Source organism: Muntiacus reevesi, chromosome 22 (genome assembly GCF_963930625.1).
Source record: "Muntiacus reevesi chromosome 22, mMunRee1.1, whole genome shotgun sequence".
Lineage (NCBI taxonomy): Eukaryota > Metazoa > Chordata > Mammalia > Artiodactyla > Cervidae > Muntiacus > Muntiacus reevesi.
Genome location: NC_089270.1, coordinates 47,264,545 through 47,552,393, shown reverse-complemented (window position 1 = coordinate 47,552,393; position 287,849 = coordinate 47,264,545). Strand labels below are relative to the sequence as shown.

Genomic DNA, 287,849 nt, shown 5'->3' with positions numbered 1-287,849 from the left:
ACATTTCCAGACATTATATTAATGTCTATCAATGGGGAAATCAATACATATTTCTTGACTATTACATTGATATATCTTGTTTGTCAAACATTTTAGGCAAAATTCATAGTACCAAGAGTAAATTTTTCTTCCTTAAAATTATTTTACAAAGATCATTTACTTATGTAGATCAAATTCACATTTCTCAACCGTGTACCCTGCCTACATAATCTTAACATGCTATTAAAATGTGTACTATCCACGAGATTTTTCTAGTGTTCCTTGGTCCTTTTAAGATGGTGCTCTTGATGTGCAGGGGAAAGTATGTAAGTGACTCATTTGAAAGGGAGCCCTTTTCAAAGAGCCAGGATTCATTGGATATATCTTATAAAAGCTCCACCCTTACTGGGGTCTAACAGCTTTTGTAAGCCTGTTTCTGATGCTCCTGCTTAAACATTTTCAGCATTCAAAATGCTTTAAACTGTCATCATTTTTTTTACACATTGATACTTATTTTACTGTGCGACTTTTAACTTCTTGGCTTTTACCTCCCTTCTATCAACTTTGTTTGAACTGTCCACTGACATGGCATAGAGGGACTCCTCATAGAATTGAACTTAACCCTGACCTAACCTCACTCCAAAAGTTGTTTCAAGTGACATCATCCACCTTTAATTAAGTCCCTTCATTCTTCTCCCATGAATTGGCTCCTGTGACACTGCAGGCAGGCATGGTTAGCATCCCTCCATTCTGCCTGGGCATTGGATTGGCCGCATGCGATGTTAGCTTTAGTTCAGACGCCTTTTAAACTTCATTTTGCTACATGGGGAGTCGCTTTAATTTTTTTACACCCCTTAATATATGTTCCCAGTGTAGTTCAGTGAGAATGATTTCTTGATTTCTCCCCCTTTTTCAAAAAGAGAGTGCAATTCCACCTTAAATTTAAAACATGTTAAAGTATAATAAGTATAATAAATATAGAAATGTTCACAAGTGGGGCTTGATCAAGACAGGGAATTTTTCTTTTCCTGTGGTTTTTCCACAATTATAAGAACAATGTTGTTTTATGAGCTCAAATTCTTGAGAACATAAAGACCGAGGATGAAGTAGTAATTGCCAACTAGGAAGTGCCAGATTAAAAGCATCTGAGAGGTTCCAAAGTGCCTCAGTGTATAAAATAACAATGAACTCTGGGATTAGAGGAAAAGAGGAAGCTGCTGAAATTATGTTCCTTTAATTCTGCCTTCGAAACAGCTAACATGTTGAATCAGTAATATTATGTTTCTTTTTCAGTCTTTAGAGGAATATGACATTTTTTTCCCTAATACCCTTCAGATGGTATACCAGAGAGGTTCATCCAACAGAAATGATCGATGAGCTTTTAATCTGAAAAAAAAAAAAAAAAAAAAAAACCAACAAAAAAAGTCATGATCCTTGGTGGTGAAGAAATTCATCAAAAGCTCCACAGTTCTGTAAAAGTACAAGTCTTTCTACAAAGAGTGAAGCCAGAAGGGAGCCCCGCAGAGGGTGGGAAAATCATATTGATAAGTGTGTTCATGTTTATTTCTTCCTTACTGAACTTCTAGACCAATTTTGGAAGGTCCTAGATCTATTTTAGCTAAGGAATTCCTTTTGAATGTCAGGGCAAGCCTAAAGTTGGGCTTCTGGCAATTCTGCCAACAGTGACCACTAGTTCCTTGTACTAAAGTTTATATCAGAGCTATAATTTAAAATAACTGCTATTTCACCCATAGCCTATTCTTATGACAATCAATAATGTCTCCAAGATTATCAGATGTCCTCTGGGGAACAAAATTGCCTCATGAAAATTTGTAATGTCAACCTTTTTTCTTGCCGATATCCTTATGTCTGTTTACCCATTGTCCATCTGTCACAGACACACTGAGACACACCAATCCTGAACACTCAACATTTTATCTCCTTTATTCCCATTGCTGGGTTTCTGAGTGATGCTTAAAAAAACAATCACACAATGGTTTCAAAATTTATCGCTGCCTAGCCAAGTGTCCTTGTATCTTTACTCTTCACTCTTCAATTCTCTATAGCATCTGCTGAAGTAGTTACCCACTCTTATTATGATTCCATTTTGTCCCTCATCACCCACCTTCTAATTCATGGAGAAAATCAAAGCATCTGAAGATAAGTCTCTCAAATTTCTGTCCTGGAACCTAAGAACATATCTGCCTGACATTTCCTCTTTTTATATTATTAAAGAAGGACTCTTCTGCCTGTCCATTGATAGCTTCTGCCTATGCCATCTCCAGCCCTTCTCAGGACCCTTACTCTATGAATTATATAGTTAACAACATTTATGAAGTTTCAAACATGTCAGCATAACACAGTTTCTTTTTCCAGTTATTTATTTACTCTTTCCTGTCTCTTAATAACTTTCCAAAATTAAATTTGTATCACCCCATCAGTGCCATCCAATCATTCCGCAAAGAGCTTGAACACATTTTGTGTTCCTACGAACATCTCTAGCCAATATCTTCTTATCTATTATACTTCGTAGCAATATTTTGCCTCTGTTAAATTGCTTAAAAGAATATTTGACAGTCCTGCTCATCTTAAAATTTTCTACTTTTTGTAACACTACAGATTCCTTTGATTTTATTCTAGTCCTATGGATATTCTCTCTTGGGATCCTTGCAATGGTCTTCTTCTCATACAAGTTCATGTTCCTCGGGGCTCTCTTCACAGTGCCTCAGCTCATTACTTACATCTTTTGTATTATTTTAGCTGCCTTCTCATATTTAATCCCACAGGTCTACCTTGATTCACGCAGTTTTGAATGAGTACTATAGGTTGTCTTGCTCAGACTAACATTTATGTTAGTTCCTAGAATTTGATTACTTGTTGTAACCCCCCCCCCCCCGCTTTTTATTGTATTCTGCCATCTTTTTACCTCAGTTTTTTCTTTCTCTTTCTTTGCCAACAAGTAAATATTTTCATGTTTCTGCAAGGTTAGGGCCCTCTAAGCAAGGAATTAATGGAACAAGAGTTAATAAGCAAGCCATGGAAGTTAAAGATGTGTGACAATATGTAGTTTTGATCACCACCTCCTATATAGTCTTATAAACCTGTCCATACATACTTCTTTCAGGCATTCTAGTGAGAAATCTAGAAAGCTTTTGTTGTTCATCAATGAGTTGTGTCCGATGCTTTGTGACCTCTCAGACAGTAACAAGTCAGCCTTCCCTGTCCTTCACCATCTCCCAGAACTTGCTCAAACTCAGGTCCATTGAGTCAATGATGTCATCCAGCCCTCTCATCCTCTGTTGTCACCTGCTCCTCCTGCCTTCAGCTTTCCCAGCATCAGGGTCTTTTCCAGTGAGTCAGCTCTTCACATCAGGTGGCCAAAGTACTATAGCTTCAGCTTCAGTACCAGACCTTCCAATGAATATTCAGGACTGATTTCCTTTAGGACTGATTGGTTGGATATCTTTGCTGTCCAAATGACTCTCAAGAGTCTTCTCGAACACCAAAGTTCAAAAGCATCACATCTTTGACACTCAGCCTTCTTTATTGTCCAACTCTCACATCCAAACATGACTACTGGAAAAATCACAGCTTTGACGAGACAGACTTTCGTCCGCAAAGTAGTGCTTCTGCTTTTTAATAGACCATCTAGGTTGGTCATGGCTTTTCTTCCAAGGAGCAAGCGTCTTTTAATTTCATGGCTGCAGTACCATCTGCAGTGATTTTGGGGCCCAAGAAAAGAAAGTCTGTCACTGTTTCCATTGTTTACCCATCTACTTGCATGAAGTGATAGGACTGGATGCTATGATCTTCATTTTTTTGAATGTTGAGGTTTTTTTTTTTTAAATCCATTTATTTTGAATGTTGAGTTTTAAGCCAGTTTTTTTCACTTTCCTCTTTCACCTTCATCAAGAGGCTCTTTAGCTCCTCTTTGCTTTCTGCCATAATGGTAGTGTCATCAGCATATCTGAGGTTATTGATATTTCTCCTGGCAATCTTGATTCCAGCTTGTACTTCATCCAGCCGCCTGACATTTCACATGATGTACTGTGCATATAAGTTAAATAACCAGAGTGACAATCTACAGTCTTGATGTACTCCTTTCTAAATTTGCAACCAGTCCATTGTTCCATGTCTGGTTGTATCTTGCTTCTTGACCTACATACAGATTTCTCAGGAGGCATGTAAGGTGGTTTGGTATTCCTGTCTCTTAAAACATGGTCCAGGTTGTTGTGATCCACAACTGAAAGCATGTGCATAGTCAATAAAGCAGAAGTAGATGGTTATCTGGAATTCTCTTGCTTTGTCTATGATTCAGTGGATGTTGGCATTTTGATGTCTGGTTCCTCTGCCTTTTCTAAATACAGCTAAAATATCTGGAAGTTTTGGATTCATGTATTGTTGAAGCCTAGCTTGGAGAATTTTGAACATCATTTTGCTGGCATGTGAATTAAGTGCAATTGTGTGGTAGTTTGAACATCTTGGGGATTGCTTTCTTTGGGATGGAATGAAAATTGACCTTTTCCATTCCTGTGGCCACTGCTGAGTTTTCCAAATTTGCTGGCATATTGAGTTGAGCACTTGAACAGCCTCATCTTTTAGGATTTGAAATAGATCAGCTGGAATTCCATCACCTCCAGTAGCCTGGTTTGTAGTGATTCTTCCTCAGGCCCACTTGACTTCACACTCCAGGATGTCTGGCTCTAGGTGAGTGATCACACCATTGTGATTATCTGGGTCATTAAGATCTCTTTTGTGTAGTTCTTCTGTATATTCTTGCCATCTACTCTTAATATCTTCTGCTTCTGTTAGATCCATACCGTTTCTGTCCTTTATTGTTCTCCTCTTTGCATGAAATATTCCCTTGGTATCTTTAATTTTCATGAAGAGATCCATAGTCTTTCCCATTCAATTGTTTTCCTCTATTTCTTTGCACTGAACACTGAGGAAGGCTTTCTTATCTCTCCTCGCTGTTCTGAGGAAATCTGCATTCACCTGGGGATATCTTTCATTTTCTCCTTTGCCTTTCACTTCTCTTCTTTTCTCAGCTATTTGTAAGGCCACCCCAGACAACCATTTTGTCTTTTTGCATTTCTTTTCTTGGATATAGTTCCACCTCCTATATAGTCTTACGAACTTCTGTTCATAGTTCTTCAGGCACTCTCTCTCTCAGATCTAATCCCTTAAATTTATTTGTCACTTTTACTGTATAATTATAAGGGATTTGATTTAGGTCATACCTGAATGCTCTAGTGGTTTTCCTACTTTCTTCAATTTCAGTCTGAATTTGGCAATAAGGAGTTCATGGTCTGAGCCACAGTCAGCTCCTGGTCTTATTTTTGCTGACTGTATAGAGCTTCTCCATCTTTGGATGGAAAGAATATAATCAATTGGATTTCGGTATTGACCATCTGGTGACCTCCACATATAGATTCATCTCTTGTGTGGTTGGAAGAGGGTGTTTGTTATGACCAGTACATTCTCTTGACAAAACTTTGTTAGCCTGGTTCATTTTGTACTCTAAGCCAAACTTGCCTGTTACTCCAGGTATCTCTTGACTTCCTACTTTTGTATTTCAGTTCTCTGTGATGAAAAGGATATCTTTTTTTTTTTTTTTTTTTTTGGTGTTAGTTCTAGAAACTCTTGTAGGTCTTCATAGAACTGTTCAACTTCAGCTTCTTTGGCATTAGTGGTTGGGGCACAGACTTGGATTACTGTGATATTGAATGGTTTGCATTGGAAACAAAGAGGGGTCATTCTGTCATTTTTTAGATCACCTCCAAGACCTGCATTTTGGACTCTTTTGTTGACTGTGAGGGCTACTCCGTTTCTACTAAGGGAGTCTTGCCCACAGTACTAGATACAATGGTCATCTGAGTTAATTTCACCCATTCCGGCCCATTTTCGTTTACTGAATCCTAAAATTTCACTGTTCTCTCTTGCCATCTCCTGTTTGACCACTTCCAATTTACCTGGATGTGTGGACCTAACATTCCAGGTTTCTATTGCAATATTGTTCTTTACAGCATCAGAATTTACTTTCACCACCAGACACATCCACACCTGGCTGTTTCCACTTTGGCTCATCCTCTTTATTCCTTCTGGGGCTATTACTCCGCTCTTCTCCAGTAGCATATTGGGCGCCGAGCAAAATGGGGAGTTCATCTTTCAGTGTCATAGTTTTGGCTTTTCATATTGCTCATGGGGTTCTCAATGCAACAATCCTCAAGTGGCTTTCCGTTCCTTCAGGGACCACCTTTTGTCAGAATTCTTCACCATGACCCGTCCATCTTGGGTCCCTACACTGCATGGCTAATAGTTTCATTGATTTAGACAAGGCTGTGATTCATGTAATCAGTTTGGTAAGTTTTCTGTGATTGTGCTTTCCATAAAGAGAACTTTACCTCCCCAAACTATATATTTACATTCCAAAAGGGAAGGAAACCTGGAACCTTGGGTGTATACCAGGATATATAAACCTGGAGACACTTGACTTACAGTTCGTCTAGAGACCACTACTTACTTCCCACAAGGGAACTTCCCTTTCTCTACCCTAGGAGAATTTGTTTGCATAAGGGAGAATCATTTCTCTTCTCAGGAAGGAAGGATGTTAACTGGACAGCATGTGTATTGAATCCCTGATTCTTAATTTCATGGCTTCTCTCCTGTTATGTGACACCCAAACACACCAGCTTGTCCATATAGCGTCACCCCAGAAGAAGGTAGAAATTGTTGTGTAGTGAACTGACACAAGTATTACTATCAGTAATAACAATCTGTCTTGATCCAGAAACCTCATGTTTGAATTGATGGTAACATTAACAAATATAGACATTAAATACTTAATCGTCTTTTCCTTCTTTTTCATGAAAATCATGCCATTTTATTTACTACAGGGATAGTGAATAATTTTATTATCATTTCTTTTGTTTTTTTCTGGTATCGTTCTTCAAACACATAGAAAAGGGACATTTGAATCAGGGCAAACTTGAGTGCTCATGGGTTCCAGCTATATGTCAGGTTCCCCCTGGTTACTCTGAGAGCTGAAAAGAATAAATTTCTGCCACTTGTAGTCTGCGTGCCACATCTAGATGAGTGCCAGCACACTGGCTGTAATCTTGGCTATAGACACTCATCTCGAATCGTATTTATTTTCCCTTGTCGTATGGAAATTTCATAGCTCACGTCTTTGTTGTTATTGTCATTTTTCTTTGTGACACCAGATTCTTGAAGCAATCCATCCAGACCAAATGCTTTCCCATGGACAGAGTTATGTGTGTTCTCAGTCTGCTGTCTCCTGCCACAACTACAGTGCAGCCCTTGTTGATACATCCCTCAAAATGTATTGTACCAGTAGTGGCCACCGCTTTCCCCTTGAGTTTCTTCCTTTCTCCCTTCAGTCATTTCTACTTTGTTTCTTGTGTGTGTGTCCATGTCCATCTGTCTCTCTTTCTTGTGCAGAAAGTCAGAGCATCAAAGATCAGAGGAGAAGCATTAAACTTTAAGACAGGCATAGACAGCATTCTTCCCCCCTCAAGAAACTGACCATCACATGAAAGGATGACTTTCCTGTATTTTAGGAGAAATAGACTGAATGGTTCTAAACGAGGAAGAGAAAGTGAAGAGGAACATGGTAATTTTCCTGCTTTGATTAGTTTTTAAGCATTAGTAGACAAAAAACACAGAGAAGGGATGGGGATGTAGCTCTTCAAACATTCTTTTATTCCAGTAAAATTATTCTATGAGTAGTTCCCTTATTTATTCTCTTCAAAACTACTTGACTGGAAGAATTCATATGGACCACCATCCCACCAATGTGGAGCTCCAGGTTCTTAACATCTCAGTGTTTCAAATAATCTAAATGTGGGATATATTTTGGCATGTTGTTTTTCCAACTACTTTGAAGCATAAATATTTCTAGTTGACATTCTACTATGCCTAAAATTAAATGTAAACTGATTTTATGCTCTGTAGGAAGGGTCTTGGAGGGTCTTAAAGAATTTTAATTTGTCACAATTTGTTTTGAAAGAATCCAAAATTGTACTTGAGTTATATCCCAATTTTCCAAGTATTGAATGAAGTATTTTAAAATCAAAATGCAGTCTTATTATTTTAAAATCTGTCCTCATCAAATTAAGAATAGATAATTTAATGATTCTGCTTACTGTTGTAACTCTATGGCTGATTCATATCAATGTATGACAAAACCCACTGAAATGTTCTGAAGTAATTAGCCTCCAACTAATAAAAAAAAAAAACATTTAATTTTTTTGAATTACTTCAATATTAGAATTGGGGAGGACAATCTGTTAACAAAGAAAAAGAAGTTGTAATTATTTTATAGTGAGCATTTTTTCAGGTATATTTATTAAATTACTACTCTGAGAAAGGCAGTATGCTAGCTCTTCTGGTATATCAAAATGAATATATAAGTCAAAAGGGAAATATGGGCTTCTCAGATGACTGAGTGGTAAAAAATCTGCCTGCCAATGCAGGAGATTCAGGAGATGCAGATTCGATGCTTGGGTCAGGAATATCCCCTGGAGAAAGGAATGATTATTCCCCTGAGTATTCTTGTCTGGAAAATCCCGTTGACAGAGGAGACTGGTGAGATACAGTCCACGGGGTCACAAAGAGTTGGACTAGACTGAGCACACATGTATGCAAAAGAGAAATATAATCTCAAATTATTTGTTGAAAAACTACTTTGTGTGTGTTGTTACTTAATCTTAAGTTTATTTGAAGAAACTAAATATACACAAAGAATTCATATCCATTTAAATTCACATAGGGGATTCCATGGCAGGATTTTGGCTGCTTTAAAATCAGGTCATGGTGGAGAATTCTGACAAAATGTGGCCCACTGGAGAAGAGAATAGCAAACCACTTCAGTATTCTTGCCTTGAGAACCCCATGAACAGTATGAAAAGGCAAAAAGATAGGACATTGAAAGATGAACTCCCCAAGTTGGTAGACGCCCAGTATGCTACTAGAGATCAGTGGAGAAATAACTCCAGAAGAATGAAGAGATGGAGCCACAGTAAAAACAACACCCAGTTGCGAATGTGACTCATGATGGAAGTCAAGTCCGATGCTGTGAAGGGTAATGCTGCATAGGAACCTGGAATGTTAGGTCCACGAATCAAGGCAAATTGGAAGTGGTCAAACAGGAGATGGCAAGAGTGAACACTGACATTTTAGGAATCAATGAACTAAAACAGACTGGAATGGGGTAATTTAACTCAGATGACAATTATACCTACTACTGTGGGCAAGAATCCCTTAGAAGAAATGGAGTAGCCATCACAGTCAACAAGAAAGTCCAAAATACAGGACTTGGATGTAATCTCAAAAACAACAAAATGATTTTGTTCCTTTCCAAGGCAAACCATTCAGTATCATGGTAATCCAAGTCTACGCCCCAACCAATAATGCTGAAGAAGCTGAAGTTAAACAATTCTATGAAAACCTACAAGACTTTCAGGAACTAATACCCAAAAAAGATGTCCTTTTAATTATAGGGGACTGGAGTGCAAAAGTAGGAAGTCAAGAGATATCTAGAGTAACAGACAAGTTCGGCTTGGGTGTACAAAATGAAGCAGGCTAGTGGAGTTTTGTCAAGCGAACACACTGGTCATAACAAACACCCTCTTCCAACAAGACAAGAGGAGAGTCTACACATGGACATCACCAGGTGGTCAAAACTGAAATCAGATTGATTACATTCTTTGCAGCCAGAGATGGAGAAGCTCTGGTTAGCAAAAACAAGACCCGGAGCTTACTGTGGCTCAGATCATGAACTACTTAATTCCAAATTCAGACTTAAATTAAAGAAAGTAGGGAAAACCTCTAGAACATTCAGGTATGACCTAAATCAAATCCCTTAAAATTATACATTGGAAGTGAGAAATAGATGCAAGGAATTAGATCTGATAGACAAGAGTACCTGAAGAACTATGGATGGAGGTTCTTGACATTGTACAGGAGGCAGGGATCAAGAACTTCCCCAAGGAAAAGAAATGCAAAAAGGCAAAATGGTTGTCTGAGGAGGCCTTACAAATAGCTGTGAAAAGAAGAGATGCAAAAGGCAAAGGAGAAAAGGAAAAATATCCCCATTTGAATGCAGACTTCCAAAGAATAGCAAGGAGAGGTAAGAAAGCCTTCTTCAGTGATCAGTGCAAAGAAATAGAGGAAAACAATTGAATGGGAAAGACTATAGATCTCTTCAAGAAAATGAGAGCTACCAAGGGAATGTTTTGTGCAGAGATGGACACAAGAAAGGACAAAAATTCCATGGACCTACAGACACAGAAGATATTAATAAGAGGTGGCAACAATACACAGAAGAGCTATACAAAAACATCTTCATGACCCAGATAATCAGAATGGTGTGATCACTCACCTAGGGCCAGACATCCCGGGGTGTGATGTGAAGTGGGCCTTAGGAAGCATCATTATGAACAAAGCTAGTGGAGGTGATGGAATTCCAGTTGAGCTATTTCAAATCCTAAAAGATGATGCTGTGAAAGTGTTGCACTCAGTATGCCAGCAAGTTTGGAAAACTCAGCAGTGGCCACAGGACTGGAAAATGTTAGTTTTCATTCCAATCCCACAAAATGCTGACAACCACACAATTGCACTCAGCTCATATGCTAGCAAAGAAATTCTCAAAATTCTCCAAGCCAGGCTTTAACACTACATGAACCTTGAACTTCCAGATGTTCCATCTGGATTTATAAAAGGAACAGGAACCAGGGACCAAATTGCCAACATCCGCTGAATCATCGAAAAAACAAGAGTTCCAGAAAAACATCTATTTCTGCTTTACTGACTGCACCAAAGCCTTTGACTATTTGGATCACAACAAACTGTGGAAAACTCTTAAAGAGATGGGAATACCAGACCACCTGACCTGCCTCCTGAGACGTCTCTATGCAGCTCAGGAAGCAACAGTTAGACCTGGACATGGAAAAAAAGACTGGCTCCAAATTGGTAAAGGAGTACATCGAGGCTATATATAGTCACTCTATTTATTGAACTTATATGCAGAGTACATCATGAGAAACACTGGGCTGGATGAAGCACAAGCTGGAATCAAGATTGCTGGGAGAAATATCAATAACCTCAGATAAGCAGACGACACCACACTTATTGCAGAAATTGAAGAAGAACTAAAGAGCCTCTTGATGAAAGTGTAGAGGAGAGTGAAAATGTTGGTGTAAAACTCAACATTCAGAAAACTAAGATCATGGCATCTGGTCCCATCACTTCATGGCAAATAGTTGGGGAAACAATGGAAACAGTGAGAGACTTTATTTTGGGGGGCTCCAAATTCACTGCAGATGGTGATTGCAGCCATGAAATTAAATGATGCTTACTCCTTGGAAGAAAAGCTATGACCAACCTAATAAGCATATTAAAAAGCAGAGACATTACTTTGCCAACAAAGGTTCGTCTATCCAAAGCTATGGTTTTTCCCATCAGTTCAGTTTAGTTTAATCAGTCGGTTATGTCTGACCTACTCTTTGTGACCCCATGAACTTCAGCGCGCCAGGCCTCCCTGTCCATCACCAACTCCCGGAGTCCACTCAAACCCATGTCCATCGAGTCAGTGATGTCATCCAACCATCTCATCCTCTGTCGTTCCCTTCTCCTGCTCTCAATCTTTCCCAGCATCAGGGTCTTTTCCAATGAGTCAGCTCTTCGCAGACATGTATGGATGTGAAAGTTGAACTATAAAGAAAGCTGAGCACTGAAGAATTGCTGCTTTTGAACTATGGTGTTGGATAAGACTCTTGAGAGTCCCTTGGACTGCAAGGAGATCCAACCAGTCCATCCTGAAGGTAATCAGCCCTGAATAGTCATTGGAAAGACTGATGCTGAAGCTGAAACTCCAATACTTTGGCCACCTGATGCGAAGAACTGACTCATTGGAAAAGACCCTGATGCTGGGAAAGATTGAAGGCGGGAGGAGAGGAGGATGACAGAAGGTGAGATGGTTGGATGGCATCACTGATTCAATGGACATGAGTTTGAGGGAACTCAGGTGGTTGGTGGTGGACAGGGAGGCCTGGTTGCTGCAGTCCGTTGGTTCGCCAAGAGTCAGACATGACTGAGCGACTGCACTGAACTGAACTGACAATTCCTAATGAGGTAATTGTTATGGGAGTAGGAGACCACAGGGACCACAGGCGCCAGTGAAGCCTTTGTATGGAGGAAATAAAATGAATTAGACTTGAATAGGCTGAAAGGGCGGAGACAATCCAAAGAGGGCTGAGACTGATGTGAGAACAGAATTTTAAAAGCTCATTTGGAAACTTGCTGTGAGTAGAGGAATGAAAGTGGGAAATGGGGGACAGATTGACCATGAATGAATGAAAGAGTCTTGCTGGAGTGACTAATGGATAGAGTTTGCTTCCTGATATTGACTGTTTTTAGAAAGGATGAGCCAAAATTCCAAAGAAAGAAAAATGTGGGCTTGATGCATCTATCTTTTAGGGATCATGGCTGCTGGAAATAATTAATTAAAAGTAAATTTTTATTCAAGCAATTTTGCATTTCAGCTTTTCTTCTATTTTCTACTTTAATATGATGCTAATAAATCCCACCTTCATTTAATTCTTTCTGTAGCAGCTCCCTCTTTCGTGTATTCTTTTAATATTGATTCCGTGAGCCACTCCTAATACCAGTTGAAAGATTTGAAAAGGAATAATTGGCTAAAGGCAGAATTAATGAAAGAGTATATTAAATAATCCCAGAAAGTAGTGATTACAGAGGTTGGAATATCTGGACAGCTTGAAATCCACAAAGATGATTTCAACATTTCAATTTTTACTGTGTGCCAGTTTAAAAAGTCTTCTATAGGTATTTACCTCTAATTTTCGTTAAACATTAAACCTTTTTTTTGTTCTAGATATTCCTTCCTAATCCTTTTTTATATTTCATTCCATTTTCTCCTCAATGCTTTAGTTTCTACTCCATACCTTTTCTAAATTTTCTAAATTGGAAATATTTAGTATTAGCCACTTCTGTAATTTCCTCCTGTTTCCCCTTTGACTTCCTTGTGTATGAAGTTTTTAATTAAGTTTCTTTTTCTCTCATCATTTTCTTTTGTTTGCAATTTTTAAATGTCTATTCCTGGTTATTTTTTCTGAGACAGTAAATTAAGTGAAAGTCTTTCTCTTAAAGGGAAGGCTCTTTATAATCTAAAATACACAAATACATTAGAAAATTATTAATACTGTATACATTCTCTTGATACTAAGAGCATGAGTATTATAGTGAGAAAAATTATACACAGTCATATATTATACTATTATTCTAGCAGATGTATATAGTTTTCATTAGACTGTTCCACCCATATCTTAAGCATTTGGTTCCATGATCCTCAACTGGGGGCAAGACTTGTTGCAAACAAATATCCCCTTTTTAATAAATTAATGCTAAGCCCTCTTTGCTCTTTGGGAATGTAGTTTTGTTCAGAAAGGAAATTGACCTTGTTTATTGCTTTCTTTCTTTTGCTGCCCCGAGTGGATTTTCATGCTTGTGAAAATGAGATACTGGCAGGGACCAGATTAAAAGGAGGAGGATATTGGGCCCATTTCCTCCTCTGACTCTGCCAAACCAACTGCACTCTTATAAGTAACCGTCCTGCTCTTCCAGGCTTGAACCTCTCCTGTGCAGAAAATTAAGACAGCATCTGAGGAGGTCTAGGACAAGGACAACCGTCCACCAGGGACCAAGCTAAGATTGGCAGACCAATTTTCACTTGTGAACAATGCCAGAATTCAACCCATACGTCTCCCATGGTGAAGCACTGTAGCATGTCATTAACCCACTGAGCCACTTAGCAGCTTCTCTCTGCTTGCTGTCTTGTGAATTAACATCTCAGCTGCCACCACACAAGACCCCGGGTTGATTTCTTTTAGGAGTGTGGCTGAATGAATAGCAGTTCTCTGTAACAAGTGATCAGGGCATAGCACTTTCAAATTTTCAACTGAAAGCAATAGCAATTTGCCATTCAGTCCTATCTTGTCATCATCATTAGGTTGGGAAATCGCAATCCTAAGGCTCCTTGCAATGTGCTGTCAACCTGATATCTTGTAATTTTAATATGTCTCTGGTTAATAATTAATTACTTTAACTCAGTAGGTGGGATCTGAATTTGGCTTCGAAAAAGAAATCCCTCTGAGCTGAAATATTCTTTGAGACTCCAACATCTTATGAAGTTCCCCCTCAATCAGCCTCCTTGCCTTCTTATTTAAATGATCTGCCATATAATAAAATCTGCATCAAAAGCTCCAAGCTTAAAATATACAACAAAAAGCTGCTTCTGGGTGAAGAGTTTGGATCTAAATCAAAACGTTTCTGTGTGCTGGCCATTATCACATGCAGTTAACTGCTGGGAAATACTGATGTTCAAAAGATATGGGGGGAAAAGGCATCTGCTTTCTCACGCTGGTGTATATTTGTCGTCTTGATAAAAACGCAAGGCAGCATATGCAGAACTTGTGCGGAAACGCCATTCACAGGTCATTCCTTTGTATTTGAATAATTTCTTTCCAGGTGCTGGAATGAATAGCAGACTCGGGGAGGGTTTGAGCACCTCCCTGTCTTAAGTTCTTCCATGACCATATTTTAGTGTCTCATTCATTTTTTGATCAAAGTAAACCACTTTGTCAGGTCTTCAGAATGAAGGTACTGTCCCTTGACTTTCCTGGATCATAAGTTATAATGTAGAAAGGTTTCTCACATTTTTGTCTGATGAATTACTGAAAATATAGCCAAGGTAAGAACTTACTAACTCTTTCTCTCAGCCCAGATATTTGGTCTACTACATTTAACAAGTGGAAGGATATGTGGGTAAATTAAACGATGCCTACCATAAATCAAGCCTGTGATAAATCTGAGTGATATTTCCACTTGCAGGTTCCAACTGTGCTCTGCATTCCCATAATATTAGGTGCACTGGCTGCTTGCTCTCATATATACCTGCCCAATGTTGAAATTCAGGAACTCTGAGCATTATTTTATTTCTATCAAGAAAAGCTTAAGACTTTTCAAAAGTTATTCTGGAACTATACAAAATCCTTAAAAAGTCTACAGCATATTGAAAACAGAAAAAAAGTCTATATGTAAATGTCTATGTGATATTATACCCAGAGATGGTCCCAAGGCTTAATCTCATATTCAGTTACAATTAAGTACTAGTGATGTGCTTGAGGATCCACGTTGAGGCGGACAGGCTATGACCAGCCTCTGAAAGTGCAAGTTCATTGGTAAACCAATGGTGTTTGTTATTTAGTAGAAGGTGGAACTATAGCTCATACCCCACAGCCTTCACTCGGACCCTAGGAAACTGCTTGTGATAGACCTGTGGTGAAGTGCATATGTTAACCAGCTGGCAAAAAGAGAATTTCAAAGTCTCAATACATATTTTTTTTCTTAAATTCGTCAATACCTCCCCTCAACCAAGTCTTCTCAAATCTCAAAGACCCTTCAGAGGTAGCCAAATTGTTCTTTTTCTGCAAGAGGCACTTTTATGACTACGTATATTCTTTTTTTTTTTATTTTAATAAAGATATATTAAACATTAAAATATCTACATTAAACATTACATTAAAGTATCTTATGAACTCTGGTAAGAAACATGATTCATCATCATCCTAAAAATGCTGACATAAATATGACAGTAGTGATGATAAAAAAGATTAAGATGAAATTTCTTCTATAGAATTCCTTTACATATTTGATCTGTTGAGAAAAGATTAGAGATCAATTAGAATTACTCTGAGATTTAATTTATGACAATTTAACATTTTAATATCTTTGAACTTTAATTTTGTGAACAAAGTTTTAATTATACTGTTTGATCAATTTGCATTTATTGAACATCTACTATATAGCAAGTACTATACCAGGCTCCCACAAAAAGCTTAAAAGAAATGACCCCTGAAATCTTAACTCACATTAAAACATCCCACAAAGTAATTGACAAAGGCATAATATGGGGGGAAAAGTTTTCTACAATGGAATATTACTCAGCCATAAAAATAATGAAATAATGCCATTTTCAGTAACATGGACGGACTAGAATTTGTCACACGAAGTGAGGTAAGCCAGACAGACAAAGACAAAAAGTCATGTGATATTGCTTATATGTGGGGTCTAAAAAGAAGTGATACAAATGAACTAACTTACAAAACGGAAGTAGAACCACAGGCATAGACAACAAACTTTTGGTTACCACAGGAGAAAGTCGGGGGATAACTTAGGAGTTTGGGATTAACATATACACACTACTATTTAAAAAAAAATACTGCTAAGCATCTTTTGCAGCACAAATACTGCCAAGATAATAACAAGAGGATATAACACAAGAAAATTAAATGCCTTTTTAAGTGGAAAAATTCAGAGAACTCACAGTGGCATATAAACTCTACACAGGGCTATTATGTTTTCTCCTGCAACGTATAATTTTTACAATGTGTACAAACCCACAAGTGATAGTTTAAGGCAGAGAAGCTGCTTCCAAAATGAGAATAGTAAACTGAACTGAGATTTACTACTTTGGTAGTCATAATGCTGAGGTTAATGCTGCCTGGGATGAAAGGAGTGTGCTCAGTGAACCTTCCAGGATACCCAGGATGCAACGCGGCTTTTTACAAGAATGTGCACAGTGCCTCTGATGCTAGGAAAAGACAGACTCACACCACGTGTATTGGCTCTGACACATTTACTGTTTTCCCAAGCACTCCATATTTATAAATACAAATGGTTTACAAGAAGACTCTCAATTAAATAAAACATTTCCTATCTGGAAGAGTAAATACTACAAACAATCTGAAGCCTTAACTCAAATGGGGACAAGCAGAGGTTACTTGCTGCAGTAGCAGCTAGAATTCTGGGGAGAGGCTCCAGAGCAAAACAGGAATACATGAAGAAGGCAGGAAATAATAGGAAGGCAAAGAAAGGGATGTGGAGAGGTACTGAAATTCCATGGATGAGGCTGTACTGTTAGCTCTTCCTACTTCCCTGTTCTCTGACAAAGCCCTGCATGTGATGCAAGGCCCAGCAGAGATTTGGTGCTGCCAGGCTGCTCCAGCCACTGTGGCCTCATCTTTTCTCTGCCATCACTGTGGCCCTCACCCAGATTCCTTTCTTTGTCAAACTTGTATCCAATCACCCAAGCCCTGTGAGTCTATGACCTCTTGGTCAAACTGTCTGTTACCCAGGACACAAATAGATTGAGGGTGTCAGATAACATGGTAATTTGGTGAGGGAGGAGACAGTTGGAGCACAGTAATGCCCCTTTCCCCCACCATATGCATCCTTTAAAGTATCAATAAATGTCCTTTATCCGTCCATGTTTCTCTGTATCTCCAAGTCACCAGAGGGCAATTGAGTGTGATTCCTATCTTTTAAAAAATTCATTTCCTTTGATCTGTTCATTCTCTCTGGGAAGCTAATGGCTAGAACATTTGAGTCAATTCTCTTTGTCTTGGGGGAAGAGGAGTAACACAAAGCTGGGTGATGATAAAGTGGGCTGTATTGCTCGATGGGCATCACAAAGAATGTCGTGTGCGCTGAAGTTAGAGCTGTGACACTGCATGAAGCAATGGACATCCTGCAACCACATCTTAAATTCAAAACCATTTCTTCTGGAACTGATTAGTACCCAACTAATACATACACATAATAATACTCCCACATGCTTGATGCCTGCTGACTCTCTGAAAAACCTTGTTCACCCGTGTCTCAGCTGCCACCCTCCCCCACCCCTGGAAACTCTCGGGATCACTATGAACACACTGAAGGAGAAGCAGTGGCCTTTCACGAAGCTAGGACACGACCGTGAGAGTAATGGAATGATGCAGGGTTCACCCCAGACACCCAAACCACCACAGCCACTTTATCACACACCCAGACACAAAGATTTGGGTGAATGCTCTCAGTAAAAATTATGAGCTCATACGGTGGAGGTGGGGAGGGGAGGGAAGTTTACCTGTTCAAAAAATATTTTCTGAGAGGTTATTATGGGTCAGGCACTCTATTTTGAGTAAAGCAGCTATTTTACATAGAAATAAACCAATCTTCTTAAGAGGTTCAAGAACTGTTGTGCACGTTGGTTGGCGATTCCTGAAAGCTTTTGTAACATCACATCTTTCTCCTGCTTGTACCCACTTTATCTCTTTCCTTGAATCGGGGAGAGAGAAAGGAGTCAGAGAGGCAGAGACAGACATACAGAAAGGGAATCACCTTTGCATTCAGGGATTTGCTAACGTTTTCAGGTGAGGGCACAAGAACTCAGGAGGTGCACCGCTTCTCCAGCTCTTGTTATCTTCTTGCAAGTTCTGTACATTGGACTGGGCACGTGGATCTAACACGTATCTATCATGTATGTTTAAAGAAACAAGAGGTCTGAGTAGGAAAACGGCAGGACCGGGCGAGTGCGGCTTGCGGTGGGATCTGAACTTGGGATTTCAGCCCGAAACCTCTGGCCAGGGCTTGCGCGGTTTCAAGACTCGGGACCGGACACCCGCCCCTTGCGCCGCCCACTGCACGCCTCCACTCGGGCCCAGCTCCCGCTCAGCTCCCTGCACACCCAGCCCTGCCTCCGGGGTCCACCTGGAGGCGCCGGAGCTGGGGCTTGATCTCCGGAATCAACCGCTCAGCCTGGGCGGTCCAGATCCCCTGGGCTGCGGCTCCTCCTGGAACCGTAGCTGCTCCCACTAACCTTTGGAAGAGAGAAAAAACTGTTCCAGACCTTTCTGTGTACCTCAAGTGTGGGAGGAAAGGACGTGAGCTTGTGTTAGAAGGTGTAGACATTGGGCTCCTCAAGGAGAGAGACTGATCCGGGAACTCTGAGCCCTGCAGCCCCCACTAGACCCCGGCCGCCGGCAGCCGTCCTTGGGGAAGTGGCCGCCAGGAGGGTCGGTGCGTCGGACCGGTAACATGGCCGAGGCAGCACTGGACGCCGAGCTCGCTATAGGTGCTCTTTCCCAGGATCTGATAGATGATTCATTTTTATACGTAATGTTTTACCCCACTCTATAGCTCCGACTGGTTAATGTTCAACCCCGGGGCTTCGAGGGGCAGCTTGGAGGGAGGCAGCCAGGGAAGACCCATTCAAGGAATTGGCCGCTTGGGAGGAAGGCGAAGAAGCCCCAGAGAGGGTGAGGGGGATGCGGTGTGGCGGGGTCGGGGGGCTCTCCTCCGGCCAGGGCCTCGCTAAGCCGCCTCCCAGAGGGCAGACAAGCAGGCGGATCCGCGGTCAGAGCCCAGCGCGCGTCCCTGGAAGCGCAGCCGGGAGGCCGCGCCCTGGCCGGCCCGACCGCCCACGACGCCGCCGCCCAGGCCCTGAGCGGCGCGTGCAGGGGCGGCGGGCGCTTCGGCCCAGCGGGACTCTGAGGGCAAAGCTGCGGCTCCCGGGCCGCCTGGGTCCGACGCTCGCCCGGGGCGGCAGGCAGGCTAGGCACGCCGCGGGAGGCGGGGTGGGGGTGGGGGGCGGCGGCAGCTGCGGATTAGATTCCGGTTTTGTTGTCGGGAGGGAGCCGAGAAGAGTCCCCGGAGGTGCGTAGGTTGCCCTCTGGGCCGCCGCTTCTCCGGGTGCCTCTGAAAATACCGTCAGGGTCGTGCGAGGCGGCACGTCTGGCCACCGCCCTTCTCCCACGTCGCCGGCCAAAAAAGTGGAACATCAAGATAAAGCAGCTGTTGTGGTCAATAGCAAGTGGTGCCGGAGCCACAGTTCGGGCGGCAGGGAGGCCCAGGGTGATGCCGCCCCCCGGCGCGCGTTCGGGTGGAGCGGCGGCTCCGCGGGTCCCCCGCAGGGCTGGGCCGCGTGGCCCTGCAGAATCCAGGGGTCCAGAAGGCCCGGGCCAGCTGTCCAGGCTGGCACTCCGGGCGCGGGGCGCTTGAGGCAAGCAGGCTCCGGGCTGGGGAGGGGAGCTTCGCGCCGGGAGCTGCAGCCCTGAATTTGCAGACCGGAGTTTTTCGCCCCTGTCGGAGAATCTGACAACCAAGATCCTGCCGCATCAGATAAGAGTGGCTCCTGTGATTTCACGGGTTTTAGGCTGGGGTGGAGGCATTGAGGTTAGGAGAGCCCTGTGAATGAACATCCCCCGGAGGCCCAGCGCCCGCCTAAGAAGGGTTTTATTTTACTTTCTTTTGTTGGATATTATCTTATTTCCTAACAAAGTGACCTGTCCTCTGTCGCCCTGGGCTCTGGCAGTTGGCAAATCCCTTTCTGTGGCGCTGGGGACAGCCGGCAGGGTCTCCACCTCTGCCGTGCCCACATGCAGGGGTGTATCAGTCAGACTCACGGTCCATCCAACACGGGCGGCCGCGTGAAGTGACATTGGAGAAGGCTGTGCCAGTTCATCCGGGAGGACCGAGAAAGACGCCATCAAGTTGCATCTGGGTGCAGTAACCCCACCCAGATATCCGCCCAGAGAAGCAGGGTTGAGTGGGCTGGGTTGTTGATACTAACCAGAACGGAGAAAGGGCCCCCAAACCAGGTTACCATTAGTCGTGGTTCCAAGTCACGTTCCATATGCTGTTCCACCGACTTTTCAGGGACAGCACAAATGACTCCAGGTCTCATCTCCCCAAAGGAACGAAGATAAAGCTTCCTGCCCAGGACTGCCTGCAGGGGGGACTGCGGTAATAAATGTTGACCTGCAGCAAAAATCGATTGAGTGGGACCGAGGTGGTGGCAGTAACGATGGTTGGGGGAGTGGGGGGAGACCCGCGTGGAAGCGGGAGGGGCGAGGGAACCGACTCCGGCAGCTTGGGAACTAGACTTTTCTCACTTGAAGGGAAAAGGAGGTGCAGAAAGGGGCTGAAAGGCGAGCCAGGGTGGGTTGGGAAAGCGAGGTGAGGAGGGTCATTCTCCCTTCTGGGAGTCCTGGGAAAGGCCGACTACGTATATTCTTAAACTGTAATCAGACTGAAGTATTTGGGTTGTTTAATTTTTCTGTGTAAGGTTTAATGTTTGAGGCTATTAATTCATAGCTAGATTTCCAGACAATAAAATATACTATCAATAGGGCAGTGGTGTGTCTCCACTAGGGGCTCAAAATCAAAGCTCAAAGACTTCAGCTAAAAATATGGTTAGGGTGGAGAGGGAGGTGGGAGGGGGGATCGGGATGGGGAATACATGTAACTCCATGGCTGATTCATGTCAATGTATGACAAAACCCACTGCAATGTTGTGAAGTAATTAGCCTCCAACTAATAAAAAAAAAAAAAAAAAAAAAAAAAAGATACTCCTCATACATCATAAAAAAAAAAAAGATGGTTGGGGGATGAGAGAAGTGATGAACTGGAGCTACCTTATATCAGTCTTTGAAAGCACATTGTTAAATTCTCAGTACTCTCGTGAGCAAGTTGTTGCACAAAGCCATTACTAAAATTGTATAAACTTACAGTTAAATAATCTTAAAAGCAAAAGAAATGCATTCTTAAAATTCATCAATTCCTGATTTAACTACAATTTGCTATTATCTGTGCTGCGAAGTTACTTATAGGATTTATAACTATATAGTAAAAATAGAAACAGCAATGTGTGGATTTGCAGGTCTTTCCTGCTCTGACTTCAGTGATTATCACATTGGTGTCTTGTAGTTTGCATGATGTAGGCATTTACATCACAATAGTTGTCAAATGCTAAAATAAGAGCATGATCTATGAGGTTAGCTGCCTAGATCATGGAGCAACAAACTTTTCTGTAAAAGGCCAGATAGTATATATTAACAGCATGTAGAACTTTAAATATATACTTTATAGTTTATATGCAACTAGAGAATAATGACTGACCTTTAGGTTGATAATTATTGAAACACTTTTCTATGTGTATGTGTTTAAATATTCTATAATCAAACAGAAATAAAAGGAATGCAGACTCTAATGCTATAGTACAGTTAGGCTTCTTAAAATTCTCTCATCTTGAGAAAGGATTTTCTTTAACTAGAGGCAACTTTTTAAATAATGTTCAAACCAATTTGTTAGGCAGCCATAAAATATATGTCTAGTTCGTTAATTCTACTTTCTTCCAAAAATTTTTATACCTTATCCTCTTTCCTCCTTTCCCATGCTTACTCTCGGGTTAAAACATTTAGAGCAATCAGAACAGATTTTCATTGGCATCTGTCCTCATATTCCCCACCTACTCTTCCTTCCATGTTTCTAAATACAGTTCCTCAACTTGTAGCCTAGATAATCAAACCCCTTATGTCTACTCAGAGACATTTTCCCATCAGTTTTCTCCTTTCTTTCTTATATTATCGTCTTCCCTCTCTTCTTGATTACTCTTGTGCTATTATTTCTCTCATCTTAAACAAGAACTTCTCTTTTTTATATTTTTTAAATCGAAATATAGTTAATTTACAATATTGTGCTAGTTTTAGGTATAGCAAAGTGATTCAATTCTGTATATCCTTCAGATTATTTTGCATTACAGGTCATTACAAGATACTGAATATAGTATCCCCTACTAAGCAAAGTAAGTCAGGACAAAGACAAATATTATATGATAGCACTTTTATGTGGAATCTAAAAAGATAATGCAAATGAATCCGTGTATGAAACAGAAACAGATTCACAGACGTAGAAAACAAATTTATGGTTTGTTTTATGTTTATCAAAGGGGAAAGGGATGGGGGAGTGATCAACCAGGAGTTTGAGAATAACAGATAACAGACTACTGTGCATAAACAAGAACTTCTCTTAACCACACTTCCCCTGCCAGCTGCCATCACATTTCTTTGCTCCCCTTTATACTAAGACTCTTAAAAAGAGATGACTGTATGGGTTTCTCCAACTTCTATTAATATTTTACCAGTCTCCACTACTCCACCAAAAAAAAATGATATTATGGAGCTTACACATAACCTTCATTACAGCTAGATGAGTGGCTGGTTTGGGGTTCTCATGCCATTTAGTCTCACTGTATGACTTGACAGTGTTGATCACACCATCTTCCATGATTAGATGGTCTCATTTAGCTTATAAGTCACCACACAGCTTGCTTTCTCCTGCCACCTCACTCATTATTCTTTTCCCCGTCTCCTTTGCTGGCTTCTCCTTATCTCTTTGATTCTCATTGCTGTGGTCCTGAGTTCAAAATTTGATGTTCTGATTCTTTACTTACATTCACTCCCTTTAAGATCTCATCCAAATACTGGCTTAAATATCACCTACATGCTGACAGTATCCAAATTTATGTCTTTAATAGTCACCCAAATAAGAAAATGATTTAAAAAATAAATCTACATTTCATTGAAAATTTTATTATGTCTTTTCCCAGCAAAATTAAGTTTCTCAGGTAAGAATTTAGTCATTCATTAAAGATTTGGGTGTATTTTCTGTGTACCTAGTGGCTGGAAGTCAGAGAAGGGAGATCAGGAAAAATTTAAATTATTGGGGAAGACATGATTACAGAAAAATTATATGTCTTAGGTATTTGACAAGCAACAGTCTATGTAGGAGAGCCTTACGGTGCCCTTAAAAATAGGAGTGTTAGAGCCTGAATTAGAGAAACAAGGACAAAATGAATCTCTAAAGTCATTTCATCTGTCATCTCTCAATTCCTCTGGAGAAACTTCTGATTGCAATAGTTTTCAATGACTCAAGGGTTAGAAGTTCAAATACTTTTCTTGTAATGTTATGTCACAGTTATAAGTGACATAATCATTCATTTAATTTTAAAACTCTCTTCAAAGTCTTTACATTACATTTTGCTAGAGAGTCTTATTTATCCCATAGTCAACTACTGCAAAAAAATAAAATAATAATAAGATCTCACTGGGAAACATTTTTTCAATCTTAAATAGGTTAGGACTAAATCTGAATACAGGAGTTATTTGATAGTCTAAATGAAGAGTGGAGTTGATTGTTTCAAGGTACTATCTATAATTGAAAATGGAGGCTGATACTAATACTGAAACAATTTTAATAAAAGTTCTAATACTTGTAAATTCTTTAGTGGGATATTTTCCCCTTACCATACATTTGTTATCTCTTTGGGATACTGGTCAGACAAGTTCTAAACAGGATACCCACATTTAACCACGTATCATTAGATCTTATACACTGTAAGAGATTTGTTGGATACCAAGCCACTTAGCAAGCGTGTGGTCAGCCAAGCTGAATCACTGAAGATGCTGTTTGGTAACCGCCGGGCCACTGTGGTCTGGGGACGGTTATTTAGGCTTTGGCTCTCCATTCCTAATCTCCTGGAGAAGTGTTTACCTTCTCTGTTTACACTTCTAGTTCTACACCAAGTTGTGGCTTGCATTTTAGATTTTAGTGTCTTCTGGAAATCGGTTGGTTTATCTTTTTCAAGGTTTGCCTTGAGAGTCTGTGTTTCATTGCCAATTAGATAGGTTTCTTAAACTATAGTCTAAAGGGGAGAAAAAATTTCTAAAAACATTAACCATAATAAATAGGTTTTATAAAAGTTTTAAATTCCACTATAGTTAATCAGTTTGAACAAGACATTTAAGCTCTAAATAGCATTTTAAAGTAAACAGAGCTTCATACAAAGTGACAGTTAGAATTATATTTTCCGCTTCTGAGTGTGAGAAAATTAATGTACCAAAATAGTGCCTACTGTTTAAAGATGTCTTGCTCCAGACATATTTAACAACTGAGATTCGCAGTGGGTAGACCACTGAAGTGTCTCGTCATTAAATTATGCACTGTACATTAGAAACAGATGTACTCCTGGAAGTCTTGCATGACAACATTGTTTTGCAATTTCCCGATTAAGACATTGCTAAAAGTGAAAATGGAACCGAACTAACAGGTCAGCTATCTTACTTTAATCATGGAGGAGAGCGGTTGGCTTTGAGAAGGCCTGGTGCCTTTCCTTGGCAGTTTGATATAAACTCTAAATGCTATTTCTTTACCTTGTTTTCCTCTAAAAGCTAAGGAATTAATGAAATTACTTATTTTAAATATTGCTTGACCTTAAAGTATTTAGATTTTAATAGGCCAATGTCACAACTACTTAATATATTGAGTCACAAAACAAATCTTACAAATCAAGTGGAAAAAAAAAACTGGGAAAAATGTTATAGTCATTCTTTCTAATCCATGGAAAAATAGCTATGTATCTCTCTGGAATTAAATTGTATTGAACAATATATAAAAGAAAGTGAAATTTCACTGAAGCATAGTTATGTGGATGGACTTGGACAAAGTCAAAAGATAAGAATGGAGGGTCGTACTTCTCTGGTGGGTCAGTGGTAAAGAATCCACATGCCAATTCAGGAAACACAGGTTCAGGGTCTGGTCTGGGAAGATCCCACCTGCCAGAGATCAGTTAAGTCCATGAGCCACAACCACTGAGCCTGTGCCCGAGGGCCCTGATGCTGCAACTACTGCATCCTGAGTGTCCAGGGCCCATGTTCTGCAACAAGAGGAGCTACCACAATGAGAACCCTGAACACCGCAATGAGAGAAAAGCCCGTCCAGCAGCGAAGACCCAGCACAGCCGTATGTAAATCAATAGTAAGGTGTTCCCAAAATTAAAAAAAAAAAGAAGGGTTATTATCTGGCACTAAGAGGTAAAACTGAAAATCACTGACTGGTTCTAGTCTAGGAAGTATTTTTGAAAAGAATAGATGTTAACTATAAAAATCTATCAATTTATATTCCAATGTGTGATATATTTTCCATGGAAATTAATTTAGGAAAAAACTTCAAATTCAGGTCATATATGTGGAAATTCTTTCTTTTAAACTTAACCGTCCTCGAAAGTGTTAGTAATTACAACTTATAAAAGAGTCAGAGTTTGCTGGACAAATAAATTGAGATCAGTTTTGGAAATTTTATTTTATGAAATGTTATACAATGGAGGCTTCTGTTTGAAGTGTCGTAAAATTAACAAACCAAATATTTGACAGAACTGGGGGAATAAAGGCTTCAAATTGTCTTTATCTGTGGTTGCCATTCTCGAATATGAAACAAGAACAGTAATTTTTCCCTATTTTTTTAAACTGTAGGCCACATATTTTTGACCACCATCTATTTATTCGCATATGTATTTCTTCACTAAAAACGTTTTGTTTCAAAAAGTAAATCTACAGTTGTTCTATATCCACAGTTAATTTTCTTGTGTCCAGATACACACATTTTTATTCCAACAAGATAAACATTCCAATGAGATAAACATTTTCACTAAAAGGTTGCGACACTTCAAAGTGGCCACAGATGACTGATTCTTTCTTAGTTACTGCCTCATTGTAAATCTTTGAGCAAGAAAGAATTTCTTCGTACATTTCTCATTCCTTACAAATACAGGTTAGAATAGTGTGACTCTAGGGAAAATAGCCCCAATTCATATTTTTCTAACCTTAATTTTTAAATAATGTCCAATGAAAAAATTACCCATTCAGTTAGTTTTTAGTAAGTTTGTAGTTGTCTCAATTTTTTTGGATGACTGCAATTTCATTAGTTAAAGATACTGTTATATATGTAGTGAGGTTTTACGGGGATGGGGAAAATGCATAATGTTATGAAAGACAGACACATGTTCAAAATGTTGCCATTTGTTTTACATGAATTAGAAAATGATGACACGGCTCTGTTTTGAAATCATCAGTCTTCATGAATTATTTTATAAATAATATAGTTGAAATAAAACCTCAAACTTATTTTTTTACCACATTTCCCCCTGTGATCTTTAAATCCAGGCATATATTTAGGAAAGTTAAATCCTTAAGTTTTAAAGTTATGTATACTTCATGCACCAAAAAGAAATTCGAAGGCTTTTTTTCCCCTCTTTTTTGGCTCCCTAAATCTTTTGAGTAGTTTATGTTTCTTTGTTATAGAGAGGGCTGTAAGTCCTTTTTTTTTTCCTGGTAGAAACTGGGAATTGTGCTTTGCTAAATGTAAACAATAGCAAAAACTAAAGTATCTTCTGGATTTGGATTGGATCCCTAAGTCAATGCGATTCAGTAGCTTCTTATATTGGCAAACTATGCTCCCATCTACCAAAGATGAAAAATGGGTCAACAAGTAGCTTAAGGATTTTTGCCAGATATTTACATATGAATCAAAGGTGATGTCTCCTTAAATTGTACTTAATATAGGAAACAGTCTGTTTGATTTCAAACTTAAGTGGTATTTGATGTAGTCATTGCCTGTTCATGATTAAAATCTTACAGAAAGCCCACCAATGATGAGCAATCTAACATTTGCAGTCTCAGTTGTCAACTGTGCCAATTTCATGAAAATCATATTATCATAGTTGGATCCAGGCTAACCACAGAGAGCTCTTTCTCTATCCATAATTACATAATTAGATTATTTTTATCTTAAAGCTTACTTTAAGTAACATTTTCTCTATGGTATATTATTAAAGAATCATGCCTTCTTGAAGTCTCTTTGTAAGCCAAGAAACCCACACGTTACACATTATAGGGGGGAAAAAATAGCTTTCATGAGATTTCTGCCCAGCTTTGAATCAAGGTTCAGGAACTGTATTACAGTCTGCCAGTGACATTTTGGGAATGAAGAGAATACAGTTGCAGAGCAAACTTTACTAAAATAATTGATGAGACAAGATATTGGATGTTAAAAAAATGCTATTACTCTTAGTGCCAAACCTATCTTTCTCAAGAGTTAGACTTGGACATTTGAGATAAGATTTTAAAACTATGTTCTCTATGTAGAAACTGCATCTGCTATCGTAGGCTGAGGGGAGGAGGCAGTCTTGATCTGCAATAAGTCTATTTTGTTTTAATGTTTGGTTATTAATATATACAATATCGTTCATCCTCATTCTCAGTTTTATATAAGCCAAAGAGAGTGTAAATTCATCAATACTACACAAACCAGGCATACAGAGTTTGGTAACTGACTGTGAATTCTGGTAAATTGCTTATATTTCTCTAGAAATGGTGGTTTGCAGATCTCATGCTTGATACGCTAGAAATGTGTGACAAAGATATTACTCAAGATAAGGACACAAAGCCTAGGGAAATAGAAATATGTGAGATGATAACCCCACTCAACCAAATAGACAATGTTAGTTAAGTAGTGAATGTTTTTATTTCATTTATTTTATTTTCTATAGATTTATAAATGAAAAAAAGATGAGCTTAAGAAAGAAGGCTGCTCTGAATCAAATATGGAAGAATGTCCATTTCAAGTCTTAGCTGAATCTGAGTCTGAAATTGCTTATCAACTTTTTTTTTAATTACAGAATGCTGCCTTATGCAGATGTGCAGTGAATCCTTGAACAGGAGAGTTATTTGTCCTCCCAGTCTTCCCTGTATCAAAACCCATTGACAACACAACTAAAAGTAAGTTATTAAACTTGTCCTTAATTCTGCCTATAGTGATACAGCTCTTTGAGATTTCTCACAAAGCTTTTCTCCAGGTTGGGATTCTACTCTGAGGAATTATAAACTGGAGTAAATTTCAGTTTCCTATATCTAAAGTTTAAGATCACTGTCGCATCTTTGTTGTATCCTGTGATGCACTGCATCACTGATACATCATTGGATATCTTCCCAACTGTATTAGAAACTTATGGTTTCCTTCTACCTTTAGTAAATTTTCTTTCACTGGCTTTGTTATTTTTCCATGATGGGGAAATTTGAGCATGGATATTTGAGTACACTATAAAGCATCCAGGGCAAACTGGATTTGGTTATGTCACAACCCACTCCAATGTTTTTGCCTGCAGAATTCTATGGACACAGGAGCCTGCCAGGCTACAGTCCATGGGAACGCAAAGAGTGGAACATGACTGAGCAACTAACACTTTCATTTTTCAACCCAAGAAGGTCTGTGGGTTCATGATGCAAATTCGCCTATCTCCATTCTAACAATATAGACCTATGTATCGATCATTAAAAAATAGTTCTCATCACTGAACTAAAATTATTAAAGACAATATGTATCCACTTTTAGATAGTTTACTACGCATTAGGGGGAAGTGTTGATTTAATGACACTTCTCCTCAGTTGTCTTGTATATTGTTGTTGTTGTCATTTAATCTCTCAGTTGTGTCCAACTCTTAGCGACCCAATGGACGTTAGCCCACCAGGCTCCTCTATACATGAGATTTCCCAGACAAGAATACTGGAGTGGGTTGCCATTTCCTTCTCCATGGAACCTTCCTGACCCAGGGATCAAATCTCCATCGCCTGCATTGGCAGGTGGATTCTTTACCACTGAGCCACGAGGAAGCCCTGTTTTGTATATGATAACTGAAAAGGCAGAAAGACAGGACACTGAAAGATGAACTCCCCAGGTTGGTAGGTGCCCAGTATGCTACTGCTGATCGGTGGAGCTATATCTCCAAAAAGAATGAAGGGATGCAGCCAAAGCAAAAACAACACCCAGTTGTGGATGGGACTGGTGATGAAAGAAAGGTCTGAGGCTGTAAGAGCAATATTGTATAGGAACCTGGAATGTTAGATCCATGAATCAAGGCAAGTTGGAAGTGGTGAAACAGGAGATGGCAAGAGTGAACATCAATACTTCAGGAATCAGTGAGCTAAAATGGACTGGAATGGGTGAATTTAACTCAGGTGACCATTAAATCTACTCCTGTGGGCCAGAATCCCTTAGAAGAGTGATAATCTCTAAGAGCAGAGGCACATGATGTGGTTGTACCAACATTACAGCTTAATGATTGGAAGGACAGCACAGGGATGGGGATCCCAAGTGGAGCCAGGTAATCAGGGTAAAGGAAGCAGAGATAAAAGCTCTGGAAGGCTGAAGTTGGAATGAACAGTGAATGTGGGGCAGAATATGAGAGTGGAGGGGGCTGCATAATGAGAAAGTTCTGGAAAATTGCAGAAGGGTCACCTTGAGTCTTTGGTTAAGTACTGATCTACACAAACATTAGGGGAAACTCTGAAATTAGAGAAAGAACCTGGGAAAGGCCAGGAGTGACAAGTTTTTTGAGTTCACATAAGATGGAAGTAATTTCTGTTCTTGAAGTCAAAGTGGAAAGACCTCATGATACATCAGGTCTTAGCAGTGAAAGCAAGTGAAAGTAAGTTAGCCTTAAAATTCTCTGTGTGTGCCTGCTTCATCGCTTCAGTCGTGTCCAACTCTTTGCAACCCTATGGACTGTAGCCTACCAGTCCATGGGATTCTGCAGACAAGAATACTGGAGTGGGTTGCCATGCCCTCCTCCAGGGGATGATCTTCCCAACCCAGGGATCAATCTTAGGTCTCCCCCATTGCAAGCAGTTCTTTACTGCCTGAGCTACCAGGGAAGCCACTTTCCTTTTTAACCTTTTTTAACATGTTTAAAAAGTTAAAAAGAAAGTTTTGAAAAATTAATATGACCCACATGTAACCTAACTGTCTGCCTGGTGAAAATACAGTGCTCTTTAAAGGTATATATAAAAAAAAAAAAGTCCTTTATTGTACAATATGAAATACACAGTGTCCAGCATCTAGTCAAAAATTACTAGGCAATCAAAGGAACAGAAAAATACAGATTTTAATCAGGAGAAATATAATTTGATAGAAATAAATGCAGAAATAGCACATAAAGGAATTAACAAATGAAGAGTTTAGAAAGCTGGGACAACTTCCAGTTTATGGTCTACAGTATAGAAATCTTAGACATTTCACTTCATTTTCAGAAAAAGAAAAAGATGAACAAAGTAAAAATCAGCAATCATTTTTAGATATATGATATACATCAGAGAATTGAAGGTCACAGGGCAAACTACTGCCCCAACTGGAGACAGATTCATATACTGCAAGTCAAAGTGTTTTCTTCACTAGGAGCAAAAGTCTAAGAGCAGAAGTCTGTTAGAAATACTTAAACAGCAACTGCTGAATTGTTGGAAGTTCTGTTTGGATAAGCTTGAATGTTAAGAGACTCCAGGCAGGCCAGTCATACAAGTTGTCTCATGCTTATGAGAGTTTTACCCCCAATAGTCCCACTAGCTTTTGAGGATGAACATTAGAGAGAGATGTCCTCATGATTCCCACAGTGTGAGAAGAATGCAGCATTCTGAAATATTCCAAAAGCATCCTATTATCCTTAACAAAGAATACCCTCTAAAGTTACTATTTTACCAAAATCTGACTGACTTGTATTTTAATAAAGCCTATCTGACTTAGGAGAAGGGAAATATCAAACTCCAGCCCCATTTTACCTTTGATGTGGGGAAAGGGAAATAACCAACTTCAGAAACACCACTTCATTTCTGTGTCACCCAAGGTGAGAAAACTAGAAAAATAGCAAATTAAATCCAAAGTAAGAACAAACGAATAATAAAAAATTAGGGTAGAAATCAGTGAAATTTAAAACAGAAATCAATAAAGGTGGCAAAACCAAAAGCTAGCTCTTGGAAAGTATCAACGAAGTTGATGAACCTCTAGTCAAATTAACTAAGAAAAATAGTGACCAGTGGTTGCCAGGGATTAGGGTGCTGGGAGTGAGGGATGAGCAGGTGGCACAAAGGCCTGGGAAGCTATCTGTATGTTACACTGTAATGGTGGAGACCTGACATTATGCACTTGTCAAAACCCATAGAAATATACACACAAAGAATGAAGGCTACTGAATGAAGGCTACTGTAATCTGTACACTTTAGCTAATGATAATGTGTATGTATAGGCTTATCAATTGCAAAAAATTTGCCACACTACTCTGAGATACTAAACATGGGGAAAACTGTCTAGTTTAGGGGAAATTGAGTATACATTGGAATTTTTGTACTTTCTGCTCACTTTTTTCTAGAAACTTACTGACTCTATATAGTGTGCTAATTTAAAAGGTAGCTGAGATAAACATTAGAACTTCTCTATAAAGGATATAAAAGAAAACCTGAACATGATGAGATCTTAGACACAATAATCATAATGAAGTTGTAAACAAAATTCAGATAGATTTTCTAGAGATTAAAAGTACAACATATACTTAAAAAAATACACTGAATGTTATTATAAGTATATAAGTCACAGGCAACCTCATTACATTTAAAGGCATGCTAATGAAAAGTATGTTAAAAAGTCATAGAAAAAGATGAAAATAAATTTCACTATTAGAGGGATATTATCAAGTATTATAACACATTAGTAACTGGAGTCCTAGAAGAAGAAAAAATAATGAGGCAGGAAAGAAATGTGATGAAATAGTCATGAAAAGTTTATAAATTTGATGACTGACAGACACATAAATTCAATAATTTAAATAATAACAAAAGCACAATGGTGGTAATGAAACCAACACTAAGGTTTATAATAAAATCACTGAAAACCAGAGACACTAAGAAAATCTTAAAAGAAGGTAGAGAAAAAAGACACATGACAAAGAGAAAAATATACATCAAAATGAAAGCAGACTTCAGAAACTATAAAACCAGAAGACAGTGGCATAAGATCTTTAAGATGCTAAATGAAAAATATTTCTTTACCTAGAATTATTGCATGTATCACAATATTCTTCAAACTTACAGGCAAAAATATGTTTCAGACCAAAAAAAAACTTGTGAGAATTAAGAAGATTCATACTAAAAGTAATACTTAAGGAAAATATTCAAACAGAAGTTAATTGGTACCAAACGTATATTTGAATCTGCAAAAAGAGTGAGAGTGCTGGAAATGGTAAATATTTGAATGCTATTCAGTTGCTAAGTCATGTCTGACTCTGCAACCCCATGGTCTGCAGCCTGGCAGGCTCCTCTGTCGATGGAGATTCTCCAGGCAAGAATACTGGAGAGGGTTACCATTTCCTTCTCCAAAATATTTAAATAAACATTCAAATATTTAAAGAAGATATATGTTCTCACTTTAAAAAATTTCTGTAGCAGATCATTTCCTTGTCATTATTAACAAATATACTTGACATTTATTATTAAGAAGTAATAATGCATGGTTTCGTTTATAGAATTAGCAGAAATAAAACATATGACAACAATACAACCAAAGAGGAAAAGTGAATATGGAGTTACACTCTTATAAGATTTTTATACTGTATTTGAAGTGATAATAACATAATCTTAATTTAGACTGTGATAAGTTAAAGATGAATATGGTAAACTCTAAAGCGATTACTAATAAGAAAAAGGAACAAGGTGAGCTAACTAAGAGTAAAGATACAATAGAATCATATAATTAATCTCATAACATCATTAATATAAAAATGCAGAAATATTTGATAAGAGAAAGATGAGATGGAACAAATAGAAAATAGCTTTAACTTCAGTCTTATTGATAGCCACACTGAATATATTGTGTCATCCAATGCCAAAGTCACATTTAGGTATTAGGGACATATATGTTTAGGCCAAATTGAAATGTGGTATGAGTATAAAACATGCATTGGCTATCAAAAACTTAGTATGAGTTAATCTAATGTAAAATACTCAGTAATATATTTTTACATTGATTGTTTAAATGAGAATATTTTTGGATATATTTGAATAAATAAAGCAAAGTATTGAAAGAGTATTTTAACCCTTTTTGGTGTGTCTACTAAATTTTTTAAAAATTACATAAATGTGACTAATATTTGTGGCTCACATTTTATTTTCATTGGATAGCACTGGCCCAAATACCCCAATTAAAAGTCAATATTGTCAGATTGGATGAAAACCAAAACCTATATATACATGTTGTCTACAGGAAACCCACTTTAAGTATTAAAATATAAATGTTAAAGAATGGAAAAAGTTATAATATGAAAACACCACTTAGATGAAAGCTGGAGTGCTCATATTGTATCAAACCAAGTTGACCTCAGAACAAGGAAAAATGCCAGGACCAAGAGAGACGTTATATGTTAATAAAGAGGCCAATTTATCAAGAAGCTATAATAATTCTAAATTCAGTAAGAGAAGTTTGAAATATGTGAATAAAAAATAACAGCAGACTGACATCTTAAGAAATGCTAAATCAAGCTAAAATGATTCATTCAGGCTGAAGAAATGATACCAAATTCAAATTGGATCCTCAGAAAGAAATGGTAAAAATAAGGGTAAATGGAAAACTGTATTTCTCTTTATATACTTTTACAGTAAAAAATGGAGTTCATTGAATTTATCATCTGTTTAGGCTCATTTATATATGTAGTTGTACTGTGTCTACAATTTACATGAAGTGGTCCAATTTTAACTCTATGTTGGTTAGGAAAAAACTAAATATGTGCACTGTAATCCATCAAGTTAAGAAAAAAAGAAAGGGAAAAAACTATAGTTATTAAGATAGTAGGTGAAATAAAATTTTTTACGTATTCAAAAGTCAGAAACAAATGAGAAAAGGGGGAACAGAGTAACAAAAAAAGGGGGATAAATGAAAAAACTGCATGGCAGATCTAAATTGAATCATATCAATAATTATATTAAACACTAAGAAACTAAACACCCAAATTAAAAACTGTCCAAATGGATAAAAGACCCAACAATAAGTCATATAACAGATACAGTTTAAGTAATAATACATAGAAAAGTGCTGCAATTCTAAGATAAGCACAGCCCTGTTAATAAGAGATTTACTTAGTAAATGGCTAATGAGGAGAAATATATTTAGCACGCCAAGAGTAAGAAAAGAAGGCTGTAGTGGCAGTGTTAATAATAGATAAAACTGACCTTAACACAAATTGTATTCCTAAAAATAGAGATTTCACAATGATAACTCATTTCATTAGGAAGACAAAATTATCATAACTATGTGCTTAAGAATAAAGTTTAAAAATATGAAGCAAAAATGAACAGGATTAAAGAAACAGATAATTGGAAAAATAAAGATTTTGATAGAGACTTTCTCCTCTTTAAGAAATTGATAGAGAAACTAGACTTTAAGCAATCAAAATCAATTCACCTTCAAAGAAGATAAAGTATCAAATAATTCAATATATATACATGGAGATATGTATATAAAAGCGAAAATAAAAATTTAATCCTTAAAAAGTTTTGGCTCTCTACATTTTATGCTTCATATCAGAAGATAAAACAATGTCTTTTATATAAAACAATGAGAACTAGGTTTACTTTCTTTTATTCTGATGTCTTTGTAAAAAGTTATTTTCTATTTTGATTAACCTTGAAAACAAACATTCAGCTATCAGGGCAAACAATGGCAAATATATGACATTTTATTAAGCCCTGTTCTAAACTAAGTCAACACCACCTTTGCTTCACCTTCTTACTTAGAAGTTAATGGCAAAAAAGTCAATGGCTAAAACTGACAGTAGTTTTTGAAAATGAAAATTATCAGAAAGCATCTCAAATTCAAAATCTTTCGGGGATGGGAAATATAATTTTGCTTTATGTCTCATAGTCTATGAGAATGTTTGCTTTTTACTGTTAAGTCTAGGATGTATCTAGTGGTTGCAATGCACCATAACCTTTTTATATGGAAAACGTGCTTCTTATACAGTGGTCAATATGGTATGACATTTGAGTAGGCACAAAGTGAAAAAAAGATTTTTCTGAAAAACATCATCAGCCCCTCACAAGACCAAAGATTGGCATAGTGGTGGAAGCAACCTGTGTTGTTCATTAGGTCTGACACCAATTTTGTATTAATTTGATTTCTTTTTCTCTTAGCCATGTGAGTGATATGCATGTGCCCCCTCCCTCACCTGATAGCTCAGTTGGCAAAGAATCTGCCTGCAATGCAGGAGACCTGGGTTCAATCCCTGGGTTGGGAAGATAAGATCCCCTGGGGAAGGGAAAGGCTACCCACTCCAGCAGTCCATGGTGGGCCACAGAGAATCGAACAGGGCTGAGCGACTTTCACTTTCTCCCTTACAACAATTTCCCCCTCCTTTTACAACTGGCACTTTTGGTTGGTGATATGTGTAGAGTTTTCCTGTTGCTGGTCCCAAATCTGGCATTATTTCTGACAGTCATTTTCTTTGGATAAAATCCAAATATTTTAGAAGATTGAAGTAAATTAATTGTGTTATCTATTTCAATAAAAGAGCCACCACAGCCAAGCCAACATAAACAGGCTATAACAGTGATGGCCAATTTAAAGGTTCATTAACAAATACCAGTAGTAGCACTATAATTTCTAACCTTTTATCACTCAAATATGAAACTACAGGCATTGAAGACACCAGAGAGGAAACTATGTCACACCACAGACTGTCGATCAGTTTTTTACTTATCATTATAAACTTCCAAAATGTAAGTTAAGTTCTAGCTGTCTTGCTAATTTTCAGATTTAATTGTGCCCCCAAAATGATGACAGTGTTTTAGTTGTTCTTTTTTGTGCTTCCTTTCCCATTTGTCTCCTCTGGCAAACACTTACTTTCTGATCATTTACCCTCCTTAACAAATCTCCTTGTTTAATTGTTTAAAATGATCTATATAGTTTTAAGTGAGTTTGGAGCCTCAATGTTTACTTCACTTGTTCACAGTGTGATGGCAGAAAGATGTAGAGGAAACAAAAATGACAGTGGTACCCTAGAATTGAGGTATGGTTTCTGCTCTCTCTTCTGGGCAGAAAAGAAGTCACAGTCACAGGTAAGTTGAACTCCACCTTACAAAAACACCTGGTTGTAACTTGTGTACAAGAAAAAGCTAAAAGTCAAAGTGACAAATTGGGAAAAGCTATTCACAAAACCCTGTAGATTAATAATATTTATTATTCATCTGCTATAAATTTGTGAATGTTTTGCCTCGTTTTAATAACATTAATCATTTCTCTGCAAAAGACTTTTAACCTTTCAAGTGGCAATTTTAAAACTCTTAAGAAATGAAAATTGATTAAAATTTATAAAAAATTATACAGGAAGAAATCTAAACATAAAGATAGGAATGACTTTTCACTCTTATCTGTGCCTTCATTTGTAATAATAGTACAATAAAAGAGCACACAGTTTTCACTCATCCTCTTAGTAATGAAAATTGAGGAATAGTGTTGGGTACTGTTGAGGGTGGAATGAGACAGGAAAAGTAAGTGCGGATGGTGCTCAGGGCCGATGGGACATTTATGCACTCTCTCCTTTGACATTCAGCTGCAGGGAACTAGACATTGTAAAATTCAGTGAGATAGTCACGTTTATGAACTAATTGTTTGAAGTACAAATAAGTATAATATTTTTGATATGTATTTGGTATGTGCTGTGATAATTTTAAAAGTGAATCAACTCTGATATTCTAGTGTGAGGAAACAATCACATGTTTAGACAAAAACTTAACTACTAAGTTGATTCATAACATAATACCATATAGTAATGGAAAGTCAGATATAATCTAGATAGCCAAAAGCATGGCTTAAAAGAACCTGACAATCTTTATGATGACATGTCATGCAAACAGTGAAAGAGAATATCAGGCAATATTTATTAACACGAGAAAACATCTATATTGTGTTGGTTGTTAAAATCAGAGGCAAAATTGTTTATAATATAAGCACGATCTTGTCAAAAGATATGTATAATGTCATTACATACATATTCATGTAATTATATAAAATTATATAAAAATTTAGTTTTATATATTCATATTTAAGGTCAAAAGGAAATGATGGTCTCTATCACCACTTATATTCGTCCACTCAAACTGTTAAAACACCATAGACTGGGTGGATTAAACAACAGAAATATATTTCTCACAGTTCTGGAGGCTGGAAGTCTGAGCTGAGGGTACTGGAAGGGTAGGTGTCTGGTGAGAAGTCTCTCTGGACTGCAGATGGCTACTTTCTCACTGTGTCTTCACATGGAGGAAAGAGAGAGCTCTTCTTATAAGGACACTAATTCCACCATGAGGGTCTTACCCCATCCCCCATGATCTCATCCTAACCTAATTCCCTGCCTATGTCCATACATTCAGATATCATCACCATGGGATTTAGGACTTTAATGTATAAATTTAGGGGATACACATACAGTGTAACTGAACACTTCACAGATGACTTATAATTTCTTCTTAAACAAAGCAATTAATCATATTCCATAGATTCTAAATAGGTTAATTTTTATATTAAACAGTATTAAAAACAGTTGAAACATTAAAATTCTAAATGGCAGGATGATGAATCTGGTTTCATTGTATGCTTCTGAGCATTTCACAAAGCTTCCCTTGATCACTTCTCTCATATTCAGTAACTTTTTGAGATCAGAATGACAATCATTAGGCATCCTATTTCTTAGTTATGCACATTAGTATTTCAAATAAGAGTCATAATTTAATCAGGGTGCATAGTTGCTACTAGGGCAAAATTGGGAAAGGAATAGTTTTAGATTCCTAATGTTTTACACACTATAGCAGTCCTGCTATGTTTCCAGTAAAATACCTTGGAACATAGTCCATGACAAAAACAGATCAGGCTTTTCCTTCAAACATTAATTACTCAAGTACGAAAGTGCCAGTGAGGAAATAGTGCCAACTACAGGGATCACATGGGGGCAAGAATGAGCCTGCCAGGAACCACTTCTTAAAACTTTACAGCCCAGTTCTATTTTTCCTAATGTATGGCAAACAAAACCATGATGAAAAAGAGTAAGGAAGAAAGAGGAGGAGAGGAAGGACGCAAAGAAGGAAGAAGATGAGAAAGGAAGACAGGGAAGGGAAGAAGGAAAGACAGCAGGAAGGAGAGAAAAGAGGAAACAAGTGATACGAGGTTTGGCCCGCAATCCAAAAGTTAATCCTGTTAGGGGAAGAACTATATAAGCCAAATTTCACTGGTTGAAATTTTCACTTAATTCGTTACAAAATTGTATGAGAAGATGCTTTGGACTTACTTAGCTTTCTGGTTTGTTTTTGTTGGCTTAATAAACATACTTTGGAAAGAGAATGTACATTTGGAGCCCTAATATACCTCTACCCTCCCCAGGATACTCTACCCACTCCTGCCTCTAAGGAGGCAGAAGCCTTTGGTGCTGAAGCGCTGGCAGCACACTCGGGGCAGACAGTATCCTTAAAGACCACAGCCTGCTGGAAAGCAGAGTTGCTGCAAAAAGCAAGCTCCTAGTAGCTATCTCAAAACACTTTTCTTCTTTTTCTCCCTATTTTGGTCACCCTGGGAAACACTTTAAAAAAAAAATCAACTCTATTGAAATGTAATTTACATAAAATAAATATTACTCTTTTAAGTGTATAGCTTGGTGAATTTTGACAGATGTAATTATCCAGGTAGCTCCTGGAACAAACAAGATGTTATTTCCTTCACTCCAAAACTTTCCCTTATACCCCTTCCCAGTTATCTTTCCTATCTCCAACACCATTCTGTTACTCTGAATTAGATTTGTCTCTTAGGAACTTTCATATAAATAGACTGGACTGTTTTGTGCTTAGCGTTTTGTAGTTAGAAAGTTTTTGAGATTCATTCATACTGTTGGACATATCACTAGTTTATTCCTCTATATTGTAGTAGATATAGTTTTACCGCTCTTTCCTGTATAGTCGATACATTTTCTATTTTTTGTCTAGTCTTACTGCTCAAGGCCTTTAGTCAAATAAGTGATAAGAACATCCTTGCCTTATCTCCAATTTCAGGGGGAAATCATTAATTCTTTCAGCACTAAATGCTTGGCACAGGGTTTTTAGACATGCTCTTTATTAGGCTGAGGAACTTACTTTCTATTTTTAGCTAGATAATTTTAACATATTGAGTGTTTAAGTGTTTTAATTTTTTCTTACATCTGTTGAACTGATCATATAATTTTTCTGTTCAAATAATGAATAAGGTGAACAAAATTGATTTTTATGAGCTATTATTCAACCTTGCAATTCTATTAGAAACTCCAGTTGCTCATTTTACATATTCTCAAGCTCAATTTGTTATTATGTTTTAAGGGAGTTTTGATCTATGTTTATAAAGAATATTAGTCTGCAGTTTGATTGCTTATAAATGTCTTTGTCTTGGTTTAACAGAGTAATACTGGCCCTGTAACATCAGTTAGGAAGTGTTTCTTTCACTTCTATTTTCCAAAACATTTTGTTTGGGATTATTGCTCTACTTCCTTAAAGTTGAGCAGAACTCATCAGAGAAATTATGTAGTCTAGAATTTTATTTGTAGGGAACTTTTAAAGTAAAATTCAAATATTCTTAGTAGTTAAAAACTAGGGTTTTACAAAGAATTTGGCATGTCATCTAGTCTGCCAAATGTACTTGCCTAAAGATTTCATAACATCCCTATTATCAGATTAATGTCTGTAGGTTCTGTAGTTATATTCTTTCTGTTTCATTCCTGATAGCTAAAATCTGTGACTTTTCCATTTTCTTCTTGATAAATCTAGCCAGACATTTTTCAGATTCATTTTTTTCCTTCAAATTACCGATTTATGTTTCTGTTAATTTTCTCTATGATCTGAGCCACCAAGGATGCTCTTATCTTTTAAAATGTTCTTCCTTATACTTAATTTGGGTTTACTTTATGCTTCATTTTTTAGCTTCTTAAGGTAGAACCTTAATCTATTATCTTAAGATAATAGATTCTATATGTTCAATATAAGAATATTAAATCTATACATTTTCCCGTAAGAAATATTTTAGCTGCACCACACAATTTTTATTATATTTTCATTTTCTAAAACTATTTTCCAATTTCCCTTGTGCTTTTCCTTTTCCTTTGACTCATGGGTTATTCTGCAACACTTTGCATCCTGCCAAATGATAGAGTATTCTTCTATATATCCTACTAATGTCCTTTTTCTGGTCCATAATATAAATTAGGTTCTCTCATTTCATTTAGTTGTCATGTCACCATGTCTTCTGACAGTTCCTTAGTCTTATTCAGACATTTGAAAAATGAAAAAAAAAAAAAAAAGAGTACCAAAATTGGGCAGGTCATTTATTTTTGTAGAATATCTCTCAACTTTAATTCTTCTGGCGTTTTCTCACAATTACATTAAAATTAAATATTTTTTTGGTAAAAAAACACCACAGAATGGATGTTATGACCTGCTCAGCGCATCATATAAGAAACTCCATGTCTTTGATGTATCTTGTGACGAGTAGCATTCAATGTGATCACGTGGCTAAGGCGGCACCTCCACTGTAAGTGTGCCATTTCATAATGACGCGTATTGTGGGAGATGCTTCACACTGTGCAGACAGCTTCTCAATGTGCCTGTGTCACACTGATTTTAATATTTCTCAAAGGTTCTGCCTTGTGATGATTATTACTGAAAATGAATGATTTTCTATTTTCTTTACTCCTTCTATATTCAGTGATGAAAGTTTTACTGTAAGAAAGAGCTGGCCCTTGTGATTCTTCCCCTTTTTTGTTGACATATTCAATTATTTATATTAGTATGGACTCGTGGATATCTTATCTTCTTCTCGAGGTTATAAATCTAACTATCTTTATTATTTTACAGCTCAAAATTTCCCAGATTTGGCTATGAGAGCTCCTTCGGGTTGGGTTTTGTGTCTTCTTCAAAAATCTCCATCATCATTCTGGGAGCACTTTCTTACTTTCTGGCATCAAAATATCCCCGACTCATCTTACATTTTCCTTGCCCGATCCTGATGCCAAATGTTTCTCCAAGGATCTTGACTCCTCTAATTAGGAACAATATTCTCATTGTTACTTCAGTGGTATTGCTTCTAGGCCCTTTTGCTGGAGGAGGTAGGAAATATATATATATATCAACTCATACACTCATATACATCTATGTTTCTACATTTATCTACTTGTCTGAGTACTAAAAACATACCATATGCTTTTCCCCCTAGTCTAACACTACAGCATTCATTCTGGCCTTCCCTTTTCCCTCATTTGTATCAATAACTATTTTCTGAGAGTAGACGCCCAGGCTTTCATTATCCACCATATATTTACTTTTTGCTCAATCCTAGCACACACACAAAGTAATTTCATATCTACAAACTCATAACCTTGTGAAAAGCACATTTACAAACTGGAGTCTAATATTGTTCACACAGTTCTTTTTTGTCTTTAGCCTTACAGATACAGTCAATTTGTGTGTGTGTTTAAGACTTCTTTGGCTGGTTTTTTCTGCCCCAGTCTAATCAATGTGATTATATTTATCATTTTGTAATAGAGTCAAGTTTGTTACCTTTTGAATTTTATTTTGTATATACCGTATTCTGACAGGTTTTAATCGCTTGAGACTATGGGAAACATTATCACCATTCTAAGAGTCATAGCTCAAAATATACTCAACAAAGTGTCATTTCTTCCTCTTCTGTCATGTTTCATTTCCAGCTGGGCTCTGAGGGTGAACTGTCTCAAAGGTTTCAAAATTACATTTCCTGCGTATTAATATCTTTTGCACAGAAGATCATGCATACATATTTCTTAAATCCTATTTTTTCTTATTGTATACTAAGGAGAGTCTTTTGCACTTTGTTTTTTATTGCTTGCTAGTTTATTATGTTCAATATCAAAATAGTTAAATATTGGTATAAGAGCTCCAATAACATCCTTTTTCCTGAGTTCCCAGAGAAAACCCTTCTCGTTTCTGAATTTGTTTCAGTTGTCTGATTTACTCCTGATTGTGGCTCATGTTGTCTTGCTTCTTGCCATGCTCAGTACTTTTATGTTGGAGTCATGTCTGCACTGTTGTTTTCCTTGAAAGAGTCTGTCCTTTCATCTGGCAGCAGTTTAAGCTACTAGCAGATCTGCTTGATCTCTTTAAGGCCTCTTGTTAAGCTTTGTTATGGTTGGCCTAGAGTAGGCTTCACTCCAGATAGAGTTTAGCTCTAGTAGTAATGCATGACCCAGTGGATTATCACCAGGGACCCTCAGTGGCCTGATCAAATGTCTTTCTACTTTCTCTGATCTCTGGGATTGTTCAGCTTACAAGTTACGGACTATCCTTTGTTCAGCCTCACGAACTTGAACTCTATACATAGACTGATTAGTTCTCAGCAAAAATGCAAGAGTACCCCGAGCACGTTTCTGAAGCTTTTTCCCCTTGTACTTCTTTGTCTGCAACTTTGCTGTGCAATCTCAGCATGCTCCTCCATGGTTTCTGTATCCTCAACTCAGCAAGACCTGGAGGATTTGCTTGGACTCCCTCTTCCAGTGCCCATGATTCAATAACGCAGCCAAGCAGAACATGGGTCCTCATGTGCTAATCTTGTTTCCTTTCTCTCAAGGTTCCCTGTTTCTTCTGTCCATTGTACAATGACTGAAAACAATCGATGCCTATATCTTGTTCAGCTAAGTTTTTACCTCACTAAAGCAACTTTGGTTTCTGTTTTTACATCAGGCTTGAAGGCTGAAGTTTGCCCTTTCTGAGTCAGTGATAATCAGATTATAAGCAGCACCCACTAGCCAGCATGCCACCTTTGTGCATCGTGGGATTAGTTGTCCATTCTTTAAGATGCTTAGTCACCATTCACTAATTGTGACAATAAATAGTATGCCAGTCTCTGAGGACTGTGATATGAACAGTGCTTCTGTGGCCGTGAGATGTATAACCTAAACCTGCACAAGTAATGAATTTTGACTCTGAAAGGATTCTAGAAAGAGAGAAGAATTACTGATACCACATCCTGAGAATGTATTATGGAATTCTACTTGCAGAATAAAATGGGCACTGTGATCTTATGTTTTTGTTAGAGGCTATGATGACTTGAAAGAATTCTTAAAACAGATTAGAAATATTTTGACTACTAAAAGAAATAGGTATATAGGTCAAGAAATAAGACAAGCTAATAAATATAAACTTTGAGAGGAACGTTGTGAAAAACCAGTCAAATGGTTGGATGCTGGAAACTAAACTGCAGGGTGTGATGCAATGAAGACATTAGGGATTCCCAGGATGTATATAATTATACACACACACACAAACACACACACACACATTATAGGTGTATATATGTGTGTGTGTGTGTGTGTGTGTGTGTGTGTGTATACACCTGTATACACACAAAGATTATGTATATTATGTGTGTGCCTACAGAATCACACATAATAGTTAGTCCTTGAGTCATTTTTATTTATGAGAAATCAGTTTAAGTAAGCAACAGAAAGACTGCCTTAACTGGGAACAAAAGGCAAAAATTAGATCTGAAACTGTGGACAACCTGTCTCTCTTGATGCTCACTTGTTGACAAGTGAACTATGGGATTGAGACCTTTTTTAAAACCACTAGCAGATTAAATAATTCTCTGTCCTTAGCATCTTCTTGATTTACTGCCTAGGCATTTATATTATGGAAGTTCTCTAACTTCATCCACTAGTTTATTGACCCATCTAATAGCCATTATGATATATAGTGCCATGACAAATAAGACAAATAAAATGTGACCTTTGTCTTTGAGCATTTTATAATATTGCAGGAGGGATAGACAAAAGAAAAGTCATTTCAATGGAAGTGATAGCTTTCCAAAATGAACCGCATATGGAAGATGAAATTTTAAGGCGTATTAGTTGTGTAGAAGCATCCTCCCAAATCATTATAATCTACAGACCTCTCTCACTGCATATATGTCTCCATGCGACTACATGTATATATTTATATGTTCATTTAGAGCACAGTGTTTGTGAATCCTTGTAAATAATTAACATAAGGTGTATTAAAGTTTTTGCTTCAAATCATATATTCTCTAGCATCAAAGGTAGATATTTATTGCTCTGACAAATATAATTTCAGTAATTAATGTGTTTCATGTAACACTGTCATATCCATCAGGCTGTATTTGGTGAGAATAATGCAGTTGCAATTGCATGAGAGCTTATATCATCTACTGCTATCTTTTGGGCTTCCCTGGTGGTTCAGAAAGTAAAGAATCTACCTGCAGTGTGGGAGATCCAGATTGGATCTCTGGGTCAGAAAGATCCCAAAGAAAGGAATGGCTACCCACTTGCTAGTAGTAAAGAAACTGCCTGCCAATGCAGATGTTTAAGAGACACAGGTTCGATCCGTGTGTCAGGTAGATCCCCTGAAGAAGGGAATGGCAATCCACTCCAGTATTCTTGCCTAGAGAATCCCATGGACAGAGGAGCCTGGTGGGCTACAGTATGGGGGATCACAAAGAGTCAGACATGACTGAAGCAGCTTACCAAGCATGCATACTACTGGTTTTTGCAATGGAACTCAGTGAGCTTGCTACATTTCCAGTGAAATTTAGCAGACAGGTTGCTAAGCTGAATGAGGAGCATTAACATCTAGTGCATTTGTATGGAAATACAAAAAACCTCGAATAGCCAAAGTAATCTTGAGAAAGAAGAATGGAACTGGAGGAATCAACCTGCCTGACTTCAGACTCTACTACAAAGCCACAGTCATCAAGACAGTATGGTACTGGCACAAAGACAGAAATATAGATCAATGGAACAGAATAGAAAGCCCAGAGATAAATCCACGATCCTATGGACACCTTATCTTTGACAAAGAAGGCAAGGATATACAATGGAAAAAAGACAACCTCTTTAACAAGTGGTGCTGGGAAAACTGGTCAACCACTTGTAAAAGAATGAAACTAAAACACTTTCTAACACCATACACAAAAATAAACTCAAAATGGATTAAAGATCTAAATATAAGACCAGAAACTATAAAACTCCTAGAGGAGAACATAGGCAAAACCCTCTCCGACATAAATCTCAGCAAGATCCTCTATGACCCACCTCCCCGAATATTGGAAATAAAAGCAAAACTAAACAAATGGCACCTAATGAAACTTAAAACCTTCTGCACTACAAAGGAAACTATAAGTAAGGTGAAAAGACAGCCCTCAGATTGGGAGAAAATAATAGCAAATGAAGAAACAGATAAAGGATTAATCTCAAAAATATACAAGCAACACCTGAAGCTCAATTCCAGAAAAATAAATGACCCAATCAAAAAATGGGCCAAAGAACTAAACAGACATTTTTCCAAAGAAGACATACAGATGGCTAACAAACACATGAAAAGATGCTCAACATCACTCATTATCAGAGAAATGCAAATCAAAACCACAATGAGGTACCATTACACGCCAGTCAGGATGGCTGCTATCCAAAAGTCTACAAGCAATAAATGCTGGAGAGGGTGTGGAGAAAAGGGAACCCTCTTACACTGTTGGTGGGAATGCAAACTAGTACAGCCACTATGGAAAACAGTGTGGGGATTTCTTAAAAAACTGGAAATAGAACTGTCATATGACCCAGCAATCCCACTTCTGGGCTTACACACTGAAGAAACCAGATCTGAAAGAGACACGTGCACCCCAATGTTCATCGCAGCGCTGTTTATAATAGCCAGGACATGGAAGCAACCCAGATGCCCATCAGCAGATGAATGGATAAGGAAGCTGTGGTACATATACACCATGGAATATTACTCAGCCATTCAAAAGAATTAATTTGAATCAGTTCTAATGAGATGGATGAAACTGGAGCCCATTATACAGAGTGAAGTAAGCCAGGAAGATAAAGAACATTACAGTATACTAACACATATATACGGAATTTAGAAAGATGGTAACGATGGCCCTATATGCAAAACAGAAAAAGAGACACAGAAGTACAAAACAGACTTTTGAACTCTGTGGGAGAAGGTGAGGGTGGGATGTTTCGAAAGAACAGCATGTATATTATCTATGGTGAAACAGATCACCAGCCCAGGTGGGATGCATGAGTCAAGTGCTCGGGCCTGGTGCACTGGGAGGACCCAGAGGAGTCGGGTGGAGAGGGAGGTGGGAGGGGGTATCGGGATGGGGAATACGTGTAACTCTATGGCTGATTCGTGTCAACGTATGACAAAACCCACTGAAATGTTGTGAAGTAATTACCCTCCAACTAATAAAAAAAATAGATTAAAAAAAAAAAAGATCCAGTGCAATACCTGATCCTAAGGATTTCCAAATGGATCACACCCATGGTCCCAGTGAGCAGCCAAACTGATGTCCTACTAGAAAAGATGAGACAGTACTTAACACTGAGAAATAGAAAGATAGATCTTGTGGCATATAATCAGTGGGGAAATCTTAGAGCTGTGTTAAAATATAATTTACTAAAAGGATAGTTTGCCCATTGTATTAGCTCTATTGTTGCTGGAACAAATTACTACAATCTTAGTGTCTTAAAACAACCACTGTATTACCTTACAGTTCTAAAGTTCAGACATCTGAAATAGTCTTGTGTGGTTAAAACCAAAGTCTCTACAGGCCTTTCTGAAGACTCTAGGGAAGTGTTTAGTTCCTTGCCTTTTCCAGTTTTCAGAGGCTTCCTCGGCTCAAGGTCTCTTTCTAATTTCAAAGTCAGCAATCTCATCATTCTGACCTTGGCTTTGGTTGTCATATTTTCTTCTCCTCCTGTTCTCTTCCCCTTATGCCTGTTTCACTTATAAGGACCTTTGGAATTACACCAGAGGCCACCTGGATAATCTTCCCATCTCAGTGACATCTGCAAAGTTTCTCCTGCCATGAAGGTATCATAGTCTCAGGGCCAGGACTTAGTCCATATACTTCTTTAGGGGGCCATGATTATGCCTACCACACCCAGACTGTCATTTTTTTTTTTTAATTTCACCATGTTATTAATTTTGGTAGGTTATATTAGTTAGCTGATAATATTAAAAAAGTAATTCTGAGTTGCTGACTTAAATTAGGCATAGGAAACAATTTGATATTCAAGGTAAATTTAACTAAGTGTAGAAAATCTCTTTGAGATGATACAATAGCTTTTCGTGTTGAATCTGTTACTAGAAATGCCTGGAAGCAAGGAGGCCTTGCATATTTAAAATATTTGATTTATATTTCTGTAAAAGAAGATGTCCAGTGTCTGCAAACCAGCTTGCTCTCTCTGTACTCCTGGTGCTTGTCTATCCGTTGGTTATTGCTGAGCATGGATACCACAGAGTACTTGGTCAAAACCTCCTTGTTGCTCTATTTGAGAACTTAATTGATTCTGCGTTATACTGGTGGCTGAGCAGAGAATCAAGTTTTCTGAGGACACATATTTTGGCTCTGAGAGTAGATTTTGGGGAAAAACAAACAAACAAAAAGCCTAAGCTACATCCTATCTGCTAAATACCTCCCAGGCATCAGAAAATGTACTTGTCAGTAGCCATTATACCTAACTGCAAGGGGGAATACTTAAGGCAAATAGTCTAGGGACCTGGTTTTTGTTGCGAAGATTTTTTGCAAAATTCCTATTTACCCTGGACCCTCCCTTACCTCTTACAAGCAGTCCCTCACAGCTGAGAGGCTGTCTTCTGGGTTTACATCCTCAGAAATTCCTTCAAATAAAACATAATTCTAAAACAAACAAACAAAGAAACAAAACAGCCTGTGTGTTTTTCCTTTGCTGAAGCATTCCTGCCAGGGCAGTGTCCTCTTCTGACTTTGAACAGAAACCGAGTCCCTTGAATCACTGCTAACAGGGTGCTTATTTCTCTTCCTCTGCATCCCTCAGCACTGACTTGGAAGGTAGAGAAGGAAATGTGTGCTGTGTGCTGTGCAGAGATCCTCACATCATTGGATGGGATGAGACTTAGTGGTAGTGGGTGTTAGCTATATTGGGCACATGTTACTGACAACTGACTCTTATTTCCTGTTAATTATTATCTTATGGTGTCGTCTCATTAAGTAGCAGGATGATCGGATTTTGAATAAAGGAGATAACCATGCTTTAATTTTCATTTTCGGGGGGGAATCCTAAAATTTGATTATATTATTAAAAAATTTTATTATATTAAATAATTTATATGGATACATTTATTTAAATCTTCACAAGTTATTGAAAATCTGCTTACTCCAGGAGTCCCTGTGCTTATTAATATGTGATTAATGTATGATTCAACCATTTAATAAATACTGCTTATTTATATTTTTATAGGGTCTAGAAGAGGCATCTTGTGAATGAAGAGAATAAAAATACATTTTGAAAATGATAAATACCCTAGATAATTTTTAAATTTTGTCTTCTGCTTCATATCAGCAGAGATAATAAAGTAGTATGGTAGCAGTGAGTTAAGTGGTTATATACTTACTCCTTGGAAGGAAAGTTATAACCAACCTAGACAGCATATTAAAAAGCAAAGACATTACTTTGTCAAAAAGGTCCGTCTAGTCAAGGCTATGGTTTTTCCAGTAGTCATGTATGGATGTGAGAGTTGGACTACAAAAAAGCTGAGTACAGAAGAATTGATGTTTTTGAACTATGGTGTTGGAGAAGACTCTTGAGAGTCCCTTGGACTGCAAGGAGATCCAAGCAGTCCATCCTGAAGGAGATCAGTTCTGGGTGTTCATTGCAAGGACTGATGTTGAAGCTGAAACTCCATTACTTTGGCCACCTGATGCGAAGAACTGACTCATTTTAAAAGATCCTGGGAAAGACTGAGGGCAGGAGGAGAAGGGGACGGCAGAGGATGAGATGGTTGGATGGCATCACTGACTCAATGGACATGAGTTTGGGTAATCTCCGGGAGATGGTGATGGACAGGGCGGCCTGGTGTGCTGTGGTTCATGGGGTCACACAGAGTCAGACACAACTGAGAGACTGAAATGAAAGATAACTTCATGTAAAAAATTGGAAATTTCTGAAACTTAATTATCTTGTTAACTTTATTGTTGGTTTCAAAGGTAGCTTTAAAGATGTTAAGAATATAATGAAATGTTCAAGTGTCCTGTCTGTATGATGTGCACCCATCAGATGTTGAATTTGATGAGCATCTCCCAAGAAATGTCTCCAATGAGTGGAGCCCAGATTATAATCCCTGGAACCTCTGATTATGTTTACATGCATGGAAAAGGGATTTTGCAGATTCAGTTAGGTTAAGGACATTTAGATGAGGAGATTATCATAGATTATCCAGGGAGAGTCAGTACACTCACAAGTGTCCTTAAAAATGGAAGGAATCAGAAGAGAGTCAGAGGGAAGGATGACTGTGGAGGAAAGCTTGACTTGAAGTGGTGTAGTCAGTCAATCAGTTCAGTCGCTCAGTCGTGTCCGACTCTGCGACCGCATGAATCGCAGCACACGGGGCCTCCCTGTCCATCACCAACTCCCGGAGTTTACTCAAACTCGTGTCCATTGGGTCGGTGATGCCATCCAGCCATCTCATCTTCTGTCGTCCCCTTCTCCTCCTGCCCCCTCTCAGCATCAGGGTCTTTTCTAATGAGTCAACTCTTCGCATGAGGTGGCCAAAGTATTGGACTTTCAGCTTCAGCATCAATCCTTCCAATGAGCACCCAGGACTGCTCTCCTTTAGGATGGACTGGTTGGATTTCCTTGCAGTCCAAGGGACTCTCAAGAGTCTTCTCCAACACCACAGTTTAAAAGCAGCAATTCTTCTGCTCTCAGCTTTCTTATAGTCCAACTCTCACCTCCATACATGACTACTTGTAAAACCATAGCCTTGACTAGACGGACCTTTGTTGGCAAAGTAATATCTCTGCTTTTTAATATGCTGTCTAGGTTGGTCACAACTTTCCTTCCAAGGAGTAAGTGTCTTTCAATTTCATGGCTGCAATCACCATCTGCAGTGAATTTGGAGCCCCCAAAAATAAAGTCTGTCACTGTTTCCACTGTTTCCCCATCTATTTCCCACGAAGTGCTGCGACCAGATGCCATGATCTTAGTTTTCTGAATGTTGAGCTTTAAGCCAACTTTTTCACTCTCCTCTTTCACTTTCATCAAGAGGCTCTTTAGTTCTTCTTCACTTTCTGCCATAAGGGTGGTGTTATCTGCATATCTGACGTTATTGATATTTCTCCCGGCAATGTTGATTCCAGCTTGTGCTTCTTCCAGCCCAGCGTTTCTCATGATGTACTCTGCATATAAGTTAAATAAGCAGGGTGACAATATACAGCCTTGAGGTACTCCTTTTCCTATTTGGAACCAGTCAGTTGTTCCATGTCCAGTTCTAACTGTTGCTTCCTGACATGCATATAGATTTCTCAAGAGGCAGGTCAGGTGGTCTGGTATTCCCATCTCTTTCAGAATTTTCCACAGTTTATTGTGATCCACACAGTCAAAGGCTTTGGCATAGTCAATAAAGCAGAAATAGATGTTTTTCTGGAACTCTCTTGCTTTTTCAGTGATCCAGCAGATGTTGGCAATTTGATCTCTGGTTCCTCTGCCTTTTCTAAAATCAGCTTGAACATCTGGGAGTTCATGGTTCACGTACTGCTGAAGCCTGGCTTGGAGAATTTTGAGCATTATGATGTGGTTTAAGAAGGGCTCAATTTTCTTTTCCTCATTTAAAGATGTAGAAAGGGGCCATGTGCCAAGGAATGTGGGCAGTCTCTAAAATCTGGAAAAGGCAAGGGAATGGATTACCCTCTATAGAGTCCAGAAAAAAATGTAGCCTTTTGGATAGTTCTGTTTAATCTCATAAGGGAGTTTTGACTCCTGACCTTAAGAATTATAAGATATTAATTTTGCATTAAGCCACTAAGTTTGTAGGGATTTGTTATAGCAGCAATAGAAAACTATGCACATGAACCAGAGAATATTAGAATTATTCCTATTGGTTTACATGCTACAAGCAGGTAAAATCATCTGTAGTTTAAAGTGAATTACAGAACTTTCAGTTTGTTCCAAGAGAGAAAAAAGGAAGAACTCTAAAAATTATTAGCTTTAATTAAAAAAAAAGATATTCATGCAAGCCAAGTTTTGAAGCCAACTTAAATTTAGAAAGTTATGATTTTTTAAAAAATATTGAATAGTTGATTTATTATGTTATGTTAATTTCTCTTCTATATAGCAAAGTGGCTCAATTATCCAATATATTCTTTTTCATATTTTTTCCATTATAGCTTATTACAGGGTATTGAATATAGTTTCATGTGCTATATAGTAGGACACTATTTATCCATCCTATATATACTAGTTTGCACCCACTAATTCCAATTAACTCTCAGTCTTTGGGAGTTTGACCCTCCCTTGGCCAACAGTTTGTTCTCTATATCTGTGAGTCTTTTCTGTTTTGTAGGTAAGTTCATTTGTGTCGTACTTCAGATTCCACATCTAAGTGTTGTCATATCTATTTGTCTTTCTCTTTCTGGCTTATTTTACTTAGTGTGATGATCTCTGGGCTCATCCATGTTGCTACAAATGGCATTATTTCATTTTGGATGGCTAAGTAAATACTCCATTGTATGTATTTACCATACCTTCTTTATCCATTCATCTGTTGATAGACATTTAGGTTCTTTCCATGATTTGGCTATTGTAAACAGCGCCGCTATGGACATAGGGGTGCATGGATCTTTTCAAATTACAGTTTTGTCTGGGTAAATGCCCAGAAGTGGGATTGCTGGATCATATGGTAATTTTATTTTTACTACTATTTTTATTTTTACTACTTTCTACAGTGTCTGCACCAATGTACATTCCCATCAACAGTATAGGAGGGCTCCCTTTTCTCCACTCTTTCTCGAGGGGTCTTCCTTGGTGGCTCAGATGGTAAAGAATCTGCCTGCAATGCGGGAGACCAGGGTTCAATCCCTGGGTCAGAAAGATCTCCTTGAGAAGGAAATGGCAACCCACTCCAGTATTTTGCCTGGAGAATTCCATGGACAGAGGAGCCTGGGGAGTTACAGTCCATGGGGTCACAAAGAGTTGGACAGGACTGAAGAACTCCTTATTGCCCAATTCAGACCTAAATTGAAGAAAGTAGGGAAAACCACTAGACCATTCAGGTAGGACCTAAATCAAATCCCTTACAATTATACAGTGGAAGTGAGAAATATATTTAAGGGGCTAGATCTGATAGACAGAGTGCCTGATGAACTATGGACGGAGGTTCATGACATTATGCAAGAGACAGAGATCAAGAGCATCACCAAGAAAAAGAAATGCAAAAAAGCAAAATGGGTGTCTGAGGAAGCCTTGCAAATAGCTGTGAAAAGAAGAGAAGTGAAAAGCGAAGGAGAAAAGGAAAGATATCCCCATGTGAATGCAGAGTTCCAAGAAAATTAAGGAGAGATAAGAAAACCTTCCTCAGCGATCAGTGCAAAGAAATAGAGGAAAACAAGAGAATGGGAAAGACTAGAGATCTCTTCAAGAAAATTAGAGATACCAAGGGAAATTTTCATGCAAAGATGGGTACAGTAAAGGACAGAAGTGGTATATGTCTAACAGAAGCAGAAGATATTAAGAAGAGGTTGCAAGAATACACAGAAAAACTATACGAAAAAGATCTTCATGATGGAGATAATCATGATGGTGTGATCACTCACCTAGAGCCAGACATCCTGGAATGAGAAGTCAAGTGGGCCTTAGGAAGCATCTCTAAGAAAAAAGCTAGTGGATGTGATGGAATTCCAGTTGAGCTATTTCAAATCCTGAAAGATGATGCTGTGAAAGTGCTGCACTCGATATGCCAGCAGATTTGGAAAACTTAGCAGTGGCCACAGGCCTGGAAATGTCAGTTTTCATTCCAATCCCTAAGAAAGGCAATCCCAAAGAATGCTCAAACTACCACACAATTGCACTCATCTCAAATGCTAGTAAAGTAATGTTTAAAATTCTCCAAGCCAGGCTTCAGCAATACATGAACTGTGAACTTCCAGATGTTCAAGCTGGTTTTAGACAAGGCAGAGGAACCAGAGATCAAATTGCCAACATCTGCTGGATCACTGAAAACGCAAGAGAGTTCCAGAAAAACATCTATTTCTGCTTTATTGACTATGCCAAACCTTTGACTGTGTAGATCACAATAAACTGGAAAATTCTGAAGGAGATGGGCATACCAGACCACCTGACCTGCCTCTTGAGAAACCTGTATGCAGGTCAAGAAGCAACAGTTAGAACTGGACATGGAACAACAGACTGGTTCCAAATAGGAAAAGGAGTACGTCAAGGCTGTATATTGTCACTCTGCTGATTCAGCTTATATGCAGAGTACATCATGAGAAACTCTAGGCTGGATGATGCACAAACTGGAATCAAGATTGCTGGAAGAAATATCAATAAAGTCAGATATGCAGATAACACCACCCTTATGGCAGAAAGTGAAGAACTAAAGAGCCTCTTGATGAAAGTGAAAGAGGAGAGTGAAAAAGTTGGCTTAAAGCTCAACATTCAGAAAACAAAGGTCATGGCATCTGGTTTCATCACTTCATGGGAAATAGATGGGGAAACAGTGGAAACAGTGTCAGACTTTATTTTGGGGGTTTCAAAATCACTGCAGATAGTGACTGCAGCCATGAAACTAAAAGACGCTTACTCCTTGGAAAGAAAGTTATGACCAAACTAGAAAGCATTTAAAAAGCAGAGACATTACATTGCCAACAAAGGTCTGTCTTGTCAAGGCTATGGTTTTTCCAGTAGTCATGTATGGATGTGAGAGTTGGACTATAAAGAAAGCTGAGAGCAGAAGTATTGCTGCTTTTGAGCTGTGGTGTTAGAGAAAGCTCTTGAGAGTCCCTTGGACTGCAAGGTGAATCAATAGGTCCATCCTAAAGGAGATCAGTCCTGGGTGTTCATTGGAAGGACTGATGTTGAAGCTGAAACTCCAGTACTTTGGCCACCTGATGTGAAGAGTTGACTCATGTGAAGACCCCGATGCTGGGAAAGATGGAGGGCAGGAGGTGAAGGACACAACAGAGTATGAGCTGGCTGGATGGCATCATCAACTCAATGGACTTGAGTTTGGGTGGACCTTGGGAGCTGGTGATGGACAGAGAGGCCTGGCGCGCTGCGGTCCATGGGGTCACAAAGAGTCGGTCAGACATAACCGAGTGATTAAACTAAACTGAACTGATGGGAAAAACCATAGCTTTGACTAGACGAACGTTTGTTGGCAAAGTAATGTCTCTGCTTTTTAGTATGCTTATGAGGTTGGTCATAGCTTTTCTTCCAAGGAGTAAGCATCTTTTAATTTCATGGCTGCAATCACCATCTGCAGTGAATTTGGAGCCCCCCAAAATAAAGTCTCTCACTGTATCCATTGTTTCCCCAACTATTTGCCATGAAGTGATGGGACCAGATGCCATGATCTTAGTTTTCTGAATGTTGAGTTTTACACCAACTTTTTCACTCTCTTCTTGCACTTTCATCAAGAGGCTCTTTAGTTCTTCTTCACTTTCTGCAATAAATGTGGTGTCGTCTGCATATCTGAGGTTATTGATATTTCTCCCAGCAATCTTGAATCCAGCTTGTGCTTCATCCAGCCCAGTGTTTCTCATGATGTACTCTGCATATAAGTTCAATAAATAGAGTGACTATATATAGCCTCGATGTCCTCCTTTCCCAATTTGGAGCCAGTCTTTTGTTCCATGTCCAGGTCTAACTCTTGCTTCCTGAGCTGCATAGAGACGTCTCAGGAGGCAGGTCAGGTGGTCTGGTATTCCCATCTCTTTAAGAGTAATGTCTTTCACCATAAATTACCATTGGTACTCAAAGATGAGATCAATTTGCATCTCAAAATAAACCACTCATTTGGTACAGAAGTGTACATTATGCTCCATATCTCTTAGATATGATAATCAGAATAATTTCAGCAATATGTGGATATCCACTATTATCAGCCATCTCCTCATCATCACTTTTCATCCTTCAGTTCATCTAAAAAAAGGGCACCTTTGGGCCAATATGCAGAGGGTAAAGAAAGATTTGAGCAACTCTTTCTCCATCTTTTGGCTAGTTTTCACACTGTGATGTTTGAAGTATAGCTGGGGTGGAGGTGTGTGTGGTGGGGTGTCCTTTCTTCACAATTAATATAAGTGCAGTTACTCTAGGAATCAGATTTTCATAGGACTTCAAGGACTTTAAAGTCTTGGGCTAAGACCTCACTTAGTGCATCGTAAAAAACTAGCTTCATGCCAGTGTCTCCTACATAAATACTAATTGCACCCTGTTGAAATTGGCCAGAAGTATATTTCATTTCATTATACTTATAATAAGAACAGTGAAAAATCTTTCTCTTAGGCTTTTCTGTTGCTGGTCTGAAATGCCTGGGAAAAAGCCTGTCTAAATCTAACCATCTAATCTGAGAAAAGATTGGTCTCTTTTACTAGTTTAATAAGGGCAGTTTCAGTGCTCACTGATGCTGAGCCACTATAATGATGTTAAAGGAGGGATGTGATATCAACAGGAAAATTGCACATATACATACACTTGCACACATGCATGAATGTATATAAATCTCACTGTTACCTTCTAACCTTCCCCATCATTTTCAAAAGGACCCTCCCTGTGAAATAAGATAAATAGATATAAATGGATACATCATGACTGGTGTATTTCATATAAATACCATGAGTAAGTGATATGTGTGGTCTGTGTGTGCATGTTCATTAATTCATTATTTTTGTGAATTATACAGTGACTCCTCCACCGTTAGCCATATTATACTTAATAACCAGTGAGTTTCACAGTGATAAAAACGAGTATAAGGTGAAGAGAGGGAGTTGCTTTTGTAACACTGCATTTGTAAACCTGTGAATCGGCACATTTATCTTTTTGGTACATAACTCCTTCATTAAAATGTGTGTAGAGAACTTCACCTTTTGGCATATGCCCATGCTCAGAATTTGGGCAGAATTATTCCTTCTTTACCAAGAATGTGATCTGCATAATCCCCTTGGAGAGGCTGCCTAAAAATGCTGAAGTGATTTCGTATCACCTTGTGTTGATGCCAGTGCAACACCAAAATGATGATTCCTTATAGAGACCAGAGGGAATAATTTCTCCTGATACCTTAGAGATTATTTGGTGAAGAATTATTAAAACCAAACAATTATTTAAATTCCAGAGTGAACTTCAGCTCCCTTTGACTTGTGAACCTCTCCTCAAGCTCAGAAAACCCCTCTAATGTGGGTAATTACACTGATGGCTGGCTTGAGAAAATAGGCCAGTGAAATGGGCTTTGTGTGATTCTGTTAATTGCTGCTGTAGACAAGCAGCCTGGCCCTTTATTCATGCCTCGCAAACCTTTCATCAAATGAGCAGATTATTTCAAATGCATATTAGATAAGATGAACTCATCTTCTGAGAAGGGCATTAATATACCTAGTGTCTTCTTTTTTCCCCCCTAACTGAGGGAACTTGCTTTAAATGCAACTTCAGCTTAGTTTTGTTTGAGTTGTGCTTCAGCATTCTTAGCATTCTGCTAACAGCCAAGTAGCAAAACAATTTATTGATTTATGGATTCTGATTTGATGCTGGGTGCAGTTACACCATGTCAAACAAAAATGATTGCTAATATGGTGGCATATGTAGCTTACCAAGGTCATTCTGCATAAGTATGGGACATGTAGCTTCTGCTTTAAGATCTGGAGAAACACTAGTGATGAAAACAGTGACCTCTCAAGTCAGAGGTCAAGGTTGAAACCATAAAAAGAAAAAAAAGAGAAAAAAGTATATTAAAGCTTAGACACAAATATTACACCACTTTTTGCTCCAGGGAGGACTGAACAAGCATGACAGTGAAATGATCTTTCTAACTCAGAGGAAATATGACTCTCTTTGGAAGATAGCGTACAACTAACAAAACGGAACTGATGGCAATAGGAATAGCAGAGGTTATAAGGTCTGCAGGACCTAATGCTCTCATGATTTTCTAAATTGAAACTACCATTATGCCCGATGTCCGAATCCCCGAGCGGGAAGAGAGAAGGCTTCCAAGACAATGCAACTAGCAAAAAAGGGAAGTTTATTACTGACTCGAGCCAGGGCCTTCTGCCCCACCCATCACAGTGGTGCAGGGTCAGAAAAAGACCTGAGCCCAAGCTGTTAGCAAATTTATAAGATATGCATAAGCAAATAGTAGCTGGCTTAAGCGGATTGGTTACATGTTTGCAAAGCAATTCTATTGGTACAGACTTTCGCGGGCTTTTTCAAACCTGGGCATTCGCGGGCTTTTCAGCTCTCCCTTTGTTTCTTACTGGGCGCATATTGATTGGCTGGCTCCAGGTTACCTGATGGGGGTAGGGAATCTTACCATTTCGGGGGAAGCTAAAACTTAGCTTCAGGCTGCCTGTCATGGTATTAACCCTGGCATCCTCACAGCTACGGGTTATTTTCGTGATCTGGGCTTCTCATGATGAGACAGTTGTACATTTTTTGTTTGTTCACCTATGTGCCTATGACCCAGTGGGACACAAAGCAGCCGTCAGAAACAACTGGAATTAGAGTCCTCTGTTCACTCTACATAGCAGTAGGCAGTTTAACCAAGAACAGAAGAAAAAATGATTGAGCTCCGTAATAGTTCATTAGAAGTGTTAGTTTACAGAAACATATACAGTATTGTTTACAACTTTATGTTTCTACACCATAAGTGTTTCGGATCTGAATCATTTTCATATTTTCCTCCAGAGCTGGGATACTGAGGAGGGGGTGTAGGAGGACCTCGCCACAGGATGGTTAAGAGGAAGGGAGGAGACAAAATGGCAAAGAAGAAATTTGGTGGCATATTTGGAGTTCCGGTGCCAACAGAGATAGGTTTCAAAGTCCTTTAAGGCCAATAGTTCTGTCTTTTTAAAGAGTGGGTGCATGAATGTATAATTTTCTGAATATAAAGACAATTGCAGATAGAACTGTGTTCTGTCTTATGATATACTGCAGGTGTGCAGAAGTGTTACACACCCATGTGTCCTTTTCTTGATCATTTTCTGAAAGCTTAGACAAGAACAAAGAAAAATGGGTGGAGAGAATTGCCCCTCCATGACTGGATTCATTTTCTTGGGAATTACTGATAACACAGAGGACAAAGTGACCATATTTACCATGGTTCTAACTGTTTATCTCACTGGCCACTTGGCAAATCTTGGGATAATATTGCTGATTAAGATGGATCTACAGCTCCACACACCCATGTACTTTTTCCTCAGTCACCTCTCTTTATGTGTCTTCTGCTATTCCACTGCAGTTCACCCCAAGATGCTCTTAGACCTTTTTTCCAAGATTCCAAGACCTATTTCCCTTTTTATGGCTGTTGCTGTGCAATTCTTGGTCTTCTGTATCTTTGCAGATTGTGAGTGTCTCCTGCTGGCAGTGATGGCCCATGGCCAGTACAAAGTCATCAGCAGCCCCTTGCTCTATGCAGTCAGCATGTCCAGCAGGGTGTGCTCCCTGCTCATGGCTGGAGTTTACCTGGTGGGAATGACAGATGTTTTGATACACACGGCATTAGCGTTCCACTTATGTTTCTGTACGTCAAATAAGATTAACCATTTCTTCTGTGACTTACCCCCACTTTTCCTCCTTTCCCGCTCTGGTAAATGAATTAGCGTTATTCATTGTTTTTGGATTTATTGAACTGAGTACCATTTCAGGAGTCCTTTTCTCTTATTGTTATATCATCCTATCAATCTTGAATATCCACTCTACTGAGGGGGAGTTCAAAGCTTTCTCCATCCACACCTCTCATTTAAATGTTGTGACAATTTTCTAGGGAACTGTCCTTTTCTTGTATTTCAGGCCAGATACTTCCTACTCTCCAGATCAAGACAAAATGACCTAATTGTTCTACACCCTTGGGATTCCCATGTTAAATCCTCTGTTATATAGCCTACAGAACAAAGTTGTGAAACAGGCCCTGAAAAACTGGAAAATGAAATGTGGTTTTAAAGGGTGTACTATAAATATATAGACACACATACATATGTCTGTTCTTTTTGTAAAATTATATTCATGATACAAGGGAAATGAAATTGCTTCAAATACTTTAAAGGAATAAATAAATATTTGTAATAAAGTGTAATTTTTAAAAACACTACCGTTCCAAAACACAGCATGCTTCCTTGTGTATGTACAACTAATATATAGCACTTCCTCTTTGCTGAATACTTCCAGAATTTTGAAATTTTGTTAGATATTATGGTTAATTCTTTCATTCAAATATTATTTCAATTACACTAAGATTTATTGTATATTTACTGAGACACCTTTGAGCATTTAGGTCCTTTATATTCTATGATACACACTGCATTTTCTATATTAATGACTGTAAGCTAGAGCTAATGGAAATAATTAATTAACTACACAGCCAAGTAATTCCTAAGAAGCCTCAAAAATCACTCTGAAATAAAAATTGAGGAATATAAATCCAGCGGAGGAAAAAACTATCAAAAGGGAAAAAGCAGTCTCTTCAATAAGTGGTGCTGGGAAAATTGTACAGCCCATGTAAATGAATGAAATTAGAATATTCTCTAACACTGTACACAAAATAAATGCAAAATGGATTAAAGACATAAACATAAGATGAGGTGTTACAAAACTCTTAGAGGGAAACACAGGCATAACAGTCTTTGACATTCATTGCAGCAATTTTTTTTTTTTGTATCCATATCTTAAGGCAATGGAAATAAAAACAAAAATAAACCAATGGACCTAATTAAGCTAAAACAACAAAAACTTCTGCACAGCAAAGGGTACCATAAACACAATGAAATAGAATGGGAGGCAATATTTGTAAACGCTGTGAGCAACTAGGGATTAACTCCAAAGTTTACAAACAGCTAATGCAGCTCAGTATACAAAACAAACAACCCAAACAAAAACATGCACAGAAGATCTGAATTGAATAGACATTTCTCCAAACAAAACATACAGGTTGCCAAGAGGCATGTGAAAAGATTCTCAACACATGAATCATTAAAGAAAATCAAATTAAAACCACAAAGAGCTTTATCTCACACTGGTTAAAATGGCCATCATCAAAAAGCCTACAAACAATAAATGCTGGAGAGGGTGTCAGTTCATTTCAGTTCAGTCACTCAGTCATGTCCAACTCTTTGTGACCCCATGGACTGCAGCAAACCAGGCCTCCCTGTCAATCACCAACTCCCAGAGCTTACTCAAACTCATGTCCATTGAGTCGGTGATGCCATCCAACCATCTCATCCTCTGTCATCCCCTTCTCCTCCTATATTCAGTCTTTCCCAGCATCAGGGTCTTTTCCAATGAGTCAACTCTTCGCATGAGTAAGCCAAAGTATTGGAGTTTCAGCTTCAACTTTAGTCCTTCCAATGAAGACTCTCAAGAGTCTTCTCCAACACCATAGTGCAAAAGCATCAATTCTTCGGTGCTCAGCTTTCTTTATAGTCCAACTCTTACATCCATACATGACTACTGGAAAAACCATAGCCTTGACTAGACGGACCTTTGTTGGCAAAGTAATGTCTCTGCTTTTTTATTTTTTTTCATTTATTTTTATTAGTTGGAGGCTAATTACCTTACCCTGCTTTTTAATAAGCTGTCTAGGTTGGTCATAAGTTTTCTTCCAAGGAGTAGGCGTCTTTTAATTTCATGGCTGCAATCACCATCTGCAGTGATTTTGGAGCCTAAAAAAAAAATAAAGTCTGCCACTGTTTCCACTGTTTCTCCGTCTATTTGCCATGAAGTGATGGGACCGGATGCCATGATCTTTGTTCTCTGAATGTTGGGCTTTAAGCCAACTTTTTCCCTGTCCTCTTTCACTTTCATCAAGAGGCTTTTTAGTTCTTCACTTTCTGCCATAAAGGTGGTGTCATTTGCATATCTGAGATTATTGCTATTTTTCCTCATCCATCCCAGCATTTTGTATGATGTACTCTGCATATAAGTTAAATAAGCATGGTGATGGTATACAGTCTTGACATATTCTGTTTCCTACTTGGAACCAGTTTGCTCTAAGATCTTCATATCTGGTATGATTGGGCTACTTCCAAAGATACCAGGACTATGACTCATTGGAAAATGAGTGTCCAATGACCATGACTGTCATTGGAAAAGACCCTGATGCTGGGAATGATTGAAAGCTGGAGGAGAAGGGGATGACAGAGAATGAGATGGTTGGATGGCATTACCAGGTCAGTTCAGTTCAGAAGCCTAGTCGTGTCCGACTCTGCAATCCCATGGACTGCAGGATACAGGCTTCCCTGCCCGTCAACAACTCCCAGCACGTACTCACTCACGTCCATGGAGTAGATTATGTCACCTGGCCCCATCACTTCATGGCAAATAAATGGGGAATCAATGGAAACAGTGACAAACTTTATTTTCTTGGGCACCGAAGTCACTGACTCAATGGACATGAGTTTGAGCAAGCTCCTGGAGTTGGTGATGGACAGGGAAGCTTGGCATGCTGCAGTCCATGGAGTAGCATAGAGTCAGACATGATTGTGTGGCTGAACTGACTGACTGAAAGAGTTCCGTTGCTGTCTAGAAGGGAGCATTTGGGAGGACGTAATATTGAGGCCTCTGTCTCATAGAATGAATGTGAATAGTAGCAAACAAATAACTTAAAAAAATTATGAACTCTGTTTATTTAGAAAAATCATTTGTGTAAAAAAATTTTAAATGAGTCATCTTTGCATATATGAACTTCATTGGTAAAAAATTCTGAACACAGTTCCATTCTTATTTTTTGTTCCTCAGACTCCATTTTAATAGACAGAAATATTGGTACTATACTTAGTAGTAAGTAAATATTTAGATAGTATTACCTTTTCAAATTTTTGCACTAGAAATTGCAGGAAATGAAAAAAATCATTGATTTTATTCCTGAAGTCTTAAATATAATATAAATGTTCTTATATAAGTGAAATGTAATTCACAAAGAAGAAAATATATTATTTAGGAAATGTGAGGGAGTCATGAAGTCAGTGAAATGCTTGTAAGAAATGTGGTAAGATGAAAATAAGACAATGTGTGGTGATGAAAGCTACCTTGAAAGGTAGCATTGTTACTAGTGTTATAGCATCATTATTCATAATAGATAAAAAGTAGAAAAAACCTGACAGTCATTTAACTGAAGAGAGGATCTACAAAGTGTACCATATCTTTAAAATGAAATATTATTTTCCCAAAATGATGAAACAAAATACTGATAAGTAGAGCAATGTGGATGCAACTTGAGAACATTATCTTCAAGGAAAGAAGGCTGACAGGGAAATAAAATAAACGAACAAAACATATTAGAAAAAAAAAAAAAGTATCACAGGATTCTGTTTGTATGAGACATCCATAATAGGAAACCACATAGGATTAGTGGTTGCTATGGGCTAAGGAAGGAGAATGGCAGGTAGCCAGTGAGGGTTTCTTTTTTTTTTTTTTTTGCAGGTGAGGGGTTTTTTTTTGAAGTGATGAAAATATTCTGGATTTAGATACTGGAGATAATTGAACAACCTTGAAAATATAAAAAACAATAAAAACAAGAACTGCATACTTACATAAGAAAGATCAATTTTATGGTGTATGCCTCATATTTCAATAAAAAAGAAACTATGGTCAAAGTGTAGTAATATTCCTAAATAATGTAGTGAAGGAGACTTTCAAAGACACAATGACCAATCCAGAGGAGCTAAGAATGATGGAGGGAGGATCTTTTTGAGTTTCATTAGGTTTCCTCTTTGACTGGACAAAGAGAAGATAGTTTCAGGGTAACTGTGAGGCACACCATACAAACAAATTGCTATTTTCTTCTACCATAGGTCAATTTGGCAGCAACAGTGAAGCTTCAAAACTCAGCCTTTCCAAAGTTGTTTCTGACTTCACAGGTGAGTTCACAGAAGCAGAAACATAATTAATGAAATGTTTGCTAACAGCAAAACCTAGGGGCAGTACCTCAGGGAATTAAGTCCCCATATACCTGGTAAAATAAAAGGCCCTCTGCTTATTAGCATTTAGCTACCTAAGGCCTCCTCATTTCAGGTAGGTTTTCAGGTCCTATCTTAAATAATATAAGAGGAAATAACTTTTTGAGAAAGAAGAAATGTATTTGTAAGTGAAACGTTTGTGCCTACTTACTCAATTAACTCTGCATTTACTTGCCAGAAACAATATTGATTTCACTGATTGGGAACCATCTTCCTGAACTTCTTAATAACCACAGTATAATTTCTTAATGATTTTATTTTCTTGTTGGCTCACAAAAAATCTTTTACTCCTTTTATCATTGGATAAGTATATACATGAATTGAAGGTTTGTTTCATTTTGTTTAAAAAATAATACAACTACCACAGTAAAAATAAAATCTTGCAAATTAATTCTCATGTGAAAAAATACCATATCTATTTAGGCTTAAGGAAGAAGTTCATTAAATGCATTCTATTCTCATATACATCAAAAACATATACAAGCCAAGAGGGAGGTAATATATTTATAATTATGGCTGAGTTGCTTTGCTGTATGGCAGAAACGAACAGAAAACTGTAAAGCAATTTTACTCCAATTAAAAAAAATAGGCATATCAAACATAACACACACACAAAGACACATACATAAGAGAGGGTATGTGTCTATCTCAGAAGAATTTATTGTCTCTCATCTCATTTCCGTTTTATAATATTCAGTTCAGTTCAGTCGCTCAGTCGTGTGCGACTCTTTGCGACCCATGCATGAATCACAGCACGCCAGGCCTCCCTGTCCATCACCAGCTCCCGAAGTTTACTCAAACTCATGTCCAACAAGTCGGTGATACCATCCAACCATCTCATCCTCTGTCATCCCCTTCTCCTCCTGTCCTCAATCCCTGCCAGCATCAGGGTCTTTTCCAATGAGTCAACTCTTCGCAAGAGGTGGCCAAAGTATTGGAGTTTCAGCTTCAGCATCAGTCCTTCCAATGAACACCCAGGACTGATCTCCTTTAGGATGGACTGGTTGGATCTCCTCGCAGTCCAAGGGACTCTCAAGAGTCTTCTCCAACACCACAGTTCAAAAGCATCAATTTTCCGGCACTCAGCTTTCTTCACAGTCCAACTTTAGAGCCCATTTAAAATCCAAACACATACAAATGTGTTCTATTGTTTTCAATTCCTTTTAGATCTCTTCTTTCACTCATCAAGCGACTTGATTTTTGACAACTATCTCTGCAAAGGGGTACTGAGTATTGTGACAAATCAGTAATAAATTACCAGGAATAAAGGTTGATAATACTTAGATGTCTCACTAACTATTAAACACAACATAAAACCAGTAACAAAATATCAATCATTATTATTAGTCAGTGACATGGTCATTATTTCAGAAATTAATACAAATATTCTTAAACCAATCATGTAATGAGAAACATTAAAACTGTAATCCCATTTTGTTTCCATGTAAATACTTTCAAGTGTAGAGACTCCTTAGCCCTGTATTACAGCTCAACATCTCTAATACATTAGAGCCTTGTTGATATTATTTTGAAGAGGAAAAGAGAGGTAAATTAATACAAATGTATCCATTGAGATAAAAAAAAAGTCAGACTCCGACATGACCTTGTAGGAAGTAACATGCCTCATAAATGACGTAATAGATTTGGTTCAGTTTCTCAACAGTCTATTCTAGGTGAGTTTTGTTATTTGGTAATAGATAGCTAAAGAAGTGTTAGTCACTCAGTCATGTTGGACTCTTTGTGACCCCAAGAACTGTAGCCCACCAGGCTCCTATGCCATGGAATTCTTCAGGCAAGAATACTGGAGTGAGAGTCATTCCCTTCTCCAAGGGATCTTCCTGACTTGGGGGTCAAACCTGGGTCTCCCAAACAATCTCTATTGTATCTCACCCAGCAGAGAGACCTCATCATCCCTTGGCAGAGATTACCAAATGTCAGTCATAAAACTAGATTCCTGACTTTGCTGCTACCTCTGAGAGAAACTCATCACCCTGGCACAATTAAATTCTGTTTTGGGGTTTTTTGTTTTTATTTTTATTTTTCTCCTTCACGGCTTGTAGGGTCTTGGTTCTCCCACCAGGGATTGAACCTGGGCCCTTGGTAGTGACAACACAGAGTCCTAACCACTGGATAGCCAGGGAATTTCCTGATTAACTTCTAGTATTAACAGATTGTCGGGAATGCAAGTCAGCCCGGCCTAGAGGTCTGGTGCCCTCCCTTCATGGACCAGCTATGGAAAGGGGCACAACTCAAAAGACAAACTAGACAATTCACAGGCAGACTTGACCAGAAACCAAAACAAAGAATCAAAAGGAAAAGTGAAGAAGCACAGTTAGCATAGGTAATGTTCTAGGCTTCCCTCATAGCTCAGTTGGTAAAGAATCTGCTTGCAATCAATTCCTAGGTTGGGCAGATCCCCTGAAGAAGGAAATGGCAACCCATTCCAGTATTCTTGCCTGGAGAATCCCATGGACAGTGGAGCCTGGCAGGCTATAGGCCATGGGGTCACAAAGTCGGACATGACTGAGCGATTAACACTTTCACTTTTTCCACTTCGAATTCTTTGTATCACAGCATGACCTGTGGGAGAGAGGGGAAAGGAATGGGGAAGAGGTTCAGATTAAATTGGACTTGAGAAGTCTTACTCCATACACGTCTTTCTCTTTTGCCTCTTTTGTTCTCTGACTTGTCTCCACATCACTTTGAGGATGCCTTACCTCTCCTCTACTCCGTCCAACTTCCTATCCTGGTCCCTACCCTGACCTAAATACACCATGAACAGTGGAGAAGTTCTATCTGAAATCTAACTTGAGTGATTTCTTTTGAAGTTTCTCACCTGGACACTGAGGAGAAAATTTTATATGGAGGGATCATCAACTCTCATAGTCCCCAACATTCCATTGAACTTTTAGATTTCTTCATGAATCTTCCTCAATTTTCACCTTGGAGAAAGAGATGATGGGAAGGAAATATATAAGAATAGGGACAATGAAAGAAAAAAAAAAAAAGAACAGGGACAATGGACTTCCCTGGTGATACAGTAGATAAGAATCTGCCCACCGATGCAGAGGACACAGATTTGATCCCTGGTCTGGGAATACGCCTCGTGCTGTGGAACTAAATCTATGTGCCACAACTACTGAGCCCATGTAGTTGGAGCCTGGGCTCCACAACAAGAGAGGCCACCACAATGCACAGCAATGAAGAGTAGTCCCTGCAACCAGGAAAGTCTGTGAGCAGCAAAGAAGATGTAGCACAATCAAAAATAAGGAAAGAAATGTATAAATTATTTAATAAAAAAGAATAGGGATGGTGTGCATTGGAAATAAGATGGAGATGGCAATAAAGACCAGATTCACCATCACCAAGGATGGGCATTGGAAAAGGGTAGAAATAAACCCTGGAAGAAGCAGGAACTGATGATAAAGATGAATGAAACTGAAGACAAGAATTAAGATGGAGATGCAGATGGAATGAAGACCAGATAGAGATGGGGATGGGATAGAATCTGAGGATATGATATGGATTAGAATGAGAATAAAGATAGAAGGATCTGTAGGGATGGAGAATGGAGCTGAGGAGAGGAGTACAGAGATGGTGATAAGAGTGGATGTATAATGGGAGTGGAAACAGGAATAGGATGGAATCATGAAACTTGGTATCTCCAGCACCGTCAACTTTCTGCGTCTTGTCTGTTTTGGCAGCTCGATTTTTTGTAGGGTTAGTCCCATCCTTGCTAGCATCACTCTTTTTCCTTTGGGTGCCTTCTCTTTCTTCTTTGCAAGTGCCTTTTAAGGCTTTGGATCTGGCTTTGGAGGAACAGGTTTAGCAGATAACCTTGTAGATCTTCTCTGTGGTTTGTCCTTCACCTTGGTTTTATCTCCTGTAGCATCCGCTTCAGTCTTTCTCTTGGGCATACTGGTAGACACACATAATGGGCATAATGAGCATAATGGTAACACATAATGGTATTAGACACACAGGGATGCTGTTATGTACAGGTTTTGTTTATTCCACAGATCACTCTTCCCTCTTCTTCATTGTTCCTGTTATTAGTAATTCTTACTCCCACAAATATTTTACAATATGCTTGTTATGCTGGCATTTTCTTTGGGATTGCATTGAATCTATAAATCTATTTGAAGAGACTAAATGTATTGCTCTTCCAATCCATAAATAAAACTTTCTATCTCTCTAGATCTTCTGCAGTGCTCATTTCAGCACCACATAAACTATTTTGATCTTCTGTAATGTCTATCATTAGAGTTTTACCATTTTCCCTGAAGAGGTCTTGTGCATATTTTGGTAGACTTATTCCTAGGACTTCATTTTTTTTAATGCCATTGTGAATTTTTAATTTCAATTTTTGGTTTCTTACCAGAATGTAGAAATGAAATTAATTTTGTTAATGCTGGTTTCATATCTAGAACTGTGCTATTTTAATTATTTATCTTTATATTATTTAAGGTTTTTAAATACCTAAAATCATAGGGTCTGCAAGTAATGCCAGTTTTGTTTGCTCCTTTCCAGTCCTTTATCGTTTCATTTTTTTCCCTTTTCATACATCACAGACTATGACCTCAAGGACAGTGCTGAATAGAAGTGATGATTGCAGGCATCCATGTCTTGTTCCAATCTCAAAAGGAAAGTTTTGTTGATTGCTACAGGGCTTTTGTAAACAGCTTTTATCAAGCTAAGGAAATATCATTCTATTCTTAGCTTGTTAGGAGTTTTCATGAATATATATTAAATGTTATCAAGTGCTTTTTCTATATCTATTGAAACTGTCATGTGATTTTTTTTTTACAATTTGTGAATGTGGTGAATCAAACATCAATATTTTGAATGTTCAAGCTAAAGGTATTTATTAGTTGGATTTACATATCTGAAATTCTGTCTTGGTTACTGTTGAAACAGCTTTCACACATTTCAGATTATATTTTTTAAATATTGATGTTAGAGGAGGGACTCTCTTGCATTCAACACCAAAATCTGTTTTCTGAAACCTCCAGTCAATCCTCTCCCACAGATAGCTTAACAAAGGGGTACAGATCAACATTTTAGTACTTTGACAATTAAATCACTTTAGCTGTTCCCTTTAAAAGTATGCAGTAAGATTGCAAAGTAAAAGGGAAAACTGGAACCATTTGCAGTTTGGATGGATATAGAGCTTATTTCACCTTGAGTCAATACCTTTTAATACATACTTGGCAGAATTTCTGTAAGTCTCAGCAACTTAACTCCACTTACCAAAATTTCACAGAAAAATCCAGTTTTTGAGCAAAAAGGACAATCTTACCTTTTCTTTATTGGTTAGCACTTTTAAATTTTCTAAAAGAATAATTATTCATAATTTCTAGCAAGTACCATAGCTCTTTCCCTCTCTCATTAAAACTAAATCGCAATTGCACATTGTTTCTTCAGTTTAAATAAACAGAATTTTTGAAAGCAGAGATGAAAGCTTCTAGTTGTTTAGGTGAGCGGACAGAGATCCTGATCCTTCATTCTTTTTTTTTTTTTTAATTTTTTTTTTATTAGTTGGAGGCTAATTACTTCACAACATTTCAGTGGGTTTTGTCATACCTTGACATGAATCAGTCATAGAGTTACACGTATTCCCCATCCCGATCCCCCCTCCCACCTCCCTCTCCACCCGACTCCTCTGGGTCTTCATTCTTTTATCCAGAAACCACATCCAACCCCTGTTACCTAGCCACTGAAACAGCCTTGTATCTCTTCAGCCTTGGAAAGACTTTGTGTATCTCAAAAGCTTGGAGTCTGTGAAGGGATAAATAAAATGTGGTATATGGCTGAACTATTGTTCAGCTTTAAAAAGGAAGGAAAAGAGTGGGGGAATTGAATGAAGGTGGTCAAAAGGTACACACCCTGGTCATAAGATAAACGAGTGCTGGGCGTCTAGTGGACGACATGGTGACTAGTTAACGCTGCTGCAGGGCACGTTTGAAGGCTGCCAAGAGACTAGAGAGGGAGCGGCAACCCGCTCCAGTGCTCTTGCCTGGAGAATCCCAGGGACGGGAGCCTGGCGGGCTGCCGTCTGTGGGGTCACACAGAGTCGGACCCGACTGACGTGACTTAGCAGCAGCAGCAGCAGCAAGAGACTAGAACTTCTCAAGGGAGAAAACATTTTAAACTACCTGAGGCAGTGAAATTTAACTAAACTTACTGTGGTAATCATTTCACACTACATGTTTGTGAAGTTACTATGCTGTACACATTTAAATTATTCAGTGCTACATATCCATTATATCACAATAAAGGGGGGAATTAAACTAAACTTTAAAATTCTATTAAATTTTGGGTTTCCTTCATAGCTCAGTTGGTAAAGAATCCACCTGCTATGCAGGAGACCTTGGTTCGATTCCTGGGTTGGGAAGATCCACTGGAGAAGGGATAGGTGACCCACTCCAGTAATCTTGGCTTCCCTTATGGCTCAGCTGTTAAAGAATCCACCTGCAATATGGGACACCTGGATTCAGTCCCTGGGTTGGGAAGATCCTCTGAAGAAGTGAAAGGCTACCTACTTCAGTATTCTGGCCTGGAGAATTCCATGGACTATATAGTCCATGGGGTCGCGAAGAGTTGGACATAACTGACCGACTTTCACTTCACTTCACAGACTAGTCAAAGCCATAGAAACAAAAAATAGAATGATGGTTCTATTAAGGGCTGTGTGGGAAGAGGAAATAGGGAGTTGCTTTATGAGTATAGAGTTTCGCTTTTGCAAATATTGAGATTGGTTGCACAACAATATGAATATACTTAACACTAATGAACTGTACACTTAAAAATAATGAGACAGTAAACTTTATGTTATGTTTTACCCTAATTAAAATTTTTTAAAAATGTAGAGTCTATATCTGTATCAATGTATCTGGCTACTAGTTAACAAAACAGATTTCCTTTTTTCCTTTGAGGAATCATCAGTGTTTTGCTTTTTAAAAGATGCTCATTATTTTTTAAATAATTCCAACTACATTTAACAGCACAGGAAATCCATTAGGGGTAGGAGTTTCACTACGGAAGAGGAGGATCTGAGTTCTTTGGGGGGCTCATGACTGAAAAGATATTTTGGAGCAGCTGGAGCTATGTTTCTTTAAGAACTGAATTATGGATTATGGGGAAATATACCATGTTCATGGATCAGAAGAATCAATATAGTGAAATTGCAATCTACAGATTCAATGCAATCCCTATCAAGCTACCATCGATAATTTTCACAGAACTAGAACAAATAATTTCACAATTTGTATGGAAATACAAAAAACCTTGAATAGCCAAAGCAATCTTGAGAAAGAAGAATGGAACTGGAGGAATCAACCTGCCTGACTTTAGGCTCTGCTACAAAGCCACAGTCATTAAGACAGTATGGTACTGACACAAAGACAGAAATACAGATCAATAGAACAAAATAGAAAACCCAGAGATAAATCCATGCACCTATGAACAACATATTTTTGACAAAGGAGGCAAGAATATACAATGGAGAAAAGAAAATTTCTTTAACAAGTGGTGCTGGGAAAACTGGTCAACCACTTGTAAAAGAATGAATCTAGAAAACGTTCTAACACCATACACAAAAATAAACTCAAAATGGATTAAAGTTCTAAATGTAAGACCAGAAGTTATATAACTCCTCGAGGAAAACATACGCAAGACACTCTCCAACAAATCACAGCAGGGATGCTCCCAGACAGTGCTGACCTCTCACCCCAGCTCACTTCAGCTCAGGATCCACAGCCCCCACCACTCCCACTTCAAGGACCAGCAGCCACCTCTGGAGCAACTGGAGCTTAAACCCAGCCTGACAGATGCAACTGGGGCATCACCATAGCAAGCAGGCCAGACAGGATGGGAGTGGGTTGGGGCTGCTTTAAAGTCTTTTATTTTGTCACTAGAGGGCACCAGGGCTCCAAGATGTCAGTGCAGGCTGCTGGAAGAAACCCTGCCAGGAAGCCCAGGATTCCTGGGGAGTCTGCAGTCAAGCGCAGACTGGGATGGGGTGGGGATGGGGCTGCACAGATTCTGGAAACCCCAGCAAGGCTCAGGCCAGCCAGGAGCTGCTCCTGGGCCAGGTGGGCCCCTGATAGGATCCTGGCCTTCCCTAGGAAGGAGGATGAGCACTTACTATGTACCAGGCCCTCTTCCGTGGCTACTTCACCCTGTTTAATCCTCACAACAGTACTGTGATTGGTAGCCACTACTGATAGTCTTCTGTTGAGGAATATTGAGGAAAGCGAGATTCCAGTTTACCTGGCTATCAAGTGGAACTCCTGGGATAAGAATGCAGGCAGTCATGGCTGTCTTGGGGACCCCTCCCACCCCCTTTCTGGGGGTCTGCCAGGGCTCCCTGACTCTGGCTGGCTGCCCTGGAGCTCAGCCAGCCCCAGCTGACCCCTTCCCCTCTTCCAGCCTGCTCTCAGTCTGCTCCCTGAGCTAGCCCAGGGGTAGGAGGCTATAAGGCATGTGGGGGAGACTGGTATGGCAGGCCCCCCAGTAAACCTTACCCAGCCTCGCCATCCTCAGCTGCTGGGAGATGTGGGGTGCTGCCAGCAGACAGAGACCTACCCACTTGGGCCACCAGACACCCCCCACTTGGGGCCTGGTGTCACTCCGCATCATGTCAGAGCTCCCTGTGACGTCATCATTGGCAGGCACATCATGGCTTTGTCCTCCTCGTGGTCTGAAACGGTTACTCAGACAGGACCTGGGGAGGTGGAGTCAGACAGGAGCCTTACCCAGGCTCCAGGTCAGCCAGCTGGGTGGGCCGGACTGGGAGGAGGGGTGGTGTCTCAGGATTTTCCCCAGGGCGGATGGGCATTTTTGGTGTTGGCTGCTCCATTATAGCCACTCCTCCCAATCCAAGGAAGCTCTGGGTTCAGCGGGGGCAGGGGCAGTGGGAGGAATCTCTCATCCCTCAACAGGACGGCTCTGGGTGTCAGACTCTAGCCCAGGACTAGCCTCCTGCTCCTCGCAGGGAGGCCCGATCCGACGGAATAGGGGCCTTCCCTCCACCCCTTAAGAAAGCAGTGCGGCAGAGACAGCCTAATGGGGAGACATAGTCAGACCCGTCAACTTGCTGACTGTGCTCACAGCCTGACAGCCACACTGTCGCAGGCCAGCAGCCCTTCCTTCTCACAGCCGAGCCCTTGACTACACGTGGGCCTCAGAGACAGGCTGTCTCACCCCGACAGGGGACACAGGCACATGGTCACGTTCCCATAAAGGGAGCAGGAGTTCCTTTCCTCTCAGGGCTGAGTTCCTAGAAATCAGCACAGTCCCCAGCACAGAGCAGATGTGCATTCACACGTGGAGAGTTAGTGGCCATTCACAGGTCATGTGACCTGGGGTGGGGAGGGACTGGAGGAACGGTCACCAGTCTCCATCCCACTTCAGGACAGGATGAGAGCATCAAGGAAGCATCACTTCTCCTTCCAGCACCACCCCTGGCCCAGCTTCTGTGACGGCCACTCCTCAGGCAATGCCAGTCACTGAAGAGACCTGGGTCAACAGGGCCAGCACTCCCCACACTCCAGACTCCTTTCCAGTGAATTGGCACTCTGAGTGCTGAATGTTAGGAACCCCAGAGATCTAGACATGAGGTGCTCTGGGCATTTAGGGCCTCTGGGTGCTGGGAACTCTAGGTTTCGGGTTCGCTGTGGTGTTCAGAGCTCTGGCACCCTTGGCCTTGGGAATCCTGGATTTTGAGAGCTCTAAGTATTTAGAAATCTGAACACTGAATGCTCTGGACATCAAGGCTGTACCCCAGACAGGCCAAAGTCAATGTTTTCGATCTCTTTTTCTAATTTTACCTTCAGCTGCTGAGATCCAGCCTGGGCCCCTGCTCTGATTCCTGTCATTGGCTCATGCTGACCCTTGGACCAGGGCCAGAGTAAGCACAGCAGGATGGCCTGAAGGTCCAAGGAGCCCCAGAAGCAGCTCTTGGATCTGGAACCAACCTAGATCCCTCCCTTGCATTGGGACAGGATAGGGAAGGTGCTAGGCGCTGACCACTAGGCATTCAAGGGAGGAAGAATCTGAGAGCAGAGCCCAAGTGGGTTTCTGCAGCTCCTGAGGCTGGGGCTTCAAGCCTGGTCATGCCGGACTGTAACTCAAAGCTATGTTCAGCCTCCCCCAACTTCTTCATAGGGTCCCCCAGCACCCCTCCACCAACTCCCCAGTGCTGCCAGCTCCTACAGTGCCTTCCAGAAGTAGCCCACCCTGACCTGATCCCGCATCCCACCAGACACACACCTAAGCACACTCTGTGCTGCCCGACAGAGGCCTTGCTTCTTCGGGCTGATGATGACAAGTGAGATGAGTCAGCACCAGGGCATCTGATGTGGACCCAGCCCTCCCAGGAAACAGCACTGCAACGGGAGGCTCCTGAGACGCACCTTAGACCACAGTGGGTGGGGCCCAGCTGCTGCCTGTCCTCCTGCTGCCCTGCCCAGGAAGAAGCCAGCCAGCGAGATGTCTGACCCCATCGGTCCTCCCCTCTGTCCTCTGGCCTGATCCCCCTCCTCTCCCCACGGTGGCTCAGGCTGGCCATGCCCTTCCCATCCTGTGGGCCAGAGGCCTAGGCCACAGTGGGGGTGAAGCCGTCTCGGCTCTGACCTGGGCTAGGCCCAAACCTGCCTCCCTTGGGGCCTTATTCTGGTTGGAAGAAAACAGTCACTTTAATCTCTGACTCATGGAGACAGGCAATTTTTCAAACCAGAATCTTTCTCCTAAGCTTTTCCTCAGTACTCACCTCATTGTGCATCTGCTTGAAGCCCTTTCTAGACCAAAATGGGTAAAATGCACAGATCTATAAGTCTCTGTATGTATGCAAATGTAGTTTGTGTAATGTCATCACTCTAGCAAAACCCATGTGGGCAACATCCCCAACTTTCCCAAATCCCCAGGGAGAAAGTGTGAGACTGTCTCCCTGTCCCGGGATTCATCCCAAATGCACCTTCTCCCTGACTCAGGGCTGAGTCCTGAGTACTCCTCCCCTTCGCTTCTCCCAACCCCAGCCCACTCCCCAGCCCACTCCCCACCCCCACTTCACGTGGAGCCCTTAGAGTGGGGTGGCCACGTTGGTCCCAGAAGCTTCACTGACATGCAATGCTCTCTTCTCAGGGACCCCCAGCCCCCGTCTACCCCTTCAAGGGGAATGGAGGCCGTTGTCCCACCCACCTGTTCTCCCTTGTCCCCACTCCACTCCACGGAGGACCTTCCAGCAGCCTCCATCCTGTCTTCCCTGTGTAGTGGCCCTTTATGACAAGCCCCACCGGGAGGGAGGGAGGGAGGGAGAGACCAGAAAGATAACTTATGTCCCAGCAGGAAAGACAGAGGGAGGGAGGCTTGGATCACAGGGGCCCAGTCCCCAGAGTCGGGCCCACACGCACACTGAGACCCAGGGCTGCTTCAGTGCACAGTCACTCCCCCCCAGACACAGATCCATCTACACAAATCCACAAGGGCTTGGGGCATGGGAGCCACAGACTGCCCAGGAAGAGGACACACACACGTGAGACACCTGCGGTTCATTCATAGAGTACAAATCACAAACGAGCTGTAGAATACAAATCACAAACCTGCAAGACAGGGGACAGAGTTATAACAAAAATAATCTTGCTGATGAGAAGAACGTCTCCAAATCTTCCCGGCTCTGACCAAGCCTCTAAAGTGAATAGGTTGTAAGTTCTGAGTGGTTGGGTCCTGGAGAAGCCTGGTGGAATGGACTGGTGCTCCTCAACAGGAAGTGTCTGTGCCTGATACCTGCTATCTCGCTCAGAGCCTCTGTAAATTGATGAATTGGAATCTCACTTGTCAACTGATCTTGTTTGAGTTTGGCATGTGTGAATCAGCTTCTTGGAGGCTGACTATCCCAGGGATCAAAGAAAACTGGTTTCCTGGGCAGACAACAGTGAGGACAGACTCAGGGTGCAGAGAAGAGACTGGTCCCTTTCCTGAGCACATGGTGGGGCGACAATAGTCCCCTGACAGCCAGTACTAACTGGCCCTTCTCCTTGAAAGCTGGTGGCCTCAAGACAAGCAGATATGGGAGCCCCTTTCCACCAACTGCCAAGCTTTGCTGCTTAGAGGCAGCCTGGAGCAATGTGTTTTGTTTATTTTGTAGGACAGGAAACTGAGGCTCAGCAAAGCTACCTTTGGCAAAATCTCCTTCAGCTAGGATTGGAACCTCCGCATGTCTCCCCAGGGTGAGAACAGGGGGCCCAGGTTGGTGTCTGCAGCCCTTGTAATACAACAACCCCTGTGTGTGCTGAGTCATTTCAGTAGAGTCTGACTCTTTGTGACCCTATGGACTGCTGCCCACCAGGCTCCTCCATACATGGCATTCTCTAGGCAAGAATACTAGAGTGGATTGCCATGCCCTCTTCCAGGGGATCTTCCCAGCCCAAGGATAGCACCTAAGGCAGTGTAGCTTTGATCAAACCAGTGAGAGGGTCAGTGGAGAAAGGACCCCCAAGCCCTCCAGTTCCAAGGAGTAGGACCCAGGCCTTACCCAGCTGTGCCCACAGTCCCCAGAGGCACTGATCCAAAGGGAATGGAATTCACTCAGACTTCTCTCTAGGGTGGAGGCAGTTGCAGAAGGCCGGGGCCTGCCAGGCTAACTCCAGCCCCAATACCCCAAGTGCCCCCAGGCCTTTCTGGCTTCATTCCAGCCTAGCCCAAGGGGAGACATCTACTTCCTCCAAGGGCCCCAGCTGGAGGGCAGCGAGGATGAGGCAGAGCAGTGGGCTCCTTTGTGGAGTCCACTCCCAGGGGTTCATGGGGCCCAATCTTTGGAAAGTTTGGAGCAACTGGTAAATTTACTCCCTGGGAGGAGGAGCCTGAGAAGTCAGCCAGGGGTGGGGATGAGAATGGGGTGGGGGGTGGCGGGGGTGGGCAGGGCGGCCAGGGGAGCTGCTCGGAGAGGGGAGGGATTTGGCTAGGTCTCCCAAGCCTTCTTCACTCTCCAAACTTTCACCAAATTCTTGCCCCCCGCCTGCCCAAAACCGAAACACAACAAGCTCAGGAGGAGCTAGGAGCAGATCCGCGGGGAAGGCAGACTCGCGGCGGCACAGAGCCTCAAGAGGCTGATGGAACTTTAGCTTTAAGAAAGCCACCTGGGCGCACCGCGGGGCGGATGCAGCTCGCCTGGGGGCCGGGAAGAGGGTAAGGGAAGGGGGCGCTGCACCCAAGCCTCTCTCTAGCCTGCCGTTGGTCTGGGTGTTTGGTGGCTCCATTGGGCTGAGCCCCAGGAAGAGCGCAAACGTGTGTGTGTGTGTGTGTGTGTCTGGGTGTTTGGAGCGCAAACGTGTGTGTGTGTGTGTGTGTGTGTGTGTGTGTGTGTGTGTGTGTCTGGGTGTTTGGAGCGCAAACGTGTGTGTGTGTGTGTGTGTGTGTGTGTGTGTCTGGGTGTTTGGTGGCTCCATGGGGCTGAGCCCCAGGAAGAGCGCAAACTAGTGTGTGTGTGTGTGTGTGTGTGTGTGTGTGTGTGTGTGTCTGGGTGTTTGGTGGCTCCATGGGGCTGAGCCCCAGGAAGAGCGCAAACTAGTGTGTGTGTGTGTGTGTGTGTGTGTGTGTGTGTGTCTGGGTGTTTGGTGGCTCCATGGGGCTAAGCCCCAGGAAGAGCGCAAACTAGTGTGTGTGTGTCTGGGTGTTTGGTGGCTCCATGGGGCTGAGCCCCAGGAAGAGCGCAAACTAGTGTGTGTGTGTGTGTGTGTGTGTGTGTGTGTCTGGGTGTTTGGTGGCTCCATGGGGCTGAGCCCCAGGAAGAGCGCAAACTAGTGTGTGTGTGTCTGGGTGTTTGGTGGCTCCATGGGGCTGAGCCCCAGGAAGAGCGCAAACTAGTGTGTGTGTGTGTGTGTGTGTGTGTGTGTGTCTGGGTGTGTCTGGGTGTTTGGTGGCTCCATGGGGCTGAGTCCCAGGAAGAGCGCAAACTAGTGTGTGTGTGTGTATGTGTGTGTGTGTGTGTGTGTGTGCGCGCGCAAAGTAGTGTGTGTGTGTGTGTGTGTGTGTGTGTCTGGGTGTTTGGTGGCTCCATGGGGCTGAGCCCCAGGAAGAGCGCAAACTAGTGTGTGTGTGTGTGTGTGTGTGATCACGCATGCATGTGGGTATATGTGGATGAGTGTGGGTACGCGCGTGGGGGTGTCTGTCTCTCCGGAAAGGTCGGGTAGGTGCATGCGTCTGGGTGTCACCGCGGTCACCAAGGAGCTGCAGTGGGCGGAACGGCAGCGGCGGGAGGGTGGAGGGCGGTTCGCGGGGGTCTGCTCCTGGAGGAGGAGAGCTGCCTGCCGAGGAGTTTGGTCCCCAGCGGCAGGCACGTGGCAGTACCGGTAGCGCCAGAACCAGAGCGTCCCTTAGAGGCGCAAGTTGGGTCTGCGCGCTGCGGGCCTGCAGACGCCAGGAACCTCCAGCCGACCTGCCTCCCTATCTGCCCGCCGACTCGCCGGTCGGGTGCGGGTTCCTGCGCGCCCAAAGGTCCTGGGAAGACGTGCCCGGGAGTCTGGGTGCCCCCGGGCCCTTGTCTGCGGCTCCCGGCTCTGGGAAGCGGCTACGGCCGCGGTGTTCTCCGGCTGTTGTTCTCCCGGGAAGAATCCGCGTCCCGCAGACAATGGCCGGAGGGAGCTGACTGCAAGTCTGGGGCCCGGCGGGAGGGCGTGCTTTCCCGGGGGCAGGGCACGGGGCCGGGTCTTGGGCGCCCCGGTATTTTCCAAGGCAGGGGCCGGCGGCGGGGTCATCACCCCCACACCCGCTGAGAGGCCCACACGTGGCGGTTGATGTAATGGCCGCTCCCGACACCTCGCACCGGAGTTAAGGCGAAGGCGCCGGCTTCTAGGAACCAGGGCTCTCCAGGCGGTGCTACAGCTTCAAAAGCGACCTCGCCTTTTCCTGCGGTTCAGAGGCCTTTTCTCAGTGGACTGGCCGCTTCTTAAAGGAGCCGCGTCCCTGTCTCTCTGACAGCTCTCGTAAGACCTAGGTCTGTTTCTTTGCTGAAATAAGCTGGATGCTGCAGCTGCAAGAAGAAGATTGGGGGGCCAAAGAGTGGAGGAGAGAAGGGCCTGAGAAGTTAAGGAAGCCCAAAGTGAGGGAGTGTCAGAAAACTGGAGGGTAGCGGGTGAGGGGGACTGATTCTAGGAAGGGACTAAGGGACGACACTGAGCATGCCCAGGTGTTTCCAAGCGCCGCGAGAAAACGCCCTTAACTCGGCCTGCACTGTGACTGAGGCTCCGTGCCCAGCTCTGAGGATGCAGAAGAATCACACTTCTGCCCTGGGGCCTCTCCAGCTGGTGGGGGAGGCAGATTTGGACACAGCTAACCATGCTATAATGGCTGCGTGTGAGGAACGTGTTGATCAGATGCACACTGCGTGCATTGGGTGTAACCGGGGGTGCAGTGGAAAGACTGACTGCAAATGCAAGAGAAAGGAAGGCTTCTTGGTGGAACAGGTTTTGAAGATGGGTGGGGTTTATACAGATGGAAATGGGGACACGGGTGCTCAAGGAAGAGGGAATTGCCTAAGCAATGGAATGAAGGCAAGAACCCTCTGGGGATGCTGGATAGTCCCACATGGCCCGCAGGTGGCCATAAGTGGCTGTAGGTAGCTGATTCTGTCTGTAGGCAGAACTAAGAGCCCTTCCCCACTCCCACAGCCCCTCCCCTCCATCCGTCACAGTGAATGGGAAATTATGCTTCCTCTTCTTTTTCCTAAACTGTGAGGTTCTTGAAGGCAGGGAAGAAACCTTGTCACCTTTCCATCCCCAGGAAGGACTTCAAGGCTTGGCCCAGATGGACCCTTAAAATTGATAGACCTGACAGTCCTGTTTGGAGGAGAGGAAGACTGAGCAATGAGACAGTAAAGATGGACCAGGTCCTGTGACTGTCCTCCCTTGGGTGGTTCACTGACAGCTTGAACCCAGCTCACCCAACCTCCTCATCCTCTCCCCACTCCAGACCTGCAGCATCCCGAGCGTTTGTGTCTCTGGTCTCTGGGATGGGCACTGGCTTCTTCCTGTTATACCATTAGAAACCAGAGACCCCTCCTCATCCCTCACCCCCAAATCCTTTGCGTCACCAAGTCTTACCAAAGTTACCGTCTGTATTTTCCCTAAATCTGTGCACCTCTCCTCACCCCATCATCACCTTCCTGAGCCAAAACCCTCATTCCTGGCCTGGCCTAGTCCTAATCAATTTCCTTTCTTCCCCTCTTCCCTCCCCCCAGTCCTTTCTCCTTACTAATCTAGGTTGGCGTTTTCAAAATGCACATACCACCAACTGCTCCTCCTCTCAGTTACAACTCTGGTTTAAAGCCTTCAGTGTCTGTCATTGCCCTCAGGATAAAGATCAAAACAAGGCCCCAAAGCCCCTGACCCTGCTTTTGCATCCACCTTCGTCTTTGGCCACTTTCTCCTTCACTCTCTGAGCCCCAGGCTGCTGGTCTTTTTCTGTATTATTTCATTTGCTTGAATCTCTCTTCCTCTTCTGTTGCTCACTGTTGCCTAATCATCCCCCTCTGACTCTTAAACAGCACTTCCTCAGGAAAGTCCTCTGTAACTCTCAGACAAGGCCAGGTCCCACTGGTGTAGACTCTGATTAAAGAGGATCTTTCACTTTCCCACCCTTTATCATAGGCTCTAATTATATGCATTTGAGTCACCTGTTTCACTAGTTTCTGTTTCCACCCAGCCTGCAAGCTGCAGGAGGCCAGAGACTGAAGAGTTCATGGCGCCCAGCACAGGTCTGGCCCAGAGCAAGCCCAAAATAAATATTTGTGGAAGAAATGAACTGTGTTCAGCCCTAACTGCCTGCTGAACGACTTAGGCCTTATCCTGTTGGCTGTGGAAGACTATTGGAGGGAATCGGGGTTTTAGGACTTTGGGAAGATGAATGGATTGGAGGGGAGTAGAAAGTGGAGGACCTGTAGAGTCGAAACTTAAACAGAAACTTCAGAAGGTACAAAGGAAGTATAATTAGCCCCATCTTCCAAACTGAGAAAACCAAGGGTCAGAGAGGTTAAGTAATTTGCTTGAAGTCACATATCTAGTGAGTTCACAGTCAGTTCCTGCTTCCAGGTCCCAGAGTCCAAGCTCTTCATCACAAGCTAACCTGATTCTGACCCCTATGGCACAGACAGCTTGTCAACAGTGGTCCATATGTGGGTGAGAGGCAGGCCTGGTGCCTGGGTGATGTGGATGCCCAACCCCTATCCGAGGGCCTGACCTATCACAGGCTTTCAGGTGGTACTTTTTTAATGGATGGATGGGACCTGTTCACAGAAACAGCAGAGGCAAGAGAAGTAGCAAAGCTTTGCACCCAACTCATTGTCCTGGAAGCAGCTGCCAAGCAGTCTTTTTCCCACCGAGAAAGAGAAGCACCTTGAACACAAGGGCCATATTTGCATTGCTCAGGGCTATCACCCTGTAGCCGAAGCTCCAGGACGGAGCATCCTCAGTTTACTCCTCTGACCAGAAGGCATGATGTCCAAGCTTCATTACTGCCATCATTGGCATTATTGTCTGTTAGCCAGAGAATGGCAGCTTTGAAGACAATAAGTCTTCAAAGTTTATAGCTTGGAGAGAGGGATGTGGTGAGTGAGAACAAGGGTATGATCACATTTCCTCTTCTCCTGACTGCCCCCAAAAGACCAAAGCCATGAGCAAGGACTTCTCTAGAGAGGCAGGAAACCTGGCCTGGGTGACGAAGTGAAGGGAAACGGTCACAAGTCACACACTTGCCTGGCCCTGAGGAGGTTATGCAGGACACCTGCTGGCCAGGGGAAAGGCCAAAGGTAACCTAAGGTGGGATCTGATTTAGGTCATATCTGAATGGTCTAGTGGTTTTCCCCACTTTCTACAATATAAGTCTGAATTTGGCAATAAAGAGTTCATGATCTGAGCCAGTCAGCTCCCAGTCTTACTTTTGCTGACTGTATAGAGTTTCTCATCTTTGGCTGCAAAGAATATAGTCAATCTGATTTTGGTGTTGGCCATCTGGTGATGGTCATGTGTAGAGTCTTCTCTTGTGTTTTGGAAGAGGGTGTTTGCTATGACCAGTGCCTTCTCTTGGCAAAACTCTATTAGCCTTTGCCCTGCTTCATTCTGTACTCCGAGGCCAAATTTGCCTGTTACTCCAGGTGTTTCTTGACTTCCTACTTTTGCATTCCAGTCCCCTATAATGAAAAGGACATCTTTTTTGGGTGTTAGTTCTAAAAGGTCTTGTAGGTCTTCATAGAACCATTCAACTTCAGCTTCTTCAGCATTCCTTGTCAGGGCATAGACTTGGATTACCATGATATTGAGTGGGTTTTCTTGGAAATGAACAGAGATCATTCTGTCGTTTTTGAGATTGCATCCAAGTACTGCATTTCAGACTCTTTTGTTGACTGTCATGACTACTCCATTTCTTCTAAGGAATTCCCGCCCACAGTAGTAGATATAATGGTCATCTGAGTTAAATTCACCTATTCCAGTCCATTTTAGGTCACTGATTCCTAGAATGTCCATGTTCACTCTTGCCATCTCCTATTTGACCACTTCCAATTTGCCTTGATTCATGGACCTAACATTCCAGGTTCCTATGCAATATTGCTCTTTACAGCATCAAACCTTGCTTCTATCACCAGTCACATGCACAACTGGGCGTTGTTTTTGCTTTGGCTCCATCCCTTCATTCTTTCTGGAGTTATTTCTCCACTGATCTCCAGGAGCATATTGGGCACCTACCAACCTGGGAGTTCATCTTTCAGTGTCTTGTCTTGTTGCCTTTTCATACTGTTCATAGGGTTCTCAAGGCAAGAATACTGAAGTGGTTTGCCATTCCCTTCTCCAGTGGACCACATTCTGGTTTGTGACATTGTACAGGAGTCAGGGATTAAGACCACCCCCAAGAAAAAGAAATGCAAAAAAGCAAAATGGCTGCCTGAGGAGGCCTTAGAAACAGCTGTGTAAAGAAGACAAGTGAAAAGCAAAGGAGAAAAGGAAAGATATACCCATTTGACTGCAGAGTTCCAAAGAATAGCAAGGAGAGATAAGTAAGCCTTCCTCAGCGATCAATGCAAATAGAGGAAAACAATAGAATGGGAAAGATTAGAGATCTCTTCAAGAAAATTACAGATACCAAAGGAACATTTCATGCAAAGATGGGCTCAATAAACGACAGAGATGCACCTAACAGAAGCAGAAGATATTAAGAAGAGGTGCCAAGAATACACAAAAGAACTGTACAAAAAAGATTGTCACAACCCAGACAATCACAATGATGTGAGCAGTCTAGACAGGCAGACCTAGAGCCAGACATCCTGGAATGTGAAGTCAAGTGGGCCTTAGGAAGCATCACTAGGAACAAAGCTAGTGGATGTGATGGAATTCCAGTTGAGCTATTTCGAATCCTAGAAGATGATGCGGTGAAAGTGCTGCACTCAATATGTAGGCAAACTGGGAAAACTCAGCAGTGGCCACAGGACTGGAAAAGGTCAGTTTTCATTCCAATCCCAAAGAAAGGCAATCCCAAAGCATGTTCAAACTACTGCACAATTGCACTCATCTCACACACGAGTCAAGAAATGCTCAAAATTCTCCAAGCCAGGCTTCAGCAATATGTGAACTATGAATGTCCAGACGTTCAAGCTGGATTTAGAAAAGGCAGAGGAACCAGAGATCAAATTGCCAATATATGCTGGATCATTGAAAAAGCAAGAGAGCTCCAGAAAAACATCTATTTCTGCTTTTTTGACTTGTCCAAAGCCTTTGACTGTTTGGATCACAATAAACTCTGGAAAATTCTGAAAGAGATGGAAATACCAGACCACCTGACCTGCCTCTTGAGAAACCTGTATGCAGGTCAGGAAGCAACAGTTAGAACTGGACATGGAACAGCAGACTGGTTCCAAATAGGAAAAGGAGTATGTCAAGGCTGTATATTGTCACCCTGCTTATTTAACTTATATGCAGAGTACATCATGAAAAAACTTGGCTGGATGAAGCACAAGCTGGAATCAAGATTTCCGGGAGAAATATCAATAACATCAGATATGCAGATGACACTACCCTTATGGCATAAAGTAAGGAGGAACTGAAGAGCCTCTTGATGAAGGTGAAAGAGGAGAGTGAAAAAGTTGGCTTAAAACTCAACATTCAGAAAACTAAGATCATGGCATCTGGTCCCAACACTTCATGGCAAATAGATGAGGAACAGCGACAACCATGACAGACTTTTATTTTGGGGGCTCCAATATCACTGCAGATGGTAACTGCAACCATTAAATTAAAAGACACTTGTTTGCTTCTTGGAAGAAAAGTTATGACCAAACTAGACAACATATTAAAAAGCAGAGACATTACTTTGCCAACAAAGGTCCATCTAGTCAAGGCTATGATTTTTCCAGTGGTCGTGTATGGATGTGAGAGTTGGACTGTAAAGAAAGCTGAGTGCTGAAGAATTGATGCTTTTGAACTGTGGTGCTGGAGAAGACTCTTGAGAGTCCCTTGGACTGCAAGGATCCAACTATTCTATCCTAAAGGAAATCAGTCCTGAATATTCATTGGAAGGACTGATGCTGAAGCTGAAACTCCAATACTTTGGACACCTGATGTGAAGAACTGACTCATTTGAAAAGACTCTTATGCTGGGAAGGATTAGGGGCAGGCTGAGCAGGGCACAGAGGGGTCAGTAAAACACAGTTCCTCAGGGAACTGCCCACCCCACAGTGGACAGACATAAGCAGACATGTCTCGAGTGAGTTTATAAGACTGGTAGCACAAAGCAGAGAAGAGGAGGCACTTTGCTCCTCCTGGAGGGGAGGGGGCCGAGTCAGGAAGAGCAGCAGAGGAGACGTGACGCTGAAGCTGGGTCCCAGAGGGTTTGTGGGATTTCACCGGGGGAGCAGGAGGGAAGGTGTTCAGCAGGGGCCCGCCTGAGCAAGGGCGTGGAGGCGTGCATGCACATGCTGTGTTTGCTGTGCCCAGAGCTTCTGGTCCAAGTGAGTGACGTAACTCCAGATGCCGGGAGCCCAGGCTGAGCAGCATCAGGATGGGGAAGGCCCATCCTGGCCGCCGGGCTGGGGCGAGGTGGGGGAGCAGGTGCTGATCCAAGCTGACTCCCCTTCAGGGGAAGGTTGAGGCCATTCACACAGACGATGAAGGGATTGGACCCTGTCCCAGTTCTGTGTTCTTTATTTTATTTTTTTGACTAGAATTGGGCATCTGGAGAGTCAAAAATAAACCTTTGCATTGGGACAGGAAGCCTGGAGACCAAGGGTTTCAGGGGAAGGGTTGGGAGGAGAGTGAGGTAGGCACTGGACTGAGGGTCATTCAGAAAGGAGCAGGACGGGAGGGAAGAGCAGCAGGGGGTCTGGGACCTGCACTGCCCGTCCTGGAGAGCCACACACGCCCTGCCCTGCCTTCCCCTGGCCACGTCCTATCCTCATTCTCTGCTCTCTCCACTGCCTGCTCTGGAGCCACACACATCCTGCCTGCCTTCCCCAGGCAAGTCCTCGCCTCATTCTCTGCTCTCTCCACAGCTCTGGAGGCCTGTACTCTGAAAGGTGCTAGAAACAAAGCCTGTGAGTGTGATCTGGGACTCCAGAGCCCCTCACCCACTACCACCATGGAAGGAAAAGGTGCCAAAGGGATGCTGGTGAGTACAGGGACCAGACAGCAGTGAAGGGGTGGGGATCATGAGCACCATCTGTCCCTTCTGGGGCCTGCTGTCAGCTGCTAGCCCCGACAGGAGGGCCTAGGAGGCTCTGTGGGGCCCCGAGTCTGGCACTGCCAGGACTCCTGAGTGCTAGGGCTATCGCAGGCCCAGGCAGGCAGCCCCTCACCCAGCAGGTTAGATACTGACGTGGTTCGGAGCCCACAGCAGGCAGATTCTGCTGCAGAGCCCAAAAGGCATGCTGGGAGGCAGGAAGCACAGTCCCCACCCTCGTCACAAGATACCCTGGAGATCAGGCTGCAGTCAGTCCTGCTGGGAGGGCTGTCCCGTGACTGACACCCCGCACCCTCATCCTGTACTCTGCCTGCTGTGGGGGGCATTCAGTAGGGGCTGCTCAAGGAGTCCTCAGAGACTGATTTTTCTCTTCTTCCACTCGAAAAATAGCATACATTTCATGTTGAATCCTCCTGTGGGGCCTTTCAGGACACATCCCTCTCCCCTTTCCCCAAGTCATGGCTCTTCACTGCCCACTGCCTCAGAGCACAGGAGAGGTGGTGTGAAGCAGAGGGCAAGAGCAGGGCCAGCTCATGGATGGATGGCTCATGGATGGACGGAGCAGGCCGCTCTGGAATCAGAAGCCAGGAAAATACCCAAGGGCGGTCGTTGTATTCCTTCTCTGGGGATATTGCCTCAAGAGGCAGTGAGACTGGGCAGCCTCCCAGGAGGAAGCTGGTGGCTGAGCGTGGCCCACCCTCGGCTCCTCCCTTCCCCACGTGGATTCTCCTGTCGCCGTTCTCCTTCGGTGAGAGACTGATGACCTCGAGTCTCTTGCTGAGCCCTCCCCAAACAAGCCCTGTCTCTCACCAGGGATTTCTGGGACTCTTAAGTCCTCAGTCCAGAGAAATGCTCTTAGGGAGTCAGCCACACAGTTGTGTCCCAGGCTCAGGACCCTCTCTCCTGCCTGGTCCTGAACTTCCAGTATCCAGTCCCTCAGGCCCACGCTGGTCTGGCCCACTCCTGATTGGACCAAGTCTGAATGAATAAGGCTTCTTCTCAAAGTATTCCTGAGCCAGCCTGAGCTCTTGAGTGCTCAGGTGTGGGCAGAGACGGAGGTCTCCAGACCTGCATACTTGCTAGGGGGGAGTAAATGCCATGATAGGATCAAGTCTGGCTTCCTTCTTGCCAGAAGTGTTGGAATTGCCATGGGCCTGTAACAGGAAGTGGAGTGCGGCTCTGCCCCTCTCTCATGGAGATTCTGAATCCTGTGAAACTTAAGAAACCCTCTGAGGACTCGCTGGCTGCTCTGCTTTCTCTGGAGTGACCCTGAAAGGATGGGGGCGGGCAGGCAGGGATGATGTGGGACCCACCTGGGCAGCACAGAGCCTGGATCCCAAGGTCCCAGAACCCCTGCTGCGACTGAGCTTCCCAGACCCCAGGCTCTGCTGGCTAGCCTGTCTGTGGAAGGGAATGACGCCTTGGGACACCTGTTCCCAGCACCAGGGTGTGCCTAAAGATAGCCAGAGCGTAATTTCCTTCATGCCCTTTGACCTTTGACATCTGCCCACTGCTGCTGCCTCTGAGGCTCCATAGCAGGTCCCCTGGGCACCCCCAGTGTTTGCTCAAGATTCTATTCCTGTGTCTTTCTCAGTTCTGCTTATGACCCTGGGCTCCACTATTCTCAGGACTCAGTTGGAACCAGTGCTGCCTCCATGTAGCGCTTGTCTCTGAGGAGCGCCGTCCCTCTTAGCTAACCTGGGCAGCTGTACCTGGACTTCATTAGCTGCCCGTGGTCCCCTAAGGGCAGATCATGAAGGATGCCCCTTCTCTGGAGACCATGGTGGGGCAGAGCAGAGGGAGCTGAGGGCCATGCGTGTAAACCAGGGGCACTGGGGCCCTCCCAGGTCTGTGATTCCTGCTGCCATTTGTGTCCTGGGCTGCAGGAGTGGGCAGCTGGCCCTGGCCACGAGGTCCTCCCTTCCATCCCCCTTTGCCCAGGCTTGGGCGTGAAGACCTGGGCCCCCTGGGTCTCCTCGGTGTCTACCATGTATCAACCTTGGAGCCTCTGCAGGGCTGTCCATGCAGCAGGTGCCCCGTGGAGGGCAACTTCCCAGCACGTGCCCAGGCCCACATGCCCACTGCACGTGTTCCTCCCCCCACTCCCAGCCCAGGTGGTCTCTGCCAGGCCAGCTCAGCTGCCTCCCTCATGCCTCAGCAGCTCCTAGGACAGGGCCATGCAGGAAGCCAGCTGGCCAGGGTGTTTCCAAGCCTGGGAGTAGCTGGGATGGTTGGCAGCACCAGGGATGGGGGTGGGGGTGGTTCCTTTCATGGAGACCTAGTGCCTCTATTTATACACATGTAGGGTCGGGTTGCCTGGGGCTCAGAGGACAGGGAGCTGGTAGAGAGGAGCTCAGGACAGGAGAGCCCCACTGCTGCTGCTAAGTTGCTTCAGTCATGCCGGACTCTGTGTGACCCCATAGACGGTAGCCCACCAGGGTCCTCTGTCCCTGGGATTCTCTAGGTAAGAATACTGGAGTGGTTTACCGTTTCCTTCTCCAATGCATGCATGCATGCTAAGTCGCTTCAGTCGTGTCAGATTCTGTGCGACCCCATGGACAGCAGCCCACCAGGCTCCTCTGACCACGGGATTCTCTAGGTAAGAATACTGGCGTGAGTTGCCATTTCCTTCACCAAGAGCCCCACTGGGTCAGCTTTGATTCCCACAGTCTCATATGACGTCCAACTGAGTCCCCTCCCCTGTGCCTGCTCCCCACTCGTATAGTATCTTGGGCAGATAGGCCTTGGTGAGTCTTACGGGTCTCTCCCCACATCTCTGCTGCATTGGGTGCCTCTGCTACTGGGGAGTCTCATGATGAATAAGAGCAGAGTCACCCAGGCGAGGGCTCTAGGTGCTGGGGCATCTAAATCGTCCTAGAAGGCTTTGAAAGCACCACAGGCCGCCTGGGCCTGTCCCACCCTGACCTGTTCTGTTATTTGACTAAGGCATTTAGCTGCTTCTTGTCTGCAGCAGCCATCAGCGCCTGGTGCACAGTGGATGCTCACCCAGCCCGGGTGTGGGCTTGACACATCCTGGGACCTCAGCAAGCACAGGGTTTGGCGTACACCGGGGCCTCCCCTGGTAGAAGGCTCGTCACTTACCAGGCGTTCTGCAGCACAAGTCCTGGCACGTGACCAGTGCTTACCCAGTGTGGCACGGCACACACTGGGCACCCACCTGGCACAGTGCCAGGCGCAAGGTGCAGCTCACCCCGCTCAGGGCTGGCCGAATCCTGGGTCTTCACCTGGCCCAGAGTTTGGCACACATGGGAACACCGCATCCTGGGTCCTCACCTGGCCCAGGATTTGGCACACACGGGCATTCGTCTAACGCAGGACCCAGCAAACCACCAGGGCTCCCTGGCATGGGGCTGGCACACACTGGGTGCCTTCCTAGCGTGGTCTGTCACACAGTAGGTCTTCTATCTTAGGCACCAACACACAGTGGGCACTCTCCTTATATGACAAGGGCTAGCACAGAGGAGGTGCTCTCCTAGTCAGGCCAGCCTGCACAATGACTGGATGATCCTAGATTCACAACTACAGCCTCCCCAGTGAAATGGACAATATCTAGATCCAGAGGAAAAGGCCCAACCTCTTCAGGCTTCCTCTATGGACCCAGGGCCTGCCCTCCTTTCCACTTGGCCTCCCTCCCCACCCTGGCCTCCCTGGAGCCCACCAACTCAGCTCTGTGGCCTCCCCTCCCCTCACACAGCTTTCCAGCAGCCCCACCACCCCAGCACGTTGCAGTCCTGCCTCAGCAGGACCTTCCCTCGGAGTCACAGGTCACAAACAAAGCCCCTCGACTCCTTGGCCCTCTGGAGGAATGCCCACTCTTATTAGGAAAAGTCAGTAGGCCGCCTCTGCCTCAAATCTTCTCCTAGGCTGCCCTTCATACTGTGACCTGCAAGGGCGCTGACCAACACATGCCTCTTCTGCCAAACTCCTGCCTCTGCCTTGGTTCGCTCAACAGGCATCAGGGTCAGAAACTTTCCAGGCTCTCAGTCCATGGGGGAACCAAAGATAAAGGGATGAATGAGCTCCACCCCCTCCTCCCTGGAGTGGCTCCTGGACCCTTGCGGCTGAGCTTTCCAATCTTTTTCCCTTTGGGACGTGCAGAAAAAAATAATTTGGGCCCATGGGGCAAATAGACAAGGTCACTCAAAGCTGAAGGCAGCAGGGCTGGAGATTCTGGGCTGCCCAAGCCTGACCGGATTGGCACGCTATGTAGGGCACATCATGTTGGGAGGCTCTGCCTTCCAGAATAGCCACTGGGTCTTACTGCTACAGCTGAGAGGTGATTTACTTTAAGCACCAGCATTCAAAGTAAGGAACCCATTCCTTTCTCAAAAGACTCTAAAAACTTTGTTTAGTTACATATGTTAAACTGGTAGTGCTTTGTATTATTTTTTTATTGCAAGAGTTCAGCATGCAATACAAGGGTTTAAAGAGCTTGGAAGGCTAATCTTCTGAACTCTAACTTTCTTTTGCCGGCACCATATTTAATGTTTGGTTTTGGTTTGGGACCATGTGCTTTTGAGACCAAACAACTAACTGAAAAGCTTTTGGAACCACACATAGTTACAAGTTGGCTTTCACATAACATCTCTGGACTTACTCTGCATTATTTTTTAATTTCCCCAACCAGATGGTAAAGGCCTTGAGAACCGGACACTCTCATCTAAATCACTGCATCCCCAGCAGCGGCTCTCACTGTGCTTACTGAGCGCCCGTCCCTGTTCTTAGTGATTTCTGCTACATCTTCATAATAACAAGAGTGATGTTGTAACCACTCCCACTTAACGGATGAACAGTTGAGACGTAAAGCGTTTGGTGACCTCACCAGGCCAAGCTGGTATGTAGCACAGCCAGGGTCTGAGTGAGGTCTCTGTGGATCTAGAGCTGGCGTGAAGACTCTGAGAGCGGGATGCTGGGATCCAAGTCCCATTGGGCATCAGGTGTCTGCTGGGAGATGAGGGCACAGTCCTGAGCTTAGGGCCTGCCTGGCAGGCCTCAGACCAGCTCTCAGAAGACTGAGGTCATGCTATAAAGACGTGGTGAGGGCAGGGAAGGCTGGAGGACAAAGGGCGGGCAAAAGGCAGGCATGGGCTCAGAAATCTGCCCTGGGAGCTCTTCTCCCTTTAGAGGAGTCAATCTTTGTCTTGATTTGCTTTGTTCACTTGTAAAATGGGAATATTTTATAAAACTGGCACACACTATCTAATGGGGTTGCTGTGGGGCTCAAATGAGATTGTGCAGCTTTCCAAAGGGTCGCTGGAGCCTGTGGGCCCAGAATGCCTGCACAGCATCATCGGCCTAATTCACATTAGGCACCAGGCACAGTGGGGCATGCATATCCTGACAGAGCATTGCGGCCTAGCTCCTTAACATCGGGGAATCAGACTCTGATCTGAAAATGGGGTGATGTCATATAATATGCCTAGCACATAGTTCCCTGGTGTCTTAGGGGTAAAGAACCCACCTGCCAATGCAGGAGACTTGGGTTTGATTTCTGGGTTGGGAGGATCCCCTGGAGAAGGAAATGGCAACCCATCCTAGTATTCTTGCCTAGAGAATCCCATGGACAGACGAGCCTGGAGAGCTGCAGTCCATGGGGTTGCAAAAGAGTTCGACACGACTGAGCAACTAAACCACAATAAGCACATAGTAGGTGCCCAGAAATGGGGGTGCTTGCTCACCTCATCTTACTGAAGCCCGCTTGGGCAGCCCTCTCAAAGGTCACTTCCCTAGGCTCTCCAGGAGGGGGCAGCAGGGAGCCATCCTGAAGGGAAGGAGTCCTGCCTGAGACTGCCTGCTCCTTAGGGAGGTCTGGCTCCAGCCCCGGACAAGGACAGGAGTGGGCCATCCTGTGGACCTCCTGACCCATGGCTAGTTTTCTTGGAGGGAAATTCCCCTCTAATTGCACTGGATGAAATCTCCTGAGCTTTGCCAAGCAGTAGCCCCACCCTGGAAGACAGCCCCTGGGGTGGTAATTTCTGGAGCATCTCCAGGTTTTGTGCTTTTGGAACCTTCCAGAAGGCTCTCCCTAGACTAGATCAAGTTGCCCAGTCCACACCATGCCCCAAATGTAGCAGAATACCTAAGTAGGTGGAGTCTCTTACTCCCCTCTCTGTCCCTGCTCTGAGTACAGTTCCATTACCTACTTGGTGCTCAGGAAATGACCCGTCCAATGACTGAATGAATCTGCCCAGAGGTAATTTTGCCCAAACCTCACTGGGAGGCAACGGCTCTATGGTCTCCACCATGAGTCTTGAGGACGGTGACCACATCATAACCGTCTTTGACTGTCTATAGCACCGCACAGGGCCTTCCCATGTGGCTCAGTGGTAAAGAGTCCGCCGGCCAGTGCAGGAGGTGCAGGGAACACCGGTTCAATCCCTGGGTCAGGGAGATCCCCTGGAGTAGGAAACGGCAACCCATGCCAGTATTCTTGCCTGGAAAATTCCATGGACAGAGGCACCTGGCAGGCTACAGTCCATGGGGTTGCCAAGAGTCAGACACGACTGAGCACGTATGCAGCAGCAGCAGCCCAGGGATGCTGGGCCCCGAGGCTCTGAGTGCTGGCCCTCGGCTTAGAGGACGTGCACCTGCTAGGACTTCGCGTGTCACTGGGACCTCAGCCACTCAGCCCTGCCTCTCCATCACAGCGTGGAGAAGGCTCAAGCCCTCTGACCGGCAGGGGAAGCCCTGTGCCTTTTGATGTCCTGGCCTCCTCTGTCCCAATACTCTGTCCTACCTGCTCCCAACCCCAGCTCCAGCCTGCCACCTCCGGGCTGCAGCTCATCTGTCCATGTCTCCCAATCCTTCTATACTTCCTTTCTCCCTCCTCTGGGAAGTCTTGTTTTGGGGGTTTTGTTTGTTTGTTTGTTTTGTTTTTCTATGATTTATTTTTTAACCATGTCATGCTTGGCATGTGGGATCTTAGTTCCCTGAGGAGGGATTGAAACTGTGCCCCCTGCAGTGGAGGCACTGGAAGCTCGGAGTCTTAGACACTGGACCTTGAGGGAAGTCCATGGGAAGCCTCCTCGATCAGCTGTTCTTGCCCTCACCACACCCCTGCATACAACTGCACTGAGGCCCCTGCCCCAAATAGCACCAACAACCCATCTCCCTTCTAGACTGTGACCTCCACGTGGCAGGGCCTCAGGGCCATTCATACCCCATAGGCACACAGGGCCCGGCAGAGTGGACGCAATAAATGTTTATGGAATGAATGAACGAGGCCTGCCCCCCAGCCCACAAAGCCCTCTTCCCATGAGCTCCCCAACAGGACATGGGGGATTCCCTCCAGGAAGTCCTGTTGTGCCCTCACACCCACCCAGCTGGGACAAGATGTTCCAAACACCCCCAGCAGCAGCCTCGCTTCAGGCCAGCCCCCCGGGACTCCATTCTCTGTCAGCGCAGTGCTCAGGGGTGCCAGGTTGCCCTTCCCAAACGCAGCTTGATGACGACAGCCCTGGGCTCAGGGAACTGCCACAGCCCTTCTTTGGTTCTGCAGGGTTAGCTCTACGCGTCATTCGTGCAAGCCCTCCGAGAAGTCACCTACTCCCTGGAGACTGCCACGTGGCTGGTGAGCTCCCCTCACACCTGTTGCCCTCGTCACAACGGCTTTCCCTCCGGCTCATCTGGGACTAAGGGCCTCTGCTGGCGCTCTTCTGCTCACCAGGAAGCCACCCCTCTTTGCCCCGACCCTCCTCGTCTGACCTGCCTGACTGCTGGAGCCTCAGTGCTGCGGTGTAAGGACGCGCACACACTCAATTAAGCCTGTGCGTCAGCCTCTGCTGAAGTGGACCGTGAGCTCATGTTTCTTCCCACAACCTTGCCCTGCTCCGTTCCCAGCACCCTCCCTGGAATGCAGACCACTGCCCTTCCTCGAACAGGGAGGGCTGAAGATAGGCTCCCGGGGTAACCCCTAGAAGCCCGGGTACAGTTAGGAGGCCTCCCCTCCTAACTCCTTGCTGGGGCTTGTCCTCGGGAGGGTCTGGATGGGCGCCTGAGAGATGCTGCCAGGCAGGGCAGGAAGCGGCAAGCTCTCGGTGATTTGGGGTCACCCAGCATGCTCACGCAGCCGGGCGTGTTCCAAGGGTTATTGCAGTAAAGGTCTTGGTGATTTGGGGTCACCCAGCATGCTGACGCAGCCGGGCGTGCTCCAAGGGTTACTGCAGTAGGGGTCTCGGTGGTTTGGGGTCACCCAGCACACTCACGCGGCCGGGCGTGCTCCAAGGGTTACTGCAGTAGGGGTCTCGGTGGTTTGGGGTCACCCAGCACGCTCACGCGGCCGGGCGTGCTCCAAGGGTTACTGCAGTAGGGGTCTCGGTGGTTTGGGGTCACCCAGCACGCTCACGCGGCCGGGCGTGCTCCAAGGGTTACTGCAGTAGGGGTCTCGGTGATTTGGGGTCACCCAGCACGCTCACGCAGCCGGGCGTGCTCCAAGGGTTATTGCAGTAGAGGTCTTGGTGATATGGGGTCACCCAGAGTGCTCACGCAGCCGGGCATGTTCCAAGGGTTATTGCAGTAAAGGTCTTGGTGATTTGGGGTCACCCAGCATGCTCACACAGCCGGGCGTGTTCCAAGGGTTATTACAGTAGGGGTCTCAGTGATTTGGGGTCACCCAGTGCGCTCACGCAGCTGGGCGTGTTCCAAGGGTTACTACAGTAGGTCCAGAGTGTCATTGATGAGAAGTAGTAGTAGAAGGCGATGCAGATGACCACGTTATAGTAGATTCCGATGTATGTGGACACCACCATCATGCCATATCCCACACCTAGGGGAGGGGAAGAGCAGGAGCAGCCCCACACCTAGCTGAAGGATGTGAAGCTAATTTTGAAGGGGCTAAGGGTGCCGGGGTCCAGCCTCGGCAGGATCCAGGGGGTACCCTCAGGATGAACGGCGTCGGCGAGAGAGAGAGACGTGAGACTAGCCTTGATAGGGCCAAGTCTGCGAGGGAGAGAGAGAGAGAGAGAGAGAGAGAGAGAGAGGGAGAGAGAGAGAGAATGACCAGACAGGGGTGCAGAGAGTCTGGCAGAGTCTGGCAATGCTTTGTTTTTTACCATAGCTTTTATACCCTAAGTTAGTACATTTCTAAGGGGAAGATAGTTTAACATTACGTCAGCATGTCCTTCACGAAACCAGGGTGTTTTCTGCATACTTCTTTGTTTATGAGGGTCTTGTACATTATCTTTTGACCTTGGGGCCTATCAACAATTTTGCAGGTCAGGTGATTGTAAACCTATTTTCTGTTTCTATGGTGACCTTAACTGAAAGGTAGCAGTCTCATAGGGCAATAGTACAGAGTAGAAGCATATTCTTGTTAATACAAAAATTAATCCTTCTGAAAAAGTTGTCAGTTGCATTTATCTAAGAAGTTTACCTCATACAGACTCTGCGGCTTCAGTGAGGCAGCTTTTGCCTAGTACTCTTGGCTGACAATTAACAACCATCTCATTGTTACCACACTAGGGCTAAGTTCTTATTTCCCTAGATCTTTAACTATATTAACAATGGTTTTTATAACACAACCTTAGCACATTAAAGGGAAAAATACAACAAGCAAAACACAGCAAGCAAAACATAGCAAGCAAATCACAACCCAATAACCACCTATAGAATAATTTTCTTATGTTTTCTAATAGGACTCCTTTACCCCTTAAAAGGGCTCTATATCTATTAGGGCTTTTATATAATCAGGTTCTTTATGCTATTTTATGATTAGGATATTATAAGCAATCATGCATATTAGTACCAAGGGCATAAAGGCATTTGGCTAACAAACTACCAGCAAAGGAGTTTAAATTAAAACACTCCTTTCACCCTAAATAATTTCATAAAATACCACCACCTGGGAAACTTATTGATTAAAATTCTAAATTGATTCTTATTTGGGAAGAGATCGGGGAAGGCCTTCCTGCCTGTGTCAGAGAAATTAGGGAGTAGTCCATTGAGGCAGGCATCAGAAAGACAGATATCATCTTTAAGGTGAGAGCCGGGGCAGCTTTCCGAAATCCCTGAAAACCTGATCTGCCTTGCATATCAGGCTTTCTCCTCATGACCTTGTCATGGGTGGGATCTCGTGAGCTGACCTTTTCGAAATCCCTGATAACCTGATTCGCCTTGCCCGTAAGGTTTTTCTCCCCTAAGGCCTTTCCAAGGGCGGGGTCTCGTGTGTTGGCTCCCTGCATAAGGGGCAGGATTTCGTGGAGGGCCACAGAAGGGGGCAGACCAAAACCTTGGCAGGAGCAAGCTGGAGGCTTGCTGGAGTCCCTGAGTGGGGGAGAGGGCTAAGGGCTTTTGTGTATGCCTGTGGTAGGAGGAGAGAGTGGAGACCAAGTAAACAATGGATCCCAGCATGGGTCCCTGGCCTTGGCCATTGATGTGGGCCTCGCCCACATCGCCCACATCAACACCTGGGTTCCATAGGGGTTGGCAGTCTTTATACAGATGAGTGAGTCAGCACGGCCCCCCAGAGGCCCTTGTATGTGTGTGTGTGGATCACATCCAGGCCTCACCTTTGAACATGGGGCTGATCCTCCAGAACCCCAGGCAGCCCTGACTTGCAAACTGGCCTAAGGAGAGTTCCATGAAAAAGAGGGGCTTCCTACAGAAGATGAGCATGATGAAATAGGTGATCATGAAGTCTCCTGGTGGGCAGGGAGAAGGCTGGCTCAGGGCCGGCTTTGGGGGATCCCACCCTCTTCCTGCTCAGAACATAACAGCAGAAACTTTGCAATTGACTGGGCTTCCAGGAGGGTGTGCCATGCCCTGGACTAGAGCCTCAGTCTGAGGCACACTGCTCACTGCCTGTTTTTGAACTTGACAGGGGTTCCCACGAAATCTGCTCTGAGCTGAACCCAGGTCCCAGAGCCACCATGTTTGGGTGGGAATTGATGACTTAACCAAGCAATTTCACACACATTAGCCAATGGGGTCCTCAGATATCCCCAAATCATTTTGGGGTTGGCTGGTGAAATGCAGGGGGTATAAAACTGAGACTTAGGAGGTTGGCTTGCTTTCCTCTCTACCTTTTCTCCCCCTGAGGGCTCAGGCTGCCAGGCTGATCACCCCTAAGCCAGGGGTGGGGGCAAAGGAGATTAGGGCCAGAGGCCAGCCTGTCTGGAGTGGGGTCTGTGCTGGAAGGGGCTGGCTGGGCCCTGGTGGCTGGGCTCTATCCACGTGGGTGGTCCCTGCCCTGTGCCCACTGGGCACCTCCCCCGTTGCAATAGCAGAGGTATGGGAAGCAGCAGACACTGCCCAGGCCCACAGCGTAGCCCACACTTCTCATCATGAAGTCGATCGGCTGCCCCAGTTGCCCCGTCGGCGGCTGTGGTCCTCCTCGGTGGCCTCGCTGGGAGAAAAGCCACCATCAGCAAGGCACTGGCATGAGGGGCCTGACCCTTCAGGCCGCCCCCAGTGGGGACACTGTTGGCCCACCCCCACCCTGGGCTTCCCCTCTGCTGGCAGGAGCTGCAGGCAGGCCTGGCAGAGGAGCACAGAGGGCAGAGCGATTGCCAGAGGGTGCCAAGCGGGGCCTCCCTCACCAGCCCCCCAGCACCCCATGCCAGGGGCACCAGCCCACCCGAGGAGCTGCTGCCAGCATCTGAGAGGTGGGACACTGAGAGGGAGCTCGAGTTGAGAGCCCCCAGCCCCAGACCCTCCAAAGCCTCCCCTCTCCTCTCTGGGTGAGAATCTGGGAGCAGCTGAGCCTCATACCAAGCAGCCAAGCTGGGCTGGGCACAAAGGGACCTGTGTCCAGACAGCCCGCCAACCCGCCGCCACCATATCGCCAGGTTGAGCACGCTGCCCATGGCAGGTGGCTGTGGGGGAAGGGGTGCTGGACCCCTGCGCCAGTGAAGGCTTTTTCTAGGGGGCATCTGGTGGTCAGGGCTGTAGGGTACAAGAAGGGGAAGCAACTGAGCTGGGCCAGACCTGAGGAAGGCATTGTGGGACTCAGGATGGGAAGGCCAGGGGAGCCACCCCTGACTGCCCATGACTGGGGAGGGGATCCCCAGGGAGGCTGACCTGGGCTGGGTGGGGGGGGGAGTTGTAGGCACCATGCCTGACTTGGAGGACAGACTCTGGGCAGTTCTAGTTCCAGTTCCCTCAGGGGAACTAGAGGGAGTGACTCCAGAAAAGGGTCTCTGAGCTGAGAGAGCATGGGCTGCAGAAGAGGGGGCTGGTCAGGAAGGGCTGATGAGGGGGTTCACCCCAAAGGAAGGATGCGGGCTTGCCTGGGGAGCTGTGGGGCTGGACTGGGTGGCCTGAGGCCCCACTGAGGACCCCAGCCCCACAGTTGGGACTAACCGAGTAAGTCTCTTTATACATGTGAGCAGACGCATCCCCATGAGTCAGCCACCCTGAGCCAGAGCCTGAGGGGTCAGAGGAGTCTCACTAAGAGCCAAGAGAGGACCCTGAGAGTCACCAACAGAGAAGCCCTGAGAGTCCCTGAGTGACAGAGGCAGCCTCCCAGAGGTGGGCTGCTCTCCTGAGAGAAATGGCCAGGGGTCCCTGAGGACACCCAGGATCAGAGACACAGCCACACGACCTCTGAGGACAGCACGGTTATGACACCGACCCTCAGTTTGAAAGATTCAAGGCGCACAGGCAAATAAACAAATGGGCCTGCTGCTGGACTCTGACACGCTGACAGCGCAGAGTGGGGGGATGGTCTCACCGGGCCTGCACCTTCCAGGAGGGCCCATTTGGGAACGCAGGCCCAGAGGCCCCAGCTCCTGATGGTGGCCCTCCTAGCCACGCACCCTTTGCTCTGAGTGGGCCCTTTGCCTCTGGGGGCCGCTTCGGGCTTGCACAGCACGTGGGCGCTACTGCACAGACACCCTCGTCCTGCACGAAGGCGTTGCTGCCCAGAGGAGACCCTGAGCCTCAGTGGTCCTGGGAGGTTTGGGGCCCAGTACCAGGCACCCTTCACAGGGCACCCAGAGCCGACCAGCAGAGCCTGTGTGCATCATCCGTGGAGGGTGACAAGCACCTACCATGTGCCGGGCCCCACCTGAGGCTCAGGAAATTCAGAAGGGGTCAAAGCACAGCTGGCCCGCTCAGAGCGCGAAGTCCGGGGAGGGAGCCGTCCGCGCGCTGGCGAGCATTCCGCAGGGCCTGTCGCCTCCCCCTGAGACTCTCGCCCGCCCCTCCCCCATCCTCACCACGCAGCCCCTGTACCAAGTTCCCCTGCCCCTCACCCACTCTCCCCATAGGAGTAACTGCCATGGCGCAGACAATGGGGCTGAGTTGATTCCTGGGCACCTCCGGCCATCTCGCCGGGAGCTAGGACAATGCAGCTTTGGTACACAGGGCAGACTCTCAGCAGGCCCTAGGGCCGAGGTGGAGGGCCCTCACACCCCCATTCTCCTCTCCCGTGCCCCGCCACACAGCCAACTCTTCCTGCTCCTTTGCACACTTGCAACTTTCTGCATCACTTTTGCTGGTGTTTGCCTCTCCGGCTGTGCCTACCCCTCCCTGGCACAGACCACTCAGCCCCTTTCCCCACCCCCAGACCTGCCTCCCAGTCTGCCTGGCACCAGAGATGGAGCTCGACCTCCTAGAGAGTGACTGACCTGTTCTGGGGAGGAGGGGTCCACAGGTCCCTGAGCTGCCGCCACCCTGGGTTGAACACTTGTAATGGAGTGCATGCTTCTCCTCCACCCATTCACACCTCTGCCCCCTCCTGGCGACACTGACGCATCCCCTGCCTCTTCCACTGCCTGCTGGGTGGTGTCAATTACTCCGTGCATCTCCACTCATTCACACCTCTGCCAGATCCTGACGACACTGACGCATCCCCTGCCTCTTCCACTGCCTGCTGGGTGGCAGCAATTTCATCTCATCTCCTCCCGAAGCTCTTCCTGCCCCTCCCCTAGCAATCCCGCTCTGGCCTTACCCACGTCACCCAGCACAGATGTGCCACAGCTGGAATGAGGCATGGGGCTTGTTGTGTTTCTCTGTGTTCCCACATATACACACAACCACCGGGTGAGGCAGAGTGGGCACAGAGAGAGGGAGAGGGCAGCTCATTCCCATTCTAGGGTGCAGCGTGGGGCTTGTGTTTCTCCATGTTCCCACATACACTCACAACCACAGGGTTGAGAGGGTAACATGCAGGAAGGCCATGGGTCTCCAAATGGAGGAAATAGGCTGCAAGTGCCAGATATTTTTATCTCTCTTAAGCGGCAGGAGGAAACAAACAGGTGATATTTTTTTTTCTTTTCTATATAAATTTAAAAGGTTTCTCTTAAAATGCTGTGTTGCCATGACACCTGGTTTCACCTGAAGCTAGCTATTCTCAAACCTTGAGTTAACCAATACTTTTTTTCTTATGGAAATGTTTGTCTTAAGCTATGTTAATGTACCCTAGATTCTGTCTTCAAGTTCCACCAAATGGCTCAGAACCTACTTGACAAGCCAGTATGTTATACTCAGATATTGTTCCCCTAATCTATGTAAATGAAACCATTTGGATGGCAATCTGCCCTTCTGCAAGATTCAAGTCAATCGTTTTATGGCCTGGGATGAATTATCTGGTGCCATTCTGAGTGTTAAGACATTCCTTTCATTAACAGACTGCTAGTGACTATATAACATCCAGATTAAGACTGCCCTCTTCTGATGCCTATGTCAGAAGCTTTCTCTATCTCCTTTATACTTTAATAAAATTTTATTACACAAAAGCTCTGAGTGATCCAGCCTCATCTCTGGCCCCGGATTGAATTCGTCTCCTCCGGAGACCAAGAATCCCAGCGTCTTATCGTTCAGCAACAACATTTCAGGGTGAGGCAGAGCGGGCGCAGAGAGAGAGAGGGCAGCTCATTCCCATTCTAGAGTGCGGTGTGGGGCTTGTTGTGTTTCTTCATGTTCCCACATACACACACAACCACAGGGTGAGGCAGAACGGATGCAGAGAGAGAGAGAAGGTGGCTTATTCCCACTGTAGAGTGGGGTCTGGGGCCCAGATGCTTCTGAGAGCACAGGCCTGGCACTGGGTGGGTTCCTGGTAGCGAGGCTGGGTAACTGGGCAGTAGAGATGGTGAAGGCGCAGGAAAAGGGGATGCAGCCACAGGGCCCCAGAGCCTCTCAGACTTTGCAGAGAGCTGTGGGCCGAGGGGTGATGGACCCTGGAGCAATTCCCCCAGGACTTGGGGATCTTTAGCCAGCCAAGATGGTTAAAGAATGTGACTGACTGTGCAAAAGAGTTGTGGCCTGGTGAACTGCGCTGTCACCTGTCTGAAGCAGATGGCATTAGCCAAGAGGGGAGCTGCAGACCACCGACTCCTGAGGATGAACACTGCGTCAGCTGAACCTGAGGAGGGCCCTCTGAGAGAGTGTGCTGAGTAGTCTGCGTAGACTGTCACCCAGACCCCCAATCCCTCTTCTCCGAGGCCACACTTACTGGTCAGTCTCCAGGGGGTGCTGAGACACCACAAACCAGTGACCAGGAAGGCGGGCCCGAGTGTCCTGGTGCTGGGAAGGCACAGCTTCCACTTTTTGGAAACTGATGGGTGGACAAAGGGTCTGGTCAAGCATGAATTCTGATGTAAAGGACAGCTTCCCTGTGACTTTGGTAAGTGTGCTGACCCCAGTGGGAACATGGCAGGATGATACTATTTTAGACTTTTTTGTTACTATTATTTTACAAATGTTTACTGGGCTGCTTGGGTCTAAGTTGCAGTGCATGGGCTCTTTAGTTGTGGTACAACAGCTTAGTTGCTCCACGGCCTGTGGGGTCTCAGCTCTCTGACCAGCGGCATTGAACCCGTGTCCCCGGCAGCACAAGCTGGACTCCTAGCCACTGGACGAGCAGGGAGTCCCTGCATCATTATGGCACAGTCTTCAGAGTCAGACCGGCCTGGGTTCCAACCCCAGCCTTGGTGGATCTCGCTCCACGTATCTCCTTAGGCAAGTTACTTTACTTGTCTTGTCTTAGCTTCTTTAGCTCTAAAATGGGAATCATATCTACCCATCTTTGAAGCTAGTGAGCATTATAAATAATAGTAATAGATAATATATATGAAGTGCTTACTATGAGCCAGATGCTGTTCTAAACACTTCATATTAATATATATTAACTCATTTAATCCTCCCAACAGCCCCTCGAGGTGGGTATGCTACTATGCCCATTTTGGGAGAGAAGATGGCGAGTGATCTTGGCTTAAGCAAGTCTCCCAAGTGAATGGCCTCAGACCCTAGCGACTGAGCTGCTTCCAGGCCAGCCTCATGCAGCCAGGTCCCCAGACACACACTCTGCTGACTTCTGCTGACTTCCTGCGAGTCCAGACTGAGGGCCAAGCCCCTGGCTGGGGCACTGGCTCCAGGAAGGCCCAGTCACCCATGTTGCCCAAATGTTCACTTCCACCCAGGGTAGGCTCTGGGCTTTGGCTTCCCTGGCCTGGGCCAGGTGCCCAGAACAGGCAGCCCTGGCTGGACAGCTTTCTCTGACTCTGGCCATGGAGACAGCAGGCAGCAGCAGCCCTGCTGAGTCCTGGCCGTAATGAGGCCTCATTAGTGGGATCCAGCTGCTCTAGCCCCACTCAGGGAGGCCGGCTCCCCCCGAGGACATCCAGATGATGCTGGGGTTCCCACTGCCCCACTTCTTCCAGATATGCTGACGCTTCCTCTGTAAGTTCCTCGCTGGCCCCTCCCCTGCTGTCCCCGTGGCAAGCATCCTTCTCTTGGGAACCAGCCAAGGAAGAGCACGAGCCCAACCATTAGGCCAGAGCTCCTCCTGGGGCTCCGCACCTACAGCTCTGCTCACTGGAAGTCTGAGCAAAGCTGTATAGAGTCAGACAGGTGTGGAGACTCAGAATCACCCAAGCCCTGGCCTTGGGTTAGGAAGGGAGCACAGGGCCCTGTACTTGACAGAAGACAGTGCCCAGCTTCAGCAGGGGAAAATAGGCTGGCAGCAGCTGAGAGCCGGCCCTCCCTCCCTGGTATTTCCACCCAGCATCCCCTCAGAGGAGCCCCACGGGAATCATGACTTGGCATTGGTCTCTGACAGCCTCACTGAGCTCGTGTCTCTAGTCCCTCATAGCCGAGGTGCTTGGAGTGCTCAGGATATGTGGTGTGAATGCATATTCCAGAAGCAGGCTGTGCAAGTCAGGTATCAGCTCAGGATCCGGGACACCATCCTAAGCCACCCTGGAATAGGCTGGCTTGGGAGGGGGAGTTTCCACCAGTATTCAACACCTGGAAGACAGAGCCCCTAGTAGGGGGTATAGGTGGTGGACGGAAAGCCCAACATGACCGGGAACAATATACTAAGCCTAATGATACAACTCTCCATGGTTTCATTATTATCTCCACTTTACAGATGAGGAAACTGAGGCCCTGAGATGTTAAGTAATTGACCCAAGGTTATATGGCTTCTAAGAGTCAGAGCCCTCATGCAAAGCAGGTGCCCTGATCTGGAGCGAGTGTGCTGGGCCCATGGTGCACTAGACACAAGTTTAGGAGTAGTGGTCTGTTGACTACAAACCTTCTGATTGTGTTCCTTTATGATCAGGGTGAGAAGTTGGGGGCGGGGATGAGGGGTGGGGGGGATTTGCTAGCGTAATGGTCCCTCCACAGAGAAGAGTTAGGGCTGTCTCTGAGTGACAGAGGGCTCAGCCGGATGGTCAGGGTAGTGTCTGGAATCGTGCGGCGCGTCGTGCCGCGCGTCGTGCCAGTTCCTCTGTGTCACAGAGAGGTCAGCACTGGATTTCCATATTGGTTCATGTTTCTGGGGAGAAAAAAAAAAGCCCCTGAGGGCTGAGACCTCCTTCACATGGGGTGTGGCATCTTCCGGAGCCTGGCACAGGCACCAGCTCTGGCCATTGGCCCAGCTTTGAACCAGGAGGAGCGCAAGTGTACTGTAAGTGGCGGGAGGCGGGGGAGGGCAGTCGCCACCGCCAAGCGCAGTGCCCTCAGGGGTTGTGGCTTTGGCCCAGGACCTGCCCTAGGGGAGCTCATCCTCCAGGGCTCCCAGGAAGCTGCTGCCCTGTGGGGAGACCCAGGGCGCCGCCCAGACAGGGCGGGAGGCAGGAGGCAGCCTGGGTCCGGTGTCTCCAGGAAACTGAACCAAAGCCTGCAGCATCCTCTCTGTGCTCAGAAAGCCAGGCTGGAATCACCTTCGGGTGAGGATGCCAGGCTTGGTGGACCGCGTGCCTCTGGGCTGTTGGTTTTCTTTTGAAGACTTTACTTCGTAGTGCGGAAAAGATTTTTTTTTTTTTTTTAAACACACTCCATCCTTCTATCAGCTCAAATAATTTGTCCACATGTTAGATCAGGCTCTAGTTCCATTCGGGAAACTTGTTATAAGCTCCTCTAAGTGCAGCATCCCCTGGATGTGGGTCTTGACTTCTAGAATTTAGTCACTAAAAAGGCTGGAGGGGCCTGAGCTCCAGGACGTGGCTGACAGCTTAGGAGATGTATGCTGAGGCCTCCTAGCAAGCAGCACCTATTGTCCAAGGCCCTCCAACTGGCCCATGAACCAACTGCCGATCTTTCTGCTTCCTGTAGTATTTTTGTTGCTGCAGCCCTACGCTTTATCTTTGGTGTCCCTTGGCTCTTTCCAAAGTGGTTTCTGAGAGCACCCCCAGCCTGACACGGTTTCTAGACTTTGGAACCTCCCCCAGCTGTCCATTGCCATCTCTGCAGCCATAGACTGGCAGAACTTCTCCCTTTCCTTTTCCCCATTGCTCCCACCTCCCTGCATAAGTCAATCAGATCAGCACATGAGATTGTGCCAGGCGCTGTGCTGGGCACTGCAGACCTAGAGCTGATGCAATCAATCCCAGGAGCTCCCGAGTCTGGAGGAAACATTCAAAAAATGCTTCAGTTCAGTTCAGTTGCTCAGTCGTGTCCGACTCTTTGCGACCCCATGAATCGCAGCACGCCAGGCCTCCCTGTCCATCACTAACTCCCAGAGTTTACCCAAACTCATGTCCATTGAGTCAGTGATGCCATCTCCTCCTCTGTCATCCCCTTCTCTTACCCTCAATCTTTCCCAGCATCAGGGTCTTTTCAAATGAGCCAGCTCTTCACATCAGGTGGCCAAAGTATTGGAGTTTCAGCTTCAGCATCAGTCCTTCCAATGAACACCCAGGACTGATCTCCTTTAGGATGGACTGGTTGGATCTCCTTGAAGTCCAAGGGACTCTCAAGAGTCTTCTCCAACACCACAGTTCAAAAGCAGCAATTCTTCGGTGCTCAGCTTTCTTTATAGTCCAACTCTCATACCCATACATGACTACTGGAAAAACCATAGCCTTGAATAGACAGACCTTTGTGGACAACGTAAGTTCTCTGCTTTTTAATATGCTATCTAGGTTGGTCACAACTTTCCTTCCAAAGAGCAAACGTCTTTTAATTTCATAGCTGCAACCACCATCTGCAGTGATTTTAGAGCCCCCAAATATAAAGTCAGCCACTGTCCCCACTGTTTCTCCATCTATTTGCCATGAAGTGATGGGACCAGATGCCATGATCTTAGTTTTCTGAATGTTGAGCTTTAAGCTAACTTTTTCACTCTCCTCTTTCACTTTCATCAAGAGACTCTTTAGTTCTTCTTCACTCTGTGCCATAAGGGTGGTGTGATCTGCATATTTGAGGTTATTGATATTTCTCCTGGCAATCTTGATTCCAGCTTGTGCTTCATCCAGCCCAGCATTTCTTATGATGTACTCTGCATAGAAGTTAAACAAGCAGGGTGACAATATACAGCCTTAATGTACTACTTTTCCTATTTGGAACCAGTCTGTTGTTCCATGTCCAGTTCTAACTGTTGCTTCCTGACCTGCATACAGGTTTCTCGGGAGGCAGGTCAGGCGATCTGGTATTCCCATTTCCTTCAAAATTTTCCACAGTTTATTGTGATCCACACAGTCAAAGGCTTTGGCGTAGTCAATAAAACAGAAATAGATGTTTTTCTGAAACTCTCTTGCTTTTTTGATGATCCAGCAGATGTTGGCAATTTGATCTCTGGTTCCTCTGCCTTCTCTAACACCAGCTTGAACATCTGGAAGTTCACTGTTCATGCATGGCTGAAGCCTGGCTTGGAGAATTTTGACCATTACTTTATAGCATGTGAGATGAGTGCATCTGTGTGGTAGTTTGAGCATTCTTTGGCATTGCCTTTCTTAGGGATTGGAACGAAAACTGACCTTTTCCAGTCCTAGGCCACTGCTGAGTTTTCCAAATTTGCTGACACGTTGAGTGCAACACTTTCACAACATCATCTTTCACGATTTGAAATAGCTCAACTGGAATTCCATCACCTCCACTATCTTTGTTTGGAGTGATGCTTCCTAAGGTCCACTTGACTTCACATTCCAGGATGTCTGGCGCTAGGTGAGTGTGAGTGATCACACCATCATGATTATCTGGGTCATGAAGATCTTTTTTGTACAGTCCTTCTGAGTATTCTTGCCACCTCTTCTTAATATCTTCTGCTTCTGTTAGGTCCATACCATTTCTGTCCTGAAGGGCTGGAAAAAAAATATTTCATGCAAATGAAGATCAAAAGAAAGCAGGAGTCACAATACTCATATCAGATAAAATAAACTTTAAAATAAAGGCTGTGAAAAGAGACAAAGAAGGATACTACATAATGATCAAAGGATCAAGCCAAGAAGATATAACAATTATAAATATATATGCACCCAACATAGGAGCACCGCAATATGTAATACAAAGGCTAACAAGTATGAAAGGGGAAATTAACAATAACACAATAATAGTGGGAGATTTTAATACCCCACTCACACCTATGGATAGTTCAACTAAATAGAAATTTAACAAGGAAACACAAACTTTAAATGACACAATGGACCAGCTAGACCTAATTGATATCTATAGGACATTTCACCCCAAAACAATCACTTTCATCTTTTTCTCAAGTGCACACGGAACCTTCTCTAGAATAGATCACATTCTGGGCCATAAATCTAGCCTTGGTAAATTCAAAAAAATTGAAATCATTCCAGTCATCTTTTCTGACCACAATGCAATAAGATTAGATCTCAATTAAAGGGGAAAAAAAACTATTAAAAATTCAAATATTTGGAGGCTAAATAACACACTTCTGAATAACCAACAAATCATAGAAGAAATCAAACAAGAAATCAAAATATGCATAGAAATGAATGAAAATGAAAACACAACAACCCAAAACCTAAGGGACACTGTAAAAGCAGTGCTAAGGGGAAGGCTCATAGCAATATAGGCTTACCTCAAGAAACAAGAAAAAAGTCAAATAAATAACCTAACTCTACACCTAAAGCAATTAGAGAAGGAAGAAATGAAGAACTCCAGGGCTAGTAGAAGGAAAGAAATCTTAAAAATTAGGGCAGAAATAAATGAAAAAGAAACAAAAGAGACCATAGCAAAAATCAACAAAGCTAAAAGCTGGTTTTTTGAAAAGGTAAATAAAATTGACAAACTGTTAGCTAGACTCATCAAGAAACAAAGGAAGAAGAACCAAATGAACAAAATTAGAAATGAAAATGGAGAGATCACAACAGACAACACTGAAATACAAAGGATTATAAGAGACTACTACCAGCAGCTCTATGCCAATAAAATGGACAACTTGGAAGAAATGGACAAATTCTTAGAAAAACATAACTTTCCAAAACTGAACCAGGAAGAAATAGAAGATTTTAACAGACTCATCACAAGCATGGAAATCAAAACCGTAATCAGAAATCTTTCAGAAAAAACAGCCCAGGACCAGTTGGCTTCACAGATGAATTCTACCAAAAATTTAGAGAAGAGCTAACACCTATCTTACTCAAACTCTTCCAGAAAATTTCAGAAGAAGGTAAACTTCCAAACTCATTCTATGAGGCCACCATAACCCTAATACCAAAACCAGACAAAGTTGTCACAAAAAAAAAAAAAAAGAAAGAAAACTACAGGCCAATTTCACTGATGAACATAGATGCAAAAATCCTTAACAAAATTCTGGCAAACAGAATCCAACAACATATTTAAAAGATCATATATCATGACCAAGTGGACTTTATCCCAGGAATGCAAGGATTCTTTAATATCCACAAATCAATCAATGTAATACACCACATTAACAAATTGAAAGATAAAAACCATATGATTATCTCAATAGATGCAGAAAAAGCCTTTGACAAAATTCAACATCCATTTATGATAAAAACTCTCCAGAAAGCAGGAATAGAAGGAACACAACTCAACATAATAAAAGCTATATATGACAAACCCACAGCAAGCATTACCCTCAATTGTGAAAAATTGAAAGCATTTCCCCTAAAGTCAGGAACAAGACAAGGGTGCCCACTCTCACCACTACTATTAAACATAGTTTTGGCCACAGCAATCAGAGCAGAAAAAGAAATAAAAGGAATCCAGAGAGGAAAGGAAGAAGTAAAGCTCTCACTGTTTGCAGACGACATGATCCTCTACATAGAAAACCCTAAAGACTCCACCAGAAAATTTCTAGAGCTAATCAATAAATATAGTAAAGTTTCAGGATATAAAATTAACACACAGAAATCCCTTGCATCCCTATACACTAACAATGAGAAAACATAAAGAGAAATTAAGGAAACAATACCATTCACCATTGTAACAAAAAGAATAAAATACTTAGGAGTATATCTACCTAAAGAAGCAAAAGATCTATATATAGAAAACTATAAAACACTGATGAAAGAAATCAAAAAGGACACAAACAGATGGAGAAATGTACCGAGTTCATCGATTGGAAGAATCAATATTGTGAAAATGAGTATACTACCGAAAGCAATCTATAGATTCAATGCAATCTCTATCAAGTTACCAATGGTATTTTTCACAGAACTAGAACAAAGAATTTCACAATTTGTATGGAAATACAAAAAACCTCAAATAGCCAAAGTAATCTTGAGAAAGAAGAATGGAACAGGAGGAATCAACCTGCCTGACTTCAGGCTCTACTACAAAGCCACAGTCATCAAGACAGTATGGTACTGGAACAAAGACAGAAATATAGATTAACGGACCAAAATAGAAAGCCCAGAGATAAATCCATGAACCTATGGACACCTTATCTTTGACAAAGGAGGCAAGAATATACAATGGAAAAAAGACAACCTCTTTAACAAGTGGTGCTGGGAAAACTGGTCAACCACTTGTAAAAGAATGAAACTAGAACACTTTCTAACATCATACACAAAAATAAACTCAAAATGGATTAAAGATCTAAATGTAAGACCAGAAACTATAAAACTCCTAGAGGAGAACATAAGCAAAACACTCTCCGACATGAATCACAGCAAGATCCTCTATGACCCACTTCCCAGAATATTGGAAATAAAAGCAAAAATAAACAAATGGAACCTAATGAAACTTAAAAGCTTTTGCACAACAAAGGAAACTATAATCAAGGTGAAAAGACAGTCCTCGGAATGGGAGAAAATAATAGCAAACAAAGCAACAGAAAAAGAATTAATCTCAAAAAGATACAAGCAACTCCTACAGCTCAATTCCTGAAAAATAAATGACCAAATCAAAAAATGGGCCAAAGAACTAAACAGACATTTCTCCAAAGAAGACATACAGATGGCTAACAAACACTTGAAAAGATGCTCAACATCATTCATTATCAGAGAAATGCAAATCAAAATAGAATGGGGTACCATTACACACCAGTCATATCCAAAAGTCTACAAGCAATAAAAGCTGGAGAGGGTGTGGAGAAAAGGGAACCCTCTTACACTGTTGGTGGGAATGCAAATAGTACAGCCACTATGGAGAACAGTGTGGAGATTCCTTTAAAAACTGGAAATAGAACTGCCATATGACCCAGCAATCCCACTCCTGGGCATACACACTGAGGAAACCAGAACTGAAAGAGACACGTGTACCCCAATGTTCATTGCTGCACTATTCATAATAGCCAGAACATGGAAGCAACCTAGATGCCCATCAGCAGATGAATGGATAAGAAAGCTATGGTAAATATACACAATGGAATATTATTCAGTCATTAAAAAGAATACAATTGAATCCATTCTAATGAGATGGATGAAACTGGAGCCCATTATACAGAGTGAAGTAAGCCAGAAAGATAAATACCAATACAGTATACTAATGCATATATATGGAATTTAGCAAGATGGTAATGATAACCCTATATGCAAGATAGAAAAAGAGACACAAATAAATAGAATAGACTTTTGGACTCTATGGGAGAAGGCGAGGGTGGGATGATCTGAGAGAAGAGCATTGAAACATGTATACTATCAAGTGTGAAACAGATCACCAGCCCAGGTTGGATGCATGAGACAAGTGCTCAGGGCTGGTGCACTGGGAGGACCCAGAGGGATGGGATGGGGAGGGAGGCGGGAGGGGGGATTGGGGTGGGGAACACATGTAAATCCATGGCTGATTCATGTCAATGTATGGCAAAAACCACTACAATATTGTAAAGTAATTAGCCTCCAACTAATAAAAATAAATGAAAAAAATAAAATTAAATTAAAAAGTCAAGTAGGTCCAACTAATTCTCATGCTGAAGAGGTCTATTTTGGGGTAGTATTTGCTCCCCTTCACTTTGGATGTATCCTAATTTGCTTACACATTCATCTACGAAAGACATCCTGATATTTGAAAGTTTTTAGCTATTACAAATAGAGCTGCTGTGTATAATTGTGTGATAGTTTTTGTCTGGACACTTTTTCAAAGCTGTTTACTAAGTGCTAAATGTGTAGTGTTCAGATCACAGGTGAGCCTTGTTCAGCTGTGGAAAAATCCAGCTAAGTTTCTCTGGCATGTGGGATTTTCCTGGGTAAGGGGTCGAACTTGAGTGTCTTGCATTGTCAGGCAGATTCTTTACCACTGAGCCACCAGAGAAGCCCTGCCCCCCCCTTTTTTTTAGTTTACTGGATCTAATAGGTGTGCAGTGCTACTTCACTGTTTTAGTTTGTAATTTCCTAATGATATATGATTTTGAGTATTTTTGATATGCTTATTTACTATCTGTATATTTTCTTTGGCCAGGCATTCAGATTTATATATTTTTTAATGAGGCTATTTTTTCCAGATTTTTTGTTACAGTTGGAGTACAATCCTTTATCAAATATATATTTTGTAAATATATTTTTCTTTGGCTTGTGTTTAAGTTTTGTGAATAAGGTTTTTCATAGTTTAAATTTATAATTTCTTAAGGTTCATTTTATAAATTTTATATTCTTTTTTTGAAAGACTTAATTTTTTTTTTCTTTTTTGGTTAAATTTCATAAGCAAAATTGAGGTACTATAGATACAGTTTTAAGCAAAGCTGAGGTACCATAGATACAGTTTTGCCTTTTGTCTTTTGAGAAGTTTGAGTGAGGTTGGTGTCGATTATAAAATTATGTCTACATTCATTTGATTGGATATGTCTTCCAATTATTTGAATAATTGGTTTTGGAGATGTCATGGGAAGTCACTTTCCCCAAGGGAAACTGGGTAGGTTCCATGAAACATGAACTGTCTTCAATCCCTGGGAATCACTTTCTGCTTTTTCTGGCTTTGGATTTGACTTGTTTAGATATCTCATGCTAGTGGAATCACAGAAAGTTTCTCTTTTTTTGGTCTGGTTTATTTCACTTCATATAAATGAGCATAAGGTTTGTCCACATTGTAGCACTGTCAGATTTACTGTCTTTGAAGGGCCGAATCATATTCCATTGTGTGTATGCCACAGTTTGTTTATGGAATTGGCTGTCCATGGACACTTAGATTGCTTGTTTGTTGGCCAGCGTGAATCATGCTGTTGTGAATATGACTGCAGAAATAGCATTTTTTTCAGCCCCTTTTTCCAAACCTTTTGGGTACATAGCATGAATTAGAATTGAACTATATATTTATTCCATGTGTTAGTTTTGGAGTAATTTCTGTAACGTCTTGCACAGTGGCAGAACCATTTCAGTTTATTTTTTTGTATGGTAGAATACTGTTAAAGCTTTTGAATATACCCTGTGTTACATATTCATTCACCCACCGATGGACACTTGAATGGGTTCTACATTTGGGCTATTGTGAATAATGTCGCTATGAATATTTGTGTACCAGTTTTTGTTTGAATTATTAACAAATACATAGTACTATATATGAAAGAAACCACAAGGACCTACTGTATAGTTTAGGAAACTGTATTGAATATCTTATGATAATGTATAATGGAACAGAATCTCAAAAGGAATATATGAAAAAGACATAATACCATGATAATTTTTGTGCCAACACTATGAGTTATCATAGCACTAGCCAACAAGTATTTATACACACCACTAAAATATTCACATCCTTAAGTATATTTCACTGCTTGATTATATAAAAATAGAGAATTCAAACAGAGAATAAATAAACTTCCTGTCATTGCTCATCATCATTTATGCACTATTACTACCTGTAACACTCATTGTATAAGTGCTGGACTAGGAATTTACATTCATGTAAACCAAGAGATTGTGAAGGTGTAAGGAAGTATAACTTATTTAATTCCTTAACAAAGGATTATAGAACTCTACGTACATGAAGCGAATGAAAGTCAAAGGGTTTAATGGAACCACATTCTTACTAGAGGGATGAGCTTCCACCCCACCTAATGTTAGCTCACAATTAAATCCTGCAGTCATCCAGCCTCAATGTCTGCTTCATGCCATCCAGAAAGAAAAGGTGAGGAAGTCCTGGCAAAATCGTTGCTATTTTTCTTTTTTTGATTTGTATTTTATCACAGGGCTTGGCAAAAAGAGTCCCTAAACTGTTTTTAGAGTTCCATCCCAAGGCTTGCTCTGGCATGTTACATATGTTGACTAACTGCTGATTATTTTCAACAAAGGACAATGATCTGCACTTCACTATCTGTTGCTTGAGCTGGAATAGTAGGCAACCCTTTAAGTGCAGTCCTTCATGCTGAAGTAGGCATACCTGAAGCAGTAGCATAAGATGAACACATTTATCATGTAGACATCACATCCCATGAATTTGTAATAATTTTTCAGTTATACCCATCATCTTTGGAGGAACTGACTTGTCCCAGTAATAACTGTAGCACCCAGCATAACAGTTCCTTGACTATATAATACACTTATGAGTACTTCTTCCAGTGTTCTTTCTCCTACTTCATTCATGAACAGGAGAAGCTGATGGCAGTGGTTCTTGAAATGTATATTGATTCTTAGGTGGCACAGTTGGTAAATAATCTGCCTTCCAGTGCAGGAGATGAAAGTGATGTGGGTTTGATCCCTGGGTCGGGAAGATAACAATACATACGCTTGTTTTATGTGAACAAGTTTTATAGTCATGAGTTTTTTTTTTCTTCTGTATACAGAATATATAGCTGGACTATAAAGAAAGCTGAGTACCGAAGAATTAATGCTTTTGAACTGTGGTGTTGGAGAAGATTCTTGAGAGTCCCTTGGACTGCAAGGAAATCCAACCAGTCCATCCTAAAGGAAATCAGTTCTGGGTGTTCATTGGAAGGACTGATGCTGAAGCTGAAACTCCAATATTTTGGCCACCTGATGCAAAGAGCTGACTCGTTTGAAAAGACCCTGATGTTGGGAAAGATTGAAGGCAGGAGGAGAAGGGGACGACAGAGGATGAGATGGTTGGATGGCATCACTGACTCAATGGTCAGGAGTTTGGGTAAACTCTCGGAGTTGGTGATTGACAGGTAGGCCTGGCGTACTGCGGTTCATGGGGTTGCAAAGAGTCAGACGTGACTGAGCGACTGAGCTGAACTGAACTGAACAGAAAAACAAATACTGTTCAAGGACACTGAAAGAACCCTAATGTTGAAAATCAGATCTGTATTGTGAGCGATGCTTAGAAATCCATGAGTTGAAGCATAATATTATGCCTATCATACTTGTAGTTCCCTCACTGAGATAGGTTGAGAAAAGCTCTTCATTCATGGTATAGATTCATGAAGAAGGTAAATAGCACTAATCCTTTACATTGACAACTGTGAATTTAAATCTCCTGTGAATACTATGTGACAACCACACATACCAACATGATTTATTAGTATTATATCAATATTTTTAGTCCTATTGTATTTCAACTAAAAATATCAATATACAATTGTACATGAAGTCAAGACATAAAATCAGGGCAAATACAAAATATTCTATCCTTTGAGAAAGGGAGCGGAAAATCTATGGGCTTTGCCTATTGCATTTTTTTGTATTAGAGCCTTAAGTATTTTATTCACCACACCCAACTGAATGATTCACAAATGTTTCAGAGAGGAAAGGATCATTTCTTTTTAACAATGAGTAGTTCAGCTCCTCTCAAAGCAAATACCGGATGGTAATAACTATGAAGAACAAAGTTGATTATTCATATTTATTTTACTCATTCGTCAGCTTGACAAAGGTACTAGTTCTGTTACCACTTTTTTTTTTTTTTTTTTTTAGTAATATCCACATGTGAAGCTGAAAGTGGCTCAGTTTGTGCCTGACTGTTTGCGGCCCCATGGACTATACAGTCCAGGGAAATCTCTAGGCCAGAATACTGGAGTGGGTAGCCTATCTCTTCTCCAGGGGATCTTCCCGACCCAGGACTCAAAGCGGGGTCTCCTGCGTTGCAGGCAGATTATTTACCAACTGAGCTATTAGGGCTTCCCTGGTGGCTCAGTTGGTAAAGAATATCTGCATAACTGTCTATAAATTTGGAATTAGCAATCTGTCTGTGAGCAGGACCGGTCATAAGCAGCTTCTGTGAGAAAACAGAAGCACGTCTGTCTGACTTGCTTCTCCAAGGAGTTTTCACTGCTCTTGCGCTAGTCAACGTGGCAAGTATTAGGTTTGGTTTCTAAGTGAGAATTCCAGTGAGAAACTAATGGCTACTATCACAGCATCACAGCTGGCCATTGAGGTACTTAATGGGAGAGGCAATCCTAGCTCTACCAAGCAGTAGCCATCATGAAATCAGCTATTGTCATTGTAGCCAAGTTCCTTGAATTTGTAGTGTTATTTGCTGTGTTATTCAAGAATATGCCTTCACCCTGCCAGTAACACATATTTCCATAACACATTGCGATGCACTGAATTGATATGCGTCCTACACTAAAGCCCAGCCCCGATGTCTTATAGGAGCCTCTCTGGCCATTGTCATAAGTGAGTCTAATTTTGTGTGAGGCCGTGAAAACTCAGTGTTTTTATTATGCTTGTGCTTATGACGGGAGGTCTTAGAAGGCACTTCTGAAGGTTTTTTCCTACCAGTCGTTGTCATTTTTATAGAGTCTTTAAAGGTTTAATCACTGAGGTGTTGCTTCTACACTTGTACGAGGCTGAGGAGCAACATGCCTTTTCTCCCTAAGTGCAGTAGAAGTCATTCCCACTTCCCAACATGTCTGTCTTCTGTCCTCTGGAGTATGTATTGCTTGAGCTCATCACAGCCTGGTGGATGGAAATCGTCAGGATATTCTAAAAACCCTTTTTATTGCACTCTCTTCAGGAGGTTACAAGTGCTGCAAACCTCAGAATTTTACAAAGCACTTTTTACAACCTCAGATGAAGGAGAAGGGAACACTCATGACAGTCACAGGCTTCCATGGCCTGTACATGATCATGGGCTTTGCTTTCATAATCATCCTGTTTTTTATAGCAACTAAGATGTCACTGTATTTTTTTATCATCATTTTATCTTTGATGTTTTTTAGATATATTATGGATTTTCCTATATGTCTTCATTTATTGATGAGGGTCTTATGTTAGTAGTAGTTACTAAAACTGACTTCCAGTCAGCTAGCTGTGGTAAAATAGGAAAAAGAATGACCAACTGTATATTATTAACATTATGTATTAATGTATTATTAGTTTTATTGTTTGCAGTCATCCAATTCTAACTTTCTGAAATAAACATTCAGAAAAATCATGTCCTTTTGAATGTCCATTTCACTGTATACGAGCACGGCAATATTATTACATAAAATTGTTTAGTTTCCATTACGTTTCTCCTGTTTGATGTAGATATTGGCCTTTGGTTCTATCACTAGCATTGCAAGTAAAAAAAAAAAATTAATTAGAGCTCCAATGGTATTTTTACTGTTAGCAATAAGTATAGCATAATGTGAACACAGAAGAGGTTAGAGTAGACCAAATATGAAAGTTAGTTTAAAAGAAAATATGCAATGTTGAATGATTACAGTAGGATTAAATTTATAGTTTTGAAGCTCCTTTAGTATTATTCTATCCTTTGAGTTTCCTTTGCAGGGGTGTTAATGTACAGATTCTAGTACCATGGCTAGAGTGAATAATACTATCATTATTCATGAGAGCAACTCTACTAATTCTTAACGCTCATGTCAGTCAAGGTATTTTAATACCTATCGTGTTGGTAGTGTTTGTAGTTTGTGAAGTCACATAAGTTGTGTTCATTCAAGCAATAGTATCAAACAGCTATGGCATCAATTATAGATGTGAATAGATATAGAATGTGAATCTTTTTCACTGTGACGTTATTATTTAAGATATTCTATTAATACCAGTAAAAAAGCTGTGCAGAAATAATACAATGTTTATTAAGAAAACAAGATTTACTAATTCATTTTATTATTCTATTTCTTTTAAACTGATTTAATGACAACAGGCTTAACTTTTCATTAACTTGTATGACCATCAGCAGTTTGACCAAGTTGAAGAACATGGCTCGTTGGTAGTCTTCCTCATCAGCTCACTCCATCTACTAGCTTTAATATTATTTAGTACAGAGCTCAAACACTGTCTAGGTGTTAATCCAGTCTTTTGTTTGATTATTGTGCAGGATCATTCTAAAAGTAAAAGGATGCCTGTATGAGTTAGAGCTCTGATCCCAACCCATGTAGAAGCTTCCACTGAGAAATGTATGGTTTTTGCACAAATGCTACTGAAATTTGTGGTTGTGGTATACAGCAAATCACAATAAATGCAAACAGCTTCACATGCTACTTATTTGAAACCACCACTACTAATGACATTCTTATTCATTTGAGGACTAAATATAGCCAACTTGGGCTGTGTTTGCCAAATTGACTTTGAAGTATTCTTCACATAGTCCTTCATCAGTCCATGGCACTTGTCAGATAGAGGGAACCCTCGCTACATCAAGGTTGTGAACATGTATACTCGTGTTTTGTTTGAGATTTTAAAGTCATTCTTCAGTTTTCTTTGAGGCATGGTTCTGTGTATGCCCCGTGGATCCCCAAATCCACTGATGTTCATGTGTGTTGGGTCTTCCCAGGTGGTGTTAGTGGTAAAGAACCCATCTGCCAATGCAGGAGACATAGGATATAAGGGTTTGAACACTGGGGCAGGAAGATCTCCTGAAGGGGAGAGCAGGGCAACCCACTCCAGCATCCTTGCCTGGAGAATTCCATGGACGGAGGAGCCTGGTGGGCCCTAGTCCATACGATCCCAAAGAGCTGGACACGATGTAAGTGACTTAGCACAGCACATGATTCATTGTAATAGCTGAAATAATGGAGATGACATGTAAAGAAGTGCCAGCAGGTGAAAGTCAATATTCACCACTTTTAAAAGTTTAAACTTTGGAATTTATTGTGATATTTTACATCCATATTTGTATGACTTCATAGTTGGAGAATCTATGCATATGGAGGGCTGATTGTGTTATATTTATGTTGAGGGAAGATTTAATTTTATGTGGTTTGAGATATGGGCCCCATTTCATTCGTATGCAGGTGTATACTCATCACCTATCATCATTTTTTTTTCTATCATCATTTTTTGAAAAGACCATTGTTTTGAAAAGTTGTTGCCGAACCGCGAAAGATGCCAGGATTCTTGGCCTCCTTAGGAGAAGAATTCAATCAGGGGCCAATGATGAGGCTTGATTACTCAGAGCTTTTGTGTCACAAAGTTTTATTAAAGTATAAAAGAGCTTCTGACATAGACTTCAGAAGGGGGCAGAAAGCGTGCCCCCTGCTAATCTTTAGCTGGATGTTATATAGCTACTAGCAGTCTACTAATTAGAGAAAGGAAGTGTCTCAAAGCTCAGAGAATGGCAGCAGGCCCCTCACCCACAAGATACATGGAGATACCAGTGGCACCAGGTGAGTCATCCTGGGCCATAAAACGATTGACATGAATCTTGGAGAAAGGCAGATTTCCAAGCAAATATATAGCTTCATTAACACAGATTAGGAGAACAAGGTATGAGTAAAACATACTGGTTTGTCAAGTCAGTTCTGAGCCTTTAGGCAGAACCGATTTGAAGATAGAGTCTAGGGTAAATACATAGTACATTAACATATCTTAAGGCAAACATTTCCATAAGAAAAATGCCTTGGTTAGCTCAAGGTTCGAGAAAAGTTACGTTCAGGTGGAACCAGGTGTCATTATAACAACACAGAATTTTAAGAGAAAACCTTTTTTTAAATTTGTATCAAGAAGGGGAAAAAAGATAACACTAGCTTGTTTCTTCCTGCCTCTTAAGAGAGAGATAAAAAATAGATGTCTGACACCTGCAGCCTATTTCCTCCCTTTGGAGACGTCTGGCATTCCTGCCTGTTACACTCTCAGTTTCGTTAATTGAATGTTACCTGCCTTGTGAAACTTTGAGTCTAGAAGTATGTGTTTATTTGGGGGTATTTCATCCGATTTCATTTAAATGCATACGTTAATGGTAGTATTACAAAGTTTTACATGCTGTTGCTTTGCATACTGACATATGACATTGGGAAATGTGAGTCTCCAAGTTTGATTTTGTTTTTCAAGTTTGTTTTACTTTTTAGGAGTACAAAGAAAAATAATATGACTGTTAAAATCAGCTTTTGTATTTTTTGCCAAATATTAATTCTGATCACATCGAATCTGGAGGTGTGTCTGTGCATTAAAACTCTAATAACTATGTTAATTCATTTCATTACCATGGGACATTTTCATATCTATTGAGGACTTACTTCATTTATTTCGGTCATACTTGTTTAATTTTCTGTCTTACAGTCTTGTTCATAGATCAAAGCTATTAAATATTGAAAACGACATTTGAAATTTTCATTTGTTTTTAAATTCCTTGTGAGGTTATTCATTGGTAGTTTATAAAACTGAATGGATTGTGTGTAGCCATACTTTCTTATTGTCATTCTGTGAATTTGAAGAATGTCTGAAGTTGTTTATGCCTTAAACACTAATACAGATGATGTCCAATATTTATCTGAAGAGACTTGCTTTCAATTTGTAGTTTCCTATGCATGCGTCTGATGGACAGGGAGGCCTGGCGTGCTGCGATTCATGGGAATGCAAAGAGTCGGACACGACTGAGCGACTGAAATGAATTGAACTGATGCGTATGTCTTTCTTTATGGATTTGGGTAGAACTTGTATTGGAACACTGAAGAATCTGCTAGAGCAACCATACTGACCTTTTTTCTGATGGTCATAATTAAGATTTTCATTGTCAATGATGAGCATGACATTTGTACTGTCATTTTGCGCAATGCTTTGGATCCTAGTGGAAAAACGTGCTGTTAATCCTCCTTTTGTGAGGATTGAAACCATCGTAAAAACTGGAATTTGTTTAAATATATCTTGTGTATATAATTACCCAGATTACTGTTGGGTATTAGATTGCAATGCTACAATATGTATGACATACATATTGTCCCACTGTTATTGATAGGATATGTGGTGGAGAGGTATTTGGTGGTGCAAGTGATTTAAATGATGTGTTTACAGTGTTTATATTCCTGTTGTGCAGTTAATGGGTCTTGGATCCACGTTTGAAATATGACTCCCTTGTCTTTTGTGATGCATGAGAAGTGCCAAAATTGAAGATGATGCAGGTAGTATCTCAAAAGGTAAGTCTAGGGTTGAGGGTGTGAGTAAGGTGTGGGGGAGAGTGTGGGTTAGGTTTAGGGTGCGGCTTAGGGTGTGAGATACATTGTGGCTTAGGGTTTAGAAGTTAGGGGTGTGGGTGAGGGTGAGGGGTGAAGGTGTCGGGTTAGGGTTAGGGTGCCAGGTTAAGGTTAGGGGGTCGGGTTAGGGTTAGATTGTCGGGTTATGGTTAGGGTTAGGGTATGGGGTTAGGATCAGGGTTAGGGTTAGGGTGTCATGTTAGGGTTAGGGTGTCAGTTAGGGTTAGGGTGTAGGGCTAGGGTTAGGGTGAGGGCAAGGGCAATTTCTCCTGGAGCCTGGGGCCTTAGGGAGGAGTCCCATACTCAAAGGGAAAGGCAGAGCTGCATCCACACGTCTGTTCCATCCCCTTCGCTCTGTAGTAGGGCTCTAGTGAGCCTAGGTCTGTTAGGAAAACTCTTGGTTCCAACGGGGCCCTGAAGACATGCGGCCTAGCAACAGATTGAAAATCCATTAAATTGCACTTTTCTTACCTCTGACAGAGCTAGCTTTGCTCCAACTTTTTGCCTTTTGGAGGCGAGTGCTCCACACCCTGTCCCCAAGTAGGCATGGGGCCTACTTCAGGAGGAAAGACCCCTTGAGGAGCTGAGCCCAGGAAGGCACCCAATCATGTCAAACACACTCCCACTGCTTGCTTCTTGATGTGCAGTACCACTATCAGCTAGGAATGTCTTTACAAGGATCACAAAGGGAAGGGAAGATACACGGCCCTGCCTCTGGAACTTCGGTCTTCTGAGCAGATCTGGAGGTCTCCCGTTGTATATGCGAACCTGTTCCTTCCAAGCAGAGGCTTGCAAACACACGCCAGGTGGCTGCCTCTTTCTCCCCGAAGGAGGATCGCTTTCCCCGCGTCCTGCAAACTCCCTGTCCCAGCCTCCTGGAAAAGCGCTTCTTGCAGTTCCTTTCTTAGGGGCAGTTATCCCTGAACCTGGGCCGTAGGGAGTAGCCCCACACTCACAGGGAAAGACAGAGCCACCTCCACACATCGCTTCCGTCCCCTTTGCTCTGGAGGAGAGCTCTAGTGAGCCTGGGTCTGTCAGGAAAGGTCTTGGCGTTGACGGCAACACACCCTGTGTGTGAACCTGCATACCCGACCTAGGGGCCACCGGGCGCCTGTTTCTCTCGAGTGGGTCCTGAAGCGGTGAAACCTAGCAAGAGCTTGAAAATCCATCCAATTGCTCTTTTCTTAGCTCTGACAGAGCCAGCTTTGCTCCACCCTTTGGCAGTGTGGAGGGATGAGGGCCCAAGTCCCTCCCCAAGGGGACATGGGGCCGACTTCGATAGGAAAGGCCCCTTGAGGAGCTGAGCCCAGGAAGGCGCCCAGTCATGTCAACACCTTCCTGATCTCTACACCATCACATTACATTTAGGCTCTATTTCTCAGTAACTCACTCTACCACATGGTATCTCACAGCTTGATGCTGGCCACAGAGAAAGCTAGGTTAACCACATCCTTTTGACTAAATGGAACAGTAAGGCTGAAGAAGACAGCTTCCAGTGCTTATAGTAGGTCATGAGTCTAACATTTTGTTCCAGATATAATAAAAGGAGAAGGAGGAGGAGGGTGGGAAGAAAAAGAAAGAGCAGCTTATCTGAAATCAAACATCAATCCAAGAGATGTTAACTGAAATGGTAAAACTGGTGTTCAAATGATTTTTTCTCTGTTAGGACAGATATGGCGCTGAGTGTTCATTAGGGTCAGAGTCACCTGAATTCACATCATGGCTCCATTTTCTTGTAGCAACAATATGATTTGGGGCAACTACTCTGGAAACTCATCTGGAAAATGTTGGTAACAAAACCTACCTTCTAAGAGGCAGTTCCCCACTCCTACCAACAAAGCCTTTACCATATGCAGATACTACAGTAAGATCCTATTATCGTGTACTAATTCACAGCCGATGGGAGTGACACTACTGGTAAAGAATCCGCCTACCAATGCAGGAGATGCAAGAGGCACGGGTTTGGTCCCTGGGTCAGGAAGACCCCCTGAAGTAGGAAATGGCACCCCACTCCAGTATTCTTGCCTGGGAAATCTCATGGACAGAGGAGCTACAGTCTGTAGCGTCACAAAGAGTCAGACATGACTGAGTGACTGAGCACACACACATACAAACACAACTCACTCCCTACACTATTTCAATGTGTAATAGTAAGATCTTACTGTAATAATAATGTAATACTGTTATTATTAATGTTATTATTACCTACAGCCAGACATCCTGGAATGTGAAGTCAAGTGGGCCTTTGGAAGCATCACTACAAACAAAGCTAGTGGAGGTGATGGAATTCCAGTTGAACTAGTTCAAGTCCTGAAGGATGATGCTGTGAAAGTGCTGCACTCAATATGCCAGCAAATTTGGAAAACTCAGCAGTGGCCACAGGACTGGAAAAAGTCAGTTTTCATTCCAGTCCCTAAGAAAGGCAATCTGAAAGAATACTCGAACTACTGCACAATTGCACTCATCTCACACGCTAGTAAAGTAATGCTCAAAATTCTCCAAGCCAGGCTTCAGCAATACGTGAACCATGAACTTCCAGATGTTCAAGCTGGTGTTAGAAAACGCAGAGGAACCAAAGATCAAATTGCCAACATCCGATTTATCATCGAAAAAGCAAGAGAGTTCCAGAAAAACATCTATTTCTGCTTTATTGACTACGCCAAAGCCCTCAACTGTGTGGATCACAATAAACTGTGGAAAATTCTGAAAGAGATGGGAATACCAGATCACCTGATGTGTCTCTTGAAAAACCTGTATGCACGTCAGGAAGCAACAGTTAGAACTGGACATGGAACAATGAACTGGACATGGAACAATGAACTGGTTCCAAATAGGAAAAGGAGTACGTCAAGGCTGTATATTGCCACCCTGCTTATTTAACTTATATGCAGAGTACATCATGAGAAATGCTGAGCTGGAAGAAGCACAAGCTGGAATCAAGATTGCCAGGAGAAATATCGATAACCTCAGATATGAGATGACACCACCCTTATGGCAGGAAATGAAGAACTAAAGAGCATCTTGATGAAAGTGAGACAGGAGAGTGAAAAAGTTGGCTTAAAGCTCAACATTCAGAAAACTAAGATCATGGCATCTGGTCCCATCACTTCATGGCAAATAGATGGGGAAACAGTGGAAACAGTGTCAGACTTTATTTTTGGGGGTTCCAATATCACTGCAGCTGGTGATTGCAGCCATGAAATTAGAAGACGCTTACTCCTTGGAAGGAAAGTTTTGACCAACCTAGACAGCATATTAAAATACAGAGACATTACTTGGCCAACAAAGGTCTGTCTAGTCAAGGCTATGGTTTTTCCAGTGGTCATGTATGGATGTGAGAGTTGGATGGTGAAGAAAGCTGAGCACCGAAGAATTGATGCTTTTGAACCATGGTGTTGGAGAAGACTCTTGAGAATCCCTTGGGCTGCAAAGAGACCAACCAGTCCATCCTAAAGGAGATCAGTCCTGGGTGTTCATTGGAAGGACTGATGCTGAAGCTGAAACTCCAATACTTTGACCACCTCATGTGAAGAGTTGACTCATTAGAAAAGACCCTGATGCTGGGAAAGATTGAAGGCATGAGGAGAAGGAGTCGACAGAGGATGAGATGGTTGGATGGCATCACTGACTCAATGGACATTTGTTTGGGTGGATGCCAGGAGTTGGTGTTGGACAGGGAGGCCTGGCGTGCTGCTGCTTATGAGGTCACAAAGAAGCGAACGCGACTGAGTGACTGAACTGAACTGAACTGAATGTTATTCTCCCCAGTGCACAGAAGAAATGGAATAACAGAGAGGCGCGGTGACCTGTCCAAAGCCACACAACTAAAAGCAACCAAGTAGAAATGTAAGCCCACAGAGCTTGGTGGAGTCGATGAGCGTAATAATGAGCCTCTCCTTGTGGATGAGAAGATTGCCTAAGATAGCAAAGGGGAATGCCTAGAACAGAGCAGTTAGCCATTTAATTTCCCACCTTTCCCATCACTCAGCTTCCTAGAACTCGTTCATGTGCTGTGTATTCGCAGATGGAAGCAGACTGTGGTTCTCCCTCTGAGGACAGGAAGGGAGGAAGGCCAGGCAGGGTAAAGCTGAGCTTCAGCCCCAGCTCCTGTGCTGAATCCACTCTCTACCCTGCCAACCCCACTCAGGACGCTAACGGGCCCGCTTCCCACTATCAACAGCTCTCCAGAGAGGCTTGTACTCTTGGTGAGGTGTAAATGATATGACAGTAAATTGATTTAACAGTAAACATGTACTGCAGTGCTTCTTTTAAAGGCATTTTCATTTCTGTAAGCATGACACTCACATTTATCAAGGTGATCAGAGAGAGAGAGAGAGATTGGCTCACACAGATATGAGGGCTGGTGAGTCCAAAATCCAACGGAGCAAACTGGAGACTCAGGGAATAACTGCAGTTTGAGTCCAAAGGCAGGCTCATGTCCCTGTTTCTTCTTGCTTAGTGGAGGTCAGTCTTTGCACCATTAAGACCTTCGACTGATTAGGTGAGGCTCACCCACATTGTGTAAGGTGATGCTATCTAACCATTTCATCCTCTGCCACCCGCTTCTCCTTTTGCCTTCAATCTTTCCCAGCCTCAGGGTATTTTCCTTAAATTAAATATATAGAGCTTTCAAAGGGAAATTGCTGGTATTTGTCAGCAAAAATGATATCTGGAGACTAGGGAAAGGCCTCGCCTTCTTCACTGAATTTATACCACATGACTACACACCAGCAGAGTGGATTATAAATCCAGCAACAATCTCTCAGTTATCTTTACTCTCTTCTGCAGCCTGGAATTTAGGAGGACAATTTTTCAGAAATATTCATTTGATTTGCAAAGCAGAAATAGAGACACAGATGTAGAGAACAAACATGTGTAACAAGGGAGGGGGAAAGGAGGTGGGATGGATTGGGAGATTGGTACTGCTATGTACACTGCTATGTACAGAATAGATACCTAAAGAGAACCTACTGTATAGCACAGGGAACTCTCCTAAATACTCTGTGGTGACATAAATGGGAAGGAAATCCAATATCCATACAAGGGATATACGTATATGTATAGCTGATTCACTTATCTGTACAGCAGAAACTAACACAACTTTGTAAGACAACTATACTCCAATTAAAAAAAATATTTAATTGTCCTCATTCAATAGCAAAGACAACTGCCTTCAGATAAAGATACCACTCTGCCATGACTTTAATTACGATAAGGTTTTGTTCTATCTCCACTGAAGGCCAAGGACAGCTGTGAGCAGGGAGGCCCACCTCTGCCTTGTTTATGGTTCCAGTTCTGCAGAAAACAGTTGCTAGCAACTAGCTGCTGCCTGGTGAATTATCAATGAGAGAGTGAAAAACAAACTGTCGAAGTCAAACATGATCCTTGTTTGGCATGACTCTTCAAGACACTTGCATCTCTGTTTACAGACCGAAAGTGTTGATTCATGCCAAAGTAAATGACAATGATTATTGGATTCATGGTCATTTTCTATTTATAGCATCACAGGTCTTTCAGGTGAGTGAGTCAATGAAGTCACTGCCACATGCCCACGGTGATTACAGAAGCTATTCTTTGAATTGTTTTTCTCATTAACCTGCAAAGAGAAAGCCTTTTTGCACCTTTGTAAAATTGAGAGCCTTTTGGCCCCTTCGTAAAATTTCCAATTTAGGCAGAAATTCATGCACATCTGGCCTTTGCCAGAGACAGTCTAAAATGCCCCAGAGACAAACAATGACTATTTGCCTGCTGGAAGGTTATACTCAGGGATGAGGATTATAGCAGGAAGGAATCAGAGCTTCCTCTCCCAGGCTTACATCTGCGCTGTTCTTTTCATCTGCTTCTTATTCCCCAGCAAATGTCTTTAATTATCTATCTTGTATCAGCAAATCAGGAAAAGGGCATCACATCCCGGCGTAATCTCTGTGACCTTTAGAACTGGCACGTCTCTCATGGATAAGGGAGTTGGGCTTCTCATTTTATTTGACGTTCTCGTTCTTTCCTATGAAGGCTTGCTCCGCCTTCTCCCAGCCGCGCTGGTCTCCTTTCCGCCTCTGGGTTTGTGCGCATGGCTGCGGCCGGGCTCGGCTTGGGGACGAGTTTCCACCAGGGCGCGCTAGAAGGAAACAAATGGGAGAAGCACCACTTCTCACATCTCCCGGAGGCTCAGTCCTTCAGATAAACCCAAGCACAGGAGCTGTTGGGCCTCTGCTGTCTGGGAAGCAAAGCTGGCGCGTTTTAATGTTTTCAGGTTTGTATGTGCATAACCTCACGTTCATCTCCGGGCGATTCCGATGAAAGAGTTTCGTTTTGAATCAGTGTGTCAAGTGAAATTCACTCCTCCTGAGTTCGCTAATAACAACTTTGCTAGTAATAGATGGCTGGTGACTTTTATTTGAAAACATGAGTAACTAGCTCGTTTCAAGAGCTGCCTTGAGCCAAAGACTAGGCTAGTGGCCCAGCTCACACAATCCAGGCTGTGGTTTGGGGACCAGGAATTCTAGGGCACCTGCACTCACAGCTGAAGAATTCAGGGAATGGCAAAGACTGGAAAACTTTGGCTCTGGAAAAATGGCTCTGGGCTATTGGAGCTGATCCTCCTAAGTCCATTATAAGAACCGTCTCCCCCCCACCCCCACCCCCCAGAAATTCACAGAAAGGGCGCACCTCTTCATGACTGGGTAAATTTCCACCACTAGATCTATTTCTGGGACTTCCCAGTAGGTCAGACAGTAAAGACTCTGCCTACAATGCAGGAGACCTGGGTTTGATCCCTGGGTGGGGAAGATCCTCTGGAGAAGGGAATGGCAATCCACTCCAGTATTCTTGCCTGGAGAATTCCATGGACAGAGGAGTCTGGTGGGCTACAGTCTGTGTGTTTGCAAAGAGTAAGACAGGACTGAGCAACTAACACTCCACTCCAGATCTATTAAGGGACTTTTGAAGACAGATACATTTTAGTGAACTTAACCCCACATCATCTGGGAGGTGTGACACATAGCTAGCGTTTTTTCTAGCTTGGATTTCTACCTCTGAGCAGGCACCAAAAAAAGGCTTTGTGTTCACCAAACCAAGAATCCACACCAACGAGGGAAAGATAGAAAAGAACATAGAAAGAGAGGGAGAGGGGGAGGGAGGGAGGAAACAAGAGGGAGAGAAACACACTGAGTTTTTCAGAGAAATATTTACTCAGTTTAAAACATTATCCTTAATACAAACTTATGGTCCCCAAAGGGGAAATGTGAGGTTGTGATAAATTAGGAGTTTCGGATACACATATACATAGTCAGTTCAGTCGCTCAGTCGTGTCCGACCCTTTGCAACCCCATGAATCGCAGCACGTCAGGCCTCCCTGTCCATCACCAGCTCCCGGAGTTGACTCAAACTCATGCCCATCGAGTCGGTGATGCCATCCAGCCATCTCATCCTCTGTCATCCCCTTTTCCTCCTGCCCCCAATCCCTCCCAGCATCAGGGTCTTTTCCAATGAGTCGACTCTTTGCATGAGGTGGCCAAAGTACTGGAGTTTCAGGTTCAGCATCAGTCCTTCCAATGAACACCCAGGACTGATTTCCTTTAGGATGGACTGGTTGGATCTCCTTGCAGTCCAAGGGACTCTCAAGAGTCTTCTCCAACACCACAGTTCAAAAGCATCAATTTTTCGGCACTCAGCTTTCTTCACATACTATATATCAAATAGATAATCAACAGGAACCTACTCTGTGTGTGTGTGTATATATATATATATATATATATATATATATATCACAGAGAACTTTTACTCAATATTCTGTAATAATCTATATGGGAAGAGAATTTGAAAAAAGTTTATATATATATCTGAATCATTTTGCTATATACCTGAAATTAACACATTGTAAATCAACTATACTCCAATATAAAATAAAAATTAAATTTAAAAATATTTAAAAGATACCCTTGATTCTGAGTTTATGCTCTATGTATTTGAAGCCTCAAATTTTCCTTGCTACGTGTGTGCGCCTCCTCATATATTAAAAGGATACTCCTTTCACAGAATTAAGAAACAGTGTGTTTCCATTCTTCTAAAAATAACAGTCATCAGAGATGTTAGTGTCTTTTAAATATATTGACAAAATAAGTCAGTGACTGTGTTTAGATTCCAAACTGGTTTTTGGACATTATCCTGTCTGTGAAAGCTTCAAGTTACTCCACTAAGGGATTTATTGGTTCCTAATAGAAAATAGGCAACTGGCTCGTGGGACAGTACCTGATACTCTGGGTGGAGGACAAGAACAGTGCTGGCCTGACTGGGCCTGAGGGGCTGCCATGTGAGGGAAAGGGCAAGGGGACTCTGGAAGCTCAGGGTATGGGGCACGAGGGGAAATGGTGTCCTGGGAGCAAAGATGCTGAAGGAAGAGGCGGAATCTTCCTGAAGACTGACAGCCCGTCTGTTCACAGCATCAGCCAGCAAAGCCTGGGTACCAAACATTCCACCTCCAGAAGCCCTTGTTTGCTCCAGGAAAGAACTGTATTCCATGCTAGTTCTGAGCTATCATGAGGAGGACTCTGCACACAACTCCATCCCCAGGTCTCAGAGCGGTGTTTCCTAGGAGGACGTGGTCTGTGAGCTCCAAGGTCATGAACAGCTCACGGACATCACACCCCACGGACATCACACCCCAAACATCTGGCCAGCTTGATGGCCACCAGACCCGCTGGCAGCCAGCACTGGGCCACGTTCTCCGAGGGCAGGGAGGAGACAGATGCTGGTCAGTGGGCTTCACTGCACAGCAGGGCATCTGCCGGTCACACACAAAAAAGCGTGGAAACCTCACAAACCCAGTGCCAGACAGTGGCTGCTGTGGGCATTATTGCTTTTATGCAGCTGTGGGGGGATAAAAATGAAATGATTCAGAAACAAAAGGAAAGACATGTATTCTAGTTTCCATATTAACACTGAGCCTATTTTTCAGAAAGAGGACAAACTCCAGCCTGAGACAAACTGGCCAAGTCTTCCTTAGGTCCATGGCTGTCCTAGGTTTTGCCACTGATTTAGCTATTCATTGTTGGATGCCAAACCTAAAGGCAGAAATCATCTCACAGTTTCTGTGGGTCAGGAATCCAGGCACAGTTTTGCTGGGTGCCTCTGAATCAAGCTGAAAAGTTCACAAAGCTCATGACATTGTGGTAAAGGGGAGGTGGGTTAAGTTGGAGAATCTGCTTTGAAGTTCACTCACACGGTTGTTGCTGGCTTTGGTGGCATGGCTCGTGGGGATGGGGATTCCCCATAGGCTGTCCAAGAATGCTCACAGCACAGCAGTGGGTTTTCCAAAAGATAGGGGAGTCTGAGAGTGCTAAGACAGAAGCTACAGTCTGCTGCAAGCTCATCTCCCAGGAACACTTTCCAGCCCAGCTACCATACTCCATTCATACTAGAGAAGAGGGATCATGCAAGGGTGTGGACAGCAAGAGGAGGCATCACTGGGCCACCTTAGAGATGCCTATGCAGCCACCCTCCTTATTTTCATATTAATTGGAAAAGAAACAACAGAGGATATTAGTTTAAAGGGGTTCATGTGGGACTCAAATACAACAAGGAATGTTGTTATTGTTCAGTTGCTCAGTCATGTCTCTTTGTGACCCCATGGACTGCAGCACGCCAGGCTTCCCTGTCCTTCATCATCTCCTGGAATTTGCTCAAACTCATGTCCATTGACTCGATGCTGCTATATAACCAACTCATTCTCCTCTGTCGCCCCATTCTCCTCCTGCCTTCAATCTTTCCCAGTATCAGGGTCTTTTCCTGTGAGTCAGCTCTTCACATCAGGTGGCCCAAGGAGGAACAAAAAGGAATAAGAGGGGCTTTGAAATCAGAGGCCCAGGAAAGGTAGCGTGATCATGGGGTCCTTACCTCACCCTCTCAGATCAAATTATGAGTCCAGAAAACTGCCTTTTAACAGTATCCCAGGCACACTTCGGAAGACTTAAGAAGCATTCAAGGATTACTTTTCCTTCTACTCTATAAACTGGGAAGAAACGAGAAATAAGGTGATGATGAGATGGAAGGGAGGGAGGTGGTCAGCTTTATGAGCCCCCAGCATTTGTCCCTGGTCCCTGTCCCCTAAATAATTCCCCTGGGCTGGGTCTGTCCTCAGAGCAGCCACTAGTTGTTGTTTCACAAACTGACCCTCACTGGAGCAGGACCCTGGTACCTCCCTCAGGCTTTGCCCACCAGTCTGTGTGATCAACACTCACCTTCCACCTTCTCCTGTCCCGCAGCAGCCTAGGAGGCCAGACTTCTATGACAACCCTTAAAACAACCAATCTGTTTCTCAAATGACCGCGGCCCAGCAAACACTTAGAAATACGGCTTCAGTTGGAACTAATACACCCTGGGCACCCCTCAGTTTCCTCTCATTGGCAGTAAACATTCCTTTGTTTCACCCATGAGACAACAGAGGCACATCTAAGTGCAATTTGTTAGAATAAATAAAGTGGTGATTCTCACCATGCGATCAAATTATCAGAAGCTGGAAAGGACGGTGATAGTTCATCAAACCCATGCCCTTCCAGTCCAGACAGAATGATCCTCAAAATAGCCCCATGAATTAGGCAAAATCTTATTCAATCCTTTGGGCAATCTAATCATTGTCTCAACCCTCACTATTTATTTTATATATAACTGAATCCTTCCTGTTATTTACAGCCTTTTCTCTAGTTCTGATCTCAGGAGACATGAAGAACAGATGCCCACATGGCTTTTAATAAAAGGTTTCTATTAAGTCACTGCTCATCTTTGTCCTGTCACTGGGGGAGGTGGGGACACGGGTTACTGCTTCGCTCTGCTTTGCCTGTAAGTCTGATAACAGGCATCCATCTTTATGTGTGGATCCAGACCATAAGTTATAGTTCAGGTAAGTACAAGTGGGACAGCCTGGATTTTTTTTTTTTTTTTTTTTAACAAATCTTATCAATCAGTGTCAGGTCCTATGAGGTGATTTAGTTTAAACCCATGACATTTTTAAAATTGCAAACAATTTTTCCTAATACAACTTAAAAAATCAGAAATGCAAAATCTATTGTCAGCTGGCCTTGACTGCTTTATTCTGATGTTACTGAGCTTAGTTTTCATAGTCATCCAGTATTCAAATCAGTGTTTTTCTTCCCAATTTTTAATTTCTTGCATAAGAAGCCTCTCTGAGTCTTCAAGGTAAAGTAACATGCATTTCCAAAACTTGTACATGGGACTGAATAGTCCTCCAAAGCAATTCCAAAATTAAGTTCATGAATAACCTGTCATTTTAATTTCTTGTTTCTCTATTGTACTGTGTTGGGAGGTAGGCAAAAAGAGGGTCCCTGTTGCACAGATGGGGACCTCACATAAACAATTTGCCAAAGGTGACCCCCTAAGGTTGCAGCAAATCATAAACTAGAACTTGGTATCCTAGACTTCTGTTCTTAGTTCTCTACACTAAAATTCTAACACAAATACTTTTCAAACTGATCACATTTCTACACACAGAAGTAGATTTAAGGACACTATTTTGGGTTTCTTTTGTGTTCTTAAGGCTGAACATTTTCTAAAATGACATCATCACCATGCTTATTCAAATAACAAACAAAACCCTGTCACAACATCTGGGGAAATTATCTTCCAAACATCATAATTTCTGGCATTCAAGAGTGAGAACCAAGCCCAGAGCAAGCCCTGAATATAAAGGCCCGAGCCATCTTACTTACAGGTGGAAAGAATCATGCTGCCTTATGTGGGGAGCATACAAACAGCCTTCAGGTCCCCAGCGATGCTCCTGTCACAAAAACACATCTTTTAACTGAAATTGTAGCTCACCGAAGACGCTTCTCATGGGCAAAGTTAACCCCACCTATTTTCCTGTTGTAAAAACCTCAGCGAAGTGTGTGAATGACAACCTATATAAGAGAAACCTATATAAGAGAAAGCTGAATAATCTCCACCCAGATCTGAGGGTAGCTGCTGTTCGCTCCTCCTTTCCGACTGTGTGGGTGACCCCACCAAATACCATTTCAAGAAGTCACAAGGTTTGGGTAAAAGAGACCTTAAAAAGAGCATGAATGCAAACCGCTGTCTATGAACAGAGGCGGGAATGGAGGCACAGATGGGATAAGGGGCACAGTTCATGGCAGAAACAGAACTAGATAGTCAGTTTTGAAGTACCACATCTAGAATGTTTTGTCCTCCGGCTCAGTACTAACGCTTTTCGGCACCATCAGAGGAAAATTTATTCCGTGGGGAGGAGGGAAAACCAATCCATCCCCAGATAACTGGGGTGTGGTAACATCATCAACGATAAAAATGCACTTAGGAGTTTCACTTTAACTCGCTGAAAAATAAAAAGCAAGTAAACTAAAGGGAACAAGTGCACTGAAGACTGCAAATTCACATGGCCCTTCCTATTTCCTGCTTTATACATTAAGATATCTTTACACATTCTGGGTGGATTCCTCTATGTCTACTTCTTTTGCTGCAGCTAGGGTTTTATATATTTAAAAAAAAAAAAAAACAAAAAAAAATTCTAGTGAACGATTTAAACATTTTTTAAGATGTTCCCAAATGTAGTCAAATCTTGTTTTCCCATCAAAAGTATTCATCAACTGTTAGGGCAAGGGCTATAGCTTCTCCTTTTTCATCAAAGCCACCTAGCACTTTCAATGCAGCTCCTCAAGGTCAAAAGGGACACATGGGATGTGACTGGGAGGCGCAGGAGTCAAGGCAAAGGAGAAAGGAAGGAGAAAAGGCACGACAGGGACCGTAAGGTAGGCTACACCTTGTACACAGCCAACTCCTTCATGAGCTACAGTCAACAGATGTGTCTGTTGTTGTGATGGGGGTACAGTTAAACAGGAAGATGAGGAGGAAGGCAGGAAACAGCCTGTGACAAGAGTCAGGATAAATATTTTATTTTTTTCCATTAGACAGGGAACAGGGAAGGATAGAAGACAGCCTTTTGGGGATGAACTGAACAGGCTGCAAAGATGATTCTCCAGGGTCATATGAAGATGGTGCTCAGAGGAGCCAGCCACAGCTTGTGTTCCTTAAAAGGTCTTGTTTTTCCATACATGTAACATGTATAATAATTTTTTTAACCATTTAAGCACTTTTTCAATTAAATGGTTCTAGTACCACTGCAAGACCTGGATTTGACCCCTGTGTTGGGAAGACCCTCTGGAAGAGGGCATGGAAACCCACTCCAGTATTTTTTTAATTTATTTATTGATTCTACTTTGCAATGTTGTATTGGTTTTGCCATACATTGACTTGAATCCTCCATGGGTGTACATGTGTCCCCATCCTGAACCCGCCCTCCCACCTCCCTTCCCATCCCATCCCTCTGGGTCATCCCAGTGCACCAGCCCTGAGCACCCTGTATCAGTCATCCAACCTGGACTGGCAACTCATTTCACAAATGATAATTCACATGTTTCAATGCCATTCTCCCAAATCATCCCGGCCTCGCCCTCTCCCAGAGTCCAAAAGACTGTTCAATACACCTGTGTCTCTTTTGCTGTCTCAAATACTGGGTTATCATTACCATCTTTCTAAATTCCATATATATGCGCTAGTATACTGTATTGGTGTTTTTCTTTCTGGCTTACTTCACTCTGTATAATTGGGCTCCAGTTTCACCCATCTCATTAGAACTGATTCAAATGTATTCTTTTTAATGGCTGAGTAATATTCCATGGTGTATATGTACCACAGCTTCCTTATCCATTCATCTGCTGATGGGCATCTAGGTTGCTTCCATGTCCTGGCTATTATATACAGTGCCGCAATGAACACTGGGGTACAGGTGTCTCTTTCAGTTCTGGTTTCCTCGGTGTGTATGCCCAGGAGTGGGATTGCTGGGTCACATGGCAGTTCTATTTCCAGTTTTTTAAGGAATCGCCACACTGTTCTCCATAGTGGCTGCAGTAGTTTGCATTCCCACCAACAGTGTAAGAGGGTTCCCTTTTCTCCACTCCCTCCCCAACATGTATTGCCTGCAGACTTTCACTCCAGTATTCTCGCCTGGAGAATCCCTATGAACAGAGGAGCCTGGCGGGCTACAGTCCATGGGGTCGCAGAGTCAGACACGACTGAGTGACTTAGCACACAGAGCACACAGTACCGCTGCAGTATTAAAGTCAGTGCAGTCAACAAAAGAGGAGAGATGGGCCACTCACCTTGACTTTGCCTGCTCTTGTCTGCAGCTCCTCAGAGTAAACAGGGAAGTGAGAAGTCACATGTAGAGGACATAAGGTCCCTGTCCCAACAAGCTGGCATGTGCCCCACAGGGTGGCATGTGATAGAAGCAGCCCCACCCTTGTTCACAAGACTTACCAGATGGTAAAGGAAGTGGGTCTTGAGTGTGTAGTTTAAAAAAAAAAAAAATCAAATATGGAGGCCTCAGCTCATTCTCGGAAGCAAGAGCCATAATAAATCCTTTGAAACCCAAGTCTTGGAGTACACAGGTTGCTTTGAGCCCCGCATAAATGAATAAGACATTTTAGTGCTTCAAACATACGAACCACAGGGGTGCCTTTTTGATGTCCCAAGGTCGACAGGGAGTCCTAGAGGACACAGGTAGCTGGGAACAGCATCTGCGCTATTCTGAGGCCATGGGCTCATCTTCTGGCCTGTCACTTGCTTAGGGAACCAGAGGGGTATACTCCTGAACCCAGCACTGCCCTCCTATGAGCTGTTTCCTTGGCAACACTGTGGTTTGGCCTCTGCAGCTATTCCTGGGGAAGGTTCTATAGGATGTTGCTGGCCAAGACAACCTGTCGCTGGGCATTAAGTAGCTTCTTCATGTAAGAACTACTGTGTGAATGCTACATGAGGAGTGTTCACACAATGCTGCACAGAACAGGTCAAGACCAGGGCCCCTGGAGCAGATGAATTCCTGAAGAAAGCCCCTGTGTCCTCCTGGGCTTTCTATGCCTTCAAAACCAACAGTCCTGTGTGGAGCAATAGATGGCCTTTGCTTTCATGACAGAGACTGTGTTTCTTTTCCCTGGGCTCATGAGGAAATGAGGCTCTAATTCAGATGGTGTCTTGGTCAGAAATTGTAAGGGGCAAAAACCCACTACAATAACCTCAATCACAGGGTCTACTATGAAGCGATAATAGACAATTTCTCTGACACAGGAACCCAAGTCCAAGCAGGCCTCCTGAAAACCATCTGGGAGACAGCTCAGTACACCATGCTCTCCATTATTCCTGACTGTTTCCTGGATTCTGCCAGAACCTGGCTTGCTCCTGCATCTTGCAGGCAGTAGGGACAGCCATTGTGTTGAACATCACTGATCCTTCTGCTCCAGAGTACACCTCCACTCACAGCATTTATGTCCAGGGACAGAGTCTTAGGACACAGAAACTAACTGAATGGCCCGAGTTCAATTCTCCATATAACTCCAATTAGCTGTGGATATCATAAGCAGGACCTTTCAACTCTCTGTGATCCCAAGCACAGGAGCCTGCCGGGGCCCTCTGTTCATGGAATTCTCCAGGCAAGAACACTGGAGTGGGTTGCCATCTCCTTCTCCAGGGGATCTTTGCAACCCAGGGATCCTGCATTGCAGGCAGATTCTTTACCATCTGAGCCATCAGGGAAACCCAGTTCAACTTTCCATCCCACTTCTATTAGCTGTGGATACCATGGACAGGAACACTTGAGCTGAGCCCTGCTGGGGGCTTAAACTGGACAGGCACCCCAAAAATGGTTACTCAAGTCAGGAGCAGGCACAAGCAATAGAAGGGTCCAGACACTCCTCTTCAGTGGGGAAAGTTTTATCCTTGGGGGAAAAGGAATTGACAAGACAATCCATGTCCTAAGAAGGCTGGCTCATGTATTACAGAATTAAATGTTTCAGTTAAACGACAACTCATGAAATCAGCTATATCCCAATAAAAATTAAATAAAAAAAGACAACTCATGTTTCTTATAAATATATAACTTTATAATATTATATATATTTATAATATGTACAGCATACAAATATGTTTTAATGAAATACTAATGGCAATCTTAAAAACAGATGTTTCAAAACCCAAGATGGGTACAGATCCATCCAGAACCCACATTCTAGACAACACCCTGGCCCAGATTTTTGTAGAAATCACAGGGCAGATGGGGTAACTGGAATGCAGCTCTGATACCCTTCCTCCTCCCAATTACCCTGGCCTTCCACTGATACCAGTGAACATGACCCCACATACACCCCAAAAATGGACTGACTCTGGGGGCCTGGGTACAGTGCCTGGCCCACAGTGGGCACTCTAGTACTTGTGGAATGAATAAAAGTGGGTGATTTTAATCACTTTGTCTAAGCCAGCATTTCCATTAACCCAGAAGATTCAGTCACAGAGCTACAGCTGGTCACGAAGCAAATGCTTCGGGTGTTTCCACTTTAGAAGTAAAACAATCTACCTGTCCAAGTGCTAAATAAATTAAGAGTCTGCCACAAAGTGCCATTTCATCCTTGTGCTTGGGAATCTGGAAGCCGTAGGTTACAGCACCACTCATCTTCCAAAAGTTTCTCCACATTCGACTAGTTCATCTATTGTGCGCAGCAGATCTTCAAAGGAAGGCCTTCCCTCTGGTTTCTAGAATTCAAAATGAAAGAGAAGCTGTGGGTTCCAGAACCCATCCCCAAAATGAGTTTTCACTGTTCAAACTCAGACGGCATAGCGTGCCAGAGTAAGGGACTCCCTGCTTCCGGACAGGAGCACACACACATTTCCATCAGGTCTCACTGATCCTGCGCATGCTGCTGCTACACTGATCTCTCTGCCTCACAGCTTTTGCATCCAACTCAGGAACCTAGTAGAGATCCCAACTACCTGTAAAATCAAGTCCTGCTAACCCGCAGTGCCCTCTATGACTTGTCCCACCCCCATGGTCTTGCCATCCAGTTTTATTTCCCACAAAAACCCTCATATGGGCTCTATGCTCAAGCAAAACAATCTCCACCCTCGTGTACACACACTAGGTCCAGGACCACCACCCCACCTTTGCTCACACTATCCCCTCCCAGCCAGCACCACTTCTTGGCCAGAAGGCCTCTTCCCATCCCAATCAATGCTCTTAGGAGGCAAATTATAGCAAGTGATCGAGGGCATGGGCTTTGGAGTTGGACAGGACTCTGTTTCTCTACAGCGAAGTGACCTTGGGCAGGCATTAACATGGTATCCCCATCCACACTGTGGTCAAAGTATCCATATTTCAAAGGGTTACTTTGAGGACTAATCAAAAGCACTTAGCACAGTGCCTATCACATAATACTTGTAAGCTAATGTCACTGTTATCTTTCAAAAGTCACTTTCATGTCTAATCTCTTCTGCCATTGTTGTTTAGTTGTCAGTCAGGTCTGGCCTTTTAGTGACCCCATGGACTGTAGCCCGCCAGGCTTCTCTCCATGGGATTCTCCAGGCAAGAATACTGGAGTGGGTTCCCATTTCCTTCTCCAGGGGATCTTCCTGATCCAGGGATCAAACCGACGTCTCCTGCATTAGCAGGCGGATTCTTCACCACTGAGCCACTGGGGAAGCCAATCTCTTCTATGAGGTGACATTTCAACACATGTAGAAGGCAAACTTCCGAAGACTATGAATAAAGAGACCTGAAGAATTTGAGACTTGGAGGAAAAAACCCTCTCTGGTGAAAGAGTAAATATTTCAATAACACAAGAGGGCCACTGAAAGAAGAGCTACTTCTCCAGGTTTCTTCCCAGAGTCCCCAACTCAGGCAACCATGGCAGGATGCCCACTTGGGAGGGAAGGGGCAGCCTGAAATTACTATCTTATTTATTAGTGTTTTCCACATTTTCACATCTTCTTCCTGTTATTCAGATTGAGTTGAGAAGAGCAGCTTCCTACTTAAGAATCTGAAATCATGTAAAGCATGCACTTATTCACTAGGCTATAAAGACCACACATTAAAATCTACCAAGCCCAGATCTCTGAATGCTTTAGAGACTGAGGAAGAAAGCACCCCAAAAATGTTATACCTCCTGCCAACATCTCAGCATCACCTCGTATACGTATCTGGAGGCCAACTTTGGCTGGTGGAGTCGGTGGCCGCGAGTAACCATGGTTACCACTTCATAGTTGGTGTTTTTCTCAAAGGGCATTCTGCCTTCAGTGAATACTTCCCACATTAAGACACCTGGAAGAGGAGAAAGATTGCCAAACAACGCACCCACTTCCTCTTCAGGGCAGAGTTGAGGGGAAGTGGAGCGTGAGTCTTACCAAATGACCAGACATCTGATTTGCTGCTAAAGCGGCTGTAATTAAACACCTCAGGTGGACACCACTTCACGGGAAATTTAGCACCAGAAGAACTCGTGTACTGATCATCCAGGACATACCTAGAGTAAGATGCTGAGTTACGATCTCTATTTTGTACATGTTTTTTAATACCCACCCACCCCAGAATCAAAACACAGTTGACTGAAATCCAACAAGCATCTGGTTGAGGCTACTTGCCTCTGCAGCCAGGCCTCTGCAATTGTTGTCTTTCTCTGAGTGCTTGAGATGGAAACACTGTAACATTCTATCTGCACTTTAACTTTTCTGTTTTTCTTTTTTATAAGGCAGTGGGAACAGCACAAAATAAGAGCTTGCAAACTTTTTTTAAAATAAGCAATTTGTCCTTTAAACCAAGTTTTACCCAAAGCTTCCATGTGTAAAACATCTAAAGCAGAGCTGCTCTAAGGAAGTGGTGCAAAGAGCTTGGAACATGTGTTTTTGCCTCCATGATTCCACAGAGCACAACTTAAAACTATAGCAAACAAAAAGAGGAAAATGATATATGTACACTGTGGTGTATATACCACCACATCTCTCCTCCATATACAACACACTCAAAACAATACCATGTAATTCTTCTATGGGAGCATACTTATGTCCTTCCTGAAGGACACACACAAGCCGGTAACACCAGTCACCCCTGGAGAGGATCCTTAATTGGGATGGTAAACCTGGGTTCTTCAGCCCTTTTTATCATGTGTTCATTATGTATTTACAAGAGGAAGGTGTTTATGTAGTACAGGGACATGTAAAGTTAATTTCTACAAGCTCCATGGGAGAATACTCAGACACTTGCGCAAACTTCCCTTGCTGCATAGACAAAGATGATGACAGTTCATCATGGGTGCCTGTCAGTCAGAAGAGTTTGAACTGAGTGCAGAATGAGTGTTTCAGAAGCAGGGATCCCCAGCCGCTGAGATCTAATGCCTGATGATCTGAGCTGGAATTGATGTAATAATAATAGAAATAAAGTGCACAATAAATGTAATGTGCTTGAATCATCCTGAAACCAACCCCCACCCCCAGGTCCATGGGAAAATTGCCTTCCACGAAACTAGTCCCTGGTGCCAAAAACGTTGGGGACCACTGCTTTAGAGGGACTGATGCAAACGCACAGGTTCTTCTGAAAGCCAGACATACATGAAAATCAAGCATGAGACTGGAGGTCTGCCTGGCAGATACAGAATGTCTTCACAGAATGAAAACAAAGAGTACTGGGTCATTACTGCCTGAGAGTCGGCAGTTCTGGTCCCATTTCTGACAGTTATAGCTTTCAAGCCTCCCTTGGCTTAAGTTTCCTTGAGAGAGACCTGGCTGTATGACCCGGCCTTGCCTGCTTTATAACCATTCCTCACGTCGGCTGTGAGCCAACCACCCTGACCCTCTTCTGACTCCTGAGCAGGCCAAAGTGAAAGTAAAAGTGAAGTCGCTCACTCGGTGTCTGACTCTTTGCGACCCCATGGACTGTAGCCTACCAGGCTCCTCCGTTCATGGGATTTTCCAGGCAAGGGTACTGGAGTGGGTTGCTCATCCTAATTTCAAGCTTTTGGACTCACTGTTCCTACCACCAGGATTATTTTACAGTCAGATTTTTCACCTAATTGACTACTGCCTACATTTTGAGTCTCTTTTCAAATATCCTGGTCTCAAAGAGCCTTCCAGAGCAGCAGACCTAAAGGAGTAACCATCATCCCTGCCCCACACATCACTCAGCACCCACCACCCGACAAACCCCAGCTTATCGCTATCACAGGGGTTGGCAAATGTTTTCTGTAAAAGGCCAGATCATGAATATTTCAGGTTTACAGACCTTTGTCGAGTGAAAGCAGTCAGATGAGTCTATGTCCTCATAATACCATATTTATGGACACTGACATTGGACTTTCGGAACATTTTCACATCTCATAGTATTTTTTAAAGTTTTCTTCCCGACCATTAAAAAATGTGAACACCGTGGGTGGCTCACAGGTTGTACAAACAGAGGTGTCAGGTCGGATGTGGCCTGGAGGTTGATGTTCGCGAACCCCTGTGCTGGTACGTCACTCTGCTGTTTTCCCCTCTTAGTGCTTCTCGGGTCTTACACTTCTCTCTCCTCCTGAATTAAAGCTGAATGTGGGCAGGGACTCGAATGTCTTAGCCTCTGCCAGGCTTCAGTCTCTAATGCTGTGCCTAGCACAGCACAGGCACCAATTTTTTTAAGGATGGATGTACAGATGCCTGGAGAATCCCATGGACAGAGGAGCTTGCGGGTTCCAGTCCACAGGGTTGCAAAGAGTCGGACATGACCGAAGCGACTTAACACTCACATATGTACAGATGAGTGAATGAAAAGAAGGAAGGAGGGAAAGGACAAATGAAATGCTTTTGAAAGTTCTTTTATAACACACTACTAAAATTACAAAAAAAATAGAAGAATAAAAACACTACAGATTTGGTTATTCTAAAAACTGTATCCCAAACATATTTCTATCAAAACAAGATTCTAGAAATTTAATCCTCACCAGGGAGAAAAGAAAGCAGTATATTTAACAGGCTATATACTACCACCTAGTGGAGAGAGTGGTTAACAATGATTAACACAATGTATACAGTACTATTATTTTTAATACATTTATCTTTATCTCAGGACAGCTAATAGGATTTCCTTTTTGCTTTACCAGTACAGATTACTTCCATGCTTATCAATTTTATAAACTAATGTGAACAACAACTAAAGACACATAATGAAGCACTAAGTAATCATAATTTCTCAACAGTTTACCTGAGAAAGAGTCAAAGCTAACAATAAAAAGATAAATTCAGCAAAGAAATTTTTCAAAATATAGATCACCTAATTTATTTTATAACCTTATATCAAAAACACTAAGAAGCAGTAAAATCAATCTGTACAAAAATGACAGGTATGTCTGTTTTGCTAATGGAGCAAAAGATATTTCAAAACAGTTCTTAAATAAGCTTTACAGGAAGAAGTTGACACAAATTACAAAGAAAAAGTCAAGTACTTTAAAGGGAAAGGCCACAGACTTAATTTAACCCCAAATTTATTAGAGAAAATGGTCACATATACTCAGTCTTACCTAGCCATTCCGAAATCAGACACTTTCACAATTCCTGCCTCATTTACTAGACAATTTCTGGCAGCCTGGAAAACAACATTAAAATGGTATCAGTGTGCAAAGTTCCACAATAAAAGTAGAAAAATATAAGTTCTGTGTATATTAAATTTACTGTAAGCCAGTCAACATTTGCAGAGGTGTATTATATGAAATTTTTTTACCCCTATGGAAATGTCTTCAACATACATGTGAAAGAATGGGTAGAAAGACAGGTTAAAGGTCTCATGTGCAAACAAGGTACTATTACAGAATCCTTGCCAACTGTCGCAGCTAATGACTAATAGAAGGGTCAACCAGCTTTTTGCCCTCCCATTTCTAGTCTTGCCCTTTTCACATCTTCAAGTTTGAAAAGTCCTTTGCCCCTATCATAAAATGTAGGCTTTAAAAGTTTTGTCCAGTGATTGGGAACCCACCTGCCAATGCAGGGGGCATGGGTTCAACCCCCGGTCTGGGAAGATCCCACACGCCATAAAGCAACTGAGCCCATGTGCCCCAACTGCTAAGTCTGTGCTCTAAAGCCCCTGCACAGTCAGTTCAGTTCAGTTCAGTTGCTCAGTCCTGTCCGACTCTTTGCGACCCCATGAATCGCAGCACGTCAGGCCTCCCTGTCCATCACCAGCTCCTGGAGTTTACTCAAACTCATGCCCATCAAGTTGGTGATGCCATCCAGCCAACTCATCCTCTGTCATCCCCGTCTCCCCTTGCCCCCAATCCCTCCCAGCATCAGGGTCTTTTCCATTGAGTCAACTCTTCGCATGAGGTGGCCAAAGTATTGGAGTTTCAGCTTCAGCATCAGTCCTTCCAATGAACACCCAGGACTGATCTCCTTTAGGATGGACTGCTTGGATCTCCCTGCAGTCCAAGGGACTCTCAAGACTTTTCTCCAACACCACAGTTCAAAAGCATCAATTTTTCGGCACTCAGCTTTCTTCACAGTCCAACTCTCACATCCATACATGACCACTGGGAAATCCATAGCCTTGACCAGATGGACCTTTGTTGGCAAAGTAATGTCTCTGCTTTTTAATATGCTATCTAGGTTGGTCGTAACTTTCCTTCCAAGGAGTAAGCATCTTTTAATTTCATAGCCGCAGTCACCATCTGCAGTGATTTTGGAGCTCCAAAAAATAAAGTCTGACACTGTTTCCACTGTCTCCCCATCTATTTCCCATGAGGTGATGGAACCAGATGCCATGATCTTAGTTTTCTGAATGCTGAGCTTTAAGCCAACTGTTTCACTCTCGACTCTTTCACTGTCATCAAGAGCCTCTTTAGTTCATCTTCACTTTCTGCCATAAGGGTGGTGTCATCTGCATATCTGAGGTTATTGCTATTTCTCCTGGCAATCTTGATTCCAGCTTGTGCTTCTTCCAGCCCAGCATTTCTCAGGATATACTCTGCATCTAAGTTAAATCAGCAGGGTGAGAATATACAGCCTTGATGTACTCCTTTTCCTATTTGGAACCAGTCTGTTGTTCCATGTCCAGTTTTAACTGTTGCTTCCTGACCTGCATACAGGTTTCTCAAGAGGCAGGTCAGGTGGTCTGTTATTCTCATCTCTTTCAGAATTTTCCACAGTTTATTGTGATCCACACAGTTGAAGGCTTTGGCATAGTCAATAAAGCAGAAATAGATGTTTCTCTGAAACTCTCTCATTTTTTCGATGATCCAGTGGATATTGGTAATTTGATCTCTGGTTCCTCTGCCTTTTCTAAAACCAGCTTGAACATCTGGAAGTCCACAGTTCACGTATTGCTGAAGCCTGGCTTGGAGAATTTTGAGCATTACTTTACTAGCATGTGAGATGAGTGCAATTGTGTGGTAGTTTGAGCATTCTTTCGGATTGCCTTTCTTAGGGATTGGAATGAAAACTGACCTTTTCCAGTCCTGTGGCCACTGCTGAGTTTTCCAAATTTGCTGGCATATTGAGTGCAGCACTTTCACAGCATCATCTTTCAGGATTTGAAATGGCTCAACTGGAATTCCATCACATCCACTAGCTTTGTTCGTGGTGATGCTTCCTAAGGCCCACTTGACTTCACATTCCAGGATGTCTGGCTCTAGGTGAGTGATCACACCATTGTGATTATCTGGGTGGTGAAGATCTTTTTTGTACAGTTCTGTGTATTCTTGCCACCTCTTCTTAATATCTTCTGCTTCTGTTAGGTCCATACCATTTCTGTCCTTTATCAAACCCATCTTTGCCTGAAATGTTCCCTTGATATCTCTAATTTTCTTGAAGAGATCTCTAGTCTTTCCCATTCTGTTGTGTTCCTCTATTTCTTTGCATTGATCGCTGAGGAAGGCTTTCTTATCTCTCCTGGCTATTTTTTGGAACTCTGCATTCAAATGGGAATATCTTTCCTTTTCTCCTTTGCTTTCTTCTTGTCTTCTTTTCACAGCTATTTGTAAGGCCTCCTCAGACAACCATTTTGCCTTTTTGCATTTCTTTTCCATGGGGATGGTCTTGATCCCTGTCTCCTGTACAATGTCACACACCTCCATCCATAGTTCATCAGGCCTGCATAGCAACTGCTAAAGCCCAGCTGGCCTAGAGTCCATGCTCTGCAACAACAGAAACCACTGCAATGATAAGCTCATGCACTGGAATTAGAATAGTCCCTCTATTCGCCATAGTTAGAGAAAGCCATGTGTAGCAATGAAGACCCAGTATAGCCAAAATAAATAAATATATAAATTTTAAGTTTTATGAAAGAAAGAAAAGTCCAGGGCTAGATGATTTCACTGGTGAATTCTATCAAACATTTAAAGAAGAACTAACACCAAACTTGGGTTCTCAAGCTCTTCCAAAAAAATTTAAAAGGTACATTTCCAATCTCATTTATAAGGTTGACATTACCCTAACACTAAAGCAAGATAAGGACACAAGAAAATAAAATTATAGGCCAATATCCCTGATGAACACAGATGTAAAGATCCTCAACAAAATATTAGCAAACAGAATTCAACAGCACATTTCAAATGATTGCATGCTATGATCCAGTGGTATTTAATCCTGAGATACAAGGATAGTTTGACATATGCAAATCAAAAAATGTGAGGGACCACACTAACAGAAGGAAAGATAAAACTGATTATTTCCATAGACACAGAAAAAGCATTTGACAAAACTAAACATCCCTTGATTTCAGGATTAAAAACTCTCAACAAATTAGAAGTAATGTACTTCAAAGAAGTAATATACTTCAACATAATAAAAACATATATTACAAGCTCACAGCTAACAACATACTCAATGGTGAAAAGCTAAAAGCATTTTCTCCAAGATCCAGAACAAGACAAGGATGCCTACTCTTGTCACTTCAACACAGTACTGGGAGTCCTAGCCAGAACAAGATGAGAAAAGAAAATAAAAGACATCCAAACTAGAATAGAAAAATAAGACTGTTGCTGTTTGCAGATGACATGATCTTATATATAGAAAACTATAAAGACTCCACTAAAAAACTGTCAAAATAATAAAAGAATTCAGTAAAGTTGTAGGATACAAAATAAACAGAAAAAATCAGTTTTGTTTCTACACACTAACAATGAACTGAGAGACATTAAGAAACCAAGTGAATTTCAATAGTACAAAAAACATTAGCATATGTAGGAATAAATTTAACCAAGGCGGTGAAAGACTTGTACACTGACAACTATAAGACTGATGAAAGAAACTGAAGAAGACACAATTAAGTGGCAAGATGGCCTGTGTTCATAGAGAGGAAGAATTAATACTGTCAAAATGTCCATACTACCTAAAATTATCTACAGATGAAATGCAACCCTATCAAAATTCTACTGCATTTTTCATAGAAATATAAAAAACAATCCTAAAATTCATATGGAACTACAAAAGATCTTGAATAGAATAGAATAGAATAGAACTACAGAAGAATCTTGAAAAAGAATAAAGCTGGAGACATCACACTTCCTGATTTTGAACCAGATTACAGAAATATAGCAATGAAAACAGTATGGTACAGGCACAAAAAGAGAAACAGACCAGTGAACAGAAGCAGAGAAACCGGAACCAAACCCACACACACATGGTTCACTCGTCTTTACCATGGGCGCCGAGAGCACACCGTGGGCAAAGGACAATCTCTTCGATAAATGCTGCTGGGAAACTCAAATATCTATATGCAAAATGACGAACTTGGACCCTAACCTTACACGATACAGAAAGTTAACTTTTGGATGTGACACCAAAGCCTGGGCAACAAAAGCACAAGTACTAACTAGGGCTACACCAAACGGAAAAGTTTTTTCACAGCAAAGGAAACAATCAACAAAATGAAAAGGCAAACTGCAGAATGGGAAAGAATGTTTGTAAACCATTCATCTGATAAAGAGGTAATATCTAAAATAAATAAGGAACTCATTCAACTCAATAGCAAAAAAACACAAACATTTGATTGAAAAATGGGCAGAGGACAGAATACATATTTCATCAAAAAAGACACAAAGGAGTTCCCCGGTGGTCCACTGGTTAGGACTCTGCAGCTGCACTGCAGGGAGCATGGGTTCAATCCCCGGTCAGGGAACTAGCATCCTGCACGCCACATGGCAGAGCAAACAGAAAGAAGACACACAAGTGATCGGTATATACATGGAAAGGGGCTCACCACCACAAACCATCAGGGGTGCAAATTAAACCACGATGAGCCGTCACTGCACGTCTGCTACAATGACGACAATAAAAACACAAGAGGACAAACACCAGCAAGAAACATAAAAGGAAGAAAAAGAGGAATCCCTGTATGCTGTTGGTGGAAATGCAAATTGGTACAGCCACTATGGAAAGCAGTATGGAAAAAATTAAAAGAAATTAAATTAAATTAAATTAATTAATTAAAAATTAAAAGTAGAACTACCATATGAACCAGCAATCCCACTTATAAGTACATATCTGAAGGAAACAAAATTAGTATCTTAAAGAAATATCTGCATTCCCATATACATAGCAACACTATTCACAATAGTCAAGATATGGAAACAATGTAAGTGTCCATCAATAGGTGAATGAATAAAGACAATATGGTGTGTGTGTGTGTATGTATATACACATCCATTCTGCATGCATGTGTAGTATGTGTGTGTGTATATATATATACGTGTGTGTATGTATACACATATACATACATATACACACACATACATATATACACACACATATATAAATATACACACACAGGCATGAAGAATGGAATATTATTCGACCATTAAAAAGGAGGAAATCCCATTGGTTGTGACAACGTGGATGAATCTGGAATAAACTATGTCAAGTGAAATAGGTCAGTCAGAGAAAGACAAACACTACATGGTATCACTTATACATGGAATATAAGCGGGGAAAGAACAACAGAACTCTTATAAAGAGAGAGTATACAGGTGACTCCCAGGAGTTGGGGGACAGGGGAAATGAAGAGATGTTGGTCAAAGGGTACAAACTTTCAGTTATAAATTCTGAGTATCTAAGACATAGCATGATTACTATAGTTAATAATAGAGTGTTGTATACTTTAACAGGAACTAATAGTTCTACCAACATACTGAAAATAGACACACTGGGCAATAATAGGCAGAGAAGAAAAAGAGAAAGAAAAAAGAATGGAGGAGAAAGGAAGACAAAATAAGACAGGAAAATCAAAGAGTGTTTCTATCACAATAATTTAGAACCCATAAAAGATTACTGGTATTTTCTGGAGTTGTTAACATGGGCCTCCATCTCTTCCCAGTGAAGAAAATGAACCAAAGGATTTTTGTTATGTAATAGTTTCTGCTTCTAGTCTAGAAAAGACCTTAGTATTTAATCAAAAGATGAGTCAACCCTTAACTTACCCATTTATCACCATATGCAAATCATCTCACTTCTCTGATGCTAATTTTCTTATATAAGACAATGGTGGTCAGAAAATCTGTTATCACTGGCTACCTCATGAGATTCTTGTGAAGACCAAATATCAATGCATGGTTATTAAGCTGGAAATACTACCTCTGTAACTATATATATTACACGTATTAGATTTAATAAACTCTTTCTGTTAAAACTATGTGGCAAGTTAAATTTACCACAATTAAAAATAATGGTGAAAAATACTGTTGAAAACAAAACTGGGGTATGAATAAATCTGCTTATCTGCTGACAAGGCCATGGTTCCCAGCGGTCACGTATGGATGTGCGAGTTGGACTACAAAGACAGCTGAGCACCGAAGAAATGATGCTTGTGAACTGCGGTGTTGGAGAAGACTCTTGAGAGTCCCTTGGACTGCAAGGCGATCCAGCCAGTCAATCCTAAAGGAAATCAGTCCTGAATATTCATTGGGAGAACTGATGCTGAAGTTGAAACTCCAATACTTTGGCCACCGGATTCAAAGAACTGATTCACTGGAAAAGACCCTAGTGCTGGGAAAGACTGAAGGTGGGAGGAGAAGGGGACGACAGGGGATGAGATGGTTGGATGGCATCACTGACTTAATAGACATGAGTTTGAGCAAGCTCTGGGAGTTGATGATGGACAGGGAAGCCTGGCATGCTACAGTTCATGGAGTCGCAAAGGGTCAGACATGACTGAGTGACTGAACGGAACTGAACTGCTGACCCAGATTACAAAGGAATTTGGCCAGTGACAGGAAAGCAGGTGGTGTGATTACCAGGTCTCTGTGGATGAAGCTGTTTCTCTCCAGGTACTCCATCCCTTCACATACATCTTGACACATGCTCAGCAGCACGTCTCTACTGAAATGGCCTTGTCTCTGCCGGAGGAAATTCAGAAGGCAGCCCCTCTCCATGAACTCAGTGACAATGTAAATGGGTTTCTGCTGTGTGCATACACCATAAAGTTGTACTAACTTCGAGTGTGTCAGTTTCCTGGGAGGGAAGTTAGGCATACACAGAGTTACTGCAGAGAAAGAAACCACCAGGGGGATGTAAGCTGGCAAGGGGCCACTTCTAAATACAGAAAGGGGAACCAGAAAAAACACAGAAACTTACATCATCACTTTAGCTTCTTCTATGAAGTCTTCCTCACACATGGCGCCTTCCCGAATAGCTTTGATGGCTACTTTGTACTGAGCTCGCCACTTGCCAAGCCTCACCACTCCGAACAGTCCACTCCCCAACTCCCTCATAAAAGTCAGCTCTGAAGGGTTAATTTCCCATTTCTCTGTGAGACAGAAGGGGAAAGTGGTTAAAAGCAGGAGAACACAGTAGAAATCAGTGAGAAACAAACTATAACCGAAGTCAATCTAAAAATTATACAATTCATACTATTACTGGTAAAACAGAGAGCAGACTTGCAACCTGCATGTAAACTACAGAAGGTGGCTTTCTACTCTCTAGGAGGATGGACCCATTCTCAGCTGTCATAATAAAGGCAAAGTGAACTGAAGAAGGAAAGAAGATGCTGCATAATCAGCTAATGATGGAGCTTGAAAGTTAAAGGCACTCTTTTTTTTTTTTAAACAAATACCTCCTCCTTTACCATTCCTCTCCTTCAGGTTGTTTTTTTTTTCCAAAGTCCATCAAGTTGGAAAGAGTTTAACTTGTTTAAAAGGCTTTCACGAGTAGCACAAAGACAATCAGGTTGGATCTCTTCTCTATTAGCCTCCATCTTTACATTCCCGTGAGTAGCCAACCAAGCCCGGTGAGAACCAGGAAAGACTTTGATATAATTTAGAAGTAACATGGTAATGCTTCTTTTTCACTAACAGGCAGGGTTTTTTTTGTTTTTTTGTTTTTTTTTGCCAAATAATGAATAATGATAAAAACAGAAAACCTAGGGTTACTACAGCTATTAAGTATAATCATCTAACATTTCAGACTATAAACTTCTATAAAAACAGTTCTACTATGTGGAATTCTACACATCTAAACTGGTCTTGTGATAATGGGTTCTTTACAAGAAAAATTACCAACACAACTACAAAAGGAGTTACCGTAGCTGAATCCTGCAGTGGTTGGTGCATTCTTCCCCTTCGTGCTAACTGGGTACCGCAGCCTTGTGACAAGTCCTAGAAATCAAAGAAAAGTACTGTAACTGAATTCACTCTGCATCATTCTGCATAATAAAACACTAAACTAGAAATTCACCCACAAAATTCATTCCTTTATTCACTTACTGCCCATCTTCTGTATGCACATGCAGCCCTGTGCTATATGCTGGCAAAAAGTAAAGGAAGCGGGGAAGGAAGATGATCCTACTGTTGTCAAAACCAAGTCTGTGTGCCTGATCCACGGTGAGGCCAAACAAACCAAAATGTCAGAGTTGGGGGCAGATAAACATTTATTGCAGGGCCGAGCAAGGAGAATGGGTGGCTTGTATTCAAAAGATTCAAACTCCCCAAAAGCCTTTCAACAAGGGTTGTAAAGACAGTGTTATGGTATGGGATCATCTGATAGAGTGATTAGTTCATGGACCTTCTACTGACTGGTGGTAGGTAACAGCATGATGTTTCAGGAATCTCAATCGTTAGCCTTCTAGTTCCAACCAGTCTGGGGTCTACCTGCTTGTGGTCAGCAGGCAGTCAACACCCTCCACCCGGATGGGGGTCTTAGTTTCTTCAGAGCGACTCAAAAGTACGCATCAGATTGTTATCTATATCCTTTCAGGAGGAACTAGGAGTCCGGTAACTCTAATCATGAACTGCTTGAGCCTGTCCTTGGGAATTCAGGGGAGGCTTTTATTTTTTTTAAAACAAGAAATGGGAAACACAGGGGTTTTTGTATCCAGGAAGGCCCCACAGGGTTCTACCTGGTTTCACTACTGAGTTGACAATTTCATATTTTTTAAATATACATATGTTTTTATTCATTCAACATTATTTTTTTAAATGCAGTGTTTACCAGGCGCCATGCTAGCATACTGTCTTTGCAAACACTTTAAAGGATGTTTAAAAGTTTCCAAAAATTATGATCAATTATTGTATCATGTTCTTTCTCAGTATGAGATTTGAATTATAAAATGGAACTACAGTAGTCTACTAAAAATTAAAGTGATTCACCTGACATAACTCTGTATTTGTAATCTCAGCATAAAAACTGGACTCTATAGGGAAGGAGATGGGAGTGAGGTTCAAGAGGGAGGGGACATATGTATACCTATGGCTCATTCATGCTGATGTTGGGCAGAAACCAACAAAATTCTGTAAAGCAATTATTCTTCAATTAAAAATAAATTAAAAAAATAAAGCATTTAGTAGAGAAAAAACAAAACAAAAAATTGGACTCTACAACATTAACGACTGGGAATACCAGCTACTGGAAATCTGAGAGGTACATTAAATCCTTTAACTTAAGTTGCTTAAGTACTAAATAAGAAATCCCAGGTATTTCACCTATAGATACCTTGTAGCACAATATTATTTTCTCTAATATACCATATCTCATAGTAATTTAATATTGTTATGTACTTCTGTCTCCCCCACCAGATGATAAGATTAATAACATCTAGTTCACCATAGTCTCCCTACAGCCTGACACAGTTACTGGCATGCAGTAGGCATTTAATATATGTTTCTGAAATGAATTAACTGAGATAATGATGAAGAATAAAATTCACACAAGAATGAAAAGAAAGAGCGGAATGTGAACACTGAAAAATAGAATAAAAGATAAGAAAAAGTTCTTTGGGGGATAAATTGATATGAAATTAGTTCATCAGTATTAAACACAGAGTTGCTACATGATCGAGCAAATCCATTCTTAGGTAAGTACCCAAGAAAAATGAAACATGTTCCCATGCAAAAACTTGTACACATATGTTCATAGCAGCATAACTGAAAACAGTCAAAAGGTGGAAACAACCCAAATGTCCATCAACTAATGAATGACACAACAAGCATAAACAAACCCATACAATGGATTACTACTCATCAATGAGAAGGGACAGAGTGCTTATAGAGGCTCTGACATACTATACTCAAAGAAGTTAGTCACAATAGATCATATATGGTATGATTCTATTTACATGAAAAATCCAGAACAGGCAAATCTATATAGAGAGAAAGTAGACTAGTGGTTGCCTAGGGCTGGACTGGTGGAGGGGGTTAGGTGGTGACTATTAATGGGTTCAAGATTCCTTTGTGGGGGTAGTAAAAATGACTTTCTATTATGGTGACAGTTGACACAACTCTGTAAATTACTAATTTACGAACACATCATACAGATGAACTTTTAGGGTGTGTAAATTATATTTCAATAATGGTTTCTATCATTATCTGAGAAAAGTAAAGAGAGTCACAAATAGCAACAGTCTTGGCAAAAGCCTTCAATAAAACACCCAGAGTTAATTTTTCATAAATTGGGTTGGATGCTTGGCTAACCTCTACTCAGTTATACCTCTGAAGTCAAGAGCTAGAAACCTCTCTGTTTCACCCTGTGGCACCTCAATGGGCAAAACTGTGGTCTCTGGTTTTGTTTTTGGTGTTTGGTTTATTCCCACTGGCAAGTGCAGCAGAGATTCAGGAAGATGGGGAACTTGTCTGGGACACTATTACTCTAGTCTCTAGAAGCCTCCAACACAGACCTAAACCCAAGCTGCTCATCTGGTGGCCTCTGTGACAACTCTGACACAGACATATGGTGAATTTTAGTCTGATACTGTTAAAGGAAAAAAAAAAATTCAACAACACTGTCACAGATGGTTTGGCAGGCTTCATTCAGCACCACTGTGATAGGTCCTAGGGACCACAGCAATGGGCTTTTAGAATAGGGGAGAGAGATGGACTCAACTCCAAATACAGAATGGGCAAGTGAGAACTTACAGTCAAGGAGAGGGGTGGGGTTCAGTGGGTGGAAAGTTACTAAAAGAAACATCAGTGGAGGGAGGAGTGGGGATGGTTCTAGCTAAGTCAGCCTAACAGGAATCCTGCAGCAAGATTATTCTCACTGAAGATAAGCCAGGGTGCTTGACTATCACCCAGGGGATGACTGGAGATATGGCACTCAATCAGACATTAAGGGTGCTTAGATATGTGTCAGATCTCAAGGGTAAGAGGTTCTGGTTAAACTGACATAGCAGGGTTATTGCTTAAAACTGGATTTTATAAGAAAATGTACTGATGGACCTAGGAGATGGTTCCAGAGCCTGACTAAAGTTTGGTCAAAGAAAGAGTCTTTGTCAGCACCAAGGGTATAAATCACAGAAATGTGAACATTTGCCACCTACAACAAGAATAACTTGCATTTAAAGGTCATGACTGCAATAATTATTTCTGATTTTTCTTTGTATATATCACTTCCTTAATATGCAATAATTTTAAATCAATGACATGCCACAACTAATTACAATATAAAATTGCTCAAGGAAGAACTCACCATAATGTCTAATTATTCTAATTATTATTTTTGAAACAGGTTTGAACAGCTCACTTACCGGCTGCATTGTGCTTATGATATTCAATAATCTCAGGAATTGAACCAAAAGCATGTTTTTCTGCCAGATAATACTTCTTTGGAGATGTCATTGTTTCCTTTATATGGTAATGCCTGAAACCTGAGGAACCTTCTCTGTAACAAAAATACAAATGTGTTAGAACTAAGTTGGAATAACGTAACTTCACTTGTAAGATATTTTCTACCAGAGTCGCTACATATAGCCCCATCTAGTCTCCAACACAAATTTTCTTTTTCCCCATGTTCTTCTTAGTTTCACCTTTCAAATTAGCAGATGGGATGTAAAGTGGTCACTGATAACATCATTGATGTCTTGCATGAGATTTTAAAAAAGAATGTCTACCAACTCCATTTACTAATAGTTTAAAGTCTTAAAATAGCAATTCGCTGGCTACTGTTTTTTGTCCCTGCTATTGATGGTACAATTGTTCAGAGGAATTTATTCACTCTAAAAGTGAATAAACTGGACGTATAGAACATATACAACTTCTGTTTTAGATATCTTTCTGTAACACAGACCTTCTTGACTCATCTGCTAAAAGTCCTTTTCAGAGAACTCTTGCTGATGTTAAGATAAAGCTCAGACTTCACATTTCCCTCTCAGGTTCCTCTCTCCTTCCTTGCCCCACCCCTCTCATTCTACAGTCTAGTTACCATATACTTTCCTCAGCTCACCAACTGCTCCTTCACTTCTGGGGCCAGCAATTTCCTCCTGTGTCAGAAACATCTGTTCCCCTCCCTCCAACCTCCACCTGCCTCACCCATCAGGTCTCAGACTGGATGTCAGCAGGCAGTATTAATGACTCAAGCAGATGTGTCTGGGCTATGGACCCCACTACCCTGCCATGCACACGCTCTGCCCAGCACTCACTCATATACACCAGCACTGCCCATGTGCTTCTCCGAGAGAAGTTCCCACCAAGCGACTGGCGTGCTGGTTCTGCGCTTTGCTCACTGTGGCAGCCTTAGTACCCAGCACAGTACAAAGTAATTATCTGTGGAATGTTGCTAAGATTTCTATGTGTGTGCTCAGTCCCTCAGTGGTGTCTGACTCTTTGCAACCCCATAGACTGTAGCCAGTCAGGTTCCTCTGTCCATGAAATCCTCCAGGTAAGAATACTGTAGTGGGTTGTGATTTCCTACTCCAGGGGATCTTCTAGACTCAGAGATCAAACCTGAGTCTCTTGCATTGGCAGCTGTATTCTTTACTGTGCCACCTGGGAAGCCCCAAGGTTTCTATAGCCATTCTCAATAAATACACATGCAGAAAATGATGAGGAAAATTACTAGATGTGAATACAAAAATGTTATAGACTTTAGGGCTTCCCTGGTGGCTCAGAGAGTAAAGAATCCGCCTGCAATGAGGGAGAGCTGGGTTTGATCCCTGGGTCAGGAAGATCCCCTGGAGGAGGGCATGGCAACCCACCCCAGTGTCCTTGTCTGGAGAATCCCCATGGACAGAGGAGCCTGGTGGGCTACAGTCCGTGGGGTCACAAAGAGTCGGACATGACTGAATGACTAAGCATAGCACAGCACAGAGACTTTAGAAATCAAGTTCAGATTTTTAAATTCTGAATTGCAGCTTATTTTCCAAAAATTAGGAATCCATGCAAACTATATAAAAACTGTATTCAAAAATTCTGAATTAAAAGAGAGAGATTACTTACCCTCCAAACTTTGTATAAAGGGAGACTGTATACATGCCTGGTTGACTGGAATCTCTTACCATAAAACCACCTTCTTTATCCTAAAATCCAAGTTAAGAAAATTTTTATTTCAATCCAGTATCAATGCTATACAGAAGATCCAAGAACCCAATCTTATGATTTTAAGATTTTTATCCTCTGCCTAGAAAATCTGGTTGGAGAAGCAAAATTTACCCACAGGTAAGTCATCCACATGACCGTCTCCCACCTACGTGACCTTTCACTTCACATTACTGGACCATGAGATTAGTTAAAGAGAGCACACTCATAATTCCACATAGTTGCAACTCTTCACACACACACTAGTAGGAGACATTTCAACAAGATAAGCTCTTAGGGCCCTTCCAGAACGGACAGACAAGGTTTTGCAATTCCTTTACTTCCTGGACACATGGGGAAACGGTTACTGAAAAAGGTATTTCTTAACGACTGGGTTTCATTTCATACATTTCTCATATTTGCTAGAAGTCCTGAATTCCAACTCAATATCATCTTTGTCCACATAGCATTTTTCCTGTAAATATCTCAGTGCTCTTTATAGAAACACTTTAAAAAGTCCTTAATTCCCCTAGAAATCTGTTAAATACCACTCTTTACAAAAGGAGAGACAGAAGCACAAGCAACTTAAGCAGAGAAAACCAAAAGGCAGAAACACACTGAATGGTCAAAAGGTAAATCCTCATCAAGTTCTAAGCCAAAGAGCAAGAAATAGAAGCTAGGAACTTCAAACACCTCTCCACCAGTAACGCCACAGTCAGTCTCCAACACTGAAACTGCTTGGAAAGTGTGCCTAACAGATGCAAATAAAACAGTTTTTCCTTATTCCTACGAAAGACAATGGAATGAAATAAAGCCTCAAAATAAATTTGATAAGAACAATTAGGGACAGTGATCATAATAATTTATTGGTCAGTAAAACTTTTTCCCCCTTGATTTACGTTTCCTGCTACTTACATTATTTGCTTACAGAAAATTTCCTGGAAATGATTTTACTCTATGAAGCAGAATCACTCCTTTTTCTTTGCTGGAAGATTTTCTAGTAAAACACATTCTGTTTGTTTGTTTGCTTGTCTTCTTTTGTTTTTGGCTGCACTGTGGGGCATGTGAGATCTTAGTTTCCCAACCAGAGATCAAACAGGTGCCCACTGCAGTGGAGAAGCAGTGTCTTAACCACTGGTCCACCAAGGAAGTCCCTAGCAAAACATGCACTTATTGAAAACTTACTCTGCTCTGATATGTTATATGTGGATCTACTCAGTCCTCAAAACAGTCTTTTAAGGTAGGTACTATTATCCCCTCGCCTGTGAGCAGGTGAGGAAATGAAGCACAGAAAGGCTGGAAATCTGTCCCAGGTCAAAGGGCTGGTAAGCAGCCAAGCCAGGATTGAGACCCCAAGTCTCTCTAGGTGCCCGCTGCCCCAGAGCAGCCTTTCACTGTGGAGCCGCCCACAGGGTGGGGGGAGAGGTGACATGTCATATGAATTAAGCATCAGCTGAGCTCACTTCAGTCGCTCAGCTGTGTCTGACTCTTTGCAACTGCAAGGACAGCAGCACGCCAGAATTCCCTGTCCACCACCAACTCCCGAAGCTTGCTCAAACTCCTGTCAATAGAGTCAGTGATGCCATCCAACCATCTCATCCTCTGTCATCCCCTTCTCCCGACTTCAATCTTTCCCAGCATCAGGATATTTTCCAATGAGTCAGTTCTTCAAATCAGGTGGCCAAAGTATTGGAGTTTCAACTTCAGTATCAGTCCTTCCAATGAATATCCAGGACTGATCTCCTTCAGGATGGACTGGTGTGATCTCCTTGCAATCCAGGGGACTCTCAAGAGTCTTCTCCAACACCACACTTCAAAAGCATCAATTCTTCAGCACTCAGTTTTCTTCAGAGTCCAACTCTCAACATCCATGCGTGACTAATGCAAAAACCATAGCTTTGACTAGACGGATATTTGTTGGCAAAGTAATGTCTCTGCTTTTTCATATGCTAACTAGGTTGTCCATAGCTTTTCTTCCAAGGAGCAAGCATCTTTTAATTTCATGGCTTTCCATTGTTTCTCCATCTATTTACCATGAAGTGATGGGACCAGATGCCATGATCTTTGTTTTTTGAATGTTGAGCTTTAGGTCAACTTTTTCACTCCCCTCTTTCACTTTCATCAAGAGGCTCTTTAGTTCCTCTTTGCTATCTGCCTTGAGGGAGGCGTCATCTGTGTATCTGAGGTTATTGATATTTCTCCCAGCAATCTTGATTTCAGCTTGTCCTTCAACCAGCCCAGCATTTCTCATGATATACTCTGCATGTAAGTTAAATAAGCAAGGTGACAATATACAGCTTTGACATACTCCTTTTCCAATTTGGAACCAGTATGTTGTTCCATGTCTGGTTCTAACTGTTGCTTCTTGACCTGCATACAGATTTCTCAGGAGGCAGGTAAGGTGGTCTGGTATTCCCATCTCTTAAAGAATGTTCCAGTTTTTTGTGATCCACACTGTCAAAGGCTTTGGAGTAGTCAATAAAGCAGAAGTAGGTGTTTTTCTGGAACTCTGCTTTTTCGATGATCCAATGGATGTTGGCAATTTGATCTCTGAACCAAGCTTAATCACCTGCTATTGCTCTCTTCCAGTATGGGCTTCCCAGGTGGCACTGGTGGCAAAGAACCTGCCTGCCAATGCAGGAGATGTAAAAGACATGGGTTCAGTTCCTGGGTCCAGAGGATCCCCTGGAGGGGGAAATGGTAACCCACTCCAGTTTTCTTGCCTGGAGAATCCCATGGACAGAATCCCATGGAGCCTGGCAGGCTACAGTTCATAGGGTCACAGAGTCAGACACAACTGAAGCAACTTAGCATGCATGCATGTACTGCTCTCTTAACATAAACTATAAGAAATAAGCACCCAACCAAACCTCAACTAGGGGTAGTAAGCAGGAGATAAAATGAGAAAGCACAGGTTTAAAAGAACTATTACTAAATAGAATAACGAGGTCATAAATGCAGAGAACTATAGAGGCCATCTTTTAATACAACATCTCTGCCTTACAGATGCAAAAAACAGACTAGAAAACTCACAGACAGCCTTGGATGGGTCTCCTTATTCAGTCCTCTTAGTTTCCTCTAGACTTTCTAAAGTGTAAGAAGTTTAGTATATTTCTAAAGGCAACTCAATACTGTGTTAACACTTCATTTATAAATGATAGCATGTAATACTGATGTTAAAACTATTTTAAAACAACTTGAAGCAAAAAAGAAAAATACATACAAGTACTAACATTAAGGTAGCAAATGATAAATCAGTAAGAAACAGTAAAGAAAATGTTGGCCATGTATAGCTGTTATCCACTGTTAGAAATTTGTTGACAGGAGTTTGAGCAAACTCCAGGAGATGATGAAAGACAAGGAAGCCTGGCCTTCTGCAGTCCATGGGGTCGCAAAGAGTCAGACACGACTGGGCAACTGAACGACAGTAAGTTTTCTCCCCCTTGAAAAACACACACTGGAGTTTGGATCCCTGGTACTTCAGAATTTGACCTTCTGTGGAGATTTACAGAGGCAATCAAGTGAAAACGAGGTCATGGGGCGGGGAGCCCTAATCTATGTGGCTGGAGTCCTTATAAAAGGGAAATCTGGACATAGCCAGGTATGCACAGAGGGAAGAACCACGGGGAGAAAGGGAGAGAGGCCTCATTCAGACCCCTCCCTCACAGCCCCCGAAGGAACCCAGCCTGCTGACATCTGGGTTTCAGGTTTCTTTTTTTTTTTTTTTTTTTAGTTGGAGGCTAATTACTTACAATATTGTAGTGGTTTTTGCCATACATCGATACGAACCAGCCATGGATTTACATGTGTTCCCCATCCTGAACCCCCCTCCCACCTCCCTCCCCATCCCATCCCTCTGGGTCTTCCCAGTGCACCAGCCCTGAGCACTTGTCTCATGCATCAAACCTCTACTGGCGATCTGTTTCACACTTGATAATGTACATGTTTCAATGCTATTCTCTCAGATCATCAGGTTTCTAACCTTCAGAAACCATGAAACAACAAGCTTCTGCTTGTGGTACTTCGGTACAGCACTCAGTCTGTGGCACTCTGTTTACAATAGCCCCAGGAAACAAATATAGCAGCCTTCACTTTTAAATGATTTTTTAAAAAATTTGTACTTACATCATGGTATTTTTTTAGGCTTTGGTCACAGAGGTAGGTGGAATTACTAATCAGGGATTCACTTCAATTGATTCTGTGCTGAAACCAAACCCACACGACAAGTACAAACACTTACCTCATTTCTAAGGAGTTGCTCTGCTTTGCTCCTATTCATATTTCTGCAATACCATCTGAACAGAAAAAGATATGTTTAAGACCTCAGGTATTTTAATTGCTCTTTTTTCTTTTTAGAATTAGCAAGGCAATACTGCTCACCAATGACAAACATTAATTAAGAACAAGATATCACGCGTAATCTCTATAAAATAGAAAACCACTAGTAACATTTGGATATACATACTTGCAGACTTTTTCTACCCATATTTTTATAAAGACCCATATATATGCTGACATTCTCATTTTCATTATTAAAGTGAGATCAAACTATACTTGCTCTATCAGAACCTGGATTTTTTCACTTAACAGTGTATCACACACATCTTTGCAAAGCTATATAGTTCACAGCCTGGATGTGCCATAATTTATTTAAGCTCTTCCTTATTAGTTAACATAAAAATCATTTCTAATTTTTCACTATTATAATAACAGCAAGAATGAATTTTACCCCACAGACTCAAATATGCAGGATATATCACTACATTATTGTCTTTAATTCAAATTAAATCTAATCCCAAGCCTCAATCAGGCAGTAGATTTCATCTCAACTTATCATGAAGACTCCCCTAGTGAACTTCACAAAGGTCCCAAGTGTTGAAAGAAACAGAGTAAAACAGAAGCAGAGGCCTCCTGGGTCTTCCAGACGTACTGGTTCTAGCACAGTCCTAACCCCTGGCAGCCTCCTCAGGTGTGCTGCAGGAATTCCGCCAGGGCCAAGCAGTGGCGCCTGCCCTCCCCACTCTGTGCTAAGCCCCTGCATATCAGCGCCCCTTTTAACCCTTGAGAAATTCTTCAGAAGGAAAGATGGATACTGCCATCTCCCACTTCATGTTCAGAAGTACACCCTTTCCCTTGCTTTCCGCAGCTCAATCTCTTCATGGGATTATGAGCAAGTTAGCCAAAGAAGATGAACTCAAAATGTGAGGTTTATTTATTTTTTTGGCCATGTGGCATGTGGAATCTTAATTCCCGACCAGGAATCCACTCCCACCCCACCCCCCATCCCCTTTGTAGGAAGCATGGAACCTTAACCACTGAACCGCTAGATAAGTCCCTCAAATTGTCAGCTTCACTCTTGGGTTTTTGTTCTCTGTTGTTCTGTTTTAGATGGCCTTCCGTGGGCAGAACCCTCCACTAGTCATATTTCCTGAGGGTTCCAATATTATGAAACCAGCTTGGCCCCTCTAAACACGTGAATTTCCTATCACTGTTATGAGCACCTGCTTTTGGCCCAGCAAACACCATGAGACAAGCAAATACAAAGGCCTTTCCTGACTGAGGAAGAGAAAAATAATACAAAGAAAAAAAAACAAGATCTTTTTTTGTCAAGATTCTTTTAAGCAGTTGTAGCAGCCAAACACAAATTATAATCTCAATACAAGCCGGTAACTTATTTTATTTGGAGCCTGAAATGATTAACCAGGCCTCAGAATTGTGGGTATTAAGATCTCATTGCCGTGGACCCCACTTTATGAAGTGGGCCATATTCAACAAAGCTACAGTTCTGATCAATTTTTGAAAGCAACTGAGAAATAAAATAAAGGAGATGGGGACTTCCCCGGCTGTCCAGTGGTTAAGACTTCACCTTTCAATGCAGGAGCTGTGGGTTTGATCCCTGATTGGGGAGCTAAGATCCTACATGCCTTGCGACCAAAAAAAAACGAAACATAAAACAGAAACAATACTGTTCACGAATTTACTAAAGACTTTTAAAATGGTTCACATTAAAAAAAAAAAAGGAGAACAGATTGGATTCTGTCCCTAAAGCTTTCTCATTGATAAAGGAAATATTTATCTTCTTAAAAACAGTCATAAGAAATAATTAGGAACAGTAACTGGAGCTCTCATTATGCATTATAAACCAGCAGGACCTGAAACACTGAAAAATATTCTCTTAACTAATCACAGAAGATCCAAGTCCATATTCTCACAGCAAGAGTAAACAACGGAGGTTTAGTCTCACATTGACATGCAAGTAGTCAGCATAACTAGACTGTGGCTTTCAAGAGGAATTAGATATGAGAAACTCAGAGGGGAAAAAAAAAGGTCTTTTCCTCACTTAGTATATTCAAGCTCCTAGGAAGGGATAAAGAAAATAAGGAAAGAAAAGGAATTCACAGCACAAATCCTGTTCTAAGCAGTCATTTTTATGGCATTTGCAGGTTCCAGGGACAAGAGGCGGCTCTGCTGAACGCATCCTATGGGAAAGAACGATGCTCGGGGCAGGAACGCGAGGACGGACACACGGGGAGGAGGAGAGCTACAGCTCTGGACGCCAGGATGCGCATCGCTCACAGGACTGGGACACAGATGCCTATGGAAGATCAGTTAGTTCCCCTTGAAGGGACAGTATATCTCTAGAAACAATGTCCAGGATTTGTAAGTAACTTGTCATTCCCTTCTTAGATATCAAAACCCTAATGGGAATGAGGGTTTCAGATTGGCTAGTCACTTCAAACACTTAAAGGGATAAGACTTCAGGGTGGTGTCTGAATCGAGGGGAAAAGGAGATTTAGGGATACTGAGTCCTTTCTGGAAAGGAAGGATACTCAACAAGCTTCTTGGGGAGGGTGGGCTGGGTATATTATAAAAAAGAAGCAACAGGTATAAATTAACAACAACAAAAAAAAAATTGAAAACAACCAATCAGTAAGCTATAAATCTTAGCTGGTTCTCAATTTGGTCCTTGCCTCCTGGACTTTTCCTGTCTAAGCGCCCTTGCATTCCTGTCACCTTCTTCCTTTAATGTGTTTCCATCAAGAACATGTTCCTGACCACCACAATGAGTACAGTTTCTTTCCTGCAGCACTTCCACTGGTTCTGTCCTCCCCCAACTGGGACCTAATATAGAGGTGCTGACACCCCGGGAGCTGCAGGTTGGCAGTCCTGAGCCCAGTCCAGGGGACAACCATTGCCTGGGACTCCTCCTGCCCCCAAACAAATAGCAGAGGGGCTCCTGAGTCAGTTTAGTTCAGTCCAATTCAGTTCAGTCGCTTAGTCACGTCCGACTCTTTGTGACTCCATGGACCACAGCACGCCAGGCTTTCCTGTCCATCACCAACTCCCAGAGTTTACTCAAACTCGTGTCCACTGAGTCAGTGATGCCATCCAACCATCTTATCCTCTGTCGTCCCCTTCTCCTCCTGCCCTCAATCTTTCCCAGCATCAGGATCTTTTCCAATGAGTCAGTTCTTCACATTAGGTGGCCAAAGTATTAGAGTTTCAGCATCAACATCAGTCCTTCCAATGAACACCCAGGACTGATCTCCTTTAGGATGGACTGCTTGGATCTCCCTGAAGTCCAAGAGTCTTCTCCAAGAGTCTTCTCCAACACCACAGTTCAAAAGCATCAGTTCTTCGGGGCTCAACTTTCTTTATGGTCCAACTCTCACATGCATACATGACTAATGCAAAAACCATAGCCTTGACTACATGGACCTTTGTTGGCAAAGTAATATCTCTGCTTTTTAATATGCTGTCTAGGTTGGTCATAACTTTCCTTTCAAGGAGCAAGCATCTTTTAATTTCATGGTTGCAATCACCATCTGCAGTGATTTTGGAGCCCCTCAAAATAAAACCTATCACTGTTTCCATTGTTTCCCCATCTATTTGCCATGAAGTGATGGGACCAGATGCCATGATCTTAGTTTTCTGAATGTTGAGCTTTAAGCCAACTTTTCCACTCTCCTCTTTCACTGTCATCAGGAGCCTCTTTAGTTCTTCTTCACTTTCTGCCACAAGGGTGGTGTCATCTGCATATCTGAGGTTATTGATATTTCTCCTGGCAATCTTGATTCCAGCTTGTGCTTCATCCAGCCCAGCATTTCTCAGCGGTAGGCACTGAGAGACGGCATCAGAGGGCAGACAGACTAAAACCACAATCATGGAAAACTAGCCAATCTAGTCACATGGACCACAGCCTTGTCTAAATCAATTAAACTAAGCCATGCCATGTGGGGCCACCCAAGACGGACGGGTCTTGGTGGAGAGTTCTGACAAAATGTGGTCCACTGGAGAAGGGAATGGCAAACCATTTCAGTATTCTTGCCTTGAGAACCCCATGAAGAGTACAAAAAGCAAAAAGATGGGACACTGAATGATGAACTCCCCAAGTTGGTAGGTGCCTGATATGCTACTGGAGATCAGTGGAGAAATAACTCTAGAAAGAATGAAGAGACAGAGCCAAAGCAAAAACAACACCCAGTTGTGGGTGTGACTGGTGACAGATGCTGTAAAGAGCAATATTACATAGGAACCTGGAATGTTGGGTCATGAATCAAGGCAAATTGGAAGTGAGATAGCAAGAGTGAACACTGACATTTTAGGAGTCAGCGAACTAAAACAGACTGGAATGGGTGAATTTAACTCAGATGACCATTATATCTACTACTATGGGCAGGAATCCCTTAGAAGAAATGGAGTAGCCATCATAGTCAACAAAAGCGTCTGAAATGTAGTACTTGGATGCAATCTCAGAAACGACAGAATGATCTCTCTTCGTTTCCAAAGCAAACCATTCAATATCACGGTAATCCAAGTCTATGCCCCGAGCAGTAATGCTGAAGAAGCTGAAGTTGAACAGTTCTATGAAGACCTGAAAGACCTTTTAGAACTAACACCCAAAAAAGACGTCCTTTTCATTATAGGGGACTGGAATGCAAAAGTAGGAAGTCAAGAAACACCTGGAGTAACAGGCAAATTTGGCCTTGGAGTACAGAATGAAGCAGCATAAAGGCTAATAGAGTTTTGCCAAGAGAACGCACTAGTCATAGCAAACACCTTCTTCTAACAACACAAGAGAAGACTCTACACATGGACATCACCAGATGGCCAACACCAAAATCAGATTGACTATATTCTTTGCAGCTAAAGATCAAGAAGCTCTATACAGTCAACAAAAACAAGACCAGGAGCTGACTGTGGCTCAGATCATGAACTCTTTACTGCTCTTGGTTCAGCAGCTGGCAAAAGGTTTTTTAACCCTGGAGACATTTAAGATGTATTACAAGATGGGCTTTAGCAAAATCCAACACCAACTGTGGCATGGAAAGAGAGCAGGAGTCAGAACTGAGAACAGGTTTTTCGTCTCTCATGCAGCCAGAACTGGCACCCTGACATATGGTATCCCTAGCCTTGGGGGGAAGCCAGGTGAGGGGGTTCCCGCAGCAAGTCCCCTTAGTCATGCAGAGGTGGAGTCAGGCACCCAGAAAAATGCATGGCAATGCATCATAAACTTCCTAAAACCCTTATGTGTAATCCCATGAGTCACAGGGGGGTAGTTCTTACATCCAGTTAAGGATTATCTGGTTTCCAAGCACTTGCCTCCTCAAATTATCAGTCACTTCTCTACCAGATCCCTTTAAAATCAGGTCCACATTTCTACCTTTAGCATCTTCCCCAAATTCTAAAGATATGTTCTATTTTCCTAAAACTTATTTCAGAGCAAAAACACTGTTTTAGTCACATGTTTTTTATACCTTCATCTACTTCTAAAACACCTTTGAAGGGGTCACACCACTGGGAGCTATGACTTTTGAATCTGTTAATCCTTTTCTAGACTTTCAAGGTACATTCATATGACAGGAAGTGACATAGACAGAGGAAACAGCTCTGTGCTGGAGGTGGTGGTGATGGTGTTGTTTTTAAAGAAGTGAATGAAGCATCAAAATACCACCTCAGAATGACCACAAGCAGTATTCGGTATATATGAGCTTCTCACTAAAACCTAGCTACACACTGCTAGTGGGCATATGAACAGCAGCCCACTTGCTTTCTCTGAAAAGTAATTTGACAGCATGCATTAGAAGTCTTAAGAAGTTCATAACTAGCCTCTAGCCCAATACGTAGGTTTTCAAAGATCTAGTTTAACACAATAAGCAGAAAGAGGTATCCCAGTAGTTTTACATAGTAAAGATGCCAAAACATTCATGCCACACAAATAAGAAAACTATTTTATAAATTATAGCACATCCAAGTGGCTATATGCCTGGTTATACTCCTTAAGATCTCACACATAACAAGTGGTGCTGGGAAAACTGGTCAACCACTTGTAAAAGAATGAAACTAGAACACTTTCTAACACCATACACAAAAATAAACTCAAAATGGATTAAAGATCTAAATGTAAGACCAGAAACTATAAAACTCCTAGAGGAGAACATAGGCAAAACACTCTCTGACATGAATCACAGCAGGATCCTCTATGACCCACCTCCCAGAATATTGGAAATAAAAGCAAAAGTAAACAAATGGGACCTAATGAAACTTAAAAGCTTTTGCACAACAAAGGAAACTATAAGCAAGGTGAAAAGACAGCCCTCAGATTGGGAGAAAATAATAGCAAATGAAGCAACAGACAAAGGATTAATCTCAAAAATATACAAGCAACTCCTGAAGCTCAATTCCAGAAAAATAAATGACCCAATCAAAAAATGGGCCAAAGAACTAAACAGACATTTCTCCAAAGAAGACATACAGATGGCTAACAAACACATGAAAAGATGCTCAACATCACTCATCATCAGAGAAATGCAAATCAAAACCACAATGAGGAACCATTACACGCCAGTCAGGATGGCTGCTATCCAAAAGTCTACAAGCAATAAATGCTGGAGAGGGTGTGGAGAAAAGGGAACCCTCTTACGCTGTTGGTGGGAATGCAAACTAGTACAGCCACTATGGAGAACAGTGTGGAGATTTCTTAAAAAACTGGAAATAGAACTGCCATATGACCCAGCAATACCACTTCTGGGCATACACACCGAGGAAACCAGATCTGAAAGAGACACGTGCACCCCAATGTTCATCACAGCACTGTTTATAATAGCCAGGACATGGAAGCAACCTAGATGCCCATCAGCAGACGAATGGATAAGGAAGCTGTGGTACATATACACCATGGGATATTACTCAGCCGTTAAAAAGAATTCATTTGAATCAGTTCTAATGAGATGGATGAAACTGGAGCCCATTATACAGAGTGAAGTAAGCCAGAAAGATAAAGAACATTACAGCATACTAACACATATATATGGAATTTAGAAAGATGGTAACGATAACCCTATATGCAAAACAGAAAAAGAGACACAGAAGTACAGAACAGACTTTTGAACTCTGTGGGAGAAGGCAAGGGTGGGATGTTTCGAGAGAACAGCATGTACATTATCTACAATGAAACACATCACCAGCCCAGTTGGGATGCATGAGTCAAGTGCTCGGGCCTGGTGGGCTGGGAAGACCCAGAGGAGTCGGGTGGAGAGGGAGGTGGGAGGGTGGATCGGGATGGGGAATACATGTAACTCCATGGCTGATTCATGTCAATGTATGACAAAACCCACTGCAATGTTGTGAAGTAATTAGCCTCCAACTAATAAAAATAAATGAAAAAAAAAAAAGAAATAGGAGATGAAAGAGAGTTAAAAAAAAAAAGATCTCACACAGTGCATGATACATGCTAAGGTCTCAGTAAATATTTGAAGAATGAAATGTAGTACAATTATGAAAATGTTTTTAAAGAACATTTAACGGTATGAGGAACTGTTAAGTGAATTAAATAGGATATAAAACAGTATATACAGCATGATTCTATTTTTTTTAAACAGTAAAAAGATTGAAAGAAAATATACAAATGTTGACAGAGTTCAGCTCTAGTTGATTTATAATTTTTTCCTTGTTAACATTTTTCATGTTTTCAAACAATTTTAAAACAATAATCACATGTTATTATTATAGTTAGAAAAAATACACAATCATGCTTTTTTAAAGGCAACTCTGGGAAACTGTATTTTCATTTCTTAAATGAATGAACAATGAGCTATATTTCAAAGCCAGTTAAGCTGTGATTTGTTTAAAATCAATTTAATTATATTCACTCCTGTAACTCAATTCACACATAATATGTTCAGGTGAAGTGTATATTAGAAACTAATTCTTACAGCATCATTTACCACCTTAGACACCTGAGTTAAGAGTAAGTTGGGATCACCTTATAAAGACAGTGAAAGATAACCATTAGTCTCCCAGACGCCTTACATAATTAGGAAAAGAAAAACAATGTCTGGTTCTCCACATTCACAAAATAATCTTTTACTTACTCATATTGATCTAAGTTGTTTGATTTCTTTCCTGTCACATAATTACTTGGGATATATCCTTCACTCCTAGAAACAAGAAAAATATTTTAGATAAACTGAAATTATTTTACTGATAGAGTATTAAGAGGAAAATTACTGTCCTTCTGGAATAATTAAAGAATAATATTGCCTAAAGCTTATAATAAAGACTGGCTGACCCTCAATAAGTCTATATATCTATAGTGTTCGATGCTTTACAAAGGACTTCCTCATTGGATCCTTACAAAAATTCTGAGGTAGGTAGACATTCTTGTACCCACTTTTTGGTGGGGAAACCAAAGCTTAAGAAGATTGAGACTTTCTCAAGGGCTCAGGACTAGCCAGCAACAGGGTCGGAACGTGAATTCTGAACTTGCGACTCGGTTCAGAGCCCTTCCTAACGTTCTACGGTGCTTCTCTTGAATTCACACTTTCTGGGGATGTTTTAAAGAAACCACTACTTCAGGAAAGTGGAAGTGGTGGATGAAAACAACTTCCACTCCAACTCCTCAACAGTCTGTGCAGTACACTCTTTCACAGAGAGTAATCCCTAACATCTACATCAGTATCATCTAGTCGCTCGTTAAAAAGACAAATTCCTGGGTCCTACCCAAGAGATATGAACTGAGGAGGCCTGTGTGGGGCCAGAGAACCTTGGATTTTTACCCTAGATGACTCCTGTGTACATTAAAGTTTAAGGAGCAATCACAGTAGGTAGAACCTTGGCTAGAGTCAAGAATTTCAGCAGAAAAAGAGATATGTGTATAAAATTCCTAAGTTGAGTAAAAATGCTATAATTGTGAATTTGAACTGCTGGTAACAGTTCATAATATATGCACACATAAGAGTGTGTATATGTGGCTCTGTGCACTGAGAAAGGCCTAGAAGCAAGGGCAATCCAGCAGCAATAGAATCCTAGGACCCCACCTGTTGTCTTTAAATATTATTTCATATGAAAACGAGTCAGAAGTCTTTGGGGAAATGGCAAATTGCAGGTTTGACCAGGAAAAATACAAGAATGAAACTGAGCTCTTTTTATTTTATTCAGAAAGCAAGGAAGCTTAGAAAGAAAGGCTAAAAAGACCCCTAACAAAAATAGCTACCACTGACGCATGATGGGACAATCTAAGCAAAAAGAATAATGAATGCAATAGGAAAAAAAACAAATATGAAACTATCCATGCTTCTCCTTCTGTTTAGTCACTCAGTCACGTCTGACTCTGCAACCACATGGACTGTAGCCCGCCAGGCTCCTCTATCCATGGGATTTCCCAGGCAAGAATACTTGGAAATGCGTTGCCATTTCCTTTGCCAGGGGAATCTTCCTGACCCAGGGAGTGAACCCACGTCTCCTGTATTGATTGGCAGGTGGGTTCTTTACCACTGAGCCAATTGGGAAATCCAAAATATCCATAATAACACTTTTATTTTATTTTTTATTTTTAGAGTTCCTTCAATTTTTTTATATGTTTCAGTGTTGTTGTTTTTTTTTTTTTTTTTTTTTTTTAATTTTTAAAAGTATTGGTTACCACTGTTACCAACAGAGGAAGTTTGGTCATCAGAATTAGAAAAATCACCATTTTGCTATCCTTAGCGAAATAATCAATCTAAGCAATAATCATCAATGGATGCTAAAATCATTAAGCGAAACACTGATGAAGAATTTTACGATGGAGGAATAAAGTTGACAAACATACCTCAGGTATGTTTACCTGCATAACCTTGGCATCATAAGAAGTGGAAACACCAGATATACGGGACATAGATACTTATTAAATGACACCATGTGGAAGCAAATAGCTTAATCTAGATTGTGGCTCACTATAGAAGAAAAAGATCTGGTTTTATCAGTAAATCAAAAATGAGGGAAAAAAGGACAGGGATTGTTGTAGAATAAAAGAAAGACATGAGACATATCAGCCAAAATGCATTGTGTGGACCTTGTTTTAATCTTGAGTAAATTGCAAAAATACAGATTAGAGCTAATCAAGGGAAACCAGAATTACAGATTTGGTACTATCCTTAAACCTGGGCCAGAAGGGCCCCTGTTCTGACCTCATATTTTCGAGGGAATGCTACAGTCCATCATTCCTCAGCTGGACCATCATCTGAAACTACGGCCTCAGAATTCGCTGCCCGTTGCCAAGCCCTACACAGGCCTCTCCAAGGGGCTTCATTCTCTGAAAACCAAATGCTCCTGCCTGCGTGTGCTCCTCCAGCCCAGGTCCAGGAAGTGACCAAGCTGGGAGGTGGCGTTTGCCGACCAAATGGACAGAATTTGGATGCACAGCTGGGAGATGCACATGGTGCATGTGAGGTGGAACCAGGGGTAGAAGGGAAGGAGAAGGGAGATACGCGGGGGAGACGGCCAGCCCTATGTGCACCGGAACTCCAGGCCAAACCTTGCTTTCCTTGCCATTTTGAAGGTATGTTTGTCAAGTTGGAGGATAAATTATACCTTATTCACCAGTTTGTCAGCTTGACTTATAAATATTTAAATATTTGATATCTGGGCCTTTATTTGTACTCTTCTTCTAATCCTAAAAATGCTGGGGGAAAGCCTACAGATGAATTTTTAAAATTATTATTATTTTATTCTAATGTTGGGGTTCCCTGGTGGCTCAGACGGTAAAGAAACTGCCTGCAATCAGGAGACCCAGGTACAACCTCTGGGTGGGGAAGATCTCTTGGAGATGACAATCGCTACCCACTCCAGTATTATTGCCTGGAGAATTCTATGGACAGGAGAGCCTGGTGTGCATGGGGTCACAAAAAGTCAGACACGACTGAGCAACTAACACACACACACATGATAATGACACAGCAGTTGTTTAAAAAAATCTTTAGCAATTAGACTTGGGGGTGAAATTTCATGATGATTTGAATCTACTTTAAATACTCAAAAAAAAAAAAAAGAACAACTGGGAAGATTTTAAAATTATGACTGACCAATTTCTGAAGTCAAGTGACAAGAGGCTCCGCTAAACTATTACGTATCTTTTGGATATGTCTATAATTTTTTTAAACATCTTGTTTGGCAAAGAAAAAAAAGCAATGATGACCTTCCTGTAAACACAGATGAACAGGTTTCCATAAAGGTACTAATGCACAGCACTCAGGAGATGCACCACTGCTAAGAAGTGAGCAGCAGACATGGGCCGCACCCAATCCAGAGGCTTCCATTGCTGCTCCAGCAGTGACCCTGGAATGGCGTGGGGGTGGGGGGGGCAGGAGGTAAGACAGTGGATTTGCATGAAGGGAATATTCTAATCAGGACAAAGTCCTCCTCTTCTTATTCACAGGAACTCAGAATAAAAACAGGGTTATACTACAGAGGTAAGCACAGGATATAAAGCTTTCCTAATGAAGCTTAAGATACATGCCCCCCCCCACAACGTTTATCATATTTACCCATTATTTACCAATAATAAGGTTGAAAGGACTATTCTCTTTAAATCCTATTTAGTATAAACAATATTGTTTTTAAACTTCTTGAATGTATGCATTTTAGACATAGGCGCATACACACATACATATAGACAAACACACACTCACATTCTCTCTTTCTACAACAAATCTAAGATTACTTATTTACTTTGAGGGGCAGGGGGAGGGGAAGAGACCTAAAATGTAATCTCCCACAAGACCAAAACAATCCAATTCAAACATACAATGGATGAGAAATACAGTGTAATGGATTCTAATTTCTGGAAAGAAATGGTTGACCCATTTACATTTATTGAGTCACTAAGAATACACTGCGCTACTAAAAGGTAATAATGTATAGTTTCATTTATGACTGCTGAATTGGTCTCACTACATAACAGTTACAGATTATCATCTTCTCACTCAGTATTTAACTTCCAGCCACACACGGTGTATCATCCACAGGGAGGGAATACCTACCCATATTTATCTCTTGCTTTCCACCAATGAACATCATTCTTTTCCAATATGATATACTCCTGGCCTCTCTCTAGTCTGAGATCATGCGCTTCTGTCGCTTGGAAATCATACATGGCTACAACTATTTCTTCACCATTTTCTTCTTCAGGCGGAATTGGTGGAGGAGGCCTTCGCTAAGAAATGGAAATAACACGTGAAAGTTTAGTCTTCTATTTGAAGCTGGGTGTGAAGTAAAACACTAAGCACTGCGCATACGGCCACAGAATAAACTCTACCGAAAATAACCTGGAGACTCGCCGCCCATGAGTTTGAGGCTGTTGATGCTACTGGGCCTCTCATGGGTTTCAGAATACAACACAAGAGCAAAAACTGTCTTTAAGCATCGAAAGGATTCTTCTCAGCAGCGTCAGGATTAGCTTACCAGGGAGAGGCAAGGGTAGAATGTGAGTGGAAATGACGACTAAAAGCAGATCCACCATTTAATGGCCTACAATGGGAAAAAGACCTCCTTTCGTCAGGTCTCCCACTTGAAGGAATCTGTACTTCTTCATGCCTACTATGTGCAAGGTACACTCTAAGTACATAGCTAGCATACTTCTTCTCATTTATTCTTTTTTTTTAAAATTGGGCTTCCCTGGTAGCTCAGCTGGTAAAGAATTCGCCTGCAATGCAGAAGACCTCAGGTCAACTCCTGGGTCAGGAAGTTCCCCTGGAGAAGGGATAGGCTACCCACCCCAGTATTCTTGCCTGGTGAATCCCCATGAACAGAGAAGCCTGGTGGGCTACAGCCAATGAGGTCACAAATAATTGGACACGACTAAGCGACTAAGCACAGCACACAGTTAATTTATAATGTTGCATTCGTTTCTGGCACACAGTGAAGTGATTCAGTATATACTCTTTTTCATATTGTTTTCATTATGGTTTATTATAGGGTACTGAATACAGCTCCCTATGCTACAGAGTAGGACCTTGCTGTTTATCTGCTTTATATATAATAGTTCCTATCTGCTAATCTCAAACTCCTAATTTACCCCCATACCCCTCCTTTCCCCTTGGGTAACCCTAAATTTCCTTCCTCTGTGAGTCTGTTTCTGTTTTGTAAATAAGTTCATTTGCATCCTCATTTATTCTTAGTACTAATTCCATCAAAGTATACAATTTCCATTTTATAACTAAGGAAATAATGGCTTAAAGCCACTCTCATCAGATTCGTGCTGGATCGGGTCCCTCCCAAGTCCAAAGTACATGTGTTTTCTACCATATTCCACTATTCATAGGTATATCATTAAATCACTAGAGTCATTCCTTTGTCATAATACTGTGGTCTCAAGACTGAAATATTCCTCTAAAGTCCCGCATTGCTTGAATAATATTCAAAGCCAAAATACAGGCAGAATGCCAGATGATAATAGGGCCTCCAGTGATAATTTCTGACGCATTTAAATAAATATTATTTGACACCAAAAAAAAAAATCAAGTTAAGCCATAATCTATCCATTTCTGATATGATCCATGCAGGAGGCAACATCACAGGAATGAACAAAAACACACTTGGTAAACACACGCTTAAAAAAGTTAGGGGCTTCCCTGCTGGCTCAGACGGTAAAGAATCTGCCTGCAATGCGGGAGACCTGGGTTTGATCCCTGGGTCAGAAAGATCCCCTGGGGAAGGGCACGGCTACTGACTCCAGTGTTCTTGCCTGGAAAATCCCATGGATAGTGGAGCCTAGCAGGCTATAGTCCATGGGTTGCAAAAAGTTAGACATGACTGAGCGACTATCTCTTCACTTCCAAAAGTTAAAGACCACCTTACTTTCTTTATTTCTGGCGCTGGTGTTGGAGGTAGTGCTTTTCTTATACCTAAAAATACAACAACAAGATAGGTTAAAATGCCATCTAACAATGATCAACAGTTTTAAGGAAAAGTAAACGTAACAAGAAGTCCACTCTGACTCTCTCATGCTGGTGCATGATGCTTGTAATACTATTTTAGAACAGATTTCCTGAATGAACTGTAAAATGCCATAGGGATTGAGGCCTCAATTGTGTTCTTCATTGTAAACAAATGGGATTACATCAGAACCAAAAAGCTCCTGCTCAGCAAAGGAAAACCGTCAACAAAATGAAAAGGCAACCAACGGAAGGGGAGAGAGTATCTGCAGCCCACATATCTGAGAGGGGTCAGTGTTCTAAATATACAAGGAGCTCATACAACCCAGCAGTTAAACAATAACTCAATTAAAAGTGGACAAAGGACCTAGACAGAATTTTTTTTTTAAAAGAAGACATACAAACAGCCAAGAGGTACCTTAAAAGGTGCTCAGTATAACTAATCATTAAGAAAATGCAAATTAAAACCAGGAATAAGATACCAACTCATACATATTAGGAGAGCAATTATAAAATCCACATGTGATAACAAAAGCTGGTAAGGATGTAGAGAAAAGGGAACTCTTGCACTGTTAGTGAGAATGTAAATGATGTAGCCACTGTGGAAAATAACATAGAAGTTCCTCAAAAAACTTAAAAATAGAACTACCAGATGAGCCAGTAATCCCACTTCTGGGTATATACACGAACGAAAGGAAATCAGTACCTTGAGGAGACAATCTGTACTCCCACGGTCACGGCAGCATATTTCACAATAGCCAGGAATAGAGACAACCTGAGCACTCACCAACAGAGAACTGGACACAGAAAATAGTGTGTATGGGATATTCAGCCTTAGAAGAAGAAGGAAATCCTTTCATTTCTGACAACATGGATGAAGCTGGGGGGGATAATGCTAAATGAAATAAGCCAGACAGAAAAGGACAAATACCACATGCTGTAATTTACACGGGGAATCTTTTAAAAAAAGTAAACAAACTCATAGAGAGTAGAAAAATGGTTGCCAGGGGATGCGGGGTGGGAAAAATAGAGATGTTGGTAAAAGAGTACAAGTTTACAGTTATACGATGAATAAGGTATGTTAATTATTACTATGTGTGTGTGTGTGTGTGTATAACTGAAGAAGGAAATGGCAACCTACTCTAGGATTCTTGCCTGGAGAATCCAATGGACAGAGGAGCCTGGCAGGCTACAGTCTATGGGGTCCACAAGAATCACCACAACTGAGCAACTAAGCACGCACGCGCACACACACACACACACATCTAGAACTAACACCCAAAAAAGATGTCCTTTTCATCATAGGGGGCTGGAATGCAAAAGTAGGAAGTCAAGAAAAACCTGGCGTAACAGGCAAGTTTGGCCTTAGACTACAAAACGGAGCAGGACAAAGGCTAACAGAGTTCTGCGAAGAGAACGCACTGGTCATAGCAAGCACCCTCTTCCAAGAACACAAAAGATGAGTCTACACATGGACACCACCAGATGATCAATACTGAAATCAGATTAATTATATTCTTTGCAGCCAAAAATGGAGAAGCTCTATACAGTCAGCAAAAACAAGACCAGGAACTGACTGTGGCACAGATCATGAACTCCTTATTGCCAAATTCAGACTTAAATTGAAGAAAGTTGAAAAACCACTAGACCATTCAGGTATGACCTAAATCAAATCTCTTATGATTATACAGTAGAAGTGATAAATAGATTCAAGGGATCAGATCTGATAGGCAGAGTGCCTGAAGAACTATGGATGGAGTTTCATGACATTGTACAGGAGGCAGTGATTAAGACCATCCCCAAGAAAAAGAAATGCAAAAAGGCAAAATGGTTGTCTGAGGAGTCCTTACAAATAGCTGAGAAAAGAAGAGAGGCTAAAGGCAAAGGAGAAAAGGAAAGATACACATATCTGAATGCAGAGTTACAAAGAATAGCAAGCAGAGATAAGAAAGTCTTCCTCAGTGATCAATGCAAAGAAATAGAAGAAAACAATAGAATGGGAACAACTAGAGATCTCTCAAAAAAATCAGAGATAGCAAGGGAACATTTCATGCAAAGATGGCCACAATAAAGGACAGAAATGGTATGGACCTAACAGAAGCAGAAGATATTAAGAAGAGGTGGCAAAAACACACAAAAGAACTCTACAAAAAAAGTCGTTATGACCTAGATAACCACAATGTTGTGATCACTCACCTAGAGCCAGAAATCCTGGAGTGCAAAGTCAAGTGAGCCTCAGGAAGCATCACTATGAACAAAGCTAGTGGAGGTGATAGAATTCCAGTTGAGTTATTTCAAATCCTAAAATATTATGCTGTTAAAGTGCTGCACTCAATATGCCAGCAAATTTGGAAAACTCAGCAGTGGCTGCAGGACTGGAAAAGGTTGGTTTTCATTCCAACTCCAAAGAAAGGCAATGCCAAAGAATGCTCAAACAACCGCACAATTGCACTCATCTCACACACTAGCAAACTAATGCTCAAAATTCTCCAAGCTGGATTTAGAAAAGGCAGAGGAACCAGAGATCATATTGCCAACATCCTTTGGATCATAGAAAAAGAAAGAGAGCTCCAGAAAAACATCTGCATTGTTGACTATGCCAAAGCCTTTGACTGTGTGGATCACAACAAACTGTGGAAAATTCTGAAAGAGATGGGAATACCAGAACACCAGAACACCTGGTATCAGACCTGCCTCCTGAGAAATCTGTATGCAGGTAAAGAAGAAACAGTTAGAAGTGGTTTCCAAATTGGGAAAGGAGTACATCAAGGCTGTATATTGTCGCCCTGCTTATTTAACTTAAATGCACAGTACATCATATGAAATGCTGGGCTGGATGAAGAACAAGCTGGAATCAAGACTGCTAGGAAAAATATCAATAACCTCAGATATGCAGATGACACCATCCTTATGGCAAAAAGCAAAGAGGAACTAAAGAGCCTCTTGATGAAAGTGAAACAGGAGAGCGAAAAAGCTGGCTTAAAACTCAACGTTCAAAAAACTAAAATCATGGCATCTGGTCCCATCACTTCATGGCAAATAGACGGGGAAACAAGGGCAACAGTGAGAGACTTTATTTTTTGGGCTCCAAAATCACTGCAGATGGTGATTGCAGCCATGAAATTAAAAGAGGCTTGCTCCTTGAAAGATAAGCTATGACCAACCTGGACAGCATATTAAAAAGCAGAGACATTACTTTGCCGACAACGGTCCATCTAGTCAAAGATATGCTTTTTGTATTAGTCATGTATGGATGTGCGAGCTGGACCGTAAAGAAAGAACTGATGCTTTTGAACTGTGGTTTTAGAGAAGACTCCTGAGAGTCCCTTGGATTGCAAGAAGATCAAACCAGTCAATCCTAAAGGAAATCAGTCCTGAATATTCATTGGAAGGATCAATGCTGAAGCTAAAGCCCCTATACTTTGGCCACCTGATGTGAAGAACTAACTCATTGGAAAAGATCCTGATGCTGGGAAAGGTTGAAGGCAGGAGGAGAAGGGGACAACACATTAGAGGTTGGTTGGATGGTATCACCAACTGGATGGACATGAGTTTGAGCAAGCTCCAGGAGTTGGTGATAGACAGGGAAGTCTCGCATGCTGCAGTCCATGAAGTCACAAAGAGTTTGACATTACTGAGCAACTGAACTGAACTGTGTGTGTGTGTGTGTGTGTGTGTGTGTGTGTGTGTGTCTGTATATATATACAAAAAGCAGGAAAAAAGACAAAGTCTAAGGATCTAGTGTGCAACATGGCAACTATGGCTGATAGCTTTGTGATGTGAATTGAAGTTTTCTAAGAAAATAGAACTTAAATGTTTTCAATCACACACCAAAGGTAAACATACGAGGTTTTAATTAGCTCAATGAGAAGAACCTTTTCCAGTGGATAAGTATATCCAATCATCTCACCGTAAATTTTAAAGATGTTGCAATTTTGTTAATTATACTTTAGTAAAGCTGGGGGGAAAGGAGAGAAAAGCTCTGACAGTCCTTCCTTAGGTTCACAATTACCCTTACAGAATACACCTACCCTGAGAGTTTGAAGGCTATGTTTAACAAACAGTAAACTCAAAACACGTCACCTTCTCCCTTTGCCAATAGCATGTACATTCTGAGCACAACACAGGTATAGAATAAAATGAATACTTACTACTTTCAAAAAGATTATATTTTTCACATCCAGGTGCTAGTTTTTCAGTTTGTCTGCAACACTGATAACTTCCATCTGCCCAAAATTTAGGATGATATTTAATCATAATATTATTGTTGTTCTTTATTTCTGTAATTCAAAGATACATTAAATGATCAGTGAAATAAAGCAGAGATGACAGAATGTTTCCTTGAGTAACACTGCTGATCACTCTTTCTCAAATTGATTGTTATTGTTTAGACACTAAGTCATGTCTGACACTTTTGTGACCCCATGGACTGTTTATTATGAGGAAATCCTCATAACATAAAATCAAACATTCAGAAGATTCATACAGTTCTCTCTTGCCTCCTTTTTTTGGTGAGGCACCCTTGTGCTAAGATGGTGAAGCAACCCCTGCTACACTGTGATGGATAAACACAAAAGTCAGCCCATCACCATTCTGTTCTTCAGAGAAAGCAATGAGGATTATGCAGGACAAATTACAAATGAACATTCTTCATGTACAAGTCAATTCCTCCACATCAAATGTTGACTACACAATTTCTTGGAAAATACTAAATCCTGCTGTCACAAAAGCCCAGTGCTTACTCACCTTCAAATGTATTACCCATTAAATGAAAGTTTATTTTTCTTAAAAACTATGTATAAGTCACTTGAAGGAATCAGATTATAAAAAGAGGAAGTTATCTTCAATGTGTGTCACTTACAGGAAAAGAATGGCCTTCGAGAAGCACTTATTGTAGATTAAAAGATTATAAATGTAAGATAGTTCTGTCCTAGTGATAAAAATGTTATATTCTGAAATTATGCACAGATTAATATTTCATGATATGAGTTTACCTTCTTTTAACTTCTTCACCCACCGGTCCCTGCTTTGTGCACTAGGTGCAAAAATGTAAAGTGTGTTAGCATCATGCACAACCTGAAATAAAACAAACAATGGAACAGGTGAGAAATAGCACTCCTACCTAGCACAGAGCCCTTGGTACCATAGGAACCAATAAAAGACTGAAATTCTTTAAGCAAAAGTTAATTGCTTTCAGTCCAAAGAACCTAGTTTCCCTTCTTACAAAAGCAAATCTATTTCTTCATGTCTACATCAAGTGGAATTTTGCAAAGGACTATGCTTTTACAGGAGGAAAAAAATGTACAGAGTCCAGGATGCTTTGCCAATCTTATTATTTCTTGCAATGTAAGGAACTAAAGTTCCTTAAGTAAACTTGGTACAACAGGGATCATTCCAATCAAGTATTTTTCTGATTAATACTTAGATGAAAGGACTACTCTTTCAGCATCACTCCTATACCTTCCTTTTGCCACTACAAATAACTGCAGTAGGTAGCTTAATTAAGCACTGACTACTCCAACTCCAAACTTCATGCTTTACAGACATTAACTCAGTCAATCCTACCATCAAGGCATTAGTATTCCCATTTTGCAGAAGAGGAGACTAAGGCCTGTCTAAGACATCAATTCTAAATAGCTCCCAGAGGCACCACTCACACAGAATACACTGCAAATGGTGCCCCTTAATTTACCTGCCCATCAGCATGTAGCTGGTCACCCAGAAAGCCAGGATCCTGACCCTAAGTTCCAAACTTTTAACCGCAGTACCTCTTTTAGAGTTACCTCTAGGTGAGCAATTAGACAGTCTTATTCCTAATATCTTTAATATTAATAATAAAATAAAGCATGGGAAGCTAACCCAAGAATTTTGGTCTTCACTTTACCCCTGATGGTCAGTCACAAGGCAGAAACACCCTGACTGACTGAAAGAAATACCTGGCTAGAAACCTCTCTTTACTATGTCAACAGCCACTAGATTGAACACAGGTAGCTCTTTCATCAACAGATGGCTCTTCCTGACCATATTTAATAGATAATCCTGAGAAATAAAAATCATATTTTTATGGCAAGACAAGAGAAATGTAAACAAAACATTCTTCTCTGCTCTTCAGCCTCCTCTCTCCCCCACTGTACATTGTGTAACTCTGTGATACAAAATCAAACCTCCCCATCGGCAGAAATACCTGCTCAACCGTAAAGAGCAACATCTTCCCAGCAGGAGCAATACAGTGTCTTAAAAAATAGCATTCCTTCTTGATCTTGTAAGGGGTCACATGACCCACTAGAATGCTGCTCAGATCTGGATTCTGTAAAACTGTCGATAATATGTCACATGATGTCCAGCCCTCTGTCTCAAAAACTAACATATCATTAACTGTGTCTTGACTTCTAGAGGGTGGAACAGTTCTCAGAGCTTTTTGAGATGCTCCTCCCAGGTTATAACCCTCAACTCTGGCTCGAATTAAGTTTTCCATTTTTTTTCAAATTCCTTTCCCATTTAGATTGTTACATAATATTGAGCAGAGTCCCCCGTGCTATCAGTAGGTCCCTGTTGGTTATCCATTTAAAATACAGCAGTATGGGGACTTCCCTGGTAATTCAGCGGTTAGGACTTCACCCACGCTCTCACTGCCCAGGGCCCAGCTTCGGTCCCTGGTCGGGCAAGTAAGACCTCACAAGCTGCACGGCACAGCGAAAAACACACACACACACACACACACACACACACACACACACACACACAGTGTGTGCACGTCAATCCCCGAAAAGAATAGATACATGTGTGTATGTGTGTGTATACACCTGAAACTAACATGACATTGTTAATCAATTATACTTCAATATAAAATAAAAAGTTTTAAAAATCCCCACTTCTTTCTTAGATTGATTAGTTTTTTGTCAACAATCCCTTCTCATTCATTCTAATCAAATAAATATGGTCTAATAACAATGGGAATACCATAGAACAGTTCAGTTCAGTCACCCAGTCGTGTCCAACTCTGCAACACCATGCATGGGTCACAGGACGCCAGGCTTCCCTGTCCATTGGCAACTCCCGGAGTTTACTCAAATTCATGTCCATTGAGTCGGTGATGCTATCCAACCATCTCATCCTCTGTTGTCCCCTTCTCCTCCCGCCTTCAATCTTTCCCAGCATCAGGGTCTTTTCCATAGAGTCAGTTTTTTGCATCAGGTAGCCAAAGTATTGGAGTTTAAGCTTCAGCATCAGTCCTTCCAATGAATACTCCAGACTGGTTTCCTTTAGGATGGACCGGTTGGATCTCCTTCCATAGAACAAATATTGCTATATTCTACTCGGTGATTAATTCATACAACTAGCACTTTGCTGGGACTACATGAGATACAGAAATGAATCTAAGAAATACCTTATTACAAGACAGAAAATGAGATGTGGTAAAGATAAAGCACTAAGAGAGAGGGCTCTGGGGGTGTATGCTGCCTCATTTGGCCCATGATTTTCATACCTGTGTCAACTCTGAAAAGATATAATGTGAGAGCTGCAAGTTTTATTTAGGGCAAAATGAGGACTGCAGCCCAGGAATCAGCACATCAGATAGCTCTGAGAAACTGCTCCACAGAGGCAAGGGGGGGTGGTCAGTATATATGTGATTTTTGCTGAAGGGAGGGTACATGCAATCAAGCACATATTTTCCAGAAGGTTTCTGCTAGGATAATTCAGCAGTCATCATTATGAAGGATTTTAGTGCTCTTCCAGATATGAGGAGACACAAGAATTGTGCTCATAAAATCAGCTCCTGAAAATATCTAACTCTCAGAAGACCTATCCTGCCAGTTTTTACTAAAACACAGAGTGCTTCATTTCCACTCTATACTCTGAGCTCCTTTCAGTGGGTACTGAAGGTCAGCAGCTGCAGCAGCATCTTGCAGAGGCAAATGGCAAGTGCCCATGACAAGTGCCAATCTGTAGCTGACACCTCTGATATTGTGATTTACAACAAACGTATATTTGGTCTCTGTTCTGGTTCCTGGCACAGAGCTCCTAGAATTTCCTCTGCTGAGAAGAGTAGTATCTTTTATTATGCTAATGAGGTGACAATCCAGGAGAAGGTGGGGGAGGGTGCTGGGTGCCAGTGAAGCCAACCCTGTGATTATAGTATTGGAACTTTCAGTCCCACTCCTCGGAGGTGGAGACTCCGAGAAGGACAGAGGCGTTGTGATTGAGTTCAATCATCAATGGCCAATGATGTAGTCAACCGTGCCTAAGTAATGAAGCCCCCATAAAAACCCAAAAAGGAGAGGGTTCTAAGAGTCATCTAGTTGGTAAACATGAGGAGATGTCCAGACAGGTTAATGAATAAAAACAATTGTTTTACACACACATATACACACAGTGGAGTATTATGTACCTTTAAAAAAGAAAAACCCTGTCACTTGCCCAACATGGATAAACCTGGAGGGCATTATGATAAGTGAAATAAACCAGACACAGGAAGATACACATTGCATGATCACAGATGTGGAATCTTAAACACACTCATAGAAACAGCAAAAGAGTGGCTGACAGGGGCAGGTAGGAGGAACACTGGGAGATGTTGGTCAAAGCGTACAAAGCCGAAGTTAGGCAAGAAGAATGAGTTCTGGAGATCTAACGTACAGCATGGGGATAGCAGTTAACAACACTACATATGTGAAATTTGCTAAGAGGGTAGAAAGTGTCTCACCACTGGAGAAAAAAAAAGGAAGGGGGGAAGGAAAGAAAATGGTAACTATGTGAAATGATGGATATGTTAACTGGCTTGATTGTAGCAATCATCTCACACTGTTAACATATATCAGAACATCAAATCTACACCTTACATATATACGATTCTTATGGGTCAATTATATTAATACTTCAACAAAGCTGCAAGAAATCAATCAACAAAGCAATGACAGGAAACTTTAATGTGAAATAGTAAACATGACTAAAGGCCCAGAAATTCACTGTCAAAAAAACATGCCAGCTCACCTGAAATGGATATTTATTTTGACAGGGAATGACACCATCATCGTTCTTCACTATTTCCACACACTTGATTTTTGACACATCAATAAATCCCTTTCTGTACTTTTTCTGTTAAAAAAAAAAGAGAGAGAGAACCGTTTCAATCATAAATTAAAGGGAAAATGTTATTAATAGCAATATTTGTTTTAAAAATCACTGATTGAAAACATTATAATTTCCTTAATAATTATCTAAATCATGTCTCCCTGTATTGCCAAAATTATTCAAAATACTAACACTATGAGGATTATAATCAAAATAATTAAGCCCTTTAATTTTCAAAGCTGAAATTGCTCTGTCCTTGCCCTCTCCAGAAAGGTCTAGAACTGAGAAAGAGACTCCCTTTGATTGCTACCTTCCTCACAGACACACACCTTAATTTCTAGATGACGGCCAACTCTCATAACCCAAAAAAGAAAGCACCAGAGACAAACCAAGCAAAAGTCCACGCACTCGATCACAGATGCAAACTCCAGTCAGTGACATCTTCCACTCTGGCACACAGAACTCAGGAGGATGTGATGAGGACGTATGCTCAAGTAAAGCCTCCATTCAGAGTCTGTTTGAATTTTCTTTTCTTTTTTTTTCCTTCCTTATTGCCCTCCCTTCCTGCTCACTGCAAATCTCCCTACAGCAAGTAGCTAAAGACATACCAGGACTTCTCCCTCCAAAATATTAACATCCTCGAGCATAATGATCTCACATGTGAGAATTTATCCCAGGGAAAATATCAAGAAGAATATAAAGTAGTATGTGCAAAGACAACTTGGCATAGTGTGTTCCTTAAAAATGACTTCAAGCATAATGTAGAAATAAAAAAATATTTACTGAATAATATTAACTGATACATCCCATACGAAAAGCTGCATAAAGACTAAGATTACTTTAGAAGAGAATGTACAGAGTCATATGACAAAGAAAAGAAGAAGAGAAATGAAGATGAAGAACACTGTAGTATCTGGCGTGACCCAGGCATGCCCTGGGTCTGGCCATTCAAAACTGCTTCATCTAATACTTTGAAACTCCCTTCTGGCCACAACATCTGGAGTCCTACCCTGCTCCTTATAAGCAGCTCTGTGTTTTACTACCATCACCCTTAGACCCGACCACCCCCACAGACTACCAGCTCCCATTTGTTATCTGGCCATTATTTTACCAGCACATCCATCCTCCTTGTCTCCCTCCCTCCCTCCACCCCCATCTCTTTCTCCCTCTCCCCAACCCACCCCCACACAGGAATCCCCATCCCCCACTGACATTTCTGTCAGTCCCCAGTTCTACCCATACCTTCTTCTGTTCCTGCATGCCTGGCAGCAGCAGGTCACAAAACAATCCTGCTGCTGCCGCTGCTGCTAAGTCACTTCAGTCGTGTCCGACTCTGTGCGACCCCATAGACGGCAGCCCACCAGGCTCCCCCGTCCCTGGGATTCTCCAGGCAAGAACACTGGAGTGGGCTGCCATTTCCTCCTCCAATGCATGAAAGTGAAAAGTGAAAGTGAAGTCACTCAGTCATGTCCAACTCCCAGCGACCCCATGGACTGCAGCCTACCAGGCTCTTCCGCTCGTGGGATTCTCCAGGCAAGAGTACTGGAATGGGGTGCCAATGCCTTCTCCACTCATAAACGCTACAGAGCTACAAACCCCACCCATTCCCCTCGTCCCAGTGGACCATCCCTGTCCCTACCTCATGGAGAAGAGAGAAGCCATCCCACAAGCACACCCCTGACTTCTTACTTTTGCAGGCCTAAAACACCCTAAGATTCACCCTTCTTTTCTTCTCTTTCATCCTGTCTCTATGAGAAGGTGAAAAGGACACAACAGCTAAGGACACAGTAGTTGGCACTTAACAGACCTCATTTCTTTCTATGCTCACCAAATTCTCACTTTACAGATGAGGAAACTGCACCTCAGACAGGTTAAACATATCACCCAAGGACTGCAAATTGCTCCTAAAGCTCCCTCAACCTTGGATGCCCCAGCTGCAAACAGGTGACAAAATTAATGGAGCCAAGTCCCGGATGGGGCAACATGGATTCTGAGCATGGCCTGAGCTTCCACCCCAACAGGCAGAGGAAAGCTCTTTACAGCCGTACTCTTCTACTGCCTTTGCTTCTCCTGCCTACAGACCAGCAGTCCCCCACCTTTTTGGCACCAGGGACCAATTTCGAGGAAGACAGCTTTTCCAGGGATCATGTGGTGGGGGATTGGTTTCAGGATTTTTCAAGCGCATTACATTTACTGTGCACTTTATTTCTGACCTAATGTTGCTGCCAGCAATTAGACAGCAATTAGCAATCTGACAGCAGGTACTGGTCCCAAGCCTAGGGGTTGGGGACCTCTGCTATAGACACCGTCAGGTCTCTGCCATCTACACCAAGGACCTTCTTCTGGCCTTCCCTTCCTGAAAGAGAGATATTACACCTTCAGCCTTCATTTCCTTCCCACCCACTCCTCCTTAACCACATGCAATCTGCCTGCCTCCCTTCTCGCCACAGCTGCTAAAATTGTTCTCAAAAACACCACTCATGACCAAACCCAATGGCCTTCGCTCAGCCATCTTCCGCTCAAGCCTTTACGAGGCATTCAGGGGGTGCTGCTACTCTGTCCTGCAGAGGCTCTGACTGTAGGTCCCTCTCGTTTTCCTTCTGTCTCTCCCACTCAGCCTCTCACAGAGCAACACCTGCTCTGTGCCAGCCGCTGTGGTAAGGGACACCACAAGTCCAGAGAGAGAAAGCGCACTTCCTGAACATACAATCCAAGTACTGTGCCATTTCTGTGAATTAACAGTTAATAGACACATCTTACAGAAGAAGGAAACAGAAATTAAGTACCTTGCCCAAGTTTACCTGTGGGAGAGACATACATGGTAACACAGCAATAGTAGTGGATATAAAAAAGTGGATATAGTGGATATATAAAAGTGGATATAGTAAGTAGTGGATATAAAAAAGATGCTAAGAGAACACTGTGAAACCAAGGCTTATATGATTAATTTCAGAAAAGAAATTCTGATAATATGGTAGGAAAGGAGTGAAAATCACAGCCCATGGGATGAAAAACATTCCAGAATGACCTCAGTTGCCTCAACTATAAAATGGGAATAATAATAGTACCCACTTCACAGAGATTATTAGTTATGAGAGTTAAATGAGCTGGCATTTGCAAAATGCTGTAAAGAGTGAACTGTAATATGATATCTGTGTTAGTTATATAAAATAAATAAGTAGGAAAAAAAGCATGGCTGAAGCCCAGGGCACATGAGGCAGGTGAGCAGGGACCAGCTTGTAAAGAATCTGGGGCACACCCAACATAGGAGCACCGCAATATGTACGGCAAATGCTAACGAGTATGAAAGAGGAAATTAATAGTAACACAATAATAGTGGGAGACTTTAATACCCCACTCACACCTATGGATAGATCAACTAAACAGAAAATTAACAAGGAAACACAAACCTTAAAGGACACAATGGACCAGCTAGACCTAATTGATATCTATAGGACATTTCACCCCAAAACAATCAACTACACCTTTTTCTCAAGTGCACACGGAGCATTCTCCAGAATAGATCACATTCTGGGCCATAAATCTGGTCTTGGAAAATTCAAAAAAATTGAAATCATTCCAGTCATCTTTTCTGATCACAGTGCAGTAAGATTAGATCTCAACTACAGGAAAAAAAATTGTTAAAAATTCAAACATATGGAGGCTAAATAACACGCTTCTGAATAACCAACAAATCATAGAAGAAATCAAAAAAGAAATCAAAATATGCATAGAAATGAATGAAAATGAAAACACAACAACACAAAACCTATGGGACACTGTAAAAGCAGTGCTAAGGGGAAGGTTCATAGCATTACAGGCTTACATCAAGAAACAAGAAAAAAGTCAAATAAATAACCTAACTCTACACCTAAAGCAACTAGAGAAGGAAGAAATGAAGAACCCCAGGGTTAGTAGAAGGAAAGAAATCTTAAAAATTAGGGCAGAAATAAATGCAAAAGAAACTAAAGAGACCATAGCAAAAATCAACAAAGCTAAAAGCTGGTTTTTTGAAAAAATAAACAAAATTGACAAACCATTAGCAAGACTCATTAAGAAACAAAGAGAGAAGAACCAAATGAACAAAATTAGAAATGAAAATGGAGAGATCACAACAGACAACACTGAAATACAAAGGATCATAAGAGACTACTACCAGCAGCTCTATGCCAATAAAATGGACAACTTGGAAGAAATGGACAAATTCTTAGAAAAGTATAACTTTCCAAAACTGAACCAGGAAGAAATAGAAGATCTTAACAGACCCATCACAAACAAGGAAATCGAAACCGTAATCAGAAATCTGCCAGCAAACTAAAAGCCCAGGACCTGATAGCTTCACAGCTGAATTCTACCAAAAATTTAAAGAAGAGCTAACACCTATCTTACTCAAACTCTTCCAGAAAATTGCAGAAGAAGGTAAACTTCCAAACTCATTCTATGAGGCCACCATCACCCTGATTCCAAAACCAGACAAAGATGCCACAAAAAAAGAAAACTACAGGCCAATATCACTGATGAACATAGATGCAAAAATCCTTAACAAAATTCTAGCAAACAGAATCCAACAATATATTAAAAAAATCATACACCATGACCAAGTGGGCTTTATCCCAGGAATGCAAGGATTCTTTAATATCCGCAAATCAATCAATGTAATACACCACATTAACAAACTGAAAGATAAAAACCATATGATTATCTCAATAGATGCAGAGAAAGCCTTTGACAAAATTCAACACTCATTTATGATTAACTCTCCAGAAAGCAGGAATAGAAGGAACATACCTCAACATAATAAAAGCCATATATGACAAACCCACAGCAAACATCACCCTCAATGGTGAAAAATTGAAAGCATTTCCCCTGAAATCAGGAACAAGACAAGGGTGCCCACTCTCACCACTACTATTCAACATAGTGTTGGAAGTTTTGGCCACAGCAATCAGAGCAGAAAAAGAAGTAAAAGGAATCCAGATAGGAAAGGAAGAAGTGAAACTCTCGCTGTTTGCAGATGACATGGTCCTCTACATAGAAAACCCTAAAGACTCCACCAGAAAATTACTAGAGCTAATCAATGAATATAGTAAAGTTGCAGGATATAAAATTAACACACAGAAATCCCTTGCATTCCTATATACTAACAACGAAAAAACAGAAAGAGAAATTAAGGAAATAATACCATTTACCATTGCAACAAAAAGAATAAAATACTTAGGAGTATATCTACCTAAAGAAACAAAAGACCTATACATAGAAAACTATAAAACACTGATAAAAGAAATCAAAGAGGACACAAACAGATGGAGAAACATACCGTGTTCAGGGATTGGAAGAATCAATATTGTCAAAATGGCTATTCTACCCAAAGCAATCTATAGATTCAATGCAATCCCTATCAAGCTACCAACGGTATTTTTCACAGAACTAGAACAAATAATTTCACAATTTGTATGGAAATACAAAAAACCTCGAATAGCCAAAGTAATCTTGAGAAAGAAGAATGGAACTGGAGGAATCAACCTGCCTGACTTCAGAATCTACTACAAAGCCACAGTCATCAAGACAGTGTGGTACTGGCACAAAGACAGAAATATAGACCAATGGAACAGAATAGAAAGCCCAGAGATAAATCCACGAACCTATGGACACCTTATCTTTGACAAAGGAGGCAAGAATATACAATGGAAAAAAGACAACCTCTTTAACAAGTGGTGCTGGGAAAACTGGCCAACCACTTGTAAAACAATGAAACTAGAACACTTTCTAATACCATACACAAAAATAAACTCAAAATGGATTAAAGATCTAAATGTAAGACCAGAAACTATAAAACTCCTAGAGGAGAACATAGGCAAAACACTCTCCAACATGAATCACAGCAGGATCCTCTATGACCCACCTCCCAGAATATTGGAATAAAAGCAAAAATAAACAAATGGAACCTAATGAAACTTAAAAGCTTTTGCACAACAAAGGAAACTATAAGCAAGGTGAAAAGACAGCCCTCAGAATGGGAGAAAATAATAGCAAATGAAGCAACAGACAAAGGATTAATCTCAAAAATATACAAGCAACTCCTACAGCTAAATTCCTGAAACATAAATGACCCAATCAAAAAATGGGCCAAAGAACTAAATAGACATTTCTCCAAAGAAGACATACAGATGGCTAACAAACACATGAAAAGATGCTGAACATCACTCATTATCAGAGAAATACAAATCAAAACCACAATGAGGTACCATTACACGCCAGTCAGGATGGCTGCTATCCAAAAGTCTACAAGCAATAAATGCTGGAGAGGGTGTGGAGAAAAGGGAACCCTCTTACACTGTTGGTGGGAATGCAAACTAGTACAGCCACTATGGAAAACAGTGTGGAGATTTCTTAAAAAACTGGAAATAGAACTGCCATATGACCCAGCAATCCCACTTCTGGGCACACACACTGACGAAACCAGATCTGAAAGAAACACGTGCACCCCAATGTTCATCGCAGCACTGTGTATAATAGCCAGGACATGGAAGCAATCTAGATGCCCATCAGCAGACGAATGGATAAGGAAGCTGTGGTACATATACACCATGGAATATTACTCAGCCATTAAAAAGAATTCATTTGAATCAGTTCTAATGAGATGGATGAAACTGGAGCCCATTATACAGAGTGAACTAAGCCGGAAAGATAAAGAACATTACAGCATACTAACACATATATATGGAATTTAGAAAGATGGTAACGATAACCCTATATGCAAAACAGAAAAAGAGATACAGATGTACAGAACAGACTCTTGGACTGTGTGGAGAAGGCGAGGGTGGGATGTTTCGAGAGAACAGCATGTATATTATCTATGGTGAAACAGACCACCGACCCAGGTGGGATGCATGAGACAGGTGCTCAGGCCAGGTGCACTGGGAGGACCCAGGGGAATCGGGTGGGGGGGGAGGTGGGAGGGGGGATCGGGATGGGGAATACATGTAACTCCATGGCTGATTCATGTCAATGTATGACAAAACCCACTGCAATGTTGCAAAGTAATTAGCCTCCAACTAATAAAAATAATTGAAGAAAAAAAAAAAGAATCTGGTGCACAGGCCAAGGGGTCTAGTTAGACAAGGCTACCACCCCGTTCCTGGGCTTGTGCCAGTTAGTGGGCAGAAGAAACTGCGATCCTATTAATAAGTCACACATGTTCACTGTAGAAACCTTAGAAAATATTAATAGCACAAAGAAAATCAAATGACCTTTAATCCCCCAACCCTGGAGAAATCCCTGTTGATACATCACGGAGCTTTTTCAGACTGCTCTGGGGCCATTTGTCACCTGCCAGCTTTCTTGGCTCTTGAGCAGCAGACCACCATCAGTTTCTGAGACGCCCATGTCCACTCACCACCTGCCCCTGCAACTAAAAGCGGCTGACAGATGCCAGTTAATCTATATAGGAAAATTGGGGGTGGGCTGGTTTATGCCCCCCTAAATACACATTCCATGATATATAATCTACTGTACTATACTAACATTTGGACTTATTAACGCAAATACTTTGCTATGAAATTTACAGATAAAGGTTCACACTTAGAGGTCATTCATTACTTTACCTATCCTGCCAGCAAACACTGATCAGACACCAAGCGCAGCGCTGTGTGCTGCAGCCTCAGCGTTACGGAAGGAGGCTGAGAGTCCCCTCAAGAGGAGCTCACGATAATATGGTAGGTGGAAGGGGAAGTGGGGAATGATTCACAATCAAATAAAGATGAAGTCAAGTGTCATGGTATGCTATGGAATGAGCCAGGAAAAGCCAGGGAAGTTTCAGGGAGGAACTGATATTTTGATTTGGTTTTTAAAAGATAAGCATGAGTTTTCTTTTAAAGAAAGTGGAAAAGAGAACTCAGGCGGAAAAAACAACAAAGCACTGATTTAGGGAACAGAAATTCACTGTGGCTGAAGTTCAAAGTGGTTCAGGGGACGTGTAGGAAAGGACACCAAAATGATTATTTGAGACCAAATTAGGAATAGGTAACTAATGGTTATTTTGTCCATTGTTTAAATAGGGAAATTAGAGAGACAGATGAAATATGACTTGTGTAAAACAACACATCAACAGAACAGTAGAACTGGGAATTAGATGAAGGAGAACCTGCCCCTGGGAAAGTCTTACAAGATACACTATTTTCCTTTAGTTTCTAGAATTAAAATATATTTTCTAAAATATCAATAACAACTCTAAATTAAACTAAATTTTTACGATTATATACAAATATCCAGAGCTGGCCCCAAGTTTATCTGCAAAACACCCTCAGTTCCTCCTTTCCACACCCCTCTCCTAAGACTTACTATGCGCAATAAGAGTTTCCCTCTGATACTGTTAATGGTTCCTCCCTTTCCCCCTATATCACAACTTTTAATCCTAATGTGGCTATTCTTAGCTGCCTGCCACAGAAGAAAGCTACTAGATGAATCACCTGTGCACTGCAGGGACCTCAGGTCGGAGGCATGAACTTTGGAGGCAGGCAGATCCTGAGTCCAGCCACATTCCGCCTTCTCTGGGTTCCTCCGTAGGTACAGGATAATTTCACTAAGGATAAAGGATAATTTCACTGCTCATTTCACTAAGCTCTAAGCAGGAAAAAAGATAAGGTACAAAGGTGCTCAGTACAGTGGCTGGTACAGGGAAATCACTCTCTAAATGGCAGTATCTACTATTAATTCATCTTCACAACAACCCTGGGAAGTTGTTAGGAAACTGAGTAGCTGAGAGGCAGTGAGTGGCTGAGCCAGAACTGAAACCACATCTCTCAAAATCACAAAAGCTTTTACCTGACTCCTGGTTTCTCAAGCCTGAGTATTTGTCAACACTTATTTTAAGAAAATAAATTACTTATGTCAAAACGTAACAATTACTCTGAGCCAGGCACTATGTGCATCTTTAATGGTAACTCAATGAATCCTCACAGCATTATGAGAGCTGTCACCCCACTTTACGGATGAAGAAATCAAGGCTGACAGCGTATAATTAACTGGTCAGAAGTCATACAACAAACCAGGACCTTAACTCTAATTCCAATCCTGAATTCTCTAGTGCCACGTACTCTTTAGTAACTTGATATCACTTAACTGAGTACAAACAAACTCAGTGGAAATTTCTCATGTTTATAACTCTTAATAAGTATGAGATCAAAGCAAGTTCACCAATTAAATGCAAACAAAACTGGACAGTAAATAAGATTCAAACTAACAGCTTACTTGAATGTGAGAGCTGGGCTATTTGCTGGAATTGAATCTCTCTCCCCAAACCATGGACTTAAAACTCCATGGACAGAGAAGCCTGGTGGGCTATAATCCATGAGGTTGCAGAGTCAGACACAACTGAATGACTGAACACACACACAGCACACCTCAGAAGCACACCTCAAACCAGTCAGTTGCACACACACTGCCATGTTTTCGCTAGGACTCCATCTGGTTCAGCTAAATTGTTTAGTGTTCAGTCAGTTTCCGTTTTCTCCCAAGGATACAATTAAAACAGACCATAAATACAAATCCAAAGATGGCTGTTGACATGGCATGTTTAATAACAAAGGACCTTCCAGAGAATACAGACAAAATATATGTTATATATAATAATATACAAGTGAAGTTCTTAAATTTCGCAGCCCTCAGCAGATGGGCAGCATCAAAGCTTACTAGTGACATTCACTATATTCTATCATGACCATTTCTTCACTCAGTCACAATAATTAAAGATTGATTTTGGTTTCCTTCTACCACCAAGCACAGAGATACCAAAGAACCATGATAGAGATTTTAAAAGCACAGACTTTCTTGCCCAGATGGAATTTATAACTAGCCATTTGCTAAGGTTAAGGAAAGGAATAATCAAGTTGACAATGAAAGTTCAGAGGGGTCAATACTAAAAGGCCATAGAGTTTTCAATCAACTCTTGAAAAGGAAAGAAATACAATGATGTATCTACCAAAAATCTCAAATGAGTAAAAAGGCCTATTTCATACATGACGGTTGTTTTCCCTTTCCACTCAGAACAGAGCTAAAAGAATGGGCCTCAAGAGCACCAGAACACATTAGTCATAAGAAACAAGGAAAACCTCAGGATGGTTATGACTGTGTGCATGTGGATACTGGGAATAATTTTGATGTAGGCCTTTCCAGTATCAGGAGAAGTAGAATAAATAAAATATAAAGTCATTTCCAACTTGGCAATTCTATGATGAAACGTCCCTGCTTCACTAAGTACTAAATTCCAGTGAAAAACTAGAAGAAAACTAAACCAAAAACTTGGCATCTTAATATTATTTTCCTCCCTTTTAACCAGCTCATAATAATAACTGACATAAGGGCCTTACAATTTACAAAGTGACTTTAATTAAACAAATAAAAAGAGTACTTTTACATTAAGAAGCCAGTAGTTACATACATAAGTGTGGCTCATTATGAAGATTATGGTTTCTAATATAACATCCAGAACAAAAACAGGATAAGTTACAAGGAATCTGAAGACAAAAAAATCTCATTTCCAAAATCACATAATAATCTTCAAATAATACTGCGCTGATAGAGATGATTATAAGGTTTCCGGAGACTGTTTTTCACTGTATTCAAAGTTGAAGTTTTTATTCCCCCCCAAGTAACCATTTCCTCCTAACGATATTTCTGTACTTCTGGCACCCTTTTTCTAACACCCTTTTGCAACCCAAGGGCACTTTTTAAAACTATTACCAGTTATGTTTTATCATAGTTGAAAACAAAACGTACTAACACAAGTATTTGCAAGTAAGTCTAAAAGTAATTTACTTAAATTCTTAAAGTTAGTAAAAACTGAAGGAGTTATATAGAAATCAACATATATAGATCTCTTACTTTATAAATTACATGTGACAGACATCCAAATTCAATGAATTCCAGAATTAATCAACTCAATCCAGAGACTGTGAACCCCAGGGAGCAGAGATGATGCTAGTGATCTCGACTGCCATATTTTCCCCTTCTTCCTGGGTGCCCAGCTAGACTGTATTTTCCCATCTCCGTGCATTTGGGTAAGACTGTGTGCCCAATCTCTGGCCAAAGGAGTGTAAGTGAAAGTAATATCAACCAGTGTTTATTATATTATGCATAAATTTTTCAGTTTTTAGAACTACTGACTGCCACATGCAAACACTAAGATCACAAAGAGAAGTCCATAGAGTCACCTTCTATACTAAATTACGGCTATTCTGCCACCCTCAGACTAGCAAAGCTCTCTCACATCTACTAAAACGTTCTCCCCAGCAGCTTTATTTGTATTGGTTGAAAACTGGATGGGGAGCACATGTAAATCCACGGCTGATTCATGTCAATGTATGACAAAACCACTACAATACTGTAAAGTGATTAGCCTCCAACTAATAAAAATAAATGGAAAAAATAAAAATAATAAAAAATAAATAAAAGTCAAAAAAAAAAAAAAGAAAAGAAAACTGGAAACAACCTGAACGACCATCAACAGGTCACTGGACAAACAATGAAATAGATTACAGCAATAAAAAGAAATGCAACACTGATACAATAAAATGGATGCATTTCAAAATAATAGGTGAAAGAAGCTAGCTTTTTAAAGAGTAAATGCTATATGAGTTTATTTCAAAATTCTCATATACGCAAACTATAGTGCCAAAAATCAAATGAGTGATTACCTAGGGATAGTGAGGTAGAAAGAAGGGGTATGAATTACAAAAAAAGCATGAGGAAAATTTGAGCAGTAATGGATATGTTCAATATTTTACTGTAGTAATGGCTTCACAGATAAATACATATGTCAAGACTCCTCAAATAATACACGTAGATCGAAAGTTGTTCAGTCATGTTCAACTCTTTGCGATCCCATGAACTATACAGTCTGTGGAATTCTCCAGACCAGAATACTGGAGTGGGTAGCCACTGTCATGAAGTTTACTATCTATCAATTATAACCTCAACAAAGCTGAAAAAAAATATGGCCCCTGCCTTCAGGGACCTTGAAATCTGGGACCATTTAGAAACTAAGAAATTCTTTGCTAATAATTTACTGTTCTAAATCATAGACTTCAAATAGCTCACACTCCAGCACTTCAGACTTTACCTTCCAGTGCAGAGGGTGTGGGATGGACCCCCAGTTGGGGAGCTAACATCCCACATGCCTTGAGGTCAAAAAAACCAAAACAATGGAAGCTATATTAATAAATTCAATAAAGACTTTAAACATGGTTCACAGAAAAAGAAAATCTTAAAAAAAAGAAAAAAAAAACACCCAATCAAAAAATAAGTGAAAGATCTAAATATACATTCCTCCAAGGAAGACATACGGGTAGCCAAAAAAGTACATGAAAAAGATGCCCAATGCAAATCAAAGCTACCATGAGATATCACCTCACACAGTCCGAAGGGTCATAAAAAATCTACAAATAATAAATGCTAGAAAGGGTGTAGAGAAAAGGGGACTCTCCGACACTGTTGGTGGGCATGTATGACAGCCACTATGGAGACAGTGTGGAGGTTCTTTTAAAAACTAAACATAGAGTTACCACAGGATCTGGTAATCCCTCTCTTGGCATCTACCCAAAGGAAATCATTATTTGAAAAGATGCATGCATCCCAACGTTAATTGCAGCACAATTTACAGTGGCTCAGACAGGAAAGAATTCACCTGCAATGCAGGAGATCCAGGTTCAATCCCTGAGTCAGGAAGATCCCCTGGAAAACAGAATGGCTACCCACTCCAATATTCTTGCCTGGACAATTCATGGACAGAGGAGCTTGGCAAGCTACAGTCCATGGGGTCACAAAGAATCAGACACGACTGAGCAACTAACACTTTCACTTTTTTTTTCACTTTCACAGGACATGAAAGCAGTCTAAATGCTCATGACAGAGGAATGCATAAAGATGTGGTACATGTATGCAACAGAATATTGCATGCTCAGTCACTCAGTTGTGTCCAACTCTTCAAGATCCCATGGACTGCACCCTGCAGGCTCCTATGTCATAAGATTTTGCAGGCAAGAATACTAGAGTGAGTTGTCATTTCCTCCTTCAGAGGCTCTTCCTGACCCAGGGATCAAACCCACATCCACTGCATTGCCTGCACTGGCAGGCAGATTCTTTACTGCTTGGGCTTCCACGGTGGGTCAGATGGTAAAGAACCTGCCTGTAATCTGGGAGACCCAGGTTCGATCCCTAGGTATGGAAGATCCCCTGAAGAAGGGAATGACAACCTACTCCAGTATTCTTGCCTGGAAAATCCCATGAACGGAGGAGTCTGGAGAGGCTACAGTCAATGGGGTTGCAAAGAGTCGAACACGACTGAGCAACTAACACTTAAGCCACTTATTCTTAGTCTTCTTTACCACTTGAGCCACCTGTGAACCCCTACAATGAATATTACTCTGCTATAAAAAATAACAAAATAACGCCATTTGCAGAAACTTAAATGAACTCAGAGATTGTCATACTGAGTGAAGTGAAGTCAGACAGAGAAAGACAAATATGGTATGATATTGCTTACACATAGAATTGAAAAAAATGGTACAAATGAACGTATTTACAGAACAGAAAAAGAGTTACAGATCTAGAAAACAATCTTACGGTTACCAGGAGGTAAAGGCGAGAGGGATAAATTGGAGATTGGGATTGACATGTATGCCCTACTATAAACAATGGATAACTAATCAGGACCTACTGTATAGCAAAGGGAACTCTACTCAATATTCTATAATGACCTACATAAAAAAGTTTTAGATAAATAAATCAAAGACAGAAAACTTAATAACAACCAAAGGAAAAAATTGGTATAAAAATGAAGTAGGCAATCAATCAGCTCTCAACTAAATGAAGGCTCTGCCTTAGTATTTGTTCTGATTTAGAAACAACTCATCCACCCACCTGATTCATCTAGTGCTAAATTTTTTCTGGTTAAGAAATAAAATTAATGTAATACCTTCCCCTAATGCTGGTGCCCAGCCCTACCCTCCTCTTTCTCCCCTTCTCATCACCCACTCCTTCAAGGCAGGTAGGATAAAGGTCACCAACTGGGAGAGACACACCCTCCTCGTCCGCAGCACCTGACGTGTGGCAGGTACCTGATGACTTGTGGATGAATGAATGAATGAATGCTTCCCGGGTGGCATAGTGGTAAAGAACCCACCTGCCACTGCAGGAGATGCAGGAGACGTGGGTTCGATCCCTGGGTCAGGAAGATCCCCTGGAACAGGAAATGCCAACCTACTCCAGTATTCTTGCCTGGAGAATGCCATGGAAGGAGGAAGGAGCCTGGCAGGTGACAGTCCACAGGGTCACAGAGTCGGACATGAATGAATGAAAACATGAATGAACAGAAGAGGATTCAGCGAAGCAGGGAGGAGGCCTTCCTTGGATCTGATTTCACAATATCCTGTCACAGCCATCAGTTTTTTAAAATTAGAGGATAGCTGCTTTACACTGTTGTGTTAATTTCTGCTGTACAATAATGTGAATAAGCTAAACGTATGCAGATATCACCTCCCTCTCACACCCACGCCACCCCACCCACCTAGGTCATCACAGAGCAGGACCCCTGCGCCATACAGCAGCCCCCACTAGCTGTCTGTCTGACTGTGCTAGCAGTTTCCAGCTCCTGGGTTGGGAGGATCCCCTGGAGAAGGGAAAGGCTACCCACTCCAGTATTCTGGCCTGGAGAACTCCATGAACTACAGTCCATGGGGCCACAAAGAGTGAGACTCGACTGAGTAACTTTCACTTTCACTCCAGCTCGCTTTCTTTCTGCCACTGCTGTCTCAGACACACACCACCCCAGATGGGCAGAGGCACGCCACAGATTTCCAGGACCTAAGAGGCCCCTCTTCTGCCCTCCTGTTCAGTCGAAGCACATTGCTGAATGTGCGGCTACAAATGAACACAGTAACTGTCACATTACAATTCTCAGAAACACAGCTCTGTCAAGGGACCCCTCCTCAACCACAGAGAAGGTAATCACTGGATAAGCCACTGCAAATCTTTTTTGTGTGCAGGTTGAAGTAGTAAAAGGGAAGGAAGGGGATAAAAGAAGGGAAGTCCTTTAACCTAGGTTTCCGTTTTCAAGTTTCCATGGTTCACAGTGACAAGCAGAGCGTTGCTTCTGTGCCGGGGCTCCATCCTGCATGGACGCGACTGCACACGTCTGCTCACACATGTTCTGAGACTCTTCAGTGAACACTTCATGTGCTCAGGGTTTTTTTAATGACATTTTATATCTTTTTGAAAGTACAAATAACTAGAATCACAAAAACATGATTTCTAATCAAGAGGAACTAAGGAGAGAGAAGCTTTGTGAGTTTCTGGTGGGTGAAAATTACAGACAGCAAACAGGGCAAAGCTGAAAATGCAATTTCCGGGATAAGTGGTGGCTAGCAGGGCAGTGAGTAATGCCAACACACACAGCAAACTCTGTGGCTTTTGCATGTGGGCATGAACCTACTTCTGCAGCACAATTAGGGGTACGAATTCCACCCCCACTCCCAGTATCTCCATCGTGGCCAAATGGATTGATGAAGTGATTGTTCAGAGAAACAATAGCCCCAGGGGTGGGAAACCCCTGTGGTGACTGCCCCCAGCCTCATCCTGGAGGCTGACCCATGACATTCAGGCAGGACTGGGTTTCTGAGCAAGGTGAATGTTAGGAGGCTCACAATCTCTTGGGAACTTTATCTCCACACTGCCCATGCCAGACCTCCAGGTCCTCCACTAAAAAAAAAAAAAAAAAAAAAAAGCCTTCTCTCTGCTTATCTGATGTGAGTGGACCACAAAGATGCTTGCAGAGAAGTATGATTTGGAGATAAGATTTCTCTAAAATAAACCGAGCTGTGCTAGGATCCTGCAAGACCAGTGCATGAACTTGGTCTTTAAATAAGTTTCTACTAGACCATATATGACATTTCTCTAGTTTGATCCAGTGTTAACAAGATCATCCTGCAGTCTGTTCACTAAAATACCTTTAAAATATTCAACTACATGTAACGTAGCTTCCCTAGATAGCTTGCTGCCCGCAAGAAAGCAACATCCTTCCTTTTTTCCAGTAAAGATACTCAGTCATGCTGGGGAAAGTTCCTTCCTTTTGCTTCTAGGGTGCCTAAGAGATAGGGCTGAAGGGAAGGAGAGTGAGGAGATGGACATAGGGAGAAGGAATCACATGGGACAATACCAACAAGAAAGAGAAAATGTGTATCTTATATCGAGATCTCTCATAAGAAAAGATGAACTGTCTATCAATTCTCCCCACAGTAAGATATTCAAAGAGAAATACACAAAATTGCCTAGTTCCACGATTTCTGGAGGCCTAATGGGTGCTAACCACTGCTTTTACTATGGTTTCTATAGGAATATTCACTTTGTGTTACAATTAATTTACAGAAAACGTTGATAGCACAGATACAATTAATTTACAGAAAACGTTGACAGCACAATCTCTTAATTGTGAACATTTTACAGATAAAACTATTTTAAAAACAATTTCTTCCACTAACTGGGCCTACTTTATGCCATCAAGGAAGTTCTGTTGATATATTTTGAGATATGTGATAGTATTAAGTTTCTAATTAAGATGCAGACTTTGTTAAAAAAAAAAAAAAGAAATATGATACAAATGAACTTACATACAAAACAGAAACAGACTCACAGACAGAAAGCAAACTTATGATCACCAAAGGGGAAAGGCAGGAGGAGAGAGAAACTAGAAGTTTGGAACTAACATATACACACTCCTATATGTAAAATAATCAACAAGGACCTACTGCAGAGCACAGGGAACCATGGTCAATATTTGCAATAAGGGAAAAGAATCTGAAAAAGAGAAGACAGACATATATGTGTCTAGCTTTGCTGTGTGCCTGAAGCCAACACAACACTGCAAACCGAATGTACTTCAATGAAAACAGAGCAGCAGAGAGATGGGTACTCGTGTCTTTTGGGGATGGACACTGAAGCACCTGTACAACAAACGATGTGATTTCCATAAGATACTGACAGTGGGAAGGATGGGCCACGAGATAACCGAGCTGGCGTGGGGAGTGTGACGTGGGGTTCTTTAGCCGAGTGCTGGATACATACAAGTCAGTGCACCATTCTGTCCACACTTGATTATGTTTGAAAAGTCTAAAAAAATACTTCTTCCCATCACATTTTTAAAAATCCTGATCAGAGCGGTTGTTGAATATGCTTACAAAAATTCCTTGTGAAAATACAGAAAGTGTGCATTATAAACTGGTTAAAAAAAAAAAAAAGTAGAGATGAACAAATTGCTTAAGTGCTGCTAAAACAGATTTAGCTATCCTTGTTGGTACTGTGAACACTGGATTCAAAAGAGGAACCAACACAACTCCTGATGTTCACACAGTGCTCTGAGAGGTCTCATTTACTTGACTCTTTGCATCCATCAATCTCTAAATGCTTCAAGTCTAATTATAAAACTACTGATCTTACTGGAAAAAAATGAGTTATTTAGCATCTGCGTTGTATAATTAGGTACATGGGGACACTGACATTAAACCAACTGACCAACAGCAAGTGAAGACAGAGCTCTAGACTGCGCTACTCTACTCTTTGATTATCACAGCTGGGGGCCATCCCTAAACTATTCATCCTCTTTTACTCTGCTATTGCTAATACAATTAACGCTCAAATAATCTAATAGAAATTAATCCATGTTGCAGAATATATGGCCATTCCAAGAGATGCTCTCCAATGCCAAATACATGACCCCCATAGCCCAAGAGCCAGGCTATACTCGCTGCGGGCCCACCAGCACCTGTGAGGGGGCATTATCTGTTTGATTTTCTCTTCCTTACCCCCTTAGCTCCCTTCTGAGCGCACAGGGACCATATCACACCACCTAGACAGCAAGCAGCCTTGCAAGGCTTTCAAGGAACTTGTACGAGTTTCTTTAGCAAATGACTTCTGTGAGTATATCTGAAACCTCCATTATTACCAAGCACAGGCTTTTAAGTGGATTCAGAAAGAGAGGTGGCTTTTCTCATCAATTCACAAAGGTAATAGGTCAAACCATAAGAAACTGCCCTTTTATAAGTGAAAAATGATCAAATACTGGTAATTTCAGGTGGTTCCACTTAATACATTTTGTACCTTTAGAACGTTTTGGTCCTACTCACATACCCCACACTCTGAAACAAAAGCAACCTGTACTTTTTCTGAAAGTACTTTTTCTAACTTCTATATATCATAATATGTAGCTAGCTGTGAGGCTCTCATGGGATACTCAATGTCCATAATAGAAGGGCAGGGGATGGGCGCCTGCCTCGTGCGGTCGCCACCAGCACCCAGCACAGTGGGAACTCAATGGATATGTGGTATGGGTAACCCAGGAAAACACTGGAATTGGAATTAGATTTAACTTAATCAAATTAAAACATCAGACAGTTAACTTAGAATCAGCACAATTATTTTAAATCACACACACTATTTCAATTGCCAAATTGAGACTTATTTCACTGCTGCTTGTTTCACGGATGTCATAGTTGTGAACAATGTAACTCGCACACTTTTCATTTCGAGTTATGAAAGGAAGCATGAATAGGTGAATAGTTTATGTCCCCAAATCAAAAAGTCTTACATTCCATACACAGGATATTAAATATCTGGAATTAACCCACATATCTTCAGACCTTTCAAGTATCTCCCCTACACCTCCTCACCCCTCCAGCTCTCACAGTCAACATTTATGTAGCATCTGCTCCTGTTCTCAGGAATTTCCAGGTGATTGGGAAGAGATGATTACTTAGGAGGCAGTGTGGAAGGTTCTTTCCTGAACAAAATGTAGTGGGACACAAAGGAAGAAGAGGTTGATTCTTCCAGGAGGAAAGTCAGAGAAGGTTGCATGGAGAAGGTGCCTCTTTGAGCTGCACCTTGAGTCCTAAAGAAGAGTTTTCCAAGCAAAGAAAAAGAGTATTACTGACAACTAGTATATCATAGGCTAAGGAGCAAAGCATATTTAGGGATGTCGGTGCACGTGCACGTTCAGATAACTGAGAAGGACAAGTAGAAGAGGCAGGAGAGGAGAGTGGGAGGGTGAGAAGGGATCACACTATGGAAGGCTCTGATTATAGGTGTTGCACTTAACCTTAACGGAAATGAGGAACCACGGCATTGAATGATTATATTTTGGCGTGCAAGGGCCCAGGCTGCTAAAAACAATAAACTGGGATCTCTCTGGTGTCCAGTGATTAAGACTCTGACATCCCAATGTAGGAGGCCCAGGCTCGATCCCTGGTCAAGGAAGCAGATCCCACAGGCCACAACTAAAAACTCTGCATGCCACAAAGAAGACTGAAGATTCTGTGTGCTATCACTAAGACCAGGTACCGCCAAATAAATAAATAATAATGATAATTTAAGATAAAAATAAAAGGAAAAGTCATTTTTACTTTGCGTTATATATCTTATACCTCATTAGACTAAGAACCAGCAGGACTCTAACAAGAGCTTACTGTTTAAGAAGCAAGACTCTGGAATCAGAATGCCTGGGTTTGAATCTCAGCTCTGTCACTTACTTGTTGTGTCTCCTTGAACAAGCTACTCAACCTTCCTGAGCTTCAGTGCCTTTATCTATTCCAAAGGATGCATAACAGCACCACACCTCCTAAGCCTGCTATAGGAAATGAAGAGTCAATTCATGTTAAGCTCTCAAAACAAAGCTGACAAATAGCCAATGGTTGATAAATTTAGCTATTAATATTATTTTAAAACAACATTAGTCCTTAGGGAACATAAAGGAAAAGTATCTAGTTCTATTAAAAGAAAGACCCTCACACCTACCTTCTAGATGCCAGGAAAGGTCTTCTGAGAACTGATATCAAATTTGTTTGTAGCTTAGAAAATAAAATGGCATGAATGAGATTCTTCCCTGGGTCAGGACAAATATCAGTTCCCTAACATTACAGAAGGATATAATAGAAATGACCAGTATCTACCAACACCCACTCTTTTCATCTGGAAAAAGAGATTAACCTCTAATTCATGGGTCTGATAATTCTGTTTTTTAAAAAGGACTATTGATGCTTCACGTGACTGTACTCTTTTCACCCTGTGAGGCTATTTTAGCTCTCTCTTACAGTATGAAACCAATGCTGAATCTGCAAACTACTATATGAGCACTTCCTTTTATGTTAGAAACAGCTGATCTCTGGCAGCTCACAGCCTTTACACGCCACAGCAGAGAGCATTTTTGGCACAAAACTGCTCTTTCTTCAAAGTATACTGTTGACAGTAGTTACTACAAGGGCACACCTTAACAAGTGTCCTAGGCTTTCTTGAGGAAGAGTTCTTCTTTCTGCTGAACATAAAGATGAATTGAAGCCTGATCCTCATGTATGAATCAGGCAGCTTCAGCTGGATTCCTGGCTCTGCAGCCCTGGACGAGGCACTCAACCTCCTTATCCTTCAGTTTCCTCATCTGTAAAATGGAAATGATAGGTGCATCTACCTTATAAAGTTCAGAGGATTAAAGTTAACGCTTGAAAAGCACAGAAGACCATGACATATGGTACATACTACGGAAGTATTTGGTAAGTTAGGTTCAACAAGGACCTACTGTATCGCATGTGGAACTCTGCTCGATGTTACGTGGCAGCTTCGATGAGAGGGGAGTTTGGGGGAGAAAGGATACATGCGTATGTATGGCCGAGTCCCTTTGCTGTCCACCTAAAGCAATCACAGCACTGTTAATCAGCAATACTCCAACATAAAATAAAAAGCTATTTAAAAAAAAAAAGCCTCCCAAAAAGCCCCAAAGCCCTCTGTTCCTAAGCCCAGAAGGCAATTTGATTTTCACTGTACAAAAAGGATGTGCATTCAAGATGACCAGGAAATGATTAAAAAGGATTATGTTTTCCATCATTTCTGTTTATTTAAGTAGCTATATCTTCCTTCTTAACAGTGAGGTGTATCTTCCTTCTTAACAGTGCTTTTTTAAGACTAAACAGAAGAGTTCAAAGTATTTTGGCTGCATGTAAATGTCCTTGCAGGCTATGTATTTTCTCCATTTACACATAAGGAAACTGAGACTTAGAGAGTTTTGTCAGCTGACCAATGTCACAGCTAGTGAATGACAGATTCAGGATTCAGAGCAAACTGTCTGGATTTCAAGCCCCATTGCACATCCCCTTAGGAAGCTACCTCCTTCTGGGATAAAGAGAATTAAACAGATTAGATATGTTATTTCAAAATTACTTCTCTAGTCCCAACTTCTTACTGTGCCTGATTCAGTATCTCTGACTACCTAGTAAGCCACTTCTCTTTACAGTTTTCACTTACATCTCTTTATCACGATCCAAAATAAATTCATAACATCCATCCCTGAACCTCAATCCCATTCAGTCATTCAACAACCGTTTATTACCTACCACAGGTCAAGTACTGGGCTGAGAAATGCCTTCATCTGCCTCGTAAAAGATTAGTTAAGAGAGAGACTGCAAAAACAATTGCACTAAAAATTTATTAAGCAGAGATAGGTGGTAAAAAAAAGTAAAAGCTCAAGTTGATTTTATAAGTGGAAAACTAATCTAACCTGGAAGATCAGTGAAGTTATACTGAGCAAGTGATATTTAAGCTGAAACCTAAAGAAGTTAGTCAGTCAAGGGAAGGTAGGGATGGATTCTAGACAGAGGACATAGCTAAAGCACATGCTCTAAGGTGGAAAGGCACCAGGTGCCTATTAGGAACACAAAGACTGGTAACCTGGAAGGTCAGAAGTGAGGAAGAGAAAGAAGTGCAGAAAATGCAGGCAGATGGGCAAGCTGCTGGACCAAAGGCCTGCTGAGGACTTTTGAGATTTAAATTGGAGATAATGATTAGTTTCTGAAAGATTTTAAGCGGAGGAGGAACAAGACTGTGTTTTTAAAAGATCACTGTGGCCAAGATGTATACAGACTGCAGAGGGCAAGAGCAGAAAAAGGAGCTATTAGGACTCGGCAGAGATCCCTACTTGACTAGCCATAATATCCACTTCTCAGCAATAACAGAACCCTAACTTTTAGTTGGGTATACTGATATTAAAAATAGAAGACTATTTCTCGGCTCCCTTTGCAGCTACGTATGACCATGTGGCCAACTTACAGTCAATAAGATACAGGTAGAAGTCTTACACAGAACATAAGGAAAGGCTATTAAAGGAAATCAACTCAGGTGAGAGAAGTACCTTCGTTTCTTTCTTGCTTCTTACAACCTGCAATTCAGAAAAGATGGCTTGAGCACCAGCAACCATCTTGGGCCAAAATAAAAGATATAAGCTAGGATGATAAAAGAGAAAGACAGGATTCAAAATCCCTCGGTTGGATCTACTGTACCAGTTCAGGGCAGCTTGTTTCCACTCTTTGTCTTTTTCCACATTGAAAGAAAAACAAATTTCTACTACATTTAAGCTGCTATTAGTTAGAGGTTTTGTGTGATATATAGCCTAATTCAATCCTGTATGATACAGAGGCTACTATATTTACCCAAGAACAGGCAGGGGTGGTTTGGATCACGGTGGTGGCAGAGATAAGAAAAAGTGGCAGGACTGAGGTTATATTTAGAAGATCAACAAAATCTGTTGAGAGTCCAGACACGACAGAGGGTGAAGAAGGGTAAGGTCAGACTGACTTTCAGGTTCCTGGCACAAGCAGTTGGGTAGACCACGGTACGATTACTGAGGCAGAGATGGTGGGCACATCCTAGAGTTTCTTTTCAGACAGTTTGAATTTGAGGTGGCGATGAAAATTCTTAGACCTCAGAATAGACATCAGCCTGGGAAACACAGTAGAGATGTCATTAGCAAATAGATGCCAACCCAAAGCCAGGAAATGAATGATGTCCCCTCAGGCAAGTGTGGAGTGAGAAAAGAAACCTTAAAGAACAACCATAAGGAACATTGACTCTTGAAGGAGACAAGAACAAGTAGCCAGAAAGGAAACAGGAAAACCTTGGAGTCCACAAAAGGAGAAAAACACCATTACTCACTGTATGAACAAGATGGGTTAGGGGTTAGGGTGTCTGGGATGGACATGTACACACAGCTATATTTAAAATGGACAAGCAGCAAGGACCTACCACACAGCACAGGACCTCTGCTCAAGTTATGTGATAGCCTAAGTGGGAAAAGAATCTGAAAGCATAGGTACATGTATCAATATATGTAAGTAAATAAATAACTAAGAGCTAGGGGGTCATTAAAGAGGCAGGGAGATTACATCCAAACGGCATTGTATGAACAAGGAAGCAGGATCTAAAAGACGCAGACGGGCCAGGAGGAGGAGAAGAGGAGGAGCAGAGAACAGGAGAAGCAGAATGGGGGGAGGAAGCTGTGAGACTGGATAGAGACTTCAGAGGGGCCTATATACTGAGGCTGGAGGGGCAGATCATGCCCTTCCCACCCCCACCTCAAGAATCAAAAGCCCAGTGAGTGGTCCGTCTGCTCACAGTCAGAGAATGGTCTCAGGTGGCCAGGCTGCCCAATCCCAAAGCCCGTAACTTGTTTCAAGGTAAGCAGGCTTCGCTCACCACACTGGAACTCCTTTCAAGCAATTTTCTTAAAATTTTCACTGTCAGTTAAATAGAGTTTTAAAGAAGTGTGGGGTAGAGGGTCAGGGATTTTATTTACTCAAATCAGTATGAGCAGTCAAAAAGAATCATTTTTTTATACCAAGAGTTAACTAAAAGACACTGACTTTTTTTTTTTTAAGTGAAAGTCACTCAGGATACTGGAGTGGGTAGCCTATCCCTTCTCCAGCGGATCTTCCCCATGCAGGAATCCAACCGGGGTCTCCTGCATTGCAGGTGGATTCTTTACCAACTGAGCTAGTCTCACTACATGAGGGATTGTGTTTTAAATTCATTTAGTGCACATTTTAAAGGCATTCTGTCAGACTTCCCTGGTGGTCCAGTAGCTAGGACTCCATTTCCCAATGCAGGGGGCCTGGGTTACCCCTGGTCAGGAAACTAGATCCCACATGTGGCAAATAAGAGTTCACATGCCTCAACTAAAGACCCCACATGCTGAAACTAAGACCCAGTGCAGCCAAATAACTCAGAAATGAATATTACAGGCATTTTCTCAACTGATTCCCACAACAACCCGATGAGGTAGTAACTATTACTGTCCCCAGTTCACAGATGAGAAGACTGTGGCTCAGAGCAGTTAAGTTCACTCGCCCAGCTTCACATGAGCCAGTGAGCGACGGAGTCTGGGACTGAACACTGGCCATCTGACATCTGAATCAGTGCTTCCTCTTTTAGGTAGAAAATTTGCTTTTAACTCCAAAAAAGAATATTTCCAGCCATAATGTTAAATTAATTAGTGGAAAAAATAATTATGTAAAGTCATAGGCAGAAAAACAACTACTTCACCCGAAAGCTGAGGGAAATGCTCAAAGAGAGGTAAGTTGTTTTCTGTAACTGATCTGTCTGGTGACTCAGAATGAGAGGTGTTAGTCAGCTCGCGGCAGCCGGGTCTGCTCTCTCCCAGGGCTGTTCCTCTAGAGCAGAGACCCCGAGTGTGCTGGGACCTGGAGTGCAGACAGCTCGCTCTGTCAGCGCCCGGAAGAACAAAAAGAAGGTGGACTCCAACATATGACCATGACAGAGGAAGTCAGGTGGAAGAAACTGTTTCAATTTTAATCAAAGTTCACAGAAGTAAAAGTGAGTCTGAGGCAAGGTGTCTGGGGCACTGGAACAAAAGAACCATTGTTTCCACTGGAGATACAAAGGTAGATCTCAGTGTTTCAAATGAAGGCCTTGCAAGAAAGAACAGTCGCTGAGAAGTCAGAGCAGGGGCTGTGAAGCTACACAGACTAAGCAGTCACAATCAGTCATAATGAATCACGAGCTGGAGGGTCCGACTGAACCCAGAGAACCCCGCGAGCACAGACGCCTTATGGGGGGCACAGACCTCACGGGGGCTGCGCCTCGGTGAGGGTCTGAGTGGCTCAGGCCCCGTGATCAGAAACCCAGCTCACAGCAAGTCTGACGCGGGCACCAGAAGCGGAAAGGGGATAAAACGATAAGCAGATATGGTCCCTGCCCTTTCTCAACCTTCTTTCCCATTTTTACATTGGGTTAGTGTGCAGGAAAGAGTTAGTACAGCGGACTGGAGACTGTTATTCTTAGAAAGGCCCACTGGCCTTCTTGCAATTGGCCTGGGCGGGCATTTAGGAACTTGGAAAGGTCTGGTCATTCCCAGCACAGATAAGAATGGCTCACGGAGATCCAGGGACTGAGACAACACTGCCACTTGCAGGAGGCATGGGTTTGATCCCCGGTCAAGGAACTAAGAGCCCGCATGCCACAGAGTCAGAAAAGAAAAGAAAAAGGAAAACACAGCAAGCCTCACTGGGTCTAAACTGTCTGCACAAACAACCTGGTTTACACTGAACACCTGTTTTCCTTCTGGAATTTGGATTTTTGGCTCATGCTAGGCAGAGGGTGCCAATATAACCAACCAGTGCCCTAATACATCTGTTATAAGCTTCCTGCTAAGTAATATTTCACACGTTGTCAACTCACTGCTGAAGGTTTAAGCACAGTCTGTGTGACTCCACAGAGAAAGCATTCTTGCAAGCTCGCACCCAGGTTCCTCTGGGCTTCACCTCATGTGCCTTTTCCCTTTGCTGATTTTACTCCGTATCCTTCTGCTATAATAAATGAGAGTCATGAGTACAGTAACGTGCTGCATTGAATGAGTCCCCCCAGCAATTAATCAAGCCTGAGAGTGGTCTTGGAGATCTCACCATCTCTCCAAAACAGTTGGTAAACCGGAATCCTGACCTAAATCCCCAGGTCTGTGAATCGCTGAATTGGTTAATCGTTCCCTCGGCCCTGGATTTCTCTGACAATGAGACAGTAAAGTCTGCCTCAGGAGACTATTGTGAAGGTTAAGTACACGGCAGACACCCAAGGAACATTATGCATTCTTCTCTTTAGACTAACATGAGGGTGGCACCCCTCCCGACGTGCAGGGCCTGCCTGCACTCAGCAGGCAGCCCTGATGAGGACCACTTCACCATCCCTCCCCCCACTGATAGGCTGGGAGCAGTCAGTTCAGGCCAGCTCAGGCCAGTCTACTGTGCACGCCATCCCCCGGCTCCACTCTCAATGGCTCATTGATGGCTATAAACATGCCACAGTAGGAGTGCTTCAACCACAGAAACTGGCAAACACTAAAAATAGGGGCTTCCCCCGACCTCCAGTTATGAAGCATTTACTAGCACACCACTGTCCCCTTCACTTAAAAAACTGAGTCAAGATAAAGTTCCTGCCAGACAAGCTTTATTGTCTAATCAGAGAGGGCAAGCATGTATGCATTTTAAAAAGCAACACGCTACAGGAAAAGATGCTCAGCATTTTTAGACAAAAGAGAAATACAAATCAAAACCACAGTGAGATGCCACTTCAACTAGGAGGACTTCAAACAATAAGGGAGATTTTAACAAGTGTCTTAGAAGGATGTGGAGAAACTAGAACCTTCATTCACTCTCAGGTAGAAATGAAAAATGTCACAGCCCCTTCGGAAAATAGTCTAGCAGTCCCTCAAAATGTTAAATATAGTTACCCAATGACCCAGCAAGAGAAATGAAAATATACGTCCATACAAAAACATGGACATGGATATTCACAGCAGTTCCATGCAAAAAGCCACAAGGACCTATAATGGATTAGTCTTCAAAATTTACAGACAGCTTATGATGCTTAACGGCATCAAAACAAACAGCCTGCTCAAAAAATGGGCAAAATACCTGATTAGACATTTCACCAAAGAGGACATACAGATGGCCAACAGGCACATGAAAAGATGTTCAACATCACTAGCTCTCAGAGAAATACAAGTGAAAACTGCAATAAGATATCAGCTCACACAGTCAGAATGGCTACCATCAAAAAAATTCACAAACAACAAATGCTGGAGAGGGTGTGGAGAGATGGGGACACTCCTACACTACTGGTGGGAATGCAAACTGGTAAAGTCACTATGGAGAACTCCTTAAAAAACTAAAAGCAGAGCTACCAGGTGACCCAGAAATCCCACTTCTGGGCATATAGCCAGAGGAAAACACGATATGAAAGGTTACATGCACCCCAGTGTTCACTGCAGCGCTGTTTACAATAGCTAAGACACACTGTTCAGTCACTCAGTCGTGTCTGACTCTGCGACCCCACGGACTGCAGCACGCCAGCCTTCCCTATGCTTCGTTAACTCCCGGAGCCTGCTCAAACTCATGTCCATTGAGTCGGTGATGCCATCCCACCATCTCATCCTTTGTCGTCCCCTTTTCCTCCTGCCTTCAACCTTTCCCAGCATCAGGGGCTTCTACAAAGAGTCAGCTCTTCGCATCAGCTGGCCAAAGTATTGGAGTTTCAGCTTCAGCGTCAGTCCTTCCAATGAATATTGAGGACTGATTTCCTTTAGGACTGACTGGTTTGATCTCCTTGCTGTCCACGGGACTCTCGAGAGTCTTCTCCAGCACCACATTTCAAAGTGGTGCTTTGGCATTCAGCCTTTTTTAGTGTCCAGCTCTCACATCCATACATGACCACTGGAAAAACCATAGCTTTGACTAGATGGACCTTTGCTGGCAAAGTAATGTCTCTGCTTTTTAATATGCTGTCTAGGTTGGTCATAGCTTTTCTTCCAAGGAGCAAGCGGCTTTTAATTTTATGGCTGCAGTCACCATCTGCAGTGATTTTGGAGCCCAAGAAAATATAGTCAAATAGATCAAACAGGAGATGGCAAGAGTAAACACTGACATTTTAGGAATCAGTGAACTAAAATGGACAGGAATGGGCGAATTTTCTACAGATGACCATTATATCTACTACTGAGGGCAAGAAGCCAAGACTTGGAAGCAATCCAAACGTCCACTGACAGAGGAATGGATAAAGAAGATATGGTACATATATACAATGGAATATTACTCAGTCACTAAAAAGAATGAAGTAATGCTATTTGCAACATGGATGAACCTAGAGAGTGGCATATTGAGCGAAGTAAGTCAAACAAAGAAGGAAAAATATTATATGACATCCTTTATATGTGGAATCTAAAAAGAAATGATACAAGTGAATTTACTCACAAAACAGAAAGAGACTCACAGACTTAGAAAATGAACTTACAGTTGCTGGTGGTGGGGGGCAGGGGGGGAGGGATAGTTAGGGAGTTTGGGAAGGTCATGAACTCACTGCTATTTGCTATTCAAAATGGATAACCAACAAAGGACCTATTATATAGCACATGGAACTCTACTCAATGTTTTGTGCCAACCGGGATGAGAGGGGGCTTTGAGGGAGAATGAATACATGTGTATGTATGGCTGAGGCCCTTCACTGCTCACCTGAAATTACCATAACATTGTCACTCAGTTATACCCCAATACAAAATAAAAAGTTTAAAATTTGAAAAAAAAGAAAAAGAACAAAAGTGCCACAAAGTGGAAACAACTCAAATACCCATCAACAGAGAAGTGAATATGCCAAATGTGGCATATCCTTATGATGTAATATTATTTAGTTATAAAAAGGAATGAGATCTGAGTGTATAGGCAAAAAAATAAAAACACTAATGTGAAAAGGTACATGCACCACAATGTTCACAACAGCATTATTTATAACAGCCAAGACATGAAAACAACCTAAGTGTCCATCAACAGGTGAATGGACAAAGATGTGATCTATATACACAACGGAGGACTATTCAGCCATAAAAAATTTTGCCATGTGTAACCAACATTGACAGATTAAGATTGCCCTATACTAAGTGAAATGAGTCAGATGGAAAAAAATAAATACTGTAAGGGATTACAGTATTAAGGGAATGGGGACTAACTATTTAATGAGGCCAAGGGTGGGTGGGTTGTTTGTTTTTGTTTTAAAGACCCACTGCTCTCCTTTGTTGCCTTTCCTTGTATCAGTCTTTAGGATTCTATAATGTTTAGTCTACTCTTTTAAACAGGAAGTCCTTCCCTTTGAACATTTTAATGATCCTTCTCGATAATTTCCAGCTAGTTTCCAGTTTTTTTATTTTGAGGAATGACCAAAACTACATGCAGTTTTTCAGAAGTCAATTATGTACTGCAGTTAATTCTGCACCATCTGGATTTACCTGACCTAATACAACTTTTCAGATGACTGATAATGACAATTAATTCAGAATCATAATAATATGTCTGCTCACTCAGTCACGTCTGACTCTTTGCGACCCCATGGACTATAGTCCTCCAGGCTCTTCTATCCATGGGATTCTCCAGGCAAGAATACTGGAGTGGGTTGCCATTTCCTCCTCCAGGGGATCTTTCCAACCCAGGAATCAAACCCACATCTCCTGTGCCTCCTGAATTAGTAGGCAGATTTCTCACCACTGAGCCACCTGGGAAGCCCGTATCATAATAATAATGATAACTAATTTTTTAAAGATGCAAAATAGTTTCACTACGATTATTTTAAGTAGATGTTCGTGACCGACTGTATAAAACAGGTAAGGCAGATGCTACTCCTCCTGCCCCACCTGCACCTTTTTATGCATAAAATTACTGGAGTTCAGAGTGATTAAGTGACTGCTTGGTTCCACAGGCCAAATAAACACGAGACCTTGGGTTTACTGATTCCCATTCTTATATTTGATAGTCTTAAAAACTACAAAAAGTTAGACACAGATGTCCCTGGAGGTCCAGTCATTAAGAATCTACCTGCCAAAGCAAGGGACACAGGTTCAATCCCTGATCTGGGAAGATTCCACATGCCAAGGAGCAACTAAGTCCGTACACCACACCTACTGAAGCCCTCATGCCCTGGCTCCCCTGCTCTGCAACAAAAGAAGCCACTGCGGTGAGGAGCCTAAAAACCATATCTAGCAAAAAGCCTGAGTGCAGCGACGAAGACCTAGTGAAGCCAAAAAAACAGAACAGAGGTGAAGTGCAAGACATTATGTGTAGTTCAGTTCACTTCAGTCGCTCAGTCGTGTCCGACTCTTTGCGACCCCATGAACTGTAGCACGCTAGGCCTCCCTGTCCATCACCAACTCCCGGAGTTGACTCAAACTCATGTCCATTGAGTCAGTGACGCCATCCAACCATCTCATCCTCTGTCGTCCCCTTCTCCTCCTGCCCCCAATCCCTCCCAGCATCAAGGTCTTTTCCAATGAGTCAGCTCTTCACATGAGGTAGCCAAGGTATTGGAGTTTCAGCTTCAGCATCAGTCCTTCCAATGAACACCCAGGACTGATCTCCATTAGGATGGACTGCTTGGATCTCCTTGCAGTCCAAGGGACTCTCAAGAATCTTCTCCAACACCACAGTTCAAAAGCATCAGTTCTTCGGTGCTCAGCTTTCCTTATAGTCCAACTCTCACATCCATACATGACCACTGGAAAACCCATAGCCTTGACTAGATGGACCTTTGTTAGCAAAGTAATGTCTCTGCTTTTCAATACACTGTCTAGGTTGGTTATAATTTTCCTTCCAAAAAGTAAGCAAGCGTCTTAATTTCATGGCTGCAAGCATCATCTGCAGTAATTTTGGAGCCCAGAAAAATAAAGTCAGCCACTATTTCCACTGTTTCCCCATCTATTTGCCATGAAGTGATGGGATCGGATGACATGATCTTAGTTTTCTGAATGTTGAGTTTTAAGCCAACTTTTTCACTCTCCTCTTTCACCTTCATCAAGATGCTCTTTAGTTCTTCTTCACTTTCTGTCATAAGGGTGGTGTCATATGTATATCTGAGGTTATTGATATTTCTCCTGGCAGTCTTGATTCCAGCCTGTGCTTCCTCCAGCCCAGTGTTTCTCATGATGTACTCTGCATATAAGTTAAATGAGCAGGGTGACAATATACAGCCTTGACGTACTCTTTTTCCTATTTGGAACCAGTCTGTTGTTCCATGTCCAGTTCTAACTGTTGCTTCCTGACCTGCATACAGGTTTCTCAACAGGCAGGTCAGGTGGTCTGGTATTCCTATCTCCTTCAGAATTTTCCACAGTTTATTGTGATCCACACAGTCAAAGGCTTTGGCATAGTCAATAAAGCAGAAATAGTTAAATTTATAGACTAGAAACTATTAGCCAAGAATGTAACTAAACTTCCTTCTAAATAAAAACAAAAAACATTTCTAGTGGTGTGCCAGTATCCTCACAGTGGAAATGAAAATTACAAGCTGACATACTAAGTCAGCTTCATTTAGGTTTCTTTTGTATAATGTTTGTGAATCTTAGTGCTAAAAATTTTTAATCACAATTTAGGAACCAATTTAGGAACCAGAATATATGGGAAGCAGCTCACTTTCACTTTCAAAAAATGCCTTAATGGATTAACTTTTTTATGTAAAATAAGAGAAACTATGTATTCTAAGTTTTATTGTAATTTCTTTTTTCCCCTGATCACTTTATCTTTTCATTTTTAAATATTTAAATACTCTTGTACCCATTTCTCCAACCCTGCACCCCCTACTTCTGGCAACCACCAATCTGCTATCTCTATCTATAAACTTTGCTTTTTATTTTTTTAGGTTCTACATACTTGAAAATCACTCTGCAATCCCAAAGAAAGGCAATGCCAAGGAATGCTTAAACTACCTCACAATTGCACTCATCTCACATGCTAGTAAAGTAATGCTCAAAATTCTCCAAGCCAGGATTTGGCAGTGCGTGAACCGTGAACTTCCAGATGTTCAAGCTGGATTTAGAAAAGGCAGAGGAACTTAAAGATCAAATTGCCAAAATCCATTGGATCATCGAAAAAGCAAGAGAATTCCAAAAAAATATCTACTTCTGTTTTACTGACTATGCCAAAGCCTTTGATTGTGTGGATCACAACAAACTGTAGAAAATTCTGAGAGATAGGAATACCAGACCACCTGACCTGTCTCTTGAGAAATCCGTATTCAGGTCAAGATGCAACACTTAGAACTGTACATAAAACAACAGACTGTTTTCAAATCAAGAAAGGAATATGTCAAGGCTGTATACTGTCACCCTGCTTATTTAACTTATATGCAGAGTACATCATGAGAAACGCTGGGCTGGAAGAAGCACAGCTGGAATCAAGATTGCTGGAAGAAATATCAATAACCTCAGATATGCAGGTGACACCACCCTTATGGCAGAGAGTGAAGAGGAACTAAAGAGCCTCTTGATGAAAATGAAAGGAGAGTGACATGAAGAAACTAAGTGGCATCTGGTCCCATCACTTCATGGCAAATAGATGGGGAAACAGTGGAAACAGTGATAGATTTTATTTTGGGGAGCTCCAAAATCACTGCAGATGGTGGTGATCACAGCCATGAAATTAAAAGATACTTACTCCTTGGAAGGAAAATTATGACCAACCTAGACAGCACATTAAAAAGCAGAGACATTACTTTGTCAACAAAGGTTCATTTAGTCAAGGCTATGGGTTTTCCAGTGGTCATGTATGGATGTGAGAGTTGGACTGTGAAGAAAGCTGAGCACTGAAAAATTGATGCTTTTGAACTGTGGTGTTGGAGAAGACTCTTGCGAGTCCCTTGGACTGCAAGGAGATCCAACCAGTCAATCCTAAAGGAAATCAGTCCTGAATATTCATTGGAAGGACTGATGCTGAAGCTGAAACTCCAATACTTTGGCCACCTGATGCAAAGAAATGACTCGTTGGAAAAGACCCTGATGCTGGGAAAGATTGAAGGCGGGAGGAGAAGGGGACAACAGAGGATGAGATGGTCGGATGGCATCACCAACTCTATGGACATGAGTCTGAGTAAACTCCGGGAGTTGGTGATGGACAGGGAGGCCTGGAGTGCTGCAGTCCATGGGGTCACAAAGAGTCAGACACGACTGAGAGACTGAACTGAACTGATGTCTTCTTTAACTGATTTTTACTTAACAATGCCCTTGAGGTCTATCTCAAGTATTCAAGTGCTAGTTGCTCAGTCATGTCCAACTCTTTGCAACCTCATGGACTGTAGCCCACCAGGCTTCTCTGTCCTTGGGATTTCTTAAGCAAGAATACTGGAGTGAGTAGCCATTCCCTTTCTCCAAAGGATCTTCCCAACCCAGGAATCAAACCCAGGTCTCCTGCATCACAGGAAGATTCTTTACTGTCTGAGCCACCAGGGAAGCCTGAGGTCTATCTACATTGTTGCAAATGGCACGATTTCATTTCTTTTTTTTACAACTGAGTAATATTCCCCTGTGTGCATGTATGTCTCTGTATATCACAATTTCTTTACCCATTCATTCATTTATGGATATTTAGATTGCTTCTGTATTCTGTCTATTGTAAATAATGCTGCAATGAACACTGAGGAGTGTATATCTTTTTGAACTAGTGTTTTCCTTTTCTTTAGATAAACATCCGAAAGTGGAACTTCTGGATCATATGGTAGCTCTATTTTTAATTTTTTAAGAAACCTCCATATCGTCTTCTATAGTGGCTGCAACAATTTACATTCCCACCAACAGTACACAAATGTTTCCTTTCCCCACACCCTTACTAATGTTTGTTATTTCTTGTCTTTTTTAATAGCTATTCAGACAGGTGTGAAGTGATATCTCATTGTAGTTCTGATTTGCATTTCTCTGATGATTAGTGATGTTGAACTCCTTTCCATATACCTATTGGCCATCTGTTATGTCTTCTTTGGAAAAAATGTCAATTCAGACCTTCAGCCCACATTTTTTTTTGGCCATTGAGTTGTATGAGTTATTTATACATTTTAGAGATTTCTTATCAGATATGTGATTTGTAAATATTTTCTTCCATTTGGTATGTTGCCTTTTCATTTTGTTGATGGCTTCCATTTCTATACAGAATCTTTTGGGTTTGATGAAGACCCATTTGTTTATTTTTGCTTTTGTTGCCTTTTCTTTTGGTGTCAGATTTTAAAAATCATCAAGACCTATGTCAATGAGTTTACCACCTAAAATTTTTACATCTTAAGTTATCAGGGATATTAATATAAAATTTTCTTTTCTTGCAGCATCCTTGTCTGGTTTTGATACTGGGGTAAATTGTGGGGTAGTTCAATATAGCCAATGTCCTGAAAGATGTAAACTTCAAACCAAGAATACTTCATTGACAGAGTTATTCAGAATTAAAGGAGAGACCAAGAGTTTTCCAGGCAAACAATGTTAAGGGAGTCACCATCACTAAACCAGAAGTGTAAGGGTTTCTTTAAACTGAAAAGAAAGGGCACGAATGAGCAACAGGAAAATATTCAGAAGGATAAATCTCATGGGAAAGGTAAGTATAAAGGTAGTGGTGAATGGAAACCAAAGGAAAACTTGGGCAGCTTTACCTGTGTCAAAGAAATAGACTGGAAAACAAAGACTGTAATAAAAGGTGAAGAATATGTAATTATCGTTACCTAATTAAAAAGATGTCAACCCAACAAGAGGATACAGCATTCATAAATAATTATGTACCCAACATAGGAGGACTTAAATATATAAAGCAAATATTAACCAATCCAAAGGGAAAAACCACAATGCAGTAACAGTAGGGGACTTTAACACCCCACTTACATCAATGGAAAGATCATCCAGACAGAAAATCAATAAGGAGCCATCTGCCTTAAATGATACTTTATATAAGATGTACTTAACAGATATATACAGAACATTTCATACAGAAAGCAACATAATACATGTTCTTCTTCAGTGTACACTGAACATTCTCAGTTTCTGTTTGGAGAGATAAAAAAAGCTCCGGAATTAAATAGTGGTGGTTGTTGCACAACATTATTAATATACTTAATGCCACTGAATTGTACACTTTAAAATAGTTACAATGCTAACTTTTATGTGTTTTTACCACAATAAGAAAAAAGATGCCATGAAGAGAAGACAAGTCACAAAACACAAACTAGTATTTGCAAAGCATATACAGATAGCAGGTTTGATTCAGAATATGTATTTTATGTATTCTAAAAGTACATTTTAAAAGGCAGAAAACCTAATAGAAAAAAAAGGAGGAAAAAAAGCTAAAGGGGCACTTCAACAGAGAGTAAATGCCAATAGTCAATGAGAATAGGTAGACTTGCTCATCCTCTTTAGTAATCAGGGAAATATATGTTGGAAAAAAGAAAGTGTTACCACCACTCCACACTCACCAGAATCTGGCTACCCACAGAGGCAGAGGTGAGGCTGAAGGGAAGGAAAGTCCAAGTCTGAGCAGGTGGGGGAGTTGGGGGACACTGCCAATACATGTTGAATGTTTAATAGCTATTTTAAGACTTGAGAATCATATTTAGCCATGAGAAGGACTCTATGACCACATAATCCAGCTTCTTCATTTTAGGGTAGAAACTGAGGTATTGCATGGATAACTCACCTCCTCAAGATCACACTGGCTAGCAGAGCCAAAACAACCTCACACCTTCTAACCACCAACTCACGTTGCACTGAGCCCCAGTATTCTGATATGCATGAATGTCAGGGCCAAACTATGTCACTCCCCACTCGTAACCCTCCAATATCTTATCACATTTAAAAAAAAAAAGAAGAAGAAGAACAAAATTCAAAGTCTTTTCCACGGTCGACAATGATCCTTGTAGAAACTTGCCCAGGTCACCAGCCACCTCCCCCACCCCCGCCATCTCCCCCACCCTGCCAACTCCACTTCAGTCCCTCTGCCTCTCTGCTGTTTCTGGAGCAAAGAAGTACCCCATGTCTCTCTTGGGGCCTTACTTCCTGGATTCGCCTGCTGGAACACCCTCCCCTAGGCTTCCATGTGGCTTTCAAGTATTCCTGTTTAGGATTTTAAATGCATGAAACAAGTGCTCAGGGCTGGTGCACTGGGATGACCCAGAGGGGTGGGATGGGGAGGGAGGTGGAAGTGGGGTACAGGATGGGGAACACATGTAAATTCATGGCTGATTCATTTCAATGTATGGCAAAAACCACTACAATATTGTAAAGTAATTAGCCTCCAACTAATAAAAATTTTTTAAAAATGCTTTTATTTTTCTTAATATATTTTTAAAAAATATTTTCTTCTCATAATTGGATTAAATTTAGTAGAAAATAACCCTTTTATAGCAAAGTTGGTAATATAAAATTGTGCCCCTATTTAAGTACGTAGAAATAATATAGTATACTGGGTGGTTATAAAACAGATATATAAAAATCAAGAGCTTGATTACATATCAACAGTATCTAACTGTAAGACATCTTGAAAATTCATCTGTTCACAAGTGTAACTACAACCATAAAATACTCAGGAATATATTTAGTACAAGACTTTTTAAAAACAATGCTAAAACTTTTATCAAAGAAAAATAAATTGAAGACATTTAAGTAGATAAACTACCTTGATCTTGAAAGAAAAACTTTTAAGAACATAAACTACAAATGTGCTTCCTTTACAGTAGAGATGTCTGGGGGTATTTCACTGGCAGATCTGTAGTTATTAACAGATACTAGAACAAATAGTGTCTCACAAGTTCTGCAAAAGTAGATCCAACTAGGTCTTGAGAGGCTTGAGGCTTACACACCTTGGGGAGAAGATCTTGTTTTCAGTGCAAAATTATAAATGTGAAAGCACTAGGGCCCTTCTAAGGGCTTTACAAATCCAATTCTATGGAATTGAAAGGTTCTAATGCTTACTTTTCTTTACCTTCCCAGTCAATCTACCTCTAGTGTTATGAAATATAAAACTGAACAAACACAACATTCATCAAACCAGCACTCTATCATGTGCCAGTGGGCAAACCCAATGAGAGTACCACCAACAGATGCTCAGAGGTGCCAAAAATGAAAACTAGACCTATCCCAAGGTATGCATGGTTTCCCAGGTAGCAGAGTGGCAAAGAATCCACCTGCCAATGCAGGAGATGCAAGAGATGCAGGTTCAATCCCTGGGTCAGGAAGGTCCCCTAGAGGAGGAAATGGCAACCCACTCCAGTATTCTCGCCTGGAAAATTCCATAGACAGAGGAGCCTGGCAGGCTACAGTCCAGGGGGTCACAAAAAGTCAGACATGACTGAGCACACACACACACACAAGGTATGCATTTCCCCTAGTGATCAGACTCCACAAATGCAACTAGACTACAAGGAGCAAAGATCAATTCAAAGAACGAAATCACCTGTGATTAGTGACTTACTAGGAGAATGAAATGGTTATGCTTATTGCAAAAAAAAATGTCTATATCTGGGAAAAGCCAGATGCAAGAGCAAAAACGCTGAAACATATTATACTAAAAAGACAGAAGTGGGTAGACAATGCAAGTTACTTATAACAACAGCAATCACTGACACTTAGAATGACACCTACTATATGCCAGGAACTGTCCTAACGACTTCATATATAGGGGGATCCATTTACTCCTGACAAAAACCTGTAAGAAAGTACTATTATTTGCCCCGGTTTAAAGATGAGGAAAATGAGACAGAGAGATTAAGTAATTTGACTGAGGTCACACAGCTAATAAGCAACAAACTGAGAATTTGAACCCACATGATCTGGCTCCAGAGTCCATAATCTACTCTCTAACTCACAGAAAAGCAATTAATTCAAAGATAGACCTCAGACCACAACAGATGTTCCCTACAGTGAAGAAGGAATAGAAAACCGCTGATAAGCTTGTTCCAAAACCTCTAGAAACATATTCTCTCATCAAGTAGATACTGCTCTTGTTTCCTACATATATTTTAGTCATAATACCTATCTTAGAAAGTGATTAAGTGTGATGTCTGAAAGCAGAAGCGCTTTGTTTAAAAACAAATTTTAAATTCCATATTTGACCTTTAGCATCAAGCTGCTCACTTTTTTCCAAGAAAATTCAAGTCTCTACCCTTTTTTTGATGTTGTATAAAAATCAGTGCTTCCCCGGTGGCTCAGACAGTAAAGAATCTGCTTGCAATGCAGGAGACCTGGGTTCAGTCCCTGGGTCAAGAAGATCCCCTGAAGAAGGGAATGGCTACCCACTCAAGCATTCTTGCCTGGAAAATTCCATGGACAGAAGGGCCTGGCAGGCTACAGTCCGTGGAGTCGCATAGAGTTGGAGATGAGTGAGCAACTAACACTTAGTAAGGACTGAGTTAACCTAAAAATCAGCTTACTTAACTATTTAGAAAAAATATTTAACTACTTATCTACTATTTTAAAAAGCACTTAACTTCTTGCTGCAATAGATTTTATGGGTTCTCTTCAGCTGTGATACTGCTCTCTACTTGTTGGGATAGACTATGAATGTGAATAAATTCATCTTTAGCTGAGTTACCTGTGATTTTTTCCTGTGAAGAAACATTTGACCATTCGTACTTTGAAATGAGGGCTTCCCGAGTAGCTCAGCTGGTAAAGAATCCACCTGCAATGCAGGAGACCCAGTTCAATTCCCGGGTCAGGAAGTTCCCCTGCAGAAGGGACAGGCTACCCACTCCAGTATTCTTAGACTTCCCAGCTGGCTCAGATGATAGACAATGTGCCTGCAATGTGGGAGACCTGGGTTCGATCCTTGGGTTGAGAAGATCCCCTGGAGGAGGGTACGGCACCCCAGTCCAGTACTCTTGACAGGAGAATCCCTGTAGACAGAGGAGCCTGGTGGGCTGCAGTCCATGGGGTCGCACAGAGTCAGACGTGGCTGAGTGACTGAGCACAGCACAAGCGCTCTGAGATGAACTATGTAAAGTTAAACGAAATGAACTATTTAACCAAACCCACTTAAAGTTCTGAAGAGTTACAACTTCAGTTTAGCCCCTTCCATTTCATCTAAGCATTCACAGCAATGTGTTCTTTCTGTGGGTCTCTTTTCTGTCCAACTCTAATTTACTGAAATGCATAGGGTCCCCAGCCCCTCACAGGGATGCAGTGAGTGAAAAAGCAAACATAAGCCAACATCTGCTAAAAGCACACCCTTTCCAGACCTTATATGAAGCTACACGAGGGAAGGAGGAAGGAAGTGTGTGCACAGAGGCGGTCAGTGAGCACACCAGTTAAGAAGGCCCCCTTCGTGGGGAGGAGCGTCATGTGGTTTAACAGCACGCTAGCCAGAAAGATAACACATCTTGGTTCACCTAGTCAAATGGGATATCACTTCAGAGAAGGTACATGACTTAGTCGTTTTCTCCTTCAGTGTCTTCACTTGTGAAGTCAATGGTGGAGAAATGGTTATCTACACATATACTTTATGGAGAACAGAAGATTGCAAGTGTGTATGCAAAACTCCTCTACGTTTGCAAAATCTATGCTATGTAAAGTCTAAGAACAGAGGGAAACCCAAGGGTGAGGGAAGTTCAGAGTTGCAGGTAATCCAGAAAAGTATGGGCTAGTGCAAATAACTGTGGCATACAAGGACTCCAGGTGTCAAGAAGTCTCCTTTGAAACAGACTGGATGCAGGATAGGAAAATCTACCATTATGAACCCAGAAAAGTAGAACTATAACTTAATCAGATTGTAAGCTTAATGAAACCAGGATCATTCATCTTTTGGTTTCCCCATCCCTACCTTATTGTGTGTGTGCTCAGTCATTTCTGACTCTTTGCAACTCATGGACTATAGCCCACCAGGTTCCTCTGTCCATGGAATTTTCCAGGCAAGAATACTGGATTTCAGTTGCCATTTCCTTCTCCAAGGAATCTTCCCAACTCAGGGATCAAACCTGTGTTTCCTATGTCTCCTGTGATGGCAGGAGGATTCTTTACCATTAGCACCACTTACATACTCACTAAATCTTTGCTGTACAACTGATGAATAAATGAAAACAAATGAACTGACTTCCACATAACAAATAAGTGTATGGACTCTCTTCTGCCAAGAAATACATATAGATAAAATATCAATATTTTATCTGCATATTCCTCTAAAATGAGAAAAATTCACATATTACAATCTCATGAGCAGAGAATTACACCTATCCATGTTACCTTTTGCAGCGGCAAATAAAATTAAGGAACAGCTATACCAATGTGACTACTTAGAAGGAAGATAGAACTTTTCCAAAAGTCTTCTCACACAACTAGCATCACAGGGAAACTCCTTTCTCACAATCTATTAAAAATCACTACAGATTTCACTTAAATCTTACTTATGCATTCAATTTTATTATTTAAGAACTATACTGCACACATTTTGTGCAATTTTTCATTTCAAGTGTTTACCAATGTAGACTCTTCCAAATAATACAGCAGTTCTCTAAGATTAAAAATAAAAAAGGTAAATGAAGAGTTTTGGTAAAAAAAAAAAAAAAGGAAAAAAGACTGTAACAATGTTTTTACTTATATGAAGTAACAATTATCAAATCATCATGTGATAAGATTTATCTCAGAAGTACAGTATATTCACAAGACCCAAAGGCTAATAATGTCAGGAGTTCTCTTAAGAAAGTCACTGAATTATTGATACTCACTGAATAACCCAGGTGTTTCTAAGCACTCTTCAATAGGTGATTCTCTACATGTACCTGACCAGCACTGACCAGTGGTGAAACCATGTTCTAAATGGGTTTAGAAACAACTCAAAATAGTTTCACTTTCTCAAATGGACGTGTGATTTCTTTTGACAGTTCATACTCTGATTGTTTACAATAATGTCCATATTTTAGTTTAGGAGAAAGGTTAATACTAATAAATACTAAATCAAAACATACTTTTGATTCTAAATCTAAATAACGTATCTCCTCAACAATTAAAATGAACAAATAGCATCAGAAATAACTATTACAATATCTTTAAAGATCTTTTTGCTTACTTGAAATATTAACTGATCATCACTATTGTAATTACTACCAACAAAAACTTTTCTGAGCACCTAATGGGTGAGATATTATGTGATATATTGAAATTAGAAGGCAACAACCTCTTCCCTCAAAGAGATAATCATGTCGTTAGCAATTTTAAAGAGGCAATAATAATACATATAAATTTTAACAGTAATCCTGAAAGGGCCGGCATTACAATCAGCTAAGGAAGGGGGAGATTGTGAGCTGGGAGAGTGGGGAGGTGAATAAGGTCTCTCGAGGGTAAGCCAGACAGAAACATCGAATGATATCACCTCTACATGGGATCTAAGACAATCATACAAATGACTCATTCACAAAACAGAAACAGATTCAGAGATAGAAAACAAATTTAAAAAAGGGGAAATTCAGGTGGGGGGGGTGGTAAATGAGGAGCTTGGGATAAACAGATACACAGTTCTTTATATAAAATAAACAACAAGGTTTTGCTGTATAGCACGCTTACTCCTTGCAAGGAAAGTTATGACCAACCTAGACAGCATATTAAAAAGCAGAGACATGACTTTGTCAATAAAGGTCCATTTAGTCAAGGCTATGGTTTTTCCAGTGGTCATGTATGGATGTGAGAGCTGGACTGTGAAGAAAGCTGAGCACCGAAAAATTGATGCTTTTGAACTGTGGTGTTAGAGAAGACTCTTGAGAGTCCCTTGGACTGCAAGGAGATCCAAGCAGTCCATCCTAAAGGAGATCAGTCCTGGGTGTTCACTGGAAGGACTGATGCTGAAGCTGAAACTCCAATACTTTGGCCACCTCATGTGAAGAGCTGACTCATTGGAAAAGACCCTGATGCTGGGAGGGATTAGGGGCAGGAGGAGAAGGGGACGACAGAGGATGAGATGGTTGGATGGCATCACTGACTCGATGGACATGAGTTTGAGGAAACTCCGGGAGCTGGTAATGGGCAGGGAGGCCTGGTGTGCTACGATTCATGGGGTCGCAAAGAGTCGGACACGACTGAGCGACTGAACTGAACTGAACTGAACTGAACAGAGAAGTAGTCAATATCTTATAATAATCTATAATGGAAAAGAATTTGAAAAAGAATATATATATGTGCACACACACATACATATATATATACACACATATACACATACATCCACGCACACACATATACATAACTGAATCACTTTGCTGTCCATCAGAAACTCACACAAGGTTGTAAATCAACTATACTTCAATTTTAAATAATAATAAAAAAATTTTTAAGTTTTTTTTAAAAAAGAGAACTTGAGCTGGGACTTGGATAAACATAAGGAGAACTATTAGTGACAGCAAGAGCAAAGCTTCAAAGGCAGAAAAATGACAAGAATTTTTCGGCAAAGGGGTCTGAATAGTAACTAGATGGGAGTCCATTCTGTGAATGACTACATTATTGAAGCTGTAAAAGTGCCCTCAGCTACTTGGGCAACCCAAACACATCCTTTTCAGAACAAAGGCAGTGCAGTCAGATCTGATTTTGGCCCAATCTTAACAATCAGCTTACTGGGTGATCTGGAGCAAGTCATCTCATGTTCAGTTTCTGCAAGTGAAAAACTTGAAGATTATTCTTTAATGTCCCTTCAAGCTCTAAAATTGTATGATTCTTCTTCATTACTAACAAATAAGCAATCCCTATGGATGGTAATTATCAGTATACAAATCTATACAAGTCTAGAACAGTACAGTTCCACAGATACACTAAGTCCTCTTCCACCCCAGGGCCTTTGCACATGATATTCCTACCATATGAATGGGCTCTTTCTGCCCAACACTGCTCATACTCCAACCCATGGCCAAGCAGACACCTTTCCTAATCTTTCCCCAGTTTACATCTTACCCTTTGCCAAAAATCTATATAGTCTACACTTTTACCACCAATGCTTCCTCTGGAGTGGAGTGTTAGTCGCTCAGTCGTGTCCAACTCTTTGCGAATCCATGGACTGTAGCCTGCCAGGCTCCTCTGCCCATGGAATTCTCCAGGCAAGAATACTGAAATGGGCTGTCATTTCCTTCTCCAGAGGATCTTCCCGACCCAGGGATCAAACCCGGGTCTCCTGCACTACAGGCAGACTCTTAACTATCTTAGCTATTGGGAAGTGCCTGCTTCCTCTACTTATATAATTTGGCCTGTTTTCTAATTGTCCTTCAGGATAAGTGATATCATATCTATCCTCACCAACAAACACTTAATAGAAACTACTAATTTCAGAACTAGCTTCCAAGATTTCTAAGTATCCCCAGACCAGCAGCTCATGATGCAGAGAACAAAACTCATCTTACAAAAACCATGATGTGAAATATAGTTCTTCAAAAAAAAAAAAAAAAAAAAAAAGCTGTAACAAGTAACATACACTTCTGGTTAAAACAAGTTTCCTTCAAGACAGGCAGGTGGGAAAGGGGGGTACGGAGAAACACTGTTTCAACCATACTGCCATTTCAGACATTCTGGGAATTAGTCTTTTCATAACGGACCTCAGTGCCTACAGCACAGTGTTCAACATATACTCAGTGCTAAAATAACTACACAAAACTTTGATGAAAAAACACTTTGATGGAAATTTTATTTTTTGATAACACTAAAAATTGCTGAAAGCTATGAATAAATTAGGTAATACTATTTCTGAACAGAAATGCTGATTTTTTCTTACAGGCTTTGTCTTTCTCATCACAATACAAATAATTAATGAATAAAATCACAACTATTATAGCCAGATCCAGAAGTGTTTTTGAGACCTAGAATTCTTTTATTATTTCTACTTTCTACTTTTAGGTAGCATGAGGACCAAACCTGTGATTAAACTCCCATTTCATTTACTAGAAATTACTCATACTGTACTGTTCTCGATAAAATGCTTTACATGACTAGTAACTGTTTAATACAGAAGAATAAAAAGTTAAAATTGAGGAAGGGGTAAGAGAAAGGGAAACAGGATCAAGTGATTTCTAATCATCCCAGGGGACCAGGCTAAAATAACTTATTTCATGGGAAGGTGATCTTCAGCTCCTAATGATGACCATGAGAATGTGAGCAGGGGAATAACTTAAAATGATTTTTAAATCCAATTTCATGCATGTGGACTCTCATATATAGTCACTGAGTATTCAAGATATAGTTGGCATTTTATAACAAAGAACAATATTTCCTACATACCTTTCTCTTCCTTGCACCATGAATATTTACAAACTTTATGTCTTGACCTACTAAACACAATGCATGATCAGGGATTAGATGCTAGATTTGGGAGGGAGGTTCTGAAACAGGTATGAGGACATCAGTGGAATGATGAATGAAATTTGACCATGGACTCTGGACCAAATAATAGTGTTGTATCAGTGTTACAGGTCTTGACTTTGACCACTGTATTGTTTTTCTAAAAGAGAATGTCCTCATTTTTGAGCAATATACAACAACCCATTTTGGGGCAAAGAGGGGCTATCTACGTGGGCCTTTGCTGTGATCCGGTGAAGACTCTACATGTCCGCTGCAGAGGACACAGGTTCTACTCCTGATGCGGCAAAAAAAAAAGAAGTAAAGAAGGGGACTGTCTACAGCTTATTCTCCAGTGGTTCAGAAAACATGCACACAGAGAGAAAGAGACCAAGGCCAACAGAAGGACAGAGCAAAAAGGGCAACCACAGGCAACTTGTGAATCTGAGTACAGTTTATTTGAGAGCTCCTTGTACTAGTCCTGCAACTTTTCTGTAAGTTTGAAACTATAACTAAAAGGTTATAAAAATACTTTAAGAGAGTGGATAGAACAAATGGTGTTCTCCCCCTCTTCTGTCTTAAATGCGTTTCTGCTTCCTAGAAGAAAAAAAAAAAAAACAGTGATACTGTTCAATGAAAATAGATAAGTTGGCAAATTAAGAAGGTAAATTAGACCCTAGGATTTCAGACCTACATCTTGGTTGTTTTACGTGATGAAAAAGGTCACATCCAGGACAGTAGAATAAGAACACAAATACAAATCAAGACTGGGAGAAGAAGCGACAGAGAGGAAACTAAGACACAACACAGGAAGCTGATACCACCTTATTTCAGAACCATGGGAACTCAGCTGCCAGTGAAAAACTGAGTTTTCATGGGATCATAGAGTTGAGAATTTTCAGAGCCAGAAAAATCCCCTAGTACACTAGCACTGTACTGTTTATGGAGTATTTAGAGCTGTCTCACTTTTTATAAGCTGGTGAACTGTCTGGAAACCTCTAAAGCCTGATGCCAATGCTCCCAATTGTCCTGAAGTAAAAGAAACTATATCTTCCACCCCATACTCACCCCTCAGAATCCTAGAAAGTGCTAGAAGATATAAATCTTCAGGTAGCAATAAGAAGGATCCTATACACTTAAACTTCCCCCTAGGAGTCCATCTAGTCAAGGCATACAACTAAGAGAAATAGCCAATAATCTCAGAAGCTTACAAGCTCTTATGCCTACATCACTAGAGTTTCCAGGTTCCTAGGGACAGTCAAGCAAACAACAATATGATCCAGAAGACCTTACAGAAATATGGGAGATGGCCCAGGATATTCAAGAGACTCGTGCCATCATCTTGTAACTTCCTCCACCATCCAGACAGTTAACCTTGGTTAAAGATTAAATTTTCAATCATCTCATCACATAGAATGTTTGATTTCAGTACAAAGTAATAAAATGATAAGGGAGGCATTACTGAAAGAGCACTGAACTTGGTTAGAATACTAAGGCTCTAATCCTGACTCTTATGCTTACTAGCAGCATGATAACCTTTTTGGTTGTCCATGTCTGCATAGGATAAACTCGCATAGGAGGCCCTGCCTTCTTTGAAGGGTTGAGGTCTCCCCAAGTCTCCTTTGAACCAACCAGCCATCCAACTGGGTACTGAAGACTCAACTCTCCACTAAACTCCTGGAAATATGAAAACAGGGTTCAAAGCTTTGAACCCTGCTCTCAAAGAGCTTGAAGTCCAATGGTGGAACAGATAAGTAAACGAAGTCAAGCAACCAAGATGTCCCAATAAAAATATGAGACAGGGCACAGAGGGCTGATGGGGCTGGTGAGTCCACCACTGGTGTGAGGATTACAGAAAAGGCTTCAGGGAAGGCAGGACTGAACTCGGTCAGAAAAGATGAGCAAGTGTTGCCTAGGCCTCTCGTCGTATTTTTGACAGATAAAATGTAGATAGATAGATCCTGGCAAACACGTGGAAGAATATATCCCTCCAAGTTGACTGAACAATACTAAGAAAGGTACAGTGTGAAAGAGTACAGGTCGAAGACACAGCTGGAGATGGAGGAAAGACAGAGGGAAGACAAGCAAAAATGGCATCAAGTACCTTGTTCTCTAATCTAAGGAGTTTTAACTTGATCCTAGAGTAGATGCAAAGCTACAGGTTTTAAATATCCTTCTGAAGTCTGTATAGTTGAAAGATGAAGATTCAAAAGTAGAATCAACTAGGGCAGTGATCCACCAAAAGAATGAAAGTGCGAGCTGGAATAAGATTCTGATGAAGGAAAGGAGAATTCATGAGACTTGGTAACGGACTGGATGTGTGTTGGGTTGAACAGTCATGGCAAAGGAGTTAAGGGTGTAAAGAGACAAAATATATGAAAGTAATTTCTAAACTACAAAAACAATTGAAGAACATTGTTTTATAAAGTCCAGGTAGATAGTGATAGAATCGGACAGAAACCTTAGTTTTGTCTGATGTTAATTTTCTTCTCCCACAAAGAAATTTTTTTTTAAATCATAACTGAAAGTAATAAATAAAAATTTCCTCAAAACTTTTCAAATAAAAATGTATCTGTACTATTGAGAGATTTAATAGATTTTTTTCTTAATTTTCCCTGGAGTATCAAGGTTGTTTCAAAGATAGGCTTTGAATAAACAGCCCTGTAATTCATCAGTATTTGATCTTGTGTTAAGTTTTTATACATACAAGTCTCTTATTGCTCATTTTTGAAATGGGAGTCCTAATAAGATGTAATACACTATTCTTTTGAGGAATAAAGAAAATAATGCATGTACTTAGCACAGTAGAACAGTACCTGGCCCTATCTGGTACTCAATAATTTGTACCATGGCAAAGAGTTAACCTAACAGGCCTATGAAGCTGAAAAATGTCTGCTTACAAGGTTGGTCCTTGGCTGGCATCTGGGAACTTGGACTTTGGGAGGGGGAGAGCGCTAACATTCCCAGTGCTGATAAGAATAGCTCACTGGGTCTAAACTGTACAGACAATCTGGTTTACGCAGAACACCTGCTTTCTTTCTGGAGTCTGGAGTTTTGGTACATACTTTGACAGAGGGCGCCTATGTGACCAGCCCCAGTGGAAACCTTCTGAGTGTCCACTGGGATTCCCAGTGAGAAAGCATTTCACAACTGTCACAGCTGGGAGCTGAAAGAACTGTACACCCGCTGTGTGACTCTACCGAGGAAGAACTGCAAGCTTGCGCTTGGGTTCTCCAGACCTGCCCCATGCACCTCTTGCCTTGCTCATTTTGCTTTGTCTCCCTTTCACTGAAATAAATCACAGCGGTGAATTCAACTCTATACTGAGTCCCATGAATTCTACTGAGCCACTGAACCTAGGGGAGGCCTTGGGGGTCCCCAACATAACTAGTCTCCCTGTTCCTCAACCTCATAAATTACTGGCCAGTTTTCAAACCAGAGGAGTATTACAGACAACAAACCAACCAAACTGACAATTTCAAAGTCAAATTATAAAACTTCCTGATTTCTCAGGTAACAGTAGTTGCAGATTTACATACAACTTGAAATTTCTGTATTCAAACATCTCATCATATAGAAATCCCACCATTCTTTGTTTTCTATTATTTAATAGGTCATTTTTCTGATTAAACTCCAGCCCTATTCTTCCCTAGATTCCCTCTCAAAACCAAGTGGAGGCTCCAGCAGAATCTTAGGTGGTCTGACCCATGTGATTATTTCCCTAATCAGAAAGCAAGATCACAGTGTCCTCTGTTCTGTGTTATTACAAGAAGAGCAAACAATATAAACTGTCAGTAAGATCTTTTATCAGTTCACTTAAAGATGCAGAAATATGAGCTAGCTGAGCACGAATAAGGACAAATCAAACAATGAACCACAGCAGAAACTGGAACACAAGTGTTCCAGCCTCAGACTTGGAAGAAACAGCTCAACTGAATTTCCCAATGAATTTCCCAGAATTCCTTGGCACACTTCGAAAAGTACAATAAACTGTACCTAGGGTGCAGGAAAATTTTCAGTAAAGTCCTGCTGCCATCATATCAAAGGAGCTGGGATGTAGAAAACCTGGAGAAGACTGATGTCTGACTCACACCTGATTAACTAAGAGTTTAATAAAGGATAAGTGTCACTTAGCAGCTACAAAGAAACCACGTAGCTACTAGATCAATCAGTAACCTACCCACTGTTTCTCTTCTAAAACAGAATATGAACAACTAAAATAAATATATCTGGGGCTACCCCAGAATGGCCCTTGTGGTTTTCCTAATCCACTTAAAAGAGTTTTATATCTTTAACAAAATAATATTTTTAAAATACTTGTTGATTTCCATGGGTTACCCACATCACAGCCCTTCTTAGATCACAGCTCCTAAGGGTAAGGGAGATGGAAACAAGAACACTGATCCATGGAAACAGAGAACTGGACACATTAACCCAAACAGGAAAGAAACACTACAGTGAATTGCTACTGGGCTTACCTAGAAGCCAGGCTGAGGGCTGTCATGAAGGAATTCAGCCCAATATTATCAGAACTTCTACTTTCTCAAGAATTCAGATTCTTATCTTAAAATTCCAACCTTTTTAATATAGGTAAACATTTGTTTTTAATTGTGAAGTGAAGTGAAGTCACTCAGTCGTGTCCGACTCTTTGCGACCCCATGGACTGTAGCCTACCGTGAGAGGAAAACAAGTCTGCAATCATATTTTCAACTGAAGGTTGTAAGTGTCCCAGTGAACATCAGTTCCTGAGAAAAGAATCCAGGAGGGATAAAAATGCCTAGCTCCTGGGATGAGCAGGGGCTCAGGCAGAACTAGCTAATGGGACTAGGCTCCCTGGGCCAGTCATCAGTAGCCAGAAAGGAGATGATTTTTTTTTCCCACTGAAGTATAGCTGATTTACAATATCATGTAAGTTTCATGTATACAGCATAGTGGTTCAGGTTTTTTGCAGATTATATTCCATTATAAACTATAAAATATCAAGTATAATCCCCTGTGTGTGGGTGTGTGTGCTCAGTCATGTCCGATTCTTTGTGACCCCATGGACTGTAGCCCACCAGGCTCCTCTGTCCGTGGGATTTTCCAGGCAAGTTAATTCCCTGTGCTATACAGTAAACTGATGGTAAGTGTCAGAGGCTGGATTTTTTTTTACATGTTGTGACAACTTCCTCATTCTGTCCTTTCTGGTTCTCATGGTGGCTGAAGCTGCTTCCAGGAAAGACAGTGGGTCAGGTTGTCAAATAAGAGGGTTTCCACTGTTCTCTTTATTCTCCCTAAGTGAAAGCAGTGAGGGCCCTTTTAACTTTGCATCATCTTTGTGTTATCACTTATCATCTTCAAAGTGACTTAACAACTGCAAAGAATTTCAACTGGAACAGTCCATATCTCTAAGCAGGTACGGTAAGTTTCCGAGGCTTTCTTGGTTAGTAAAGGACCACACTTTCCCATGCCTACTGTAATATTTCTATTCTTTTCTTATAGTATTCAAAGTACAACAGATCATTATCATACAGCAAAAATGTATTAATGTTTCCCTTAAAGTTTATTTTAGATTTTAAAATAATTCATATTTATAGTCTTATCTGAAACCCTTTTGGAATCCTGAATTTTTCAGATTTAATAAATGTGCTATAGCTCATATACCACACGTAACACTCCCAGCAAGAACTAGGACAGCCCCACGCAACTAAACACATGATCATTACCACATATACCCATATCCACTAAGATAAAGACTAAAAATAGCTTCATCTAAGGTCAGGTTTTCCAACTGAGTTTCTGAAGTTTGGGTCTTCAGCCTTATGGGGATTTAGGAAGGTAGATAAAAGACTGAATTATATGAACCTGCAGAATTCCATAGGTCACAATGACAAGCTACAATAGAAATCAACAGAATTGAGGACCACCAGTGAAAAGCAATGTCATTCTGTCTGTACTAGGGGAACCAAAACACAGAGAAATCAATGCGAGAAATCAGTGGAAGTAAAACAAAACAGAAACAAAATAAAAAGGAGCAAATCCATTTCTGAGGAAGGTACTCCAGGAAAAAAGTAGAGTAAAATAAAATAAAACCTCAAGATCACCAACAATCTACCAGTAAACAACTAGACAATGGCATGTGGTAAACAAGGGCAACCCAGTCTCTCCAGCCATCCCCTGGGACCCGAGAAAACGTCTAAAAGGAAGGAATGTGGCTGGACCTGCAGTACTGGATGATGCGTCCCCAAAACGGCACGAAGAAAAAGATGGGTCAGAGGCTACTCTACACTCACACACCTCATTGAGTGGTAGAGCCAAAGGACAAACCAACTTAAGACAAACCAACACTTTGTCCTTGGTAGAGCCAAAGGACAAACCAACTTAAGACAAACCAACACTTTGTCCTTGGTAGAGCCAAAGGACAAACCAACACTCCTGTCGTCCCACAGGAGTGGGACGACAACATGAACCCCATGCCAGCTGCTCACCAACCGGGTTCCTAGTAAGCCACTGTCCCCTGCTCCCATCAAAGGAACTTTGTCCTAGCTGCTTAGCACAAAAAAAGTGGGACAGTTTTGCTGTCAGTCAACTTCACAAATCACTAACCAGTTTTCAGTGCTTTCACTGAGTAATGGAGAAATATTCATATAGAGGGATGGACATAGACACAGTTTGTATGTGCTAATAAAGAAGACTTTGATACATAATATGAGTTTATGGGAAACAGTCATGTACAAAACATACTTAATGAATTCCACAAGGATCTAAAACTGATGTAGGAATTTGTTTCCTCTAACAGATTAAATCAGTAGGCCAACATAAAACATATACCCATGTATATATACCAAACCCATAATTAACAGATGTGTGAAAATGTCCATCCATGGTTTAAACTTTATCTTTCAAATCACTAGCTTAACTTCATTAGCTAACAAATCATTAGCTTAACTTCATTAACCTAAAGCTTATTCCGTAAGATTTGGAGGGTGTGAGGAATGTCAGTGTCAAAAGATAGTATCAACACAGAAAGCAGCAGAGTAAATTGTGATTGCCTCCTACCTCTGGGCGACCCTCGTAGTAAGTCAACATGGACTTTGTGAGCACAAAAAGTCTCTCTTTGTAGTTTAAGGGCGACGTCTTCTTTTTCTGCTGTGACCTCTTAATAAGAATCTCTTCCAGAATAGTGTTAAAATTCATCTCGGTCTTCTGATCACTGTTTCTCCTTCCATTGAAGATCCCAGTGTTCTAAAGTAAGAAAATAAACAGTTGAAATAAAATGTGACATGTTAATTATCCAAGGACGCCTGTCATTCCAAATTACAAAAACAGATTTTACTCTGACAGCTGGAGCTGAGGAATGTCACTCTATGCCAGACTGAAAGTGCCCAGGGCATGAAAGCCCAACCTCCTCTTCTTCCCTAGCCCCATCCTGCTCTCCCAAGTCCCAGGATTTCATAAGGAAACCTAATCCGAATTGCCATGATGATCCATTCTTTTGTCCCTCCCTGCCAATCCCGGCTTGCTGGCACACTCTGCTGCTATTTGATTGCAGAGAAACCAATATCTCAGATGGAAAAGTACATTTCGTCACCTGCACCGCTGGTTTAGGCTGGTATTTAAATTGCCTGAGGATCTTGGTACACAAATAGACAAGCACATAGGCCTGGCAGACTTGTGAACAAAATGAATTACCACAGTGGTGGATGGCATTCAATCTGCAGTTGTAACAAGGATGTAATCTTGATAAGCAACCTCACCACCAGACTACAAGGGTGCTCTCTGATACCTACACTACCATGCTCCACATTCTCTTCCCTGTGACTCCTGTCTCAATCACAAGAGAAAACAATTCCCACCCAGTTATAGCTTACACTACTCAGCTACCCTACCCTACATGGCTGCCCCTCAAGGCAAAACTCATCTATATGAGGTCTTCAGTCCTGTATTTGGAGCCCCCATATCTAGACTATCCATGCCTAGGCTAATAAGCCTTCCAAAATCCAACAAAATTTCACTTTCTGAAAATCAAAGACACTCAGAAAAGGCCTGGACATTTTTATCTGAGACAAGTTGAACGGACAACAGCCCTTTCTTCCCTTCCTCCCACTACACTATGACAAGACGTTATTGTGTATCAAATCACAGAGGCAGGGACTTCCCTGGTGGTCCAGTGGCTAAGACTCTGGACTCACAATACTGGGGGCCTGGGTTCGATCCCTGGTCAAGGAACTAGACTCCACATGCCGCAACTAAAGATCCTGTATGCCACAGCTGAGACCCGACACAATTAAATAAATTACTAAAATATTTTTTAAAAATCACAGAGGCAACAGGAGTCATGTGAAGAGAATAAGTGGTTATTAGAGAGCACAACTGGGAACTTGCCACTGAGTTTGGCAGTGAGAAATTTACGAACTTTTCAGCCAACCCAATACCAACCTCAGCCAACCTGACACCACCCAAGCCGACACCCTGGCAATTCCCTTGCAACTCCCTATTACTGATCTTTCATTATCCAATCAGGCCCTCCGTTTTCTGTAAAGCTACTTTACAACAGCTTAACCTCTGAACATCAGTTTCTTTCATTCATAAAATATGCAGGTAAATATCACAAGGTTACAGTGAGGTTTAATGAGATGTGAGAGAGAATTTATTTATTATGAAACACTATACAAATGTTTATTATTGTTATTTTTTAAATCCAATATTCTTTTTCTAGCTTAAAGAATTATCATCTGGGCAATGACAATAGCTTTCCAACTGGTCTTCCTTTCACCCCAGCTCTTGCCTCATTTTATTCAAACTATTCGCCCTTTATTTTCATTGGCTCAGCCTTCAAAGACACCACTGTCATCATGCCATTATTCCCACTGGCTCAGCCTCCAAAGACATCACTGTCATCACGCCACATTCATTCACTGGAAATCCTCCATGCCTCCCCAAAGTCCTCCTCATTACCTGCAGGATAAACACTAGACAAGGACCACAATTTAGCTGCAACCGTATGGATGTGAGAGTTGGACTGTGAAGAAAGCTGAGCGCCGAAAAATTGATGCTTTTGAACTGTGGTGTTGGAGAAGACTCTTGAGAGTCCCTTGGACTGCAAGGACATCCAACCAGTCCATCCTAAAGGAGATCAATCCTCGGTGTTCATTGGAAGGACTGGTGTTGAAGCTGAAACTCCAATACTCTGGCCACCTCATGTGAAGAGTTGACTCATTGGAAAAGACCTTGATGCTGGGAGGGATTGAGGGCAGGAGGAGAAGGGGATGACAGAGGATGAGATGGCTGGACGGCATCACCAACTCGATGGGCATGAGTTTGAGTAAACTCCGGGAGTTGGTGATGGACAGGGAGGCCTGGCGTGCTGCAGTTCATGGGGTCGCAAAGAGTCGGACACGACTGAGCGACTGAACTGATCTGAACATCCAACCTTTACTTTTACTGTTCTCCAAACACTCCACATCCCAGTCAAAATAGTCAGCCCTGGCCTAGAGAACCCCCTCTCTCCACCTATGAAAACTACTAGCTCAAAACTCACCTCCCTGATGAAGCCTTTCCTGATGATCCCAATTAATTAAAAACTATCTGGTTCCTAGGCCCATGATCTCTGTATCACCCATCACAGAGTTCATCGTTGCCTTCCATGTTTTAGAGCAATTGATGTTGCTCTAAATTGATATTCTAACTCTTACCTAGATTTTAAGCTCCTGGAGGAATAATTCTCAACTTTAAGAGCACATCAGAATCACACAGGGAAGTGTTTTTCAGAATTCAGACATCCTGAACCCATACCTAGAAACTCTGAATTGGTATGGGGTGGGGTCCAGCGCATCATGATTTAATGTGCAGGTAGATTTGAGAGCCACTATCTTAAATGAAGAGAAACTGGGCTCTGACACGAACTCTTTATGCCACTCTTAGTGCCTCTCAATAAGCAGTGGATAACAGGTCTAACTGACCCATTATCCTAAGCTGAGAAGTCAGAGAAAAAAGCTCTTGTTCCTTTACATCTAAGTTGGTCCTCCCTATTTTAAACTAAAAATTTGGTACTGACCCACCAAGCCCACTACTCAGCAAATACTCTGAGAAAACAATAATTGAAAAAGGCACATATACCCCAATATGCATAGCAGCACTATATAAAATAGACAGAACTTGGAAGCAACCTACGTGCTCATCAACAGACGAACAAATAAAGACGATGTGGTACATATATACAATGTGATATGAGACATAAAAAAGAACAAATTTGAGTCAGGTCTAGTTAGGTGAATGAACCTAGAACCTGTTATACAGAGTGAAGTAGGTCAGAAAGAGAAAAATAAATATGGTATATTAATGCATATATATGAAATCTTAAAAAATGGTATTGACAAGCCTATTTGCAGGGGAGGAATGGAGATACAGATGTAGAAAATGGACTTGTGGACACAGCGGGGGAGGGAGAGAGTGGGCCAAATGGAGAAAGTAGCATCAACATATACACAGTATCAGGTGTAAGACGGATAGCTAGTGAGAAGTTACTATGTAGCACAAGAAGCCCAGCCCAGTGCTCTGTGATGACCTCGGGGGATGTTATGGAGGGAGGGGATGGAAGTTAGGGAGGGAGCGGATGTATGTATAATTATGGCTGATTTGCACTGTTGTATGCCAGAAACCAACACAACAATGTAAAAATTTTTAAATACATACTTAAATAAATGAAAAAAACAGTTCACTGTCATTGTAATAATCCATTGGTCAATGGGAAATCCTGGCCAAAGAATACTATGAAAGTTCATATAAATGAAGGAAAGTTCTTCTCGTGCAGATTTTCAGTTAAAGATGGAGGGCTCAATATACACATTAGCCTGGGCTCCCTCCTAAAATCCTAGTGTTAAGAGAAGACATTGCATGCATAAAACAAGATCAGGATACAGCCAAAATAAAGTATACAGAACCAAAAGAGAGGAACACTGGCGGGGAGAGGGGGGGAAATAGATACGAAAAGCTCAGTAGAAGAGTCAGAATAAAAAACTGAGAAAATACCCCCAAAATATGAAACAAAAACCTAAAAATAAAAACTGGAGAGGAAATACAATTTTCTGGATCCATCCAGAACATTTAGCAACTGAAAAAAGGAGTTCCTAGAGGAGAAAACAGTGAAAAACCATCAAAGAAGAAATTTAGGAGAATTTCCCCAAGTTAAAGATTATTTCTCGACTGAAACAGAACCAAATCAGCAAATCTCATAAAATTTCAAAATCACAGGGACAAGCAGAAGATTCAGCAAGCTTAAAAGCAGGTTTCATCAGTTCAGTTCAGTTCAGTTGCTCAGTCGTGTCCGACTCTTTGTGACCCCATGAATCGTAGCACGCCAGGCCTCCCTGTCCATCACCAACTCCCAGAGTCCACCCAAACCTACGTCCATCGAGTTGGTGATGCCATCCAGCCATCTCATCCTCTGTCGCCCCCTTCTCCTCCTGCCCCCAATCCTTCCCAGCATCAGGGTCTTTTCCAATGAGTCAACTCTTCACATCAGGTGGCCAAAGTACTGGAGTTTCAGCTTCAGCATCAGTCCTTCCAATGAACAGCCAGGACTGATCTCCTTTAGGATGGACTGGTTGGATCTTCCTGCATTCCAAGGGACTCTCAAGAGTCTTCAAAGACTCAAAATAGCAATCATCAAGGGCAATAATAGAAGCTAGAAAATAGTGGAGAAATTTTTTGAAGAAAATTGATTTCTAACCTAAGTTTCTATACTCAGCTAATCAATACAGTGACAAGAAAATAAAAATATTTTTCAAATATGAAAGGTTTAAAAATTTTTATCTCCTATTCACCCTCTTCAAATAGCCACCTGAGGACAATACTCTATTAAAACAAAAAAGTATATCACAAAATACACAGAATCCAAGAAACAAGGGTTTCAAAACAAAAGAGGTAAAGAAAGTCTCCCAGACAATGGTGAAAGGAGATCTGAAACTGACATTGGGGAGCAGACTGAAAATCACCAGGCCAAATTAGATCAAGGTAAACAGTTCTTGGAAGGAATTCTTCCAGGAAATGAACCTGAAGGTGTTGAGATAAGATTTATAATAAATTAGTTAAAATGTAGCAAACCTAAAAATAATAAATCAATTTATGGAAAATAAGAAATTGTACAGAAAAGGAAAAATAATCAGTTTGTTACAAAGTTCAGCCATAAATAACATCCAGAACATCATAATAAAATAGATTATAAGTAGTAATCTTACCTTTAAGATCAAACCAGTCAATCTTAAAGGAAATCAACCCTGAATACTCTTTGGAAGGACTGATGCTGAAGATGAAGCTCCAATACTTTGGCCACCTGATGTCAACAGCTGACTCATTGGAAAAGACCCTGATGCTGGGAAAGACTGAAGGCAAGAGAAGAGGAAGACAAAGGATGAGATGGTTGGATGGCATCACTGATTCAATGAACATGAACTTGGGCAAACTCTGGGAGATGGTGAGGGACAGGGAAGGCATGGGGTTGCAGAGTCAGACACAACCGAGCGACTGCACAACACTAATCTTACTACTAGCATAAAAATACTGGGATAAGGGAATGCAGGAAATAGGCTTCTTTGTGGATCCCAAAGTATGCTGTGAAAGAGAACTATGTCCTCCATAGTACTAGTAGGAAGTCAATGCATCATACCTAAAATTGAAAAAGCAAGACGTGGTAGCGTAAGTATATCACTTAGAGATTTACAATACTAACATGTTGTTTTAAAAGTAAAAGTGGTTTCTTCTGGGATCAGAAAATTATTAGAAGATGGCAGTGGAAAGAGTATTAATATTTCTCCACTCTCCTTCCTAAAACTCTATGCAAGCAATAAAATATTCAAATAAGAGAGGAAGATAATCCCAACCTCCAGTGAAAAAAGATGGCTATGAACCCCAAGCTGCAAACTATGAAACACATATCTGCCAAATACTGTGAAAAGTACATCAAAATAGGAGAGGAGGCAGAGGAGATTTCCCTTATAGTAAACGTCATTGTCCTGAAAGGTCAATCTAATGACCTTTTGATAAGATCAATGAAATCCAGAGGGATAAGCAGACCATAAGAGAATCAGGGAGTATCCCTGTAGAGTTACTATTTACACAGAAAAATAATAAAAATTATAGTCAAGCTTTCACCATTTTTCTATGTGTTGGCACTTCTAAGCACTAAGCACTTCAGATGTAGCAACTCATTTAATTCAACAAACCTATTGAAGGTATTATTCCCTAGTCACATGGAAAGAATAAGAGCCAGATTTTAACACAGGCATTCTCACCACACAGCCTGCACTATTAACCACTACACACACAACCTCTCCAGTGGAAGGGAAGAGAGAACTGAAGGGAAAAGCATATGATGCGTCATTATCAGCCTTCTATTTAGGCAGAAGGCTAAAGGCAATTCGACGCAACCTCCAAATTTCAACAGATATACTATGACTCCCAAGGCATCATTAAGAAGGACACCAACCTCTTAATACCCAAAACTAAAGAGAACAAATGAATTTATAATCAAACAGAAATAGACCCACACATTCTACCAGAGGAACAGGGAATGGCAGGAGAAGTATGAGCTCTGGAACCAGCCAAATCTGGGTACCAGGTCAAGTCAGGCTTCTTCAGCTTTGTGAGTTTGGGAAAGTCCCTCAACTTTTGTGAAACTGAGTTCTCCCTTGGGAAAGGGGACTGATGATAAGAAATGTAAATGTAATGTGCATGTCAAAGTCATTTGATCACTGCAAGTTTGAATAACAGATCTGAGAGATTTTTTAAAAAAGAAAAGAAATAGACCATAGACACAGAAAACAAATGTACGGTTACCAAAGGGGGGGGAGGGTAGATCAGGAGCTTGGGATTCACACGCATGCACCACTATAAATGAAACAGGCAACTGCCAGGGGCCTATGGCATACCATAGGCATACCACTCAACATTTCATAACAACTGACATGGGAAAATAATCTGAAAAATACATATGTATATATATACATGTATACCTGAATCATTTTGCTACACACCTGAAACTAACACAACATTGTAAATCAACAGTATCTCAATAAGAATACATACATACATAATTAATTAATTTTAAAAAACTGGAGACAATCACTCTGAATGAAAGAAAGAATCAGTTTAATGCTCCAAAGTAAAAAATGAAGAAGACACAAAATTCCAGAGTCCTCCAGCTGATTCTCCCATTTTCCACACCAAAAAGGACTGAGCCATTCAGAAAAAAAGAATCACAAAGGAACCAACTCTGGGTTACAAATATCTTTTTAAAATAAAACTAAGAGCTACAACTTAAGACCCTTTTCTCTGGGTCTCCTTAACAGTGAACACAAGAACATTCTTTTCTTTACTCTGACTGCTAATTGTTAAAAGCTTGAAAAACAACACATTAGTCTTTGAACATCAATATTCTTTTTTCATTAAAAAAATGATTGTTCATTAAAAAAATGATTGTTGATTTACAACACTGTGTTAGTTTAAGGTATACAGCAAAGTAATTCAGTTATGTTTTTCAGGTTATTTTCCATTGTTAAGTTTTTACAAGATATGAATACAGTTCATATGCTATGCAGTATATCCTTGTTGCTTATCGGAACACCAATATTCTGAAAGTAGATAACAGACATTGTTCACTGCTTCACCAATGAGAAACCCAAACCACCATGAAGTTGTATTCTCTGTCTAGAGTTACAAACCTAAGTACCAAATTAACGGTTCTCGGTTTCATGGTCTACCAATTTTAGCCAAAAGATCTAAGAATTCTTTTTTATCATAAAAATTCTGCCTGAAGAAAATTATGTTTTTTTAAATGGCTACTAAAATTACCCAGACTATTTTATACATCCTTTCACAATATTTTTAATCACGGGAACAGAGGTGATTGTGAATTACCAAACAAGAGGACGGTAAGGAATACAGTAAAGGAATATAGTAAATAAGAAACAAACAGCCTAGTTGTCACGGTAGAGAAAGGATGAACTCCTTACAGCGAGAAGCAGAATGATCTAAGGTTGCTGAAATTCTCATCTTGCCATGTTGAGCCATATGAAAACGTCAATGTTTGGCAATATTTTACCTATACAAAGCAACAATATTATCTAACTCAATCTAATGCTTGTCAATGCTCTAAGAGTAGAAATGTAGTTAAAGCTCTCAATTTCAGAATTTTACATCAGCACACATTGGCTATTACACATTTTATCATAGGTTTACCACAAAGTTTGAGCCTGTTTGTAATGTTAAAGAATCTAGCATGAATAAACATCAGACTGACAATTATCTGAAAAATCAAATGTCATATGCCTGCCAACAGGTTCTGTGGGTTATATTTCAGTTCAAAAGTACCTAAAATGGGTAGGTGCTATATAGTAACAAATCTTACCCTGCTCTCTTCTACACTGTAAACTCCCAGCTTAAGCCCCAATTTTCTTTTGTAAAACGGGAACTGCACAGCAGAAACACAAGCAAAACAGGGGGAAATGCTCAGCTGACTTTAATCAGAATAAAGGATACATTTGAGGCTCCCCGTTTAACAGCATGAATCGGCACTATTCCAGGATCAGGCACTTTTTTAGCTCTCAGATGAGAGTAGTTTAGCCTGCAAGTCTTCCTGACCTACCAAACAAGGCACCCAGGGGTAAACTGTATTTTCTTAAAGTCTTGACTACGTCTCCTTTCAGTGAGTTGCTCAATAATAGGCTACAAAGTTTTGAGTAGTTTGTTGACCTGCTGAACCTAGGTCTAGATTAGACTCAAAAGGCAAAAGTTACAGAAGTCAGCTGACTTACCTCCCCTGGGTAGGTACTGCCTGTCCAGCCCACTGCCATATGGTGGGAGATCATGATGCTGGACTGGAGCCGGACTGTGCAGTACTCCACTACAGATAGTGGTTTCCCACTGTCCCAAATAATGCAGGTGTATGCAATAATTTAACATATACTTTTTAAGACAGGTTTGGGGTTCACAATGAAGGACCCTGCTATGGTTGAGGGGCTCCTGGCTGATAAAAATGAAGAGGGAAAAAAAGACATTAAAAAGAACAGTGGATGGAGAAAAAGTTCTGACAAAAGAAATCACGAGCAATCCTATTACAAGAAAATTGGTTTCACCTCTTGGCAGGTGTTGAGACAAAAGACAGACTCAAACAGAAGAGCAGAAGGGAGAATTTATTACTTGCAGCAAGTAAGGAGGACAACAAAGACATTTCCCAGAGCATTGTCTCCCCAAACAGCAAGACTGGGGCTGGAGCAAAGAGAATTCAGCATATAACTGGGGAAAAGTTGACAGAGTCCAGGCACAAATTGATGGAAGTTGGGAGGGTCAGCAAAGGTCACCATCATCATTCCTCAGGTTCCAGTGGATCTGGAAACTGTGCCCTCGAGAGAGTTTGCATTCTGCAAAACAACTCAAGAATGTGCTTCAGGCTAATCCCGACCTTTGAAATAGTACAACTGATATAGTATGGTTAAGTTATCTCTCTGGCCTAGTTAAATCTGTTCAGTTTTACCTTCTTTTGCTCCTATAAAATCATTAATTATTGAAATCTATTCTTCTGCAAGAGCGAGCACTATGGCCAGGCTTAGATCACAAAATGACTTAGGGCTAGGATGGCTGGGTTCTCTTCCTCCGGGGAGCCCCACCCTATCTGCTTGCAATACCTCAACGCATCATCACATGTACTTACACTAGTTAAGTATTCTAGAGAGAAGTAAAAGTTGTCTTAACATAAAAACTACTCATTGATCTACTGCCCACATAGGCTCCAAATATTCCGTCCACATTACTAGGTTCTGCTTCTTTGTGGGTCATTTTCTCTCACTGAATGAGGGAATGCAACAGTCACCAACATCAAATGTTCAAAAGACGAAGGTTTTCAAAAAGTCAATAATGAAAATAATGTTGGAGAACTGTTCCCATCACACTCAATGTCACTGGCAAATGAGGATCTTGCAGTCAGCTAGTAAAAATAAAATAAAATTCACAACACTGGAAAGCAACTATACCCCAATAAAGATTAACTAATTAAATGCACTGAAAAAACAATAAAATAACACAAGTATCAAAAATGACTTACACTTCAGAAAGAGAAATATAAATATCGTATTTATACACACATATATGGAATCTGAAGAGACGGCACTGATGAATTTATTTTCAGGGCAGCAGTAGAAAAACAGACATAGAGAACAGACCTAAGGACAGTGGGAGGAGAGGAGGGAGAAGGGGAGACGTATGGAGAGAATAACATAGAAATTCACAATACCATATGTAAAATAGATAGCCAATGGGAATCTGCTGCATGACTCGGGAACTCAAACAGGGGCTCTGTGAGGGGTGGAAGGGTGGGATGGGGAGGCAGACGGCAGGGAGGCAGGGAGGGAGGGGACCTGGGTGTACCTATGGCTGATTCTTGTTGATGTATGCCAGGAAAGCAAAAAATTCTATAAAGCAATTATCCTTCAATTAACAATTTTTTTTTAATGACTTACACTAAAAATACTAAAATACACTGCCTCAGATGGCTTTTTGCTCCCTTCCCCACTAGTAACCCCATGCCCTACTCATCCTTCCCTTCTTTCCGGATGTAGGGCTACAGATAATATTTCCCAGCCTTGGCGGCGGAACTGTGGCCATCTAACTTAAAGCCAAAGGGATGTGTGCAGACATAATATGCGGACCAGCTTCAACCTAAAGACAGGTCACTCTCCCCAGATTTACAGCACTGTCCACGTTCTCAACAGCTGGAAAGTACCCATGGCAGACACAACTTTATGCATTCAACACAGGACCGTAGGGAGTAAGGGGAAGACAAAGGAACCAAGTCCTTGAATAACTTCATGGATCAGAGCTGCCGAATCAGCCTAGACTTGCTACCCTACTTTGTAAGGGATTAACACACTTCTGTCAGATTTTCGAAATATGCCATAGGATGGTTTCTTTGTTATAGTGACTTAACCTTAATCTACCTTGGGATACACCCTTGCAAAACCTGATAAAGCTTGCTAATGCCTTCCCTAAAAAGGGCCCTCTTTAGATCTGTGCTGACAAATGCAAATGTAAAGGCAAGGAAGTCAAAAATCTTTATCATGCATTTTCATCAGAAAAATAATTTCAAGAAAACTAATAGTTGATTCCCTCTCTGTTCAAAAGTTAAAAATTATAATCTAAATGGTACCATATATGAGATAAAACACATATTCACTTTATTTTTCATGATAAAGTCTGAATCATAGTGGGTTTTTTGTTTGTTTACTACTTACTATGAAATGTAAGTGGATTCACTTTAAGTGACAATACCCTGGCACTAGTTCTCCTCGCATGAGGGAATTTCTGATACACAAAAAATATTTCTCTTTCTGCTTCTTGCAAATTCAGAAGGAAACAATAGCAAGTGAAAACAAGGCATGAATAACAAATTTCTCAAGTAGGTCAACTGATTTTCAGCAACTTTTACTAGGAGAAAACATGAAAGTAATTTGGAAATTATATATAAAATAATATATACCAAAATATGTTCCTTGAATACATTAATCGATTGCTTTTAATTTGAAACATTCATTGATGCCAACATATTATTTTCCTATTGTTATCAAAATAGGAATAAAGAATTCAAGTCATTATCGCATTCGGTTGTTTTTACAGAAAAGTAAGCTTCTTTAACAAAAAATTACAAGAACAAAAACAGTGAGACTGAGGAGAAGTCAAAAGCCTTTTTAAAAGTCTTAAGAGATATCTCTTAAATATGTGGACAACTCTAACAACTTGACCACTAACTGTATGTTGGTGATATTTAAGTTTGTGGTAAGATTTATTTGATAACAAAATAGTGCTAGGTTGTTTTGGAATTTTTTGGTATGATGATGCTACTGTGATTCTATTTTTAAGAGTTATCTTTTAGAGATACATACTGAAATTTTGCAGACAAAATACTATCTGTGATTTGCTTCATAATCTGGTAAAAGGGATATGGGGGTGTAGACCAAATAAAACTGTTCATGAGTTGATAATTGTGGAAGCTGAGTGAGGCACACAAGAGTTCATTACACTTTATTTTTGTCTGTGTTTGAAATTTGTCAATTCTGAAATATATTTAAAGGAACAGCATGGTTTTCCATGTCCCTGTCATCCAACCCTTTGGAAGTGATAAGAAAGAGTACATAAAAAGATTTTAAAAAGGAAGAGAAGGGGGTGGGGGTAAAGACAGTCAAACAAAAGAAGATAAAGGTGGGCGGTCTCTCCTTCGAGGATATTATTACCACACTATCCAGCTCATCATAGAAGCTCTTCCAGTGATCCCAATGATTCCTTGGGTCAGCAAAGACTCATGATAACACAATGTGATACCATTTCTTCACTGACAAACAGAAGTATGTGGTTTCCAGGGCCAAAAATAAAACCACAGTCTATGTAACGTTTGTCCTGTTATAACTCCTGTTTCCTTTCCTTTCCCCTGTTCAAATTTCATGAAAGCAGAAGTTAGCTTTTCAAGCCTAAAGCCATTAACAAAGCACCAAAGCGCAGAGGACAGTCAGATAAAGTGAGTATATCCGAACTGTAGCCTTTTTTAAAAGAATCATTAGAAAGGTCACCAAAGGTGAGCATCACAACTGAAACTACAAAGCATGCTAAGACAAGGAGGCAAATTTGACCAGAGAAGTATTTAACCCTTAATTTCAAGGCTTGTGGAGCTCAGTTAAAGATGCATTTCCCAAACTGAAATACCAGCTGTTATATACCTGATCTCTAAAAGGATAAAATTAAACACCCAAGAATGCCAATTCCATAGAAAACATTCCTTTTTCTTCTTATTTTTTTATTGAAGGAGAAACATTCTTATACTTCACTTGCAACAATTAAAAACTGTAAACTACATTCGAAAAGTATCATGAATATCAGCCATGGTCTAATTACTGCGGAAAATGTCCACGGACTTTCGTTTATGGGATTATAATTAGCACACAATATTATATTAGTTTCAGGTATACACCAGTGATTCAATATTTCTATACATTATGACATGATCACCATAAAAGCCTAGTTATTATCTGTCAGCATACAAACTTATTACAGTATTAGTGACTATATTCCTTGTGCTGTATGCTACTTTCCCATGTCTTACTTGTTCTACCGTCGGAAGATTGAACCTCCTCACCCCCTTCACCCATCCTTTCACCCACCTCCCCTCTGGCAACCACCAGTTTGTTTTCTGTATCTGAGTCTGTTTCCATTTTGTTTTTCTTTGTTCATTTGTTTTGTTTTTTTAGATTCCAAATAAAAATAATATAGTATGTGCTTTTCTCTGTCTGATTTATTTCACTTATTTCACTTAGACCTGGAAGGTAACCAGGTCCATCCATGTTGCTGCAAATGGCAAGATTTCATTCTTTTTTACAGCCAAGCAGCATTCCATTGTGTGTGTATATACCACATCTTCTTTACCCATTCATCTATCAATGAACACTTACGGTGCTCGCATAACTTAGCTATTATAAATAATGCTTCAATGAAGACTTACAGGTATATGTCTTTTTGAGTTAGTGTTTTTGTTTTCCTCAGATGAAGACCCAGAAGTGGAACTGTTGGATCATTTGGTAGCTCTATTTTTAACTCTTTGAGGAAACCATACAGTTTTCTATAGTAGCTGCACCAATTTATATTCCCACCAACACAGCACAGGGGTTCCCTTTCCTCGACATTTGTTGTTTCCTCTTTTTGATAAGCACCGATCTCACAGGGCGAGGTGATGCCTCGCAAATCTGCATGTCCCTGGTGGTCAGTGACCATGGAGCAGCTTTCCCTACGCCTTGTTTGTGTATCTTCTTTGGGGAAACGTCTATTCAGGTCCTCTGCCCATGTTTTAATTGGGGCTTTTGTTTGTTTTTTGATGCTGAGTTGTAGGAGTTCTTTGGATATCAACCCCTGATCAAATATACAATTTACAAACATCTTCTCCCATTCAGTGGGTTGTCTTTTTGTTTTGTTGGCTTCATCAAAGACTTAGTTTGATGTACTCCCATTTGTTTATTTTTGCTTTTGTGGCCCTAGCAGCATATTTAAAAAATATTACTAAGATTGACATAAAAAAGATTACTGCCTATGTGTTCTAGAAGTTTTGTGATTTCAGGTCTTATATTCAAGTCTTTAATCCATTTTATTTTTTAGTATGGTGTAAGAAAAGCAATATACCTAAATCTGCTGCATTTCTATATACTAATAACAAACTATCTGAAAGAGAAATAAAGCAAACAATGCCCTTTACAATTGGAATAAATTTAACTGATGAGATGAAAGACCTATACTCTGAAAACTCCTAAGACACTGAGGAAAGAAACTGAAAACAAGACAAATAAATGGAAAGATATACCATGCTCATAGACTGGAAGAATCAATATCATTTAGATGTGCTATCCAAAGCAACCTATAGATTCAATGTAATCCATGTCAAAATACCAATGTCATTTTTCATAGAACTAAAACAAATAATCCTGAATTTGTTTGGAATCACATGCATGCTTAGTCACTTCAGTACAAGTCTTTGCGACCCTGTGCTCCTCTGTCCACCAGGCTCCTCTGTCCACAGGATTCTCTAAGCAAGAATACTGGAGTAAGTTGCCATTTCTTCCTTCAAAGGATCTTCCCGACTGAGGGATCAAACACGAGTCTCTTACATCTCCTGCACTGGCAGGCAGGTTCTTTACCACTAGCACCAACTGGAAAGTTGGAACCACAAATGACCCCAAATGAACAAAACAATTTTAAGAGAGAAGAACAAAGCTGGGGTATAACACTCCCTGATTTCAAACTGTACTACAAACTTCCAGTGCTGTAATCAAAACTGTATGGCACGGACACAAAAAGACACATCGATCAGCAGAACAGAATAGAGAGCCCCTAATAACCCTACACTCACAGAGTCAATTAAGCTACAGCAAAAGAGGCAAGCATATACAATGGAAGAAAAGACAATCTCTTCAGCAAGTGGTGTTGGGGGGATTCCCTGGTGGCTCAGTGGTAGAGAATCTACCTGCCAATGCAGGAGACAAGAGTTCAGTCTCTGATCTGAGAAGATCCCTCATGCCATGTGGAACAACTAAGCCTGGGCACCACAGCTATTAAGCCTGTGCCCTAGGGCCCAGGAGCTGTTAACTACTGGGCCCACGTGCTGCAACTACTGAATCAGGCACCCTAAAGCCTGGGCTCAGCAACGGCAGCCATCACAATGAGAAGCCCACACACCGTAACAAGAGAGGAGTCTCCACTCCCCACAACGAAGTAGTAACGAAGACCCAGCACAGCCAAAAATAAATACATGAAATTATTTTTCCAGAAAGAAAAGAATAAAAATAAATAAATAAACGGTGTTGGGAAAACTTGATAGCTACACACAAAAGAACGGAACCAGGCCTTTCTCATCCACACTCTCCCTAAAGAAGTAAACTGATAACTTACTTCCCTGCTCTTGGCTCTACCCATCACTGCCATTGTCTGAACCACTTATGACACGTAATATCGCTGTTTTTAAAAACAGATGCAAATTCACTGACACTCCTCCCATGGAATTTGAGTGGGATTTTGATTCCTTCAACTAATAGAGTATAGCAGAGGAATACTGAGTAATCTGTGAGGCTAGGCCATAAAAGGCCAAGTAGCTTCTGTCTTGTTTTTTCAGACTTATTCTTGGGACAGTCTTACATGGAACCTAGCTACCATAATGAGATAAGCTCCTGCCAAATAGAGAAGTCACATACAGGTGTTCCAGTGCAGAATTCCTGCTGAGCCCAGCCTTCAAATCATCCCAGCCCAGGAGCCTGAGACATATGACTGAGAAAACCCTCAGATGATTCCAGCTCTGAGCTGTCCAAGTTGCTCCAAGCTATCACGTTTTCCAAGATAAGAGCATCAGATACTGTGGAGTAGACATTCCCACTGTGCCCCAGTCCAATACTTAGCCTACAGAACCCACGAGTGTAATAAAGTGGTTGTGATTGTGTGTTGGTAAGTTTAAGGTGGTTAGTTACATAGCAATACATAATTAGAACATATAATTAATGTACTTTATCATTCCTGTTCATCTCATTCTCATTTCATTCATCTCTAATCCCTGTCAACCCTCTTCCTCCCCTTAAATGTTTCCTCTTCTTAACTCATCCATCTTTTCTCCATATTCAGTTGATAAAGTAATCTGTCCACAATAATAATTTCAGACATTCATATATGATCATTCATTCTGGCATTTATTACAAAGCCATGATGTATGAGAACTATGCAGGAGGCACTGAGGTTACAAACGCTAGCAAGACAAGATCTCTGCTCTAGGCAGGCACAGGGAAAAGCGATTTAAAAACAAAGAACTACAATGCAATTTCTTGAGGGCCATACAAGTGACATGGACAAAGTTGTTTTGGAACACCAATAGACTCTAAAAATCACTAACATGTTATCATTAAAGAGGAACAACTACCCCTCTTCAAAATATGGTGGACCACTTCAATGAGGATATTACAGAATTACAATTAAATTAACTGCAACTTCATGAAATTACAGAATAAAAAATATGTTTCCATGGGGGGGAAAGATTTATTCAATACACATACTACAAATCTTTGGAAAGAAACAAGGCCATTCTGGGTGTTAAAGAATTGAGAAATGGTTTCATGGAACTTCTAGAATTTTGACAGATAGCTAGATGTACACCAACACATGAATAAAAGTATTAATAGATGTTAACATTCTGGTCTGTATAATCACTTCCACATATAACAGATATGAAAATGTTCTTATTATCGAGTTGCTTGATTTTAATCTGAATCATAAATAGGAAAGAAAAGTTTAAAATGGCATGTGTTCACTCTCATTTTCAGAAGTTATGTACTGGCTCTCCATCATGAGATTTACTTTTGCATGTTTTGTTAGTGAAGAAAAGAAGTTAAAGAGAAAAGCAGCAGTCTTGGTTATAGAAGAATGACTCTTTTAACTACATATATCCTTCGCTTTAGAGACCAAATGCATTCCAAGTATATGGATGAAATTAAAATAAAATTTAACTAGAGTAACATGTCTGTTTGAATTCAATTACAGAATTAAAAACACATTTCCATGGGGAGAAAGATTTATTCAATGCACATACTACAAATCTTTGGAAAGAAAAAGGCCATTCTGGGTGTTAAAGAATTGAGAAATGGTTTCATGGAACTTCCAGAATTTGTCAACAGCTTGAATTGAAATTTAGTAGTTACAGAACTTTCTCTTCATCATCATCCTACTATTTTCAACTACTTTCTCCAAAACAAAAGTTTCCCCCACATAAGCACTCCCTAACCATACAAAGGAGAAGGCAATGGCACCCCACTCCGGTACTCTTGCCTGGAAAATCCCATAGACGGAGGAGCCTGGTAGGCTGCAGTCCATGGGGTCACTAAGAGCCAGACACGACTGAGCGACTTCACTTTCACTTTTCACTTTCATGCACTGGAGAAGGAAATGGCAACCCACTCCAGTGTTCTTGCCTGGAGAATCCCAGAGACGGGGGAGCCTGGTGGGCTGCCGTCTATGGGGTCGCACAGAGTTGGACACAACTGAAGCGACTTAGCAGTAGCAACCATACAAAGATTCTGAAGCTAGATACTTCTCCTTTTGGGGTGATATCCAAGCATCAAATCTTAACATCATGTTTTGCCAACAGATGGCTGCATATTTCAGTGCAACTGAAAATTTCATTTGAAAAATTATATTCTATTAAATAAACTGATGCCCAATTTTTTTTCCAGTGCTGTGTGAAATTGTAAAAATCAACTTGACATAAATAAGAAATACTGGGACTTCCCTGGTGGTCCAGTGGTTAAGAATCTGTCTTCCAATGCAGGGGATGTGGGTTCTATCCCTGGTCAGGGAACTAAGATCCCATACAGTACGGGAAAACAAAGCCCTCGTTCCACAGCCCCTGAGCCCCTGCGTCTTTGAGCCCGCACACCACAACATGAGAAGTGCACGCACCATAGCGAGAAGCCCTTGCACTGTGACTAGAGCGCCCAGGTACTGCAATGAAGAACCCGGGTACCACAGTGAAGACTCACCACAGCCAAAATTTTAAAAAAGCAATTCTGGTATTTAGATAGCCACAACAGAATAAATTAGTTGATATCTATGTATGTATGTATACATGTGTTGGAGAAGGAAATGGCAGCCCACTCCAGTATTCTTACCTGGGAAATCCCGTGGACAGAGGAGCCTAGTAGGCTGCAGTCCATGGGGTCGTAAAGAGTCAGACACGATTGAGCCCATGTGCGCACACATACGCTATACAGATATATAAATCTCCATTCCATTCCACAGCAATTTCTCAGACACATATTACCAAGTATTTCCCCCACCATGAATAATACTCTGTCTTAACAAAAAAGCAAGCAAAACAAAGTATAGTATTTGGCAGGATCCAGCAACCCGTACACTGCCTGAAACACAACAGGTATTCAGTAAGTACTTGATGGCTTAACAATTTCACTCTATTTAAGCCTTGGTGGTATTTACCTCAGAAGCCAAACCACAAAAGTAACAGAAGTATCTACTTCAGATCCTTCACCATTTTTAGTTTCTCTTGTTTTCACTGGACAGACTTGTAGGAAAAATCGTTTTCAAAAGTACATCTATCTGTGTTGCAAATCATCAGGGTCTTTGTCTCTTAATCATAAATCAACAAAAAAACTAACAGGATCTTTCTGTCCTCTGAGATGTTCCTGAGGATTAAGTCTGACCTATGCAAGAGGTTCTTTTTCCTGATGGGGTTGGCAGCTCAGGGCTTACTCAACCGAGTCTCACCCATCTCTGACGTTGGGAAATGACGGTGTTTCCTCCCAGCTCTCCTGCTCTGTCTCTTGGATGTGGTGGGTCTTTGTCCGTCACTATTCTGAATCCCTTGTTACAATATAAAAGTGAGCCTCACAGTGTAGAAGAATCTCCTCCGCCCTCAGCTGACAATACAAATGAAAGCAAAACTCACAAACTCTAATGTCCTATGACGTTCTCTCTAAGACTAATGCTTTGAAGCTGAGGAGCTCTAATGTCATCAGTCCTAAAATTCTACGCAGCTCAACATTTTGGAAACCCACTTGTTCCCTATATTACCACCATTATGAAACACAGGAAATTCAATCATCTAGAAGGCAAGCCTATATCTTTTAATATATTTAATATGTCCCCTGACGGAGCTGTAGAAGATATAAACAATGGTTCTTTATACATTATCCTAAAGATTTCTTTCCCTGTGTCACCCTCCGTCATCTTATTTTGCCAATTATGTACATTAGAACTCCTGGTTTAAGCAGAATGATTTAGTAGAAGGAACATAACCTTTTTCTATTGGAATATGGTTGATTTACAAGACTGTCTTAGGTATAGGTGAACAGGAAAGTGACTCAGTTATACACATACATATACGTACTCTTTTTTCATATTCTTTTCCAATACAGGTTATTACAAGATATTGCATATAGCTCCCTGTACGATATGGCATGGCCTCATTTTTATCTATTTTATATACAGTATTGATAGTTTGCATCTGCTAATCTCAAACTCCTAACTTATACCTCTCCCACCTTCTTTCCCCTTTGGTAATCATAAGTTTGTCTTCTACATCTGTAAGCCTGTTTCTGTTTTGTAAATAAGATCATTTGTGTCATATTTTAGATTCCACATATAAGCGATATCATATGATATTTGTCTTTGTCTGACTTACTTCCCTTACTATGATAATCTCTAGGTCCATCCATGTTGCTGCAAATGGCATTATTTCATTCTTTTTACGGCTGAGTAATATTCCATTGTATATACATCCCACCTCTTCTTTATCATTCATGTGTCAATGGGCATATATGTTACTTTTACGACTTGGCTATTGTAACTAGTGTTGCTATGAACATTGGGATGCACGTATACTTTGTACTAGAGTTTTCTCCAGATACATGCCCAGCAGTGGGATTACTGGATGATATGGTGCTCTATTTTTAGTTTTTTAAGAAATTTCCATACTACTTTCCATGGGGGCTGTACCAATTTACCTTCCCACCAACAGTGTAGGAGGTTTCCCTTTTCCTCACATTCTCCCTAGCATTTAATGTTTGCGGACTTTTTAATGATGGACATTCTGACTACTGTGAGATAAGCAGTTTTGATTTGCATTTCCCAGATAATTAGTGATATTAAGCCTCTTCTCATGTGCCTTGGACCACCTGTATGTCTTCTCTGGAGAAATGTCTATTTAAGTCTTCTGCCCATTTTTAGATTGGGTTGTTTGGTTTTTTGTTATTGAATCGCCTTGGCTGTTCATATATTTTGGAAATTAAGCCCTTATCAGTCACATTGTTTGTAAATATTTTCTCCCAGTCCATAGGCTGTCTTTTCATTTTGTTTATGGTTTCTTTCGCTGCACAAAAGCTTATACGTGTGATTAGGTCCCATTTATTTATTTTTGCTCCTATTTCCATTGTCTTGGGAGACCGACCTAAGAAGACATTGCTACACTTTACTCCAGAGAATGTTTTGCCTACAGGAACCTGAACTTTTGAGTCTGACTGACCTGGCTCTAAGTCTTAGCTTTGCCATTTATTAGCTGTATAACTTCATACAAGTTATTTAACTCTTTTGACACTATTTCCTTACCTTCATAATGAGGATAATGGTACCAACCTTAATGGAGTAACATAAGGTATAAATCAGAAAAAATGCACATAAAGTTTCTTATACATAGCAAATAGTCAGTTCATTTTGCCATACCTTTGTTTTGAACTGATTACATGTCTTCATATTCAACAACTGTTAACTGAGTATCTGCTAAGTGCCAGATACGCTATCAGGTTCTGGGAATAAAGCAGAAGACATAGCCAATAAGGTATCCACAACCTAGGAGAAAGGACATATATAACGGAAAGTAAAAATGTCGTTAACCATGTGCTAAGTGCTATGTCACAGGTGGACACAAGCTTCAGCTCTGCCCAAAGACAGGAGGTAGAAAGATAATCACAGAAGATGATGTCTGAGCTGGGGTAAGGGCTGAGTTAGTTGTCACCCATGGAAGATGGTCGAACAAGGGCCCCACTAAATGCAAGGTAAGTTTAAAGTTTAAAGGCAAGTTTAAAGAAAAACAGTAAACACAACTTCCATTAATTTAAACATATTCTATTTCAATAATTCTTTCTCTCCTCCATTTCTACCCAAATACACACACATACTCCCAAAGGAGAGAATGGTATTTCCACTATCAAAAAGAAATCAAAATCCAAACTGATTCTTTTCCAGCCTTGTATTCATTTGTTCATTCATTTTTCAACCAAATAATTTGTTTAAAATCCACTCTCCATCTAACACTGTGAGACGGTTACAACAGCACAATGGAAAACACAGGCCCCACCTTCTTCGAGCTTATAGAAACTCCAGCAGAGTTCTGTCTAAAGCTCTAAAGAGCCCTCTCCTGAACATCCTTTTCAAGTGCCATACAGAGGACTGTGATGTTTACAGCTTATTCATATTCAAGTTATCTGTTTACAGAAAATGAGAGCTGGGAGCTCCAATAATTAGAATCATTGGGTGCAAACCTCTCTACCGATAATTCAGAGTACACAAAAGTTGAGCTGACAAATACTACTTCCCTCTCTTTATTCATTAATACTATTATTATTATCTTAATTTTTAAAACTAACAACTCACTGTAGCTATTTTTAAGAACTCTAGATTAAAATTATGTTTTTAAAAATGTCATTCAAATGTAAAGCTTCATACACACAAACTCACAGTGCCTCAGCTTTTAAAATTGCACACTGACTCAGAATTTAATTTTATTAAATGAGTTAATACACAGAAAGCACTCAGAGGAGTACATGTACTTAAGTATCATGTGTTTGCTCTTAGTCTTTCCATTTTAGTTTCTGTAGTGTTACTATTATCACTAAGAAATTAAAATGCACAGAAGTCCCATAGTAAGTGCAAGTGCCATTTTATAAATAAATAAAGAAAAGAGAATGTAACCAATATAATACTAATACCTTTAAGAATAGAAATCTTGTGTCCTTACTCTCAGACTTTTATAGTAGAAGTCTGACTACATTAGATACTTGATGAACTACACTAAAATTTTTATTTTTATTGATTTACAATTTATACCTTGTGTACATTCAGAGAGAAACAAAGACACCTTACAATAAAAATACATAAAGAATAGCAGCACTAGTCACAATAGCCAAGACATGGAAACGACCTAAATGCCCATCAACGGATGAACGGATAAAGGAGATGTGGTACATTACTCAGCCATAAAAAAAAGAATGAAATAATGCCATCTGCAGCAACATGGCACAACACAGATGAACCTAGAGATTATCATACTAAGTAAAACAGAAAGACAAATAACATGATTATCACTTATATGTGGAATCTAAAACATGATATAAGTGAACTTATCTGTGAAACAGAAACAGACTCACAGACATAGAGAACAGACTTGTGATAGACAAAGGGGAGTGATGTGGCAGGAGGGATGGATTGGGAGTTTGGGATCAGCAGATGCAAACTATCATATACAGAATGGATAAACAACAAGGTCCTAGTGTAGAGCACAAGGAACTATATTCAATATCCTATAATAAGCCACAATGGAAAGGATATGAAGAAGAATATATATATACATGTGTAACTGAATCACTCTGCTGTACAGAAGAAATTAACACAACATTGCAAATCAACTATACTTCAATAAAGTGAATTTTTAAAAACTACACAAACATGGGAATTTCCTGGAGGCCCAGTGGTTAGGACTCCATGCTTTCACTGCCAAGGGCCCAGGTTCCATCCCTGGTCAGGAACCTAAGATCCACAAGTCATATGGCTCCACCAAAAAAGAAAAAGAAAGAAACATGAACAAAATTTAACCAAAGATGTGTAAGGCTTATACACTGGAAACAACAAAATGTTGTTGAAAGAAATTTAAGAAGACCAAAATAAAGGGAAAGATGTCCATGCTCAAGGATTGAAATTCTTCATATTGCTAAAATGGCACTCATTATCAAATGGCTCTACAGATTCAATGTAATCTGTATCAAAATTCCAATTGCCTTTTTTTGGTTTTTTTTGCAAAAATGGACAAGCTGATACTAAAACTCACACAGTAATGCTGAATAGCCATTTAATCTTGAAAAACAAAATTGGCAGTCTCATATTCCCAATTTCAAAGGGAATGGCAACCCACTCCAGTACTCTCACCTGGAGAATTCCATGGACAGAGGAAACTGGTGGGCTACAGTCCATGGGGTTGCAGAGTCGGACACAACTGAGCGACTAACACCTTCACTTTCACTACAATATTACAGGAATCCAAACAGTGTAATATTATATAAATGTAGATGTACAGATAAACAGTATAGAACTGGGAGTCCAGAAAGAAACCCCACACATCTATGGTTAATTGATTTTTGATGAGCATGCCAAGACTATTCCACAAGAAAAGAGTAGTCTTTCCAACAAATGGTTCTCAGACAACTGGATATAAGTGAATTTGGGATCCCTACTTCACACCACAAACAAAAATGATTTCTAAATGGATCAAAGACAATGTAAAAAGTAAAATTAAAGAACTAAACAGACATTTCTCCAAAGAAGACATACAGATGGCTAACAAACACATGAAAAGATGCTCAACATCACTCATTATCAGAGAAATGCAAATCAAAACCACAATGAGGTACCATTGCCAGTCAGGATGGCTGCTATCCAAAAGTCTACAAGCAATAAATGCTGGAGAGGGTGTGGAGAAAAGGGAACCCTCTTACACTGTTGGTGGGAATGCAAACTAGTACAGCCACTATGGAAAACAGTGTGCAGATTCCTTAAAAAACTGGAAATAGAACTGCCATATGACCCAGCAATACCACTTCTGGGCATACACACTGAGGAAACCAGATCTGAAAGAGACACGTGCACCCCAATGTTCATCGCAGCACTGTTTATAATAGCCAGGACATGGAAGCAACCTAGATGCCCATCAGCAGATGAATGGATAAGGAAGCTGTGGTACATATACACCATGGAATATTACTCAGCCGTTAAAAAGAATTCATTTGAATCAGTTCTAATGAGATGGATGAAACTGGAGCCCATTATACAGAGTGAAGTAAGCCAGAAAGATAAAGAACATTACAGCATACTAACACATATATATGGAATTTAGAAAGATGGTAACGATAACCCTATATGCAAAACAGAAAAAGAGACACAGAAGTACAGAACAGACTTTTGAACTCTGTGGGAGAAGGTGAGGGTGGGATGTTTCGAAAGAACAGCATGTATATTATCTATGGTGAAACAGATCACCAGCCCAGGTGGGATGCATGAGTCAAGTGCTCGGGCCTGGTGCACTGGGAGGACCCAGAGGAGTCGGGTGGAGAGGGAGGTGGGAGGGGGGATCGGGATGGGGAATACACGTAACTCTATGGCTGATTCATGTCAATGTATGACAAAACCCACTGAAATGTTGTGAAGTAATTAGCCTTCAACTAATAAAAAAAGAAAAAAAAAAAAACTAAAATTACAAAAACTCTCAGAAGGAAACATAGCTGTAGGTTTTCATGATTTTAGTTCACACAATGGTTTTTTAAACACAACTTCAAGAAGACCACAAGCGACAAAATAGAGAAACTGGACTTCAACTCAAAAACTTCTGTATGTCTAGGGACACTACAAAGGAAGTGAAAGACAACCCACATATGGGAGAAAGGATTCACAAATGACATACCCAGTAAGAGTCTGAAGTGAAGTGAAAGTCACTCAGTCAAGTCCGACTCTTTGCGACCCATGGACTATACAGTCCATGGAACTCTCCAGGCCAGAATACTGGAGTGGGTAACCGTTCCCTTCTCTAGGGGATCTTCCCAAACTAGGGACTGAACCCAAGTCTCCCACATAGAAGGCAGATTCTTTACCAGCTGAGGCATCAATAAGAGTCTAGTATCCAGAAAACATAAGAACACTTAAAACTGAATAATTTTTTTAGAAAAATTAACAGGTAAAGGACTTAAATAGACATTTCCCCAAAGATGTCAAAAAGCTAATAAACACTTGAAAAAATGCTCAACATCACTAGCTTTTCAGTTCAGTCCAGTAGCTCAGTCGTGTCTGACTCTTTGTGACCCTATGGACTGCTGCACACCAGGTCTCCCTGTCCATCAACAACTCCCAGAGTTTACTCAAACTCATGTCCATTGAGTTGGTGATGCCATCCAACCATCTCACTCTCTGTCGTACCCTTTTCTTCCCGCCTTCAATCTTTGCCAGCATCAAAGTCTTTTCAAATGAGCCAGTGGCCAAAGTACTGGAGTTTCAGCTTCAGCATCAGTCCTTCCAATGAATATTCAAGACTGATTTCGTTTAGGATGGACTCCTTGGATCTCCTTGCAGTCCAAAAGACTCTCAAGCATCTTCTCCAACATCACAGTTCAAAAGCATCAATTCTTCGGTGCTCAGCTTTCTTTAGAGTCCAACTCTCACATCCATACATGACCACTGGAAAAACCATAGCCTTGACTAGATGGACCTTTGTTGGCAAAGTAATGTCTCTGCTTTTTAATATGCTGTCTAGGTTGGTCATAGCTTTCCTTCCAAGGAGCAGGTGTCTTTTAATGTCATGGTTGCAGTCACCATCTGCAGTGATTTTGGAGCCCAAAAAAATAAAGTCTCTCACTGTTTCCACTGTTTCCCCATCTATCTGCCATGAAGTGATGGGACTGAATGCCATGATCTTAGTTTTCTGAATGTTGAGTTTTAAGCCAACTTTTTCACTCTCCTCTTTCACCTTCATCAAGATGCTCTTTAGTTCTTCACTTTCTGCCATAAGGGTGGTGTCATCTACATATCTGAGGTTATTGATATTTCTCCCGGCAATCTTGATTCCAGCTTGTGCTTCATCCAGTCCAGCGTTTCTCACGATGCACTCTGCATGTAAATTAAATAAGCAAGGTGACAATATACAGCCTTGACGTACTCCTTTTCCTATTTGGAACCAGTCTGTTGTTCCATGTCCAGTTCTAACTGTTGCTTCCTGACCTGCATACAGATTTCTCAAGAGGCAGGTCAGGTGGTCTGGTATTCCCATCTCTTTCAGAATTTTCCACAGTTTGTTGTGATCCACACAGTCAAAGGCTTTGGCACAGTCAATAAAGCAGAAGTAGATGCTTTTCTGGAACTCTCTTCCTTTTAGGAATATATAAGTCAAAAGCACAATGAGATCCTACTATACACATACTAGGCTGGTTATAGTCCCAAAAAAGGAAAATAAGGATTGACAAGAATATGGACAAACGGGAACCCTCATCCATTATTAGTAGGAATGTAAAGTGATACAGCCACTGTGAAAAAGTTTGGTAGTTCCTCAAAAGTTAAACATAGAGTTAAGCTATGACCCAGCACTTCCACTCTTAAGTATATACCCAAGAGAATTGAAAACATATATTCACAAAGAGACTTGTAAACTACTGCACATAGAGGTATTAGTCATAAGAGCCAAAAAGTAGAAACAACCCAAATGTCCATACACTGATATATGGATATGCAGATAAACCCACACCACTGAACGGTATTCCACCAGAAAAAACAACGAGGTACTGACTCACAGTGCAACACAAATGAACTTTGAAAATACTAAGTAAAAGAAGTCAAGCACAAAAGGCCACATGTTATGCTGATTCCATTTATGTGAAATGACCAGAACACTGTTTATGTGAAATGTCCCCAACAGGCAAACCCATAGAGAAAGAAAGTAGATCACTGTTTGGATGAAACGAAGAGAGAATGGGGTGGGGTGGGTATTACAGAGTTTTTTTTAAGTGATAAGAATCTTCTGGAATTAGGTGGTGGTGGTGGTTATACAACATTGTAAATATACTAAACCACAGGATTGTACTCTTCAAATTGGTTCAAATGGTGGTTACCTGAATTTATTCTCAATAAAAAAAATTTAAGAAAAATATAAATGTACAACATGTAAATAATATACAGAGGAGAATCAAAAGTAAAAGGAGAAATCAGAAACCAAAAGGAAGGAATAAAACAGAGTGAAACCAAGCAAAACTTATATGGAAGGTGGTTCTCACATCAGCTCATACAACAGAAACTGAATATAATCAAAATTAGCCTTGAATGTTCCAGAGAAGACACGGCCACACTGTCTCCAGATAAGTCCAACACAGCATCAACAGAAATGCCCACCAGCACTGGAAGTTGTATCCATTAGCTCTTGATGAGAAAAACCACCACCAAAATAAACCCCATTCCATAATTATGAACATAAAAACAATTAAAATGTATTCTTTCTCATGATTCTGTTGGGGGAACAATTCTGATCTCAATGCCCAGAATGGTTTTTCAAGCACTTGCAGGTTATCAACTCAGGTACCTCAGGTCCCCTCCATGTGGCCTCTTCAACAGGACAGCTCAGGCTCATACATGTTGTTCTCAAAGTTCCAAGAGCAATAAGAGAGAGCAAGCCCCAATATGCAACACACTTTAGGTCTCTGAATGATTTACCTTAGCTATTATCTCATTGGCCAAAGCAAGTCACATGACCAAGGCCAGATTCAGAATGGGAGGTGATCTTCAAAGTGGAAGAGGTAGAGGAATTTTGGAGACCACTTTGCAAACAATCTAACAATCTAGCAGAGAGAAAAACAGGATTTTGGTTATTATGTTTGGCATCAGATAAAGTACTTAGCTTGAACTCAAGGGATACTTTGTGTGAAAATCTTACCTCTAACCACTAAAATCACATTCAGCACTGTGAGATGCTCATGCAAAAACCTTGACAAACTAAGACAGACAAGGGAGCAGGAGATTCCCACATCTCCCAATGCACACACCCTCTGGGGCATATGCTTCTGGAGGGGAAAGGTGAACAGAAGAATCCACATTCTTTAAATTGTTGTTTCTCTAAAAAGAGAGCTACCATATGACCCAGCAATTCCACTTCTTGGTATATATCTAGAAAAAAACCGTAATTCGAAAATGTACATGCACCCCAATGTTCACTGCAGTGCTATTTACAATAGCTAGGATATGGAAGCAACCTAAATGTTCATCAACAGAGGAATGGATAAAGAAGATGTAGCACATATATGCAATGGAATATTATTCAGTCATAAAAAGGAAAGAAATAATGCCATTTGCAGCAACATGGATGGACCTAGAGATGATCATACTGAGTGAAGTAATTCAGACGAAGACAAATATCGTATGTCACTTATATGTGAAATCTAGAAAGATGATCCAAATGATCTTATCTACAAAACAGAAACAGACTCATAGACATAGAAGACAAACTTATGATTACCAAAGGGGAAGGGTGTCAGGGGAGGGATAAATTAGGAGTTTGGGATTAACATATATAATCGTTTATATAAAATAGATAATCAATAAGGACATTGATGTGGCACAGGGAACTCTATTCAACATTCTTTAATAATCTATAAGGGAGAAGAATTTGAAAAGGAATATATATATATATACATACACATATACACACACACATATACACACACACATATACACACATATATACATATACACACACATACACATGTATATACACATATGTATATATACACACATGTACACAATACACATATATACACATATATGTATATGCATGTACACACATATGTACACACATATGTACACACACATGTGTACACACATATGTATATACACAGATATACACACACATATATACACACACACGTATGTGTATAACTGAGTCACTGTGCTGTATACCGGAAACAAACATGAAACTGTGAATCAAGTACACTCCAAAATAAAATAAAAATTAAATTTTTAAAAATGGTCCAAGCTTTAAAAAAAGAAAAAAGCTGTTTCTTTCTTTTGTGAGTCCATGGGGCTTAATTCCGCAAAGTTTAATGCACATAGGCTACAGTGCTCCTACACATGGATAACCAGGGCAATAAATGTGGAGCTTCTCAAAATCCAGAGAAGGGATAACATAATGCTTCACGGGATAGTAAGTCTTTGTCATACGATACACACCAACTGATCAGAAGGAAAATGTTCCCTGTCATTAAATTCTAAGGACAAACTAGTTTACGGGACATAAAGGACAACAAAAGATATTACATGATACATCTTGAATAGAAATTTGGGCAGAAATTATAAAAACATTCCTCACTTGGCTATTTCTTATATTAACACTTTGTAACAGCTAAGTAAATAAAGCTTTATAAAACATTTCTCTCTGAGCTAAGCTAGACAGGTTATCTTCTTGTTGAGTCAAGAAACAAGAGTAGACGGGAATTCGCTGGTGGTCCAGTGGTTGGGACTCAGCAGTTTCACTGCCAGTGGCCTGGGTTCAACCCCTGGCGTCAGAACTAAGATCCCACAAGCCACAAGGCATGGCCAAAAAAAGCAAAGAAAAAAGAATAGAGTACAGAATTAGGTAAATAGATATGATCCTTGAGCCATATCTGATAAACATTCTTAAGCTCATTTTCAATAAAAGTTAAACGGAATTCAGACTTACTCTCCAATATGTGAAAGAAATGTAAATATTACATTAATAATAATCAATATATTTGTCGTAAAAATTTTTGAAGGCTAAGTATTTTCACATATACCTTCCTGAAAGATCTAACGTAATAGAAAACACCAACAATCCAAAGAGCTACAGCTTCACACTAGAAGCATTTACATTTTGAGATTCTGACTTCATCTGGTTTACGTTTTGCTTCTTGACTTCCTGATATTTCTGCTAACTTTGAATTAACAGTCCTTTGAACTAACAGACTGCTATATATAAGAATTACTAAGACCCTAGCAGATGTCTTTTTCAGTATTATTTCCACCAAATCAGAAAGCAGTAAAAAGCAGAGTGGTGACAGGTGTGGTTCTCAGTTCACAATATGAACTGCACCAGTAAATACTAATATTTACTGCACAAGTAAACACTAATATTTTAAATGAGTGAAATAGGAAAAGAGATTCACAGCAACTGAACAAAAATCTTCAAAGACTATGAAGATACTCTAAGACAGGGTACTACATTTTTTTCACACCACCATCCTCACCCACCACACACAGAGCACAGATTCCAGGAAGGCTGGTTGAAAACAGTTGCTTAAATATCACCAAATGTACACATGAACTTCTACAAAATACATCTTAAATTACCATTCATTTAATATATTTGTTTTATATTATAGTTTCAAGTTGAAGTTCAGTTCAGTTCAGTTGCTCAGTCTTGTCCGACTCTTTGTGGCCCCATGAACCCCAGCACGCCAGGCCTCCCTGTCCATCACCAACTCCTGGAGTTTGCCCAAACTCATGTCCATTGAGTTGGTGATGCCATCCAGCCATCTCATCTCTGTTGTCCCCTTCTCCTCCTGCCCTCAATCTTTCCCAGCATCAGGGTCTTTTCAAACGAGTCAGCTCTTCGCAGCAAGAGGCCAAAGTATTGGAGCTTCAGCTTCAACATCAATTCTTCCAATGAACACCCAGGACTGATCTCCTTTAGGATGGACTGGTTGGATCTCCCTGCAGTCCAAGGGGCTCTCAAGAGCCTTCTCCAACACCACAGTTCAAAAGGTAAAGCTGAAGTTACCTTATCTTAAAAAGCATAAAAAACAAAATTTGTATCTCCCAGCTGGAAGTCCAGAATGCATGCCTGGTCTGCAATCTACTGAACTGATCAACACATCAGGTCATACTATTATAAGAAACTGGACCCTGTCATTCACATTCCCTTCCTAGCTTTGCTCAAGAGGTGCCCAACTTGCTACCCATACCAAAATCTAAGAAACTGAACTTATCAGTTTTTCTATCATTATAGGAAACACGGAAGGCTTCCCTGGCAGTCCACTGGTTAAGACTCCATGCTTCCACTGCAGGGGGAGAGGTTCAATCTCTGGTTGGCAAACTAAGATCCCACATGTCAGGCAACGCAGCCAAAAAAGAAATACTGAACACCACCTACAGAGACAGAATATTTCCAATGAAGTCTCTCCATCTCGTCTCTACACTGGTAGCTGAGTGAGCTGAATACAGAGGCATTCCATCTGCCCAGGGTTACAGCAGAACTCATATTCTTCCTTACCCTGGCTGGTGGCTGAAATGATTCACTTCAATGATAAATATTTCATTCCAAAACTAGAAATAAAACAGAGTACCCAAATACCCCTGAAAAAGGTAACACACTAATTATTCTAAATTCTCAATCACATCCTCTCCTGCCATCTCCAACACTCGTGGCCTGTAGCTTGGCCTTCTTTGGCGCACCTGATATCTCTCTACTGGATCATCCCCTTTGGTACAGCAGCATCACATACATTCCCCAAATAAACCTCTGCCTTGAACCACAGTCACCTCCAACTACCGTGTCACCTGAGTCCCTTTACAGCAAAAACTCTTCAAAGACAGGATTAGGGCTGCTATCCCTTGCTCCTCAACTCATGCGCTTTCCTCAAACTGCTCCAGGTGCATTTCTGTCTCATCAGGCCACTAAGACTGCATGTGTCAAAATCACCAAGACAGCCTTGTTTCCAGAACCAGTGGTAACTTCTCAGTTCTTGTCCCTCTTCCCTGACGTCCTAACAGTGTTAACACAGCTGACCATTCTCTCCTTGAAATGCTTCGCTTCTCTTGGTTCGCTGTGATACCAAAGTTCCCTTGCTTTTTCTCCAATCTTAGAGGCTAAACCTTCTCAGTCTCCTTTGCTGACTTCTATCTTCCTCCTTTACTTCTAAACACTGGTGCGCACCAGCGCTCTATCCTGGGCTTGTTTCGCTTCTTCATCTATGAATCCTCCTCGGAGGCAACCTCAACCAGTTCCACAGCTTGAAATACCATCTGTGTGGTAATAACCCTGACATCTCCATCTTTAGCCCTGCTGCCAAGAACCTCAGATTTATATATCCAGCTGCAATCCTGATATCTTTATTTAAATATCTAGTAAGTATCTCAAATGTAACATGGCTACAATGGAGTGCTATATAGTCCCCCAAAATTTGCTCTTTATCTAGTCTTTGATGTCTGAATAAATGGCCTCACCATCTCCCCAGCTGCTCAGCCAAAAATCTAAGAGCTATCATTGATTCATTCCTCTCTTTCATACCTCAACTCTAATCCATCAGCATGTTCTTTTGACTGTGGAAGGGAAAATGTTAGTCGCTCAGTCGTGTCCAACTCTTTGCAACCCCAAGGACCGCAGCATGCCAAGCTCTTCTGTTAATGGAATTCTCTCGGCAAGAATCCTGGAGTTGAAGCCATTCCCATCTCCCGGGGATCTTCCCAAACCAGGGATCAAACCCACGTCTCCTGCATTGCAGGCAAACTCTTTCCCACTGAGCCACCAGGCTCCAAAATATTCTAATATCCTATGAATATTCAAGACTCCACTTTATACTTTTCCATTAGTCCAACAGACTGATTGCACTAGTGGCTCTGATTTCAATGCCTCTCTGACTCTTTTCACACCTCTCTGTATACCTGCCCTTTGGCAATGCCCCTCATACTAGCTGTTGATGTACTCAAGTAACCTGCCTTTACCAATGTGACAGGAGCAAATTGAACACAAGCTAAGGCTTAAAATTTTGCCTGCTCGTTTCTACTTCCTTTCTTGCCTCTTTATTATGACCATGAGACTAGGACTGGGCCAGCCTGACAGTAAGAACAGAGTCATGTAACAACAACATACGAGGATAGCAGAGGTGTCCCAGCCATCTGAGTTGAGGCCATCCTAGACAATCAACAACCAGCTGGCCCTCCCAAACATATCAGGGAGACCAGGCAATATGGCAGAGTTGCCTACCTGACCCACAGCTGATCACAGACATGTGCAAGCCCAGTCAGGACCAGCTGAGCCTGGCCCAGAAGAGCAGAATAAGCCAACCATTCCATTGACTGAGCAAAAGGAATCCTTTTTTCTGTATGTCACCAAGTTTATGGGGCTATTTGTCACACAGCATTACTGTGGCAATAACTAATAGAGACACCATCATCCCTTGTCAGAACTATTGCAACACGCTCCTGTTAGGTCTCACTACTTCCTTTCTCTTCTTACAATCCTTTCTCTATTCATCAATCAACACAAACTTCTTTTTTTTGGATGCACTGGGTCTTCATTGCTGCATACAATCTTTCTCGAGCTGCAGAGAGTGGGGTCGACTGCTGTGTGCTCGGTCTTCTGATTCCTGTGGCTTCTCTTGCCGCAGAGCGCTGGCTCCAGGCACACGGGCTTCAGCAGGCACAGCACGCAGGCTAGCTGCTCCTGGGCCTGTGGAACCTTCCCAGACCAGGGAGGAAACCCGTGTCCCCTGCTTCAGCAGGTGGGGTCTTACCCACTGTGCCACCAGGGAAGGCTCAATCAACAAAACTTTTAAAAACATAAATCAGTTCATCTCCTCAGTCCTGCTTAAACCCTCTAACGGATTCCCCGAACTCAGCCTAAAAATCTCTTAATTTAGGACACCACCTACTTGTCCAACCTCATCCAGTACCACTCTCTCCCTGGCCCACTATGTGTCAACCACAACAGCCTTCTGCCTGTCCTTCACACACAGCAGACCCATGGCATGTTGGGGGGCAGGCAGTCTTTGCAAATCATATTACCTCTATCTAGAAAATCATTCCACCTGCTCTCTCTTGCTCACTCTTTAACCAATAACTTCTTGTAACTCAAATTCAACCTATATGTCACTTTCATCAAAAGACCTTTCCTTGACTGTTGTTGTTTAGTCACTAAGTCATGTCTGACTCTTTGTGACCCCATGGACTGTGGCCCCTCTGTCCATGGAACTCTCCAGACGACAATACTGGCGTGGCTTGCCATACTCTCCTCCAGGGGATCTTCCCAACCCAGGGATGGAACTTGTGTCTCCCGCATTGGCAGGCAGATTCTTTACTGCTGAACCACCACGGAAACCCTCCTTCCCTTGACTATATAATCTAAAATAATCAGTCACCCTGATTAAATTAAAATAAGGATTTTAATTCTCTGCCTCATACTTATTACTTTGCAGCACTTTTGTTATTTGGTTTTTTTTTTCTCATTTATTTTTATTAGTTGGAGGCTAATTACTTTACAATATTGTAGCGGTTTTTTGTCATACATTGACATGAATCAGCCATGGATTTACATGTATTCCCCATCCCGATCCCCCCTCCCACCTCCCTCTCTACCTGATCCCTCTGGGTCTTCCCAGTGCACCAGGCCCGAGCACTTGTCTCATGCATCCAACCTAGGCTGTTGATCTGTTTCTGTTATTTGCTTTTAATCATGTGATCTCCACACTGACTCTAACTTCCACACAAGCAGAAACTTAGCCGGTGTGTTCACCAATGGATCCTCAGCTCCTAAAACAGTTCCTTCACATACTAAGCACCCACTAAATACTTGATGAATGTTACCTGACATGGAATAAATAAAAGATCAGATTCTTTCTGAAGTCAAGTTTTTCACAAAGAGAAGGGGCTGGGGAAGCTGAAATGGCAAGGGAGAAAAGACAGACTGATTCTGAGAAGGAATTTTAGAAGCAGAGAAAAAAACTCACCCAACAGAAAATGAAGTTAAGCATGTGGACTCTGAAAACAGCCTAGAATGGAAGCCTGGCTTTGTTGCTTCCTAGCTGTGTAAACATGGATACATCACTCACTTCTCTGAGCTTGCCTCCTCATCTATAAAATGGGGTAATAATTACTACTTCACAGAGTTGTTGTAAAAATTAAATATATATAAAGTGCTTAGCATAGGACATGGATCATAGTAATTACTCAATATTAGTGATGACGATGCTGGTGGTGGTGGTGATATCTAAATCAGCCCTGATATTGATTAAATTGGCATAATCCATAATATCTCACTCAACCTGTTGAGTCTAATTTTTTTTTTTCAATATTTAGGCATTCCATATTGTCCCTTCTCACCAAGAATGGAATCTGCACAGGACCTAGAGCCTGAAGAGCTGGGTTCTGGCTCTACCACTAACTAGCTGGGTCACCTTGGGCAAGTCACCAACTTCCCAGAACTGAAAATTAGCTTCTCATAAGCTCTGTCCATCCCAAGGTAGAAGGGGCAGGAAACAGTATGCGAAGAAGTAGAGATACTTGCATAACAGAGACACAGAGGCAGAGAGACAGGAAGGGAAATAAGCAGTCTGCTCAAGGGGGTTTCCCTGGTGGTCCAGTGGCTAAGCCTCCAAGTCCCCAGTGCAGCAGGCCCAGGTTCAAACCCTGGTTAGGGAACTAGATCCCAGCCCCTGCAACTGAGAGCATTCAAATGCTGCACCTAACGATTCTGCAAGTCCCAGATGCCACAAGGAAGACAGGATTCTGAGTGCTACAACTGAGACCTGATACAACCAAATAAATAGACACGAATTTTTTTAAAAATCACTCCACTATATTCCAGAGCACAAACAAGAATGTCTACACACCTTAACTCAAAGCTTCCCAGACCTTTCCAGAACACTACAAACTTGTCAGATGATACCAGTCCACAGTCTCACAAGGGCAGGCACATGGGCTGATTTTACTCTCTCACTGACCAGTGGCCAGCACAGGGGCCAAATCACACTATTACAGTGTGTGTTGATCACATGCTTGCTGAGATGGACAAATGTATTTAGGGAAATCAGGGCTAATCAATGTCAAACTGGCTCCCTGTGTGCATTTCTCAGAACCTCTTAAGACATGAATAGGCTCTGTGAATCATATAGAATACTTTCCAATCTTATCTGATCACAGAACTCATTCTGTTTCCCTTGAACCTGATTAACATCTCCCAGAGTTGTAGTATTCTACAGAACAGTGTGAGAAAGATCTTAACACAATCTTTTTTTTTTTTTGGCCATGCCGTACGGCTTGCAGGATCTTAGTTCCCTGACCAGGGACTGAACCCAGGTCCCAGCAGTGAAACTGTGGAGTCCTAACCACTAGACTGCAAAGAAATTCCCAAGCTTACGTAATTTAAGTCATTTTTACCATCACGATATAAATATCTTACTCTTAACACGTAAGATAACTAAAAGGCCGATTGTACTTTGACTCACATCTAGTACATGGTTGTTTCACACCAAATTCTGTACCTCCAAATCACCCATCACCAAGCAGGACCTTGATCTCTCCCATCTCCTAAGAAGCAGATGTCCTGCTGGTTCCTCTGCCTGCTCCCTGCACCCTCACAACCAGTCTGCTCCACAAATCCTCCCACCTTTTCTTCCACCACCCCCTCTCTCTACATCCTTAGTCTTACTATGAACTTCCTTCAACTTCTTTAATTACAACTCTTCTCCTTTTATAATCAACCCAACAGGTTTTTATCTTATAATCTACACTATCATCCTATGCCTGAAAACTTCAAAGTACTTCTCCCTTTAATAATAAAGGCTGGTCCGTCACTTGCGTTCTCCACACTGGATCCTCTTTTGGGTTATTCCTTAATCTTAACTACATATCATCATGTCAAATTCTACCTGGGTTCCCTCTTCCCATCCTACCATCTGTTTCCTAGAGCTCAAGGACATAGATGTCTTCATTTCCCCATGCCTTTGTTTGAGTTCTCTCTGCCTAGAAGAGCACCTGTTGAAATCCGACTCATTTGTTAAGGTCCTGATCACAGGTAATCTCTTTCATGGAATGTCCCTGATATACCACTCTGGTCACAATTAGCTACTCCTTTTAAGATGGAGAAGCTCCATACAGTCAGCAAAAACAAGACCGAGAGCTGACTGTGGCTCAGATCATGAATTCCTTATTGCCAAATTCAGACTTAAACTGAAGAAAGTAGAGAAAACCACTACACCATTCAGGTATGACCTAAACAAATCCCTTATGACTATACAGTGGAAGTGAGAAATAGATTTAAGGGACTAGATCTGACAGACAGAGAGCCTGATGAACTATGGACGGAGGTTCGTGACGTTGTACAGGAGACAGAGATCAAGGCCATCTCCACGGAAAAGAAATGCAAAAAGGCAAAATGGTTGTCTGAGGAGGCCTTACAAACAGCTGTGAAAAGAAGACAAGCAAAAAGCAAAGGAGAAAAGGAAAGATATTCCCATTTGAATGCAGAGTTCCAAAGAATAGCAAGGAGAAATAAGAAAGCCTCCCTCAGCGATCAATGCAAAGAAATAGAGGAACACAACAAAATGGGAAAGACTAGAGATCTCTTCAAGAAAATTAGAGGTACCAAGGGAACATTTCATGCAAAGATGGGTTTGATAAAGGACAGAAATGGTATGGATCTAATAGAAGCAGAAGATAATAAGAAGCGGTGGCAAGAATACACAGAAGAACTGTACAAAAAAGATCTTCACCACCCAGATAATCATGATGGTGTGATCACTCACCTAGAGCCAGACATCCTGGAATGGGAAGTCAAGTGGGCCTTAGGAAGCATCACTACAAACAAAGCTAGTGGAGGTGATAGAATTCCAGTTGAGCTATTTCAAATCCTGAAAGATGATGCTGTGAAAGTGCTGCACTCAATATACCAGCAAATTTGGAAAACTCAGCAGTGGCCATAGGACTGGAAAAGGTCAGTTTTCATTCCAATCCCTAAGAAAGGCAATCTGAAAGAATGTTCAAACTACCGCACAATTGCACTCACCTCACACGCTAGTAAAGTAATGCTCAAAATTCTCCAAGCCAGGCTTCAGCAATACGTGAACCGTGAACTTCCAGATGTTCAAGCTGGTTTTAGAAAAGGCCGAGGGGAAAAAAAAAAAAAAGAAAAGGCCGAGGAACCAGAGATCAAATTGCCAATATCCTCTGGATCATCGAAAAAGCAAGAGAGTTCCAGAAAAACATCAATTTCTGCTTTATTGACTACGCCAAAGCCTTCGACTGTGTGGATCACAATAAACTGTGGAAAATTCTGAAAGAGATGGGAATACCAGACCACCTGACCTGCCTCTTGAGAAATCTGTATGCAGGTCAGGAAGCAACAGTTAGAACTGGACATGGAACAACAGACTGGTTCCAAATAGGAAAAGGAGTACGTCAAGGCTGTATATTGTCACCCTGCTGATTTAACTTCTATGCAGAGTACATCATGAGAAACGCTGGGCTGGAAGAAGCACAAGCTGGCATCAAGATTGCCGGGAGAAATATCAATAACCTCAGATATGCAGATGACACCACCCTTATGGCAGAAAGTGAAGATGAACTAAAAAGCCTCTTGAGGAAAGTGAAAGAGGAGAGTGAAAAAGTTGGCTTAAAGCTTAACATTCAGAAAACTAAGATCATGGCATCTGGTCCCATCACTTCATGGCAAATAGATGGGGAGACAGTGGAAACAGTGTCAGACTTCATTTTTGGGGGCTCCAAAATCACTGCAGATGGTGACTGCAGCCATGAAATTAAAAGATCCTTACTCCTTAGAAGGAAAGTTATGACCAACCTAGATAGCATATTAAAAAGCAGAGACATTACTTTGCCAACAAAGGTCCGTCTAGTCAAGGTTATGGTTTTTCCAGTGGTCATGTATGGATGTGAGAGTTGGACTGTGAAGAAAGCTGAGCGCTGAAAAATCGATGCTTTTGAGCTGTGGTGTTGGAGAAGACTGTTGAGAGTCCTTTGGACTGCAACGAGATCCAACCAGTCCATCCTAGAGGAGATCAGTCCTGGGTGTTCATTGGAAGAACTGATGCTGAGGCTGAAACTCCAATACTTTGGCCACCTGATGTGAAGAGTTGACTCACTGGAAAAGACCCAGATGCTGGGAGGGATTGAGGGCAGGAGGAGAAGGGGACGACAGAGGATGAGATGGCTGGATAGCATCACCGACTCGATGGACATGAGTTTGAGTAAACTCTGGGAGTTGGTGATGGACAGGGAGGCCTGGTGTGCTGCAATCCATGGGGTCACAAAGAGTCGAACACGACTGAGTGACTGAACTGAACTTAATTACCTCAAGGCAACTGGACAACTTATCACAGATATATAAAGCTCGTTGTACATATGAATGCAGAGACGATAGAGTTGGGAGAGAAAACTATGAACCAGGTGAGTCTAACAAGCAGCACGACCATGAGGATGGTGACAAAAGGACAAATCAGAAGGGTATTTGCATGAATGGCTTGAATGCTAAAGGAGAAAGGCTTCTGTGTGTCCTGCAAGGAACAAAGGGAAGCCAGGCAAAGACTACAGAAGAAAGAGCTGCAGAGAAGGGAGTGTTCTCACTCTGTGGGCCGGCTGGGCTGTGGGAATGCTGATTCACAATGGAACAATGCCCTCACAGGGCCACCGGAAAGATGTGGGCAGGAAGCCAGTAGAAGGCTGGAAGCTCAGAATCACAGGGGAGTTGAGAGTACATAAGAAAGCAGCTGATCAGAAAGGCTGGGAGCCAAGGAAATGGGATAAAAAGCAACACTCTGGCCTAAACTGGCTGAGATCCCAGAGAGTGTCAGAGGCCAGATGAGTTAAGCATTCAATAATCTTTGATCAACATTCAAAAGTAGGTTGATGAGTAATTGTTCTAATGTCTACAAAGATCCGATTTCCCTAATGTGCCACTCATGGCACAATCGACATCTCCGTGTGTGGGCTGTGCCACAGGGATAGTGGATTGGAGGGCGTACCAGGGAGGGGCTGGGTGTGGAGTCTCCCTTCACTGGGGCAGGGCTCACAGGCTGAGAAGGGAAGAAACAATCTGAATATGTGCAGAGTCTACAGGGATCAAAGACCTCCAAGCACAGAGCAGACCACAGTAGGCACCCAGGCCCAAGAAGCAGTGAAGCTGGCAGACACCCAGAGAATGGCAAAGGGAAATCCACGACAAAAATAGTTTCTGAAAAGTCTGTCTACTAGTTAGGGTTTTCAATTCCAAACAACTAGATTTGGGCACACAACAAGAGCAAAAAGGAATGCATCGGCTCACATAACCAAGAAGCCCTGATGCTTCAGGCACACCTGGATGCTGGGGTTCAAAGGCTGCAGTCTGTGCTCTCACACCCCTTGGCACTTCTCTCTGCACGCCAGCCTCATTCACTCCCTCCTCCAAACAGCTGCCTCTATGCAGTGGAAAGATGGCCACCCGAAGTTCTAGGTTACATTACTCCAGCAGACTAAAAATCCCAGAGGGAGAAAAATGCCTCCTCTCTTAAACTGAACCAGAAAAAGAGCCTGAGTGAGTGAGTCCAGGTCATGAGCTCACCTCTGCCCAATCACCTGGCCAGGTAAGGAGGCACTTCTCAGACTGGCCAAAGCTGAGTCACATGACCATCCTTGGCGGTGGTGTCAACCCCACCCAAACTACATGGACTGTGAATAGAAATTTCCCCAAAGGAAGGAAGTCGGGGCAAGTGTAGTGACTTGTCAGTCAGGCCCCAGATACCAAAAGAGAAGCCCAGTTTTGTCACTTAAAACATTAGAAGGGCTTTGAAGTCAGACAGAACTGGTTTTCAATTTCAGCTTTGACATTGACTAGGATGGGCGAGCCTGGTGGGCTGCCAGCTATGGGGTCACACAGAGTCAGACACGACTGAAGCGACTTAGCAGCAGCTAAGTATGTATGTTCAGCCTCTCAGCCGGGTCTGACTCTTTGGGGCCCCATGACTGTACCCCACCAGGCTCCTCTGTCCATGAGATTTTTCAGGCAAGAACAGTGGAGAGGGTTGCCATTTCCTCCTCCAGAGGATCTTCGATCCAGGGATTGAACCTGCATCTCCTGTGTCTTCTGCATTGAGGGCGAATTCTTTACCACTGAGCCACCTGTGTGACCTCAAGTAAATTACTTAATTTCTCAGTGGCTCAGTTTCCTGCTTATAAAACAGTACCTACCTTCTAGAGATGTTTGGAAAGATTAAATGAAATAATGCACATAAACTGCTAAGCATAATGCTTGATGAACAGGGATCAATAAATGGTAGCTATTATCAGTAATAATAAAAATCATGACAATTATTATTCAGAACAAGGTTACCGCATGAACGGTGAGCTGTGACTCGGTGAGAGAGCGAGCCAGGTCAGCAAACTTGGGTAAATCAGCCTCAGGTCAAGATTCATTAAGGGCAACTCCGGCTACAATACAGGGGCCCTGAACGAACTCAGACGACAATTCACATCAGTGAATGTGTTCAGCACCTACATACTGCATGCCAGGCACCGAGGAGACAGTGGTGAGTGAGACACATGGCCCCAAGTAAACTACCAGGAAAAATGACTATGGCTTCGTGACATGATTCTGGGGAGAGGCGAGGGTGACTGAAGCTGCTTCCTTACTTTGAGCCGTAGGCTGTGAATACTGGAAAAGTCCTGGGCATACAAAAGAAAAATGCCAGGCCCAACTGCGGGAATGCTAGGAAGGTATAAAAGGACTGCAACCACTGCCCCCTCCCCAAAAAATGCCTTTGCGTGAATTAGGAAATTATGTCTCTTCATTTAGACACGTCACTTCCATCCTCACAGTAAACACATCTACCAAATCGTCCACCTGAGTGACATCCCAGAGTTTTGCAGTGAATAACCTGCACAACTGTACATGGCAGTCCTGGGTATAGGCAGGGAAGATGACTTGGGGGCTGGAAGGGGTCAAGGGACAGAGTGGGGATAGAGAAGCTGGAATCCCCAGGCCTTTGGAAACAGACAGTAACTTTTGCTATGGGGCTGCTCCATTTAATATGGTAGACGCTCACTGCAAACAGCAATTAAGCATTTGATATGTGGCACAACTGAGGACTAATTTTTTTATTTCATTTTAATTAATTTTAATTTAAAATTTAAAACTGAAGTGGTATAAAATATGTTTCCTAACTTTGGTAGGACTGCATTTTGCTTTATCCACTGTACTGCATAAGATATTCTATTGAATTGCATTGCATTACACTACATTGCTCATAGTAAGCTCCTGAGTTGTTTCTAGTATCACATTAATAACTTTCATATGATTATATGGTAAAATATTTTTTATATACTGAGTTACCCAAAATATACTATTAAAATTAATTTCACTTGTTGTGTTTTGCTTTTTTTAGTGTGGCAACTAGAAACTTCTAAATTACATGTCTGGCACACAGAATATTTTTTTAAATATTATTTATTTATTTGGCTGCATGGGTCTTAGTTGAGCATGCAGGATCTTTAGTTGCGGCATGTGGGATCTAGTTCCCTGACCAGTATCAAACCCAGGCCCCTTGCATTGGGAGCATGGTGTCTTAGCCACTGGACCACCAGGAAAGTCCCTCACAGAATATTTCTATTCATCAGTGCCTCTGTGAAGACATCTTAGGACCTATAGTGCTAAGGGGCTTGGAATGATACCCAGGGGAACTGGGTGCTTTTAGTTTTGTTTGAAGCAGCCTTCTATGTTTTCTTCCAGGTTGTCCAACTCTGTTGACCAGGAGGGAAAATAACAGAGGCAGCGGGCAAGCAGGCAGCTCAGTATGTGTGGCTCAGGAGAGCTTGCAGACTACACTGGAGCCAGACTGTATGTTCTGAACTCTGGCTCTACCACGTAACCAAATTTCCCCGAGTCTCCTTCAGGCTCTTTATCTACAAAATGCCAAAAATAATCTTGCCCACTTTACAGGGATTGTTGGGAGGGTTAAATGAGAGAATCTAATGTAAAGAACTGAGCATGGAGCCTGGCACATCTTACATGCTCAGTTAACTACAAGAAGGCCACTGGAGCATGATTTGGAAATAAAGAAGGTGCAAATGAAAGGTCTTCAGTACAATGGAGCTCAGGCTGCCAGGGCTTAAAAGGGTGCACCGTGTCCACATGTCTCCTCAGCATTTATCTTTCTAGACCAAAGAACTGGGCAGAATTATTTACTCAATCCTCTATGCTGCCGATTAATATATTTGCTTTTTTCTAAGTCCATTATGTTTTTTAGGTACATTGATGAAACAATCTTACATGCTTAAGAATCATGAAAACCGGTAAGGTAGCATTTCTGAATGATGTGTAACAACAGCTAAGATGTAGCCAGCTTTTTTGTTCCAAATCCTACAGTGAATCAATGTCTTCAGTTAAGAATTTACAGTAACATCTGAATCTCATTCTTGAGTAAACTAGAACATTCATTTGTATGTACAGATGGATTCATTTTACCTGAACGCTTTCTTTACTACTTCCCTGACATTTTGCATGAACTTGAGACCAGCAATGTGGTTTTTTATGTCCCAAAAGGTTCAGGTTGACTGTAAACTTGGGAGTTTACACTGTGTACTCCCTGTTCTACATGTTTTACTTTAGAAATAGTAAAAAATAAACTAACTTACTCACATTTGTAATCTGAGAAATGTCCATCTATGCTTAACCTCTGTTCTGTCTTCCAGTCCCCTCCCTATTCCTGACTTTTAAAAATATTTCTCCCAGCCTCCCACTGACTCAATTTATTTAATAGCCTTTGTGTGGAGTCTTTTCAGAGTTTATCCCTAGCTTCCACAACTATGCAACCAATGTTCCTCAAGAACTCTAGGGAATTTGTCAAACATGATTCCCCCTCACAAAGGAGTAGCCTATCCCGGCAAAAGGTTATATCTGCTTAAAAACTGCAAAACCCACTTTCCCAACACATACACTTGTGCAGAATTTGTTTTAGATTCCACTCTTTCCACAAGTTCAGTTCAGTTCAGTCGCTCAGTAGTGTCTGACTCTTTGCAACCCCATGGACTGCAGCACACCAGACCTCCCTGTCCAACACCAACTCCCAAAGTTTACCCAAACTCATGTCCATTGAGTTGGTGATGCCATCGAACCAACTCATCCTTTGTCGTCCCCTTCTCCTCCCACCTTCAGTCTTCCCAGCATCAGGGTCTTTTCAAATGAGTCAGTTCCTCCACAAAGACCAAGAAAAATTCCACAGACGCCACATTAAATTTATCATCTGATTCTCAACAAGGCATTATGCTCTATGAGGCTCACTTTTTTCATCTGTAAAATGGGCATAATATACCTGTGTTAAGTTGCTTCAATTGTGTCCGACCCTTTGCAACCCTATGGACTGTAGCCTGCCAGGCTCCTCTGTCCATGGGATTCTCTAAGCACGAACACTGGAGTGGGTTGCCATGCCCTCCTCCAGGGGAATCTTTCCAACCTAGGGATCGAACCCGCATCTCTGACATCTTCTGCATTAGCAAGGAGGTTCTTTATCACTAGTGCCACCTGGGAAACCCATAATTTATGTCCTTTGCTAAATAGAGCAGGCCACCTCATTACTCATGAATGTACATAAAACATTCTGGGAAAAGCTCAAAGTCTTTTACAAGCATTAGGCCATGAATCTTTCTGAAGTGGACTGTTAATTAGGTGTCATTATGCTTTGTTTAATGGATGGAAAGCCCGAGGCTCGGGAACACAATACCACATAATAGCTAACTTAGAAATCTAGCCTAGGCTTTAAACATCAGGCTGAGAGATCGGGGGGGGGGGGGGGGGGGGGGGGGGGGGGGAGTCGGGGTAGGGATCTGAAAGGGAATTCACTCTGCTCCAGTTCTTTATCAAGAAACTGCATCACTACAAAGTTCTCTCCTGTCACTGGCTGCCCTGCCCCTCCTACTTCCTCATGTAGTCCAGGAATGGGGAAATGGGTGGGAGAGTTGGAATTCCCTACTGAACATATAATGCTTTTCCCACTTCCAGAAAGGTTCATGAACCCTAGACCAGGTACTAAAGACAAATTTAGTTTCATAGAACTCGTTACAACCCCTCCACATTTTGTTACTGATCTCTGGAAGCTTTTCCTACCAGACATCCAACAAAATAAAAGGAGGCTGTACACATTTATCAAGAACATCAGTTCAGTTCAGTTCAGTCACTTAGTTGTGTCCGACTCTTTGCGACCCCATGAATCGCATCATGCCAGGCCTCCCTGTCCATCACAAACTCCCAGAGTCTCCTCAAACTCACGCCCATCGAGTCGGTTATGCCATCCAGCCATCTCATCCTCTGTCGTCCTCTTCTCCTCCTGCCCTCAATCTTTCCCAGCATCAGGGTCTTTTCCAACGAGTCAACTCTTCACATGAGGTGGCCAAAGTATTGGAGTTTCAGCTTCAGCATCGTCTCCGCAAATAAACCTGTCAGGCTACTCCAGCTTCACTATCTGACCTACAACTGGGTACATGGCATGGCCTCAAGAACTCCAGATAAACCTTATGTCTTCACCCAAAACAGATACCGTGGATCCAAAAGGTCAAAAAAGAGGTAATGGAAACTTTATATAGCCAGTGAGTTTTTACAAATTATTATTTTGTACCTGCTGACAATGATTAATGGAAACTAGAAATCCTTTAATCCCAGAGTGGTATTTTGAAAATTATTTCCTGAGAAAACAATTCCCAAATGGGAAAAAGATAAAGCAACCCTATTTACTTAAAGACAAACAAAAAATATGTCCAACAATTGGGGAGTGGTTCAAAAATACCATTGCATATTAACAAGACAATTTGGAGTTACATAAAGGGCTGCACACAATGCTCCTTTGGTTAATTATTTTCTAGAAAGTTGCTAAAGATTTGTAGAAAGTCAAATGATGATAAAGATGATGGAGAGGGGAGTTTATAAAGATTCTCTCTGGAACAGTTTTGGGGTCATTTTAAATCTCTTTTTTGTAAGTTTCAGTATTGTTCACAATTTTTTAACAATGAACATATAAAATTCTACAGAATGACTTCTTTTTAAGGATGGCAGGGAGAGTCCAGCGCGCACACTGTGAGCTGGGGAATGCTACTGGCAGGCAGAGCTCCATCCTTAATCTGGGGGAGCAAAGCGGGACGTGTCACCAGTTGAGTTTCAAAAACCTTCAGCTATGATTCCAGAATCTATGAACAAGAATTCTTTATTGCACGGCTTCTGTAATTGGCTTAAATATGTGACAAATAAGCTGAATATCATTTTAAAAAGGTAAAAAGCATTCATACCTAAAACTTACATATCTAACAGCACTCAAAACTCAGTTAAATTGTTTTCTTTTTCTTTGCATGCTTAAAGGGTCAAGCATTTTTATTACTCAAGGCAGGAAAATAAAATAGAAAGCCAACTGCCTTCTGTGAAACAAAAATAATCCCAATGGTAAAAACTAACTTTACTGCATGCTTAAATTGTATTTGCAGAATAATAAATACTGAAATCACTAGTATGTAGGGAAAAAAACACACAATTTAACTTTGGGGTAGTCATGTGGAAATCTCACAAGTTGTGGCTGAAACTTAATATTGGGAGATACCTGAGGACATGACCGCTTCTAAAGAAAGAGCTAACAGAAAAACACTATTAGGACTCTATTCGGGATAAAGAGAAGAGACACTACAAGTTTTCCCTGTTGAATCAGGCAAGGATTTTGCAAAAGCAAAAGGTTAAAGGAGTAGGACACTGGACTGAGCTCTACGTCGTACGCCTTCCACGCAGCACGTGACGACGTGAGGCTTTCCGTTCTGACATTCTATAGCTAAGCATTTCCAAAGCTCTCAACATAAAAAAACAAATGGCTTGTAGTTACCAAAGGAAAAATGAAATATTGCTGAAATCCAAAGAAATCTTCCTCTTTTAGAAACATAAAACCTACAGAACTAGAAACCTAGCTTGCACACACTTCCCTTCCTCTTCCAAAGCTACTCTCCTTAGCTATAAAAATCAAGACAATCACGACACTATGCTAAGAAATATATGGGTGAAAAACAACTAATAATAAGTAAAATTAATGCTGTCCTCTCAATGTTTTCAATCAGGATTACTTCTAAATAATATACTTGGGAACACTTAAATTGAATACTGTATGGCTTCAGTCTATTCAGCCAAAGAGAAGTGAAAGTATAATCAAGAATTTAGTGAATATACAAAACTGTTTGTTAATCAGCTATATCCTGCTACAAAATAAAAAGTTTAAAAAAATAAAAAATATAATAGATTAAAAAAGAATTTAGTGAATATAGACTATTGGATACAACTTGGATAATTATGACAATATACATGTGTGTGTGTGTGTGTGTGTGTGTGTGTATTTTAACTGTCAAGTGTTGACCATTATCTGAAAAATCCACCTGATACAGTGATCTAGTATTCATTAGACATGCGCTCTTAACCTGGGAGAGTTCACATTTCAGCTAAGAAGACAAAAAGAAGAACTTATGTGAATTACTCAGCACATTAAAAAAAAGGTATGCTGCTTGGAAAACGATGTTGCAATGTCTTCAAAGGCTCTGTTTAAAAAAAGGGAAGGACACCTGTGGAAATACAGAGGGAGGAATGACACCGAAGGTATTCCCCTTGGCCAAGCTTTAGTTCACAATGCTACCCAGTGAGTTCCAGCTGAGTGTTTCCTAACCATCCTATCCTTCGCTGTCATCCTTCAGAATGATTGCTGTATCTGCTCCACCGTAGCAACTGACAGCACTGGTTTTTCTGGAGTCCCAGTGCATAGACGCCATCATGAGAGTATAGAGCTTTGCTTTTTCTACACAGATAAGGTGGTGTGTGATCAACACTCTTCCTACTTCAGTGGAAGCTAACTCTTGCATCACTCCTCTATGCATAACCAGAAAATCATGTTGGTATTGTCAAGCTACTGAGATAGAAAGCTGGAAGATCACACTGCATTAAGGGAGCCTAAAGGATGTCTCAGCCGGTAAAACAGGATTGGGAAAGTTGTGATCATCTGTGAGGAGCAGGGTAAGTCCGTCATCCCTGCTCATCCAAGCCAGAAACAGGAGATCGGTGTCCATTCCAAGAAAAGGCATGAGCTCTGAAATGGGAAGAGAGGATGTTGCTGTTGATAAGGCAACTATGTGATAAATGCCTCCAGAAGGAAACATGACAATTTCCACTGGAGACCACATGATCACCAGTGACACCAGGCTCATCTTCCAGGTTAAAATATTAGACTTATAGAGGCTGAGCTTCACTGAAAGGTGTAACACTCAGAGGACAAGGTGACATAATGAGTCCTCCCAGACAAAGCCAATTGGAAAAGCAGGAACCAGGGTTCTATGACCAGTAAGCTATTACTCTACTCAAGTTAGGGCTGGAGAGGGGTTTTGCTTCCTAGGACCACTGGAATCAACTGGCAGGAAATCCTTCGAGTGGTATAAGGAGTGAGGGGCCTAAACTGGGCTGGGTGAGAAAATACACCCAGGCTGGTTAGAAAAATGTTTACTGGGACTTCCCTGGCAGTCCAGTGGTTAGGACTCCGTGCTTCCAATGCAGGGGGCCCGGGTTTGATCCCTGGTCAGGGAACTAGGATCCCACATGCCATATGGTGCACCCAAAAAGTAAAAAAATTAAATCAAATTAAAAATAAAAGAAAATGCTTAGCCTGGGTAAAGGTAGGAAAAATAGCAGCACACTGCCGTGGCTAAACCACACTAGTCCCTCGGCAGGGGTGGTTAAGAAAGCTACACTTGAGGCACTAAGAGCAGAGTAAACAAACCTTCTGCTTTCTCTCCCACCTTAGAGTCCAATAAAATGACAATTGAGGGACAAACCCACAAGGATGGGGAGAATGAGAAAAGAGGCAATAGTAAAAATACTTTGGTGGGGTGAAGGGAAGCCAAGGTCCACCCTGATTTATACCATGGAATATGAAAATGCTAAATTGTTGCTGTTCAGTCTCTCAGTCGTGTCCGACTCTTTGCGGCCCCATGGACTGCAGCAGACCAAGCTTCCATGTCCTTTACTATCTCCCAGAGTTTGGTCAAACTCATGTCCACTGAGTCGGTGATCCCATATAACCATCCCATCCTCTGTCATCCCCTTCTCCTCCTGCCCTCAATCTTTCCCAGCATCAGGGTCTTTTCCAATGAGTCGGCTCTCCCGATCAGGTGGCCAAAGTATTGGAGCTTCAGCATCAGTCCTTCCAGCGAATATTCAGAGTTGATTTCCTTTAGGATTGGCTGGTTTGATCTCCTTGCAATCTAAATAAGTCAAGACAATGGCACCCCCTGTAGGGGGAGGGGTGATCGAAAATGAAAATTGAAAGCCTCCTAAGGAAGCAATTAGGTCTCCCAGGTCTCAGCCAGTCTGAGCAGTTAAATGATTGCCCCTTCTCCACCCCAGCAAAAAAACACCTGGAGTTTCTTCCCTGCCTCTTCCCCCAGAGGAGTTACATGAACATATAACTACCCACAAAGAGGGCAGAAAAGAGAAGGTCTCTGTATTGGAGCATGTCAACCACAGCTCGGGTGTTTTAATACCATGGCGGGGTTACATGAACATGCAGATGCTGAGACAATCAGCCTTCTTCTCCACCTAGGTCCCAGATCCCTGACAGCCAGGCTCTTCCCATCAGCCAGGAAAAAGACTGCAAGAGCTTTTTCTGAGCACCCTCACCAGCCCAAGAGGTGCTAACATCAGAGTTTCCCCAAATCACCCAATAGTGAATTTCCCAGTCAAAAAACCCACTACATCTTTAGCTTTTTAATCCCCCACTTAGATATGAGTAGACAACGTAGGATATCAGAAATACATGGAAAGTCTCTAACACAAAAGGTAAAGACCTAAACAGACAATAGCAACCTGGGGAAACTGAGTCTGTGCAGGAAGGAAAAATCTTTAAAAAAAAACAAAAAACCAAACTCCTCAGAAAGACAAGACACTGAAATCATAAAAGAAAATCAAGAAAGAAAGAAATACAAAAGCCACACACAAATACGTATGTATATATATTCAGGAAACAAAAAGGTTTTAATTTTAAATATTTAAAACGTTACACTCATGAAAAACTCAGTGGAAGGAGTTCATGATAATATTGAGAAAATCTCCCCCGAAATAGAAATAAAAAATAAAAAGACAGATAAGAGTAAAGAAAAGGTAAGAAAATATCTAGTATCCAGCCCAAAATATCTAGTATCTGAACAATAAGTTCTGAAAGTGAAATCACAGAGAAAAAGTAATGATCAATAAGAAAACTCAAGAAAAGTTCCCAAATTGAAAGACACAGATTTCAGGACTGGAAGAACCCAGAACAATGGGTGTAAACAGATCCATATTGTAGCACACATCATGAAAAGCTCATGATTATGGAGGCCAAGAGAAAATTCTACAAACTTCCAGAAAGGAATTCTATAAACTTCCTTCAGAAGAAGGAAACAGCAGGTGTATAGAAAGGTTACAGACAAAATTAAGGAATCAGAACAATTTTACAATTAAGGAATCTGAATTTCTCAAGAGCAACACCACAATCCAGAAGGGGATGATGAGACAATGCCTTCAAATCTTCCATCCTATAAGTCTGCAGTCAGATAAACTGTCAGTTGACAGTGGTAAACATATTTTCAGCACTTGCTATAAAATGAATAGACAAAACACAAATCAATAAACTAAATAGAAAAAAATACACATTCTGTGCAGCCTTCACCAGGAAATTTATTGAGGATAGACTACACCAAAACAAATGAGTCTACAGAGATGAGACAGGCATATGCCACAGATAAGAGGAGAACTGATACAGGAGAGAAACGGTGGGGATTCCCAGGATGATAACAAAGGGGGTCCTCAGGGTGACATCTGCGCCCACACGTAGAAGGCGGCCAGTCCAGAACAGAGCAAGCCAGGAGGCTCAGGGACACCTTCTTCAAAGAAAATGCAAGACAGAATACCTGATGCATCTGAGGGAAGAATCTGAAAACTATCCAAAAGCTTTGCGTAAAATTAATAATGAGCACATAAAAAGCTAAGCCAGTGAACAAACAAAGCAATTACTGACTCCAAAGAAAATAAGTTGTACTTGGCTTGGCTATGAATATTGATCTAATTACTGTTTAACTATTGCAAGGATAGGAAAATAAGGAAGCTGTGGTTAGATGGGGGGGTCAGAGGGAAAAAGAGAACCAAGTCATCATCTTCCACAGCGGGAAGTGAACAGATAAAGCTTCAGACTGAAAAATGCAACTACAAGTATCATCTATAAGGAATAAATATCAAAATAACCAGCTCAGAGAATCACAAGTGTTTATTTCTGGAGAGGGAAAAATGTAACTTGGATTAAAAGTTTAAAACTAAAAAGAAAGAGGAGAATATAACAAAACAAAAAACATAGTGGCTTCTGTACCCTTTTATTATTTGCTTATGTTTTGTTTCCCTAATAATTTGTTTGGGGAAATTCCAGCCTTGTTTCACCTAAACAAAAGAAAATATCATTTTCTACATCTAGACCATGCAGCTGTGGTCATTGGAGCTCTGAACAGTCAGACTTAGTGGGAAAGTTAATAGTTATAATCCAATCCAAGAAGGACTGGCTGAGCCAGAGCAGAGATGCAAAGGCAAGTCTGGGTGGAGGCATGCTTGTAGGTGAAGGCAACTGCTATGCCTCGCTCCTCTGGGATTCTTTTCAACAAAGCTAGTCTCATGGCATAATCTCCTGTGACAGGATAATTTTAGAACTGCCAGGGAACATGGACCAATTGCACTCCTTTCTAGCAGACTCCAGTTAATCCAACCAAGGCAGCTAGCCTTCACAGTGATTGATCTGGGTTCAACGCCAGTTGCTCCACTTTGCCTGAGCAGACTGGATAAAAGAACATAGTAAGGGCTCTGATACAGGCAGTCCCATCATCAACAGCATCTATGCACCAAGCTGGGAGTCAACAGCCGTGTCAACCACGTGGACTATCCCTGCCCTGAACAAGAAAACGATTCTCTCCAAGGGTGGAGTCCCAGGGAGCAGGGGAGTGGGGTGGAAGCCAAGGAGTTGGAAAAGCTGGGATGGGGGAGGGAGGCACCAACCAGGCCAACCTGGGGGAACCTGGAGGTAGAGATATGCCTGGAGCGCAAGGCTCAGGCTGCCAGCACTCTGCACACACAGAGGAAGGTCTCTACTAGCAATTCTTCCCCAAGCAAAAAGTGGGCAGACACAGCCACAAAGCCACCAGCCATCCTGTCCAGGGTCAACTTAGGAAGCAAAGATCTCCTTTTTCTTGAGATTCACTATTTGATAAAACACAGACTCTACCCTTGAGTGACTAGCTGCTGACAAAATACGAGGACTATTTTGATACACAATAAGCAAGGAACAGGTTGACAGTGCTAGAGCATATATTAATATTCTTTTTTTTCCCCCTATTTGGGAAGATGTGAAAATTTTAGTTCAAGAACCTGTGTGTGGCGAACCAGAGGTTTGCCAATCAAACAACACTGATTCGCACGTGTTTGCAATGCTTGGCCTATACAGTTCTACAAACCAGAAGGTACACACCCTCTGGGAAGAATCAAGATCATTAGCATAAATGCAGTAAGCATGGAGATCTGACAAAAGAATATACTGATCAGATTAACTGGAGTTTGGGGAAAGTACAGCTTTTCCCTAAACAATGAGAATGCACCTAAACAAACAAAAAAATTCAAATACTCAAGAAGGAGACTGTTATACACATTTTCTATTCTCCATATAAATCATGATACTCCATGCGATTCTCAACAACTAAGCTACCAGTGTCACAAACCAACCTGTTAAATCCTAAACTTACTTGGGAAACCTACTGGTTTGTTGGGAGTGTTTCCTCCTTTCTAGCTCTTTAGGGAAGAATTATCTAGGAAAAAAAGTGAATTCTCAGAATTTCCTAAGAGGAAAAAAAATGGGCATTCACTGGAAAAACACAGGGTACACACTCAGAACACTTAACTTTTGGATAAGCTTCAAACCCACTTAGCTACCAGTCATCCTGTTGTTCTAACTTAACACTGAGACCTACCCTTCTAATCAAGTCTTCCAGTTTCCAAAGAATGGCAACAGATGAGACTGTTTCCGAATCTGATACACAGCAACTTGTTCTTCCATGGAGGAAAAAAAAAATCAAACCAAAAGGAAATTTAGGATCCGAAGGAAAGAGCACACCCCCGAGTCAAGGCCCTAGTTTTCCCAACACATGTATTCACCGACTCCCTGCTATCAAGATTCAAACATAGTTTCCCAGATTTAAAAGTGTGAGGCTGGTGGGGAGAGGCACTCAGACACATGCAACCGTGGAAAGTCTGTCGATCCTGCCAACTCTCGCACCAAGACTTCGCTGCTGCCCAAGAAGAGAGGAGAAATGAAGTTCGCGGCGCGGCTGGGAAGTGAACCCAACGCTGAATTTGCTTCAGGGCCTCGGTCCCGAGACTCTAAAGGAGAAGGGGCGGGCACTCCTCGGGAGAAGCTAGCGCCGGAGGCCGGGGGACGGAGAGACTGCGGCCGCCGAAAGGCGCGACCACGCCGGGACGCGCACCTGTCCCTCCGGAGCCCGCAGGGGACGCGGGTCCTCACCTGGGGCGGCGCGCTCCAGCTCACGGCCGCGCGGGGTAGAGAAAATCCTTCCTGGTTCCACAAGAGTCAGCCTCTGGGCTGGTGGAACCCTCCTGTCGCCGCACGCATCCCCACCCAGCCTTCCCCGCCCCGAGTGGCGCAGGCCCAGGGCCGCCCCCGCCGGCCCGCAGCGCCCTTACCTGGCTGGAGCGCGCCTGCTTCGCGGAGCCGGGAACACTGGAGTCCGCCGGAGCCGCCGAGTCCCGCGTCTGGAGCCCCGCCCCCCAGCTCGCCCCGCCCCCCAGCTCGCCCCGCCCCCCAGCTCGCCCCGCCCCCTCCCCGCTCGCCCCGCCCAAGCCGGCCCGGCGACCGCCGGGCCCGCGAGGGCTCCGCCTCCAGCTCGCTGAGGCCGGCGGCGACCTGCTTCCACTGCTCTGCTGCGGTTCTGAGACTGGAGGTGGGAGTGCGTCGTTTATGCGTTCCGGCTCCCGGGACCCAGCGGGAGTTTCGGGGAAGTCGCGGGAATGTCCCTAGTGTTTCCTGGACGCAGGAACCTCCTCCTTCTGCCCCCCCAGCCGCCCCGCGAGGACACGGACACCCCTGGCCCCGAGCAGTGCCACCTGTGGGTGACCGGGGACTCTATCGGAACTAAGGAGCGCACCTCCCCTTCCGCTAAATGGTGGCGAGCCAGGTGGTAACGCAGTGAGGTGGAGCGAAGCAGCCAGTTTTACCAAAAGAATAAGTCTTTTTCTGTCCAACCTGAAGCACCAGAGCGCATCTGATACACTTACAGGCCACGTGGTGTGTGTGTGCGCGCGCGCGCGCTCGCTCAGTGGTTCAGCCCTTTCTGACTCTGCGACCCCATGAAACTATCATAACCTTGTTAATCGACTATGCTCCAGCATAAAATAATTTTTTTTTAAGTCCACCATATTATGTAGGGTAAAAGACACAGAGAACTTAAAGCACCTACCTAATGTCACCCAACAACAAATTGAAAGGCTGAAATTCAAATCGCTGTAGTCTGCCTCCTGATTTTGAGCGCTAAACCACAGCTCTCCTGGCTTACCAAATTTCAGTGTCCACCATGTCTCATGATCTGTTAGAGGCCAGAGAAATACAAGAACTCTGCCCTCCAGAAGCTTTTAGTATAATGGGGCGAAAGGGACATTCAGTCATCAATAAGCCATTGCATGTGCAAGAAGCGTCCTGACTTAAATACAGTAGGGTGATGGAATTGAGTGTGGGGAGGGGAAGACCACAGATCTAGTTGTCCCCGAGGCTTCCCGAAGGAGGGGACAGTGGAGCTGGGAGCTGAACGATCGGCCAGGTAGTCAGCCTGAAGATGAAGCAGAGGGAAAGTCATGTTCATTAATCCTGTTTCTACCTCATGTTTGTTGGAGACCTAAAAGCATGCCTTCCTATATATTATCTCTCTTTTGATCCTACAGTAACCCTGAGAAGTCTGACAAAGTTCCATTTAACAGAAAAAAAAAATCTAATGATTAATGATTGCCTAAGAGGGAGGGGCGATGGGAAGAGGGCACAGATTTGAACCAAGGCTGTCTGATTCCAGAACCTCTTTCGCTCAGGTGAGGGTCTTGAGTATGATGTCTCAGAATGAACATGGTAAAAATTTCTCTTTCGTGATCTTGCCTCTTCGCAGCCCCAGTCTCTTCTGCCTCCTGTAGACTGGTTAAAGAATTTCCCCCAGGGCAGATGTTCTTTGAGGGAGCAGAGGTCAGGAACCTTCTGAAAGTATGCAAAATGTATGTGTGCAAATTATAGTTATGTAATTTTGGTAATAAAGCTGACTTTCTCCCAAAAAAAATGCTCACATATATATGTATAAGGGAGAGGACTTAGAATTTTCATCAAATTGATCCAAAAAAGGTAAAATTCACTGTCTTAAGAGTTTAACAGATACTTTTGGTGATTAAAAGAACTGATTTTCAGCTCACTTTCCCTGGGCTAGGGAGGCAAGTCTGGTGACTCCTATTTTTGACTTGGACTTCATAACATAAAGTTTATGAAGGTTGATGGGAAGGGAAGCAAATCCTGATCCTCACATAACACCTTCATAAACCGCTTCCCTTCTTAGAAGAGAAAGCCTGTATTGTCGCTCTGTTCTCAAGGAAACCAGAGACTGGTCTGTAAACAAAACATCTAGGTATATATAACTCTTTATTGGTGATAATTAGTTTCCATAGCATTATACCATTTCCTGAAGAAAGCATTCTTTATATTACTAGTTAGGCAGCGTAAGTAGGTGATTAACACTATGTCATCCCCAAAGCCAGTGGAGAGTGCTGTCGTTGGTTTGCAGCAGTGTTTTTAGAGACAGTGTCAGAAAGAGAGCTTCAGCTACATTAATGAAAGCGTGTGAAACTGAACTCAGGATGTGGTAGACTTAAAAATTTAACCTGTGCTATTTCTTATGTGCAATGGGCAGTAGCTTTAATAAAAAACAGCAGACATGTTATGTATGGCTGAATCCCTTCGCTGCTCACCTGAAACTATCACATCATTGGTTGTTAATCAGCTATACCCCAATACAAAATAAAAAAAATTTAGAGAAAGATATAGCTACAGTTTATGTCAGAGTGTTCTGCCTACGTTTTCCTCTAACGGTGTTATAATATCCAGCCTTAGATTTAGGTTTTTAATCCATTTTGAGTTTCTCTTTGTGTATGGTGTTAGGGAGTGTTCTAGTTTCATCTTCTTATTAATATATGTAAACTCTACAATGGCATATATGGAAAAAGAATATAAAGGAGAGTGGATACATGTGTATGTATAACTGATTCACTTTGCTGTACACCTGAGACTAACACAACGTTGTGAATGAACTATACTCCAATAAAAATTTTAAAAGAAAAGAAAATAGTATACAAGGTTAGGCTCATATAACTCAAACTTTTAGGTTGGGCCTCTTCAGAAGAAGGAATCTGG

The 287,849-nt window shown here is 41.7% G+C and overlaps 1 protein-coding gene and 1 long non-coding RNA gene across 5 annotated transcripts; one reads left to right on the top strand and one right to left on the bottom strand.

The window, feature by feature from the left end:
• Nucleotides 1-76,410: 76,410 nt before the first annotated feature.
• On the top strand, nucleotides 76,411-94,695 carry LOC136152851 (uncharacterized). The gene is made up of 3 exons (XR_010660276.1): nucleotides 76,411-76,539; nucleotides 84,884-84,999; nucleotides 92,591-94,695. It is a non-coding gene; the product is annotated as an uncharacterized lncRNA (long non-coding RNA).
• Nucleotides 94,696-134,923: 40,228 nt separating this feature from the next.
• On the bottom strand, nucleotides 134,924-285,161 carry TEC (tec protein tyrosine kinase). 4 transcript variants are annotated; one of them, XM_065914511.1, is made up of 19 exons: nucleotides 259,273-259,381; nucleotides 252,481-252,606; nucleotides 231,748-231,933; nucleotides 180,687-180,791; nucleotides 176,690-176,771; nucleotides 175,847-175,975; nucleotides 171,619-171,665; nucleotides 169,803-169,975; nucleotides 165,879-165,944; nucleotides 157,745-157,799; nucleotides 153,427-153,506; nucleotides 151,740-151,873; nucleotides 148,303-148,377; nucleotides 147,359-147,530; nucleotides 147,019-147,235; nucleotides 140,320-140,384; nucleotides 137,183-137,301; nucleotides 136,966-137,099; nucleotides 134,924-135,538 (listed from the first exon to the last, which is right to left on the bottom strand). In XM_065914511.1, the coding sequence occupies exons 2-19, from the start codon at nucleotides 252,508-252,510 to the stop codon at nucleotides 135,455-135,457; spliced, it is 1,953 nt and encodes a 650-aa protein (XP_065770583.1). In that variant the 5' UTR covers nucleotides 252,511-252,606; nucleotides 259,273-259,381; the 3' UTR covers nucleotides 134,924-135,454. The 4 variants fall into 4 exon arrangements, with proteins under 4 accessions (XP_065770583.1, XP_065770581.1, XP_065770584.1 ...); XM_065914509.1 differs by having other exon boundaries at nucleotides 136,942-137,099; nucleotides 259,273-259,378; XM_065914512.1 differs by lacking the exons at nucleotides 252,481-252,606; nucleotides 259,273-259,381 and adding an exon at nucleotides 285,098-285,161 and having other exon boundaries at nucleotides 136,942-137,099.
• Nucleotides 285,162-287,849: the final 2,688 nt, after the last annotated feature.

Bases quoted from the DNA above. Each gene is read 5' to 3' on its own strand.
- TEC (XM_065914509.1), bottom strand. From the start codon at position 252,510: ATGAAGACATGTAATCAGTTCAAAACAAAG. The intron at 175,976-176,689 runs GTAAACTCATAT...TTTGAATTACAG, and splicing joins GGTGAAGAAGTTAAAAGAAG to AAATAAAGAACAACAATAAT. The intron at 157,800-165,878 runs GTAAGTAAAAGA...TTTTCTGTTCAG, and splicing joins AACAACTTAGATCAATATGA to ATGGTATTGCAGAAATATGA.